Source organism: Aedes aegypti, chromosome 2 (assembly GCF_002204515.2).
Source record: "Aedes aegypti strain LVP_AGWG chromosome 2, AaegL5.0 Primary Assembly, whole genome shotgun sequence".
Lineage (NCBI taxonomy): Eukaryota > Metazoa > Arthropoda > Insecta > Diptera > Culicidae > Aedes > Aedes aegypti.
In genome coordinates, this window is record NC_035108.1 from 219989420 (window position 1) to 220265259 (window position 275840).

General features: G+C 36.2%; 2 protein-coding genes across 10 annotated transcripts; both read left to right on the top strand.

Moving 5' to 3' along the window:
• The first annotated feature begins 751 nt into the window (after window positions 1-751).
• LOC5569573 (potassium voltage-gated channel subfamily H member 8) lies at window positions 752-187862 on the top strand. 9 transcript variants are annotated; one of them, XM_021844061.1, is made up of 20 exons: window positions 752-1075; window positions 1137-1573; window positions 40676-40789; window positions 59101-59211; window positions 59369-59488; window positions 71413-71550; window positions 81051-81131; window positions 81193-81329; window positions 81721-81949; window positions 117675-117838; window positions 118132-118336; window positions 129461-129640; window positions 164910-165028; window positions 165188-165268; window positions 165341-165436; window positions 173234-173387; window positions 173457-173572; window positions 173640-173953; window positions 186530-186749; window positions 186816-187862. In XM_021844061.1, the coding sequence occupies exons 3-20, from the start codon at window positions 40714-40716 to the stop codon at window positions 187710-187712; spliced, it is 3438 nt and encodes a 1145-aa protein (XP_021699753.1). In that variant the 5' UTR covers window positions 752-1075; window positions 1137-1573; window positions 40676-40713; the 3' UTR covers window positions 187713-187862. The 9 variants fall into 9 exon arrangements, with proteins under 9 accessions (XP_021699753.1, XP_021699754.1, XP_021699752.1 ...); XM_021844062.1 differs by having other exon boundaries at window positions 752-917; XM_021844063.1 differs by having other exon boundaries at window positions 769-817.
• Window positions 187863-219798: 31936 nt separating this feature from the next.
• On the top strand, window positions 219799-221623 carry LOC5569574 (myeloid differentiation primary response protein MyD88). Its single transcript, XM_001658585.3, has 4 exons — window positions 219799-220334; window positions 220403-220614; window positions 220682-221022; window positions 221086-221623. Exons 1-4 carry the CDS (start codon window positions 219986-219988, stop codon window positions 221489-221491), a joined length of 1308 nt encoding a protein of 435 aa, XP_001658635.1. The 5' UTR covers window positions 219799-219985; the 3' UTR covers window positions 221492-221623.
• Window positions 221624-275840: the final 54217 nt, after the last annotated feature.

Here is a 275840-nt window from a genome sequence, read left to right on the forward strand (position 1 = left end):
AGTAGCCTTTTCAGCACTGTTTTTTTCAGTAGGAAAAGTAGGCCGTTATGTTGATCAACTTCTCAATGAAAAGTTGATTGGTTTGCAACGGAATTGCAAAAAATGTTTTTTGCAATTTCCCATCGTAATAGGCGGTTTTTCATCACGCCAATCTGTCATGAAATGGCCTACTTTCCTGCACTGAAGTACGCAGTGCGGGAATAGTCATTACGCAACTGAAACCAGTGCTGTAATGATTCATTTTGCAACGCATTCTCATTACGCAACTGTTTTGAATTGTGTAATGAATTATTACACAACAATTTTTCAGAAATTGTAAAATAATGGTGAATGCATTCCGATATCATTTCTGATATCCTCAAGTGGACTTCTTCGAAATTGTAAAAAATGTTGTACGTAACTCGTTGCAGAACTCGATTTTTACAGCACTACTATTTGAAGTTTCTGAAAATAGTTGTGTAATTGATAATGACCATTGTGTAAAAGGTTTCAGTTGCGTAATGCCTATTACGACACTGTGTATTTCATGACAGATTTGCGATATGCAAAACAGCCGATGAGAAATTGCAAAAAATATATTATATTGTAAAAACTGCTTGAGAACTACTGCTATGCTGTGGGAAGTACGGGAGCTCTTTGCTCAGATTTTCGGATAACCCTGGATATTATCAAAACAATTCCGAAGCATACGAGGGGAAAGCTGTTGGTCCGGAAAAGCAATGCTCGCAAGGATTGCATTCGCTTCGTTCGTTCGGTTTCAGTTGGTTATCAGCTCCCGAGGACGCAGGACGTGCTTCGTTGGCTGTGCTTGTTATCTGTAGGAATTTTCAAGAAGCTGTATTTTATCATAAGGCTACCTTATACACACAATTGCTGGAGCTTGCACAATCGTTCCCCGGATCGGTTTATGTTGAATGGTGCTGCATGGTTACTTTTGCCTAGTTGGGGATTACCGCTAGATATCTATCAAGCCATCTGGTGTGAAACAGTTCTGCTTGGAATAATTACCTTGTGGCCCTAGGAAGAGTGTGAAAGTGAAAAAGTATTTGCAGTCTAACCGACATTGGATCGCTTGGTGTGTGCCCTGGAAAAAGTTTGGCGGGGATATTTTTGCACCTTACAGTTTCCTTTTACAGGATAGTTGTGGCTTTCATCAGTAGCTTGCGGCTTGAGGCTAAATAGGTATCACCGTGTTGTCACCACTGTTGCGGAAACCAGAAAGGACGAAAAGGCATCTGAAGAAATATAGGAAAGGGAAGAAACGTGAACGAGTCTGCCGAGTTTAGGGGAAAATTGTGGTGGCGGGAACATAGCTAAGAAGTGTTACAACCTGTGGCAAAAAGCAGACTTCAGCGCATGAAGTCTGGGAAAAGTGAAACATCATTTTTTTTCTACAGTGCCACAGAAAAAAGATTTGCTTCAGTGGATACCGAATCGGTTTAGTGATCTTTTGACTTGATTTGTAATAAATTTCGGGATTCGTTTTTCGCGCTTGGAATCAACAGATGCTAAATTCCTCTGCTGAACAAATAAAACGGAAATGAGATAAAAATAGCGAGTAAACAGCCTGTTGGTAAGTAAACCCGTGAATTCTAATTTTCAGCCGATTTTCGGTTTCTTTCAACTCTCGTTATTCTGTCTACTTTCTAAGTATTCAACCAACAAAGCATTGAGCTGCATGATGCCGCTCACTCAGTGAAGATATTATCACAACGGAGGATAGGCTTTTGATAGACAGGATGAGAATTCTCGTTAGCTTGATCAATCATGCAATGGGACACATGTAGGAACCCATTCACAATGGGTGACCTAGAAAATGCGCTTGCAGCAAAATGGCCAGGGCTGAGGAAAAATAAGGAAATTCCACGAAGGCCATTCACAACTGCCATTCAGTCACTTACGGTTTGAGAAAGGAAAAAAAATGACATGAGTTTCGAATGCACATGGTTTTGCGTCTTGCATTTATTGCACGTGAATAGATAATTGGTAGTTTGCAAATGTTTTCGTCGTAGATAGAATTCAAAGTATAGCATTAACACCTCATATTCATTAGCTGGGCTTAAGTGATTGTTTTTTTTTATTATTTTTTTAGTATTCTTTGTATTATTTGGGTATGTGCTGAGGATAAACGTTATGGAACACCACGGTGACTTTCTTAGTATTTGTATGGAATTAAGCTAGAAATCTCAAAAAGCTACTTTTGCCCCACCTCACTCTACTTGAAGGAATAAAGTACGCATTAGTTGTTTTATCATATTAAATGTGCTGATTGGTATTACATTTATTTTTGTCGCAACCATAGGGAGCAGAGCTACTTGGGCACTGCTGTTTTTGATTCTGATCATGTCCCTATTACATTTCAAATATCCCATGAAGCGATTCTCAGTCCTATCAGCTCCACTTTCAATTATTTTCGAGCCGACTGGAATATATATGAAACATATAGCGATAGTCATCTTGATGTTAACATTTCTTTACAAACAAAACTTGATATTGACAATACTCTTGAAACTTTAACAAATTCCATTGTTGAAGCCTTGGAGCATTGCAATTCCAAAATGTGAATCCTTGATTATAGACGATGATCTAAAACTCTTGATCCATCTTAAAAACGTGAGGAGAAGGCAATTTCAACACACTCGCGATCCTGCTATGAAAGTTTTATGGCAGGATTTGCAGAAAGAAATTTAAAAACGATTTTCACAATTAAGAAACAAACATTTTGAAAATAAAATTTCTCTATTGGACCCTGGCTCTAAGCCCTTTTGGAAATTATCTAAAATTTTGAAAAAAAAAGATAAAAAACTCAGAAGTCATTTGAAAGAGAAAAGAAAACTATTACTAACTAATTGTGAAAAAGCTCAAAAACTTGCTATGCAGTTTAAAAGCGCGCACAATTTTAATTTAGGACTTACTAGTCCAATTGAAAATCAAATTACTCAGGACTTCGAAAATATTCTCCCTGGGAGACTGATTTGAAAGAAGTGAGAACTATTATTAAAAAATAACCAAGAATATCCTGGCGATGATGGAATTTTTTACATCCTCATCAAGAAACTTCCAGAAAGTAGCTTATCATTCTTAGTTGATATATTTAACAAATATGTTCATTAGGCATATTTTCCTGACAAATGGAAAAATGCTAAGGTTGTTCCAATTTTAAAACCAGACAAAAATCCTGAAGAAGCTTCTAGCTATCGTCCAATCAGTTTGCTTTCCTCCATCAGTAAACTTTTTGAAAAGGTCATTTTGAACAGAATGATGGTCCACATCAAAGAAAATTTAATTTTTGCCAATGAACAGTTCGAATTCCGCCATGGACATTCGACCACTCATCAACTTGTACGTGTAACAAATTTGATTCGTTCCAGCGAATCTGAGGTCTATTCTACTGGTCTTGCTGTTCTAGACATAGAAAAAGCATTCGACAGTGTTTGGCATGAAGGCTCGATTGTATTTTTTTTTGATTTTCCAACATACATTGTTAGAATAATTCAAAGTTATCTGTCAAATTATCAGAACTCCAGGTCTGAAAGACTTCCTTTAAGAGCTGGTGTTCCTCAAGGCAGCATTTTTTACTCAGGGATATCAAAAATCTTTGTTTGCAGATGACACAGGCATCTCCACCTGCGTGTCATCTGTAGTCGATTGCAAAAAAGTTTGGATAGTTTTTCTCCATACTTGCAAAAATATAAGATTTCTCCTAATGCTTGCAAAACTTAACTAATAATATTCCCACATAAACCAAAAGCTCTTTATTTGAAACCTTCAAGTCTCGTCACGTTGAGAGGGGTTCTAATAAATTGGTCAGATGAAGTTAAGTATCGAGGGGCTTACGCTAGATAAACATTTAACTTTTAAAAATCACTATGAGGGCATTCAAGCCAAATGTAACAAATATGTAAAATGTCTCTATCCCCTTATTAATAGAAAATCAAAACTTTGTGTTAAGAACTTTTGATATTCAAACAAATTTTCAGGCCAGCCATGTTGTATGCTGTACCAATATGTAATAGCAGGAAGAAAGCTCTTCGTAGGATACAAAATAAAATTTTGAAAATGATTCTGAAGCTTCCTCCCTGGTATAGTACTAATGAGTTACATAGAATATCCAATGTTGGTACATTGGAACAAATGTCAAATAAATAAATAAAATAATAATTTCAGGAAAAAATTGTTGCAATCTTCTATTGCCAAGATTAATACGTAATATATTTAGGTTCAGTTAGGTTAAGTAAATTGAAAGCGTTTTTCTTTGTTTATGTCTTTGTAAGCAGGTGAAATCAACACACCTGAAAACATCTGAACTGCTACTGCAAATGAATTGAAATATATTGTTAATTTTTTCACCGAGATGAGCCTGCCTTGGGCTGTAAATCTCGTTAATAAAGACAATAATAATAGGGGAAGCTGGTCCAATTAGGACCCTGTTCTAATTCGGACCATCAAGCATTTCTCATTACCGGCGCTACTGTAAAGATCGTGTGTACCTTTTTTCAACCCACCATCTGCCCAGGATCTAACACAATACATTAGACGCCTTTCATTTAATTCGTTTGGTTTTTATACTAGTTTGTTGTTTTGAAGTGTTCTAATATGCTATCGGTTAGCATTACTAACTTGAAAATCTCAAAATATGTGTTGGTCTAATCCGGATCTTTTGATGTGGTTCAATACGGACCTCTTGATTTTCAACGAGCAGTCAGTCTATTTCATAAGCTCCACCCTGTGGAACTCTTTTCGACTTGCTTGAAAATCACAGAAGTTGTATTATTGATGGATGGTGCCTTTATTTCTATTGTGGTCAAGAAAAAGTCATCGAAAAAAATTTAATAAATACTGTAGACCATATAAAAAAGGGAATAAAATAAAAAACAGCTAGCTTATAGCATCTCAATTAATATCACAGCCTATTTTGGATACAGCTTTCCAAATTTGTTTGACAATACGACACAAAAAACGTTTACGAGTGCTGAGAACAATACAATCATCTTTCTCTTACCTGATATAATGTGTATTGAACTTGAAAATTTGAAGTCATTTTATAATCACTTTAATATAGCGTATTTTGACCCAAAAATGTAGTATGTCGATACATCTCCAACTTGATGTCCTGAGACTTCAGTTTCCCGAGCAAGTTCACATGTTTAACCCTATATTTTAATGCCATGATACAATATATTGAAATTTTACTATATTCTGAGCAAAAATTGCTTTTTCCAATATATTTTGTCTAAGTTAACAAAAGCTTCAAAATTTAAAAAAAAGTATTCTTTATCTCGATATCTCTCATACACTGTGCTCAGTTTGAAATCGAGTTAGGGACAGTTCACTGTACTCAATTTCGAGCTAGTTCCGGATTTCACACATTTTTTTTAATGAAATTCACATTTTACTTGAGCTAGTTATGACACTAACTAAATCGGAAATTTTCACGCATTGAGTTATTTTTTATGCTTGCGTTTATAAAATACGTTCAACGAGCTTTGATACCAAACAAATCGGAGTTATATGTTATAACTACCATACCAAAAAAGATAGAATATAAGGTGGTGCGAATTAGAACATGGGGGGTCCGAATTGGAACAGGGTTGGTCCAATTCGGACCTTTTGGAGCATTTTGTTCAAACATGTCTAGTCATGTCCTGGTAGGAGATATCACAAAACTCTCTGAGCGAAAATTGTGTGCGCTGAAACAGGCTTCCAAGATAACATAAAACATTTTATGCTGTCCATCGTGTTTAAAAGATATGGCCAAAAAACTGTTACTAGGTCCGAATTGGACCATGTTCCCCTAATATGTTGTTAACAAAGTGTTAATAGAAGCTTAAATTTTATTTTTAATAAAAATAAATATGGAACAAAAAAATAAAATGCAAAATGAGGCTAATTCCACAATTTTTTGTTTAGTTACTTTTAAATAAAACAAGTGACAATAAATAAACCTCTTGCTTGACATTCACTTAGGTTTACCATAGGGTAGTTGTTTCAACGGCTTCTTGGCCTCGAAAACCCTATAAAGTCAAACAAAAGCAAAGGAACTTTTTTTTTCTCCCCTTCAATATTTTCGACTTTTTATAGTATAGTATAGTGACATAAAAGAAAATTATTATTTGTATCGGCCTAATAAAGAATTAAAAAAAAGTAGTGACCATGAATTGTGCTATCTTCCGCGCCAGATGCGGCAGTGTTGCCTGTTCAGAAGTTAAATGAGCACTATTGAAAAATTCCCAAATGGATATAAATCAATAACTAATTACTGAGTCGGCCGATTTGAAAACGATCTTAAGCAAATTTGTAGCGGATGAATGTACCTAACAGCATAGCTCTAACCTTCAAGAGCACATGGGCAAACACTATGACCGATTGAATGAATTGTTTGTTTTTCCCGTAGTAATTTTCATACAAATTACAAAGGGCTTGTGCCAAATGAGCTAAAAATTTGGGAGAACACTCACAATTTGATCTAGATTCAGACGAGTGGTTTGGAGTAAAAACGATTATTTGAACCAACTGAATGACCATGAATACCTAACCGATTTCAAATATATTTACAAGGTTTTGAAACTAATTTGGTTGATCTTCTTTACTTCTAAAGCACGTAATTTGAAAACAATTAAGTATTCATGAAATTATGATTAAACAAAGACGTTTTTTATTAAAATGAGGAAAACATTAGAAAAAACTATTTGTAATTAATACTAGTTTTAATGAGATAAGTTTGATGATCTGCAAACTTTTCATGAAATTATTTTTGTAAAGAATGCTGCTTAAAGCTGGATGGATGACTGGAAAAAACAATGTTATGAAGACTTCACTGAAGCGTATACCTTATCACTTGTTAGTTCACCCTCAAATTGCTTGCGCCACTTCTAAATCTTGATATTTTTTGGCTCAAACTTTTAGGTTTTTCTCTTTATGTGATTTGAATTCGGAATCAGAAGAGCACAAGAATTGTTGGAGTCCTTAATTTATAGGTACCATATGATATTTCATGTAAGGTATCCCGGGGCAAGTGAGAATCCGGGGTAAGTGGACCTTTCGTCATAGTTCATTTAGGAAAAGTTTTTCTAGAATGTAGAAGATACAATGATACGGAATGTATTTTCCATATTTTAACACACATTTTCAATTTGCATGATAAATTGTGACACGCTTCACGTCGTGCATTTGTTTTCAATAAAGTAATAGTCCCAATCAAAATACCATTAGAAGCTACAGTTTTAAGCATTATTGCATGCGCTGTACAATAAACAAGTACCGTCAAGCTACAATTCACCTTGCATTTAAAATGTGGACTTCAAAAAATTATATAATTTTTCCAAATAACTTACCACTACAAAGCGTGCAACTATACCATAATTCAGGGAAAAATATAAAATTGGTGATACACAATGAACAATTACTGAAAAACTATGTTTACAAATGTTATGTTTCGGTCGCCCCGTACCGTTCTATGTCACCATTTACCGTGCACGCTAGTGCACCATTTCCCGTGCGTATAGTTTTCGTCATGATTTAATTACGTATCTTGAAAAAACGTTGTTGGTGGAGCAAATATGTCGCTAGTAGTTTGCGCACTCATTTTTAAGGGTATTCAAATCTTATTGTACAATATAAGCAATAGAATGTTGAAAAAACGGCTAAAACATTATTTTTCATTAAAATTGTTATAGGAGGTTTGACTGTATTGTCCAAACCATTTCATATACGCTTAAAACTATATATGGAGTAGTTAAATCGCGGCATAACAATACATCCAATATAACCCAATAAATTCAAGCCTTCTACACTAATGCACGGTAATAACACAGATAACAGACGTTGAAGTCTGATTGTAAAACTGTGTAAGACAATCAACGGTCATTTTGAATGGCAACACAAGTAGCAACATCGTTGTGGTGCTGTCATCGCTGAATTCACATGACGATGTCAGTGGTGAATATGAAATATTTCAAGATACTGATATTCACCATCGATAGACGCAATTCGTTGTGTGGCGGCGCTAGTGATTGCAAGGAGTTTCTGTTTGAATATTTACACAGGTTTTCAGAAACTTTTTATTGTAGCTTAAACATCTCTTATCTGTGGTAATATGACCCATACATATTGAAAAGGGTGCATTTGTGTTTCGACTGAAACACAATTAGAAATCTAATTTGCCTAAATTATAACCCAGACAACCAAAATGTACGTATAACGAAATCACCTGGAGGCTTTGTATGTGCAACATTTAACTTATAAGATGTCGCGAAAAGGCCTTCTACGTACAAAAGTGGAGGCGATATACGTGCATATATTATGTGATGAATAATAACATACAATGCGAGTGTATAAATATTCCACCGAACTACCTGTGATCTAATGCGACTTAACTTATGATAACAAATGTTGATTTGACAGCTGCTACGGATTGATTCGACTTACTTTGTACGAGTGTACGGGTCGAAACAAAATGTACAAATGAACTCAGTAAAAAGTGTTTTATGCGAAGAAGCTCATCAATCTGACGAGTTTATCAACGGTGTTTTGCGAGTTTGATGTAATTAGTATGAATAAACGAGTTGTAACATGAACCTTCATGCGATTTCTGGTTGTCTGAGAAAGGTTCATACGATTGAAAAGATCTTACGAGAGATCTACAGCAAAAACTATTCGAAATAATGAAACAATTGATACCCTAACGTTAAAATGAAAGATGTGATTTTTTGGCGTTAAGAATTTAAAAAAATCTCTTTATTAAGGTGATTATAAAACGAAGCCAAACTTTGAATTTTCAAGAGCACAAGACTGGAGAATCTGACAACAGTTCGCGTAGAATACCAATCAAATTTCTTGCTTACTGGTGGTAACCAATGGGATAGATTTTCAACGCGGAGCGCTGTTTGGTTCTCAAGTCTTGTGTTCTTGAAAATTTGAGGTATGGCTTCGTTCTATAATCACCTTAAACAGAATTCACATTATTTTGACTACATAAATTAGGTTTTTCGTAATGTTTCGTGACAAGAACTACTTCATTTAATCAGTTTTTTCTTATTTTGCAGACAAAAGAATAATTTGTGAAAATTGTATGAATATTTTGTAGGAATTTGTATACGTGCACAGTGAATGGGCCGCACGGTGACTGGTGACGTTACGGTATTTTGTTTTCATTTCATATCAAAATGTCTATGGGCTAACTTACCCCAAAATGTCTATACAGCCGGGGTAAGTCGGACCTAGCAAAACAAGGGCCAAACTCCAAAACAATTCCTAATATTTTCCTAGTGAGTAGCACTAAAACATAAAAAATGAGTTCCGCTGAAAATAGATCAATTTCAAATTACATAAGTGTTTGACAGGGAGAGAAAATGTCAAATTTGCCTGAATATTTTTATTTTATTTTTTATTTTTAAAACGCAAATTTAAGCCATGGATGATCGATTACTGTTCTATTTTTATTCAATTATTTTATAACAAAATTAGTATATGTAATGATATAATTTGAATATGTTTTCTTCATCTCTACGCTTTAGTAACGCTTAGTAAGCTTGAGTGACGAATTTTCAGTTAATATTAAGTATGACGTGACATACCATCAAATGTTAGTTTTCTTCCTAAAGCGTTACATATTTTATGATTGATAGATTACCCCTAATGTACATCAAATATGCACTCAAATTGAAAATTCATGAGTTATTAAACCTATTATTGCAATTGTTGACTTATTGATGTGGATTGACACATGAAACTGCGTCTGATGGCCCATTCCAAAATTTTCTTCTGAGATTTTCACAATTTCAAAATGATACAATCATATTCATGCAGAAACCAGCAAATATGTTGCCAAAAATAACCGTGCTGTTGGTTTTGTAAAATTTAAACATTTGGAAATTGTATTGAACGATTTGCTTGAACTATCATTTGTTTAGGTTCCAAATGTCCCGGGGTTTCTTAATTGAAAGTCAGTTTTCGGTTTCGAGGTAACTTTTATAATGCATATCAAAGTGCACGAAAATCCACATTAAGAATACTGTTTGATATGTTCACTGTTTGAAATTGTGTGATTAAGGCTAAAATAGAGAAAGTGGGTTATATACACTCTCAAAAAATCGTGTGATTTTACGTCTATGCACATGAAAGAAGTGAGTCGAATGGCGTGAATTTGTGTCGAATTTTAAAAACGTTATTGTCTGATTTGGGATATGGTCGATCACATGTAAAATTACAATTCCAATACATCAAAACAAGAACACATTTTTTGTCGTTCCATCACTTAGATCATGTGTCATTCAGTCATAACGTGAAATACGTCCACAGTAATTTTCATTATTTTCCAAAGTGTGGCTTTTGCAATAAAACATTACATTTATAGAGAAAATCGCATATAAAAGTATTTTTCTTGAAATTCCTATAACAAAAGTTGAACCTTAATCCCTTTTGCTGTAACTCTATTTTCCAAAAAAAGTACTTGCTTTCTCAAACACAAAATTTTCTTTAAAAACTGTAAAACATATTTTCAATGAAAATTATTACCTCAATACAAAAAAGCTGGATGCAGCTGAAAGTTTAGAAATCTTCAAACAAAATACCAATAAACTACAGAATAAAGATCATGGAAATGGGATCTCTTGGATGTTTAAACCGATACTAACCCGATTCAAACGAAACGTGTTAGTTCCTGTAACACATGCAGATACTTGGAGCGTTGCTTATCAACTTCAATTATGTGTCATGTAATCCAGCAGAATCTTGTGAGTATACGTAACATATAACACATTTTTACTTGATTGAAGACTTAAATTCACATGACTTTATCTTCACATGGCATAAATGAAGTTTACATGACGTGTAATTTAATCTTATCAATCCTTTCATTAGATTAGATACATAATTACAGACGACCAGTAGCACTTAACATCAAGGCGTCAATAGGCGTATGGTGTACGCAAGGGCCACAAGGTCCTGGTTTGATTCCAGGTTAGCATTTACACTTTTTAAGGGTTTCATAAGATAAATTTACGAATTTCAACCCGATTGTGGCGAAATTTTATAAGGGGTTTCTATGTATTTCGACAGTTCATTTTTCTGAGTGTGGGTATAGAGTATACCTGCCACACGATATACGAATACGTAAATAGCAAAGAAAGCTCTCAGTATATAACTGCAGAAGTGAACATAGTGTTCAATGAACAAGTGCTCAATGTTTAATGCTAAGAATCAGGTTCTATTCCAGTGGAACGTAATGCCAAGATAAAGAAAAAGAATACGTATCAAAATCTGTAGCGAATGATAGAATAACCAATAAAATCCCTGATTTGTTACACTATTTTACTATTTATAAGCCAAATAAAAGGAAACATAGAGCGAGTTTATCGTTGTGGGTGGTAGAATATGCTATATCTTGTGCCTACAGGGTTTGCTTCCCTGTCGTTCAATTTGCCTCAGTAGCAACACATTAATCCAGCTTATCAGGGAATTACCTAGGTTTTCATTTCACTGGTGCTATGCACGATGCAGGTGCTGGGTAGAACCAAATAATAAATCGGTAGTAGTGATTGAAACAGCTGAAATTGCAAGAAAAAAATCTTGCTGGGATAGTAGCACTGTGATGTGGATTCAGGCAGTTCCAACGTCGGTTTTGATTTTATGAGCATGGGATTTTTTTCTGCATTTTCAGCAGGACACGTTGCAGAAAATCACATTAAATTACGTAAGGTAAAAAGGTGTAATACGCCCCCCCTTAATGAAAAACTGCTCTATCGCAGTAGCAAATGCATCACTTCTAAAGTTTTCTATGTCAATGTGTTACTTAGTTGGCCATGCTCTGCATGCAACTTTCTCTTTCCAGGTTGATTCAAAAAAGTGTACACGATGTTTTTTTGTGAACGATCCCAATGTTTACGTTTCAAAACAACCCGGGCAATATGCCCCTCCCATAGAAAAAAGGTCCACAGCGTTGTAGAAATATTTCCAAGGAGAATTCCACCACCTGCTAATCTTAAAAGGGTCCATTAGCAGTCGTCTTCCGGTAAAAGTTTTTGTATTTAGTACAATAGTAAAGAATGGGCTTCATCCCCCCCTGAGGCTTGCTTATCAAAAGCAAAATTTTAAACCAAAACCTGATTTTCGATATTTTTAGAATTTCTATTGATTGTTTATACTTTTCAAAGAACATATATGCGCAACATCATTTTTTCGCGAATATTTAAGATATGTGATCCGATTTACGTGTGAAAGAACCCTCGATCCCGTGAAAATGAAGAGGGGCGTATTGTCCCGATGGGGCGTATTACACCAAGTTACCCTACTTTTAAATCATTATCTTCACCTACTTGCCAGCCTGCTTCTCAGCATAGTATTCTATAAGCACTGTTGCAGTTATTAATTGATAGCTTGCTTAGCCATTTTTGCATTCGTGTATCGTGTGGCAGGTATGACGATACTCTCTGCCTAGTGAAGTCAAGGAAATTTCAGAGTGGATACAAGTTGACACTGAACAAGACTGCAAGTGGTAGTCGAAATACGCGTATCTGTCAAAGATAAGCATTTGGGGCGGAATTTAAAAGTTCCAGGTACTCTAACCTACTTTTTAGTTTATCTATTGATATTCTGCTCAGAGGATTCCAATACAGGGGCTTTTCAGCAAAGTGTGGCGATCTACATGTTTTCTAAAGATTTATTTCAAAAAGTGTGGCACAGGGGAAGGGCGTTAACATTAGACAGTTTCAACGTAACATACTTAATGCGTGCTACCTTATACGGCTGGTTCCTCTTTGTGTATACTTATATTTTTAATTGGCGGCGGCGTGCGTGCATTTTTGTTCAGGCGGCGGCGTTATCGGCGTCACGCTGTTAACAAGTTTCTGCGGCGGCGATGGCGGCGTACATCGGCGTGTAGAAAATTGTTCATCAAAAAGTTTGTAAATTGTCTTCTTTTTTCCGGCGCTACGTTCCTACTGGTACAGAGCCTACTTCTTAGCTTAGTTTTCTACAAGTACAGTTGTTGAAACAGTTGTTAACTAAGAGCTATCTTTGCCAAAGTTGCCATGTGCACATTCGTATCTTGTGTGGCTGGTATGATGTACAGTATTGTACGAAAAGATCCTGAACTGGCCGAGAATCTAATCCTTCACATGGCTTTTCTTTGTAGCTGCGGACATATCCATACTCTATGCTCTGAAATGCCGATAAAATTACGAAAAAAATCCCTCGAGCGGTGGGATTCGAACTCACAACCCAACACCCAAGATCATGCTGAATACTTTCGCGTTGAACGCTTGGGAAATTTGAGCGCATAAATATAAACTACAATAAAAACGATGAAACAGTTAATACACCATCACAATGATTCAAATAATACAGCGATTGAAATTGTTGCCCCGTATTTGCCTCTGTGAAATATTACCTACAGAAGTATCCCTATAACGATTCTACCCCATTACCTCGAATGCCATCTCCCCGAATGCCACTACCCCAAATGTACCATTATCCCGAATTCCATCACCCCCAATGTACAATTACCTTGAATGATATTGCCCCGTGATTTCGGAATTCGGGGTAATGTCTTTCAATGTAATGGGTTATTCGGGGATATGGAATTCGGAGTGATGGCATTCGGGGTGATGTCATTTGGGGATATGGAATTCGGGGTAATAGGGTAGAATCCACGATTTTCAAATAAATTTCCCGCTGAAAAAAAAATGAAGGGTGGTTGGGAAAACTTTCAGAGAAAGAGAAATGGAGAAATTCATGAAGTAGTGCATCATGATCAATCCTGAACAAATTTACATGCAGTATAATAAGGCGATATTTTTCTTATACATGTGAAAGGTGATGAGATCTGTGATTTTGCTTCGGGAATTTTGGATACGATTCTGAAGGAGTATTAAGAGGAATATCTATAGTGGTCATAACTCCTACACGGGTAGAAATCAGAATCCAAAAACAAGATTATGACTCATGATATCATGATTCCAGCGTGTTTTCGTCTTATGAAAATACACCATGATTTGGACTGATATCATGAGCTAGATTGCCGTAACGCATCACACGCGTTAGGTTTTTGTAGCTGATTGCTCGGAATCATGATTCAAATGCCAAAAATGCTAAGTCACGCATCCGTTTATGATCGACAAAATAAAAAAAGAAGTTAAAATTAGCATGCAATGAGATTCGAGCCAAGAACCTTCCAATTGTGAGCCACGTACTTTACCACTCAACCGCTTCGTCATCTTGAATTAAGAGTGATCGATACGAATGCGATGAAGCAAAGTGCGCCGCTTAGTGTTTTCACACTGGATGTTACGCTTATGAGGAATCATGATTATGACTATAGGAACCATGATTTGTGATCCTGATATTATGACCTAACCAATTTATGAATTTCATGATTTGTAAATCATGGTGTGGGGATCAGATTTTTATCCGTGTATTAGCACACCATTTTTTCCAACAAACACAAATAATTTTCACGGATTAAAACTTAAGATAATAGTACTATAAGCAACATCAGTACCAGTACTAATAATAACGCATATAAATATTGATTGCAGTACATACTATGAAAAATAACCGAAACTCGAACAGGCATCAAAACCTGAACTAGTTATTGACTTGGTTATAATGTTATTTTATAAGCAAATTATTTTTTGTTTTTTCGTCATTATTTTCTGTTAATATTCCTAATCCAATAAGAGTAGTTTAGTCAATAACAAGTTTAGAAATCTATTATCCATCTGCTCGAAAAGAGCGATAAAAACGTATACAATGTATTTTTTTTTGTTATAAAATGTTATAATTTTGACTTGTGAAACTTTTAAAAATTGTTACAATTATTTATTTTTGGTGAATGACTTATTCAGTTTATCAATGAGGAAACATTTTTAAATTCCTGGAAAACATTTCAAAAATATCCGAGAAGAACTGAAAAAAAAAACTCAAATGAGTGCCTTAAAAAACGCTAGAGGAATGAAATATCTGTGGAATTATTCCTGAAGTAATTACTGAAGGACTTCCTAAAACAAACATATGAGAGAGAACTTTGAAAAAATACTTTGGTAATAATTGCTGGGCACAATTGTTTGAGGAATATATGATGGAACTCCTATGAACATTCCTTGGTAGTAAGGTACCCCGGGGCAAGTGAGAATTCGGGGTAAGTGGGACATTCCGTCATAGCTCGTTTAGGAAAAGTTTTTCATGGGGGAATTCTTCTAGAAAGTTGATATACAATGATAAGGAAAGTATATAGTACAAAAAATATTGTTATTTTTAAAACCATGTGTTCCATGTAACAGTTGTCAGCTCAGCACAATTTTCAATTTGCATGATAAATTCTGACACGTTTCACGTTCTGCATTGGCTCGCAAAAAATAATTGTTCTATAAATCGAATTACCATCGGTAAGTTGCAACTTTAAGCATTGTTACGAGCTGCTTACGATAAACAGGTAATTTGTTTTCATTTCATATGAAAATTTCTATAGTCTAACTTATTCCGAAATATTTTATACCCGGGATAAGTGGGACCTATCAAAACAAGCACCAGCAGCAAAACTTTTCCTACACGTTTCAAACATTTTCCTAGAAAGTAGCACTAAAACATTCAAGCGAATGATTTTTACCAATAAAAAAAATCAATCTTATATTATGTAATTGTTGAATAGGGAGAAAATATGCATAATTTTTCTAAATATTTTTTCTATTTTGAAATATGAATTTAAAATTTAACGAAGACAGAGATAAAATTTAAAATACATCATGAGAACGATTACTATACTATTTTTATTGAACATTATTTGATATTTCTACCAAATTCATTAGTAGCGGAAAACAGTTCCATTCCATTAAGTGGTTTTCCGCCATGCATACAGTAAAAACAAATAATAATAATAATAATATATTTAAAAAATCAATTATTGAAAGTTTACGTGCTACATTTCGATGGAGTACTTATAAATGATATATTTTAAACATGTTTTATACCTCTTTACGCTTTTAGTGAGGAATTTTCAGTTAAAATTAAATCTGATGTGACATAACATAAAATTTACGTTTTCTTCCTAAAACGTTATGTATTTTATGGTTGATCCCATATGTAGATCAAATATGTACTCAAAATGATAACCTATGATTTATCAATCCTATTTTTGCAATGGTTGACTTACTGATGTGGTTTGACGCATGAAACTGGATGTGTCCCATTGTATATTTTTCTTCTAAGGTTTTCACAATTTCGAAATTATTCGATCAGTTTCATGCACACAACAGCAAATATCTTGCCAAAATGTGACCGTGTTGTTGAATTTGCAAAATATTGACATTTGAAAATTATATTGAACAATCTGTTCGACCTTGCCCCGGGGTATCTTAAGAGTTCCTACAAACTCTTGGAGAAATTTGAATTCATTTTTATCGAGGAATCTTTTGAGATCCGTATAGAGTGGTTACTGAAGGAATCTCTGTGAGTATTCCTAGAGTAATCAAGACCAATAATTAGGCATTCTGAAGTAATATCTGAAGGAATTCATACAGGCAACTCTGAAAGTATTCAAGGAGAAATCCGTGTTAGTATTCCTTTATTCCTGAAGAATCTTTAGAGAGAAATAATTGGAGGATTTATTGAATAAGTTCTTTGATGTATTTCTGTAAGAATACCTAGCGGAATTTCTTAAGCAAAATTGGACTATTTTATAGTTGTTTTTTTGTTTTCAAAAGAATCGAATTTTAAGAGCCGAATTATTCATCAGCGTGAAAACACAAAATCGGTGGCGTAGTGCTGATCAGCGTATGGCGCGCCGCCGATAACTCATTCGGCGGCGGCGTGGCGTGGTGGCGCACAGGTCTAGGTATAGTGTAGATATATTTTTAGTTCATTTATCAGTACCATTTCTTATATCTGGCTTTGGCAACAATGTTTCAACATTGGATATACTATGTAACTCATAAACAAAATACTAAGGAGGAAGCTTCAGAATCATTTTCAAAACTTTATTTTGAATCCTCTGCAGAGCTTTCCTCCTGGTATTGCACAAGCTAGTTCAGTCCATATTGGTACAGCATAAAAATACAAAGATTTGAAGGTTTCAAATAAAAAGCTTTTGGTTTATGTGGGAATATCCCTTTCGGGACGAACCAGCACAATTGTGCTGTTCGGCACCCATGACATTGAATGACTCTTTAAGCCAATAAATCATTGTTTTACCAAACTTTTTTGATTTCGATTATTGAATTATCATTGATACTTGTAATTGAGCGCCAAAACTTTTGTTTACATTGCGTTTAGAAAACACCAGCTCAGGGTAAACAAAATGTAAACAAACATCGTAAGAATTGAAAAAGTTTTATCTGTCGCAACTTTTCAACTATTCGTTTTTTCTAGGTATGTGGACTACCAATTTTCATTTTCAGTATTTTGATCAAGTTAAGTGGTTGAATCTGGTTCTGATGTCCACAATAGTGCATAATATAGTATTGGAACATGAATGAGTGATTACATACGAATCATAAAAATTATGTACCGAACAAAAACTATGTAACAGAATACCATAGCTTTGGTTCAAAACCTTTTTTTTTATAAATCCATATTTAAAATAGATTGGGAATCACATTTATTATTTTAAATCGCCTATAGCAAAGTTTAAGAAGCAGTAAAATTTTTAAGGAACGTTCAAAAATTACGTCTATCATTTAGGGGAGTGGGAATGCACGAAAGTGTGACAGTGCATGTACTAGGGGCTTGGGAAAAAGCGTGATAGTTTGCATAGGAAGGATTCGGATAGACTTAAAAACAATGGACGTAATATTTGAATGTCCCTTTGCTTTGATAATCTGTCAATACCATGTTGAATCGATAATCCATTTTGGTGTTCTACAATGCATGCTGGTTCAATATCTGCTATAATATTCATGAAGTTGGACAACTGGAGCTTAAAACCTTTACTTACTATTTGCTTCTGAACTGCAGAGTCTTTTAAATGGCGTACTATTGATGTATGCAGCCCGTGCTGGTATTACTTGCAAAAATATTGTTTATTATACTTGTTTTAATTATGAATCGTGGTTTACGGCCAACCAGCCGAGTGGAAGTTTAACAACTACCGAAAAGCTAAACATTACATATAATTTGCAATTGGATTAGATGGACAAATTGATGTGAAGATTTGCGAAAAAGTTACACGTCTTCTCAGTGAGAATCGAACTCACGACTCCCCGATCTCTAGTTGGGGCGCGTTAACCACTACGCCATGAGAGGACTCATGAACGCAGAAGTTAACCTGAATTCGATTTCAGCTCAATAATCACGTGGTCCTCTTTCGCAAAGTGCACCTCTTTCGGAAGAATTAGATGCCCATCCAAACACAACGCTTTCTATATATATCCAATGCCTAGCCCGAGAGCGCATTGTTTTTTAGATATAGGAATAGCACACTACACTAGCCAGCAACTGCGCTGGCTGAGGTTTCTATTGTGTGGGCTTCCAATGGGTCGCGACGTTCTCAAACGACCGGTTACGGAACATGAGTCCGTTGCTCGATAAATACTTGTTTTAATACTTGTTTTAATCATGAGTCCTCTCATGGCGTAGTGGTTAACGCGCCCCAACTAGAGATCGGGGAGTCGTGAGTTCGATTCTCACTGAGAAGACGTGTAACTTTTTCGCAAATCTTCACATCAATTTGTCCATCTAATCCAATTGCAAATTATATGTAATGTTTAGCTTTTCGGTAGTTGTTAAACTTCCACTCGGCTGGTTGGCCGTAAACCACGATTCATAATTAAAACAAGTATTTATCGAGCAACGGACTCATGTTCCGTAACCGGTCGTTTGAGAACGTCGCGACCCATTGGAAGCCCACACAATAGAAACCTCAGCCAGCGCAGTTGCTGGCTAGTGTAGTGTGCTATTCCTATATCTAAAAAACAATGCGCTCTCGGGCTAGGCATTGGATATATATAGAAAGCGTTGTGTTTGGATGGGCATCTAATTCTTCCGAAAGAGGTGCACTTTGCGAAAGAGGACCACGTGATTATTGAGCTGAAATCGAATTCAGGTTAACTTCTGCGTTCATGAGTCCTCTCATGGCGTAGTGGTTAACGCGCCCCAACTAGAGATCGGGGAGTCGTGAGTTCGATTCTCACTGAGAAGACGTGTAACTTTTTCGCAAATCTTCACATCAATTTGTCCATCTAATCCAATTGCAAATTATATGTAATGTTTAGCTTTTCGGTAGTTGTTATTGTTTATTATGTTGATCTACGAAACTGCGCATCTACGTTTTAAACTGGCAAACTTTAAGCTCAACTTAAAGTTGAAAACTGAAATACTCAACTAAACTATAAAGCAATGTATGAAGTTCTGGAGCCTAGATTATTGTTGAGACTGATATATATAATCGAATTCCGCCTCAGGCGGTAAAGATAAATAAAAAACTACAAAATCTGGACTTCATTGCCGTGCGTATAGTGTTGCAAAGTAACTAGCTGCATCGATCAAAGAAGTGTGGGCTAAATTCCCACTTCAGCTCGGTTTTTTGTCAGGAACTGTGCCATTTGGCGTTGCATGCTAGTCCGTTGATTCGTTTGATGCTCTCTTCAAAGGTCATAATCGTGCATAACCCTTTCGGGACGGACCATATTTGAGTGATTATTTCAAAATTTACCTTATAAACTCATCATCTCGTAGAACAAAACTTTCTTTATTTTGGCTGTTCTATCAATCTATGAACTTTTTAGGGTCAAATTCAGACCAGCACAATTGGGTCCTAAAATGTTTAATGAAATCTTGTTGTTATTTAATGACACGAAAGAGCATGTTACTGCAACTATTTTAGCAATTTTTCCCGCTCAAATAACGGCTACATCATATTTAAACTTTAATTTAAAAATTGGGTCCTTAAATGAACCTTGACACTTTTGATCATGTTTGACGTTCGCTCAATCGACAAAAACATCACAGGGCTCATAGTTTTAACACTGGGGTTGTACCTATCTGACATTTCGGAAGGGACACAGAAAGCAAAATACACCCAAAATTTGAGTTTAAGCCAAGGAGTGTGGCAAAATCTAAAAAATTGTTTTTTGGACTTAAACAAAAGAAAAACATTAAAAAATTGAGTAAACATGTGTTTTTGGCCTAAACTTAAGCGTTGGACATTATAATTGGGACAGGCCTTTAGGACCCTATTCGAGGCTTTATAATTATTTTCAATTTTTATTTTGATTCCATAAATTATCAAAAAAAAATCTCATACAATTTTTGAGGATATAAACAAACATAGCAAAACCAAGATGGTTTGGTTGAGATAATAAGTTTTAACACATGTATGTTTACCCATTTTTCTATGACGTAGACTAGTTCTTGAATTGAAGCGATAAACGTCATCGTCACCTAATGCTTTGAATCTTATAGAGAATAAGAAGTAGTTTCATATCTTGTACATTGTTTTCGATCCATTTATAAAAAAAAAATCATATATATTAATCACATGTAACTAAAGTATTTTTTTAAATTTTAATGCACATAAAAAAAAAAAAAACAAAATTATTTCTGAATTTTTGGGTCACCCTATTCCACGAAAGAGTACCCTAATGACGATATAAAAAAATATGGGTCCAAAATTTTTCGAAAAGGTATGACTGGAACAATTTAAAAAGAAAAAAAAAATATTTTTTTTTTCGAACATCGACCGCCTTGGCGACGGACCAGCACAATTGTGCTGGTCTGAATTTGACCCTAAAAAGTTCATAGATTGATAGAACAGCCAAAATAAAGAAAGTTTTGTTCTACGAGATGATGAGTTTATAAGGTAAATTTTGAAATAATCACTCAAATATGGTCCGTCCCGAAAGGGATATAAGAAATTGAGTTTTGGAAGCAGTAGGAGAAATTTTCTATTTTTTAGTATGAAGAAAATATATCCAAACTTTTTTGTAATGTTGTACAGATGATACGCATGGTTCGTCCTTTGGCGGAGAGGCCTGTGTCATCCGCAAACAAAGTGAATCGCTTCATGGGATATTTAAAATGAATCAGGGACATAATTTGAATCAAAATCAGCGTGAGTAATCAGTCGGCTACAAAGGTGACTAAAGTAGGTTAAACCCAAATTATTTGTAGAAGGTTTTCTAGAAGAGTAAAAACAAGTATTGGTATTGAATTGAGAAACATCCTGAACAGCACTTATCAAATAAAATTCTACCGTGTGAATTGCTTTACGACTTATTCCATGAACGATGTTTTGCATTAAAGTAAATAATCACAAAAACTGACTTATTGCGAGTCAATTACCGCAAATCAATGTCAATTTTGAACGCGAGCTGATTGCGTTCAAAATTTAAGGTGAAAAATGTTTCAAGAATTTTAAAACAAATGTGAATTGGATTTTCTCGGTTCAAGCCACTTTAGCGGGCACAGGATTTTAGTCAAATTGGAACATTTCATACGATTTATCCATCAATTTTAACGCCTCTTACGAACAAACTTTTCCCAATAACGATTTTGGCAACCTTGGAGTACATTACATGGGGCAAAATACGCCATACATAATGGCTGCTCAGAAAATATCTATGAAATCTAAATTATGCCGCAAAAACCCAAACTCAAACGAGACATAGAACTGCATAATATCTACTGTACTCGTACATCAGAATTCAAAATAATCTGTTTGAAACTGGGTGGCGCGTTGCACCCCACTGTTTTGAAAAATAGTTGATTTTGGTTTTATTTCTTTTAACTTAGTCTTATACTTAGTTTATTTTTGCGACTTCCCTGTGAACATTATTTAGCGTTTTCGACAAAATTCACAGGTAAAAATGTTATTTTCCTTGTTATGTGCATACTTTCCCATCTTCCCTTACATGGGATTTTGAATGTTGTATTCCAACATGGTGTCTAATGGAAACAATTAAGTATAAAGCGTTCACCGAAATGAAAACGATGTGAACGCATGGTAGCTTACATTTTAACAAAGGGAATCTCAAAGTACAGTATGGTCCATAAAAAATGCGAAAGTTGTTTGAACGTGAATTTTGAATACACAAGCATTATTTTTATTGTTTTCATTAGTGAATGTAACATCTGATTAAAGTAATATAATCTAAGGTTACTTTGTCATATAGGCCCAATTTTGTTATATATTTTTAACTAACCTAATTAATGTACTAAAGAAAAAAAGTAGGAAGGTTTTGTTCTTTAAAAGTCGGAAAAACTGTTTGATCGTCGTATACTCTGGTGATGAACTTTCCACCTTCGAAAATCATACCTAACCGATAAAAATGTTAGATTTTTTGGTATCAGCGGATGGAATAAGTCTTGGAGAATGTGTTTTTCATGGTCACAATAAAATATTTGGCCAAGGTCATGGTTTAGGGAGCATTCGGATCCTATGGGTTTTATGTGCCTTTATTTTATGTTGTAGCTTAATAAAAACCATATACAGAGATCTATAGGAGTTTTTTGAGAAAATAGTGTGTTCCATTGGTTAGATACAACTTAGATCAATACTGGCTGATAGGTTTTCAGCCAAACAGAGCCGCTTATCACACTTATATGAAGGTTTAACCACAGCTCTCCAAAATTAGACGTTTTTACCAAAATATGTTAAAGTCTCCAGTACATCAAGTGTAAATCCATTCTACTATTTGACATGGGCGTATCTTTATCATAAGGCCTAAGTAGAAGTTCGCACCATCGTTGACGTTTAAAAGCTTTCATAACAAAGTTATTGAACTTGATACTTGTATGATTAAATTTGAAGGTTTGCTTCCAATTCCTCTCTAGTAAGGAGAAAGTAACAGATAAAAATCATATTCAAAGCGAAAAATAGGGTCTTGACAGAGTAAACAATACAAATAATAAATAACAATTTTGTTTAGTTTTCATTTTTCATATAAAAACTGCCATTAAACATGATATGACGATTTTCGCATTATTTTTATGGGCCATACTGTACATAAGCTGCGGGTAGGCCATCTGCGCGGATTTTATCCTAAAACTATACAACAAGTAGAAATGCAGGTTCTGTCTTACTGGGGATGTAATACCAAAGGTGCTCATGAAAACATATCGTTTTTGGAATGTTGGAGCGCTTGAAATAAAGCAATTCATTGCTCTTCGGTTGGAGATGAAACAAAGGCATAAACGACAGGAAAAAAAACGAGCAAAAAATATCACGTTTGGAGTTCAACCGAATATCAAAGAAAAGGGAAATATAAGCTGGTAAGTTTTTTTTTTCCTAAAATCAAAACGATGTCAAGCGACCTTTTGGGTGGTGTGAATTATGTCCCTTTCGGCTGTTAATCCATTTTGAATGAGAAATACAGTCAATACATTTTTCATAACCTGCCTCGAGATGGGTCTGAATGACGACGGGTTCCTGTAGTCGTCCGACCAGTAGTCTCTAAACTTAAAGAGTTTTGTTTGCTTCTCGCTAGCTGAAGCATAACGTGTCGATCGCATTTACTGGATGGTGTAATGATGAATAATTGGATTTGTGAATCGAGTTTGGAAGTGAGGAGCAACTTTCCATTCTCTTTTTTGCTTGAAAATTTGGTCGTTTTGGCACTTTCTGAGAACCGTGCTTGATTACTTGACTACTGATCTCTTTCTGCCTGTTTTAGTAGAGTTTGCGATAAATTTAATTGCTTTGGTATTCATGACTGTTTTTTTCTGTCAATATCCACATTACATTACAAACAAATTGATTCCGACTATGAAGACATTTTTATAATTCATTAGGGCCCTTCACCACCGCATCCTCAAACCTAGTTTAACTATATGGGTAAGTGTGGTTTACGGCTTAAGCCATGGCGAAGTAATCGGCCCTAAGACTCAAGAATCCAGCAATCATCAGAAAAAAAAGACAATTATTTCTGTCAAAACAACAAATCCTTTTTGAAAATCATTTAACGACGTTTCAGATAGCACAAATTTTCTTGTTTATTAATTCTGTAAAATGTTGATTGTTATTTTCTTTTTATCTACAAAATGTAGACACAAAGAATTGACAACGATTCAAAACAATGATTATGTTTGTTATTTTCAACAAGCACTTTCAATTTGCTGCTGTTAAATAAATTGCGTTGTAACAACAATGCTTTTTATCAAAACAAAAAATAAATATTGTTGAATTTACAGACAGTATTTTCAATTAGATATATTTTTAAACAAAAAAAAAATCATTTGATATGGAAGGGGTGTTCGTTTCAATTGTTTCCATTGTGGTTGTGTTGTAAAAAGTGATCTGTCATTTTTTTGTACTAAACCATGCAAAAGTGAAGGGGATTTTTTTTTATTATCGGACAATTTGGGCCGGAGGTTCTCCGATTTGCATGAAATTTTCACCAGAGGTAGAGCTCGTGGATACATGACCAAAAGTGAAATTCAAAAAAAATTATAGTGGCCTATTTTCCCGGAAAACTCTAGATGAATTTTCACGATTTCTCTATATACCTCAAACTTTGAAAATCCATATCTCCTGAACTATGCATCGTAGAACAAAAGTTTTTTAGTGAAATCGAAAGGAAATTTTCTCAGCAATCTATTAAAAATATAAAAAGAAAAACATTTCTCGGAAAATTTTTCACCATGGAGAAAATTGTTGGAAAAATAGCAAAAAAACTATCGTCTGTATCATGAAAAATTTTCAAAAAAATATTTTTTGTTTCATCAATCTATACTCTAACTTTCGTCCATAGACGTCAAAGTGGTATCTTTTAACGTTTAGGCGACAGAACTGAAAAACCGATGACCACCCGCGCGCTTCCCATAGGAAAATGTGTTCTATTGTGGGCCTCATAACCGTGCGCTAACTGCGGCAGTAATTTACACGCATTGTAAGTGTAACGAAGTAAACCATCCTTTCCTTTCCAGTCAGAAGAAGATTTTCGTCAATCGGAGCACTCTCCTTTGGTCAGTTGGGTGTTTTGTATGTCCTTTATTCGTAACCTTTACTATTGAGACCAACAGTCTTTAATTGAAAACGATCCTAACATTTAATAATATAGATAATAGGAACTGACCCTCAGCAAGCATGGGAAAACTCACTCACTCACTCGAACGCCACCGATGAAAAATAGCAAAAAATCTGCTGCTATTGAACATTCAGTGATAGCTGAACGGTCCTAGTCGGAGTGTAGCATGAAAGCGTCGAAACCGATTGTGTAAAAGCGACAATCGGAAGGAACGCGAAGAGTAGTGAATATCAATACACTTGTATTTGCGCGGCACGAGTTAATGCACTTAGCATCCATTCGCCGAATGCATTGAACTGACTGAGAGGATTCCTACTCATTGAATCATTCCGTGGTGTGGACTGCCAGTCAGCGAACGCTCATCAGCACTCAAACCCGAATGCCATTCGAACGGAATCAGAATGTAAACAATCATTCCTGGACAAACATTTCAAAAGGGCACATCGACATTGGTAAACATTGGCTTCGCAAGCCGCTGTTGAACCCAATTCAACTCGATCACGCTCACTAATACCACTATCAGGAAGAGCTAACACCAATCTTTCTGATAGTGGGGTTAGTTTGCGTGGGCGGACTAAAAAGGGCTCAACAGCAACGTTTCTGAAAAAAAGCTCAAGACCTCTTGGGCCCTTTTCAAATGTTTGTCCTTTGTCCAAATTTTGGTATTGCATTCGACTGATCAGATGCCGTTTTTTGTTTCGCTTAGTGCTCGCCGAAGAAGCATAATGGGCACTGGAAATTGGAACGTTCGGCTTGGTTAAAAAAATGGCTTTCTCGCTCCCGACTGTACGTGGAAGCGAGTGAGGGAAACACAATAACTGAGTGAGTGTTTCCCATGCTTGACCCTCAGTATCATATAGTTGCCAAGCAAAAAGGATATTCATGCATACAAAAAGTGCTGTTTGTAATTTTCTTGCTTTTTTCAAATTTTGTTCAATTTATCAAATGATTAGATAATTAACTAAAAACGCGCGAATAAATTTTCAATTTTGTGTTCTATACAAAGTGATATATTTGATATAAATTCTGATTGTTCCTTGGAAGAATATAGTAAAGTATTTGCATGTATATAATATCAATCAACTGTTTTACATTCAGGGACGCTATCTATTGTTCCATATTCCACTGCCAGTCAGCGTGCAGCCTCTACAGTTGGCGCCAACCCAACAGCGCGCCAAGCTGTATTGAGAAGCGTACGCGCGTAATGAATAATTATTGTATATTTTGTCTGGCCGTATCGTGCGCCTATATAAGGCGCACCCATTGAATTGGTAAGAATGTAGTTTCTTTCGTTTCTCCACCGAGTAGGCATGCTGCCTCTCAGTGGTAATAAATCTGTTAAAGTGAAGCCGTTCGCTTGATTTGCCGTCCGTTGTATCGTAAAAGACACAACGTAGGAAAGACGTCCTGGCCGAAACAACATATTAACAATATATTCATAAGTTTCCAAAGAAAGTGGATCTTGAGATTTGATCCTTCAAACGTTACCATAATGATTGATTGTAACAAGAACTTCCCGTGCGGCTTTCATAGAGGCTGTTAGCTTTAATACTAAATAATGTTGCTGATGAAGGGCACACAAAACACCCAACTGACCAATGGAGAGTGGTCCGATTGACGAAAAGCTTCTTCTGACTGGAAAGGAAAGGCTGGTTTACTGTGTTAGGTACACTTACAATGCGTGTAAATTACTGCCGCCGTTAGCGCATGGTTATGAGGCCCACAATAGAACACATTTTCCTATGGGAAGCATGCGGGTGGTCATCGGTTTTTCAGTTCTGTCGCCTAAACGGTAAAAGATACCACTTTGGCGTCTATGGACGAAAGAGTATAAATTGATGAAACAAAAAATATTTTTTTGAAAATTTTTCATGATACAGACGATAGTTTTTTCGCTATTTTTCCGACAATTTTCTCCATGGTGAAAAATTTTCCGAGAAATGTTTTTCTTTTTATATTTTTAATAGATTGCTGAGAAAATTTCCTTTCGATTTCACTAAAAAACTTTTGTTCTACGATGCATAGTTCAAGAGATATGAATTTTCAAAGTTTGAGGTATATAGAGAAATCGTGAAAATTCATCTAGAGTTTTCCGGGAAAATAGGCCACTATAATTTTTTTGAATTTCACTTTTGGTCATGTATCCACGAGTTCTACCTCTGGTGAAAATTTCATGCTAATCGGAGAACCTCCGGCCCAAACCTGTCCGATAATAAAAAAAAATGCCCTGAAGATTTTTGGACGCGGAAACATTTATTGAAGCACTTTACATGAAAAAAATTCACAAGAATTAATTACATCAATCACTTAGGTCAAAACGATCAAACCATTCTTGGTATGTTTTGGCTATAACATTTAGAACATACTCATAACATTTAGAACATATTTATAAAAAAAATTAAACAAACTAAACCTCTGAAAGCCATAATTGTTTCTATTAATTTCAAAATAAAAACAAATGAAAAAAGAGCAGTATAGTTTTAGATCGAGCTGAAGTTTTGCACTTTGAATAGTGACAGGAAAGATAGAGAATTTTAAATTTTATTCTTCTAAGGATATTATCCCAGGCAATTAGCATATCTTGTGGCTTAACGAAGTAAAATAACCAAATCTATCCTTAATATTAACGTTCAAATAACAAAGTTGAACAAATATGGCATTTTTAAAAAGATTAAGAATCGGTTGAGTATACATGAAGTTATGGACAAAAAAAAATAGTTTTTTTTTTGTTGAACAGGGTAAACAGTTGAAAACAAACCTTCTTTTTGACCATTACTACACACTGAAATCACAATGTCGACCTCGGCTGTGCAGATTTAGGTTAAAGAATAAAAATTAGCTAAGCTTAACTAAGTGAAATATCATTTTATGGACTTGAAAAAATCCCGGGATTGAATCAAATTATTTGAAAACTTGCAAAATGATGGTCAAAAAGTCATCAAAGTGTAATACAGTGCCTTCCCGATTTTGACAACACTCGCTTTTGTCTACCCCCGTTTTTGGCAACATTTTCTTCCTGATTTTGGCAACTAATTGAAACATATTTTCAATCGATAATTTGATACTGAAACCTAACATTTTGAGTTGAAATAAAGTGAAAATGGTTGTGATCATTGCGAGCTAAGAAAGGTAATATTGAACGTACTTCTAAGTAGAACTCGCATAATTTGAAGTTATTGTTTAACGTATAGGAAAAGTCTCATAAAGCTGGTAAGCTGTATAAATTTTGGTTACATTGATACATAACTACAAGGTTATCTACGGTAAAAGCAAGTGCAATAAAAGCATCAAATGTTGATATGAGCATGAGCATGAGCATGAGCATGATTGACTGCCCGCAGTTGCTACTCCGTTATTGCAAGAACAGCTGTACTTACACAGGGAACCAACAGACATTACTCGGGATCAGTAGCATCTTCAATGTGTAAGTACTGGTGCTTTCATTATTATAACAAACAATACCGGCGCCGGCTGCGTCCGAATGCAGGTTAATTTGAGGATGGGAGGGAAATGTTGACGTGTAACTTGCTTTATAGAAGCCGAGGAGTCCTCTGCACTTCCACAAGAAAACACTGGGATTTTGGATATGGGAAAGATTCGTTTTGGTAAACGATAAAGATATAATTTGAAATGGATACGAAAGCATTTACATGGTGATCGATACCGATAGTGCGATTACTACGCAAACCAACCACAATTGATCCGGATTCCGTCGCTCGCCCACAAAGGAGCAAGCAACAGATTCAACGGACCAAACACTACTCAAAAGCATCAAATGTTGATATGATCAGCTTTACTGTGTTGATCACAAATATTTTGTTGTTATTGTGCTTGATTTTTTTTAACATATCAATCGGATTGTGTGAGGTGATCTGAAGAGCCTGAAAATGTTTTCAAATTATCTAGTGATCATTAATTAGTTCATCCGTAAAAGATTTTTTTGAATAATTGGTAAGTAATTTCTCTAAGGTATGTCTATAAGCATTTCAGTAACAATTGTTGAGGAAAACATTGAAAAACTTTGATCATAGTTCTAGATGACAATTTAGGAAAAATGTTAAGAACTAGTTTTGACGTTGTCATTAATAAATGTTTAATATGTAATTCTAATAAATGTTTAATATGTAATTCTAAGAGCGGGTAAAAGAAGAGGCCATGTTCAAAATTTTCAAAACATTTTTAAAATGCGTGTGGTTTCCTCCTTCCTGTCGCATCCATCCAATGCAGACATTATGAAATTATCTCTAGCAATCTAGACCAGACTGACGCTTCTTCATTAGTCGAAAGTCACATCCTTGTGACAGTTAGATAGTGGTGAAGGAGAATATTTAAATGCCTACTTTAGTCATTTGCAAGCACCTCTACAATTAAAAATCTAATTAAAAAACATTTACTGTTTTCAAAAATAATATTAAAATATCACACTATTCTGCAAGAATATTGAGTGTACTTATTTAATGATACAATATAAAAATTAAATATTGTATCATTAAATTCATTCTTCTGATTCAGCAAATCTAAGCTAATTTGTCTCAGCTCACGTTGCTTCAATGCTTCCACTACATATTTCGTCTAAAACATGATTTTTTTTAAAGAAATTCCTTCGAATCCTCTAAATATTCATTTTGTAACTCTCAGAAAAATATTTCCTGAATCTCAGTAAACGAACCTAATGCTTGATGAGTTCTCGCCATTAGCCCTATTTCTGGGTACATGGCGGTGCCAGTGTCAATAAAAACATTGAAAAACTGCCATGATCCGAAAAAGGCGTGTAGTTTTGAACGGGCTAAGGCCTACAATAAATATTTGATAGATAATTTCTATCTTCTCTTTTTCTATCCATTCCTAGCATAGTAATTTATAAGAACTTCCACTTTTTTCGCCTTTGAACCTTGTTCACTATTCAGATGTGTGGTAACTGAAATTTCACTCTAAATTCAGGAAATCCCAAAAATAAATCTCAAACGAACCTGTATTCAAAATCTGATATTTTCAATATGGTTTAGCTTTAAAACTGCACACTTGCACTTTAGAACAGATGCAAATGGCTACTGAAAGTAGGCTCGTACTGTATACAATATGTGTGCTTTCATATGATATATGATCAGTACATGATGTCTCTGCTATTGAGTCAAAAGCTGAGCTGAAGAAGGCTCCCAGACATTTTTCGCACTATTTGTAGTAGTTGCCATGCATTTTCAAATACTTTTAGAGATAAGATTGCTAAAACCATGAACAATTCAAAATTCACGAATTTGGCAACATAAAAATCACGCCTTGTTGCCAAAATCGGTAAGGTACTGTATTTTGAATCATTTATGATCATACACGTTTAAATTTGTGTGGAAGATTTTAACAAATAATATTTTTTCTCAATTTGTGTATTGGAATTCAAATTTATTTATAACATTTTTCCATAGAATTGCCCCATTAATGAAATATTGAGTGAAATGTTGTAATACGCTTTTTCGAGAACTGTTTTATTTTCCATTTTTTGGTTTACTGAAATTGTTTGGAAAAATAAACGAAGTTTTGTATGAAATATAAACTCGATTGTACACAATTTTTAAAGGTAGTTTTGGTTTGAATTTAGATGTTTGAGAATATTTTACTATTCTTGTCGTTTGTTTGATTCTCCGGTGGCCTAACAGCAATCATTCTTACTGTCCTGCTTACATTCTTTCTTACACACACCCATGGTATGGTAGAACCAACATCAGCAGTTTTTTCACTGAAAAATAAAACTCGAGTCACGATTTTATTCTATCTTGTTTACCATGTGTTTGAATAACTGTTCTATTTTTGGAGGACGGTCAACTTCCCATAGCTCATTTCTGCGGCTGCTTTGTAGTCATTTGTCTCCAAAAAGTTCAAAATTACAGAGTGATGTTTTATGAAGTTTGCAAGATCTTTATACGGCTTTTTGATAGACAATTTCGACATATGAATCTAAGTGGTTCACCATTTTAGTTCTGGGGCATTTTTAACATTACAGAATGTAGGTACTGTCAAACGGGGCTTCTTTTGACATTTTTTCCACATTCTTCAACTTTGAGGATTTGTTACTCTTAGAATTATGGATAGATATTGATAATTCTTGCATATATTTAAGTTGTATATGTTCGTTACAAGTATGCAAAATATGAGGCAAATCCATCAAGAAATAACAAAAATGCTTGAATAGCGAAAAAAGTGTGTCCTTCAAGACAAAAAAAGGGGCTACTTTGGACATTTCTACAATTTGATAATGAAATGATTTTATCTTATAAATTTCAAACTGACTCTATGAATTATCGTCCATTGTGATGTTATTGAACGTATTTTCATTGATAAACTCAATTCAGAAAATGGCAAAATTCGAAAAAAAAATACACATGTATAACAAATTTCAGCGAAACACGCTATTCACTATTTTCAGTTTGCAGTATGAAACTTCCTCTTAAATTGAACTATCGGTTACGACTGCTTGATTTTTGAAGATTTAAAAACGATCACATTAATATCTGTAACTAAAAAGTTATTTTCATTAAAAACGCAATCTTTGAAGTAAAGTAGTAAAAGTTTGATTTTGTAATATGCTTTAAGCTTCTTAGCAGTTGGCTTAAGAGTAGTTTATCTTAGCAATTGAAGGATGCAATTATTTTGTACTGCAAATTCATGTAAAATATGACGGTAAATATTTTTTAGAGACTATTCTGTGAACTTGGTTCTGAAATATGTGTGTTTTATGTCTATTCACTTTTAGAAATATTCATTCTATTTTTTTTATGTTGTAAAATATTCAAACCAAAACATTATAATAAAATAAAGGTCGTAAAAGTAATACATTTGATCAATTATTTTAATAAAACAACAATTTTAAGCAAAACAAATCACAAGATTTTTATTAAAAATGACGATGCGATAGTTTTGTGATGCTTCCAATAACTTCCCACGGCATGGGGAAAATTCAAAAAATGTTACCTTGTGAATATTTATTCGGACTTTTTTGAAATGTTTTCTTGTTTATCCTGTTATTTCTGATGCTGTTCAAAAAAAAAAAAAAAAACATCATGCCTAGTGCTAGAGCACACATTGGTTAATAAAAGTGCTGAAGTCACAAAATTGCTAAGGTTGATATTTACGCTGCAAATAAATACAAAAGGTGACTGTCCAAAGTAACCCCCGGAATCAAAAGTAACCCCATCCGACGGCAACAGAAACATAAGCTATAATTTTCTTAACACACTCTCGTAAATGTATAATTCTAAAAAGCAATCAAAAAGTATTACATTTTATTCAAACCAATCACACCTAGTTCAAATTACAATATGCGAAATCGTTAAAACTAACTCCACATCAACATCATTTCACTATCCAATAGAGTATCTCAAGATTACAAAAAAAGCCTTTCTACTAATCATGAGGGGCCTTCTTAGCCGAGTGGTTAGTGTCCGCGGCTACAAAGCAAAGCTATGCTGAAGTGGTTGGGTTCAAATCCCGTTCGGTCCAGGATCTTTTTGTAAAGGAAACTTTCTTGACTTCCCTGGATCATCGCAGATGCTACACGATATACGAATGCGAAAATGACAACTTTGGCAAAGAAAGCTCTCAGTTAATAACTGTGAAAGTGCACATAAGAACACTAAGCTGAGAAGCAGGCTCTGTCCCAGTGAGGACGTTAATGCCAAGAAGAAGAAGAAGAAGAAGAAGAAGAAGAAGAAGAAGAAGAAGAAGAAGAAGAAGAAGAAGTGGAAGAAGAAGAATAAGAAAAATCATGTGATCATATTCCAGCTATCAGTTGACATTTCGTTTTCGCATCGTGTAGACGTGTTTTGTGCTTACCGATAAGTGAAAACAATTGCTATTGTTCTTAATATACCGTCGCGTGTCGGCGCGTTGCCGAATTCTGTCCTCCCGGTGGAGTGGGCCAAACCATCGTCAAGATGAATGACCACCGCAAGGATTCCCTCTACCTAGACTTCAGTGCCATGCCAACCCGCCCCAAGCTGGAAAAAGTTCACGAGCTCATCAGCAAAAAAATCAACCTAGACATGTCTAGGGTAAACTGTATCCAACCAAGCATGAGTAAAGCGCGAGTCATTATCGAGCTCAAATCGCAGGCTTATGTGGAGGAATTAGTAGCAGAACATAGCCTGAAGCATACCGTTGAGCTCAACGATAAACAGTATGCTATCCCGCTAGTACCATACGACAATGCTATTGAGGTTAAGGTAGCTGATATGCCGTCATATATCTCTACCGAGAGCATAGTTAAGCACCTAGCACCCTACGGTGAAGTTCTTTCCACACAAGATGAACTGTGGAAAGACTTTTGGCCTGGCCTACCCACTGGCGTAAGACTAGTACGAATGAGGATACAAAAACCGATTCCATCGTACATATCGATCGGAACATACACTGCCTTCATCGCTTACCGCAACCAGGTTCGCACCTGTCGTTATTGCGTCCGGCCTCTGCATATTGGTCGTACATGCAATGAGGTCCGCAAAGAGATGGGCCTCGACATCAATAGCCGGCTAACGGCTGCACAAGTGGTACAGGGAATGTTACCACCATCGTCAGCATCTACAACAAATCCGCCATCTTCAACGTCACCAAACACATCTATTGCTATGGAAACATCAAACGAAACCGAAGAGAATACCAGAGCTCACAACAATCTGGTAGCTGCAATTACTGATCGCATTATGGCGACGGCTGGGAAACCAACTAGCAGACCCTCTTCAGTGACGCGTCTGCCATCGGGAAACTCCCAGGTCGCTGGACCAAGCAAGAACAATGCGTGTGCTGATTCCCCGCCCCAGACCACGGATTTCGTCATCTCAGATGATGGCGAAGAAGCATCGGCAAGTATCATCGCCCCCAAAAGACATCGTTCTCCAAAATCTGTCACATCAACCGACGCCCCCTTCTTAGAAGTTAAACGCAAGAGCAGAAGTAGGACCAATAACACTTCCTCTTCACGGTAAGCTTTAGAATTGGTGTATGTCACGCCGAAGCTAGTCAAGATGCTACCACTCGTCTCAAGCAAATTCCACTTTCATTCTCTTCAACATCATTCATCTTCAAACCGTGCCGGACGTTATTATCAGCAAAATACAATAAAATACGTAGCTATGATATGGAGTACAATAATGCACGGCACTCACCCAACGTAAACATTCTTCACTCTAGCGAGGGCTACTCCTTTTCACAGGTAAGCCCTAGTATATGTACTGCCGAAGCCACAGATGCTGCCGTCGTTTTAAAGCAATTTGTATCTCTTTTCACAAAACTACACTGGCATTCGTTATCAACCCTGCACATCCTGCAAACTATTCAACAAACTCATCACAACGTTCCAATTGACGAGAAAACGCACAACCTTAGGAAGCAACCAGTATGTACCAGCACTTCTATCCATGCCATCGTGAATAACACCACCTACCGCATCGTGGGCTTTTCCCTTTATGAGGTAAGCCAAAGTATATGTCCTACCGAAGCAATTCCAGTTACTGCCGCACTAGAAAACCGAACACTTCTTGCAGACCCGAAAACTTTCCACACACTACGCACCTGGTGGGTTCACTTCACTCCGGCAGCTAAGATGCATACACTGACGAACTACACATTGATCTCGGACCACGGACCATCGCAAAAAACTGCTTCATTCACCGAGTTATTGAATCGCCACAGGATGATCGATGTCGACTCAGTTCATTCACGATTCACAGGTGAGCGAATAGGGAAACTAATTCTGCTTTCAAAACATCAACCAATATCCATCGTAACTGACGTCACACGAACAGCTGATCGTTTGACAAGCACTTCGCTTCATTGTGTCTGCTTTGTCCACGTCACATTGATGATCAGAGACATGGAACGCACACAAGGTTTATGTAAGGCTCCGCCAGGTACGACTCTGTAAATTTATTTCGATGGATTTGTTGAGCTATAAGATAGCTACAATTAATATCTCCAACATCTCAAACCAAACAAAAGTTGATGCACTGAAATCATTCATTCGTTCTTTAGAACTGGATATTATTTTTCTGCAAGAAGTGCAAAGCGAAGAGATACAAATGCCAGGGTACACAATGATATTCAATGTTGATGCTGCACAACGTGGTACTGCTGTGGCGGTTAGAGATCTGTACAACGTACATAATATAGAAAAGAGTTTAGACAATCGCATAATCTCATTAAGGATAGGATCAGTCACTTTCATCAACATCTATGCTCCCTCTGGTGCTTTGTTAAGGAACGCGAGAGAGGAATTTTTCAATTCATCAGTTGCACATTACCTTCATCATTCCACGAAATTTGTAGTGCTAGGTGGGGACTTTAATGCGGTAGTTAATCCTAAAGATGCGACAGGTAGCAGTAGTATTAGTCCGATGTGTAAACGGTTGATGAACGCAGCACAATTAGCAGATTCTTGGGAAGTACTGAATGGAAACAGGGTGGAATTTTCCTTCATTCGATCAAATACGGCATCACGACTTGATCGCATACTTATTTCAAACGTTATGAAGCCTCAACTGCGTACTGCCCACTTCTCAGTTACTGCGTTTTCGGATCATAAGGCTTTTGTAGTACGGATGGTTCTTCCTAACTTGGGTACTCCGGCTGGACGTGGAATTTGGCGCCTACAACCACACATTTTGGACGATATTGAAGTTTTGAACGAGCTATCTAGGAAATGGGCATACTGGGTGCGTTCTAGAAGAAACTTTCGTTCTTGGTTAGAATGGTGGGTTTTATTCACCAAACCGAAGTTAGTCTCATTTCTAAAATGGAAAACGTCGATCGTACACCGTGACTTCAGAGACGCAATGGAATTATATCGGAGTTTACTGAAAGAAGCCTACGATAACTATTTCGGTAATCCAGATCAACTAGCTACGATAAACCATATTAAAGCTCAAATGCTTAGTCATCAACGAAACTTTTCTACGCAATTCAGAAAAATCAACGAAACGTTTCTATCTGGCGAATCGACAACACTTTTTCACGTAGCTCAAATCCAAGGAAAGAGAACTAAAAGTACAATTACCATGCTCGAAACAGAAAACGGAAGCGAAATCCGTGATCAAGCTCAAATAAAGAACACGATCAAAACGTACTTTGAATCATTGTACTCTTTAGCAGAAAATGAAGAGTCTGAAGTTTTCTTGCCGACAAAAATTATTCCTGAAAACAATTACTCCAATGAACATCTTATGCATGCAGCAACACAAGATGAAGTTCTTGCTGCAATCAAAGGTAGCTCATCAAGAAAGTCTCCAGGCGTAGATGGGCTTCCAAAAGAATTCTTCTTGAAAGCTTGGCGCATCATAGCGCTTGAATTCACAAATGTGATCAACGACGCTTTGCATGGAAATGTGATGAAGCAATTCTTCGATGGAATCATAGTTCTAGTTAAGAAGAAAGGAAGAGACAAAAGCATAAAAGGTTATCGTCCAATATCCCTTCTGAACTACGATTATAAAGTCTTAGCAAGAGTGCTCAAACAAAGGATGAATAATTTGCTTTCATTCGTACTGACAGATCATCAGAAATGTTCAAATGGAAGGAGAACTATTTTCGAAGCAACATGCCGTATCTCTGATAAAATTGCTCAACTGAAACATTCTCGCCGAAATGCACTTCTGGTTTCTTTTGATCTCGATCATGCCTTTGATAGAGTGAATCATCAGTTCTTGAAAGAAACTATGCTTCGAATGAACTTCAATCCGCAGTTTGTAAATCTTCTCGCTACAATTTGGAGTCAATCGTTCTCTAAAATCCTGATCAATGGACATCTAACCCAGGAATTTAAAATTGATCGATCAGTGAGGCAAGGGGATCCGCTCTCAATGCACTTATTTGTACTATATTTGCAACCGTTACTAGATCGTATCGTACATCGTTTCCCGACTGCAGTAATCAATGCCTATGCAGATGATATTTCCATGTTTTTTGATAATGAAGAAATGCTTGTCGAAGTAGCTAACATCTTTCACGAATTCGGCCTAATCTCAGGTGCGGTCTTAAACAAGCAAAAAACTGTTGCGGTGATGATAGGCAACATCAACTTGACTATGGACACGGAATGGCTAACCATAGAAAACTTTGTCAACATTCTTGGAGTGCGCTATGGTGACAACATCAGACAAGCCCAAAAACTGAATTGGCAAGCAGTATTGAATGGGTTGCGAACACGGCTATGGTTGCATCACCCAAGAAAGCTAAACTTGATTCAGAAAATTATTTTGCTTAACACCTACATTAACTCCAAAGTATGGTACATGGCGTCTAATATTGCACTCACTAAAGGATTCATCAATAAAATTAGAGCAGAAATCGGGAAATTTGTCTGGCACGGTCAAACGCTTCAACGGATAGCTTTCTCCAATCTGATTCTTCCCAAAAATCGAGGAGGATTAAATCTCCACTGCCCGGAAACTAAATCAAAAGCCTTACTTCTTAATCGCATGATTATTTTGATGCACCAGCTTCCATTTTTGAGCAGTTTTCTGGATAACCCAAATGACCCGATTCCTCCCATGTTCAATCATATCATTCGATTAAGAGAAGAGTTGCCCAGACTACCGGATCAACTTAAGGACAACCCGTCCTCTCAAGGCATTTACCATCATTTGCTTGCACAGAAACCGGATCCAGGATTTGTCTCAGCAATTCAACGAAATTGGAAAGCAATTTTCAAAATTCTTCATTGCAACACGTTAAATTCCTCTCAGCGTGCAAACTGGTACACAATAATGAACAAAAAGATCAAACATAGAGAATTGCTCTTTCAACGAGGTGCTGTAGACGATGAAGTTTGTGAAATTTGTCCAGGAGAACCAGAATCTGTTGTGCATAAGCTTTTCCGGTGTCAACGAGTTAGGGATATTTGGCGATACCAGCGAAGTCTTATTTTGAGATGTGAACCTAGCTTGCGTAGGCTAGAACCTGAAGACTTCATATATCCTGTCCTGCATAACATTAGCCGCAACAGTAGAGAATATATCATCAAATCCCTAGGAAATTACTTTAGCTATGTAATAGAAACACCTGAAAATAATTTAGGCTTGGATAGTTTTATGTTTCACAACACTGTAAATAACATCTAAACGACAATATAAAATTTTACAAAAAAAAAAGCTATTAAAAAATCATGGCCAAAGCAGCTAGGGTATTCCATACCAGATAATTTTCAATTCTTACCACCTGAATAAGGTATGAAAGGGACCTTCATAAAATGTCTCAAATATTATTTCACGTATATTATACGAACACTAAACTAATGATTGGATCAAGTATTGCAATAAATGATATACAGCCAATGACAAAAGTTAGTAACCAAATGCTGTTTTTAAATACAAAAATTGGCTTAAATTTGTATGACTAAAACAATTAAAATATGCGATTATAGTAATGAAATCAGTGATTTTAACAAATGAGCAGATCATGTTTATAATAATACTATTACTTAAATGTATAAAAATCGCGATTCATTCTAAATTTTCCTGCAAAAATCCTTGCATTAATAATAGAAGCACTTTTTCTCTAATGGAGGTATGTTTTAGCATCGTTCTTTTAATGGCACAAACCGTTGATTTCTTATGGGTAAATAAATAAATAAATAAATAAATAAATAGCTTTATAATTGAAGTTTATGATTACTATTCGATTGCTTGTATCATTTTCGTATCGTGCATCATAGAAAAAATATCACATGATACCTTCACAATGCGAGTGTTTACCATGCCGCTAGGTGCGAGTTATTCATTGCTTCTCAAGTACTGTCAATTCGGTTGAAATTGGTCACCATGTTATTCGATTATATTTCTTGATAATAGAGCATCAATATCAAAGCAATCTAACGTAAATGAACGTTGTTTGTCTTGGTTTAGGGACAAAACGGTGAAACCCAAAATGATATTTTTCAGAAAATTTCTTTCTTGCTCACTTAGATTAAAATTATAAGTGTTGTTGTTTTCAACGCCGTTCGCATCGCAACCATTTTTCCCTAGCAACTCTAGTTATTTTGAATAACAGAAACCTTCGCTAGAAAAATCTTTGCTTTCGACGTTTTGTCTCTTCAACGTTTTGTCCCTTCGAAGTTTTGTCCTTTCGACGTTTTGGCATTCGACATTTTGTCTTTCGACGTTTTGTCACCCAACCGTTTGTCTTAACTATTATAGAGTTGTGTGCTCTGAAGATGTTTACGTTAAGGTATGTTTTTTTCTATGAAAATTATGTAAAAATCCAGAATCGTGGTCGATTTAGTATTCACAAACATCTATAAACTAGGATTTGGATAAAGTGCCAACCTGAAAGTTTGCAAGGATGCTTGAAATATATCTTCAAAACATATTTTATCATCGAAACTCTTACCAATTTGCCTATTTTGTTAAAATAATTGCATTTCTGTTACATGTCGGGAGATTCTTTTGGAAGTGGCCTATATAGGCGTTTTCCGTGGTATTCTTAAAATTCAGTTAATTATTTCCATAAATATTGCTTTATTAGGCATTTGGCAAGCAAATTCAGAATTAGTTATGTCGAGCAAGCTCAAATTAGTTATGTCGAGTTGTTTTCGAAATACATACAATAATCGTTTTGACAAGTGATCAATTTCAACCCGAAATGGGATCCTCACATTTTTTACTTTAACGATGATTTTTAGCACAAAAATCACATTTGTTTGGAAATTTTGGTGCATGAGCATGAGTCGTACTTGTTTTCCTGCATTAAGTTCTTTGGCATTAACAGCATTCTAGAAAACAGACGTGAAAACAGCAAAACATGATCAATTCCACCCGTAATTACGGTACCCGAGCCATTCGAAACTAAGCGAAGCCAAAGAGTAAAACAGCGAACGTTACCACAAGACGGAAGAAAGTTGTTTTTTACTTAATGTGCCAAATTACGACATCGATCCATGGTTTCGATGCAGGATGGTGTCGAAAAAATAAGTATCAATAAATCCCTACATTTTATCGATATTCCCTTCAGGAGCAACCAGACACACTGTTTGCACAACTAATACGTAGCGATTGAATGCGAATTACTAACGAGCAAGTATCGATGTGGTTCTCCCCAGGCTCAAAGTGTGAAGAACCGACCTGTTATCAGATATCGACGTGAAAGCACTAATCTTATCTGCCGTATATATGAAATGTTGACGGATATGATTACTCATCGAATCGGGTTGCTCCACGTCCACAACGAGGCCGTATCTACCCTTTTGCGAATATCTTGTTTACAAATTCAGCAGGGGTAGCTTCAGTGAGTGGATCAAATTGTGTTCGAATAATGCATTATAAAACGTTTTATTTTTAGATATAAACGATTTTTCTAGTTGTGTACATTAGCAATGTATTTATATTGAATTTCTTTCCCTCACTAAAAAATAGAAATTCACATTCGGCAACCTTCAAGCACGTTGACGCAAAGTGAACAATTTACACCCTGGAGCCTGGAGTAAATATATAACAACTGCTGACTCGACGCTTTAAGCGCTCTTCAAGTTCCTGTGAAATTGAATATTGTCACACCGGTTTGCTACAGAAAAGTCGCTACAACTGAGTAACCTCTTGAGAAATAATGACTGTGACGAAGAATCATCACAAAAAGACTCTCAAGCGTATGACCCTTGTTTAATTTTTTATATTCTGTTTACCCAAAAGCGCTTTCAATTAACGTGTGTGCTGTGAGTTTTATTCCCCTTTCTTTCTACTTTATTCCAGGCTCCCTACGAAGACCGATACATAAACCGCACCCGCCAATGCCTGCCAGGAAGGGGCTACTGGCGCCCCAAAATACGTTTCTGGATACAATCGCTACGCGCTTTGACGGAACACGTGAGTACTTTTGCCTAATACTATACCTCCCACAGCTGAGTTAGCATTTAATTTCTGAATTTAACTGACGCCAATGGGATGGTTCTCAGCAAGATACAAAGTTTATTATTTATTTTGTTGGACATAAAAACATAATTGAAGCGGTAATGTTGAGTCTGGAAAATATGTGGTGCGAACATTGAAAACATTTGTTTATGGTTTGGTAAATATGGCGATCGGTTGAATTTTACATTTTTTCCCCAGATTTTTTGAATTGATTAAGTTATGTGATGATCTTATAAAAAAAACCGATGTGGCTTACAATATAGCAAATATTATGTAAAAATTTTGGTGGGATTCGAACATTGGTTCAGCATGCGGGATCCGTGACCATGACCATGACCATGACCATTCATCATTTTTACGTTTCAGAGGGAATACCGTTAAAAATTGATGTAATAGAATGTAATCACTTAATAGTTGATGTATAGGGGGAGATTCTCCAGTACTGGACAGCATCCAATACCGGACACCGTCGAAAAATTGAGAAATCATAGTCTAATCAAGATGGTGGAGTAGAAGAAAAGGAAGCTGTTATGGAGAGTAATGTTTGAGTAGAACAGAATATGTATCCTTGAAATATGCACGTTATTGTAAAAAAATAAACAGAGATGTTTGAAAACGTATCACCTAAAATTTTATTTAATGAATAATGATTTTGAATATGGAACCATAATTTTGGTCTTGTAAGCCAAAACCATCATAAATAAAAAAGTTTAAAAGTAATTATTGTACCATATTTGAACTAAGGACTGTGACAAACTTAATTTGTAAAATTTCAATAATGGTAATTTTGAAACCAACATCTATACATTTCAGGTGTGTTTCATTAAACAAATAATATTCTCAAAAATATGCCCAGCAGGTAAATAAAGCTCCTTTTAGCTTCATTTATCTGTGACAATAGGTCAAAAAAGAGGTGAAACCATATTTCGCCAAATTGACAAAAAATTCAAGCATGTGTTTAGAAAAAAATGGAACAATTTTAAAATTTTGTTGTTGATTTTTATCTAAACTGATAACTTGATTTTTTTTTAAATTTCTTTATTAGTATCATTCCAAACATCACATTCATTATTTCTTATATCTAGGTGTTCTGTGTTATTAGACAACACTTTCATCCTAATTTGGAAAAAAAATCTAAGATTTTATTAACATTTTGTTAACAACATATTACATTTCATTTGCGGTAGCAGTTCAGATTTTTTACAGGTGAGTTGATTTCACCTACTTATAAGAGAAAAAAATCGTTTTGAATATACTTAACCTAACTTAACCTAAACATATAATGCATTAATCGTTGCGATAGAAGATTGTAACTATTTTCCCTGAAATTACTAATTATTTTATTTGACATTTGTTCCAATGTTTCAACATTGGATATTCTATGTATCTATTGGTACTATACCAGGGAGGAAGCTTCAGAATCATTCTCAAAATTTTATTTTGAATTATCTGCAGAGCTTTCTTCCTGGTATTACAACAGCTAGTCTATATTGGTACAGCATACAACATGGCTGGCCTGAAAATTTGTTTGAATATCAAAAGATTGTTCTTAAGACAAAGTTTTGATTCTCTGTTAATAAGGGGATAGAGACATATTACATATTTATTACATTTGGCTTGAATGCCCTCAATGTGATTTTTGAAAGTTAAATTCTTATCTAGCATGATCACTAGATACTTAACTTCATCTGACCAATTTATTGGAACCCCTCTCATCGTGACAACATGTCTACTTGAAGGTTTCAAATAAAGAGCTTTTGGTTTATGTGGGAATATTATTAGTTGAGTTTTGGAAGCATTAGGATAAATCTTCCATTTTTGTAAGTATGAAGAAAAAATATCCAAACTTTTTTGCAATCAACTACAGATGACACGCAGGGTTCGTCCTTTGGCGGAGAGGCCTGTGTCATCCGCAAACAAGGATTTTTGACATCCCTGAGGTAACTCAGGTAAGTCAGATGTGAAAATATTGTATAATATTGGTCCCAAAATGCTGCCTTGAGGACCACCAGCTCTTACAGGAAGTCTTTCAGATCTGGAGTTCTGATAATTAACCTGAAGTGTACGATTTGACAGATAACTTTGAATTATTCTAACAATGTATGTTGGAAAATTAAAGTTTTTTAATTTTACAATCAAACCTTCATGCCAAACACTGTCGAATGCTTTTTCTATGTCTAGAAGAGCAAGACCAGTAGAATAGCCTTCAGATTTGTTGGAACGGATCAAATTTGTTACACGTAAAAGTTGATGAGTGGTCGAATGTCCATGGCGGAATCCGAACTGTTCATTGGCAAAAATTGAATTTTCGTTGATGTGGGCCATCATTCTGTTCAAAATAACCTTTTCAAAAAGTTTACTGATGAAGGAAAGCAAACTTATTGGACGATAGCTATAAGCTTCTGTAGGATTTTTGTCTGGTTTTACAATTGGAACAACCTTAGCATTTTTCCATTTGTCAGGAAAATATGCTAATTGGAAACATTTGTTGAATATATCAACTTAAAATGATAAGCTACTTTCTGGAAGTTTCTTGATGAGGATGTAGAAAATTCCATCATCGCCAGGAGCTTTCATTATTTTGATTTTTTTAAATAATAGTTCTCACTTCTTCCAAATCAGTCTCACAGGCATTTTCGAAAACGTTCTCTTAATTGAGAATATTTTCGAAGTCCTGAGTAACTTGATTTTCAATTGGACTAGTAAGTCCTAAATTAAAATTTTGCGCACTTTCGAACTGCGTAGCAAGTTTTTGAGCTTTTTCGCAATTAGTTAGTAATAATTTATTTTCCTCTTTCAATGCCGGTATTGGCTTCTGAGGTTTTTTCAAGATTTTAGATAATTTCGAAGAGGGCTTAGAGCCAGGGTCCAATTGAGAAATCTTATTTTCAAAATTTTTGTTTCTTAATTGTGCAAAACGTTTCTTGATTTCTTTCTGCAAATCTTGCCATATAATTTTCATAGCAGGATCGCGAGTGCGTTGAAATTGCCTTCTCCTCACGTTTTTAAGACGGATCAAGAGTTTTAGATCATCGTCTATAATAACGGATTCAAATTTTACTTCACATTTTGGAATTGCAATGCTCCTGGCTTCAACAATGGAATTTGTTTCAAGAGCATTGTCAATATTAATTTTTGTTTGTAAAGAAATGTCAACCTCAAGATTAGAGTCAATATACATTTCATATATATTCCAGTCGGCTCGTGAATAATTGAAAGTGGAGCTGATAGGATTGAGAATCGCTTCATGGGATATTTGAAATGTAACAGGGACATGATCAGAATCAAAATCATCATGAGTAACTAATTAGCTACAAAGATGACTAAAGTCAGTTAAGACCAAGTCAATCGTTGATGGATTTCTAGAAGAGAAAAAACATGTATGGTTGTCAGGGCATTGAATTGAGAAATATCCTGAAGAGCACTCATCAAATAAAATTCTGCCGTTGGAATTACTTTGAGAATTCTTCCATGACCGATGTTTGGCATTAAAGTCACCAGTGAAAAAACCATTGAATTATTGCGAATCAATTTTCGCAAGTCAGTTTGGAGCAAATTAACTTGCTGTCCAAAGCATTGAAAAGGCAAATAGGCAGCTATGAAGTATATTTACCAAGCTGTGTTTCAACTGAAACATCTAAAGTTTCAAAAACTTTAGCTTCAAATGACGAAAACAGTTGATGTTGTATACGCCTATGAATGATGATTGCAACTCCCCCACATGCCCCATCAAGTCGATCATTAGTACTGTAGTACTGTTTTAGTAGCACTGAAAAGTACCGTTTTTGTAGCACTGAAAAGTACTGTTTTATTGCTTTAGGTAGTTTTTAAGAAAACTTCCAAGAGCAGATAGAATTCGTGTAGGGGAAGTGATGGAAAAATGAACACCGTGCCTTTCACCGAGAAAAAACAAATTTGGTTGATTTTTTTTTACGTATGGACGATTTAGAGCATTAATCGGAGTGTTCGGTTTGATACGGAAGTCAATTGAAGTAAAAATGTCAATGAAAACTAAGATTAAAAAAAAAAAACGTTTGAAAATTAGAACTGACGTAACATTTAGCTCGGGAGTCTTGTGGTTTTCAAGTGAGGTCAATATCGTTATGGTATGATGTTAAATCTGATACCTTCAGATATCTTTTTGAATGGGTTACAATAACTAATGGATTCGGGAATGCAACGAAAATTTTCAAAATATTTGTTTTACTCACGTTTTTTAGGGGCCCAGATAGCTGTAGCGGTAAACGCGCAGGAAATTTTCTCGACTTCCCAGGGCATAGAGTATCTTTGTACCTGCCACACGATATACGCATGCAAAAATGGTCATTGGCACAGTAAGCTCTCAGTTAATAACTGTGGAAGTGCTCATAAGAATACTAAGCTGAGAAGCAGGCTCTGTTCCAGTGGGGACGTAATGCCAGAAAGAAGAAGAAGAAGAAGACGTTTTTGCATGATTTTCATTCAACAGCTGTTCATTTTACCAACATAGTGCAGGTAAAATGAACATATGAATCTTTTTTTGCTAGCGATAAAAATATGTGTAAATTTTAATATTTCAGTACGAATTCGTATCTCTGCTATAGACAACATCCTTATTTTTTATGTTGTGCGATAAAAATATACAATTTCCTCGTTTTTCTATCAGAAACAGGATGATATCCTTAAGGTGTTCATTTTACCACCCCTTCCCCTACGCACAGCACGAAGGTACGATGCGCACTGATAACTTGAAATGATTTTAATTAACAGGAAGCGTTACAGATGTAATCTTTTCTAGCTCTAGCAGGCGTGGAGAAAAAGGTTCCTTTTGCTAATCTTTTAGAGTTCTCTATAAAATATGTACTAAAACCCATACTGAACAACAAGAAAATACCAAAACCTGAAACACGAAAATGGAAGAGAGACTAAAAGTAACATATAACATTACTTATTCAAAGTTACACCAAAAGTTTGTTATTTATGGACAGATATCGGGACTTTTTTTGTTGAAATAACTTTGATTTTTTTAAATGTTATTAAATACAACCCGTGCTCATAACATGGATAACACTATTATTCAACAGTTTTAGCACTTTGCTTGGATTACTTAAATAGAAATTATCGTCAAACTAGTGAAAGTTGGGACCATTTTAAGTTATTGTTGTTGCAAATTGAATTTTACCAGCCATAAAATCATGTTGAGAATGGTATGGCAGGGTTTTTACGACGTTTAGTCAAAAATATAACAGTAAGTGCAAATAACTTTCGCTCATGGTACAAGCATAAACTCGTACTCGTAGATACAGTACTTTGAATTTTCCATGTTTAGTTCGTCACATTTCACTACACTACAATTTTGGTATAGTAGGTAGGTGTTAAACTTCCACTCGGCTGGTTAGCCGTAAACCACGATTCAAATTAAAAACAAGTATTTATCGAGCAACACCCACACAATAGAAACCTCAGCCAGCGCAGTTGCTGGCTAGTGTAGTGTGCTATTCCTATACATAAAAAACAATGCACATTGGTCCCAAAGCCATATCTAGGAAGACAAAAATGATTGCGCCTTAACCGTCAATTTTAGATATATGGTGTCTTCGGCAAAGTTTCTCCATATTTTTCAGACATTTTTTTCAGAGATGTGAAATTAGGGTGGCCCACATGGTTTACGAGATCAGCACATAAACTTTTTTGCTGACGCATTTAGGACTACACAATGTTTTACAATGTGTTAGAACAACCGATTTGGAGCAACTTTGCCGAAGAACCCAAATTTCTATCTCTTATGGCTCGCGAGTTATGATTTTTTTTAACAAAAAAGTTAGGGTGGTACTGAAAAATCAGTTTTTTCTTGATAACTTTTTATAAGATAATTTCTCGCAAAAACTTTGTTCGAAGCACTTTTAGAACTTTTAATTGCGCAACTTTTTGCCGAAGAAACTACTGTTCTATCTCTTATGGTTACAGAGTTATCAGAAATTTTCTTCGAAAAAATGGTTGTTTTCAAATGCCGATATCTCCGAAAGGCGCAAACGGATTTTCAATCTTTTGTCGGCATTAGAAAGATCATTTCTTTCTCTGTTTATGGTGAAAAAACTGTGAGGACGTTTTTTGTTTGAAAAGATTGAAAAAATTTGAAAATAATATGTTTTTAACCGAAAATTGTCTATAACTTGAAAAATATTCGAGATAGCTCTTTGATGCCTTCAGCAAAAATGTGCAAAATTGAAAGTTCTGAAAGTGCTTCATACAAGGTATTCATAAAAAAATCAACGCTTACACATATATTCACCATAAACCGAATTTCATATGGTAAAGAAAGCGAAAAAAGGGATATTTGCTAGAACAATCGAAATAACGGTATGTATGTCATTTAAAATTGAATACACATGTATTGATATCGATCATAGTAAGCGGAATCTAAGGAGTTGAAAAAAGGAAAATTATTTGCTGATGTGATGTAGTTTTCAAGTGATCAAGGCCACCTGCAATGCGCTCTCGGGCTAAGCATTGGATATATATAGAAAGCGTTGTGTTTGGATGGGCATCTAATTCTTCCGAAAGAGGTGCACTTTGCGAAAAAGAACCACGAATTCAGGTTAACTTCTGCGTTCATGAGTCCTCTCATGGCGTAGTGGTTAACGCGACCCAACTAGAGATCGGGGAGTCGTGAGTTCGATTCTCACTGAGAAGACGTGAATCTTTTTCGCAAATCTTCACGTCAATTTGTCCATCTAATCCAATTGCAAATTATATGTAATGTTTAGCTTTTCGGTAGGTGTTAAACTTCCACTCGGCTGGTTAGCCGTAAACCACGATTCAAATTAAAAACAAGAACTTGAAATGATTTTAATTAACAGGAAGCGTTACAGATTTAATCTTTTCTAGCTCTAGCAGGCGTGGAGAAAAAGGTTCCTTTTGCAGTTGCTAATCTTTTAGAGTTCTCTATAAAATATGTACGAAAACCCATACTGAACAACAAGAAAATACCAAAACCTGAAACACGCAAATGGAAGAGAGACTAAAAGTAACATAGAATATTACTTATTCAAAGTTACACCAAAAGTTTGTTATGTATGGACAGATATCGGGACTTTTTTTTGTTGAAATAACTTTGATTTTTTTATATGTTATTAAATACAACCCGTGCTCATAACATGGATAACACTATTATTCAACAGTTTTAGCACTTTGCTTGGATTACTTAAATAGAAATTATCGTCAAACTAGTGAAAGTTGGGACCATTTTAAGTTATTGTTGTTGCAAATTGAATTTTACCAGCCATAAAATCATGTTGAGAATGGTATGGCAGGGTTTTTACGACGTTTAGTCAAAAATATAACAGTAAGTGCAAATAACTTTCGCTCATGGTACAAGCATAAACTCGTACTCGTAGATACAGTACTTTGAACAGCATTATACGTGTTGAGAAAATATGTGAAAGAGGTTTTTTGATGGACGACTTGCAAACTAAAGAAATCTCAAATTACTCTTATGAATGTTGCAAACGCATTGAATTGGCAATTAAATACTAAGCAAGGATGGAAGAAAATCGTCTCTAGCGACAAATAACACAGTATTCGAATGATCTAAGAGGGCTGTCGTTCTTTCAAAAGCACGATTGCGATACATCATTCTGCGCGCGTTGAAACGATATTTGAATCATCAGATGAACTGTTTGTCGTAGGACAAACCGTTTGTCGGATGTTGTAACATGTTGCGATTAACATGCATCAGAACGCATTTACGATGTTAATTTTCGCTCAAACCATTCTCAAATGACTTTAGGATCAATAATGGTATGCTAGAAGTCATATCGCAGAGTGAAAGCGTGAAAATCCTCCAAAACTTATGAAATCGGTTTGCGAACAATTGATCGTCAGCTCACAGGCCGAGCGACTATTTTTTCGCGGAGCGGAGTTTGTTGTGATGGCTTGACGACTAAGGGTTTATCGTTGTTGCTATGATCGCATGATAAAGAACAACCACGATGCATCATTTGTTTTATCATAATCACTAGATTTCCATCCTTGATACTAAGCCTAAAGTAAAAATATTCAATAATGTACACATTTTCAGGAATGCATCAATTCCCACATCATGTCCGGTATTGGGGGTCACCTTTTAAGATGCGTCAATTTGGTACTCAGTTAGGTACATTATCAAACTGTAATTCAAATTCATTTTTGTACATCCAAATTCATTTTTGCGCGCTACAGAAATGATAATATGAATCATAAACAAGCACCAAGACCGCATAAAATCACCCCCTACAGTATGACCCGCAAAATTTAACGAATATGAATTCAGCTCTCACAAGCGTTATTTTATTCTCTTCGTAGGTGACTTTTATTTCTGATTACTATAGAACATTCTAACATGACTTCGCCATGTAGAACAATTTTTGTCATAATTCTACTAACCTATGTATGGTATACTTTGTTAATTATTTTACTAACCTAGGTTATGTAATAAACCAAAGTAAATCAAAGGTTTGCTCGATATGAGAGGAGTCATGGTCAGAATACATTATTTTGCTGGAGTCATGGCGACTAATGTGCTTGTGGAGTCACGGGTTTAATGTGATTTAAATAAATTTTTAAACAGTAAACACAGAGGTTAATCCGAATTTTTTTGAAAAGAAATTTGTTGTTTTGGCTACAGACATTAACGCCGTCTCATAGTTTTTCTTACTTATATCATGGCACTTAAGCAAAGCATACACAGTTTTAGGCCGAAGTTCTTAACTGCCACTCGACATGCATTTGAAAAGTAGCGATATTGAATAGCTGAGAAGCAGACTTTGACTTAATGTGGACATAATGCCAATACGTAAGAGATAAGCTTGAAAGAACCAGATTGTTTTTTCGATGGAGGCCTCATAATTCAACATGATGAGTGCTAACGTAATGACAAATTCATTGAACTGCTTAAAAGGATTCTATGACATTTCCCGGAAAACCAATTCCCGGAATACCGTTTCCCGGAAATCATTTCCCGGAATGACCCATTTCCGGAAACCCATTTCCCGGAATGCATCAAAAATAAACTTTCGCGGTTTTTTTTACGTGTGTCAGAACTGAACGGCTTAAGAGCCTCAATGTTCGTAACGAAAAAGGCGCAATTAATTAGAAAGACTACAACTAAGTGTCGCGGCTTCTAATGACGCCGGTCAAGGATCTTTTTGGGTTGGAAAATTCTTCTACTCTCGAGGGAATGAGGTGTCTTTGTCAATTGGCGGAAAAAATATTCTCAGTTAATCACTGTGTGAGTGCTATTATGAACTTTGAGACGGCTCTGTCCCAGTTAGAACGTCATGCCAAAAACAATAAGAACAAGATAATACCAATTAAAACGCTATTACAGCATAAAGTTCATGCCAATGTCTCATTCCAAAGGTGGGAAAGGAGTTGAGGGAAGCGTCACAAATCTAACAAAATTGTCAAGGGGCAGTTTAAAACACGGACACGTTAATGCTTCCAGTAAGCATTTTGTCCTTTGGAGTGTAGTGCTTCACAGTAGTAGACGACAGATTAGCATGCAACGCCCAGTGGCACAGTCGGAAAACATTCCTCACGAAAAGTTCTTCGGACTAAGGCGGGAATCGAACACACATTTCTTAGCACGATGCGGCTAGATACCTAGTGACACAACCGCACTGTTACAAGCCCAAAAAAGTTGATTAAATAAAACAATATTTGAGTGAAATGATTTGTGTATAGTCCAATGACTTAACAGAATAACCTTAGTTTGAAAGAAGGGAAAATTTCTGCTGTTCAATATTAGCAGCCTTCTCGCCAAAAATGTTTATGTCGGTATAATTCGAAAGAACGGCAAATATTCAAAAGAAGGGTGATTCTCTATAAAAATGGCAGTAGCTATAATGGACTTCATGTAGATGGATTTTTTTTGTCAGTTGGACATTATTTTCTGTGTTAATGGCATAACTCTAAAAAACAGCCTACGTATGAAAGAAGGGCAACCATTCAATGAAAATAGGTCAACCATGTTGTATGAGCAATAATAACTCTACCAGAATAACACGAAAATGGACCGGTCGAAACGTTCCTAACAGACTGCACATAAAAAGTTCAGAGGTCTAAAATATCTTGAGATTATTTAGTCTTAAAGTAAGTCTTCATATGGAAACCTTTCAAAGGGATATAAAATCTAGAAAGTTGATATATAAGTTAACTGAACTAAGCACGCAATTTTTTTTTCGAAAAACATACTACCCGCAAAAAAATTTGATATAAAACCATTCTCTTAATTTTGCTCACTAACTGAAAATATGGTGGAAAGATATATATTTTTCATATTATTGCAACATTATTTTTGTAAATATTTTTTCAGGTGATCAGCTGGAATATGTCTTATTATTGTGCCGCTAAATTAGTCGGTAAAACTGCTTCTCAAATCAAAATATTAAATATATGGATAAATGTTAAAATCACGTTGCTTAATTAATATTTTTGTGAATTATTTTAATTCGACAGAAAAAAGTGAAGATGCAATTGAACATGGATATTTCAAACGATACATCGATGAAGGTTTTCCGCCGTTTGGGGTGACATTGGGACTAGTGGGTGACTTTATCCGCCTTTTTCAATGCATCTTTTGGCTAACATGAACGACCAAAAAACGAATCTATGACAATCGTGTGGCTATTTACAAAGTGTTATTGAAACTTGCCACATTGTTTTCATTGGTCCAAAGGCACCATTTTGGCCCAATATCACCTAAACAGTGATACCTCATTTGTTTAATAGTTTTTTCTTTGATTTTGATTATTTTAATTATTCTTGAATATCTTTCCGGGAAATGGGGTATTCCGGGAAATGATTTTCCGGGAAATGGGTCAGTCCTTCCGGGAACTGTCTTTCCGGGAAATGGGGTATCCGGGAAATGATTTGTCTTTCTGGGAAATGGTATAGAACCGCTTAAAAGATGACCGCCAGATTTTTCAACTCAAAATAATCCGTTTTCAGGTCCACCACTAAACCACCGTTAAATGTTGTTTTAGTATAGTTCTATGCATCAATATCGAGTCATAGATCATTGTACATACTGTACAACAGAACTACAATACCGCTACTTACTCTATTTGAGACCGCTTTTTAAAAATGTAGTAGCACATCTGGTTTTTGAGATATTGACTGTTGAAAATGCAATGATTTCAGGTAACGTACATTGAACGCATAATTTCGAATGTTCTTTTTGAAGCTTTTAAGCTTAAAACTGATGTTGCTTCAATACTTTTGGTATGAAAGTGCAGAAACCAAAGAAAACAAAACGGCCGAAATAACGTAAGTTATTTTATTTTACAATTTTACAGTTAAACCTGCATGCTAAACACTGTCGTATGCTTTTTCTATGTCTAGAAGAGCAAGACCAGTAGAATAGCCTTCAGATTTGTTGGAACGGAAATTTGTTACCGTCAAACGGGGCTTCTTTTGACATTATTTCCACATTCTTTAACTTTGAGGATTTGTAACTCTGAGAATTATGGATAGATATTGATAATTCTTTCCTATATTTAAGTTGTATATGTACGTCACATATGTGCAAAATATGAGGCAAATCCATCAAGAAATAACATAAATGCTTGACTAGCGAAAAAAGTGTGTCCTTAAAGACAAAAAAGGGGCTACTTTGGACATTTTCACAATTTGATAATGAAATGATTTTTCCTTAAAACTGTCAAACTGATTCTATAGATTATCGTCCACTATGATGTTATTGAACGTTTTTCATTAATAAACATAATTTAGAAAACTACAAAGCTAGAAACAGTTACACATATATAACAAATTTCAACGGAACATTCTATTCACTATTTTCAGTTTGCAGCCTTAGTAAGGACCTTGGGTCTTTTTCGACCCATTTCAAAATTCAAATCAATGTAACTTTTGATTGAAATAACCTAGCAATTTGAAACTTTCTGACAATTATTTTTTTGTGGGAAATTTTGTTTTTGCGGAAACAAAAGTTTTGAATGACTAGGGGAGCTTCCATAAAAAAAATTGTGACTTAGGGTCGTTTTCGACCCGAAAATTAAAACAGCTCGCAAAAATCAGTGTGTTGACCGAATTTAGTTCTGTTTCTTTCCGGGCTTAAATGAACGGCACACATGTCTAGTTTCAGAAACCCTCCCGGAGATCCGGATTTGGTCAATGTGGCCACCGGGAACCTGCTACATATGAAAAAAGTCCCTTTAGATACCCTAACTTTGACGACCTGTAGTTTCGTAACTAAACAAGTAATCTGAACCGTCCTCATATTGCTGAACAGGTATTCACGTGGACTGTGAATAGAGATGCTCAAATCGCTAAGTTATTCATACTAGGTTCCGGAAACCCGGAACATCCGAAAAGTAAGCTTCTATCGCAGTTCTGTATACCGTTTTGATTCTTATTACGGACACTTAAGGACTCAGGGAAATATAACCCAGCATAGAGTATACAAAATAAATCATTCTGTATGATTCCTTAGCGCTATCGAGCGTCGGAAGCCCTTTACTTTCGAACGGTGGGTGAAGAATACGCTTCCGCAACTTCAATAACTTTAAATAAATCAAAATGTGTGGCTTTTTCATGATTCTTATTACGGACGCTTCCTCACTTTTGCCTCATATTCCGGACACTTTGAATCGAATTCCGGACAGCTCATGATACTCATTAATGGAACAGTCAAATCATCATTCGAAATCGTTAAACCACCAAAGAGACATCTGATGTAGTTGGGCATTATAAATTTTCAAAGATATTTATGGAAAAAGTTTACTAAAACGAGCCTTGAAATTGAGAACTTTTGAACAGCAAAAATTGAAACATTTCGCGTGAAATGTTTCCCATATAAAGTAGAGTGTCCGTAATTTGAAGCTGTCCGTAATATGAATCAAAACGGTATGTAATTCACATCGGTGCTATTCGGTTGATGGATATTTTGGCATAATTTTTTTCTGTAATAAGAAACCAATTGCCAGCGCAAATTCCCTGAAAAATTTGGTCCAGTAAGGTCAATGCGGAACAGGTTCTTGGAGTCCCGGGAGGTGGCCAATCTGGACAATTCGATGAAATTACTTAGGTTTGAACCCCAAAACCAAATGAATTGTGTCCAATTCTTTACCATTTTTTATGTTTGGATGTATTTTGCCAAAAGAATGAATGAATGGTTATTCTGGTCTTTTTGGAGCACCGGAATGGCCACCGGGAATCCCGTAATGTGGGACCACAAAGTTTTAGCACCAAAAGTAAGCATGCGACGGCTCAATCTTCATGATTTTGCATCCCTGTGACACTGCTAGTTCAAATATTGATGAATGACCACTTTTTTTTCTCCTGGCCCACCGAAATAACTAAGGAATGGCCACCGGAAATACCCGTATGTTGGGACATATCAGTATTTGTACCAAAACTACCCATGCGACGGCTCAATCTTCATGATTTTGAATACAATTAGTTCCTTATTACAGAAAAATTTTGGTTCCTTATTGCAGAAAAAAAAAATGCCAAAATATCCATCAACCGAATAGCACCGATGTGAATTACATATACAGAACTGCGATAGAAGCTTACTTTTCGGATGTTCCAGGTTTCCGGAACCTAGTATGAATAACTTAGCGATTTGAGAATCTCTATTCACAGTCCACGTGAATACCTGTTCAACAATATGAGGACGGTTCAGATTACTTGTTTAGTTACGAAACTACAGGTAGTCAAAGAAAGGGTCTCTAAAGGAATTTTTTCATGTGTAGCAGGTTCCCGGTGGCCACATTGACCAAATCCGGATCTCCGGGAGGGTTTCGAAAACTAGACATGTGTGCCGTTCGTGCCAACAGAACTAAATTCGGTCAACACACTGATTTTTGCGAGCTGTTTGAATTTTCGGGTCGAAAACGACCCTAAGTCACAATTTGTAGCTTTTTGTTAGGGACTAAGGAAGGTTAAACTTTCAATTTCCTCTTAAATGGAACTATCAATTACGAATGCTTGATTTTCAAGTTGACATGAACGAACAATGTAACTAATAGGTACTGCGATGATTAATGAGTTATGTATAAAAACTGTTTTTTTTTCTATTCTTGCTGTCATATGAACGATTTGTAGAAGGATCACATTAATTCCAGTAACTAATTTAATACCAGTAAGTAATTTTCATTAAAAACGCAATCTATGAGTAATGTTTTAGCTTATTAGCAGTTCAGAGCTGACTTAAGAATAGTTTATTTTAAGCATTTGAAGGGTGCAATTGTTTTATACTGCAAGTTCATGTTAAATATGACCGAAAATATTTTATAGAGATTATGTTGTGAACTTGTCATTGGTACGTATTGATATATGTGAGTTTTGTGTCTATTCACTTTAACAAACATTTATTTTAATTTTTTTATGTTGTAAAATACACAAACCAAAACATTATAATAAAATAAAAGTCGTAAAAATAAGACCTTTGGTCAATTATTTTGATAAAACAACAATTTTATGTAAAACAAATCACTAAATTTTCATGAAACATAACGATTTGATAGTTTGATACTCCCAATAAGTTTCCACGACATAGGTGGAATTCAAACAATGTTTGCATAGCCAATGTTTAATATCTTGTGAATATTTATTCGGACTTTTTTGAAATGTTTTCTTGTTTATCCTATTATTGTTGATGTTGTTCCAAAAAAAACATGCCTAGTGGTAGACCATACATTGATTAATAAAAGTGTCGAAGACGCAAAATTGTTCAGATTAATATTTACGCTGCTAATAAATATAAAAGGTGAGTGTCCAAAGTAATCCCGGGAATCAAAAGTAGCCCCGTACGACGGTACACGTAAAAGTTGATGAGTGGTCGAATGTCCATGGCGGAATCGGAACTGTCCATTGGCAAAAATCGAATTTTCATTGAAGTGGGCCATCATTCTGTTCAAATTGACCTTTTCAAAAAGTTTACTGATGGAGGAAAGCAAACTGATTGGATTATAGCTAGACGTTTCTGCAGAATTTTTGTCTAGTTTTAAATTCAACACATGTAGGATTATTTAATTATGGAATTTCAAGTAATGCTGTGCAAAGGGGTGTGTTTCCAGAAACTTCTTTAGAAGCTACCGAAATTTTGGTATATTGCCAAAATTTCAATCGCATGAGGAGTGCATCAAAAATGAACGAAATTTATAAAAGAATAGAAACTTCATCCTTCTCGGTTGTTTTGGGTACTGAAACTAGTTGGAACGAAAAAATTAAGAGTGATGAAGTTTTTGGTAACCATTTTAATGTATTTGGAGATGATCGCGATCTGGTCCTTACCCAAAGAATGTCTGATGGGGGAGTTCTCATTGCAATATCTTCGAAATTCAATTCAGAATTAATTGTTTCATCAAAACATAAAGAGTTTGAATACGTATGGGTGAAAGCACATATCGCCGGTAAAACACATATATTTGCTTCTGTGTATTTTCCGCCAGGCCATGGTTGCAAATTATCATATGAAATTTTCTTTCAAACCGCTGAAGAAATTTTGTCGCAGTTATCTCCAGAATTCAAAGTGAATATCTATGGCGGCTTTAATCAGCGTAATGCTGATTTTATTCGTGATTGTGAAAACGAAAATGTTCTGCTGCCGGTTGTTGGCGAAATCGAATCTTTACAACTTATTTTTGAAAGAGCTGCATTTTTAGGTTTAAATCAAATCAATCATGTGAAAAACCGACAAAACTGCTATTTGGACTTCTTATTCTCAAACATAATGGAAGATTTCTGTGTGAGCGTATCTCTTTCTTCACTATGGAAAAATGAAGCGTTTCATACAGCTATCGAGTACTCAATCTTTGTTCATAATCATCATAATTCCGACTACTATGACTTTGAGAATTTCTTTGATTATAAAAACTCCAATTATAACGGAATCAAACAGAAATTGAGTAGAATAGATTGGCAGTCCGTTTTTAAAATCAGGAAGATTTAGAGTATGCAGTTACGGGTTTTTATTCAATTTTGTCGGAAATTATTCAGATGGAAGTTCCACTATTGCGGAGACGACGTAGGAATGGGTCAAAAAATCCTGTTTGGATTAATAAGCAAATACAATTTGAAAAATCGTAAGCAAAAGGCTCATAAAATTTACAGACAACAAAAAACTCAAGAAAGTTTAACAAATTATTTCTATATTGTCAACCAACTTAATCAAGCCATATCCACTGCACTTGAAGAGTGCAACACAAAAATTGAAAATGATTTAAAATCTTGCCCCAAGAATTTATTCAATTATGTTAAAACAAAGATGAAGTCTAACAACTTTCCATCTAAAATGACATTGGATAATAAAGTAGCAGATAATCAAGATGACATTTGCAATCTCTTTCTTTGAATTTTCCGAAAAAGGTTAAATAATCACATTTTGTACATATTTAACATTGAAAAAGGGGATGGTAAATTGATTTATTTAAATACATTGACCACGTGGATATATTTTGGGATTCCAAACCAGCCGCCTTCCCCGTGGTTATTTGTCCAAATCAACTTTAAAATTTTTGTGGATCGTGGTCAATGGTGAGATCTTTCCCTACTCCCATGAAAGGCCACGTAGTTTATGGACAACCCCTAATCATTTCAAAAAGCTTATACTTACCTTGTGGTATAATTAATGTCAACTCTTCATAACTAGATATTGAAGGGACCAATGAGTTAGGGAGGCATCGAATTACAGAACACTAAACCAGCGCAATCGCGATCCAAGGAACCATTGAGTTAGCCATGAAAACCAACTTTTTTTATGGTTCTCTGACTCGATATCGAGATTCGGAATATTGAGTAATTTCCAATAGATTTACATTTTTACATTTTCCATTTTTTTATGCATTCTTCTTAGAGAACAAGCATGTTGAATGTTGCTATTTTTTCGATACAGTGATTATGTAATGCCAAGAAGTAGAATAAGTAACGTGCATATTACCATCACAAAACTATGAATTACATAGCCGAATATCACGAATCACATTTTCATCCAATTAATTAATGCTATTTTGTTTATTTGTTTATTTGTTTATTTATTTAATCCAACTGACTATCTTGAGTCTTATTGAATATCTTTACCTAATTGAAACAATGCATCAAATAACTCAAGCACATACAAACTTTAATAACATTATCAACATTATCTATCTACACAACAAAACAGAAACTTTACAGAATGAACCAGGAAACAATCAAAAACAGAAACTTATTTAACATTATATCACCTATCTTTTCATTTAAGCTGCGAATTAAGCTCATATCGGTTTCCAGGTATTACTATTTTTCTTGATAAACTCTCTAAATCTAACATTGTTTGGCCATATAGAGGAATCCAATGCACGAGATTTCCACTTTTTGTCTAACATTACCTTAAATGACACATAATCCAACGCTCTATGAGTGTTCCAATTCGATCCTTATTTAATTACATCAATGCGCTCGGGTTCAGGAGTACCAAGAGAACGGACAACCAATGCATGAACGTCCCGCTCTGTGACACTCACGTCGATGTTAGATAAAAACAATGAGAAGTCATCATCCGTAGTATATCTCGGTTGCCGAAGATTCCCGTCGCTGCTCACATTAGTTGCATTCATAACAATTGCGCTCGTGCCGTTTGAGAGTGGATGTGGAGATACCGGAGTAGAGTGATGCGGGGTCAGGCAATTCGAAGAGGAATCAGGTACAATTTTAGATAAAGTTTGCAGAATATCTGCCACCGTACTTTTCAGCTCCATAACTTCAGCTTCAATAGGTTTTACTCCAATTATTTCTTGACAACTGGTCGATTTGGCATTGTCCCTCATTATTTGGAATTTGCGTATACACGAATCGCACATCCAAAGCACATTCCCCGATAAGATTGGCAATACATCTTCGCTTATATTCACACAGTTTGCGTGAAAAAAACAGGCGCACTCTCCTTCGCACACAGTGAAGAGATCAGCGTAAACGTCGATTCCTCGAGTGCATTTCATGCAGATTTTATCTCCCGCCATTGCATATACGAAGCACCACAGCAAATCACTTTTTAGCGCCAAATTAAATCGCAAAATTCACTGGTTGTCGACACTGATTCAAATATCCAGAAGGTGAAAGTGAGGTAATGCGAGGTTTCGTTCGGCTGGTAGTACTTAAGTCGATTTTAACAACATCAGAACAGTAGCATTTTCTATTTAATGCAGACCGACAGCGACTATATCCACACGCTACAACACGTTATCCTGTTAGTTTACGTTTAAACGTTGCATTCATTGCAATTTTATGTTCTCTTTTCTCAGATTCCAATTTTGTACTCGGCAACGCACAAGTTAGTGGATATCCGATAGTGTACTGCTCAGATGGCTTTGTCGAGCTTTCTGGGTTTTCGCGTGCACAAATTATGCAGAAAGGTAATTTTACATACTGTACTTCTCCCTTAGAAATAGCTAGCTGCATTCTTGCGTTACATTTCCGTTTTCGCTCGAATGCAAACCTGTGAAGTGGATGTGTTTTTGTGTGGTTTGTTTGTTGTTTAAAAATCTTTTCATTTTTAAACACAATTTTCAGGTTGTGCTTGTCGGTTTCTCTATGGCCCGGAGACGAAGGAAGAACACAAAAGCCAAATCGAGAGCAGCCTCGATGGGAAAAGTGAGCTGAAGTTGGAGGTGATTTTCTATAAAAAGAATGGTAAGTTTATTTATATTCATTATGCAGGGTACTCCCATCGTTTTCCTATATACAAGTGAGATGATGGAACATTTTATAATATTACCCACTTAGCTGTTGTAAGTTGCACCGGTAGCTTGTATTCACGGTCACGAAGTGCATTATACATCGCAGCTGCAAGGGAAGTAAGCATTTCATTGCAGGATGAAACTGGGTGTGAGCATAAAAAATTTAAAACATCATAACATCTCCCCGAGATTGAATGCATGCTTTCAAAAGCTGGGATGGTAAAGTTGTTATTGGAGGGTGGCAGTTTTACGATTTCTAATGGTTCTGAAGAAATGGATGCGTTGGCATCAAAAATTCAATTTTCTTGGTTTACTTTAAGTGCTTTCATAAATGTGTATCTGCTGTTCTTATATAAACATTAATTGTTAATAAGATATGCACAGCAACAGCTGGAAAGATTAAGTCATTAAGAGCCCAAAGAAGTCAAATTCTCTATATTCAATGGAATCATGTTCAAAAACGTTTTGTCGATAAATTTCATTCCAAAAATCTCGTACAATTGATAAAAATGTTAAGTTATTCTTGATTCATTCCATTCAAGTACGGTCAACTCAACATTCAACTGAAAAATGATGACCACGCCAGATAAAACCCACGTGGATTTCCTAGATAGAGATAAGTGCTTGTACACATGGGATAATCTGATATTTAGTCTGGTGCCATTTGCCTAATCGTTAATACTAGCAACCCTTTATTTATGAAAGGGATACTGTTCTTAGCCACAAAATGATTTTACTTTTTTCATCCAGAATTCTCATCGTTTATGGTTGTTCAACAATGCCCTTTCTCATATACACGTAAAAGTTGTCGTTCCGGAATATTGAGGAGACCCATCTAACGCTTGCGATTTTAGCACGGTGTAATATAGATCAGCCTATATTAAATATTTTTTATTTTTCCTATTTTAAATCGTTTATTAGAATCAATTCAAACATTACATGCATTTTTTGTACATAGGCTATTTTGTGTTAACATTCAGTATAAATTTATTAGCATTATATTTCATTTGCCATAGCAGTTTAGAGTTGATACAGGTAAAATAATTACACCTATCTAGAAGAAAATATAACGCATTTAACCTAATATTGCCAGCAGAAAAACACAACGGTTTTCGGCAAACAGCTTTAGAATCTTCAAAATTATATTTTCAATTCTCTGTAGAGCTTTCTTCCTCGTATTTAAACAGTCAGTGTTTCGTCCAGGGTTGACCAGGCCCTAGGTTGTGTGATTTTTGGTCCCGAAGGGGCAGACGAATAACGAATAAACTACTTTCACGCTTACTGATTTATTGCCCACCACCGAGAGGCAGTGCTCCTGCTCGGTGGGGGATACGATAGGTGACGATCACAACTTACAACTAACATTTCATACGAAACGGTGCCTCTTTTATACATGCGAGGTAGTACGGCAGAGTGTAACATCACAATACTGTAATGCGCCGACAGCTAGCATCACGCAGCCCAAGCAAGAGCATCAAAGCAATTGGGCTGCTTGCTGCTAGCTGGGGGAGAAACAGAGAAATTGCTGCGCTGCGCTGCTGCTGTATGTTACTGCGCCTTGCATTCATCGAATGGGAGATGTCGTTGCGGTGAGCCCGAACAGTCAGTCTATATTGATAAAGCATACAAACTGGCCTACCTGAAGATGTGTTCAAAGATGAAAACTTGTTTTTAAGGTGAATATGAATCAAAGCCACAGCACAAATCTGAATACACAAACATCGCTTAGCGCTTGAATTTTTAAATTTTCAGCACGAACGGTTATCTGGTTCTCTATATTTGTGATGTTGAAAATTCGGGGTGTGGCTTCGATGTATCTTCACCTTTGTTATTTATTGTATACAGATATTTTATATATTTGTTGCATTTGGCTTGAATGTCTTTAATTTATTTGTTTAAAGATAAGGTACCCCGGGGCAAGGGATGGTACACAAATCATGTCACGCTAAATTTTAACTTTTTCGTCACTCTGTCACACTTTTTGTATGAGTCCTCTGAAAATTTTGTAAGGCTTGTCACGCTTGGCTTGACCCTCTCCCCCCTTGAAGAAGAGAATCCAAGAAAGTTGAAGATACAATGCATTGTATATACTAGCGGTTTTCAGCCTTTCAAACTCGCGGAGCGCTTTTTTGAAATGATTTTTTCGCGCGGAGCACCTATTCTTTATAGGGCATTTTTTTAAATTATCGGACAGGTTTGGGCCGGAGGTTCTCCGATTTGTATGAAATTTTTACCAGAGGTAGAGCTAGGGGATACATGACCAAAAGTGAAATTCAAAAAAATTATAGTGGCCTATTTTCCCGGAAAACCAGAGAAACCAATTTTCACGATTTCTCTATATACCTCAAACTTTGAAAATTCATATCTCCTGAACTATGCATCGTAGAACAAAAGTTTTTTAGTGAAATCGAAAGGAAATTTTCTCAGCAATCTATTAAAAATATAAAAAGAAAAGCATTTCTCGGAAAATTTTTCACCATGGAGAAAATTGTCGGAAAAATAGCGAAAAAACTATCGTCTGTATCATGAAAAATTTTCAAAAAAATATTTTTTGTTTCATTAATCCATACTCTAACTTTCGTTCATAGACGCCAAAGTGGTATCTTTTACCGTTTAGGCGATAGAACTGAAAAACCGATGACTACCCGCACGCTTCCCATAGGAAAATGTGTTCTATTGTGAGCCTCATAACCGTGCGCTAACGGCGGCAGTAATTTACACGCATTGTAAGTGTAACACAGTAAACCATCCTTTCCTTTCCAGTCAGAAGAAGCTTTTCTTCAATCGGACCACTCTCCATTGGTCAGTTGGGTGTTTTGTGTGCCCTTCATCAGCAACGTTATTTAGTATTAAAGCTAACAGCCTCTATGAAAGCCGCACGGGAAGCTCTTGTTACAATCAATCATTATGGTAACGTTTGAAGGATCAAATCTCAAGATCCACTTTCTTTGAAAACTTATGAATATATTGTTAATAAGTTGTTTCGGCCAGGACGTCTTTCCTACGTTGTGTCTTTTACGATACAACGGACGGCAAATCAAGCGAACGGCTTCACTTTAACAGATTTATTACCACTGAGAGGCAGCATGCCTACTCGGTGGAGAAACGAAAGAAACTACATTCTTACCAATTCAATGGGTGCGCCTTATATAGGCGCACGATACGGCCAGACAAAATATACAATAATTATTCATTACGCGCGTACGCTTCTCAATACAGTTTGGCGCGCTGTTGGGTTGGCGCCAACTGTAGAGGCTGCACGCTGACTGGCAGTGGAATATTCCACAGCAGCCATCAATGGAACAATAGATAGCGTCCCTGAGCGTTATACAGTCGATTGATATTATATACATGCAAATACTACACAGTTCGAACGAAACGTGTAAATTTCTGAGACATATAATGCACATAATTGGAGCGTGGAATATCATGGATATTTACATGATATGTCATGTAAACTTCAATTATATGTCATGTAATCTAGCAGGATTCTGAGTGATTACATGACATATAACACATTTTTACATGATTTCAAACTGAAATTTACATGACGTCATGTTTACATCGCATAAATGAAGTTTACATGACGTGTAATCTTCATTATTTTTAACTGTGTATACTATATTCTTCCAAGAAACAATCAGAATTTACATCAAATATATCACTTTGTATAGAAAACAAAACTGAAAACTTATTCGCGCGTTTTTAGTTAATTATCTAATTATTTTATAAATTGAACAAAATTTGAAAAAAAGCAACGAAAATTAAAAATAGCACTTTATGTTTGCATAAATATCCTTTTTGCTTGGCAACTATATGATACTGAGCATCAAGCATGGGAAACACCTACTCAGTTATTGTGTTTCCCTCACTCGCTTCCACGCACAGTCAGGAGCGAGAAAGCCGTTTTTTTAACCAAGCCGAACGTTTCAATTTCCAGTGCCCATTCTGTTTCTTCGGCGATCACTAAGCGAAACAAAAAACGGCATCTGATCAGTCGAATGCAATACCAAAATTTGGACAAAGGACAAACATTTGAAAAGGGCCCAAGAGGTCTTGAGCTTTTTTTCAGAAACGTTGCTGTTGAGCCCTTTTTAGTCCGCCCACGCAAACTAACCCCACTATCAGAAAGATTGGTGTTAGCTCTTCCTGATAGTGGTATTAGTGAGCGTGATCGAGTTGAATTGGGTTCAACAGCGGCTTGCACAGCCAATGATTACCAATGTCGATGTGCCCTTTTGAAATGTTTGTCCAGGAATGATTGTTTACATTCTGATTCCGTTCGAATGGCATTCGGGTTTGAGTGCTAATGAGCGTTCACTGACTGGCAGTCCACACCACGGAATGATTCAGTGAGTAAGAATCCTCTCAGTCAGTTCATTAACTCGTGCCACGCAGATACAAGTGTATTGGTATTCACTTCTCTTCGCGTTCCTTCCGATTGTCGCTTTTACACAATCGGTTTCGACGCTTTCATGTTACACTCCGCCTAGGACGGTTCAGCTATCACTGAATGTTCAATAGCAGCAGATTTTTTGCTATTTTTCATCGGTGGCGTTCGGGTGAGTGAGTGAATTTTCCCATGCTTGCGTAGAGTCAGTTCCTATTACCTATATTATTAAATGTTAGGATCGTTTTCAATTAAAGACTGTTGGTCTCAATAGTAAAGGTTACACATAAAGGACATACAAAACACCCAACAGACCAAAGGAGAGTGCTCCGATTGACGAAAAGCTTCTTCTGACTGGAAAGGAAAGGATGGTTTACTTCGTTACACTTACAATGCGTGTAAATTACTGCCGCCGTTAGCGCACGGTTATGAGGCCCACAATAGAACACATTTTTCTATGGGAAGCGTGCGGGTGGTCATCGGTTTTTCAGTTCTGTCGCCTAAACGGTAAAAGATACCACTTTGGCGTCTATGGACGAAAGTTAGAGTATGGATTAATGAAACAAAAAATATTTTTTTGAAAATTTTTCATGATACAGACGATAGTTTTTTTGATATTTTTCCGACAATTTTCTCCATGGTGAAAAATTTTCCGAGAAATGTTTTTCTTTTTATATTTTTAATAGATTGCTGAGAAAATTTCCTTTCGATTTCACTAAAAAACTTTTGTTCTACGATGCATAGTTCAGGAGATATGAATTTTCAAAGTTTGAGGTATATAGAGAAATCGTGAAAATTCATATAGAGTTTTCCGGGAAAATAGGCCACTATAATTTTTTTGAATTTCACTTTTGGTCATGTATCCACGAGCTCTACCTCTGGTGAAAATTTCATGCAAATCGGAGAACCTCCGCGTAGAGCTATGGAAAATCATGGACGAGAACAGCTTTCCCGGGAAGCTCACGAGACTGATAAGAGCGACGATGGAAGGTGTGCAGAATTGTGTGAAGGTTTCAGGCGAACACTCCAGTTCTTTTGGATCCCACCGGGGACTACGACAAGGTGATGGAATTTCGTGCCTGTTGTTCAATATTGCGCTAGAAGGTGTTATGCGGAGAGCCGGGCTTAACAGCCGGGGTACGATTTTTACGAGATCCAGTCAATTTGTTTGCTTCGCGGATGATATGGACATCGTCGGCCGAACATTTGAAAAGGTGGCAGACCTGTACACCCGCCTGAAACGCGAGGCAGCAAAAGTTGGACTGGTGGTGAATGCAGCCAAGACAAAGTACATGCTAGCTGGTGGGGCCGAGCGCGACAGGGCTCGCCTAGGTAGCAGTGTTACGATAGACGGGGATACGTTCGAGGTGGTCGACGAGTTCGTCTACCTTGGATCCTTGCTGACGGCTGACAATAATGTTAGCCGTGAAATACGGAGGCGCATCATCAGTGGAAGTCGGGCCTACTATGGCCTCCAGAAGAAGCTGCGGTCAAAAAAGATTCACGCCCGCACCAAATGTACCATGTACAAAACGCTCATAAGGCCGGTAGTCCTTTACGGGCATGAAACGTGGACGATGCTCGAGGAGGACTTGCAAGCACTTGGAGTCTTCGAACGTCGGGTGCTTAGGACGATCTTCGGCGGTGTGCAGGAGAACGGTGTGTGGCGGCGAAGGATGAACCACGAGCTCGCCCAACTCTACGGCGAACCCAGTATCCAGAAGGTGGCCAAAGCTGGAAGGATACGATGGGCAGGGCATGTTGCAAGAATGCCGGACAGCAACCCTGCAAAGATGGTATTCGCTTCGGATCCGGTTGGTACAAGAAGGCGTGGAGCGCAGCGAGCTAGGTGGGCGGATCAAGTGCGTATCGATTTGGCGAGCGTGGGGCAGAACCGAGGATGGAGAGATGCGGCCACGAACCGAGTATTGTGGCGTGAAATTGTTGATTCAGTGTTATCTGTGTAGATGTTAACTAAATAAATGAAATGAACGGAGAACCTCCGGCCCAAATCGTCCGATAATAAAAAAAAATCCCCTATAACCACTTCGTTTGAAGAACTGATTTTTTACAAGCTTAAATTGACCCTATATTTTTTATGAGAACATTGAAGATAGATTTATGTTGGTCAATTTTTCGATAATTTGAATATTTTAACTTTTAATTCTAGTCTAAAAAGTTTTGTTTCGTTTTATTTAGCAAGCTAATTTGTTACATACTTACAGACAGAGAATTAACAGCGATTCAAAACAATAATTGTTTTAGTTATTTTCAACAAGAACTTTCATCAAATTAAATAAATTGCGTTGAAACAACACTGATGTCCATCAAATAAAACATGAACATTTGCATCGCTTTTTGATAGAGATGAAAATATATGAAAATTTAGCAATTTTAGTCTGAATCAATGTCGCTGCTATAGATTACATCCCTATTTTTGATATTGTGCGATAGAACTATAGAAATTTTTCGTTTTTCTATCAGAAACAAGATGATTTCCTTAAGTTGTTCATTTTACCACCCCTTCCCCTATTAACTTCAATTCAATTGCGCCAGCTCATGGAACGACCAATTGTGCTAAAATTAAAAAAAAAAAGAATTCTTCCTCTAACACTAAGGAATAATTCTGGGGGATGCCCCGTGGAGTTATACAACTTTATTTTTCTCCCATACTGAGCTGGGCCAGTCTAATATACCATTGCAATGATACGAAGTGTGTTTGATACAAAAAATATCATAATTTGTATTACCGTTTGATCCATGTAACAGTTGTCAATTCGGCGCTATTTTCAACTTGCGTGATATGTTGCGACACGTTTCACGTCTTGCAGCGCCTCGCAAAAATAGACGAGTTCGTCTACTTTGGATCCTTGCTGACGGCTGACAATAATGTTAGCCGTGAAATACGGAGGCGCATCATCAGTGGAAGAAGCAGCGGTCAGAAAAGATTCACGCCCGCACCAAATGTACCATGTACAAAACGCTCATAAGGCCGGTAGTCCTCTACGGGCATGAAACATGGACGATGCTCGAGGAGGACTTGCAAGCACTTGGAGTCTTTGAACGTCGGGTGCTTAGGACAATCTTCAGCGGTGTGCAGGAAAACGGTGTGTGGCGGTGAAGGATGAACCACGAGCTCGTCCAACTCTGCGGCGAACCCATTATCCAGAAGGTGGCCAAAGCTGGAAGGATACGATGGGCAAGGCATGTTGCAAGAATGCCGGACAGCAACCCTGCAAAGATGCTTCGGATCCGGTTGGTACAAGAAGACGTGGAGCGCAGCGAGCTAGGTGGGCGGATCAAGTGCGTATCAATTTGGCGAGAGTGTGGCAGAACCGAGGATGGAGGGATGCGGCTACGAGCCGAGTATTGTGGCGTGAATTTGTTGATTCAGGGTTATCTGTCTATATGTGAACTAAATAAATTAATGAATGCATTAAAATTATTAAACATTTCAAGCATCCGGACACTCTTATTAAACCTGTACCTATTAGAAATTAAAAACTATCTTCCGCATTTAAAATAAATCGCTTAAGGAATCCATCAAAGAAATATATTTTGGTTATAGGCAAAATATACTTGTTATAAGTTTAAAAGATCAAATCAGTTTTTCTTTAAACGTGTTTTTTTTTTCATTTCAAAAATATCGATTCCATCTTATTTTTAGATTTTTTTCAGTCAATATCAATTGACTTTTCAATGTGTTTTGTGCCAAGGCTGAATAATAGCGTTTTGAATTTTAAAAGTTTGCGTTTTTCTTACAAAGTTACGTGCAACATTAAATTTTTTATGATACGAGACAAAAAAAAACAAAATGCATTAAAAATTGAAATAATGTTGATATATTCTTAAACGCAGGAATTATTAAAAGTTATATCAAATTTATGAAAATCAATTGAAATAAACTGTAAATTTAACATCTATTCGAATGTATCAAGCTAAGTTTGAATGTAATGTTGCGAAATGTGCCAAATGTGTCAAGAAAGTCGAAATTTTGTTCTAATTTCAAGATAACATTCAAATATTTACCAAAAGGAGAATATGTCTTTTTGAAATTAAATAATGATACAGTATTGGACAAAACATTTGAAATTTTTTTTTTTTCGATTTTCCATACAAAATTATCAACTTCAGAGGGTTACATATGAGTTATTTATGGACCGATTTGAACGAAATTTTCACAGTTTTTTAGAAGTAACTTGGATTTCAACAAATAATTTTGAGTGATTTTCACAATCACGAGTTCAAAAGCAGTAACGATTTAACTGAAGTGAATTTTTAGACGATATTTTATAATTGACATAACAAAACTTCTTCTTCTTTCTGGCGTTACGTCCCAACTGGGAGAAAGCCTGCTTCTCAGATTAGTGTTCTTATGAGCACTTCCACAGTTATTAACTGAGAGGTTTCTTTGCCGATTGACCATTTTTTCATGTGTATATCGTGTGGCAGGTACGAAGATACTCTATGCCCTGGGAATCGAGAAAATTAACTTGACGAAAAGATCCTCGACCAGCGGAATTCGAACCCACGACCCTCAGCATGGTCATGCTGAATAGCTGCGCGTTTACCGCTACGGCTATCTAGGCCCCTTAACACAACTAAACATATTGATAGCTTTATGGTACCTTCAGCAAAGTTGTAAATTTTGACGAGATGGACAAGTTAGTGGAAGACAGTTTTTGTGTACAGCTATCAGATTTTTACATAAATAGATTTGAATGTTTCGTCGAAAATTTCACTTTGGTGAAATATTTATTACTTTTGAACTCGTGATTGGAAAAATTATTTAAAAATATATGTTAAAACTCAATGTGTCAATTTGATTCGAATCGGTACACAAATAACCGAGATCTAGCTTACCGAAGTTGATCATTTTGTATGGAAAATAGAAAAAGTTGCAAGTGTTTTGTCCAAGTATGTGGCAAAACTTCCTTATCTTTCTGTTGAAAAAGATTTTTGCCTGCTGAAATAACGGACGTTTTGCAGTAAAATATATCAATATCATTTCTTGAAGATCTGGCAACTTTGTTGCCGATTATATTATTGTCTAGTGAACCATTAATTTTTTGTCAACATGCAATAAAAATTGAGATTTTCTATGAGCAATTCCTTACTTTTCATTTCAAAATGCTTTCTCTCGGGGAATAAAGTGTTTTCGACTAGCAACCCGAGCAAAGTTGGGTAACAAAAAGATAACAAGTGTGTTATCCGATAACAAGCAATTGAAAACATAGTTTGTTTTCATTTTGGTTTAATAAGCTGGCAACATAACAAACGTGATAACAAAAATTTTATACTTAAGATAATATCTCATTGTGTTATCATTAGAAACACATTGATAACAAGTTTTGTTATCCACTCTATTTCCTTCATTGCTATAAAGATCGAATTATGATAACAAACATTTGACGTCATTCACCCGTCGGTGACATTCTCGATGTAACAGCTCAAAATTTATAATATTTGATAACAAGAGTCTTCGCATTGATAACAAAAAATTACAAAATAAAATTTATTTATTTATTTTCGTGAAACATATGTGGGCTACATACAATAATTAGAATAATTTCATTTTCTTCTCTTATAAGCAGGTGAAATCACCTCACCTGTAAAAAATCTGAACTGCTACGGCAAATGAAATGGAATAGGTTGTTAACAAAATGTTAATAAAATCTTAAATTTGTTTTACCAAATTAGGATGATAGTGTTGTCTAATAACACAGAACACCTAGATATAAGAAATGAATGTAATATTTGGAATGATACTAATAAAAAAAAAATAATTTCGTACATACTATGGATTACTTCTATTGTCCTTAAGTCGTTTTTGAGCTGCTCTTTGGACATAGTAATGCCAATGAATTCGCAATGTGCATTACACTGACGCATCATAATTGGTCCGTTTTGAGCATAATTTCTGCAAATGATCATGCAATCATGATGTACATCTTGTTATCACTTTGTTATGCGGTTGTTATTTGACTTTGCTCGGGAAATGTCTGGATTGATTGATTTTTTTTTAAATAAACAAAAACTGTTACGGAGAAAAAAATGTTTGTAGTTAAAGATTTGTATATATGACAACATTGCTGAAATAATATATTAAAACAGAATGACTTAGAGAATTATGTAAGCGTTACTGTGAATGTTGAACGTAACAGGTGAAAATAAACAGACGCACATCTTGTACGTAAATCAAATCGTTGAGTAATTTTCCATTGTTACAGTGCACCACGTGACCAATGGGGTGTAAGTGTTTGGAAAAACAAAATTTGCATATTTGTCGTTCTTCCTGATTTTGCGTTGTTATTTATTATTGTTATTATTATTTTATACACCTGTTTATTGTAAAAGTTCTTTTTGCTAGATCCCACAAAGTTCAGTCGAGCTTGGCCCACGAAGCAGGGAAAGACAGAAGAAAGTGTTTATTTCTGACAGAGAAATGCTTCTGCTATGCCTCGCAGCGTTTTTTCGTCGTGCTGTTTCCGGTTTGTGTTCATTAGAGTGGTTCAAAAATAGTTCTACCTCCACATTGCTCACTTGATTTCCAAAAAGATTTTTGTGTTTGACCAATATATAATATATAATATACAACTAATATATAATTTGACCAGGAGCTTCTTGATTTGGCTACTCTCATACGCAATCAACGTGATTGGTCAATTTGAGAATAAAAGTTAGCAATGTGGCGTAAATTGGCGCTGGTGCCTTATATTGACTAACGCAATTTACAATGCGAAAATAAGGTTTATGGTCAGTTCCGATATTTTTCATACATAATACGAATTGAAAGCTTTTATTTGGCTTATTTGCAGTACAAAAAATAGCAACTTCACACCGCACAACAATGAAAGCGAAAGAAAAATGCAATTCGCACAAGCCATACCAAATTCTGGAACAGTGGCCAAAATGCATGGTCAAGAATTACTAAAACTAGATTATATTTGTCGTCAAATTCTTCCAAATGCATCCAATTCCATCATTAAAAAAATAAATAAGCGTTTTAATTTGAGTTTTTTTTTTTGCCTATTATCCCCTGAAGACTGAACGAATTTCTTAGTTTTTTTCACACAATTTTCAAAGGGCTTGTTAGACTCAGTTTTCCAAATGAACTCAAATTTACAGAGGGCAACCTGTCCACGAAACAAATAAACATCGTTGATAAAATGTTGACCATCCTAATGCTCATATTAATGCCTTGTCTAGGATGGTCTACGCGGCATGGTTCTGTTGGAGTGAAATAATTTATTGCTTCTTGCGACTATGATGGATTCCAGATTCGCTTCAAAGCAGAATATATATTTTAAATTTTTGTTCGCTGGGGTTTTCTTAAATTTACAGATAAGGTGCCAATCAAAAAGGGTCACTTTGAACTTGTCTAGCATTATATCCGATTAACCGATAACTTGTTGGAAAAGTTTATTGACGGCAGAGTGTAGATTTCATCTAATTACGCACATTTTCTTGTCTTGTTCTACAACCAGGTACTCCGTTTTGGTGTTTGCTGGATATCGTCCCGATCAAGAATGAAAAACGGGAAGTGGTGCTGTTTCTTGCCTCGCACAAGGATGTGACGACGGCAAAAATGTCGGAGATGTCTATGTCGGACGAGTGCGACAGTGGTAAGTGTAATGAATTGAAACTTTAAGCGCCGCTTGATGTCGTTTGATGCTTGCCGTTGTAATTTGAACGCCGTAAAGTTACTTAGTAGGATAGATTCTAATTTTAATTGTTAATTTAGCAGCCAAAGCGTAGTTCATTAAAGTATTAGCTGTTATATTGTATTCTAGATTATTAGTGGTTATTCATGGAGATGTTTGATTATACTTAATTCTTCTGAAATAAGCGACATTTTGTCATATAATTTACTGCTTCAATCGAGTCAGAAAAAGCATAATATACCAAGATAGCCTTTGCACATACCAGTGACGAAATCTGGCGGGACAAAATTAATAACTTGTTATTGAAGCGTTTCAAGCATTCGGTGTCTTCGGTAAAGTTTTTAGTAACATCGAGAACCATCTACTGACATAAACGGATAGTTAGTAAATCGTCCGCATAAATGGCGACACAATATAACTTTTCACTGTGACTTCCTAGAGACTTGGCATGTTCGGCAAAGTTGTTCATTTTGATAAAGCGACCATTCGATGATACTAACAACCCTAACATCTTCTTCCATGAAAGGGATGCAAACGCTGACGAAACGAATAATCAACCACACTCAACTGAACGAAAGGCTTTCTTCTGCGCTGATGGATATTCCCATGAATTTGTCTGCCAATGAGAAACTCTTAACGGTGATCGAAAAATTCCACGAAATTCAAGCGTCAGCAACAAAGGAAGTAATCATTCAGGTCAAAATTAAGCAACAATGCCCTTGGATGACCTTTGATGCATGGAAAATGATGAGGATTAAGGATCATATACTCAAATCAAGTAGACGCCACCCAAACGACCAACACCTGCAAAACCTTCTTAAGCACGCATCGAAAAGGCTTCAACAAATTAAGGAACGATGTAAACGTGACTACTATCATCGATTACTCTTGCACTCGTCTAATAAAAAATCATGGCAAATGATGAATGAAATGCTAGGACGCAAGACCAATGTTAATCGCGCTGTATTATTGAGGATCGATGGCAAAGACGTAACCGATGGCTTCCAAGTAAGCAATACTTTTAATGATTTTTTCTGTCGAGTTGGAGAGGATCTAGCTAATGATATAGACAGCGATAAAAATATCTGGAAATTCCGGACCTTACCAATGCAGTCATCCTCCATTCATCTTCGACAAGCTACAGTATCAGAAGTAATTCTACTCATTAAAGAACTCGATTGCAACAAGTCTCCGGGACCTGACAACATATCTGCTGAAACTATAAAAACCCACCACATTTCGTTTGCCAAGATTTTGACGGAAGTATTCAACGAGATTATAGAAACAGGAGAATTTCCGGAATGCTTGAAAATTGCTCGTGTGGTGCCGATCTACAAGTCTGGAGATTCTGCGAATACCAACAACTATCGTCCCATATCAGTGCTGTCAATCATGAGCAAGTTGCTGGAGCAAATGCTCGCGTCAAGGCTTTCAGACTTTCTTTTTGGGAATAACCTTATATACGAAAGACAATATGGCTTCAGAACAGGCTGTAGTACTTTAACCGCCACGTGTGAAATGGTAGACGAAATATACAGTTCTCTTGATAAGCGTAAGTTCTCTGGAGCATTATTCCTGGACCTAAAAAAGGCATTCGACACTATAAACCATGTTCTTCTGCTTCGTAAGCTCGAATGTTACGGCATACGAGGAAAAGCGCTGCTGTTGTTGGAAAATTATCTGGGTAATCGACAACAATTTGTTACCGTCAACGGTGAAAGAAGCTGCTTACGCAATATATCGATTGGTGTCCCACAAGGTAGTAATCTTGGGCCACTATTGTTCCTTGTATTTATCAACGACCTATCACGCCTTAAACTTCATGGAAGAATGCAGTTCTTTGCTGATGATACGGTACTTCTGTATAGTGCCACAGAAGCCGCTAATATAGCGCGGCTTATTCAAACAGATCTGCAGTGTCTACAAGATTATTTCACATCGAACGTCCTTTCGTTAAACCTACAAAAAACTACCTACATGATATTCCACTCGACTAGACGAATACCTCAAGAATTACCTACAGTTCGAATCGGTACGGTCGAAATTCGTAACGTGGACAGCTTCCAATACTTGGGTCTCACCTTGGATAGCGTTATGAGTTGGGAGAAGCACATCGACAATCTGAAGAACAAACTTGCAGCATTATGTGGAACGTTCCGAAGGCTATCTTCATTCATTCCATTGAGATGGATGCTACAACTGTATTATTCAATGGTACATTCAAGACTTCAGTACCTAGTTTGCATTTGGGGAAAAGCTAGTGCATCTAGACTACGTGAGCTCCAGGTGTTACAAAACCGTTGTTTAAAAGTCATCTACAAGAAACCCCATTTGTTCCCAACACATCAGTTGTACAACGATCAGAACAGTTCATTGCTTCCAATTCGCGGACTTCAAATGCTTCAAACTTTAATTCACATGCATAATATTATCACTAACGCCAACACACACCACAACGTGCAAATAATCCGGAATACTTCGGCAAGATCATCCAGATATCATGGCAACATTCGTCTAGCCCGGCCCAATAGCGAAATGGGCAAAAAGAGATTTAGCTATCTCGGTAGTAAATCTTACAACGAGCTACCCTCTTCGATCAAGAACCTTTCATCTCCTTATTTGTTCAAGAAAAAACTGAAGCAATATTTAAAGCTCCATATAACCCGCTACATAATTTGAAAATATGGTTGCTAAATCTCAAACCGTTTCTTGTCTGCCTTTTTTTTCGTTTCCGCTCCTCCGCCACCCTCAACGCCACCCGCCACCAACCCAGCACAACCCGCCACCGTCAGCCACCGCCGCCCAACGCCACTTCAAAGCACCACATCGCCAACAAATAATCCCACTTGTTAAATAATTTTAAGTTAGTTACCACTCCACAATTATTGTGAAAACTTAAAATCCCACCTCCTTCAAAGAGTGCACACTCACTGGAGGTGAAAATGTAAATCTTTCTGTTATTGGAATTGTGAAATTGAAAAGATGAGGAGGTTTTATGCCTGTTGGAGGAAGGATAAATATGGAGAATATTCTACTCCAGCGGGCTTTTCCCTGCTCCGGTAAAAAAAAAAAAAAAAAAAAAAAAAAAAAAAAAAAAAAAAAAAAAAAAAAAAAAAAAAAAAAAAAAAAAAACAACTCTCTCGAAGACGTCAAAATTCCACAGCTTACTGTTTTCGAGTTATTGACATAATTAAACCACCGGGTTTTGTATTTTTCTTGGGAGCAATGTCATATTTTTTTTTGCTGATAAAAACATAACAAATAAAAATTCTAGTGAAAACAATTTTAAAGTACGACGCATAAAAATTAAGATATAACGAAAAAAAAAACTTGAAAAATAGTGCAATTTTTGAACTTTGATATCCCAGAAAGCGCAAAAAATCGCAAGCTCTAATTTTCAGGCAACATAGAACAATACTAGATGAAACGGATATACAAATGTCAGAGAGGTATATTCTGGTGTTTTTGAGATATTACTATTGTTTGCAATGATCATATTACTCGAATACAGCTTAATTTTCACGAGTCAATCCGAAGGGACGATCGACCTATAAACATAATGAAACAGGCTATCAAAGAAGTCATGAAATTCAGTTTTAGAGCAGTTCCTTGAGTTGATATCGAGTCAATTAGATGTAGGTGTAGATTGGAAGTGGTTACATCTATGTTTTTAACGATAGAAATGATAAAGTGTGTCATGATAAATATGATCATTATCGCCATCACAGCTTAAGGTGAGTAATTTAATTTATGAATGAGTTAGTTTTGATGTAGGAAATCAATATATAAAGCATATTCTTGTCGATATATTTTCTAAAATTTCAAAACGCACGATCTCTTGTCATGAGCTTGTAAATTTGTTTTTGAGTGGAAAGAGTGTTAATCGATCCTTTGATGTATTCGGATGACAAAGGCCTCTCAGCCAAAGGACGAAGTCTTCGTGTCAACTGTAGTCGTTTGCAAAAAAGTTTGGATTTCATACTTGCAAAAATGGAAGATTTCTCCTAATGCTTCCAAAATTCATCTGATGTTATTCCCACATAAACCAAAAGTCCTTTATTTAAAACCTTCAAGTAGACATGTTGTCACGATGAGAGGGGTTCCAATAAATTGGTCAGATGAAGTTAAGTATCTAGTGCTCATGCTAGATAAGAATAAAACTTTCAAAAATCACATTGAGGGCATTCAAGCCAAATGTAATAAATATGTAAATGTTAATAGAATATCAAAACTTTGTCTTCAGAACAAGCTTTTGATATTCAAAAAAATTTCAGGCCAGCCATGTTGTATGTTGTACCAATATGGACTAGCTGTTGTAATACCAGGAAGAAAGCTCTGCAGAGGATTCAAAATAAAATTTTGAAAATGATTCTGAAGCTTCCTCCCTGGTATAGTACCAATGAGTTACATAGAATATCCAATGTTGAAGCATTGGAACAAATGGCTCTTATTTCATTCATAATTTCAGGTAAAAATCGTTACAATCTTCTATTGCCACGATTAATGCGTTATATGTTTAGGTTAAGTTAGGTTAGCTAAATTGAAAACGTGTTTTTTTTTTCTCTTATAAGCAGGTGAAATAAACCCACCTGTAAAAATTCTGAACTGCTACGGCATATGAAATGTAATATGTTGTTAACAAAATGTTCATAAAATCTTAAATTTGTTTTACCAAATTAGGATGATAGTGTTGTCTAATAACATAGAACACCTAGATATAAGAAATGAATGTTATGTTTGGAATGATACTAATAAAATACTTAAGAAAAATGGCCCTGTCTCAACGATCAAATTATGTGTCTCTAGTAGATTTGGAGTTGCTGTATCTGATGCCGTTCTCAGAAATGTTCTAGCACGTCACAATTTTTAGCTACAGGTCGCCAAAGTTGTACAAAACACTGTTTTCATTGATGTTTACATGAATTTTAAAGTATGATTTATCAAACCTTTTTGTGATCTTATCCACCAAGCATACAATATATAACTTCAACTTTTTTTTTCAGATATAATTTCGATGAAATAACATGATTAAATTTCGATTAAGTCGATTTATCCAACACACTTGCAGACTCCATACAAAATTCTTCGTTTCTCTTATATGGCAAAATACAATAATTTTTGAAACCATCAAAAATAACTTTTGGGCACTTTGGGATCTTTGTTGATAAGTATTGTTATACACATAAAATTTGATTTCTGTGGCAAATTAAGCAAATAAATTGCCATACAAGGTGGCAAACTTGCATGCAAGTTGGCTAAAAAAGTAAAATTTGGCATTTTCATCAGTCAATATCTCAAAAATTAGACGTGCTATGATATTTTTGAAAACGACAATGGACTCAGTAGCTCTCAATTTAGTAAATAGCGTCATTTAGGTGCTTGAGACAAAAACGTGTTCCGCAGTGTTTTCTTAAATAAAGAGCTTCCAAAAACTAGAACATAAGAATATTTAGATGAAATCTGAAACCTGCTTATATTGTGTGCAAACATTATAATTTCATGAAAAAAAAAGAATTCTCTTTATTCAAATTACGCTTTAATATTTGCCACTGGAATATTATTCACGTGGTAAGAAGAAAACCTCAGGAAAATGAAAATAGCCCAAAAACACCAAAATATACCTCTCTAATATTTTTACATCCGTTACATCTAGTATTGTTCTATGTTGCTTAATAATCAGAGTTTTTGCGCTTTTAGAGATTAAAAATGGCCAATGTTTCTAGTTTTTCATTATTTCTTAGTTCTAATGCATTGTATTATTAAAAAATCACTAGAATTTATTCTTTGTTATATTTTCATTAGCAAAAAATATTAAGGGGACACGGGAGACCGTGTTATTTGCCCTATCTTTCGTCTCACTCTAACAATAATCATCAAAACTTTGTGGAAGCAAATCTCGAGTTTTAGTGAACCGATGAAGCTGAAAATTTATCGGGTTGTGCACTACATATATAGAATCATAGTGATACATTTTCGCATCGATATATGGAGTGGTTCTTGAGATTTGCTTCTTGAAATGGATAGGGTGATTATGATGGCGTCCCGTGCGGCCTTAAAGGGTGCAGGGCTACTTGGGGATTCTCATGATTTATTTTGGCATGGGGGGTTTTCTCGGCCTGAAACTTTGCAACTTGTTTGAAACTTTGCAAAAAGAAGCACTTCAGTACGACGCATAATGTGGCCAAATATGCCGAAGTGAATCGATAGTGCCAAGAATAGAATCCGGCTCACTATGACATTGTTCTGAAGAAAAAATATTTTATTAAAATGAACAACTTTGCGAACACGCCAAGTCTCTAGGTAGTCACAGTAAAAAGTTGGATTATGACGTAACCTATGCGAACGATTTATCAACTATCCGTTGATGTCAGTAGATGGTTCTCGTTGTTACAAAAAACTATGTCGAAGACACCAAATGACGGAAATACTTCGTTACCGAGACCCGAGAACCCGCCAGATTGCGTCCCTGCGCTCAGCTAAGGATGGCTCCCTTTTTTCAGTGTAGTCCCCACATTTACCTGAACTACAGTACTGAATTAAAATACTTTGCTTTATTTTTATAAGATAGTTATTTTAGTAAGCTTTCGAACAGTGTATAGAGATATATATATGAAATATTACGATTCTTCAGTATATTATATCCAACGTATACCTTGTATTTGTACCGAATTCATCGTTTTTCTTAAAAACACTAACTTTGGCGTACTGTATCAATGAAACTACAAAGGATCTTGCTCTAGTATTTCAGGAATATCTTAATATAAGTGTTTGCTATGTATTGACGTACCAAAAGAACCTATCAGAACAAGTTATTTTTTCGATTATTTGCCACCTGATCGCCCATAGTGATATCCAGTGATGCCTGCAAGGCAGCTAAATTGTTACTGCCAAAGTTTTGCAACTCATACAAAAATCAATAACTAATTACTGAGGCTACCGATATCTAATAGTATAAGCATCGCTCTTAGGCTCAAGAACACGCTAATCGGTCATAGTGATTGGGGGCCGTCCATAAATGACATAGCATTTTTTCACTGATTTTTTACATCCCCCTCCCCCCTCGTAGCATTTCGTCACAAATACTGATACCCCCCCCCCCCCCCCTTGGAAAATACGTAGCATATCAAGGGTCCCCCCCCCTAATTTTTTTTATTTGTTTTCCTTAGCAATTGGGTTGAAACAAAAAATTGGAATTCAGAAGTTCAATACAGATTTTGATATCAATTACTGACTGAAACGTAATCTGACGAATAAATGTTTGATTTGCTGTAGCAGCTTTTCCTGTTTAAGTTGTTGGCTAAATTGTATTACTTTTGCTGTGTTACTATGAAAAATTAATTTACAGCTGAAAATATAGAAAAAGGAAAAATCTTTGATTGGATTGATGAAGCTAACAGTAATGAGGTAGGGTACAATAGATTTTATAATATGTTGAAAAGACATTTAGTTACATTAGATGATTGTTTTTTAATTATTCGTTGTTAGGAAACATTTCAATGGAAAAGATCAAGATAAAATATATTTAATTTGAAATGGATATTCGTTATTATTATCCAAATTCAAATCCATTTAGCAATAAGGTGCCAGATGTAGAAAAGATTACACTTGTAATATTTGGAATGCTCAGAAAATCTTAGCGATTTTTATACTGCCTAAAAAGCATAACTGTCCCATATGGTAAAAGTAGGCATTGAGAAAATAACGCTCCAAGTCTGAAGTTTGTTTTTTCATACAAATGTTTATAATTTTCTAATACAATTGTGCATGCTGTATTCATTCAGCACAACCGCACAGCTTCCTACTTTTACAACTATTGATCAACAAAAAATATAAGCTTGAGCATAAATCATGTTTTGCAACTGTTATTGGGGTTCATAGTTCATATGGACCGATGCACGAGTTCACTAATTTTGACGTTATCATTTAAAGCATTCAAAAATCAGTTTGATTGCAAAATATGTCATATGAATGTTTTGAAGCTGAATCATCATTTCAAAATCCAACTTTATAAGTCAAACAAAGAAAAAAGAAGTTTGATAAAAACAAATTGTGTGTCATTTTTTTTCAGCGCCTCTCTTTTTATCGAAAAATGCTACGTCCACTAGCTAGGACCCCTCCCTCCCCCTCGTCACACATCGTCACAAATTGAAGACCCCCCTCCCCCCAAAAAGCTACGTCATTTATGGACGACCCCTTGTATGAATTACTTGCATTTTCCATAGTAATTCCCATAGAAACTTTGAAGGACTTGTGCAATCTCAGTTTTCACCCAAATAGGCTAAAATTTTTTAAGACGATGCCCGTAGATTTTAATATTTCAGTAAAACATTTTATAATAGCGTTGATGTGTTGTATTTTGACCACTCATTATTTCACAGTGAGCCGTATGTAAGTTGTGAGACGAATCTGAAAACTGAGTGCGACAGAAATGAAAACGATACGACGAATTGAGAATACGGCAAGATGCAATTTCATTGCATTATTTCCAAAAAGACTATCAAGATTTATTAAAATCTTATTGTACAATGCTTAAGCTGTTTTATGAAATAATTGTTTGACATCGATTTGTATCAGCATCATTCACTGCAATACTGGGAAAATTGCAGGTTCTCGCTGATCAAAGCTCAATACGATGGAACTAGCACAACACCCTACACGTGATTTTAAATATTTTAGAACAAGGACAATTTAATCCCAATTCATTGAAGCGGAGTTTTTTGCCTTTGGAGAGTCTGTCAGTTAGTAAATGTAATCCTCTTCTTCTTCTTTGGTCTGACGTTTATTCCCAACTGGGGTAGAGTCTTCTTCTCAGCTTAGTGCTTCTCATGAGCATTTCCACAGTTATTTACTGAGAGTTTCTTGGATAATTGACCATTTTAGCATTCATATAACGTGTGACAAACACGAAGATACTCTTTGATCTGGGAGGAGAAGTGCAGAAAGTCGAAAAAAATTCCAACCCGAAAAGATCCTCGACCGGTGGGATTTGAACCCACATAACTGGGCTCCTCCTAGTACTCATAAAGAGTAAAAACCAATTCAATACCGATATTTGGTTTCACTGTAAATTTTGATATTCCAAACTAGTAGAAGATGCCAGCTTCAGCTTTTTTACAGTATGATTTATGTCATCGATCCTACCACCGTAGGAAGATATACTTGTTCACATCTCCATGAAATAGTTAATATTCATTTAAAAGACAAGCTTTCCAATTAAAGTTACATCATATTTCTTTATAAAAACTTATTGTTAGTAAATCTTGCGTGAATTGTCGCAGTAGATATAATAGTTATTTCATAAGTATTGTAGATTTAGATAAGTACATTCTCTTCAAACACATTTGAAAGACACAAACAATACTCTTAATAGCGTCACTTATCCATCAAAAAATGCAAGCAATGACAATCAACAGAATTTCATAGATTTTCATAGGTATATTTTTCTTTCTTCACCTTTCTAGTAAAACAACTGTTGCCTCCTTTTCTTCCGCATCTAGATGTATTTTTAATAAATCCATTCTCTCCTACATTTTTGTACAATGGTAATTTTAGCCGCTTTATTGGGAGCACGATTTCGATCAGCTGAAACCTCTTTGCTTGCAGACGATGGGGCGGAGGATGAAAATTTGGAAATACCTCCGGGAGTTAATATGGGCCGGCGACGTTCACGGGCGGTGCTTTATCAACTTTCCGGTCATTACAAGCCGGAGAAAATGAAGACTAAAATGAAACTAAATAGTGTAAGTATAGACGTCGGGTTTGTAAAAATGTTGTTTCATTGGTAGCCCAATCTAAATACGTTGAAATCATAAGTTGATTTTGATAATTATTGTTTGAAATTGTTTTATGGTCAAAAAGTTATAAAAACATTTTCAAAGATTTTTTTAGTTTAATGTTGGTTGACTGTGAAAGAATTGAAATTACTTCAATTATCTTTGACTTTCATTGCAATACTTTAGATACTATTTATTTTTTCCGTTCTTGTTACATGGCAGACTATCGATAGACTGTCGAACAATGGCTACATTCATGTTGTGTCTATCATATTGGATCATGGTCTAATCCTTCATTTTTTTCTACTTTTCTCGCTTTGTCCGTTATCCACTTATGTTCATTTCGTATCTTTATTAGAATATATTACATTCTAGCGAAGCTCCACTACCTGAATATAAGACGCAAGCCTTAAAGAAATCACGTTTTATTCTGTCGCACTACGGAATGTTCAGGGGTTGTTGGGATTGGCTGATTTTAGTGGCCACATTCTACGTCGCCGTCGCCGTACCTTACAATGCCGCTTTCGTTACAACCGATCGTTTGACTGTGGCATCCGATGTTATCGTTGAAGCTTTATTTATTGTTGGTGAGTATACCGTTGTGGGATAAAAGGGGATTCGACTGGGGATGAAAATACTGTGTTCAATTTCGCTGGCAGCATTCAGGACAAGTGGGAAAGGTTTGTTTTGCGCGGAAATGCAATCGTATCCTACCTTTCCTACGCCTACCTATTGCTTTGATGTACCTTCTATGGGCGAGCACCGTTTAAGGTTGAAAAAGAAACATTATGTTGTATGTAGCGCAAAATATAGAGTGACATTGTTTGCTGGGTCGACTTAAAGGGGATCAAACATTAATTTGTGATCCTTTTACAAGAGATTTTCTGGGAAGGTCAAATTTCAAATTGATTAAAACCGTTCTGATTGATTCGGGGATTATATATGAGTTGAAGTTGTAGTTGAGTTGAGATATTTTGATGATTACATATAAAATACTTTAAAGCCGTGGTCACCAAAGTGAGGCCCTCGGGCCGCACGTGATGTCTATATCTCCTAAATTTGATAAATTTTGCAAAGTTTTTCTTCGGGATGCTGTTCTACTCCCAAAGTTATTAAGATCATGAAACAAAATTATTACGAGAACTATCTACTAACAGAAATAAAAATGGTTTAAAAAACAGGGCTGAGGATCACTGCTTTAATGCATATATAGATTTTTGTTTTATAGAAAGCTACTTAACTTTAAGATCACAATCAAATGAATGTTAATCAAAAATATTTCACTGTAATCCAGGAAACACATAGAGTAATGTAAACAAATCGATAAATTATGAATTGTTTCTTCTTAAACCCAGTGAAGGGTCCAATATTTCAAATAAATAGTAAACATAAACGACTCTGAATATATGTTTTTTTTTCTGAGTAAAGTGAAAAATATTTTTTTTCCTTTGTTATGTATAATAAGTGTTATTCAACCGGATGCATATTTTTTTAATCCTTTCGTGGCCTAGGGGTAACGCGCCCTAACTAGACATCAGGGAGTCGTGTGTTCGGTTCTCACCGAGAAGACGTGTAACTTTTTCGCAAAACTTCACATCAATTCGTCCATTTAATTCAATTCCAAAATATATGTAATGTTTAGCTTTTCGGTAGTTGTTAAACTTCAACTAGACTGGTCAGCCGTTAACCCCGATTCATGATTAATTAAAAACAAGTATTAATCGAGCAACGAACTCATGTTCCGTAACCGGTCGTTTGAGAACGTCGCGACGCATTGAAAGCCCACACAATAGAAATCTCAGCCAGCACGTCGATGGCGAGTGATGTGAGGTACTTTCACTACCTAAAAAATAATGCGCACTCGGCATTGGATATAAATAGAAAGTGTTGTGTTTGGATGGGCATCTAATTCTTCCGAAAGAGGTGCACTTTGCGAAAAAGGACCACGTGATTATTGAGCTGAAATCGAATTTAGGTTAACTGCTGCGTCCGTGAGTCCTCTCGTGGCGTAGGGGTAACGCGCCCTAACTAGAGATCAGGGAGTCGTGAGTTCGATTCTCACCGAGAAGACGTGTAACTTTTTCGCAAAACTTCACATCATTTGTCCATTTAATTCAATTGCAAAATATATATTATATTTAGCTTTTTGGTAGTTTTTAAACTTCCACTCGGCTGGTAGCAGTAGCAGTTCAGTTTTTTACAGGTGAGTTGATTTCACCTGCTTATAAGAGAAAAAAAAAACGTTTTTAATATACTTAACCTAACTTAACCTAAACATATAACGCATTAATCGTGGCAATAGAAGATTGTAACGATTTTTGCCTGAAATTATTAATTATTTTATTTGACATTTGTTCCAATGTTTCAACATTGGCAATTCTATGTAACTCATTGGTGATATACCAGGGAGGAAGCCTCAGAATCATTTTCAAAATTTTGTTTTGAATTCTCTGCAGAGCTTTCTTCCTGGTATTACAACAGCTAGTCCATATTGGTACAGCATACAACATGGCTGGCCTGAAAATTTGTTTGAATATCAAAAGTTTGTTCTTAAGACAAAGTTTTGATTTTCTATTAACACTCCGACAGCTATGACTACTTTCACTTACACGAAGTGCTGTGACCCAAAATTAGTAGGAACGGTATTTTCAACTCGCTATATCTCAGTGAGTTTTCATTCGATTTCTAATCTTTTTTCACGTATCAATTTTCCCAGGTATCAAGATTACTACAAAATGTGGAGAACTCAAATTTGTACAGTATTATAATCTTGAGAACTGAAAAACCCGAGGCAAGTCTTAAAAAAATGCTGTTTTTTGATAATAACTTTCTTTTTATCGCGAAGATCTATACATATTTTTTGCTTAAAATGAGCACAATCTCATAAGACATTAGAAAATGAAAACTTTTTGGTAGTTTATCTTAAAAAGAACCACACAATCTTCACAAATTTACGTATAATACAGATAAAATGCTTATTTTGTTTGAAACTTGAAATTTATCGCGATGACCAATACATATTATCACCTTTAAATGTACATATGTATATAGTGAACAACTTTCCAGAACAATGTTGTAAATTTATCTTTCAAGAAACTACAAAATTTTCACTAAAATACGTATAATACAGAAAAAATACTTATTTTGTTTGTATCTTGAAATTTCTCGAGATGACCAATAGATATTATCACTTTCAAATGTACATATGTATTTAATGAACAACATTCAAGAACAATGTTGTAAATTTATCTCTGAAGAAACTACAAAATTTTCACTAAAATACGTATAATACAGAAAAAATACTTATTGTGTTTGTAACTTGAAATTTCTCGAGATGACCAATAGATATTATCACTTTCAAATGTACATATGTATTTAATGAACAACATTCAAGAACAATTATGTATGTTTGAAACTCAAGAAACTACACAATTTTCCCAAAACTACGTATAATACAGAGAAAATACTCATTTTTGTTTGTAACTTGAAATTTCTAGAGATGACCAATACATATTATCACCTTCAAATGTACATATGTATTTAGTGAGCAACTTTCCAGAACAATGTTGTAAGTTTATCTTTCAAGAAACTACAAAATTTTCACTAAAATACGTATAATACAGAAAAAATACTTATTTTGTTTGTAATTTGAAATTTCTCGAGATGACCAATACATATTATCACCTTCAAATGTGCATATGTATTTTGTAAGCAACTTTCCAGAACAATGTTGTAAATTTATCTCTGAAGAAACTACAAAATTTTCACTAAAATACGTATAATACAGAAAAAATACTTATTGTGTTTGTAACTTGAAATTTCTCGAGATGACCAATAGATATTATCACTTTCAAATGTACATATGTATTTAATGAACAACATTCAAGAACAATTATGTATGTTTGAAACTCAAGAAACTACACAATTTTCCCAAAACTACGTATAATACAGAGAAAATACTCATTTTTGTTTGTAACTTGAAATTTCTAGAGATGACCAATACATATTATCACCTTCAAATGTACATATGTATTTAGTGAGCAACTTTCCAGGACAATGTTGTAAATTTAACATTCAAGAAACCACAAAATTTTCACTAAAATACGTATAATACAAAGAAAATACTCATTTTTGTTTGTAACTTGAAATTTCTCGAGATGACCAATAGATATTATCACTTTCAAATGTACACTCCCGTGCATAAGTTTGGGTTCACCCCCTCAAAAACATACAAAAGTGTTCTGTCCATATCTCTGTGATTACACGTCCAATTGAAACTCTTTAAGCCGCATTCAAAAGGCAAAGAGTTATTCTTACTTCGTATGTATTTTTCCAAAAACATTTTTTGAATTTTGTATACAAAATTTTTACTTTAAATTGTAACATTTTTCAAAAAACGCACTGCAAAATCATATTTAATTTCCTCAGCATTGGGTCGACCAAAATTTTAAATCAAAGTGTCATTAGAATCGTAATCTTATATTCTTTGAAGAGAATCAAAACTTTTGCACTATACACCATACTGAGGGGTGAACCCAAACTTTTGCACGATAACTTGACTGACTGTTTCATTGATTTTGAATACTTTTCAGATTTTTCCGCCAAAATTTCGTGGGGTCTCTTTAAAGAATATAAGATTACGATTCTAATAACACTTTGATTAAAAATTTTGGTTGACCCAATGCTGAGGAAATTAGTAATGATTTTTCAGTGTGTTTTTTGAAAAATGTCACAACTTCAAGTAAAAATTTAGTAAACAAAGTTCAAAGAATGTTTTTGGAGAAATACATACGAAGTAAGAATAACTCTTTGCCTTTCGAATGCGACTTAGAGAGTTTCAATTGGACGTGTAATCACAGAGATATGGACAGAACACTTTTGCATGTTTTTAGGGGGTGAACCCAAACTTATGCACGGGAGTGTACATATGTATTTAATGAACAACATTCAAGAACAATAATGTAAGTTTGAAACTCAAGAAACTACACAATTTTCCCAAAACTACGTATAATACAGAGAAAATACTCATTTTTGTTTGTAACTTGAAATTTCTCGAGATGACCAATACATATTATCACCTTCAAATGTACATATAAATATAGTGAACAATTTTCCAGAACAATGTTGTAAATATATCTTTCAAGAAACTACAAAATTTTCACTAAAATACGTATAATACAGAGAAAATACTCATTTCTGTTTGTAACTTGAAGTTTCTCGAGATGACCAATACACATTAACACTTTCAAATGTACATATGTATATAAAGAACCACTTTTCAGAACAATGTTGTAAGTTTAACTTTCAAGGAACTACAAAATTTTCCCAAAACTACGTATAATACAGAGAAAATACTCATTCTGGTTTGTAACTCGAAATTTCTAGAGATGACCAATACATACTATCACCTTCAAATGTACGTATGTATTTAGTGAACAACTTTCCAGAACAATGTTGTAAATTTAACATTCAAGAAACTACAAAATTTTCACTAAATTACGTATAATACAGAGAAAATACTCATTTTTGTTTGTAACTTGAAATTTCTAGAGATGACCAATACATATTATCACCTTCAAATGTACATATAAATATAGTGAACAAGTTTCCAGAGCAATGTTGTAAATTTAACATTTAAGAAACTACAAAATTTTCACTAAAATACGTATAATACAAAGAAAATACTCATTCTGGTTTGTAACTTGAAATTTCTCGCGATGATCCATACATATTATCACCTTCAAATGTACATATGTATTTATTGAGCAACTTTTCAGAACAATGTTGTAAACATAACATTCAAGAAACTACAAAATTTTCCCAAAAATACGTATAATACAGAAAAAATACTTATATTGTTTGTAACTTGAAATTTCTCGCGATGATCTATACATATTGCGACCTTCAAATGTAAACATGTTTTTGGTGAACAACTTTCCAGAACAATGTTGAAAGTTTAACTTTCAAGGAACTACAAAATTTTCCCAAAACTACGAATGATACAGAGAAAATACTCATTCTGGTTTGTAACTTGAAATTTCTCGCAATGATCCATACATTTCATCACCTTCAAATGTACATATGTATTTAGTGAACAACTTTCTAGATCAATGTTGTAAACTTAACATTCAAAAAACTACAAAATTTTCCCAAAACTGCGTATAATACAGAAAAAATTACATACTTTGTTTGTAACTTGAAATTTCTCGAGATGACCAATACATATTATCACCTTCAAATGTTCATTTGTATTTAGTGAACAGCTTTCCACAACAAAGTTGTTAGTTTAACTTTCAAAGAACTTCAAAATATTCACTTAAATACGTATAATACAGAAAAAGACTAATATTGTTTGTAACTTGAAATTTCTCGCGATGATCCATACATATTTTCACTTTCAAATGTAAACATGTATTTAGTGAACAACTTTTAAGAACAATGTTGTAAGTTGAACATTCAAGAAACTACCAAATTTTCCCAAAAATACGTATAATAAGGACTGTTCATTTTATAAAGTGGACACTTTTTTTATGCTATATCTTTTTTATTTATTGATAAAATCGTAATCGGTTTTCGGTACATCGGTCAGCTATTATTCTACAATGCTGTGAAAATATAAGATCTTAGAAAATGCTTTTGGTTGAGGAGCTAAATAGTTTTTTCCAAAAACTTCTAAGAAAAGTTGTTCGTCAAAGTTTAACATTATATTTCGCAATACAAAAATCCTAATTTTTATGAACAAATTATATGTTTGTATCCTTTACTATTCTACTGAAGGTATAACTTTAAAAAAATCAATTATATTCCACCATTCTCTGACATAAGGTTACTTTAGTGATTTACCCATTTATGATCAAATTTGATGATACACCATCCTTTCATTCCTAGCAAAAGAGAAAAGTAAAAAGCGTGTTAAAAACTAGTTTGGATTACTAAGGACACTTTATTTGTAAAAACGAGAGCTAAATCGTGAGTTTAAACCACAGTCTTATGTATAAATTTGACTGTTTATGGTAGTTTTACGAAAATGTCTCATACTTTTAAAATCATGTGCGCATATTTATTGATCTACTGCAAATTGTAAACGGTTTTCTCCGAATATTTTAATTGGTAATCTCAGAATAACATGTTATGCAAATAATATTTGCAAAATAAAATCAATTTTATTACAGCAGTGTTGCCAATTTCGATGATTGTCAATGTAATTTTAAATAAATTCTGAGAATAAAGCAATTGTGTTTCTATTGTGCTTGAAATATGACGTGGGGCTAAATAAGTAACTTTATGAAGGCGTAAGTTATTTTTCATATTAATACTATATTAGCGCTTCCGTCAGAACGTACTTTTAACTAAAAAATTCTACTCATATCAATTCTCTTCAAATTTAAAATATTTTTCTCTAAAAAATATAAGAGGAAAATGGTTTTATTATATCTGTTAAATTGTTGCTCCAAAAATTACTTGATTTTTTCCATCAGGTTTCTCATTGATGATGCTTTCGAAGGACAAGCCTTTTTTGAAAATAAAATAATATAAATTGTCGAATTTTCCAGCTAATTTCTAACAATCTCTGATTTTGACAACCTCCAAAAATCGACCGTTCTAATCGTTGTTCTATACTCGTGTTAAATTTAATTACTTTGACAAATTTTTATTATCACAACATTGTACAATACTAGTCGAAAAATCTGCAGAAAACTGATTGAAATTTCATTGATAAATTAAAAAGATACAGCATGCACAAGGTGTCCACTTTATAAAATGAACAGTCCTTACAGAAAAAAATACTTATTTTGTTTGGAACTTGAAATTTCCCGTGATGTTACCTTTAAACGTACATTTTTATTTAGTGAGCAGTTTTTCAGAACAATGTTGTAAATTTAACATTCAAGAAACCACAACATTTTCAATAAAATACGTATAATACTGAAAAAATACTAATATTGGTTGTAACTTGAAATTTCTCGTGATGACCAATACATATGTTCACCTTTAAATGTTCATATGTAGTTAGTGAACAACTTTCCAGAACAATGTTGTAAATTTAACTTTCAAGAAACTACAAAATTTTCTCAAAAATACGTATAATACAAAGAAAATACACATTTTTGTTTGTAACTTGAAATTTCTAGAGATGACCAATACATATTATCGCTTTCAAATGTACATATGTATTTAGTGAACAACTTTCAAGGAAAAATGTAAATTTAACATTCAAGAAACTATAAAACTTTCCCAAAAATACGTTAAACACAGAAAAAGTACTGATATTGTTTGTTACTTGAAATTTCCCGCTATTTCCTAAAAAAATATCACCTTTAAATGTACATTTTTATTAAGTGATCAACTTTCCAGAACAATGTTGTAAGTTGAACTTTCAAGAAACTACAAAATTTTCCCAAAAATACGTATAATAGAGAAAAAATTCTAATTTTGTTTGTAACTTGGAATTTTCCGCGATGTCACCTTTAAACGTACATTTTTATTTAGTGAGCAGCTTTCCAGAACAATGTTTTAAATTTAACATTCAAGAAACCACAACATTTTCACTAAAAAACGTATAATTCAGAAAAATACTAATATTGGTTGTAACTTGAAATTTCACGCGATGACCAATACATATTATCACCTTCAAATGTACATATGTATTCAATGAAGAACATTCAAAAACAATTATGTAAGTTTGAAACTCAAGAAACTACTCAATTTTCCCAAAATTTCGTATAATACAGAGAAAATACTTATTTTTGTTTGTAACTTGAAATTTATCGAGATGACCAATGCATATTATCACCTTCAAATGTACATATGTGTTTTATGAGCAACTTTCCAGAACAATGTTGTAAATTTAACATTCAAGAAACTACAACATTTTCACTAAAATGCATACAATTAAAAAAAAATCTAATATTGGTTGTAACTTGAAATTTCTCGCGATGACCAGTACATATTTTCACCTTTGAATGTTCATATGTGTTTTGTGAACAACTTTTCAGAACAATGTTGTAAATTTAACTTTCAAGAAACTACAAAATTTTCCCACAAATACGTATAACACAGAAAAAATACTGATATTGTTTGTAACTTGAAATTTCCCGCTATTTCCTATAAATATTATTACTTTCAAATGTAAACATGTATTTAGTGAACAACTTTCCAGGACAATAATGTAAGTTTAACATTCAAGAAACTACAAAATTTTCCCAAAAATGCTGTTATACGCAGAAAAGATACTGATATTGTTTGTAACTTGAAATTTCCCGCTATTTCCTATAAATATTATCACCTTTAAATGTACATTTATATTAAGTGATTAACTTTCCAGAACAATTTTGTAAGTTGAACATTCAAGAAACTACAAAATTTTCCCAAAAATACGTATAATAGAGAAAAAATTCTTATTTTGTTTGTAACTTGGAATTTTCCGCGATGTCACCTTTAAACGTACATTTTTATTTAGTGAGCAGCTTTCCAGAACAATGTTGTAAATTTAACATTCAAGAAACTACAAAATTTTCCAAAAAACATGTATAATACAGAAAAAATAATTATTTTGTTTGTAACTTAAAAATGTCCGAGATGACCTATACATATTATCACTTTCAAATGTTCATATTTATTTAGCGATCAACTTTCCAAAAAATTGTTGTGAGTTTAACTTTCAAGAAACTAAAAAAATCATAAAAATAAGAATAATACAAAAAAATACTAATATTGTTTGAAATTTCTCGTGACGATCAATCATGTTATCAACTTCAAACGTACATATGTTTTAGGTGAACAACTTTCTCAAAACAATGTTGTAAGTTTAACATTCGAAAAAACTACAAAATTTTCCCAAAACTATGTATAATACAGAAAGTATTTTTTTTATTGTAACTTGAAATTTCTCGCGATGACCAATACATATTATCACTTTCATATGTACATGTACGTTTAATATTACAAAAAATATCCGTTTAGTTTGTAACTTGAAGTTTCTCGATTTGAACAACTTCAAATTTGCATCTTTCCAAAACAATGTTCTGAGTGTAATTATCAAGAAAATACAATGTGTTTTTCAAAAAGACGTGATATACAGAAAAAAGTACTCATATTGTTTATTACTTGAATTTTTCACAATAACAATCACATTTAAATGTGTATATGCTTTTATTGAACATCTTTTCTGAACAATGTTTTTAGTTTATATCCTTAGAAAATACGTTTTATATCAAAAAAATCCCCTTTTTATTTGTAGGTTCAAATTTCTAGCCCAATTTCTTGACCAATGCATGTTATAACCTTAAAATCTCGTAGACTTGTGATCTCGCCCCAAAAATCAATGGTAATCGAGTGTGTAGCTCCTTGTTTCTAAGCAAATGAATGAGCAACTATTACTACTGAGGGATAGAAGATGATCTTCTCTTCATCGTAACATTATTGAATAGTGTGTAAATCTATTTGATTGCTCAGTAATTGCAAGCTACTTATTTGGTTACCATTGGCTTTCAAAGCGAGATCATAATTTATAGAGAAATGTCTTACGCATTTAGTGAACTTTTATGAATAATGCTACAAGTTAAACCCTGAAGATTTTTTTTCAGGAATACGTATAATACAGAAAAAAAAACTCTCCCTGGCTTGTAACTTGAAATTCCTCACACTAACCAATACATATCATCAACTTTATATTTTCAAATGTTTTTACCCAGACAACCAAAATGTACGTATAATGAAATCAGCTGAAGGCTTTGTATGTGCAAAATTTCACTTATAAGATGTCGCGAAAAGGCCTTCTACGTACAAAAGTGGAGGCGATATGCGTGCATGTATTATGTGATAAATAATAACATACAATGCGAGTATAGAAATATTCTACCGAACAAACCTGTGATCTTATGCGACTTAACTTATGATAACAAATGTTGATTTGACAGCTGCTACGGATTGATTCGACTTACTTTGTACGAGTGTACGGGACGAAACAAAATGTATAAAAGAACTCAGAAAAGAAGTGTTTTATGCGAGGAAGCTCATCAAATTGACGAGTTTATCCACGGTGTTCTGCGGGTTTGACGTAATTAGTATGAATAAACGAGTTGTAACGTGAACTTTTATGCGATTCCAGGTTGTCTGGGTAGAGAAAACCTTTCTAGAGCAATGTTGTTAGTTGATTTCTCAAGAAACTACTATATTTTTTCATAAATACGTACGAAACAGGAAAAATACTCTTCTTTACAGTAACTTGAAATTTATCGCGATAACCAATACATATAATTAACTCCATATGTATTTAGTGAAGAATTGTTCAAACAATGTTGTCAATTTACCTATCATAAAACTACAATATTATCTTTAATATCTACGTATAATATAAATATACTTTTCTTCCTTATGACTTAACATTTTTAATTTTAATTTTAATTTAAAATATCTTGCGATAATCAACACATAATATCACCTTCAAATATATATTGGCGTGCGATAAAAACTTTCCAAAAATACATTGGTATGTAGTAAAAGACTTTCAATAACATTGGTATTATTTTAACTTCCAAGAAACTGCAACATCCATACGTAAAATACAGAAAAATATACTCTGGAACGAAACATTTTTTTTTTGGAGACCGATACATATGTTATGTGTATAACTTTCAAAAACATACAATATTTTTTCAAGACTACGTATTATACAGAGAAAAAAAATTGTTTTGTTTATAACTTTTAATTTCTCGCGATGATCAATACAAATTCAAGTCATTTCTCCCTTGCTCAATATTACGTAACTTGATGACGCTAAATACATACACTTATTACATATGTACATTAAAATTTGATAATATGTGGAGATCATTGCGAGAAATTTCATGTAAACATAACAAAAATGAGGCATGTTAACAAACAAAACTGAGTATGTTTTTTTTTTGTATTGTACGAATTTTTGAGAAAAAAATGTAGTATCTTGAAATTTAAACTTACAACATTGTGCTGGAAAGTATCTCACCAAAAACATATGTACATTTGAAGATGATAATATGTATTGGTCATCTCGAGAAATTTCAAGTTACAAACAAAAATGAGTATTTTATCTGTATTATACGTAGTTTTGGGAAAATTGTGTAGTTTCTTGAGTTTCAAACTTACATTATTGCTCTTGAATGTTGTTCATTAAATACATATGTACATTTGAAAGTGATAATATCTATTGGTCATCTCGAGAAATTTCAAGTTACAAACAAAAATGAGTATTTTCTTTGTATTATACGTATTTTAGTGAAAATTTTGTGGTTTCTTGAACGTTAAATTTACAACATTGTCCTGGAAAGTTGCTCACTAAATACATATGTACATTTGAAGATGATAATATGTATTGGTCATCTCGAGAAATTTCAAGTTACAAACAAAAATGAGTATTTTCTCTGTATTATACGTAGTTTTGGGAAAATTGTGTAGTTTCTTGAGTTTCAAACTTACATTATTGTTCTTGAATGTTGTTCATTAAATACATAGGTAAATTTGAAGGTGATAATATCTATTGGTCATCTCGAGAAATTTCAAGTTACAAACAAAATAAGTATTTTTTCTGTATTATACGTATTTTAGTGAAAATTGTGTAGTTTCTTGAAAGATAAACTTCAACATTGTTCTGGAAAGTTGCTCACTAAATACATATGTACATTTGAAGGTGATAATATGTATTGGTCATCTCGAGAAATTTCAAATTACAAACAAAATAAGTATTTTTTCTGTATTATACGTATTTTAGTGAAAATTGTGTAGTTTCTTGAAAGATAAACTTCAACATTGTTCTGGAAAGTTGCGCACTAAATACATATGTACATTTGAAGGTGATAATATGTATTGGTCATCTCGAGAAATTTCAAGTTACAAACAAAAATGAGTATTTTCTCTGTATTATACGTAGTTTTGGGAAAATTGTGTAGTTTCTTGAGTTTCAAACTTACATAATTGTTCTTGAATGTTGTTTATTAAATACATATGTACATTTGAAAGTGATAATATCTATTGGTCATCTCGAGAAATTTCAAGTTACAAACAAAATAAGTATTTTTTTCTGTATTATACGTATTTTAGTGAAAATTTTGTAGTTTCTTGAAAGATAAATTTACAACATTGTTCTGGAAAGTTGTTCACTATATACATATGTACATTTAAAGGTGATAATATGTATTGGTCATCGCGATAAATTTCAAGTTTCAAACAAAATAAGCATTTTATCTGTATTATACGTAAATTTGTGAAGATTGTGTGGTTCTTTTTAAGATAACTTACCAAAAAGTTTTCATTTTCTAATGTCTTATGAGATTGTGCTCATTTTAAGCAAAAAATATGTATAGATCTTCGCGATAAAAAGAAAGTTATTATCAAAAAACAGCATTTTTTTAAGACTTGCCTCGGGTTTTTTAGTTCTCAAGATTATAATACTGTACAAATTTGAGTTCTCAATATTTTGCAGTAATCTTGATACCTGGGAAAATTGATACGTGAAAAAAGATTAGAAATCGAATGAAAACTCATTGAGATATAGCGAATTGAAAATACCGTTCCTACTAATTTTGGGTCACAGCCGCCGGAGTGTTAATAAGGGGATAGAGACATTTTAAATATTTTTTACATTTGGCTTGAATGCCCTCAATGTGATTTTTGAAAGTTAAATTCTTATCTAGCATGAGCCCTAGATACTTAACTTCATCTGACCAATTTATTGGAACCCCTCTCATCGTGACAACATGTCTACTTGAAGGTTTCAAATAAAGAGCTTTTGGTTTATGTGGGAATATTATTAGTTGAGTTTGGGAAGCATTAGGAGAAATCTTCCATTTCTGCAAGTATGAAGAAAAAATATCCAAACTTTTTTGCAATCGACTACAGATGACACGCAGGCTTCGTCCTTTGGCGGAGAGGCCTGTGTCATCCGCAAACAAGGATTTTTGACATCCCTGAGGTAACTCAAGTAAGTCAGATGTGAAAATATTGTATAATATTGGTTCCAAAACGCTGCTTTGAGGAACACCAGCTCTTACAGGAAGTCATTCAGGTGAAGATGAATCGAAGCCAAACCTCAAATTTTCAAGAGCACGGATCTGAAGAACCAAACATTCGTTTGAGCTGAAAACTTACCAATCGATTAGGTTTTCAGCTCAATCGGATGTTTGGTTCTCCAGATCCGTGCTCTTGAAAATTTAAACTTTGGCTTCGATTCATCTTCACCTTCAGACCTGGAGTTCTAATAATTAACCTGAAGTGTACGATTTGACAGATAACTTTGAATTATTTTAACAATGTATGTTGGAAAATTAAAGTTTTTTAATTGTACGATCAAACCTTCATGCCAAACACTGTCGAATGCTTTTTCTATGTCTAGAAGAGCAAGACCAGTAGAGTAGCCTTCAGATTTGTTGGAACGGATCAAATTTGTTACACGTAAAAGTTGATGAGTGGTCGAATGTCCATGGCATTGGCAAAAATTGAATGTTCGTTGATGTGGGCCATCATTCTGTTCAAAATAACTGTTCGCGCCAACGCGAAGTTTCTGAGTTGTGAGTCCTTCTCACCCCTGTCCCATTTAACCTCGAGCCGCCACGAGTATTTCGGACTCTCATCCCGACCACTAACAACCATCCCAAATAACACACACACCACGTCGTTAGTTTTGCCTTGCACCCCATCCATTCGAGCGACATGATCGAACATGTACCTGCACGCAGTCAAGCCGACCAACCATCCATCCCAGTCATGTATTGCGTGAAGAAACCCGCCCGAGCATCGCACTACCAACACCACACCGACACCAGTGAGCATTGCAGCATCCAGTAGTACAGTGGAAAGGATAGTAGTAAGGTGCAAGAGAAAATGACACAAAAGTCAAAACTGAAAAAGCAGTTTTCTCCTTTTAAAACAACAAATTGATGAAAATAAAAACACACAGCCTTTTTATTTGGCAAATAAAAGAGCTGTGTGTTTTTATTTTCTTCGATTTGTTGTTTTAAAAGGAGAAAACTGCTTTTTCAGGTTTGACTTTTGGACCTTTTTTACTTGGGCCGTAAGGTAGTTCCAAGGCATTCTTGTGCGAACAGTCGATCGAAACGGACGTATATCTGATAGTGTGAAAAAAATCGATCAGTGACAATAGTCACACCAGCACCTATTGTGCTGTACAACAATTGTCTGAAGCGTGCTCTTGAACAAAAGAGCAAAATGGAAACTCGGGTTCGAAAGAACACGGTGAAGCTAGTGTGCTCCTCTGGAAGCAAGACCCCAGCCCACTTGGAAGTACTGAAGTTTACTCTACAACACCTGAAAGTCCCCCCAGCTGACCTTCATTCCGTTTATCGGGATGAAAACGAAAACAGGTTTTACCTCAAGTTCATCCACGAAGCAAAGTTCTCGAACTTCATGAGTGGCCTTGAAGAGGCCTACACGTTCTACTACGAGGATGGCAGCACGACACGAGCTCACCTGGAAATGGCCAGTAGGATTTTCAGGTACGTCAGAGTGTTTAGTTTACCCCCGGAAATCGAAGATAAGGACATCGCGCACATCCTTGGCCAGTATGGTACAATCCGGCAACAAGTAAGAGAGCGATTTGCTGCAGCACATGGTGTTAGCATCTACACGGGTGTCCGGGGAGTTCATATGGAAGTGGCCAAAGAAATCCCCCCACACGTGTACATCGGTCATTTTCGGGCCAGAGTCTTCTACGATGGCCTGAAAAACAAGTGTTTCCTTTGTAAGGGCGAAGGCCACGTGAAAGCAGTTTGTCCTCGAGCGGTATCCAAAGATGGCGGCAACGGCAGTAGTAGCGGTGGATCATCATACGCCAATGTGACCGCGCTGGGTGAAGCGGCAAAGAGTGAACTACCAAGCGTCAGCGCCAAGCAGCCCGGAAGTGATGGAGCGGATGCACAAAAACCGTCATGCTCCAAACTTGCAACAGATCCAGCAATCAACGAAACAATTTCACAAGACACAAGCGCGGCAGAGGCTTCGAACGCGGCTGACGATCTCGAAGCATCCAATGGTGAGGATGTGCCTGTTCCACCCCAGGATCAGGAAGCAGATCAGGAGGCCAACGAGGAGATGGAAATGGACGAAAAGAAAGCGGCTTTCAAACGTACAATGATCTCAACTTTAAACATCAACGCAATTGGATCAGACACGAAAAAGTCATTGCTAAAAGATTTTATATGGAATAACGACCTGGATGTTATTTTTCTCCAGGAAGTGTCTTTCGAAAGTTTCGCGTTCATACCATCTCATTATGCATATGTCAATATTAGTTCGACCAACAAAGGCACTGCTATTCTTCTGCGTAAAAATATTGAACCAAAAAGCGTTCTACTAAATCCAAACGGTAGAATCTCGTCTATTGTCTTCGAGAATGCAAATTTTGTTAACATCTACGCACACTCTGGAGCTCAATTCAAAAAGCAAAGAGACATTTTGTTCACCGAGGATGTCATCCCGCATCTCTCTGGTGACTATCCCAACATCCTACTTGGCGATTTCAATTGTATTCTAAATGCCAATTTACAGCCCAGATGCGTTCACTAAACAAGTAAGATCGATTGAAATTCTCCCAACGGCATTCTCTGATCACCACTCTGTGATCATGAAATACACATTAACTGATCCTGCTAGCATGGTTCGCCAAGGTAAGGGGTTTTGGTAAGTAAACCCTTCCTCGATAAGCCGGAAATTATAGACAAATTCGTTCGAATGTACAATCAGTTGAAATTGCAAAATTGTTTCAATGAAAACTTCAATGTGTGGTGGAATCTTAACTATAAGAAAAAGACAAAGTATTTTTTTAAAACAGAATCATTTGCAATCAACGCAGAAATTCGAATGCAAAAATCTTTTTTATACGCCTGCTTGAAACAAATATCTGATTCTATGATGCTCGGCAGATCATGTTCAGATGAGATGTCCTTCGTAAAATCAAAGTTAATGGAAATTGAAAACAGACGGCCTTCAAAACTACAGTTTGAAGTATCAACCGAGTACCTTACATGAAGAAGAAACGCAAGGATTTTATCAAATTTCGACTCTACTGAACAACAGTAGCCAATCAAATTTGCTGAAACTGAAGATCAACGGTTGTGTAACTGCGGACAGCGCTTCCTTGAAGATTTTCTTAGAGAATCATTTCAAAGATCTCTTTGAAAAGAAAGATTTCAATAGAGTTGGTGTCGAATCTATCTTAGACCATGTCAATAGATCTTTAAATGCATTAGACAGACAAAATTTAGTACAGCCAATCTCCAATGAGGAATTTGAAATCGTATTAAGACAATGTGCAAAAAAGAAAAGTCCCGGACCTGACGGCTTAACATACGAATTTTATATTTCGCTTAAAGATCAAATCAATAATGAATTGATTAAATTGTGTAATATGTACCTGTTAGAAGGAGTGCCCCCACCGGCAGCTTTTTCAGAGGGAATAATAACGCTGATTCCGAAAAAAGGCGATTCCACTGAAATTTCCAACCGTCGTCCCATTTCAATGTTAAATTGTGACTACAAAATTTTTTCAAAGATACTTATGAATCGGCTGCAACCATTAATGGAAAAACTTCTCGGACCCGGACAAGCAGCTTGTGATCCGGATAAGTCTTGTATCACTAACCTCAAGTTACTCAGAAACGTTATAATCCGGTCACAATAAACGAAACGGTTCAAGGGACTTTTGTTATCCTTAGATCTGGAGAAAGCCTTTGACCAAGTGAACCACGATTTTTTGTGGATCCTACTGGAAAAGTATGATTTTCCGAGACAATTTATAAAATGCATACAAAACTTGTACTATACTGCCTCGTCAAGAATCCTTGTTAACGGATTTCTAACGAACCCCATTAAAATTACGTCATCCGTAAGGCAAGGTTGCCCCTTGAGCATGGCGCTCTTCGTACTCTATATAGAGCCCCTCGTTAGAATGATATACAATAGTATTAATGGAGTGCTGATTGATAACATTTTTATCAAAATTGTGGCCTTTGCGGACGATATCAATATAATTGTTCTGAATGATAGTGAATTCGACACGGTTCTAGCGTTAATAAACTATTTCAGCATTTATTCAAAAATCAAACTCAACGGTCAAAAATCTCAATTTTTGAGGCTCAACAACTGTAGATCAGGACCGCATATGTTAAAAGAAGTTGAAAAACTGAAAATATTGGGAGTAACCTTCACATCAGCATTCAAAAATATTGTCAATGAAAACTATGACGATCTAATAAGGAAACTAAATATTTCTGTCAGGAATCACTCTAAGCGAAAACTCAATTTTTTCCAAAAAGTTCAAATCCTCAATTGTTATGTGCTTTCGAAAATTTGGTATGTTGCTCAGATATTTCCTGCTGAAATTCACACATATTCAAAGTTCGGATGCAACAATTATATCTACCAGTTGAAAATGGGGGATTAGCTCTTATAGATGTAGAATCAAAAACAAAAGCATTGTGCCTACAACACCCCTCGTTGCAGCGACGCCGCTGGTGGGGTTACAAACACTTCACGACAGGCCATGCACGTAACCGTCAAGTATGATAGTGGAATGGAAGACATGTCGAAGCAATAGGAGATTTGTATACATGCAAGTCATCATAGTACTACTTTCCTCCGTATGAGACGTGGCTACCAAATCGAAGCAACTATTAAAACTATATTACCCTATCTAATTCTGAAACTATTTACACTAAGCTTTTCCTGGATCGTGAATTTGTGCTTAAAACTAGAGGTCAGATTTTGAAATCATCTGTAAGTAATAAAAATTAGGCCTAATTGAACTTAAAAACTAATATGTACAATACGATTGTAGCAAACGCCTATTCACGAGGGTTATCGATACGATCCTTCCAAACTCTATAAAACGTGCACTAAAATCGTAAGTAAATTGTATACTTTTTGCGTATCAGTTAATAAAAATGAACTTTTTAGCTTGAAGCTTACATTACCACAAAAACGTGTTTGCTGTCGAGATTTAGTGACAACCCCTCCGAATAAAAATCTTCAAGGATTTTATCTACGGGGTCTCAGAATGGAAGCACATCAGAAACCCGCCGGATACAGCTGCAAGTCCTGCGATAGACCGGACACCGACGAGGAGAAATGGGTCGCTCGCGATAGCTGTAAGCTCTGGGAGCACTTTGGCTGTGCGGGGGTGGATGATTCGGTAAAGAACCGGCCCTATCGCTGTCAGGAGTGCAAAACCAAAACCGCTGTCCATAAAATGCCGTCATCTCGCAATTTGCTACCACCACCTTCAGAAGGTAGATCGCTGAGATCATCAACGGCCAAGTCTGGTCTGAGGCAGGTCAATAAAGTGACTCAATTGGCATCACAATTCGCTCGGAGCGCTCATAGCACGACTTCGAGTGTCCGTGCTGCCCGTCTGCAAGCCCAAATGAAGCTGGTCGAAGAGGAGCAATTACTGAAGGAGCAGGAGTTAGAAGCCCAAGAAGCGATGCGGAAGAAAGAAATGGAATAAGAAGAACGCCGGCTAGAAGAAAGGAAAGCACTATTGGAAGAAGAAGCGCGGCTACGGCAACGAAAGCTGCAAGACGAAAAGGAGTATCAGAAGCAGCAACAGTTGATCAGGATGGAATCTCTGGAAAAGAAAAACACCATCGCTCGGCAACTAAGCGAGTGCAGCAGCAGAGGTACATCGATCCCCGATTCAGATCAAGAGGTGGCCCGTTGGCTTCAACAATGTTCGCCAAATTTACTCGACGATAGAATTCGATCTCTAAGAATTGATCCTGAAGAATCAGTACCAGAAGCCTTACCTAATTCATCCTTGTTTGCGGACTGCCAACAACAAGTAGAAATGGACCAACCAGAGGCAGCAACCGGGCCGAATCGTTCTAACCATCCGTTGCAGCAACCATTATATCGCCTCTCTTCAGCCCATCAACCACACCCCTCGGATCGTGTAGCGATGCACAATCATGCGAGCTTCACTCAGCGGCATCCAATGTTCCCCTCAGAACCGAGATCAGGATTGCCACGAAAAAACAGACAAGATGCCGATGATACACGAGAGCAGCGACAGTCGAATAATATGGAGACAGAGTTCACTCCTATGGTAATCAACGCCAGCCAACTTGCAGCCAGGCAGGTGATGGGGAAAGAATTGCCCAATTTCTCAGGTAACCCCGAAGATTGGCCGATTTTCATCTGTAGCTTCGAGCTATCGACAGCTGCTTGTGGATACACCGATGCAGAAAATCTCATTCGGTTACAGCGATGCTTAAAGGGACATGCACTAGAATCGGTGCGAAGTAGACTCCTTCTCCCTTCGAGTGTCCCTCAAGTCATCAACACCCTTCGAACGCTTTACGGCAGACCAGAGCTACTCATAAGAACACTTATCGAGAAGGTGCGTTACACTCCAGCACCTAGACATGACCGCCTGGAAACGTTGGTTGAATTCGGGCTCGTCGTTCAAAATCTAGTGGACCACCTGAAGGCGGCGAAACAGTACACGCATTTATCCAACCCAGTACTAATGCAGGAACTAGTAGAGAAGCTCCCCGGTTCACTCAGAATGGACTGGGCAATTTACCGAAGCAAACAGCCGTATGCTACGTTGGCAACATTCGGGGACTTCATGACGGGACTACTGGAAGCGGCTAGCCAGGTGACCTTCGAACTTCCGAACTCAAGTCGTAGCTCCAGAGGTGAACAACGACGTACCAAAGAAAAGGGTCTTCTCCATGCTCATTCATCAATACCCGTTTCCTCTTTGGAGCCACCGTCATCACCAAGTCCAAAAAGGTCAGGTAAGCCATGCGCCGCATGCGAACGTGAGGGACACCGGGTGGCTGATTGCCATAAATTCAAGTCCTTGAGCAACGACGAGCGGTGGAAAATCGTTCATCAAGGGGGATTGTGTAGAACTTGCTTGAATGGTCATGGAAAGTGGCCTTGTAGGTCTTGGCAAGCGTGTGCAATTGAAGGCTGTAACGAAAAACATCACACCCTTCTTCACCCCCCTTCCCCTATCCAATCATCCCTCAATGTCTCCGTCAATAACATTATGCAGAAAAATGGTTCCTCTCCCATGTTTCGAGTCCTTCCTGTGGTATTATATGCCGGTAAACGGAGGGAAGTCGTCTTCGCCTTTATCGACGAAGGCTCATCGACAACATTTTTAGAGAAGACGGTCGCTGATCGTCTGGGTGTTTCTGGGCCGGTCGAACCTTTGACGTTGCAGTGGACGGGCAACATAACTCGAGAGGAACGAAAATCACAGCGCGTGCAACTAAAAATTTCTGGTGAAGATAGTCTCAATATCCATAAGCTATGTGAGGTCCGAACGGTTAATTGTCTAGTTTTGCCGACGCAATCCATGAAGTACGGCGAACTCTGTCATCAATATCCTCATTTGCGTGGGCTTCCATTGAAAGATTACGAACTCATCCAACCGAAACTACTAATTGCATTGGACAACCTTCGTTTGGCTGTTCCTTTGAAGGTAAGGGAAGGGGGAGTTTCAGACCCCATAGCAGTAAAATGCCGACTGGGTTGGAGCATTTACGGATGCGTGCAAGGTTCATCATCCCCACGCGCTGTAGTCCATTTCCATGTTGCTGCATCTGCTGACAGTGACCGCCAGCTGAACGACCAGTTACGTGACTATTTTGCGCTAGAGGATGCTGGAACAAGTGAACAGATGAGGTTGTTAGAATCAGACGAAGAGAAGCGAGCGAGAACGATACTGCAACAAACAACTAAACGCACGGATCGTGGATTTGAAACCGGACTGTTGTGGCGGGATGATAATCCGGATTTTCCAGATAGCTATCCCATGGCTATTCGTCGTTTGAAGGCTTTGGAGCGAAAATTATCAAAAAATAACTGGTTACACGAGCGTGTGCGCGAGCAGATTTCTGAATATTTGAGGAAGGGGTACGCTCACAAGGCAACCGAATCGGAGCTGAACAATGCTGATCGCAAACGCATGTGGTTTCTACCACTTGGCGTGGTCGTACACCCCAGGAAACCGAATAAAATTCGACTGGTGTGGGATGCAGCAGCGATGGTGGACGGAGTCTCTTTCAACTCAAAGCTTTTGAAGGGACCTGATCTACTAACTCCACTTCCAGCCGTTCTTAGCCGTTTCCGTCAGTTCCCTGTAGCAATCTGTGGCGACATCAAAGAGATGTTTCATCAGCTCTCAATCCGTGAACAAGACCGTCTGGCACAATGTTTTCTTTGGCGCGACAGTCCAACGAATCCTGTTCAGATCTATGTTATGGACGTGGCAACATTTGGCGCAACCTGCTCGCCCGCCTCAACGCAATACGTAAAAAACATAAACGCAGAAGAGTTTTCCGAAGACTACCCACGAGCGGCGACTGCGATTGTTAAAAATCATTACGTCGACGATTACTTGGACAGCTTTCAGACCGTCGATGAAGCCGCTGACGTGATTAAGGAAGTAGCTTGGGTCCACTCGTTAGGAGGTTTTGAGATCCGAGGTTTCCGCTCCAATTCTACAGAGCTTCTTCGTGAAATAGGGGGACCTTCGGCGGTTGATGAACCGAAAAACTTAATGCTGGAACGAAGTGCTACCAGTGAATCAGTGCTGGGGATGTCCTGGGATCCCACGAATGATTGTTTCTCCTATTGCTTCAATCTACGGGACGATTTGCGCTCAATACTGGATGTAAATCTTTTTGCTACCAAAAGAGAGGTTTTAAAGGTCGTAATGAGCCTATTCGATCCGCTCGGGCTCGTTTCACACTTTCTCGTCCACGGAAAAGTAATAATTCAGGGGACTTGGGCTGCTGGATCTGGATGGGATGAGCCAATTAATGAAGACCTTAACAGAAAGTGGCGTCAGTGGGTGTCACTCTTCCCGAAGCTCAATGAACTAAAAATTTCCCGGTGCTACTTCTCACAATTTCCGTCCAGTATCAAGAATCTACAAGTTCACACCTTTGTGGATGCCAGCGATATCGCCTACTCTTGTGCTGTATATTTTCGTTTAGTACACGAAGACTGTGTCCAAATAGCGCTGGTAGGAGCTAAGTGCAAAGTGGCCCCTCTAAAGACACTATCCACTCCACGGCTAGAGCTGAAGGCAGCCGTCCTCGGAGTAAGATTCGTGGCAGCAATTCTTGAATATCATTCACTTCCGGTGTCCCAACGGTTCTTCTGGAGCGACTCAACTACGGTGCTAGCGTGGATTCGGTCTGACCATCGTAGATTCCACAAGTTCGTGTCGGTGCGAATAGGCGAAATTCTTACTTTGAGCGAGCCGCAAGAATGGAAATGGGTACAATCCAAGCTGAACGTTTCCGACGATGCGACAAAATGGAAGGACGGTCCCAATCTCAAACCTGAGAGTACCTGGTTCGATGGACCCAGATTCCTTTACTTCGATGAAGCGGCATGGCCAGAGCAACGGATTACGACGACAACTCATGAAGAACTTCGACGTGTTCAAACTCACTGGAGTCGCGAACCAATGATAGATTACTCCCGATTCAACGAATGGACAAGACTTCAACGCACAATGGCATACCGTTTTGATTCATATTACGGACAGATTTTAATTCCGGACACTCTACTTTGTATGGGAAACATTTCACACGAAATGTTTCAATTTTTGCCGTTCGAAAGTTCAAAATTTCGAGGCTCGTTTTAATAAGCTATTTTGATAAACATCTATGCAAATTTATAATGCACAATTGCCTTAGACGTCTCTTTAGTGGTTTAACAATTTCATTTAAGGATTTGACTTTTCTATTAATGATTTTCATGAGATGTCCGGAATTCGAATCAAAGTGTCCGGAATATGAGGCAAAAGTGAGGACTCGTCCGGAATAAGAATCATCAAAAGGCTATACATTTCGATTTATTTAAAATTATTCAAGTTGCAGAAGCGTATTATTCACCCACGATTCGAAAGTAAAGGGTTTCCGGCGCTCGATAACGCTGAGGAATCATACAGAATGATTTATTTTGAATGCTCTATGCTGTGCTATACTTCCCAGAGGCCTTAAGTGTCCGTAATATGAATCAAAACGGTATGTCGTTCGTTTCATCAATGGCGTGCGTCAACGAAATGATGGGCTGAATATACAACTGAAAGTACTCACTCAAGAGGAGCTAGCACAAGCCGAAATTATGCTATGGAAGTCGGCACAGGAGGAAGTCTTTGCTGAAGAGCGATCTGCGTTGGAAAAAACAATGGGCACTCCAGAAGCTAGGCACGCCTTTGTGTCAAAATCTAGCCCAATTTATAAAACTTGGCCGTATATGGATGACCAAGGAATCCTACGAATGCGAGGCCGCATAGAAGCGGCGGACTATCTACCCTTCCATGCAAGGTACCCTGTAATACTACCAAAAACACACCCAGTTACAACTTTGATCGTGGGATGGTTCCATCGTCTCTATCGTCACGCGAATCGAGAGACGGTAACGAACGAACTTCGGCAACGTTTTGAAATTGCCAACATGAGATCCATTGTGCAAAAGGTAGCAAAGGATTGTTCCTGGTGTCGAATCAATAAGGCCTTCCCAAAAACACCAGTAATGGCCCCTCTTCCCAAGGAACGATTGGAACCGTATGTGAGACCCTTCACGTACGTTGGGTTAGATTATTTTGGGCCAGTGCTGGTCAAGGTTGGCCGAAGTCAAGCCAAACGGTGGATTGCTCTTTTTACGTGTCTGTCAGTTCGAGCTGTGCACATGGAAATAGTACACAGCCTTTCTACGGAGTCGTGCATCATGGCAGTCCGAAGGTTTATATCGCACCGTGGCTCGCCTGCTGTGATATATTCGGATAATGGCACCTGCTTCCAAGGGGCCAATAAACAACTTACAGAGGAGATTGCTGCTAGAAACGAAGCAATGGCGCACACCTTTACGAACGCCGATACGAAATGGAAATTCATTCCACCTGCCACTCCGCACATGGGGGGCGTTTGGGAGCGCTTGGTAAGATCGGTGAAAACAGCAATTGGATTGGCTCTTGAATACCCTCGTAAGCCCAACGATGAGACTCTAGAGACCATCATTTATGAAGCTGAAGCGTTAGTGAACTCCAGACCGCTCACGTACATTCCATTGGAGTCAGCAGACCAAGAGTCGCTGACTCCCAACCATTTTCTTCTGGGCAGCTCTACGGGTAACAAAATCGAAACAACCGAAGTGTCTGGATACGCTGCACTCCGTAGCAGCTGGAAGATGGCCCAACATATCGTTAACGAATTCTGGAAGAGGTGGATAAAGGAATATCTGCCTGTTATAACACGCCGGAGCAAGTGGTTCGAGGAAACCAAAGACCTAATGGTAGGAGACCTAGTTCTAATTGTCAGTGGGTCTGGGCGAACTCAGTGGACTAGAGGACGGATTGAGGAAATCTTCGTCGGCAGCGATGGGAGAGTTCGTCAAGCACTTGTACGAACGGCAAACGGAGTTCTACGGCGACCTGCCTGCAAGCTAGCTGTGTTGGACGTCGAAGGAGGATGTGAACCCATGCGACTCCAGAAGAATTCGAGACATCACTTAGGTTCACAGGCGGGGGTATGTGCCGACAACACCCCTCGTTGCAGCGACGCCGTGTGGGGTTACAAACACTTCACGACAGGCCATGCACGTAACCGTCAAGTATGATAGTGGAATGGAAGACATGTCGAAGCAATAGGAGATTTGTATACATGCAAGTCATCATGGTACTACTTTCCTCCGTATGAGACGTGGCTACCAAATCGAAGCAACTATTAAATAGTTATTTATGCAACAAGTTGCAAAATGATGATTTTTTTAGCACGAGTCGTACATTTATCCGACGAGGCTTGCCGAGTTGGATAAATACGCCGAGTGCTAAAAAAATTGAGTTTTGCAACGAGTTGCATACAACATTTTTTGCTATTATGAAAAATGCAGTTTCAGTTGGATTATTTCCAGGAGCACAATTAAAATTGAAAAGAAAATCTACATGAACAGCCATGCGTAGAAGCCCTCGGTAGTTTCAATCAGGTAGGCTGTGATGCAATTGTGTCTATGACCATAAACGTAAATGTCACCTTTTTTTTCGCTTCACCCAAACTCAAATGGATCTTGGTTCTTAATTCATGAAAGGGTCAGGTAAAACGCCGCTTGCAGTTTTCGTCTGTGTTGTAGGTACAGTTATTTATAATAGGTCAAGCTTCCTACACAAACCGTGTAGGAACACGAAGTTCCAGTCAGTTTTGATCTGGCTCACCTACCGCCTCTACGTTCACTGGATGAGCCGATTCCGCATCCGTATGGCTCATCAACGGATACAGATCATCCGATGGATATAAAATCGTAAGCTTATAGTAATTGTAAGTCATTGAGAACCACAGAGCAATTCGATGAATTGAGTATGAAGAGTCATCGCGATGACAAATTGGCTGCTCCCAAAATAGTACTGAAAAGTGCTACTTTTCAGCACCGTTTTGAGTGCTGAAAAGTAGCACTTTTCAGTACTGTTTGTTCTGTTAGGAAAAGTAGGCCGTTATGCTATTCAAACTATTCATGAAAAGTATGCTAATATGATACGGAATTGCAAAAACTATATTATCCTATCTAATTCTGAAACTATTTACACTAAGCTTTTCCTGAATCGTGAATTTGTGCTTAAAACTAGAGGTCAGCTTTTGAAATCATCTGTAAGTAATAAAAATTAGGCCTAATTGAACTTAAAAACTAATATGTACAATACTGCCCATAAAGGCATAACTGTCCCATATTGAATTAGTAGGCATTGAGAAAACAGCGCTCAAAGTTTGAAGTTTGCATTTTCATACAAATGTTTATAATTTTCTGGTAAATTTTTGAATGCAATATTCATTTAGCTCCACCACACAGAACATTCATTTTGCTAATATTGATCAGTAAAAAATATAAAGTTGAACATTATTCTTGTTTTGCAGATGTTATTTGGGTTCAAAGTTCATATAGAGACTGTTATGCCTTTATTTTTCAATATGGGACTGCACCAACTTCATATTTTTCCACAACATTTTCAAACAAAGTGTATAAATTATTATATGCATAGTGAAGTGTATATAAAAACATTAATATTGCGATGAAAAAAGGTGTTGGTTCGAAAATCAATATGGGACAGTTATGCTTTTATGGGCAGAATACGATTGTAGCAAACGCCTATTCACGAGGGTTATCGATACGATCCTTCCAAACTCTATAAAACGTGCACTAAAATCGTAAGTAAATTGTATACTTTTTGCGTATCAGTTAATAAAAATGAACTTTTTAGCTTGAAGCTTACATTACCACAAAAACGTGTTTGCTGTCGAGATTTAGTGACAACCCCTCCGAATAAGCATTGTTCATTAAAAATTTATTTTTTGTACCAGGAGAACAACCGGTAGACAATTTTATGCTCTCTCAAAAAACAAACACGAAAGTTACACGTAATACTCGCGAGTGGATAATAATAGCAGAGGAAAAAAGACAATACGATCAGTCCAATACATGCAATCGTATATATAAAAGCTTGATAAACGATCTAAACATCACTCCTAAAATAGAATCAGAATTACCCAATCTCGATTGGGAAAACATATGGCAAAATATGAATCATGGATTTTTATCCACTGATGGTAAGCATGCTATGTTTATCACACTCAACGACATTGTACCATATAAAGATAAGTTGCTCCGTAATAATGTTCGTGGAACGGTTTCAAATTTATGTGAATCGTGCGGAGAAATAGATTCGTCCAAGCATCGTATCAAAGAATGCGTTACTTCGAAGAAAGTATGGACATGGGTAACGCAAGTAATGAACAACAGAATGCGATTAAAAATCAATGATCCGGAAGAAATGATATGTACAAAAATAAATAAAAAGGCACCAAATCAAAAAGCAGGGCTGTATCTGTGTACAGAAGCAATGGCTTACAATTTGTTACATTTCGGTTCAGGCTCACTTTACCATTTCCAAAGTATAATACGTGATAAAAGATGGAATAACAGAAAACTGTTTAAAAACACATTTTGATAACTTTATGAGCATTTGTTAAAATTAGTTGTAAGTATTGTAACGTTTTTATAGGTCTCAATAAATAAACAGTAAAAAAAAAGGTAGTACAAAGGATTTACCGTGGGTAGATACATTCGAAATTAAAAGATTCGAACGGCTTCCCGACGGATTAAAATAAGTTTGTGAATGAGCATGATTATGATCTTCCTGATGGGTATGATGATTCTAATCAAGCGATCGTTAACTGAAAAATGAGCATTGTTCGATACTCTACCAGGCAAATTCCGGAACGACCGTTATCGTAACGGATATTATCTTCATCTGCCTGGCACGAGGTACAATGACTTTTTTGCGTGAAGGACAATTTCCAAAAATTGGACTTATGATTAGTCCCACAATTAGAGCATATGAACTTGGTGGTATCTTCCTTCATGGACAGACGTCCTTGCGTGAGAAGAACCTCCACAAATCATGCATTTAGCATCCATGTGGACAATTTTTTGTACCATGACCCCACTTTTGGCACCGACGGCAAAAGAGTGGGGTTCTGGTAATTTCCTCCAGGTTCTGGAAATGTTTCCATGTCACACGGACATCGAACAAAAAGTTTTTCTTTTTCTAAATCTTTAACATTATTTAGTTCTTTTTTTTTTTTTTTTTTTTAAAGTGAACTAAATATATTCTTGAGAAAGCCCTTTCCGAACAATGCAGATTGGGTTCTCTTTTCATAATGATTACTTGGACTGGAGAAAATCCAAGTAAATCATTTATACCATTTTTGATCTCTTCAGGTGACTATAGTCTCTGAGAGACCTTTCAAGACAACTTGGAACAAACGTTCAGTTTTGTTATTATTATTATTATGTTTTATTTAAGACACTTTACCATTTGTCATGGCATTCGTGTCTGCTCAGTTTTGTCGTCATAAGTTAAAAACTTGTGCTTCATCTCTTCAAGATGTTTGAGAAGAAGTTCGCGATCTTTAAGAGTTTCCGGCAAAACGCGACAGTCTCCTTTCTTTGCGATTTGGAAGGAAACATTGATTCCCTAATGGAGTTCAAGATCTCTGCCTAAATCCCCCAAATTCGGAACAACTGATCACGATAGGCGGCACTCTTTGCTTCCTCACTTGAATTTAAAGAGCCTGGGCTAGAGGTTTGGTGTTCGGAAAATTTGTCTAGAGCATCGAACTGATTGCTCATTTCGATACAATTATTCATTTCACCCTTGGAAGAAAGTTCGCATTCCGGAGAAACGTCCTATCTTCCATTTTTTCCACGTTTAGTGACAGTTTTAAATCCCACTCTTTTGGAAGGAAGTTGTTAATTCAGAGGTTCACCCTTCCTTTTGTTTGTTGTTGATACCATGTTTAGTAAATAAACGGAAGAAGACGTGACCTCCTGAGAGATTTTTTCCCAAGACGGTGTCCAAGAAGGATTCCCACCGCTAGCTTTCGCCAGCGGGTCCAACGAAAAATCGAAGGCACGGGTCCAAACAAGGATCGTAAAGGGATCAATAGTAGAAAAAATAGCACTGAAAAGTACTGTTTATGTAGCTCTGAAAAGTACTGTTTTATTGCTTTAAGTAGTTTTTAAGAAAACTTCCAAGAGCATAGAGAATTCGTCTACGCACAGCACGAAGGTACGATGCGCACTGTTTTTTTTTATTTGTTTGTCCCATAAACCCTCTTCGATTGAAAAGAAGGTAGTGGTTCCGGCAGTTTTGATACAAAAAATACCAATAAAACCGAGCAGTGATGCGAGGGCGGAAAAAAGTCGAAACATTTGCTTCCACTATTTATTCTCGAAATATTTTTGTATTTTTAACCGATAATTGAATAGTCTTTTCTCAAAATGTTATGGAGATTGAGTGGAAATTTAAATTTTATAGCATTTTAAAGAACATGACCAAAGTACCTGTATGTTTTGCTCCTTGGTAAAATATATGAATAAAACCAAATTGAATTCAACTTAAAGACACTACACGTTAATGCTTCCAGTGGGGTATTTGCCCTTTGAAGGAAGCACCACACTAGACAACGGACTAGCATGCAACGCCCAGTGGCATAGTCAGAAAACATTCCTCTCGAAAAGTTTTCGGCCTGAGGCGGGAATCGAACCCACGCTCCTTAGCACGATGCGGCTAAATGCACGGCTACGAAGCCACACAGTTAGTTTTTAAATATTAGCACACACTCGCGCACATATCATACTTAGTTTCGCTAAATCTTTATCTCATCTTGCGCAACCTATTTTTTTAAAGTGGATGCCTAAATACTGAGCACGGTCGTATATAATTGAGTGTAATGAATATTGTTTTTTTTTTGGGTGCCTATAAAAAGGCATATTTGTTTTAAAATCATTTATTAAAATACTAATATAACGATACTAACGGATTCTATTTTCAAACCATTCACTGACTGGGCTCAAGTGTTGTATCACATGTAGATTGTAGATAATATGTTTATTTTTATTATCTTTATTATCGAGAATTTCAGCCATTGGCTGGTTCGTCTCCGCGTAGATAACATAGAATTCTGATAGATGAAAAAATCTACGATAAATTATTTTAAAAAATACACAATCTGGTCCATCAGAGTAAAGAAACTTCATTAGAATATGAGAAATCTTGAGATTTTTTTTCCATCTTTTGTATGGAGAGGAATCACTGTGTACTGGCATGCCAGTACTTTATCATTTTCTACCATAAAAAAAAATTATAAACATACATAAAAAAGGAATTTAACTACAAACATACAATCTGATATTTCAATTATTACTTTTATTACACTGCGGAACACGTTTTTGTCTCAAGCACAAAAATACCGATATTTACTCAACTAAGGGTTGCCCAATCCATTGCCCTTTTCAAAAATACCATAGTACGTTTAGTTTTTGAGATATTGGCTGTGTAAATGTGAAATTTCAGCTGTTTCAGCCAAGTTAAGTGCAAGTTTGCCACATAATTCAAACTTCATGTGTATCAACTTATCTATACTTATACTTATCAACAATGTTCATCATATTCTCGATGCTCAAACATTATTTTTAATGGTTGAGAAAAGTTTTGTGAAACGAAGAATTTTGTATGGAGATTGCAAGCACGTTGAAAAAAAAAAAAGTTTGATAAATCATGCTTTAAATTGAATGTAAACTTTAAAAACAGTGTTTTGTACAACTTTGGCGACTTTTGGCTTGAAATTGTGACGTGCTGGATTCAGCGATCCCAAATCTACTATAAACACAGGTTGATCCTTGAGACACGCAAACATTTAATTTTTGTTACTCTGTGTTATTTTGGCTTTTCGAATCCACTAAAATAGTTTGTACACACAGCTTCATATAGACATGAGTTTTTGTAGCTTTGAGAAGTAAAATTGAAATGATGTGAATATGTCCAATCCATGCTGTGGTTAATGTTAATAGATGTACTTTCTAAAATGAAGTTATTTAAAATCTGGCTCTTCTGGACCAACACACCATGTGTTTTAAATTTTGAAATATCTTTAACATCATTTTTTTTTTGCTGATTTCTGCTTCATTTTATCAAACTTGACATCACACAAAGATGCTTAGGATTACGAAGCTGCTTTACGTGTCACATAATTTGCGAAAAAGAAGAAGAAATGAGCACAAGTGCAATTTAACAGAATGTTTTTAAATAACACACATGATATAGGGTGTCCCCAAAAATATGGGCACGGCTTTGATAACGAGAGTCTTAATATTTTTTTCAAGCAAATTAATATGTTCATATTTTTGTGTTTTTCCTAGGGATATTTCAAGTGCTGCTTGTGAAAATTTGGTTTGATAAAATAATCTTTTATATTGATATTTTTTTATTATAGAAAATCGATTCTTATCTAACCAGCACATATCCTACTTTTATATTTTTGATTCTTAACTATTCATTGATGTTTTTATCAAAATCTTTAGATGGTATGAGTTCAAGTACATTGTATCTAAGATGTTCGACAAGAGTTTTTGTTTAAAATATTATTTAGCTTTGTTAGAAAACATTTGTCAAAAAGATAAAATTCTAAAAAAAATATTAGTTTTTCTCTCCACTTAATATCCCTTTAGACAATCATAGCTTTTTAAGTATTTTCAATATAAATATAAATAAGTTATTTCAGACTTGCTTACTTCAAATATCTATACTATGAATAGGCAACAAAAATTTTAGATTTTTACATGTTTACAATATTAGGACTTACATGTTTTACAATATAAGGACTTGGTTTTCACCCTTTAATAAATCGACGACAGCTGAAATCGGATTTTTAGTTACGATTCAAATTTCATATACTTAATTTGATAATTTTCATTGAATTAAGTAATAATCTGATCTTTTATCACATTGGCAATGATTAATAATTTGTTTCAGATTTAGTACGTCCACTTCATGAATTGGGGCAAGTTGAAATGTAAAGTTTCAAATAGAATACAAATAAAAGCTAACAGATTCTCCTTTTCTAAAAGCTTGGTCCATTTGTTAACTTTATGTTTCTTTCATCAAAATATTGATCATTAGTTTAACACATTTAAGATTTTGATCATTATTTAATTTCATTATGATACCTGGCTATTTCATCTTACCTCAGCCGTTTCAACTTGCATATATAAAGCTCCAAACACAACGTGAACAGCGGCACGGTACAACGGCAAAACAGCAAGCCCATCTTAATCTATACTCTACTTGTCAAGTCCATGTTGAATCTGATTTAATCGACACGGATCAAAACATTGACATGTCATTCAAATCGGTGTTGCTGCTCTTGCCGTTCTTGCCGTGTTTGACCCAAACACAATGTGAACGGCAGCACGGTACAACGGTAAAACGGCAAGCCCATCTTATTCTACACTCTACTTGTCAAATCCATGTTGAATCTGATTTAGTCGACATTGATGAAAACATTGAAATGTCATTCAAGTCGGTGTTGCCATTCTTTCCGTAATGCAGTTGCATTGTGTTTGACCCTTTAACGCGATTTGTGCAAGCCTGATAGGTGGAGTTTTTACAAAGGTAACACCATGAACAAACAGATAGCGAAAAAATCGCTCAAAAAACAAAATCTGCTCTTGATAAGTGCAAGAACGAAATGTGTGAAAACCAGATTTTTATCTGCACTAGTCTTGATATGGTAGTATGATAAAGTCGTGCTCATACTTTCTGGGACACTCATTATCTTGGTCCAGAAGTCCTCGATTTTTTACGAAACTTGCAAAATTTTGTGGAACTTTGTTTAAGCATGCATACAACATGGCCAACTCTGATATACTTTAGTATCTTATTTAATTATAAGCAAGGGTATTGTGTGCAGTGTGTTTCGTATAGCCTAAGCAAGCGGATTCGGTTTTCGCACCGCCACACAGTGGCGCATCTCCGGACAAAACCTCAAAAATTCATGTTCTCAAAGTCACTTGTTAATGTTTTTTATAGACTTCTATATTATTCAGTGACGGTTCCTCAAAATTTGAGAGCGATCTGTTTTGTTTTCGATTTTTGGCAGCATCTTAAGTGCAGGGAAGTCAGCAAAAATGGACTGCTTATAATTCATCAACTATGGTTTACCTATCAAACTTCAAACAGCTGTATCTCAACGAAATCATAATCGATTTAAGCTCAATAGGCTTCATTCGAAAGCGTAGTCTTCATAATTTTCTACACATTGAGATGTTACTTGTAGTGAAAAAATGTTTATCGAAATCTTTATCCGAAATTTTGATAAATTTTCAAAGCTTCGTCCGTTTTATGTGAAGTGTTTCGGGAAAATGAGTCGCTCACTATGAAGCAGCAAATCATTTATGCTTTTTGAGGTGCAACAGTTTTTCTCGCCCCTCTTTGCCTTCTTCTTCTTTCTGGCGTAACGTCCCCACTGGGACAAAGCCTGCTTCTCAGCTTAGTGTTCTTATGAGCACTTCCACAGTTATTCACTGAGAGCTTACTATGCCAATGACCATTTTTGCATTTGTATATCGTGTGGCAGGTACGAAAATACTCTATGCCCTGGGAAGTCGAGAAAATTTCCAACCCGAAAAGATCCTCGACCGATGGGATTCGAACCCACGACCCTCAGTTTGGTCATGCTGAAAAGCTGCGCGTTTACCGCTACGGCTATCTGGGCCCCTCTTTGCCTCTGGAAATGAAAATTCCATTTTCGTTTTTAATTCAAATTTATCTATTTCATCATTCAAATCAGTATAATGTGCCATAACCCGTTTAAAACTTTACTGAATTTACTAATTGTTCGAAACAATAGCAGTTTTAAAATTTGGTTTTCTTAACATTGAGTTTTTAAACATTCTTACATTTACGGTTTGAACAATTTTCACCTTATTACCAAACCTTCACTCACACCAAAAATGTTCAAAATTATTATTGAGCCAATATTTCAAAATATAAAATAAAAACTGTTGTATTTCAATTTCCGACAGATGCTGAGAAATAAGAAATTTTGTAGTTAAGAACTTGAATATGTTTGTAGTTATGTGAAGAGAAAATTTCAGCTGAATAGCTCATAACTCAAAACTAGAACATGTCAAAGTTAACTATTTTGTATGAAAATTGGTATGTGGTCGTCTCGTACAACACTGTACATACCGTAACTTCTTGTGTAGTTGATCTGAGAAGAGAAGTTAATTCGATTGAAATTATGCAATTTTTGTGATTTCGCATTATTTAATAAATCAAGAGTAGCTTGAATTTCTTGAATTTGGTTTGAAATTGAAGAAATTATTGGTTAATTCTTGAAGCGTTCTCCTCCAAACAATCGACTATCTCCAAGGTCATATGAAGTGTCTTTTGATAAACTGTTCCCTTAATTCCAGGTTTGGTTTTCTGAACCCGGCTTCGAATTTACATTACATACATTACATACATGTTCATTTCCAGAGAAAAAAAATCTTTTCGTAAACGTGTTTCCAATCAAAAAAAATTAAAAAAAATACTAATCTTCATTTTACAAATTTATCGATTTATCAATAATATTTTTTTAGATTTGATTCAGATTCAGTGACCTCATGTTTAGTGAGTAGCACATCTCTTTATAGGGTGTCTCAGAAAGTATGGGCACGACTTTGATAATGAAAATCATAGTACTTTTCCAAACAATCAAATATTTTTATATATTTGTATTTTTTATAGGCTATGTCAACCAGCATCTGTGATAAATTTGTTTGATTTAATAATCGTTTACATTGAAAATTTTGATTTTAGAAAAGCAATTCTTATCTGGTCAGCACAGATCCTACATTTTGTTTTTGTTGAAAAATAACTAGTAAAATACCTTTTTATCAAAATCTTCCGCCGTGTTGAGTATAAATACATTGTATCATGGATGTTTTACATAAATTTTTGTTTGAAATTTTATTTGGCTTTGTTAGAGAACAATTGTAAAAAATGTAAAATTCGAAAAACCTCGTATTTTTCTCTCCACATACGACAACATCGCGAAGTTATAACTCTTCAGGTATTTTCAATAATTAGAAAAATAATACGTTCCAGAATTACGAAAGGTTAATCCTTACTCTCTTGGACAGGTTACTTTAATTTTTTATATATCCATGTTTTTACGTAAATATAAGGATTTGTTTTTTGACCATTTTCAAATCGCCACTGCTGAAATCGGATTTTTAGTTCCAATACAAATTTTACACGCCTAATTTTAAAATTTTAATTTGAATAAGTGATAGTCCGATCAATTACCATATAGTCGCTGATAAATATATTTTTTTCAGATTTTTACTGTACGCACTTTCTGACATAGAACAAATTTTGTAAAACAAAGTCGCTCAAATATAACGCGATTTGTGCAAGACTGCTAAGAGATGCTTCAAAGAAATGTTACGTAATCAACACATTAATTATTTATTTTTTCATTAAAAAATCGCAGTCTACTCTTGTTGGGCACAGTAATCAGATGTGTGTCACTAGTTTTGAAATGGCATTATGGTGAGCTCGTACCCATACTTTCTGGGACACCCTATATGTTTGAAAATTTATCGTAGTTATTGACCAACTTAACAATGGAATCAAAATCTTCATTTCATGATTTAAAAAACTTTTTTAGTTTACTTCTTTCGATATGCATCCTGTGCTGGGCTTAAAAAATAATATTTGTACGACAATACATGCATTCACATGCACCTAATTTTACGAAACGTCAACTACCGCACAGTATTTGTCCTTATTGCAAAAGCCGATGATTAAACTAATTTAAAGTAAATGAACTAGCAAGTTTTACCCCATCAAGTTACCGGGCATGTATAGCTTGCATATAATAATTATTTAATCAATTATCAATGTCTTTCCAGATATTCTAGTAAATTTTCGCACAACGTATGTTTCCCGTAAAGGCGAGGTTGTATCAAATTCTAAAAGTATAGCAGTTAACTATCTACGAGGATGGTTCATGGTTGACCTGTTTGCCGCCCTGCCGTTTGATCATCTCTACGCTAGTAACGTAATTAGTGGGGAGGTAAGAGATAACTTAATTATAATCCCTGTCTTGTTTCTAGATTTGAAGATTCAATTATGAAGATTTGCCTACACATATACAAACACCAAGAAGTCACACCATTCTCAGTCGATTGCATTCAAGTACCAACATACCTACTACCCATTGATATGAAGGTCCTTGTGAAATACCCCAACCACCATCACTATCACCGATATTAGCCGCGCTCCGAAGCTATGATACTAATTAAGTTTTTCTTCTCTTCCTTTTTATCCATTTTCCCATGTTTATTTCATTATGATCTTCACGCACAGGAATCTCACATTCATTTAGTCAAATTAACACGATTATTAAGGCTGGCACGATTGCTTCAAAAGATGGATAGATATTCGCAATACACGGCTATGATTTTAACGCTGTTGATGCTATGCTTCTCTTTAGTTGCACATTGGTTGGCTTGCATTTGGTATGTGATAGCAGAGAAAGAAAGACTCGTTAATGACCAAGACTGGGACATTGGTAAGTTTAATCGTTTGTTCGTCGATCGCTGTTCCTTGTTGTGTATTTAATGGGTCTTCTTTCCGAGATTAATTGCTATAATCGATATATTAAACTGTTTAATTAGACTACACGCGCTCATCGTTATTGCAGGGAATTTATTTGTTCAAAGTTAACTAGCGCCAGACAGCAGGTTCTCGTTATTACGCTCTAGCAAATAATGTTTTGACGTTGTGCTTGTGTTTTCTCCCGGTTTTCTCCTCTTCCGTACCAAATGGTAAAGTTTTGATACAATAATAATTGATAATAATAAAAAAATAATTGAGTTTGTAGCTCTTATTCTTCTTGGCATTAACGTCCTCACTGGGACAGAGCCTGCTTCTCAGCTTAGTGTTCTTACGAGCACTTCCACAGTTATTAACTGAGAGCTTTGTTCGACAAACTTACCATTTTCGCATTCGTATATCGTGTGGCAATACGATGATACTCTATGACCAGGGAAGTCAAAAAAATTTAAATTACGAAAAGATCCTGGACCAACCGGGAATCGAACCCAGACAACTTCAGCATGGCTATGCTTTGTAGCCGCGGACTCTAACCACTCGACTAAGGAAGGCCCCATAGCTCTCATTATAAAAGCCAAACACAAAAACGGTTTAAAACATTTTTACTTGATCCATGAATGATTCTATGTGATAAATTATATTTTGAAAAGAAGCATTCTTTTCATGGATAAATTGACTGGCAGTTCAGCGCAATTTCAAAAAGCGTTTTTAATAATGAATGACAGCATACAACGTGCTGCCTCAAGCTCAGTTTTATAGAAATGACAAGAAAAACGATTAACCTTTACGTTACCGACCTCCGACTAAGCATTTTCAAATAACTGCCATTTTGTCAATTTCCATTCGATTTTTTTTAAACCACGGTCAGTTTACTTTAAAAAGGTTCCAATCATTTGATAGTAAATGGATAATGCTGTATTCGGAACCATGCTGGAGATATTCCGGGTTGTAGTGGGGTCAAGAAAATGTGATTATTTTTCTATTTATCGATTGATCGATTGTCATCATTTCAACATAATTTGAATAATGTTTTCCGCCAGGGTTAGTTTGGGGACATTTCCGTTGCATGTCCAACACCGCGCGACGTCTCAATCTTAACCTTCGGGCTATCGCGCTGTTGTACTTTGTACAGTTGTGATTTATATGCTATCATTTTGCAACAAAGTTATCTATCTACACCAAACCAAAATGTTTTCCTCAAGAATCTTCTTAAGAACAATACTCGACAGTTTTTATTTACAGTATGGCCCTTTATAATACGGTAAAATCAACAAATGTACATTAGGGTGCGGCTTATTTTTAAAAAGTTCTCAAAACCAAAAATTCGTGTGCTCTACTGAATTCAAACTACATTGAAAAAGAAACCTCAAAATCTGAGCCAAAAATATTAACATTTAGGGGTGGCGCAAGCGTCTTGAAGGTGAATTTTCAAGTTATAAAAAATAAACTTCAGTGAAGTAAACATAACTTTGTTATTTTTCAAGTGATTTTAAAACTTTTAGCATCAATACCTTCAAAATTAAATTTACGAAAACTTTGTAGAACATCAAATTTGTCTAAAATCAAAACAAGTTTTAGTTAAAAGTAATTCATTCCAAATTTTTCCTCATTTTACTAAAAATTTCAACTTTGTTTGACCATAACTTCATGATTACTCAACCGATTCTAAACCTTTTAACATGCTTTTGAAGCAAATTTAGTTGTTTTCAAACTGTTCATACAACACATTTCACTAAAAAAATGTCTTGACCAAGTTAGTCAGCAAAAACTGCACAAAAACATGATTTTTTAACGAAAAATGCCAGTTTTTTCAATTTTTTACCGGTTAAATATTATCTCTAAAGCTGAGACTGGTTTTTCTCATTTATTAAACCTTTGAGAAGGACTTGGCAACAGTTTTTAAATAATTTTGAAACAAAACTATGTTTGCATATGTTAAAATATATATGCACTATTCAACTCGTAATGAAGGCAAGATGCTTTATAAATTTAAGTTTTATAGAAAAAATTCAATTTCTGGCGAAAAACCTTGAATAATCAAAAGAAATTTGTTTTTTTCATTAAAAAAATCATGTTTTTGGTAAAAAACTTAGGCATAACCATTCTGAGAAAAATGTGTTGTATGAACAGTTTGAAAACAACTAAATTTGCTTCAAAAACATGTATAAAGATTCGGAATCGATTGAGTATTCAAGAAGTTATGGTCCAACTAAGTTGAAATTTTTAGTAAAATGAGGAAAAAATTGTTTAAAAGTATTTTAAACTATGACTTGTTTTGATTTTAGACAAATTTGATGTTTTACGAAGTTTTCATAAATTTAATTTTGAAGATAATGATGCTAAAAGTTTTGAAATTGGTTGGAAAGTAACAAAGTTATGTTTACTTCACTGAAGGTAATTTTTTATAACTTGCAAATTCACCTTCAAGACGCTTGCGCCACCCCTAAACGTTAATATTTTTGGCTCAGATTTTGAGGTTTCTCTTTTAATGTGATTTAAATTCAGTAGAGCACACGAATTTTCGGTTTTGAGAACTTTTGAAAAATAAGCCGCACCCTAATGTACATGGAAGTCGCATAATAATGAACGCACTATATACGGTTAAAGGAAACTACAGTTTCAAATCGTTATATCTCAAAATCCAGATAATATAGGTCTTTAGTAAAGTTGTTCTGAAGTTGAAGCGCTATTTGATGGAACCTCATTCAATTCGGAATTTGACCGCTAGGTGGCACTAGAGGGCATGGAAGTTTTACTTTTGTTTTGCTGATATCTCAGGAGCCAGTCCATTTAGAAAGATGGTGTCTTCGGCAAAGTTGTTTAGTATGTTAAGAACTATCATTGTTCAAGCTAGTTAATTCAAAATGTTGCCACTAGGCGGCACTAGTGAGCATGAAACTTTTGTTTGCAGATATCTCAGGAACCTGACCACTTAGAAAGATAGTCTCTTCGGCAAAGTAGTTCAGTGGCTCAATGGCTATCATTATTTGAATCAAAAAATAGGATATTTTGCCACCAGGTGGCGCTAGTGAGCATTAAATTTTTTTTTACGGATACTGCAGGATCTTGACTTTTAGACAGGCACCTTCGGCAAAGTTGTTCAGAAGCTCAGGGATTATCATTATTTTACAAAATCTCGAACTTTAAGGATTAAACAAAGAAAGAATTTGAGCTACTGAACAACTCTGCCGAAGACGCCATGTTTCTAAGTGATCAGGCTCCTGAGATATTTGCGAAACAAATAGTTTATGCTCACTAGCGCTGCCTGGTGGCGAAATTTTGAATCAATTAGCTCAAACAATGATAGTCCTTGAGTTACCGAACAACTTTGCCGAAGACGCCATCTTTCTAAGTGGTCAGGATCCTGAGATCCGCGAAACAAAAGTTTCATGCTCACTAGCGCCGCCTAGCGGCAAAATCCCGAATTTCATGGCTTAAATAATGATAGTCCTTGAGCTACTGAACAATTTTGTCGCAGACGTCATCTTTCTAAGTGTTCATTCTCCTGGGATATTCGCAAAACCAAGGGTGTTGTACAAAGTACAACGCGCGACAACTCGCGCTACAAAAATTCGCGCGACGACCGAAAGGTTAATAATTCGAAAGAACATGTCAATAAATGAAAAATTCGATTGAATTTTGATGGTTTATTTCTCTTGATAATCACGGCCAATGAAAATCCGTTTAAATTTCTCAGATTTACTTTGAATTAGTTGACTTATACAATCAAAAAGGCGTAACTCCAAAACGGGCCCTACGATTTTTTTAGATTTTTCCCAGACATGCAACTAAGCTATAGAAAACGAATGGTGAGCACAGATTTGATGGAGATTTTTTTTCCGATAATAACGGTCAGAGGAGTACCGTGATTATATGAAGCTAAAATTTTATACATCTCATACCACATATTAGGCGAACTAATGTTCGAGGTTACGGCTATTAGGAGAAATAATGTTCGAGGTTACGGCTTTCAGTATTCAATAAAACTAAAAAATGGCTTATTGCTTACATCCGACTTTTCGGAAATATGTATTGTGCCTTTTTCAAGAAATTAGCTGTGTTACATTTTATTGTTTTGTCCACAGCACAGGCAACATTGGTTCACCAGCTTAAAACGAATTACCCGTTCGGGTACAACAAAAAGTGCACAAATAAAGGTGGCGCCAAAACAGGCATCTGCATTTCAGTTCTGCGACCCAGATAGTTTTCGGATTTCTGCGCCCGTACAGTACCGGGGAATTCGTTTTAATTTTCTTTTTTAAAAATTTAACCCGAGATTCCGTGAGAGCATCTGCTTAAAATTCTATACCAAGCCCGACTAGTACTATTAGTTATGGTTATGAATTATTTGAAAAATCGGTCCTTTGTTTCTTGTTAAAATAAGGTCCCAGATTTTGTGTGAATTCAGCTTATAATTTTGGGAAATTCTGCCTTTTTAAATTTTGAGTCGTTAGAGCAAATAGATTTATGGCTATTTCACAAATACTGATTATTTTTCAATCATTTTTATCACAATCTCTGAAAGCTGGCAACCTTGGCGAGTGCTAACCAGGCACAGACACATAAATACTCATTACTCAAAAACAGTCATACGAAAATTTTTCATGGGATTATATTGAATTAAATATTCGATTTTTTCAACTGTTTTGTGATTGGTTTTCGAGGTACTCTACCATTCGGCGTATTGACTTTAGGGGTGATGGTTTTCGGAGTAATAGAGTAATGTAAATGTTAAAGGATCTCGTCATTCATGTTTTTATTATATAAAAGCAAAGTGAACGAGAATAATATTTGAAAAGATGACGGCATAAAGTAAGAGCTATGATCCATAACGTAAATTAAATTTAAAGTACACTATTCATAAGCCCACCCAGCGTGCCACATAACATTCATTTGGTGGGTTTTTAATGATGCTGTCTTCAAGCTTCAAGTGGGTTTAATTAAATCCTGCCTTGGCACTAGAAATACGTATGCACATTTCGTTCTCTTTGAAAGCTAAAGTGGTGGCGTATTTACCAGCGTTTTGCTGCAAATAAGCGTGCGTTCAAATAAAAGTTTCAATTGGGATTTTAGGGGGGCTGAGTTTGTTATTTCGTGAGCTGCATGAAAAATTGATCGAAATTTTATGTTTCCATAATAATCCATAATTTTAAAATATATTTGAATAATTTTGAAGATTTAAAGAATTTTAAATATCGGATCGGATCGATAATTGAAATTTGTCGACTAATCTAGACTCTGGTCCTTACACGAGAAAGGAATATCCTCAAACAGTGAGTACCATTGGCTTTGTTTTCGTAATAGCTGGGGAGTGAAAAATTAAATAAAAAAGCGGAGATTCAAATTGAATACACAACGCCACTAAATTTATGCAGACTAAGGTGCCGTCCATATATTACGTAATGCTCTAGGGGGAGGGGAAGTAGGCTCAAACGTTGCGGCTCAAACACATTTTTTTTTTCATGCAAAGACCGTTGCGGAGGGGGAATGGTCGAAAATTGTACATTTTAGCGTTATGTCATAAATGGACACTGCCTAATTTCATTTTCATTTATTTTAACGAATAAATTTTGTATTCAATCTCACTATGGCAGCATTTCGGCTTTAAAAATTGCCATGTCATGGTAATAAACTTGCAGCAGGTGCGAATCCAACATAGAAGTTGCAGCGTGACGTCATGGTTAATTGATTCATAATATTGTGCTCTGCAAGAAAAATCCACGGAACGCGATTATCGGATTACTTGAATTTCAGAGTTGCGTTTGAATGAGTTACATGCATGCTCCTATTTGCTACTCGCACATGCGCTACAGTCTATTAGGGTGGGGCTTATTTTTCAAAAGTTCTCAAAACCAAAAATTCGTGTACTCTTCTGAATTCGAATCATATTAGTAGAGAAACCTCGAAGTTTGAGCCAAAAATATTAAAATTTAGAGGTGCAAGCGTCTTGGAGGTGAATTTTCAAGTTATAAAAAATGGCCTTCAGTGAAGTCACCATAACTTCGGTAATTTCAGCACCATTACCTTAAAAAATATTTTTTTTTGAAAACTTTGTAGAACACCAAATTTGTGTAAAATCAAAACTAGTTACAATAAAAAGTAGTTTACTCCATTTTTTTTATTTTACTGAAAAAATATCTTTGTTTGATCATAACTTCATGAAAACTCAATCGATTCCAAATCTTTTTGCATGGTTTTGAAGCTTATTTAATTGTGTTCGAACTTTTCATACACCGCATTTTACTGTTTTGACCAAGTTATTCAACATTTTAATTTTTATCAGTTAAACAATATTCTTAAAGCTGAAACTGGTTTTCCTTATTTGTTAAACCTTTGAAAAGGACTTGACAACATTTTTTAAATAATTTTTAAACAATGATATATTTGCACATGGTAAAAAATACACTTTTCAACTTGTATCTCAAACAAAATGCTTTAGAAACATAAGTTTTATATGAAACATGTAATATTCGGCAAAAAACTTAAATAATCCAAAGAAATTCGTTTTTTTCTTTAAAAAATCCTGTTTTTGGGTAGTTTTTGTTGCAAAACTAAGCAAGGTCCTTGGTTCGATTCCAGGTTGCCGCGAAAACTATTTTTGTTTTCAAATTTCGGTTCTATGACGTAAACTTATGAATTTCAATCCAATTTCTTGTGGCGGTTCCTATGTTTATCGATAGTTCGTTTTCCTGAGTGTAGTTTGTTTGGCCCAATGTCACCTTCTCGAAGGGGTGAGTTTGGGCCAATTTTCAAATGATTCCTATTTAAAGGAAAATAATCAGATTTCAATTATTTGTTCAGCATTTGCAACGTATTCTCATATTTAACCGAACATATCAAGTCAAATTGCGAAAGTTATTTAAAAATAAATGAGAACTTACGCATTTTTGGCCAAATCTCACCCGCAACGATGGTATTTGCAAACTTGTTTTCATTTTTTTTTATGTCAAGAATTTCACCGTGAATTGAACTATTCACTGACAAGCTGAATGGCTCGATATGGTTTTGGTCTGTAAAGGTTGCTGCTCTTGAACGCTCTATCACCAAATTATTACCGAGAGAATGAATGGTATTACAGTCCAACCTCTTTTTACGACCGTTTTTTTTTTTACCGACGGTTCGTTTTACGACCACTTTTTAACGGCCGAAATTCAGATTAACGACCTTTTTATAAATGACCAATATCTTACAAACTATTCAAAATAGAGGATCATGATGTTCAGCAAAGTTGTTCAGTAGTTCAAGGGCTAGCACCACCATCACTGAATTGCGGAATTCTACCACTAGGTGATGCTAGTGATCATGAAACATTTGTTTTGCGGTTATCTAAGGATCCTGGCCACTTAGAAATATGGCGCCTTCTGCAAAGTTGTTCAGTAGCTCAAGGTCTCCCTGCTCGGACAGTTAATTACGGATTACATGACCCTATTTGATACATGGCAGCACGCTTCAACGAGCACTATCACCTCTTCGATTTCGGCTTGACAACTTCTACATTTCGACAACGGATTGAACGAGTGTTACGCGAGGAAGAACGGGAAGATATTTTATATTCGTTTGACGCATTTTTAAAGTGTTAGAATTAAGTTATTCGTTGTATATGTCTTCAATATGCGTTTCAAATAGTTGATTATATTTTTTTTTACTTTAATTGTTCATTAAGACAAATAGTCAGATGAATTGACAAATATACAAATACAAATACAAATAAAAGCTATGAGATTCAAAATTTTGCCACCAGGCGGCGCTAGTGAGCATCAAACTTTTGTTTTGCGGATATATCAGGATCCTGGCCACTCAGAAAGATGGCGCCTTCGGCAAAGTTGGTCATTAGCTCAAGGACTATCATTATAAAAGCTATGAGATTCAAAATTTTGCCACCTGGCGGCACAAGTGAGCATGAAACTTTTGTTTTGCGGATATATCAGGATCTTGACTACCTAGAAAGATAGCGTCTTCGATAAACTTGCTGAGAAGCTCAACTTTGCCCAAGACGCCATGTCTATGTAGTCAGGATCCCGCAAAACAAAAGTTTCATGCTCACAAGGCCGCCAGGAGGCAAAATTTTGAATCGCATAGCTTGAGCTTCTGAACAACTTCGCCGAAGGCGTTATTTTTCTAAGTGGTCAGGATCCTGAGATATCCGCAAAACAAAAATTCTACGCTCACTAGCGCCGCCTGGTGGCCAAATCTCGAATCTCTTGGCCAGGATAATGATAGTCCTTGAGCTACTGAATAACTTTGCCGAAGACGCCATCTTTCTAAGTGGTCAGGATCCTGATATATCCGCAAAACAAAAATTCTACGCTCACTAGAGCCGCCTAATGGCAAAATTTTGAATCTCATAGCTTTAATAATGATAGCGCTTGAGCTAATGAACAACTTTGCCAAAGACGCCATCTTTATAATTGATCAGGATCCTGAGATATCCGCAAAACAAAAGTTGCATGCACACTTGTACTGCCGGTGACGCAATTTCACTTAAGCAGTGTTGCCAGCTATGACAAAATTTTGAACCCTTCATGAAAAACTGGATTACAGTTGAAGAGTATTGCTATGTTGCTAAGCATTCTATTTTTCTGTTCCGCTCAAGTTTTATGGTTTTGATCTTTTCTTTATTCTTCTTGAACAGTGCTGCCAGCCACATGAACATTTGTGATTCGGCCGACTGTATAGCACGCAACACTTCCTTCAACTTTGGTGAACATTCGGTACCGTCATCTTTGAAATTTTTTGGTATTTGCATATCACACCCCCATAAAATTGGCTCCATGGGGCAGGACACTAGATCCAGTATTAAAATATTAATATTTATGAATGATATTAATATTGATATTGAGAATATTATCAAGTATGCATGGAGTTTTGCTGTTTGCCTGTTGCCGGAATTGCCAAGGCAAATCGATTATTTATATGAAAAAATAAGTTGTGTTTATTGTCAGTTCGTCTCAGATCCATATGGTCATGAATTACCTTTTAGCCAAAATAAAAGAAAAGAAAATATGTTCCTGAAGTATTATATGTGTTGGAGTAATATCAGAATCTATACCTGACAGGTCTCTGCAGACCAGGATATTCCCCATACTACCACTAATAAATTCAGTGATTAGAACATCCTCACCTCCATTCTCTATATTGAACAAAATATATGAGAAATGCAACATAGACCACACTGCTTGTATGGCTAGAAAAAGACTGACACCTTGTACGATGCATCACATTCGGTGAAGCATGATTTTCATCAATGCCCCACATCTTTCTACGATTTTTGGACCATTCCGCAACGCGATACCGATACAATTTGTCTCACTGCGGTATGTCAGATCCGCAAGACATACAATCCACGATCCCTAGCCGCTTGTTTATAAGCCCCCTACATTGTCTTAAATTTTAGATACTTCTGTCAGATGTCTTTAGGAAAATCTTGGCTATCTTGATGATATCATAAAAAATAATATATATTAATCCGTATTAACGGATATTAATACCAATATTAATGAGTGTCTTACCCCATGATTGGCTCTTTTAATAACAATCGAGCAGTGTTGCCATCTATTACTAAAATATGAAAACTTGAACGGCCATTTTGGAAAGTTCCCAACCCATGCTTCAACTTTGCAGAATATCTCGAATCAGTATTTTCGCATATAGACGTTGCATTTTTCAAAAACATAATTATTACCCAAATTTTTTTTACGACCCCCCTATAACGGTCATAAAAAGAGGTTGGGGTGTATAAAAAAATCGATTGCGATGTCCCAGGATTTATTTTTTTTTTGTTTTTGAATATCACTCTCCGAATATGGTTCGATCAACTAATTCGGATCAAAATCCAAACCTTGCCAGTAATTTTTAAGGTTCATATTCTTCTCAGTGTACGAGAAAATCAGAATAGACCCTTTTCAAATCTACTCACTTTTGATTTGACACAATTACATCATGCACTGATTGCCTGTAGAACAACAGGAGTGTTGCCAAAATAGTTAACCTATTAAAAGACGTATATTTTATATGTTTCTCAGTATTTTGAAGTTTATGCGCTACAATCTTCAAATAAGGAAGGCATTGAAAGACTCAATTATTACCCATGCATGCTTTGTTGCATAATTCCAATAAATTAATTAGTTGTGTTCAATCTTTTCTGTGAATTCAAATCGTGAATAATAATTACACCGAATATGGTTTTCTGGCAACCTGGTGCAGTAATAAAAAGTGATTGCCGAGGAAAACAAAGTTCATTAATTTTTACTTCTGATTTGAAGCATAAAAATTAAGTATTTTCTAGTGCTTTATAGACCAATCAAAAGTTTAATTGTGCATAAGTGATCGGTGCGTAGATTTTGTGAAAAAAATGGCATTGGAGCGGAGAATTGGACCTTTCGAAGTGGTGAGTTTTTCCTAAGCTGTTCTTGTGTTGTTCTGTTCGGCAGCTCACGAATGACGATGATTTCGTAAGCATTTATTTCATTTAATAATAAAACCCATGTTATATAATATTTTTGTCAAGAATGTGATTTATATGGAAGATTATATTTCAAGGAACATGTTGAGTACATTGAAGGTAACCCTTGTTCCGTAGATAAATTCTAACAAGGTTGATAAGTTAGTGTTGCCGAAAATACCCTCAGGGTGCCGAAGCCATCATTTACCCTATATAGGATATGCTTGAATTAACACTCTAGTTTTTCTGCATACTAAAGGTGGGTCTCTGATTGTATTTATGATACCGTCCTGTAGGAATCGTAATCTACTTTAAAATTACTATTTGGAGTCAAATTAACTAAACATGAGTCATGTCACAATATAACGGCCTGCTGCTAGTTCATCACCGATAGAGCCTAATCGTTTAGGATTATTCTGAGCATATTACATAAATATTTTCAACTGCTTGTTATAGTGTAGTTCTAATAGAGAACAGTAGACATATTTATTTGATATAGAATAAACCATTTAGGCTTCCACCTAATAAAATATGAAACGCATTGCACTGAAACGTGTCGAACTGTTTTCACCACTCAACCATTCATGCATATTTTATGAATCACCAACTTGATTTACCTCTTCTGCTATTCGCCCACAGGATGGATTCATACGTTGGCCGAGCGATTGAAAATCCCAGTAACGAATGTTACACACGGCGAAGCATATATAACATCGCTCTACTTCACATTCACCAGCCTGACGTCCGTCGGGTTTGGAAATGTATCTCCCACCACAATCAGCGAGAAAATCTTCAGCATCGTGATGATGCTGATCGGTGGTAAGTGATTTGATACACGCGTTTTTTTGGCCGTGTTCTTCGCAGATTCTATGATTGTCGCGTAATACATTAACCATTTAGTATGAGGAGAATCGAGTGATGAATGTTGTGTCTCGTACATTATACATTAAGTGCGGTAGATTAACTTGACAGATTAAATTATGTGTGAAGAAGTGTGTTAAATCATGATTTGAAATATTTAAAGAATACACCGATGCTCAAATTTCGCTGGCATAGACTGGCATTTTAAACTGCAATGTAATCATGTGTTGGTCTATGCAATATCCACGGGTCCGGAGTGATTTATGTAGGTCACTACATCCAATTTGGTATAAATTACCCCATTTTCCTTTTTCGCAAACATTTTTCCAATCAATTGATATGCAATTGATGCCAAATCAACATGTTTTCGATGTTTCAGCTACGAATCTTATTTTCATTTCATTTATTTAGTTAACATCTAAACAGATAACACTGAATCAACAATTTCACGCCACAATACTTGGTTCGTGGCCGCATCTCTACATCCTAGCTTGCTGCGATCCACGCCTTCTTGTACCAACCGGATACGAAGCGAACACCAGCTGCCTCCCTGCCCATCGTATCCTTCCAGCTTTGGCCACCTTCTGGATACTGAATTCGCCGTAGAGTTGGGCGAGCTCGTGGTTCATCCTTCGCCGCCACACACCGTTCTCCTGCACACCGCCGTAGATCGTCCTAAGCACCCGACGTTCGAAGACTCCAAGTGCTTGCAGGTCCTCCTCGAGCATCGTCCACATTTCATGCCCGTAGAGGACTACCGGCCTTATGAGCGTTTTGTATATGGTACATTTGTATCGTTGTTGTTTTTGTAGGTATTTGTTTGTAACGTTATTGTTAGCCGTCAGCAAAAATACAAGGTAGACGAACTTGTTGACCACCTCGAACGTATCCCCGTCTATCGTAACACTGCTACCTAGGCGAGCCCTGTCGCGCTCGACCCAACAGCTAGCATGTACTTTGTCTTGTACGCATTCACCAGTCCAACTTTAGCTGCCTCGCGTTTCAGGTATACAGGCCGCCTTTTCAAATGTTCGGCCGACAATGCCCATATCATTCACGAAGCAAACAAATTGACTAGATCTCGTAAAAATCGTACCCCTGCTGTTGAGCCCGGTTCTCCGCATAACACCTTCTAGCACAATATTGAATAACAGGCACGAAAGTCCATCACCTTGTCGTAGTCCCTGGCGGGATCCAAACGAACTGGAATGTTCGCCTGAAATATTCATACAATTTTGCACATCTTCCAACGTCGCTCTACGCGATCGATACTATCGTATGCCGTCTAGAAATTAATGAAAAGGTTTCGTTCGGACCTGGTATTCACGACATTTTTGGACGATTTGTCGTACATTCTTACCAGCAGCTTTATTGCTCTTGAATGACATCCTTGACCTCCCTCAAAGTGGGGGCTGGTGTGTTTCCATCCTCCGCAGTACTGTAGAAGGCATTTCCTCCGTTGTCCCGTCCTTCATTGCCTGTGCTCTCAGCGCCATTCGGGCATTCGTCGAGGTGCTGCTTCCACCTTTCGATCACCTTACGTTCGTCCGTCAAAATGCTCCCATCCTTATCCCTGCACACCTTGGCTCCCGGCACGGAACTGTTGCGTGATGCGTTGAGCTTCTGATAGAAGTCACGTGTTTCTTGAGACCGGCACAGCTGTTTAATCTCCTCGCACTTCGTCAATTCCAGGCGGCGTTTTTTCTGTCGAAAGAGGCGGGTCTGTTGTTGCCGTTTCCGTCTATAACGCTCCACGTTCTGCCGAGTCCCTTGCTGCAGCATGACCACATGTGCTACATTCTTCTCCTCCAGAATCTGCCTACATTCCTCGTCCAACCAATCGTTCCGTCGACTCCATCCCACGTACCCAACGTTGCTGTCAGCTGCATTGTTGATGACTGCCTTCACTATTCTCCAGCAGCCTCAAGATGGGCTTCATCTAGCTCACCCTTTTTCGGCAATGCAGCCTCGAGGTGCTGCGCGTATGCCGCTGCGACATCCGGTTGCTTGAGCCACTCTACGTCATACCGGGGCGGCCGTCGGTACCGTACGTTGTTATCGACGGAGAGTTTTGGGCGCAGTTCAACCATCATCAGATAGTGGTCAGAGTCGATGTTAGCGCCACAATAGGTCGTAACATTGATAATGTCAGAGAAGTGCCGTCCATCAATCAGAACGTGGTCGATTTGTGATTCTGTCTGCTGTGGTGATCTCTAGGTGTATCGATATGAAAGGCTGTGATGCAAGTAGGTGCTACGAATATTGTTGGAGGCGGCAAAATCAATTAGTCGTAAGCCGTTTTCTTTCGTCCGCCTGTGGGCTATGAATATCATATGAGAATTGAATGAGATTTTGCAATCAGCTTGTTCTTTTCATATTTTCAAGCTCTACATGGACCCTGGGGCCTTCCTTAGCCGAGTGGTTAGAGTCCGCGGCTACAAAGCAAAGTCATGCTGAAGGTGTCTGGGTTCGATTCACGGTCGGTCCAGGATCTTTTCGTAATGGAAATTTCCTTGGCTTTCCTGGGCATATAGAGTATAATCATACCTGCCACACGATATACGAATGCAAAAATGGCGAATTTGGCATAGAAAGCTCTCAGTTAATAACTGTGGAAGTGCTCGTAAGAACACTAAGCTGAGTAGCCGGCTCTGTCCCAGTGCGAACGTTAATGCCGAGAAGAAGAATGGACCCTGCGTGAAAATAATCCCAATAAAGTTGGCAAATTCTTTATTCCCAAAAACTAACTCAGACATGATAAAGTGGAACCATGTAAACTGGCCATCAAGTAGCCAACATCAAGGATAACCAGAGATAAATGTTAACAGCAAGTATTATACTTTGATAGAATCAATTTTAGAATGGTTATGACTGCTTTGTCTGGTTGATGAAATTTGGGGTTCAGGCAATCCCTAGCGATATATTCCGTCGTAGAATTTGAATCACGTTGTTTAACGAGTTTTTTTGTCAGGGTAGGTATGTGCTCGAACAAAGAAAAACTCATTCACTGCGGAAGTAGTAAAGGACTGCAGAGCGCAAACCTTCATAAAGTTCAATACTCCTTTTCATCTGCAGTTATGTAAACGGGCCGCCGCAGCCAGCCATAGGATGTAGTAGCATAAAACCGAGAGAGCATGTATGTCGTCTGGTCCGTCTTTCTTCCAGATTTTCCTTTTTTGGTTTGGTAAAAGCACTGTCACCCAGAGACAATATCTGTCGCCACTGTTCCGTTTTGTGTAGCCAAATGACTCGTCAACTATCAACTTCACTTTTCATGCTCCAAATTTTTCTGCTGTACATTCATGATAAAAGCACAAGACCCCTTATCTTCCTACACATGCAATAAAATGCTTTACACTTGATTCTTTCTTCTCTCCGATGATTAGTATTGCCACTTTCAGAGCACTTTTACCCACCACTTTTATTAAACGAATGAAATTAAACACCTTGCCGTGTGCAATATACTATCAAGTACTCAAGCACTTATTTCCGATTTTTCTTCCTCCTTACGTTACGCACATAGCTAGATCAAATAGAAGAAAGCAGGTTGCGATAGAGACCGGAAGTATAGAAAAGACTGTGAGACACTCCACCAACCAAGTGCAACACTATGAGACGCATAAACACAACAAACCGACTTCTCGTTTAGTAATGGTTACTTTATATTCTTCTCAAACGATGTTGCCTGGACTGAGAGCAAGAAGCGAATTCGCCTGGATCACAAAAACCAGTTGACGATATTACAAAGCTGGTGCCTCACCGACAAGCCACCCCCCCCCCCCCACCTTGATCCTTTCCGTTCCTTCATACGAACACTAGCTGCCATGGAAACGGCGTTTTCCGCTGTTACGACGCTTTCGGTTCGGTTTTTTCCGTCGTCCGAAGGGGAAAATCGACGCGCACCAGAAGTGTTTATCTACCGGCATCCAATATCGAGCACAGTGGGATAGACGAAGGAAATCGAAAGCCTTTTCCTAGGTACTACCCGGCTAAGAAGCGATTTTGTCAATCGCATATAATTGACCCACCTCGCATCCATAGATGCGAAAAATATTTTGTTAACCTTTTTTGCAAAACGTATGTTGGTTTTCATCACCTTACATTTGTGTATCATTTATTTGTATAACACTAATTATTAGTATTGAATACAACCAGTTAAAACAATGCAGAGAGCATAAAATTTCTATTTTTGTTCATTCATTTCGACAATCAATTGTAGACTAAGGACTATTCATTTTATAGAGTACCCTAATAAAGGACACTTTGTATTTTAAATGTATAAATAAAATTGCAATCAGGTTAATGTATTTAGTTCGACTAATATTTTACAATGTTGTGATAATAAAAGATCCACCAAAGTAATTAAATTCGGGTCGGGTCGATTTTTGAAGGTTATCAATATCATTGATTATTACAAATTGGCTGGAAAATTTGACAATCTTAAAAAGGCTTGTTTTTCTATAGAATCGTCAACGAGAAGCCTTTAAAAAATCTTTTTTGGAGTAACAATGATCCAGATATCAAAAACAATTTGCACTGATTATGTTAGAGAAAGATATTATAAATTTAGAGAGGACTGAATTTAAAGACTCATAATACGTCCTGGTGGTAGAGCTAATATAGATTTTATATGGAAAATAACCTACGCCACGCCTCCATAGAGTTGCTTGTTTAGCCAGTGCTGGATTAGGGCTATGGAAGGCCCGGGTCAGATCAAGGTCAGCAAGCATAGGAAATTTAAGTATTATGGAAATAAAATATCCATATATTAATCGAATTTGACAATATCTGCATCACTTTGTGAATTTTTTGTAACACTAATCATTGGTGTAAACACTCAAAAAGTCATACATAATAGGTGATGAGATTGAATGTTGAGTGAATCGTGCTCAATCAAGTCCAACATTAAAAATGTTGCAGTTGAAATCAAAACTTTATGATTCATCGAGACTTGGATTGCAATAGCAAAAATCATATTAATATTATTCCAATTTTGCTGTAGATATTTCCATTGAATGAACTTGAACAACAGTCGTTATTGGAGCAATAACCAAATCGATGAACTATTTTATTTTATTGTTTAGAAGTTTTCTGATTATCTACCTGTTTAATTGGAAATAATATCATATTACGACTGAATTAAACAATATGCTTTCAAATACTCAAATTGATTTTCTTAACGGAGAGGAACAAAGAATTGTCTAGCATTGCTTTAAGCAAATATTCAACTAGTCTTCGAGAACTAGGAGCAATTGTTTTTAGCAAAGCACACGAGTCTCACTCATGGTCAAGTAACAACTTCCAGAATTAGCTGGTTCATGGACAAAAGGTCGAAAGACAAAACGTCGAAAGGACAAAAGGTCGAAAGACAAAAGGTTTAAAGGACAAAGGGTCGAAACGGATTTGCTTGGTGAAAAATTTTTCCTTCTTGGAAAAAAGATTTTCGACCTTTTGTCATTTCTGTTTTTGTTATTCGACCTTTTGTCCTTTCGACCTTTTGTCTTTCAACCTTCTGTCCTTTCGACCTTTTGTCATAGATTCGATGTTTAAGGTAGGGCTGTGCAAATATCGATATTATCGATAATATCGATATTATCGGATCGATTTTATCGATACGATATCCGATATCTGTCGGCACGATATTTTCCGATATCGATAAAGCCATTATCGATCCGATAACAGTTCCGATAAATCAGAACAACATTTTTTTGTTTATACTACAATTGAAAATTTTTCAATAAATATTGAAATTCCATTGGGTATTGAAATTCCATTGGGTATGAAATTCAAGTAATGGACTTCATAATGCAACAGTTGGTGTCAAACAAAGCCGATATTGTCGGTTTTACTTCTAAACATCTCTTTTGAAAATTATCGAATATCGGTTTGATATCGATAATGTCAAATCCGATATATTGCCGATACCGATATTGATTCAATATGATATCGCCGATACCGATAAATCTTCATAGTGCACAGCCCTAGTTTAAGGGTCTTTATAATATACTTATCTTAGAGATATGTACCCAGTTTGACCATGCAAGCTTTACATGCTTGTTATTTTCCTAGAAATTATGCAGTCAGAGTGAATCAACTCACTGGTCTTTTGTTCGGTCAGAGTGGACCAAGTGCACATAAGCCATCAAAAAATCGTTCTATCAGTGGTTTGGATTACGATTTTTAATGATTATCACTTTGCATTATATTGTTAGAAAGTAACACAAAGATGTGTAGAAATATTGAACCAAAATTTTTACCGATTTAAAAAATAAAAAATCGAAATACAAAAAATGAAAAATGTCACTTGGTCCACTCTGACTTAACGCCGACCTTATACTTATTTTATTCAGGTAAATGAAACTGCATTTTTTGCTGGCTGCTGACGATTTCCATATAATATTTCATATCGCCAGCATAAATAAGAATTTTTAGATTTATAATAATATAAGATGGGGTTTTCCCTAGTCGAGTGATTAGACTCCGCGGCTATAAAGCAAAGCCATGCTGAAGGTGTCTGTGTTCGATTCCCTGTACGTTCAGGATCTTTTCGTAATGAAAATTTCCTAAACTTTCTTGGGCATAAAATATCATCGTACCTGCCACACGACATACAAATACGAAAATGGCAACTTTGGCATAGAAAGCTCTCAGTAAATAACTGTGAAAGTGCTCATTGAACACTAAGCTAAGAAGCAGACTTTTGAGGACGTAATGATAAGGAGAAGAAGTAGAAGAATAGAGAAATATAATGAAAAAAAAAACAATATGGTCGAAATTGGACCTAAATGCGAACTTTGGGGAACTAGTGCCTGAATAGTGTCCGGTTTCATTGATAAGGAAATTTTGAAAACTGCTTACAAAAAGAAAAAAGGGTTAGAGCAGGATTTCCGCCTTTTTTGAATCCCTGGTAGTTGGCGTAAATTTTCACTCCTTGATAGTAAAAGTGCTAATGAATTTTCCTATATTTTACCGTTTTTCAGTTTTTAAATTCTTTTTTTATTGGTATGGTGGTTGAACTTAGAATTTTCATTTTGAAACAATTTAAAAGGTTTTGCCTTACGCCAAATTTACATTGGAATAGAAAAATTAAAAAGAAATAATTTTGGAGCTTTGAAACCGATCCATTCAATCAAAATCTAAAGCGAAATACGACTGGAAGTTAGTGAAGTATATTTGATAAAACACTGACTCCAATTTTGACTTTCGTCTTGAGCAGGGGCCTTTTTGGTTCGCGGAGCACTTTTTCGAGTAAAATTAATACAGATGCTCCTGTTCTTTATCACCACTCTCTTTGAAATACGGGTTTCATGATACGCTTAAATCGATACTGTAATTCCTACGAAAATCGCCGGGTAAAATGTATGTTGACCAATCTGTCGTTAATTTGGATTTATTTTAAACCTTCAATTCTAATCTAAAAAGATTTGCTCTATTTGATCGATTAGGCTTTTTTCTATTCAGGTTTAAACTGTGAACATAAGGTATCTAAATGAAGCTAAATTTGTGTTTTTCGTCAAATGTTTCAAAATTCGCGGCTTGCAAAGGACAGAATCGCCAATATTCCCTGGAGTTGGATCCATTCATATTTGCTAAAAGTCTGATTCCCTGTGGAGTCAATTTTTGATAAATTTTGACAGACTGGACCAAGTGTTTCAAAGGTTTCAGGGAGCATTCGAAATAATTGCTATATAGAGGTGTGGACAATACTTGGACTACTGAACAATATTTTATCAATATACCAAAATATTGTATGCATAGATAGGTACGAGTTTTTTATTGCTGTTTGTGTGAGCTGATTCATGAAATTTTCTAGAGCCCATAGTTTTACAGTCTCATGTAGTTCTGAAATAATGTTCGTACTCAAAACTAATTAGTTGAGTTCGATGCAAATTTTTGCCAATTAGTTGGGTAAATATATTACTGGAAAAAGTTGAGCTAATTTTCATTTGATTTTACCCATTTATCCACCATAATAATTTTCGAGCAGTACACATATTTTCGGAAATTCCAAAAAGACTACCTGCACTCCTAAAACTAGACATCCTTGTAGTTCTTTTTAACCACTTTAATTCTAGGGCAGCATTTCGATTTTTTTTTCTTTGCTGTGCAGATATGGATTACGGGAAACGAGAACAAGTACAAGAAAATTTCCTCCCTCTTCGTCTACGCTCTAGCTAGAGTAAGGGCCTCTTATGTCATATTGGAAGGTTAATGATTAGGTTTCCGTAAGCGCGGAAACGCTATTGAATTTATGGAATTGCTTAAAACATAAACATAAAATTTTGTTACTTGAGTTGTGAAGAATTATATGTCCTAATTGAGACTTAACTTCAAAAAAGAAAAGAAGAAAGAACGTCATACTAGTTCTAAGAGAACAATATTTATTACCATCGTTGCTGAATTTAAATTTGCGCTTTATAAGATACACCCAGAAGAACAATATTCATTACCATCTTTGCTGAATTTAAATTTGCGCTTTATAAGATACACCTAAAATTAATTCAATCGTTTCTGGTTGAGCTACCGTTGTCGTGGGTGAGAATGGTTCAAAAATGCGTGAAGTGAAGTGGGATTTCTTTTGAAGATTCCTACACGGAAAAAAATCCGTTGCCGGATTCATGAACAAAAAGTCTTGCATTTATAAAATGTTATGTTTCATGATATCATGACTTAAAGTCATGAAATCGTGACTATTATGCAAGAATTTGTATGCTCAGGGCATTACACAAATCAAGCTGTCATTTTCTTTACCTTAGTCAACGTGTCTCATGGCAATCGGTGATATTTTCTAGTAAAATTATAAAAAAAAGTTTTGTTTTTGAAAAAGTTTAAGTTCTTCGGAACCTTGCCATCAAATCGATGACATTCTTGGCGAAATTTCCGTGAGTTCCCACATTGTTCCAAAATGTACTTACTTCTTCCTGACTATGCAGAACCGGGCAACCGGGCAGCGAAGATTTTGCTTGACAAGCTCGTCGGCAATTTTAACTGTTCGGAAGTGATGAATCAATTAATGCTCAAAACAACATTTTGCGTACAAACCTAACCAACGAATGTAAGCGTTCCTGCTAAAGATGCAGCACTCGTTATGTTGACGTTTTTGGAATGTTTACACAGTTTATTACGAAACTACCGGCACAAAAACCGTAACTATTTTAATCTTCATTTTATTTGCTTACCACTGGCAACTATAAACTGGGATCTTAAATGACGTATAATGCCTGTTTTCATTAAATGAGTTCAAAATTCAGAGATTCTGCGTCATGATTTCATAACTCAACTTGACACTTTTCAGCACCAAAATTAGAATCATGAATGACAGGCATCTAAATACACGAAAAGTGCTTATGTTTTCATGAACTGTGTTCATGATATCAGACCCTGCTTCATGATTTCATGACCGAAATTGCCACTTTTCGCATAAAAAATAGGAATCATAAATGACAGATGACTAAATCCATGAATAGTGCTTATGTTTCCATGAATTTTATTCATGGTTCCAGCATACATGCTTCATGATTTGAAGATTTAAATTGACATTTTTCCTCGCTAAAAATAGAAAACGTAACGTACAGCCGGCGTTACGGTAAAATGTTTCATGATTTCTTGACTTTTGGTCATGGTGTATTTTCATAACATGAAAACACACCTTCCTTCTGAAATCATTACACTTTCTCCCATTTTAGAGTGCCGCATTTTTACCCGTGTAAATTCAATTCAAAACATGGTGATTCAAATGCTATTCAATTATGCGACTTATACTTCAAGTATGATAAAATATGATTGAAATTTATTGAGGTTTGGAAGAGTTATAGTTTTTGTTTTTTTTTAAAGACGTGGAAATTGTAATTTTCAATCTAACTTCCATTGCATGGAACTATATAAAATGTTATCTGAGGAGCATGTTTTAAGGTGTATTAGTTTAAATTAGTGATTCCCAAAGTGAGCGAATTCACCCCCATGGGGGCGATTTTCAGAGCCACTAAATTTGGGGGCGAAAAGGCTAGACAGGGGGTGAAAGTGATGAATTAGGAGCAAGGATGGAAATCTAGTGATCATGACAAAATCCATGATGCATCGCGGTTGTTCTTTATCCTGCGATCATAGCAGCAACAATTAACCTTTTGCCGTCAAATTATCATAACAAACTACGCTCCGCGAATAATGCATTATTCTGCACGTGTGCTAACGATCATATGTTCACAAACCAAAGTCATAAGTTTTGGAGGATTTTTATGTTTTTATTCCGAGATTCAACTCCTAGTATGCAATTCTTGATCCGAAAGTTTATCTGGCATGGTTTGGGCGAAAATTAATGCCGTGTATCCAGGTAACATCGTACGGATACCAGACCACAGAAGCATTTTCAATTAAAGGTCTAACCAGTGAGCAGTACAATGCATTAAGGCAGTGAGGATCCTTGAAATCTCGAGCTATTTTAGAAATAAAGCCAAGCTGTCTTTTAGCCTTCGCGATGAATGATGAATAGTGTAGACGAAAATCGAGCTTCAGCTCCAGGAGTACTCCAAACAAAATTAGCTCAATAGGGATTTGTTTCTTCAGCAACGTCTTTCATTATGGTTTGAAGAATGAGTTTTCACTATGGGATGCTAAGTTTGTACATATAAACCTACTTTATCTTTGAGCCACCTTTAAATCACCACCGAAAAAAAGGAACACGTCAATGTTACAACTGTGAAGGCGGATTTTTTCGACGAAATGCTAGCTGCTTCAAGGACATCTATGATCTCAAGGCGTTACATTGCTTGCTTGTTCGTAGTATTTGGGAGTATGCTGTATGTGTATGGTCTCCACAACATACTACCCACATTATCCGGATTGAAAAGGTCCAGCGTAGCTTCATCCGCTTCGCCCTTCGGCAGCTGCCATGATCGGATCCATTTAACTTGCCTGATTACACGCCACGCTGCAGACTCATTGCTTTGCAAACACTTTCTTCGAGACGCAGTAACCTACAAAGGCTTTTTATGTTTGATTTGATCAGAGGAAATTTTGACTGTTCATCGCTCCTGCAAAATGTTTCGTTCTACGCACCAAACCGACATCTGCGACAACGTGAATGAAAACAATTAGATTGGAATATGACAGATTTCCGATTGGATTTATTATTGAATCAATTTTGACGGCATGAGTGTAAGTGATTTTTAATCAAAATCTCATGCGTTAGTTTAGCGAAGCGGATTTCAAATAAGTTTGCTCTCGCGGGAGAACTCAATGAATGATATTTGAGTGTGAATTTATTAATACTGGACACGCGAACAATGACGATGACTGAAAATATCGGAGAACCATAGCTGGTTTTGTTGTGTAAACAAGACCAGTTGATGAGTCGAGAACGTTAAGAAAATCATAAACCCTGAGCCGACCAGCAAAAACTGTCACGAACATCATGAAGTCCAAGTGGTGCAAAAATTGCAATATAGGACTGTTTTCAGAACAGCCAAAAATGTATTACCGTTCTGCTTCGAGTTTGGGTTCACCTGAGGTCATTTTTGTCAATATCTCTGACATTCTTCAACCAATTTTAATAGTTCATAGCTTTTCAAACGCAAATAATGGCGCATTTGGATTCCACAGATTTGTTCGTGTTTTAAGTAAGTTCAGGTGAACCCAAACTTTTGCACGATACACCATACTGAGGGGTGAACCCAAACTTTTGCACGATGACTTGAATGACTGGTTCATAGATTTTGAATAGTTTTAAGATTTTTCCGCAAAAGATTCGTGAGTGCCCTTCAAAGAATACAAGATTACGGTTCTAATGACATCTTGTTTTAAAATTTTGGTCGATCCAATGCTGAGGAAATTAGCTATGTTTTTTCAGTGTCTTTTTTGAAAAATAATACAACTTTAAGTACAAATTAAGTAAACAAAATTCAAAAAATGTTTTTGGAAAAATACATACAAAGTAAGAATAACTCTTTGCCTTTCGAATGCGGCTTAGAGAGTTTCAATTGAACGTGCAATCCCAGAGATATGGACTGAACACTTTTGTATGTTTTTGGGGGGTGAACCCAAACTTACGCACGGGAGTGTAAACATAAAACAAAATCCACGCATTATCTTTGTATATATTGCTATTTTTGGGTTTATTACAATTTGCCCTGTTTTGGGCGAATTTCCGATTGAAATTGTGATTATTTTCAAGCAAACAACACTTTATGGCAGTTTAAAACTATTCATGCCAAACATGTATCGATATTTTGTATTTCAATCATTTTTTAACCCTCTAATACCCAACCCCGCCTTTAGACGGGGTACACTTTGGAATTTTGTGTAATTTTTCGTAGCTCGGAAATCAAAATGATTTTATTTTTTATGACTTTTGAAACATTTTTTTTTAATTGTTTGGAATTTTTTTATATATAACCTACAAATGCCTGGGGTTTATATAACGTGTAATATTTAAATTCGTACCTTTGATATTTTTCTACTATTAACTACAAGAAAAATAAAAATATTTATAGAAAAATAATTGAAATTTATTATTTTTAAATGTACCGAAAAAACTTGAATTTTTATCATTGTAAAAAATCAGTAACCAGAAGAGGCATCACAAAAAATGAAAAAGGATAGGGATGTTCAAAAATAAAAATTATAAAAATCAAAAACCAAAATTCATAGATTTGCGAATAAAAATAAATCATTGCCCAAAACGTGTTTAGAACGATTTTAGATAACTAAAAATGATATTTAGATCGAAAATAAAAATTTGGGTATTAGAGGGTTAAAATGCTATAACGAAGAATGGGTAAACATTTTAACATAAGTTTGTCTAGCAAAATCGTAGCAAATATGTTCACATTTCACTGTGTGGTATTTGTTCCTTGTCAACTGTAACTCTTTTTTTGAGAACCTGAACACTTCTATATTTCTTCTTATATTTTTCATATGAGTTGCATGCTTCAAACACCGTGTTTGTGAGACCTTCTTAATTTTACACGAGAGTAAAACATTTCAGGAGCTATTCAATCAATGAAACCGATAAAATATTCAGCGTACTTTCTATGAATACACCAATTGAGTGCTTTGTCAAACCGTTGATTCAGTATCACGCTGGCCTGGATCCATTCTCATTGCTTCATCCCGGGCAATGAGGAAGCAGACTCTCTAAGGTAGGCACTAAAGAAGGCGATGATTATGAGCTTCAAATGGCTTTCGACGATTTTTTATGCATTGAACTGAAATGGTTGGACATAAGTCGTGAATTCATTCGTATCATATGTCGGATTATGTTGAAATACAATCTCTGTTATGCTGAAACACAATCTCTGTGGACAGACTTACCATGACATAGAATATGTCGTTAAATCCTATCCGTTTAGCTTCGTTACAATTTTTAACAACCTATTTAATCAAGATTCATTTATCTAGTATTCTATCACTATGAGAGTTTAACTTAAACCACACATTATCCTATCCTTTTCATTTGTATAAATGTTAACCTTAATTTTGCATCAACTTTGAGTACTTCGGTTCCCAAACTAACACAATTTTATGGTGAATACCAGTTATACCAGCTAGAGTAATGTTTAAAGTGAATTGATTTCGGCCTTGTGCCCGAACCTACCACACAATCGAGATAAGTAAGAAAGTATCATTTAAATACCTTAAAATATATATTAAAAAAAACAATAGATTGATGTCAGATGAATTTCTATACAATGTGTTCTGGTGATTTTTGTTGGTTGAGTTGATGTTGAGATCAAACCAAGCTCCTTGTATTTTTTTTGTAAATACTTACCATCGCATATATTTGCACCAACCAACAAATTATCCCCTAGAGTGAACTTTCCGTCACCGTCTTTGCTGTCCTTCGTAAGCGTTGCTAGCCAGGAGAGAAATTATTTGGGTAAGGTTTCGACGTAGACACCGGAGACGCTGAAATTATACACTTTTTCTTCCCAACGTCGATCAACACGCTGTGAAATGAAACTTTTCCACTTTATCGTTGCCAAAGCTAATCATCATTTTGTTTATTCACCCTCCATCATCAACATCGTCAATGCGAGAAGATATTAGCAGCAAGGGAGTTGACGTGGCCTATATTAAACTTTGGGAAGTGAATATAAAAATGCAAGTCTTTTGAGGCTTTTTTAATACTAGTAATCTAGTTAACCTTCCTGTTGCTTGATGATGTGATTACATACAGGCTATAAACTATGAGTGCCTTACGAAAAAACGAAGCAGAGTTTTCCTTGAAATCATTAAGAGATAATATATCACAAAAAGCTGATAAAACTTACAGTAAACGTTTTTGGTATTCTCTTAATTATATTCCTTTGTGACACTTTTTATCCAAATAGCTCAATTCGATGATAGTAGTATCTTATCATTTCTGCTTCAATAATATCGATTTCCATCCGCAAATGCTTTGTTATGGTGTTTTACCCTTCAATTTACAAAGTAAGATCAATTTTTCAACGTTCTGTGTGAGAGTATCTCTTTCGTTGGTGTGCATCTATCTTCTGGATTTGGATTACTTGCGGAATCAAAGAAGCAAAACAAAAGGAAATGTGAGGATGAATTAGTTTAATATCACAATATGTTGTTTTGGAATCAAGTTATCCATTTTTCAAAAACATCACTAACATCTCCATGTTTATCAAATTTCTGTTAACTCTTATTCAAAAAACTACAGCTGAATTTTCAATTTAATTCAATTCGGTTGAATCTGACGTTAAAAATGTCGTTAAGCAGCTTTTCGAATCACCTGCACTCAACTGTTCGGTTGAATAAACAATTCTTCAAAATCAGTCCTTTTTAAGCGTCCTTCTTCATAGGAAATGCGCTTGTCAGCCAAGAATGGGAGAAAATCGTTTATGCAAGTGAAATGGGTGAAAAGAATTGTGACAACGGAGAATAATTCCATTTGCTAATTATGACTAACGTACGTCCAGAAAAGATATACTTTCACTGGAACATTAAAAAAAAATGTTAGCATGCCATGATCGGGGTTTTCGAGATTTGAATTAATTTCAATATTGTAAATGTTGCACCCTATCGGACGCGACGATTTGTAATCGCCGCCGGTAAAACCGTCGCCAAAATCGTCGCCAGCCAAGCAACCGCTGTGAATTTGACGTTTCACCAGTCTTACCAACACAATGGCAAATTACCTCCTTTGATTTATTTTCTGGCATTTGACGTTTCACCAGTTTTGCCAACATAATGGCAAATCACCTGCTTTGATTGGTTTGCTGGCGACGATTTTTTTCAGTCTGTTCGAAAGTTGGCGGCGCGTTTTGTTGCGAATGAAACAGACAATAATTCCTTTATTAGTATCATTTCAACCATTACATTCATTTTTTATATGTAGGTGTTCTTTGTTAGACAATACTATTATACTAATTGGTAAAATTAAATTAAACTTCTATTGATATTTTGATAACTACATGTTTCATTGCATGTGATCAAAATTTTCTGAAATTTACTCATCTGCTTAAGAGAAAAAGTGATTTCAATTAACTTAACCTAACATAATCTAAATACAAAACACATTAATCTAGGAAGAAGATTGCAACGATTTTTGTCTACGAATTTTCTTATTTATTCGACATGACATAATGTTTCAACATTGAATATTTTATGTAACACATTAGCACTATACCAAGGAGGAAGTCGTAGTACATTTCTCAGAAAGTCAAACCCCAGAACGACATTCTCTTGAATGACGTTTCCTAGAAAGGGGCATTTCCTAGAAATCCATTCCTCAGAATGGGACATTCCCAGAATGCCATTCCTCAGATTCTTTTTTATTCATTTTCAAAGTACGAAAAACTAAAAAAAATAGTTTAGTTAAGTTTTTCTTTTTAATTTTTGTTTAAAATGATTTGCGCTTCGACTCCCGGTCTTAATTCACTCAGAAAATATTAGTTCGTCAATTGATTTTATTCAAAGTTCATTTAAGTTTTTATTTTGTTCCACAATTCTTAATTTACTCGTTTTATACTTATGACACACTGGTGGTGAAATGAGTTTCATACTGATAATTGTATTCAATCAAGTCAACCTTGACAGTATTTTCTTGACAACTGGTACGATGAAATATATAGAATATCCGTCCTATTATGGAGGACTTAAGCACGGTGTTGAAGTTAAAATCGTATTGCAGTATCCAAAATCTAAATATTATAGTATTTTGCAATGTTAAGTGTTAAAACTATCCTTTATCTGGAGTATAGTTAAGTAAAAAAGTAATTTTTGGAATCATACATACATTTTTTTGACATAAATCTGAAGCTCTTCCTCTGTCCTATTATTGCGGTAATTTGTCCTATTATTGCGGTAGTGCCGTCCTATTATTGCGGTATACAAAAAATCATATATTTTATTACATTCAATATACATTCAATACCACACAATGTTCGAGCATTGAAATTATGCTCCCTCCATGTTAATGACACTGCACGGTACTGTCAGTTTGTGTGACTTTGGACCTATCTATGAAGAAAACTAATTCATTACTATATGTCACGATTCGAAAACAAATTAACAGAATCGAATGATTTTCTGCCAGTTTCCATCTGAGACAACTAGTCGCTATATAAGAAATGAATTTGTTGACCTAAGTATAACCTACAATTTCGATGCTTTTTAAAATATTTCCCACTAGCAACACAATTTTAAAGGATTGCTTCCTTGTGATCATCTTATATCTTAGTTGTTCAACGTATTTTTGGCATGTGTTCCGATTTTCAGTCAGTTTACGTGATTTTTTTTTGGTAAAACATTGTGTTTATTTGCAGAATACTTGTAAATAAGAGGACTACAGGGTAAAAATAAACATTAAAAAGGTTTGACTAAATAAATGTATGAATAATTCAAAATTATGTCCCTAATTAGTATCCTAACAATTATAACAATGTCCCTAATTAGTATCTAGCAATTACATTTAAAATGAATTGAAATATATTTAAAATTATTGAAAAATCGAATTTTTGAATGGAATTTACAGATACCGCAATAATAGAGTTATTTTTGATCCTTTGACCTTGACGCTTGCTGCTGGGCAGTGCGTCAAGAAAGCCAAGTTTTTTTTTCCTTTTCGGGTCGCGCGCCTTTTTTTTTTCTGAGTGCTTTTATATAGCCAAGCAAACGAGTGAAGCTGAGAGTGGATTGTGGATGCACAGTGAAGGATAAAGGATCAATTGGTGAGCTCGTTTCATGCTACTATTTCTAATCTATAAAATATCCCGAGTAACACACATGTTGTGGTTGATGCGTGTTAGCTCTTGTATGACAAAATATAGTCTTATAGGAGTTGGCGAGCGTCAGTTATGGCATGTGTGTTCTTTGGGATGTATGACTGCACATTTAATCGTTACAATTGTGGGACGTAAATATGAATTTTCAACAAACTATGAATTGTTCGTCACTGTGAGTGTCGACACAAACTCTGATTCATGAATTATTTATGTTTCACATTTTTTATTTTCAGAACACCCCTTTTTACCTTTATTTTTGTAATTAAAAAAAAACTTTGAATGGTTCGACACTTCAAGTGTAGACTTGCGAAAAGTTCACTTTATTCAACAAACTTTGGATGGTTCGCCACTGTAAGTGTCGGCATAAGAATAAGAGTGTTCTATGATATTCCAACCAATCAAGTTTTTTGTTTCTTTTCAAATAAGTAAAATATAATAACACATGCTTTCCTCCTGACAGCTGTAGGAATTTGTCTTTGTCTTTATTTGTTTCATTAATTCAACGGACTTATTTAGTCTAATTGAATATACTTAATCTAGGTTTTCAACGAATCTACTTTTGATTGGAACTGAGCAACGTACAAACACATATTTTCATTAACAAATATCTTCCTACAAAACAATTTGATCAAAAGGTAAAACAACAGTAAAACATCTTACAAAATACTTCAACTGAAATTAATCTGACAAAAAACAATTACATAACATCAGGTTTCCATGTAGATAGCTTTTTCGTGAATTCTCGGAATTTAATGTTTTTAGGCCATACACAAGAGGTCAATGCGGTCGATTTCCATTTTTTGTCCAGAACAACTTTAAAGGAAACATAGTCCAAATCGTTGCAGGCAGCCCAGCGTGGAACAAGTTTTCGAACGTTTTTACATTCATCATTGCAAGCACCCAAACATCGAGACACCATCAGTTGAACATCTCTTTCAGATACGCTTGCATCAATGTTCGTCAGTTTTTTTTTTTTTTTTTTTTTTTTTTTTTTTTTTTTTTTTTTTTTTTTTTTTTTTTTAATTTCTTTATTAGTATCATTTCAAACATTACATTCATTTCTTATATCTAGGTGTTCTGTGTTATTTGACAACACTATCATCCTAATTTGGTAAAACAAATTTAAGATTTAATTAACATTTTGTTAACAACATATTACATTTCATTTGCCGTAGCAGTTCAGTTTTTTTACAGGTGAGTTGATTTCACCTGCTTATAAGAGAAAAAAAAATGTTTTTAATATACTTAACCTAACTTAACCTAAACATATAACGCATTAATCGTGACAATAGAAGATTGTAACGATTTTTGCCTGAAATTATTAATGATTGTATTTGACATTTGTTCCAATGTTTCAACATTGGATATTCTATGTAACTCATTGGTACTATACCAGGGAGGAAGCCTCAGAATCATTTTCAAAATTTTATTTTGAATTCTCTGCAGAGCTTTCTTCCTGGTATTACAACAGCTAGTCCATATTGGTACAGCATACAACATGGCTGGCCTGAAAATTTGTTTGAATATCAACAGCTTGTTCTTAAGACAAAGTTTTGATTTTCTATTAATAAGGGGATAGAGACATTTTACATATTTATTACATTTGGCTTGAATGCCCTCAATGTGATTTTTGAATGTTAAATTCTTATCTAGCATGAGCCCTAGATACTTAACTTCATCTGACCAATTTATTGGAACCCCTCTCATCGTGACAACATGTCTACTTGAAGGTTTCAAATAAAGAGCTTTTGGTTTATGTGGGAATATTATTAGTTGAGTTTTGGAAGCATTAGGAGAAATCTTCCATTTTTGCAAGTATGAAGAAAAAATATCCAAACTTTTTTGCAATCGACTACAGATGACACGCAGGCTTCGTCCTTTGGCGGAGAGGCCTGTGTCATCCGCAAACAAAGATTTTTGACATCCCTGAGGTAGCTCAGGTAAGTCAGATGTGAAAATATTGTATAATATTGGTCCCAAAATGCTGCCTTGAGGAACACCAGCTGTTACAGGAAGTCTTTCAGATCTGGAGTTCTGATAATTAACCTGAAGTGTACGATTTGACAGATAACTTTGAATTATTCTAACAATGTATGTTGGAAAATTAAAGTTTTTTAATTTTACAATCAAACCTTCATGCCAAACACTGTCGAATGCTTTTTCTATGTCTAGAAGAGCAAGACCAGTAGAATAGCCTTCAGATTTGTTGGAACGGATCAAATTTGTTACACGTAAAATTTGATGAGTGGTCGAATGTCCATGGCGGAATCCGAACTGTTCATTGGCAAAAATTGAATTTTCGTTGATGTGGGCCATCATTCTGTTCAAAATAACCTTTTCAAAAAGTTTACTGATGGAGGAAAGCAAACTGATTGGACGATAGCTAGAAGCTTCTGCAGGATTTTTGTCTGGTTTTAAAATTGGAACAACCTTAGCATTTTTCCATTTGTCAGGAAAATATGCTAATTGAAAACATTTGTTAAATATATCAACTAAAAATGATAAGCTACTTTCTGGAAGTTTCTTGATGAGGATGTAGAAAATTCCATCATCGCCAGGAGCTTTCATGTTTTTGAATTTTTTAATAATAGTTCTCACTTCTTCCAAATCAGTCTCCCAGGCATTTTCGAAAACGTTCTCTTGATTGAGAATATTTTCGAACTCCTGAGTAACTTCATTTTCAATTGGACTAGTAAGTCCTAAATTAAAATTGTGCGCACTTTCAAACTGCATAGCAAGTTTTTGAGCTTTTTCGCAATTAGTTAGTAATAATTTGTTTTCCTCTTTCAATGCCGGTATTGGCTTCTGGGGTTTTTTCAAGATTTTAGATAATTTCCAAAAGGGCTTAGAGCCAGGGTCCAATTGAGAAATTTTATTTTCAAAATTTTTGTTTCTTAATTGAGCAAAACGTTTCTTGATTTCTTTCTGCAAATCCTGCCATATAATTTTCATAGCAGGATCGCGAGTGCGTTGAAATTGCCTTCTCCTCACGTTTTTAAGACGGATCAAGAGTTTAAGATCATCGTCTATAATCACGGATTCAAATTTTACTTCACATTTTGGAATTGCAATGCTCCGGGCTTCAACAATGGAATTTGTTAAAGTTTCAAGAGCATTGTCAATATCAAGTTTAGTTTCTAAAGAAATGTTAACATCAAGATTGGAGTCAACATACGTTTTATATATATATTCCAGTCGGCTCGTAAATAATTGAAAGTGGAGCTGATAGGATTGAGAATCGCTTCATGGGATATTTGAAATGTAACAGGGACATGATCAGAATCAAAATCAGCATGAGTAATCAGTTGGCTACAAAGATGACTAGAGTCGGTTAAGACCAAATCAATCGTAGATGGATTTCTAGAAGAGGAAAAACATGTGGGGCTATCAGGGTATTGAATTGAGAAATATCCTGAAGAGCACTCATCAAATAAAATTCTGCCGTTGGAATTACTTTGAGAATTATTCCATGACCGATGTTTGGCATTAAAGTCACCAATGACAAAAAATTTTGACTTATTGCGAGTCAATTTTCGCAAGTCAGTTTGGAGCAAATTAACTTGCTGTCCAGAGCATTGAAAAGGCAAATAGGCAGCTATGAAAGTATATTTACCAAACTGAGTTTCAACAGAAACACCTAAAGTTTCAAAAACTTTAGTTTCAAATGATGAAAACAGTTGATGTTTTATACGCCTATGAATGATGATTGCAACTCCCCCACATGCCCCATCAAGTCGATCGTTACGATAAACAAAAAAGTTAGGATCTCTTTTGAGTTTAGATCCAGGTTTTAAATACGTTTCTGTAATAACTGCTATATGCACGTTATTAACCGTAAGAAAATTAAACAGCTCGTCCTCTTTACCATTCAGAGAACGAGCATTCCAATTTAAAATATTTAAATTATTATTTGGATCCATTAGAAAAACGTAATCCAATAACAATTTGATTTGTAAATTTTACACCTACTTGGACTGCTTCAGTCATAGTGGTGGCTTTGAACATTGCATCAATCATTAGATTCAATTGTTCAGTTAGAAAATTAAAATCAGAGGCAGACATGTCATGTGATTTCCCATTGGAATTTCCGGTAGACGAAGAAGCGGAGTTACCTGTGGCGGTAGGGTTTTTTCCATTTGATTTGAAACAAGTGGAATGGGTACCCATGGATCGAACAGGGGAGGAGTTCGAATTTCCTGCTACGATAGCGGCAAAGGATTTACCGTGGGTAGATACATTCGAAATAGAAAGATTCGAACGGCTACCCGACGGATTAAAATTTGTTTGTGAATGAGCATGATTATGATCTTCCTGATGGGTATGATTCATGATCAAGCGATCGTTAACTGAAAAATGAGCATTGTTCGATACTCTACCAGGCAAATTCCGGAAACGACCGTTAGCGTAACGGATATTATCTTTCATCTGCCTGGCACGAGCCTCGACGACCTTTTTGCGTGAAGGACAATTCCAAAAATTGGACTTATGGTTAGCCCCGCAATTACAACATATGAATTTGGTGGTATCTTCCTTCACTGGACAGACGTCTTTGGCGTGAGAAGAACCTCCGCAAATCATGCATTTAGCATCCATGCGACAATTTTTTGTACCATGACCCCACTTTTGGCACCGACGGCACTGAGTGGGGTTCTGGTAATTTCCTCCAGGTTTCTGGAAATGTTCCCATGTCACACGGACATCAAACAAAAGTTTTGCTTTTTCTAAAGCTTTAATATTATTTAGTTCTTTTTTGTTAAAGTGAACTAAATAAAATTCTTGAGAAAGCCCTTTCCGAACAATGCCAGATTGGGTTCTCTTTTTCATAATGATTACTTGGACTGGGGAAAATCCAAGCAAATCATTTATTCCATTTTTGATCTCTTCAGGTGATTTATAGTCACTTGAGAGACCTTTCAAGACAACTTTGAACAAACGTTCAGTTTTGTCGTCATAAGTAAAAAAATTGTGCTTCTTCTCTTCAAGATGTTTGAGAAGAAGCTCACGATCTTTAAGAGTTTCCGGCAAAACGCGACAGTCTCCTTTCTTTGCGATTTGGAAGGAAACCTTGATTCCCCTAATGGAGTTCAAGATCTCCTGCCTAAATCCCCCAAATTCGGAACAACTGACCACGATAGGCGGCACTCTTTGCTTCCTCACTTGAATCAAAGAGCCTGGGCTAGAGGCTGCTTCGATTTGGTGTTCGGAAAATTTGTCTAGAGCATCGAACTGATTGCTCATTTCGATACAATTATTCATTTCACCCTTGGAAGAAAGTTCGCATTCCGGAGAAACGTCCTTTCTTCCATTCTTGCCACGTGTAGTGACAGTTTTAAAACCCACTTTTTTGGAAGGAAGTAGTGAATTCAGAGATTCACCCTTCCTTTCGTTTGTTGTTGATACCATGTTTAATTAATAAACGAAAGAAGACGTGACCTTCGAAAGGTTTTTTCCCAAGACGGTGTCCAAGAAGGATTACCACCGCTAGCTTTCGCCAACGGGTCCAACGAAAAATCGAAGGCACGGGTCCAAACAAGGATCGTAAAGGGATCAATAGTAGAAAAATAGTACTGAAAAGTACTGTTTTAGTAGCACTGAAAAGTACCGTTTTTAATTTTAGCACTGAAAAGTACTGTTTTGTAGCACTGAAAAGTACTGTTTTATTGCTTTAGGTAGTTTTTAAGAAAACTTCCAAGAGCAGAGAGAATTCGTGTACGCACAGCACGTTCGTCAGTAATAGAGCGAATCTCTCATCCACAGTGGTTGATGAATCAGATAACTGTCGGGATACTTCGGATGTAAACGACATTTCTCTGCGCGGGTTGATGCTACTAAGCTCACTTTCCTGTTGTGGCTATGGACGTGGAGTAGAATGTCGATCAGCAGAATTTTCTTGGCATGTTGAACTTGAAGCAAGAACAGACATTATAGCTTCAACTTTACTTTTCAGCTCCTCAACGTCACGATGCAATACACCGATTGATTCCCCGTCGGCATTAACGGTTGCTTCTTTTTGCTTCTCTCGCCACTGCACAAACTTTGACAAACAATAGTCACACAACCAAAAGCTGTTCCTATTTGGAGGTGATACAGCAGCAAGGGTTTCACTGTTCAACCCAACACAAGCAGCGTGGAATATGCCGGTACACGATCCATTGCAATAGATGAACGGTTGATCTTTTGTTGCGACATGATGATGGCATTTTTTGCATTCCATGTTGAGTTCGACACAGTATTTCCGATGTTTCTTGAAGACAACAAATTGTTCGGAGTACAGGAGATATGCGAACTGAATTCGTAACAGCTATCAGTGTTTCACGATAATTTGATAAATTTTTCGAATCAATTTCAAACAGAAATTCTACAATTTCGGCAAGCGGATGAAGCACAAGTCAATCAACAACAACAGTTACACAAGATCGGAAGGAATGTTACATTTAGGTATTTATTCAACAAACTTTGAATGGTTCGTCACCTCAAGTGTCGGCATAATTTTCCACTACATAGAAATTGTTCATATCAAATGAAAATATTATATTTGCAAATAAGCATGTATATATCTCACAAATCATTATTTATCATGGTCTAATCGCTTATCAAAGTGAATCTTGTGACCCAACGATCCTTCCCATTAACAAACATCCCTCCTAGTAACCTTTGTGGAGATGCAGAGGCAAACACGGTCTCCAAATAGCAAAGGTTACACACTAACATTCCTTCCCCCAATCCCACCTGACTGCAAGGACGTGGCCGGCGCCGTTATTGACCATGTATAAATAGAGGCACTGAATTATGCACACTGAAGAAGATTATGGCCAATCCCAGCCGAACTTCTAGTTGATTCTTTGTGCATTTTCACTGACCTCGGTCAATCACGGAATAGCAACCATTGATATGTGTAGTCAGTCTAAGCTAAGCTAAGCTAAGGAATTTACAGATACCGCAATAATAGGCATAAAGCTATTTTCATTGTCCTATTATTGCGGTATATGCTTTTTCTCAAAAATATAGAACTTTTATTCAAAATTCAATATCTATCATGTAACTACATCCATACTGAACTGATATACCCGCAACATACAATTGTTTTGGTTCTAAACTTAAATACTTAAGCTTATGAAAACCCGCCCGTAGATAGACAGACTGGTTAAAAATATAGGCTTTTCTTGATGCATCATTTAAAACTGTTCTTCCAACGAGCAAAATCGTTTAATTTTTAAAGCATTCATCTGGTATAGCTTGGGAATACTATGAGCTTTCATCATCATCAATAATATCCATAGAAAATAGAGTTTTCGATTAATAATGGAGGTTTAATTCTTATACCGCAATAATAGGTAATACCGCAATTATGGGCAAATTACCCTACTAGATACCAATGTATATCTACCTTACAGTTGAGGTCGAAATAGGCGTATCTGTCTAAGGATACAAACTCTAGCGGAATTATATGGTTTAGTACTAAATTCTTTTTTTCGTTTATTTATAGGTACAGTTGTGTCTCGATTTTATCACTGTTCGTTTTAATATCGCTTCATTACATCACTCTCGATTTTAGCACGGTTTTCTGTTCGATTTTATCACGCCACAATAATTGTTTGAATTTCATACTTTTAACATTGAAAAATAATCCTAAACAACCAACATGTATCTATTTGACCCACCTCTCACCTGCCTTTCATTTCATTCGGTATTTTTCTGCAAAATAAAGCTCAAATTTTGATGAAAATTTGATGGCAAAAAAACCATTTTCATTATATCACGCTTCGGTATATCACGCCAAAAATTTTTGGATTCGTGGTATAATCGAGAAATTACTGTATTCCACTAAACAGCTTGAAGATATATTATTATTTAGACTATTTTTCTTCTTGAAATGCTTTGAGAATCGCAATTGTATTTTATATTTGAAGAACAAGTAGAATTTATTATGGAAGCCTTATATGGACTTTATGGAACTAGACAAATCATTTAAGGGACACTTGGTCATCTATAGAGGGAGGCAAGGAGGTCCAGGTTGTTTGATTAACTTTGGCCCAAGCAGTTGGAAAAAATAAGTATTTTGTTGTTTTCATAGATTATTCTGCCTTCTTTTAAAAAAATGCTGTTTTTTCTGATTGTATTCAAACAAGTGATTTGTACTAGTTTTATATGTTTCATATTCTCAAAACAAATTGATGTAGGATGCAGTGGTACTTGGGCAGTTCCATGATTCACTTTAGCATCGGGGGTTTTTCTCGGCCGAATCGTCTGAAACTTTGCAAAAATGAGCACTTCAATATGACGCATATTGTGGCCAAATGTGAGCTCTGTAGCTTTAAAAAAACCCACTGCCGAAGTGAATCAAAAGTGCCAAGAATAGGATCCGGCTCCCTAATTTGTTTTGATGCTTTCATAGCATATTCTTCCTTCTTTCGAACATTGACTTTTCTTCCTAGGTTTAATTTCTTCGTCTTATTAAGAATAATGAAACCGAATTACACAAGAGAAGTCCGCTTCCCTTCTATAAATGTCTTTAGAAGATTTGCAACAAAATGTAAAGACTATAAAATATCAAAACCTTTTTAAACTAGGGTTACCCATATTCATCAGCCAACATAAATCTTAAGTTACATCCTCCAAATTTGTTAAGCTTTTAGAGGTCCAAGAAGCTACTGTGAAAATTTGAGCGGAATTCATCAGCTCTAATTTGACGAATTGTACTCTTATTTCCAGAGTAGCATTTTGGGATCCAAATGCACCAATTTGGAGTGTAACTAATTTGAGATTTTTTCAAGTGTATTTTTCCATATAGGAATGGATCATCCTTATAAGAAAATTATTACCGTCTGTCTATTAATTCCAGTTAAATGCTGTTGTAGGGAAAAATCTCTAATTTTCAATCTACAAGAATTGTAGCAATTTTTCGGATTTTTATACAAAGTAGTCAAAACCGTCTGGATGGATCGAAAACCAATGTTAGGTCGAAAATTGGTGCTCTTCTCCTATAATATTGGTGTCAATTTACCTGGATTTTAGGGAATGTCCCGTTCTGGGTAATGTTATTCTGAGGAATGGGTTTCTGGGAAATGTCGTACAATCAAGGAGGAAGCTTCAGAATCATTTTCAAAATTTCATTTCGAATCTTCGAAGAGATTTCTTCCTGGTATTACTACAGCTAGTCCATATTTGTACAGCATGGCGGCCTGAAGATGTGTTTAAAGATCAAAAACTTGTTCTTAAGACACAGCTTCGATTTTCTGCTAATTAGTGGATACAAACATTTCATATATTTGTTACATTTGACTTGAAAGCAGATGTGAAAATATTGTATAATATTGGTTCCAAAATGCTGCCTTGAGGAAACATCGGTCTACCAAAAAGTTTTTCAGACTTGGAGTTCTGATGATTAAGCCTGAAGTGGACGATTTGACAGATAATTTTTGATTATTCTAACAATATATGTTGGAAAATTCAAGTTTTTTTTTAATTTACCGATCAAGACTTCATGCCAAACACTGTCGAATACTTTTTCTATCATGAACATTTAAAAAAGCAAGAAGTACCGTTTTGATTCATATTAAATTCGAACTGTTTATTGACCAGAAATGAATTTTCGTTGATATGGACCATTATTCTTTTCAAAAAAAAAAAAACTACTGATAGAGGACATCAAGTTGATTGGACGATAGCTAGATATGTCAGCAGGATTTTTGTTCGGTTTTAAAATTGGCACAACCTTGGCATTTTTCCATTTTTCAGGAGAACATGCCAACTGAATACATTTGTTAAATACATCAACCAAGAATAATAAGCTACTCTTTGGAAGTTTCTAGACAAGGATGTGAAAAATTTCATCATTGCCAAGGGTTCTCATATATTTGGTTTATTCAATAACAATTCTCACTTCTTCCAAATCAGTCCCCCAGGAATTTTCGTTCTCTTGACTGAGAATGCTTTCCAAATCCTGATGAACATGATTTCCAAATGGATAATTCCCAAAATGGTTTAGAGCCAGGGTCCAGCTTTAATTTCAATGTGTTTTCCCTAATTGAGAAACACGGTAATTAATTTCTTTTTGCAGCAGGATCTGCAAATTTTCATAGCAGAGTCGCGAGTTCGTTGAAATTGCCTTCTCCTTACGTTTTAAGATCATTGTCTATATCACGGATTCAAATTTTACTTCACATTTTGGAATTGCAATGCACCTGGCTTCAACAATGGAATTTTTTAAAGTTTCTAGAGCATTGCCAATATCAAGTTTTGTTTGTAAAGAAATGTTAACATCAAGATTAGAGTCAATATACATTTCATATATATTCCAGTCGGCTCGAAAATAATTGAAAGTGGAGCTGATAGGATTGAGAATTGCTTCATGGGATATTTGAAATGCAACAGGGTTATGATCATAATCGAAATCAATGTATGTAATAGAGATGGCCGGGTCTCGGGTTTGAAAAAAGTCGGGTTTGGGTCGGGTTTGGTGAGAATTGTGAACAGAGTAATTTCCCTATGCATCAGAAACGAAGAATTTATCATCTTTTTGAACTCGGGTTTTATTCGGGTTTTTCGAACAAAAATGTTTCGGGTTTCGGGTCGGGTTCGGGTTTGATCAGCGAAAATTTTTCGGGTTCGGGTTTGTTTTTCAAGTATTGTCTCGGGTTCGGGTCAAGTCCGGGTTTAAAGAAATAAAATAAGTCGGGTACGGTTCGGGTTCGGCTTTAGAAAATGTGAAACCTGATCATCTCTGGTAAGTAATCACTCTTTTTCATGTATTTGAATCCTCTGCGCAGAATCTCAATAAAAAAAACTAAAAAGTAGAATGTGTACCATGTACCTTTTAATTCCGCCATAAATGCTTATCTTTGACAGATCGCGTATTTCAACTACCACTTGATCCAGTTGACCCAGTAAACACGAAATCTTATACAATAGTGCATAAGAGTACAAAGCTGGAGGCGATATACGTAAATGCTGCCTATTCAAAAGTATATTTACTAAGCTGTGATTTAACAGCAAAAACCCAAAGTTTCAAAGAATTCGGTTTCAAATTACGAAAAAAGTTGTTGTTTTGTACGCCTATGAATGATGCTAGCAACTCCACCACATGCTCCATCAAGTCGATCATTACGATAATCAAAAAGTTTGGTTCTCTTTTGAGTTTGGATCCAGGTTTTAAATGAGTTTTAGTAATGACTGCTATATGTTTGTATGAGCCGTTAGATTAGAAGATTTATTTGGATCCACTATCAAAAAGTATTCCAATAATATTTTTCTTAATAAATGGGCTTTTGGAAGTTCCCTCCAGGTTTCTGAAAATGTTTCCATGTTACATGAACATCGAAGATAAGTTTTACTTTTTTTTTCTAAAGCTTCGATATTATACAGATCACTTTTGTTAAAGTGAATTAAATAAAATACTCGAGGAAGCCATTTGATAACTTGGACTGGAGAAAGTTCATGTAAATCATTTATTCCATTTTCAATCTCTTTAGGTGACTTATAGTCACTTGAGAGACCTTTTAAGACGACTTTGAACAAACGTTCAGATTTGTCGTCATAAGTAAAAAATTGTGCTTCTTCTCTTCAGATGTTTGAAAAGAAGTTCGCGATCCCTAAGAGTTTCCGGCAAAACGCGAGAGTCTCCTTTCTTTGCGAGTTTGGAAGGAAACCTTGATTCCCCTAATAGAGTTCAAGATTTCCTGCCTAAATCCCCCAAATTCGAAACAACTGACCACGATTGGCGGCACTCTTTGTTTCCTTACTTGAATAAAAGAGCCTGGGCTGGAGGCTACTTTGACTTGATGTTCGAAACATTTATCTAAAGCATCGAACTGATTGCTCATTTCGATGCAATTTTTAACATTAACTATTTTACCTTTGAAAGAAAGCGTGTATTCCGAAGAAAGGTCCTTTCCTCCATTTTTACTACGTTTTGTGACAGTTCAAAGCCTTCTCTTTTGGAAGGAAGTTGTGAATGAGGAAATTCGCTGTCCATTTGTTCGTGGTAGCAATCATATTCAGTGAATATATGGAAGTGACCTTTATAGAGGTTTTTTTTTCCAAGACGATGTCCAAGAAGGTATATCACCGTTAGCTTTTCCTAACGGGTCCAACGAAAACTCAAAGGCATGGGTCGAAACAAGGATCAAACAGGGATCAAAAGGTTGAGAAAAGTAGCACTTAAAGGTACTGGTACTGTGAAGTAATGTGTTATTGCTTTATGTAGTTTTCAAAACTTCCGAAGTAGAAAGAATTTGTGTACGCACAGCACGAGGGTACGCCGCACACTGTGCCAAGATTTGAGTAATATTCTTATTGACGTAAAACTTTGAAAAAATCGCAATCAAAACCATAGTTCCCGAGGAGATGTACACCCAATGTTGAAATCGATGTGTTTGGCCGATGGATCAAAAGATGGTAGTAGTGTGTAAACGTCAAACGCGAACGAAATGATGAGAATGTGACGTCTGTTTGTCTGTGCTGGAAGGTTCAGTCGATGAGAATGTCAAAAACAAGAACACACTTTCAGTAAGCGTAATATGATGACCGAAAAGAAACGGCCGTGGCTCTCATTCGCTAGACCTGTGTTTTAATTATGCTCAAATTTTAACATATTTAATATCATGGTTACAGTTCATTGTATATTTGTGTAACTTATCTAGTTTAAAACATAAAAAATATAAAACAATGATTTTGTCTTCCCACCGTTTTTGAGGTAGATTTCCATCGTTGCTGAGACGATATGTCCATAAGATTTAGATCAATATAAAAACAAATGTTTTTCGGAAAAAATCAAAGTGGCACCCTGAGTTAATAAATCAAAATCTAAAGATCATAAAAGGAAGCCGAAAAAAAAATACCACGCTGTGTAATCAATCGTTTTAGCACTAAACAGAGCCTAATATTATTAGAAATCAGAGGAATGGGTTTGTAAGTTCAACACAAATTTTGAGTAAATCCGCCTGTGCTCGATTATGAGTGGATTGTACTCAATCACATGTAGCTTTTCCTATGCGTGAACCGTTTTGACTCGTATTCCGAACCCTTAAGAAGAATTCCATCCAGAATGAGTCGAAAAAAAATAAAAATTGTGCTCGATAGTCTTCGATTTGGATTAAATTTTGCACATGTTTTTGGTATTGTATAATATGTGTTTTCCATAGAAAAATTGATCATTTTAACTGAAGTATAACTTTTGAAAATGGCCTATAAATTTTTGCATGCAACTTATTTGAAAAATTTTAACACCGAAACTGTTGATTTTTGAGTAAAAAGTTCTATGAAGAAGTTGTTGTGAACCGTTTGGACTATAAGAAAAAAATAAACACTGAAAAAATATTTCATTTATTTTCATAAAAAAATCAAAAACAAAATCTAACTTTTAAATTACACAAAAACTCCATTTTTAATATTTATTAAATTTTCACCATAGAATCTTGATAATGAACAGATGTTTAGGACAAAAAGTTATACTTGAGTTAAAATGATCAATTTTTCTATGGAAAACACTTATTCTAGCATACCAAAAACATGTGCAAAATTTAATATAAATCGAAGGTGGTCGAGTTCTAAGACTGACCGATTTGACATAGAATTCGTCTTAAAGTAAAGATGAACCGAAGCCAAATCTCAAATTTTAAAGAGCACAAATCTAGATCGAACTAGTTCGACCGATCATACATACGATGGTGGTGACCAATCGATTAAAATTTCAACTTGAACGGATGTCTGGTTATCTATATTTGTGCTCTTGAATTTATCTTAACCAAAAGGCTAAATGAATTAGATGATATTTGTGAAAATATTTATTTATTTGCAAAGCTTGACTATAAGCTGTTGGATTTGTCAATAAACATGTTGATTTAATTTATGTTTGTATTTTTTAACGTAAAAGTATGTTACAATTTTTTTATTTTAATGCCGAACACTGTGTTCATTCTCATTAAAATAAAAAATGTTCTGTGTTCTCATGTTCTGAAAATCTTGATTTAAATTCCGAACAGCAAGAATAAATCGTATCTGGGCTATTTTTACTGACCTCGAACCAGAGAATAATTATTACTCCCATTGAATAAAATAGATTGAAAAACGTTAAAACTGAATTCCAATTGATTGCCATTTACTGGCAATTTGTTGATTACTTCAGCGAAATATTTCAACTAAATCGCCATATAAAAGTCGAATGTTCGGAATTTGAGTCTGATCGGCATTTGAGACAAAACGGTATTCAAAATTTTGGACCAATCAGGAGAATGATTAAGTTTAAATGTTCTCCAGATTCCAATTGAATGAAAACTTTAACAATCAGTCAATTTATCGGTTTTGTCATCGTTACCCTCAATTCAAGGTTGCATGGTTCATAAAATATGCATGATTCATTGGTTCCAATTCTTGTTGCTTCCAATTATTAAGCACCGAGCGGAGTTTCTCTCTCTCTCTCTTTTGGAATACGGGTGCATATTCCTATGCATATCAATTCCGCAGATGAATGACGTGAGAAAGTCATTAGTTTGACCATTTTTACAGATAGATTTATAAGTAGACTTCTTGCATCATAATCATAACCGCATAGATACAGTGGTAGACATTCGTTTAGCCGAACTGCTAAAATGGAACAGAAGAATGATTCTACATTCTACCAGAATGTATTTTGGTCGTAGTTATATTTGATCTAATACTCTTTCATGAGTAGGTGACTAAGCACACATGCACTGAAAAATAAACCAGTGTCAGAACGGCTCCTTCCCATTACCCCGAACGCCATTACCCCGAACGCCACTACCCCGAACGCCACTACCCCGAATGGGTCATTACCCCGAACGCCATTACCCCGAATGGGTCATTACCCCGAACGCCACTACCCCGAATGAGCCATTACCCCGAATAGTATGAGATACAGTACAGTATCTTGTTTTGCGTGCAAAAATGCGTCTCTAATGAAGGCTGGTAATTAATGGCACGTAAAATTCGTCGGTAAAATGTTCATCATATATTTATTCTTTCGAAATATCTTGATGGCAACTATATTCTTCTCATTCTTTCTGAGACAGTACCTGTTTATCAGCTCAGTGGGCACCTTCGCAATTCAAGGGTTCATTCACAAATTTCATTTCGCCAACAATTGCCATTTTTAACACCTACTCACCCCCTCGTACTAATTTTTTGTATGGAAATTCTACATATTGTGAATGGGCTGTAACATTTCGAGGACAACCACCCACAATGGGCTTTAATAAAATAAGCCTTTTATTGACTGAAAGGAATTCGAATCCATAACCCTCAATATGGTATTGCTTAACAGATGCGTAATCACCGGTATTTGGACTTGTTGGTGGTGTTCATATTTCAATTTTGTTTTTGAACAAATATTTTTCTTTCTTATGAATATAGGTTGTGTCATAGCATCACGTTGTTACAGTGATCATTCACGTCATAGCTGCAAACATTTCACCAGAAATTTGCCCTTCTTTTTTAAAGAGGCTGTTCTTTCACGTTTTTGTTTGATAAGCTAGTCACTAATATTTCCATATAGAACAGCTTTTCATAAAGGAATATATCTTGAAGGCATTCACTAAAGTGATTCCTGCTATAACACAGCGCAACAAAAATTACATTTTTGCGTGTCTCAAGGATCAAATTATGTGTCTCTAGTAGATCTGGGGTTGCTAAATCTGATGCCATTCTCAGAAATATTCCAGCACGTCACAATTTTTAGCTACAGGTCACCAAAGTTGCATGAAACTCTGTTTTTATTGATGTTTACGTTAAATTTAAAGTATAATTTATCTAACTTTTTGGTGATCTAATCCACCAAGCATGCATAATAGGACGTGAACTTTCATATTAGATATTATTTGGTTGAAATTGCACGATTAAATTTAGATTGAACCGATTTTTTCAACATGCTTGCTGTCTCCATACAAAATTCTTATTTTCTCTTGTATGGGAAAATACAATACTTTTTTAAATCATCAAAAAATAACTTTTCCGCATCGAAAGTATTATAAATTTTGTTGATAAGTATTGTTGTACACATAAAGTTTGAATTCTGTGGCAAATTAGGCAAATAAATTGCCATACAAGCTGGCAAACTTGCATGCAAGTTGGCTGAAATAGTCAATTTTTGCATTTTCAACTGCCGATATCTCAAAAACTAGACGTGCTATGATATTTTTGAAAACGGCAATGGATTCAGCAACCCTTAATTGAGTGAATAGCGGTATTTTGGCGCTTGAGACAAAACCGTGTTCCGCAGTGTAATTCTAATCAAAAATTTTCCTTCTCCCTTTATATTCTTGTATTAAAAAAGACAGATCTCTTATGGATTTACCCACCACTTTTCTGCCATCATTTCTTCATTATCTTGAATCAAAAAAAAAAATTTTTTGTGGTTATCACAGAAATTCAAATTAATGATCCCACAAATCAACAAAAGTTCTTACTGTAGCGTCAATCAGAGGCCGCCGATTTTTCTAACATGTACAAGTGTACAAGTGCGATAGCGGAACGGTCGTCTATTAGGTTGGTTTTTAGGCGGGTTCCATAGAACAACTTTTGCAGCGACTATCTCAGGGTAAACTTCCATTACCATCGTTTACGGAACGAAATCTTTAAGACGATCTTAATCTTAATGCCCGACACCTATAAAATGAATAAAGGAAGTGGCTACCGACGTCCAATAAGAGATTTTACTACATCCTTATTTTGTACATATTAAAGCTATTCTTCTCATAATAAATTCACCATTCTTTTCGAAATGGGCTGTTCTTCAGAGCATCGCAATGTGGCTGTGTGAATCTTCCCAAAATTAGAGGACAAAACTAAGTGTGTACAAATTATTTGCTGAACAACTAGCTGCTTTTTTATCTTCTAATATTTGAAAAATACATTTTTGAGCCAAACTCGTGAAATACTCAAAAGGAATCGGACAATTATCTCCCCACTTTCTAACTAGAATATGTCTCAAAATGTTATCCATTCGGGGTAATGGCGTTCGGGGCAGTGACCCATTCGGGGTAGTGGCGTTCGGGGTAATGACCCATTCGGGGTAATGGCTTTCGGGGTAGTGGCGTTCGGGGTAGTGGCATTCGGGGTCATAGAATCGTCAAAACACAGAAAATTACATTTTTGACGACATTCGTTTAGCCGAGCCGCATTTAATTTCATACAAACAACATTTTTTTTATGTCCAAGACGACTTGGAAGGAACTTTGCATAGAATAATTTGGTACATATTGTATTGTACGTCAAGTAAGACCGACTACAATGAAACTCTTTTTAATTTCACCATATATTAATTCTAAGCATTTAAACGTTTGAACATTTTAACAACACTACTCAAATGTTTTCGACAAGACTCAAAAAAAGTTGGGACAAACTGTACAGTAAAATTTCAGTTTGTAGCGATTACAATCAAACTATCTGTGTTGTTCACCAATCAAATCAAGTTTTTTGGTATTTTAATGACTAAAAAACGAGTTATGCCCTTTTTGTCATATCATTTTATTGCTTATTCAGAACTATTTTCTTGAAAAATTTGTTTTATTTTATAACAAACATAACCATAACAAACATGGTAACCATTTTCATAAAAAAGAGTTTTGTCATATTACCCATGTTATCATTTTTTTTTTAAATTATTGCTCCAAGTACATCAAAAAGAGCTTATATTTTTTTTAATTCAAACTTCAAATCACACCTTGAAGACTAGATACTTCATGATATATTCTAAAGAAACACTCATTCGCCATTCGGCTAAACGAATGTCTCGTATATCGTCTACTCATGAAAAAGTATTACTTATAGTTTAATCACGAACAAAAAAATTACAGTTAAAGTAATAACTCGGTTGTTCTGACACTTTTCGGAAACAATGGTTCTCGGCTAAACGAATGTCGACAACTATAAGTCGCATATGTACAATTCACAGAATCTGTGGATTTACGAAGTACGTCCTCTATTTATTGTCAATGTATGCTCAGGAACCTGATTAGTTTGTGCTTTTACTTTTCTCGTTTCAGCTCTGATGCATGCCGTAGTGTTCGGAAACGTGACTGCTATTATACAACGGATGTATTCACGGCGTTCACTGTACCAAAGCAAGTGGCGTGATTTGAAAGATTTCATCGCTCTGCATCAGGTGAGTGAATTTTCACCGCAATGCACCACCCCAACCGAACTTGTGCTTTCTCGCGGAATGGCAGCGGAAAATATTATGAATTCTGTTTGTTTTTTCCCTTCATGTTATTTTCTTTCGTCTCCCGGGAAAAATGCATCCTGATGCATGTTCCATTCGTAGATGCCGAAAGAGCTGAAGCAGCGAATGCAGGACTATTTTCAGACGATGTGGTCGTTAAATCATGGGATCGATGTGTACGAGGTGAGTAAATGATGGTCACGTTAGACAAATATGACCTATAATAACGAAGGTGATATTTTCTTGACCCTGCAGATCCTAAAGGAGTTCCCCGAGGAGTTGAGAGGGGACATCTCGATGCATCTACACAGAGAGATTTTGCAGCTGCCTATTTTTGAGTCGGCGTCGCAGGTATGCTTTTGCATTTGGATGTCATTTTATATGGGTTTATATACAAATTTCATAATGGCTGTTTTTGATACCAACGTTCTCCTCTATAAAGCTTTTTATATTTACACAAAAGTCATTTTAATTAATTGTTACATCATAATGATAGCAATTCACACCCTCCAGCGTAATTCAATTTGTAAAGATTGCTTAAGGTTGGTATATCAATAGACGCACATCTTAGAACAAATATTCGAATAAAATTGAAAAATAGAGCTGTATTATTTTTACGTCTTTTGAAAACTTTTTATCTTGGTTTTGTGGATACAAAAATATGAAAACTACGAAAAATCATATTTTTGTATTCAATATCGCTTGTGCCACAGTAGCACTATAGTAGCACTATTTTTATTTTCCGTTTTTATAGTAGCTTCGCGACGTAGGCAAAACACAAACCAATATCGTACTTTCACAAAACTTTTATGTTTTTCCTTTTACATATTAATCAAAAGCTTTCGGTTGAAGCAAAAAAGTGCTTAATTCTTCGTTTATTTTGTTTCATTAACACTTCAGTCGTTGCGCTGTTGTATTTTGTACAACAGTGGTGAAAAAACCTCGCTTACCATACTGTGTACACGGCATCAGCGTGGTGGTTCGGACGGCGTCAAACCGCGCGACGACTGAAAGTTTAAAAAGTTTCTCTTAGTAGTGCTACAAAAAAAATCGAGCTATACATTAATGCTCCTGACCTTCATGTCAAAAAATAATTCGTATCGATTTATAACAAAACGGCTCTGAATAGCCACTTATGTTTTCCTAAGTAGACTGTCTACTAATGGTACACCGACCATACGTTACACGGCCGTTATCAATAGAAACAATCTCCATCAAATCTGTGTTCACCAGTTGATTCCTTGAGCTTAAGCTTGATTGGTCACCCATGGTTGCTACTCCAGTACAGCCAGATCAGCTATTTTTTTCTAAGCAATGGGGGGTAATCTGCTCAACAGACTCCGGACCGAGTCTGGGGGGTTGGGGACCATTGACTACGTACAAGCAGTAAACAGGACTACACCTCCGACCCACTAAACCATTTCCATTGCCGCCAAACCCTTCGTCTCTCCGGGACCACCAAGAAGGCATTGCTTCGGAGAGGGGCTATTGCACATCGCATCCTCCAGGTTAGCTGCGTAGCCATGCAGCAACGAACATCGATGACACTTAGGAGGGTCCACCAAGGTAGCATGCTGGCGCATTGCCAGCTTCCCGGGTGGTCCTCACCTCCCGTTGTCCGCTGAAAGCGGGCAGGGTCGACCACTAAGCCCGCGCCCAGCTGCACCGCAGGTATCAAGAACTGATACTGCGGGCTTCGCAATTTGACCTACTGAAGGCTCAGGCCCTATCAGCTAGCACCAGCTGGGATTGCTGACGAAGGGGCCTCCACCTGCCCCGAACAACCAGAGGCTCGTATCCACCCAGTAGGCCGGCGCCACGACAGCAGCGCTACCAGGATGTTCTCCCCGCGGCCACTTAATCGCTGTAAGGGTCGATTTCGACCGTAGGGCACCGGTATGACCTACGTAGCCGACTGCGAACCCTTGGACCACCTGTTGATTAGCGTCTGCACTAGTCACTCCTCGAGTCCACACGCCACCTCCTTTGGAGTTCCGAGACGATGTGGGTGATAGCCGATGAAACGGCATTCCAGCCAAACTCGTCTGCACACATCCTCTGGACCAAATTGTCCGGAGTCGTGTCCCGACCGCATGTGGCAAACACACAAACTGGACATTCGGGAGAACCCGCATGACCGAAACGGTGTAGATACTGTCTAAAGCATCCATGGCCCGAAAGGACCTGTGTTAGGTGGAATGTTAGTTCCCCATGGCGCCTATTGACCCAGATATCTAACCTCGGAATCAACCTGTGAGTCCACACTCCCTTGGTGGAACTGTCCCACGCACGCTGCCATTTGACCATGGAGGCCAGTCTGGCAGTCCTGCGTATGCCTCTTGTGCCGCGCCTTTCGAAGCACTCTATGTCTTCCATGATAAGGATACCAATAGGCATCATACCGGTGATGACACATAGTGCATCGTGTGACACGGTACGGTACGCGCTCGCAACCCTCAGGCACATTAGCCTATAAGTACTCTCTAGCTTGCTACGGTAGCTATCGGTACTCAAAGCCGTGCCCCAAGCCGGGCCACCATACCTCAGTATGGACGAGGCGACACTGACCAGAAGCTTACGCTTACTGGCGTACACCGCAGAGCTATTGGACATCATCCGGGACAGTGCCACAATAGCTGTGGAGGCTCTCTTGCAGGCATAATCGACATGGCTACCGAAGGTAAGCTTGTCGTCGATCATCACCCCCATGTGTTTGACGGAGCGCTTCGAAGTGATTGTGCAGTCGCCTACACTGATCACCGCTTGCTGCACCGACTTTCGGTTGTTGACAACAACAGCCTCAGTTTTGTGGTGAGCCAATTCCAGTTTCCTGGAGCTCATCCATTCCTCCACAATTGCGATCGAGTGGACTGCAGTCAATTCCACTTCTTCGATCGATTCACCGTAGACATCCAGCGTAATATCGTCGGCAAAGCCAACGATGACCACACCCGCCGGGAATTTTAATCTCAACACCTCGTCGTACATGACATTCCATAACACCGGACCCAGGATGGAACCTTGCGGGACTCCTGAGGTTATGTGAAAGCACTTCCAACCCACCTCTGTGTCATAGACTAATACCCGATTCTGGAGGTAACTTCCGAGAATCATGTACAGGTACTCGGGTATCCCCAGACGCAGGAGCGCATCATCAATAGCCGCCCAACTGTCACTATTAAATGCGTTCCTTACATCCAGAGTCACTACTGCGCAGTAGCGAATACCCCTCCTCTTACGCTGGAGTGCTATCTCAGCGGTTTTCTTAACCGTCAGGATAGCGTCTACGGTGGACCTCCCTTTCCGGAAGCCGAACTGGTTGCCTGAGAGACCATTTACAACCTCGGTGTACCTCGACAGTCTGTTGAGGATGATCTTCTCGAGCACTTTCCCCACCGTGTCAATCAAGCATATTGGTCTATACGCCGACGGGTCACCGGGTGGTTTCCCCGCCTTTGGCAATAGTACCAGGCTCTGCCTCTTCCACGCATCTGGAAATACTCCCTCGTTCAGGCATATCTGCATAGTAGATCTGAACATATCGGGAGCCTCCAAGATTGCGACTTTGAGGGCCAGGTTTGGAACTCCGTCCGGACCTGGTGCCTTCCCCATGCTTAGGGATTTTGCAATCCCTACAAGTTCCTCATCGGTTACTCTATCCTCATCGCCAGCCCCAATCCCCGGCTGTCCTACAAAAGGAGGCCATGGGCTAGGGTTGTGGCGCGGAAAGAGCCCCTCGATGATCCCCTCCAGCATCTGTGGAGATTGCTCCGTAGGAGCAATTGCACCTCTTGTCTTCGCCATAAGGGATGGTACACAAATTATGTCACGCTAAATTTCCACTTTTTCGACCCCCTCCCCCCTCTTTGTCACACTGTGTATGAGTTCTCCGAAAATTTTGTAAGGCTTGTCACGCTTGGCTCGACCCCCTCTCCCCCCCTTGGAGCGTGACGTAATTTGTGCATGACCCCTAACGATCCTGTAGGCATCACCCCACGGGTTCGCGTTGGCACTCTGACAGAGTCATTCGAAGCAGGCCTTTTTGTTCTCGCTTATCTCGGATTTCTGCGCGACTTTGGCAGCGGTGAACACCGCCCGTCGTTCTTCACGCTCCTGCTCGGTACGTGCTCGCTGCATCCGTCTCCTGGCCCGTAGGCAGGCACGGCGCAGGTTCGCAATAGCTTGAGTCCACCAGTACGTCGGTGGTCTCCCATTCCTAGGGTGGACTTTTCCAGGCATGGTCGCATCGCATGCACGCGTCAGCACCGCTACCAGTTCGTCCCCACTTAGGCCGAGTAGGTTACGCTCACGGCGGAGCGCCTCCCTAAGTACTTCATCATTGAAGTACGATGTCTTCCACCTACGAGGGCTTGGCCTTGACCTAGCCGCTTCCTCAACCCGCTGCCTGCTGTTGTTGTAGTAGATACTGTAGCGAACCGCCAGGTGGTCGCTGTGAGTGTAGGCATTGTCTACCCTCCAGTTCGAACTACTCGTTAGGCCAGGACTACAAAAAGTAACGTCGATAATCGACTTCACTCCGTTACGGCTGAAGGTACTTTTGGTACCAGCATTAGCCAGATCGACATCTAACACGGCCAGTGCTCCAAGCAGGATTTGACCTCGCTGGTTCGTGTTACGGCTTCCCCATTCCACGGCCCAGGCATTGAAGTCACCCGCTATTACAACTGGCCTTCGCCCTGTCAGCGCGGTCGTCATACAGTCCAGCATCTGCGTGAACCGCTCGGTCGACCAACTCGGAGGCGCATAGCAGCTACAGAAGAGGACCCCGTTTACCTTGGCGATCACGTAGCCCTCGTAGGTAGTAGACACCAACTGCTGGACAGGGTATTTACCCGTTGTCGATATTGCCGCCATTTTTCCGGATCCATCCACGACCCAGTTGCCGTTGCCGGCGGGTACTCGGTATGGGTCCGATATGATGGCGATGTCCGTCCCCCACTCAGCAACTGACTGATACAGCAGTTACTGAGCTGCGTCACAGTGGTTCAGGTTCAGCTGCGTTACCTGCACTGTGACTTTTCGTTAATGGCTCGTTTGAAGGTCGGGCACCTTGAGCCTCCCGTTGGGTGATTGTTGTTCACGGACTTGCCAGAACAAATCAAGCACTTCGGAGGGTTCTTGCAGCCTAGTGTCTTATGACCTTTTTCACCACAACACCTGCACAACTTGGTCCTATCAGGGCCTTTACAGCCCCAGGACTTGTGTCCAGGTTCCCTACACCTAAAGCAGATCACCGGTTGCTCATGTATGTTCAGTGAACATACTGACCAACCAACCTTGATCTTACCTCCCTTAGCGGACTTGTTTGCGTCCGCCACAGGTAGGTGTACTAAGGCCACCTGAGTACCTGCCGGACCTTTCCGTAGCTGAACGGCGGTGGTGGGCACCTGAACTTCGCACTGTTGCTGCAGTGCCGTGACGAGCTCTTCTGCGTTGGTGATCTCGTCAAGGTTCATCACCTTCAGAGTCATTGACTGCGTCAGAGCCCTCACTTCAACACCAGCGACAAGGACCTCTTCCGCCAAGCTTTTGTAAGCGGCGCCCTTGCGCTCCTTGTCGCGCTTAAGCTCGAGGATCATTTCACCTGTACGAGTGCGTCTGACACTGCGTACGTCGGCTCCTAGATCCGCAAGCTTCGCGTCACTGCGCATCGCCTTCAGGACTTCCGAGTACTTGGACTCTTCCGTCTTGATGATGATCGCATCACCCTTTTCGCGCTTGGCACCTACCCTAGTAGATCAGCTACTTTGAAGGAACTAACCAGTCGACTGCTTGGGACTAACAAGCATTCTCAGTGCTGGTGATCTTTTATTTTTTATGCAACAATGGCGCTTGCAACGTCAGCACTATGGGTGATCAGGTGACCAATAATCGAAAAAATAACTCTTTCTGATAGGTTTTTCTTGTACATCATTCCATAGTAAACACTTAAATTAAGATATTTCTGGAATATCAGGCCAAGATCTTTTATAGTTTAATTGATACAGTATGTCAAAGTTAGAGTTTTGAAGAAAAATAAAGAATTCAGTGCAAACACAAGGTACACATTGAATACACTATACTGCATAATCGTAATATTTTATACAGATCTTTATACACTGTCCGAAAGCATATTCAAAGAGCTATCTTATTAAAATAGAATGGTTTAGGTCGGAAAATGCAGAGAGTGCACTGAAAAAAATATATTTGATTTTTTATCAATACTTTACACATCCCATACTTTTAAGTCCCAAGTTGTTCCAGGCTAAAATTTATATCCAAGGGTACTTTGAGATGAAAAAGAAAGGATCGTGACGAATTTAGCAGCACAAATTTGTACTTAATATAGGGCTTTTTGACTTTTTCCAATATTTTTAATCATTTTCTACTAAAAACAGCTAAAAAATAATTCAGAGAATAACTGAATATCGCTAAATCATTTATATCATCATTTCTATGTAAGTTCTAATATTTATAATGGTTTGCACAACTTATTATTTCGCTATAGGCCCTATTCAAAAGTTTGTCTCGAAAACTGGTTTATCAAATTTGTATCACAAAACTCATAAATACGACATGAGATGGAAAAATTATTTTTGGCCGCCAGTTGTATGGAAACTGCCCATAGTGCTTCCGGTAGCCTGAGACACGGTTATAAGAAAAATTTAGATTCTCGCTCCAGTTCACTTTTTGGATTGCATTTAGATACCATAACAACTGTGCAAAATTTCAGCTCGATCGGCAACTCTTCATCGTAGAAATACCTATCGAAGTCTGTGTTCAGCAGTTTTATAAAGGTCAATGGGCGACCTCTGGCGATTTTTCTTTGGAAAAGTAAGTTTTTCCATAGTAAATCCCATACAAACTTTGAACGGCTGGCGCTAAAATATAACTTCACCGATCGAGCTGAAATTTTGCACAGTTGTTATGGGACCAAATGCAATTCAAAAAGTGGACTGGAACGGAATTCTAAATTTTGTCCCACACTAGTGGTCAGGTTGCAAACCAATATAGAAAAGTTGGAGTAATTGATGTTACATTTTATAACTAGCCTACTGTAGACCATGGAGTCCACTGCATCGCCAATTTATGCGGGAGTATGGGTATTGAGTGTAAGGTAATTTATGCCAGAGAAGCTTGCTTTTGGTTGGCAGACTGCCTATGTTGCAGGCATGAGAAAAGGCATGTTATAATGATGGAAAAATGGAAACGGTTTCTTGTCCATCTCTGGCTTTACTATAAATGAATAAATTAAATGTGATAGATCAAGTGAGCACATTTTAAGCTGTTAACTGTGCAATGGGACGTTTTCGTATATGGAAGCAAAATCTGGTTTCAAAAATGTATCATAACGATTTCAAATTAGGTTTTTTTTGTGTAATCACTGCGCACCTTTTTTTTATTGCGTAATAATTTATTCAGTACTCTACCAAACTACATAATGAATCATTACATAAAAATAAATGATGCATGCATTTTGATATAATTTCTTCTTCTTCTTTCTGGCGTTACGTCGCAACTGGGACAAAGACTGCTCTTCTCAGATTAGTGTTCTTATGAGCAATTCCACAGTTATTAATTGAGAGCTTTCTTTGCCGAGTGACCATTTTTGCATGTGTACATCGTGTGGCAGGTACGAAGATACTCTATGCCCTGGGAATCGAGGAAATTTCCTTTACGAAAAGATCTTCGACCAGCGGGATTCGAACCCACGACCCTCAGCATGGTCATGCTGAATTGCTGCGCGTTTACCGCTACGGCTATCTGGGCCCCTGATATAATTTCTGATATTCAAAGAATGCCCTTTAAAATTTAAAAAAAAATTGTGCTTAACTCGGTGCAGAACTCTATTTTTACAGCACTAATCGTAATTATCAAATGTACGACTCTTGCTGATAAATCAACAAACTGCACGTTAACACTCCAAAGTTGTTTGTCTATCATGTTCTTTTTGCTTCGATTTCACTAGGGTCTTAATGTTTCATGAATCCCAATAGCGGTTCCGTTGTAATCGGCTGTGAGCACTACATACTGAATGCCCAATTTAACTCATTTGCCTCACGTCGCAAGTTTATCTATTGTCAAAGTTCATGCTACAAAAAGTTTAATTCCTTGCCATTGCTATTCCATTTGTGCGTTTCGTTCCAGGGCTGTCTCAAACTTTTATCTTTACATATCAAAGCAAACTTTTGTGCTCCTGGTGAGTACCTTATTCATAAGGGTGATGCGTTGAGCTATATCTATTACATATGCAATGGTTCCATGGAGGTTATGCAGAACAATATGGTCGTTGCCATTCTTGGTAAGATTATGAATTTGACTTTGATTTATTCATGTGAGCAACTAATTTGAGTTTTCATTTTGCGAACAGGAAAAGGTGATTTAGTCGGTTGTGATATAAGTATACATTTAACACATGGAAGCCAGGGAAGTTCCGGCAATCAAGGCTCTCAAGATGCTATAGTGAAAAGTAGTGGCGATGTGAAAGTAAGTTTCAAACTAATTTACAACTAAGTTTTACAAGATATTCATCTCTTGCATATTCAATGTACAGGCTCTTACCTATTGTGATTTGAAAAGCATTCATTTGAGTGGGTTAGTCGATGTACTGCGTCTTTATCCGGAGTATCAGCAGGAGTTTGCCAACGATATACAGCATGATCTCACGTACAATTTGCGAGAGGGCTATGAGGCAGAGGAGGAAACGGAAAATAACGGACCGTGCCTTGCACTACCGTCCATTAGCGAGGATGATGAAAACCAGTCTGATGTGGACTCCAGTACGACGTCTCCTTTGCACACGTCCCTTGCCAAATCACCTGCACACAACACCACCGCCAGTCCAAGGCATGCCAAGCTGATACACAGGTAATCAACTGTTAATTATGCTCCCTTTCGGTGTTCCTTTTTGTCAGAAAGGTTTCCAAGCTCGGATCTTTTACATGTTGCTTGAACAATTGACATGTATTTCACATGTCGATGAGACCAGGGAAGTACATATCCCATGAAAATCAAATTAAGTTTTAAGTTCAGTTTACTGAATTACCTTATGGTAAAACGTTCAATTTCTATATGTTTTTTTTCAATGCTGGTACCGTAATCCGGGGTATGATTGATCAGCGGGGTAACATTGATCGGAATGACTCATCTCGTAAAAAGTTCACATTATCATTTATTGATGGAACATTTCCAAACCATGAATGGTGCTTCCCTTTCATATATTAATGAGCTAATAAAAGTGAAGATTTTTGGGAAAATTGCGTTTACCTTATACGCAAATTTGGCAACTTTTCGAAACAATGATTTTAATGGTTAAGGATGATACTACCAAACATTTATGTTTCACATAAGTTCTGTTAACGACATGAGCAAGGAAAATGCGATTCTTACTAAAAACGACATCGCCGAAAACGATTCCGTTGTCAAAACTTTCATAAGTATGTTCAATTAGGCAACATTACCGAATTACTGTTAAGAATGTAAATTTCTCTTAGGAAATTGCCTACCTTTAGGCGTATTCCGTGGTTCGAGGTGTTTTTAGTTTTAAAAATACCTCAAAAAGTAAATGACTTGTAAGCGTTTGGCCTTCATATTCGGCTTCGGGGGTCATGGTTTAAGTAAATAACGACATTTTCAATATTACCGAACGTTGTTTACATAGGTGATCAATGTTACCCCATATCAGCTAAATAAAAAAATTACTTAAAACATTTTTTTAAACATGCTTAAATCTTTCAGAAAAGAAAATGCAGTATATAGTTACAAGCTATGGGTGGCAGTACTTGTTTTAAAAATATAAAATCTGCATTATTTGCATTTTCAAACGAAATATTTAAGAAATATTCAAAAAAAATGATCAATTTTACCCCGGATTACGGTACGCAAATTTCGACACTTCGTAAAACCACTTTATGCTTGTCTATAAATCACGTGATGTGTCAGTAAAGTTTACAAAGGGAGGACACTGATAAAAAAGTTGGGGTTAGGTGGTTGAATTGATAGCTAAGCCATGTGGTTTTGTATTTTGTATATTTTTATCTGGATTTCAAAAACATACATAATTTAGATACATGGTAAGATTTCCAAGTTAATCACAAATTATTGAATGAGATTGTTTTGTGCGTTAGCATTTCCAACTTTTTTTCTGAATAGTACGAAGTTTCATACAGTCAACTCTTCCTTACTCGATATTCCGTATCCCGATATCGAGTTAGAAAATCATAGTAAGAGTTAGTATGCATGGTTACCTCGATGGTCCCTTTAAGGGGACACGGGAGACCGTGTTATTTTCCCTATCTTTCGTCTCACTCTAACAATAATCATCAAAACTTTGTGGAAGCAAATCTCGAGTTTTAGTGAACCGAAGAAGCTGAAAATTTATCGGGTTGTGCACTACATATATAGAATCATAGTGATACATTTTCGCATCGATATATGGAGTGGTTCTTGAGATTTGCTTCTTGAAATGGATAGGGTGATTATGATGACGTCCCGTGCGGCCTTAATCGCAGTTACTCTGGTTTTGTGTTCTGTAACTCGATACCTCCCTAACTCGATACCTCCCTAACTCGATGGTCCTTTCAATATGGAGTTAGTGTGTGTTAGTGAATCATCGATTTGTTTTCGGCGAGAAATATCGAGTTAGGCAGAGTTGACTGTATATATATGTTTTAGTTCAGCCTAACTGATTAGACGGGCCACCTCAACGCTGTCAACACAAAAACGTGAGCCCCAATATATTTATGGATTCATTTTAAGGGTATCCAATTGTTTTATTACACTGCGGAACACGTTTTTGTCTCCTGCATCAAAATACCTCTATTTACTTAATTAAGGGTTGCTAAATCCATTGCCGTTTATAGAAATATCATAGCACGTCTAGTTATTGAGATATTGGTTGTTGAAAATGCGAAAATTGACTGTTTCAGCCAACTTGCATGCAAGTTTGCCAGCTTGTAAGGCAATTTATTTGCTTAATTTGCAACAGAATTCAAACTTAATGTGTATAACAACACCTATCATCGAAGTTTGTAATACTTTTGACGCGGAAAAGTTATTTTTTGATGGTTTAGAAAAGTATTGTATTTTGCCATATAAGAGATACGAAGAATTTTGTATGGAGACTGCAAGCGTATTCTAAGAATCGGTTTAATCTAAATTCAATCGTGCAATTTCAATCAAAATACATCTGAAATGAAAGTTTAAGTCCTCTTTTGCATGATAGGTGGAAAAGATCACAAAAAAGTTTGATAAAATATACTTCGAATTTTAGGTAAACATCAATAAAATCAATGTTTTATACAACTTTGGCGACCTGTAGCAAAAAATTGTGACGTGCTGATAAATTTCTGAGAACGGCATCAGATTCAGCAACCCACAATCTACTAGAGACACATAATTTGATCCTTGAGACACGCAAAAATGTATTTTGTGTTGCGCTGTGGAATATATTCTCTTTTCTGTGATGCGCAGGTCTTTCAGTATTAAATTTATGAGTTTATATGAAATCAATCGATAAATTGATCTAAAAAAATATCCGATACTATCCACAAAAATGAAAATAACATTTTATAGATATTATCCATATTGAAAAATAATATCCTTCAAAATCCCAAAAGGCATTCGATAAGTTAAACGTGAGTATTTGCAAAACAAATAATTGTTAAGGGAGTGAGTAGTGTTTGATCCTTCGATCTTGACGCTTGCTCCTGCGGGGGCGGGTGACGAGGGCAGGATCAAACATGTCGCGCGTCGGTAGTACGGTAGTGAAAAAGTGATCGTTTTGTTAGTAGTGTTTGATCCTTTGACCTTGACGCTTGCTCCTGCGGGGGCGGACGACGAGGGCAGGATCAAACATGTCGCGCGTCGGTGGTACGGTAGTGAAGAAGTGATCGGTTCGTTAGTAGTGGTTGATCATTTGACCTTGACGCTTGCTCCTGCGGGGGTGGGTGACGAGGGCAGGATCAAACATGTCGCGCGTCGGTAGTACGGTAGTGAAAAAGTGATCGGTTTGTTAGTAGTGTTTGATCCTTTGACCTTGACGCTTGCTCCTGCGGGGGCGGACGACGAGGGCAGGATCAAACATGTCGCGCGTCGGTAGTACGATAGTGAGAAAGTGATCGGTTCGTTAGTAGTGTTTGATCCTTCGACCTTGACGCTTGCTCCTGCGGGGGCGAGCGACGAGGGCAGGATCAAACACGTCGCGCGTCGGTAGTGAAGAAGTGATCGGTTCGTTAGTAGTGGTTGATCATTTGGCCTTGACGCTTGCTCCTGTGGGGGCGGGCAATTGGGGCAGGATCAAACATGTCGCGCGTCGGTAGTACGATAGTGAAAATGTGATCGGTTCGTTAGTAGTGTTTGATCCTTCGACCTTGACGCTTGCTTCTGCGAGGGCGGGCGATTGGGGCAGGATCAAACATGTCGCGCGTCGGTAGTACGGTAGTGAAAAAGTGATCGGTTCGTTAGTAGTGTTTGATCCTTCGACCTTGACGCTTGCTCCTGCGGGGGCGGGTGACGAGGGCAGGATCAAACATGTCGCGCGTCGGTAGTACGGTAGTGAAAAAGTGATCGGTTTGTTAGTAGTGTTTGATCCTTTGACCTTGACGCTTGCTCCTGCGGGGGCGGATGACGAGGGCAGGATCAAACATGTCGCGCGTCGGTAGTACGATAGTGAGAAAGTGATCGGTTCGTTAGTAGTGTTTGATCCTTCGACCTTGACGCTTGCTCCTGCGGGGGCGAGCGACGAGGGCAGGATCAAACACGTCGCGCGTCGGTAGTGAAGAAGTGATCGGTTCGTTAGTAGTGGTTGATCATTTGGCCTTGACGCTTGCTCCTGTGGGGGCGGGCAATTGGGGCAGGATCAAACATGTCGCGCGTCGGTAGTACGATAGTGAAAATGTGATCGGTTCGTTAGTAGTGTTTGATCCTTCGACCTTGACGCTTGCTTCTGCGAGGGCGGGCGATTGGGGCAGGATCAAACATGTCGCGCGTCGGTAGTACGGTAGTGAAAAAGTGATCGGTTTGTTAGTAGTGTTTGATCCTTTGACCTTGACGCTTGCTCCTGCGGGGGCGGGCGACGAGGGCAGGATCAAACATGTCGCGCGTCGGTAGTACGGTAGTGAGAAAGTGATCGGTTCGTTAGTAGTGTTTGATCCTTCGACCTTGACGCTTGCTCCTGCGGGGGCGGGCGACGAGGGCAGGATCAATTACGTCGCGCGTCGGTAGTACGGTAGTGAAGAAGTGATCGGTTCGTTAGTAGTGGTTGATCATTTGGCCTTGACGCTTGCTCCTGTGGGGGTGGGCGATTGGGGCAGGATCAAACATGTCGCGCGTCGGTAGTACGATAGTGAAAATGTGATCGGTTCGTTAGTAGTGTTTGATCCTTCGACCTTGACGCTTGCTTCTGCGAGGGCGGACGATTGGGCAGGATCAAACATGTCGCGCGTCGGTAGTACGGTAGTGAAAAAGTGATCGGTTCGTTAGTAATGTTTGATCCTTCGACTTTGACGCTTGCTCCTGCGGGGGCGGATGATTGGGGCAGGATCAAACAGGTCGCGCATCGGTAGTACGGTAGTGAAAATGTGATCGGTTCGTTAGTAGTGTTTGATCCTTCGAACTTGACGCTTGCTCCTGCGTGGGCGAGCGATGAGGGAAGGATCAAACATGTCGCGCGTTGTTCGCGTACCATGGTGAAATAGTATCGCGGATCGCGTTAGTAGTGTTTGATCCTTTGATCTTGTCGCTTGCTCCTGTGGGGCGAGCGACGAACACTTGTTCGGCGTTCAATGCTTTTATCGAGTAATATCGCGAATCCGGTTAGGCGTATTCATTTCAAATTATATATTTATCGTTTACCAAAACGAATCCTTTACCCAAACCTTTCCCATATCCAAACTCCCAGTGCCTACTTGTGAAAGTGCAGAGGACTCCTCGGTATCCATAAAGCAAGTGACACGTCAACATTTCCCTCCCATCCCCAAATTTACTTGCATTCGGGCGCAGCCGGCGCCGTTATTGTTTGTTATATTAATGAGAGCACCAGTACTTACACATTGAGGATGCTAATGATCCCGAGTAGTATCTGTTGGTTCCCTGTGTAAGTACAGCTGTTCTTGCAATAACGGAGTAGCATCTGCGGGCGGTCAATCATGCTCATGCTCAACAAAGAATTGTTAAGAGAGTTCAAAAAGTTTGGATGCCTCTTTGTTTAACAAAGCTTTCTCTTGTGTTCCAGAAAACTTTAGCTACGAGGAGCTATATGGTTTGAGCTTGAGCTTGATTGGCCGCCCGTGGATGCTCCTCCAGTTTCGCCAGATCAGCTGCACTTATACAAGGAACCAACCGAATGACTGCTTGGTACTAACAGGCATCCTCGGTGTATAAGTGCTGGTGATCTTCTATTTTTAGCGACAATGGTGCCTGCCACGTCAGAATGCAGACCAATGTGGGGAAGGGGGAGGAATTGATGATGCATTATACTGGCTCCCACGTGGACCGTATATACCACTGCATCTAAGCCAGTTCATGCGGGAGTGTATGGATTGGGGGAAAGGCATGGCAGAGAGGTTTGCTTTTGTGGTTAGCAGACTGCCTATGTATCAGACGTAAGGAAAGGCATGCGCGTGGAAGAATGGAAGCGTTAGGGAAACGGTTACACGTCCGTCTCTGGTTCTAGCGTTTGCTATGAACAAATAGTTTTGAGTGTGATAGATTTGGAATGGAAGATAGAAGCAAGTGAGAGATATACAACTACAAAGTACGAGGAAAGGGACGGGCCTGGGATTGAACCCATGAATTTTAGCATATCATAGTATGATATGATTTTGTTAGGCTTCGTTATCCATAGAACATAATAAAACAGAAATATAACATAATGTGTTTTATTTCCCTTTTAGATATTTTTTTGTTCATTTTTTAACAACTTTATAACAAAATAAATAGATAGTTTATGCATTTCAATAATATACAATATTATCGTATATCGAACAGTATTATAATTTTTATACTTTGTATCAAATATTATAACTTGGTTTGATATGTTTTTGATAGAATTAAAACACATTTTGTTATGTTTATGTTATTACTCATACACTTTTGTTATAATTTTAGTTATTTTAACAACATCCTGCATCAAGTTTGTAGCTACGAGGAGCGATATGGTTTAGGACAAACTTTTGAGCAAAATGATTTGAATAGGTTAATTTTTGCCTCAATTCAAATGCTTATAACTTTTTGAAAAATTGATAAATTCTATGCGTCCGGAAGCATTCGATGAAAAATTTGTTTAAGACCACACAAAAAATAAGCAACAGAAAAAAACGTGAATTGGACATGACCTTAGAAAATCCGGAACAACTTCGGTGTCCAGTGGACAATATGCATGGCCAAGTAAATTACTGAAATTGACCAAATTTATCGATTTTTTCTTGATGGTTATAAGAATTTAAATTTTACCAAAATTATGCCTGTCCCCTGTAGCTGGTTGTCTATTTATTTGTTATAATATTCAAATGTCTAACAGAACAGCAGACAAATTTGCCATGATTTTATGATCTACTTTTCAAAAACATGGTATAAGATCGGAATAACCATTAGAGTGAGATGCATTGATGCCATACCTCTAATTTTCAAGAGCACAAATCTAGAAAACCAGACAACCGATCATGCTGAAAATTATTCAACCGATAAATTGACCAATTGGTCACTCGCTGGTGATGAATAATTGATCAAATTTTCGCACTGGTTCTTCAGATTTGTGCTCTTGGAAATTCTTGTCGTGGCTTCGATTTATCTACGACTTAAATTGCATCATGCTGGTTATTTCACATGGGTAATTATAATCCTAACAATGTTTCGAGAAAGAATAGTTCGATGTGTTATTAGGGAAAGAAAACACTGAGTTAAAAAGTTATGATTAATTCACATGAGATTAATTATGTCGTTTGATTTTTATATTGCTTATATAATCAACGATGGAAGAAAATCGTCTCTAACGACTAACAACACAGTGTTTGAACGGTCTAAGAGGGTAACGAGAACGTGTTATTCGAACGAATTAAAAAAAAAATATTATTATTTTTGAAATCGTGGTTGAAAAAATGACACAAAAATTTATGATGAAAATCAAGTATTGCCTGACATACAGCGAAAATTTCGTTTAAGTTGGTCAAAACACCTAGCCTACCCAAATTGACCATTTTGTCTGAGAAATTGAAAAAGTTTCAAATGTACTTTCCAATTATCAGTCAAAAACAAGAAACATTTGAAAATAAAAGTCCGTAATGCTTGAATATGGCATAAAATTTGCCAATTATATTATTTAAGCCATTTAAAATAGAGTTTGAGGTTTTGGACGGCATTTGTTCTAGATCGAACCACTGCAGTGGTGCAGTGCACTGTGCAATATTACTACGCTGGGTTCATGATGAGCTCGGTTGCATGCAAATTAAATGATTTTTTGCACAAAATTATGTACTGTTCAATTGAAATAAGTTTTATCAGACATGGCAGAATAAAGAACCTTGGTAGAAAACTTTCAAAAACTCAAACAGGGCAACTTATATCGGCTTTACATTATTTTTTCTCCATCAGTAATGAACTTTCCCAGGCTCAAGATCCTAGTGGCCCCCTTATCTATATAAATAAAAATGGAACGGTGTTTGTATGTCACGAAATGGCTCAAGAACGGGCCAACGGATTTTCATGAATCCTTCACAGTTGAATTCTTTAAGGGTTCCGACGTGTTCGTGTGTATAAAAAGCAAAGGATATTTAACGAGAAAGTTGAAAAAAAAAAACAGGAGTGAACAGAACTTCTATTTTGTACGGGGCGTTTCATGCGTTTTTCAACAGCCTACTTGATGCAAGACGACTAGTGATAAATAAATTCATTCAGATAACAAAAAAAACGTAGAAACCTATTCTGCCCATAACTGCATATTTGTAACATTCGACAAAAGTAGGCATTGAGTAAATGGAATACCAAGTGTGCATCTTATGGCAGTATGGGGAGGAAACCAAAATTTCTAAAAATTACCAGGAACTCAAAAGTGCTTATTAGAGGCAGATATTTTGTACAACTCATATCGCATACTAGATGAATAGTCAGAAAATAATTCTGATAGAAATTTCATTGCTTTTACATTACGAGGCTCATTTATAATCTCAATGTGACTGTTATGCGGTTTAATTACCAATGTGACAAAACAACTTGGTATTTTTTTCGAATTTTCTAGAACAATCTCACAGATTTCAGTAAGTTGATCGAAAGTATTTATCATTTAATGACTCTCTATGGTATTAACCCATTTGTCAAAATGTCGAATGGACTGTTTGCAGTTATGGCAGTATTCATGAAACCAAAATGTGTTTTTTCACAAACGAGTTGCTTTAAAGTGCTATTTTGCAATTTTGAATGGGTGTTGATGTTATCTCGTATAGGGCAAATGTACCATTAGTGGTGCACCTAAGGGAAAACTGCTAAAACACGGTGATAAAATCATTAAATATATGATTTTCATGCATCAGTCGATAGATTTCAAATCCTTCTATCATTCATTTGTATAAAAATCACGATTCATTTGAAATTTCCCTGCAAAAAGCCTTGCACCAATAATAGGAGCACTGTTCCTTTAGTGGAGGTATGTTTTAAGAATGGTTCCTTTAGTGGCGCAATCCATTGATTTCTTATGGGACCCTCCACTATGGGTACTGATGCACCACTATAGGTGCAAAGGAGCAAAAATCTTAAGCAAAATAATTGTTTTAAATAGTTTTACGGTTAAATTCCACAAATATTATTATATTACTTATATTATTTTCGCATCTTACATCACAGAAAAATATCACATTATCATTTATTACTGCGTAACATGCCAAAACACACTACCTCCACAATTGGAGCTACCTCCACTAAGGGAGCGTTTGCCCTACAGAAATTCATTCGGGGATCGCCCTCTGGAATTTTTCATGGGATTTCCACCAGGATTTCCTGCGAAGACTTCTTTCAAATATTCTCTGGGAATACCACCGGGGAAATGGTTCAAAAATTCATCTGGGAATATCCTTCAGGAAATCCTCTAATGATTTCCACCAAGAATTCCTCCAGATATTTCTCCGCGGTTTTCATACGGGATTTTCTCATGGGACTTCCACCAGGATTGCATCCAGAAATTATTGCAGGGATTTCTTACAGCAATTCCTTTTGGACTTCCTCCGCAGATTTGTTCCTGAAATTCCTCCGGGTATTTCCTCATAGAATTCATCCGGGCATTTCCTCCAGGAATTCATACGGAAATTTCATTCAGAAATTCCTCCGGTGATTTTATCCAAAAATTCCTCCAGGGAACTTCTCCAGAATTTCTCCGAAACCTCCCCAATGAACTTCTTCATGGTTTCTCCAGGAATTCCTTCGGAGTTCCTCTAGAAATTCCTCCGGAGTTCCTTCACGAGTTCTTTTAGAATTTTTGCCGGTAGTTCTTTCTGAGCCCACCGGGAAATTCATCAGAATTCCTCCAAGAATTCTACCGTTGTTACTACGGGAATCGCTTTGGAGCTACACCGGGAGTGCTTTTAGATTTCCTTCATGGATTCTCCATGAAATCTTTCAGAATTCTTTCAGCAATTCCTATGATTTCCTCCAGAAATTTCTCCGTGCTCGTTCATGAATATCTTTGGAGAATTGCCTCCAGGGTTCCATCAGGAATTTCTTCGGAGTTTCTCTAAATATTATTTCTCGGCAATCCCTTCGAAGTCCTTGTAAGAATTTCTTTGAAAGTCCTACAAGAATTTATTCAGAGTTCCTCCGGGAATTTCTTCAGTTTCCTCCGGGAATTCTTTTGGAGCTCCACTGGGAATTTATTAAGATCTCTTACAGAGTGCCTCCTGGCTTTTTCCTAGAAGTCCTCCAGGAGTTCTTCAGAGTTCTAGTAATACCTAGGAAATCCTATGGATTTCCACTAGGAATTTCTCACGATTTTTTTTAGAAAAAATCCTTACATTTCTTCCGCGAATTCCCAGAGTTTCTCAAAAAATTCTCAAGAGTTTTTTCGGGAATTTCGCTAGAGTTCCTCGTTTAATTCCTCATGGGTTTCTCTAGGATTTTCCTGTTTTCCTTTGGCGATTCCTCTGGATTCCATCAAGCAATTTCTCGGAACTTCTTCTGAATTTCCACCAGGAATTCTGCAGAAGTTCATCCAGAAATTTCTCTTGAATCCCCAAGCGTTTGCTTTGGATTTCGTCCAGTAATTTCTGGAAAATTCTTCCGGAGATCCATCGGGAATTCTTACGAACACCCTCCATAGTTTCTCCAGGAATTTTTCCGGAGTTCCTCAAACAATAACCCCGGAGAAACGCCTTCGGAGTTCTTTCAGTAACGCATCCGGGAAATCCTTGAGCACTCATCCATGAATTTTCGCGAGGAATTCGTCAGGGTTATTCTTATAGCAAGACCTCCGGGGATTGCGTCCAGGAAATCCTCCGGAGATATTCCCAAGAACTCCTCCGGATACTTTCTCCAGCAATTCTTCAGGAGATTTCCAACAGTAATTCTTTAAAGGATTTCATCCAGGAATTCTTCCAATAAATCCATTTAGAGATTCCTCCTCCAGGAATTTCTCCGGAGATTTTCTCCAAAATTCCTGCGAGGGTTTCCTTCGGAAATTTTAAGGATTCCTCCGAAGATAAGAATCCCTTAAAACTCGTCCGAGCATTTTCTCCACGGGGATTCCAATAGCAATACCTCCTGGGATTTCGTTTCAGAACTTCCTCGTGGGGATTTCGTCCAAAATTTTGAATACCAGAAATTTCGTCCAAGAAATCCTCCGGGCATTTCATTAAGAAATCCCTTCGGGTATTTTCTCCCGAAATTCCCTCTAGGGGTTTTTCAGAGAATTTATCCGGAAATATCCTCCAGGAATTCCTCTGGGGATTTGTACCATGAATTACTCCGGAGATATCTTCAGATTTTTTTCTTAGTTCCTCCAGGATTAGCTTCGCTGTTCATCTAGGAATTCCTTCAGAGTTCCCCTATAAGTTACACCAGATTTCCCCCAGCATTTTTTTTCAGAATACTTGTCGGGAATTCCTTCGGAGCTCCATTTGGATTTTTTTCAAAGTTTGTCCTAGAATTCTACGGGAATTCCTTCAGAGCTCCACTCAGAGAACTCCTTCGGGTTTTTTTTTATGGATTCACAAGAAACTATTTCATTGTTGCTTTAGCAACTTTCTCGGAGTTTGCGGAATTAAAAGGTTCAAGGTACTCCCATCTACTTTTCAGTCTCTCCAATTTCCTCGAAGTTTCTCTAAAATTTATTCCGCAGTTTCTCCAGCAATTTCTTCGGAGCCCCTAAAGGAATTCCTTTGGAGGCCCACCAATTATTTTTTCAGAGTTCCTCATGGAATTTCTTCGACATTTTTCATTGATTTTTTTTTAATTTCTTCCGGGAGTTCCTTCAGAGTTCCGGAACCGACCACCGAATAATTTTCCCACCAATTGTGTGTAGTTCTAATGAATTTCTGTTGCTTGCTCCTTTGTGGGCGAACGTCGGAATCCGGATAAATTGTGTCCGGTTCACGTAGTAATCGCACTATCGGTATCGGTCATTAGTGTATATGCTCACGTATTCGTTTCAAACCATATCTTTATCGTTTACCAAAACGAATCCTTTCTTTTATCCAAACTCCCAGTGTTTTCTTGTAGAAGTGCAGAGGACTCCTCGGCTTCCGTAAAGAAAGTAACACGTCAACATTTCTCTCCCATCCCTAAATTGACCTGCATTCGGACGCAGCCGGCGCCGATATTGTTTGTAATAATAATGAGAGCACTAGTACTTACACATTGAAGATGCTACTGATCATGAGCAGCATCTGTTGGTTCCCTGTGTAAGTACAGCTGTTCTTGTAATAACGGAGTAGCAACTGCGGGCGGCCAATCATGCTCATGCTCAGTGTTGAGGTTATCTCTTATAATTTTGTAGGGGCCCTACAATTAGGGACTCAAGTCCCAAACGAACCTTATTAAGATTTAGTTGCTTGACAAAAATTAATTTCTACTGATATGAAAATTATGTATTACCGCAGTATTAGGCCACACAAGCTCTATCAAATGGACGCAGTGGCTCAACCTTTTTTTTTTTTTTTGTTAGGATTTGAACCACTGCGACCATTAATTGATCTATTGGCTCAACCTGTCCAACAAAAAATAGTATTACCACGATTTTGGGGCCCGGTACGGACTTTGATGATTTTGATAGTTGAGTTTTCTTTATGTTTTTGTTAATGAATGTGTAGATTTGGATGATATAAAACCTACAATTTTCTCAAACTATTTATTCTTGGAATACTCAAATACTGCACTTTTTTATCTGAACATCGATTATATGTTGATAATTAAGCTGTAGGCATAAGAACGTAGTAATCACATTTCTCACAATCATTTTTCTTGCAGTCGTAACAAATCCTTGGTAGCTTTACGGGAGCGTGTAGAACGCCAACGATCGGTGCAGGCCACCACCGTAAGTGCTGTTCCCGAAGACAACAACTCTTTCGAGGGTTTAAATTTGGAGCTCAGAAGTAAAGAAAAGACTCATCCAGCCCGAGTATCGGTTGAGCGGTTAGACACCCAGGTAACGACGCTTCATAACGATGTGGCTGCTTTGAGCATAGAGGTAAGCACCGTCACTTATGTAAATGTTCAACTAGCCCATTTTTTTACATATCCTGACTTCTCGTAGGTACGAAATGCTATTCAGGCACTGCAAGAAATGACGTACTCCACCATCAATTCGCAATTCGATTTAGGACATTTTCCACCAGCCCGTTCAATACCGAATCTACAGAATGGAGCCATGGGTATTATGAGAGACCCAGAACCGACCATGGCTCGAAGTTCGTCGCATCCGCCTGAGATGTGGTGTCGTGAGATGAACGCATTTGGTGAAGCATTACCCAGTCCAAATGGAACCGAAACTTATTCCGAGCATATGTATCGTAGGAAATCGATCATGTCACAAAAGTATTCAGAAGAGCTGTCGTGCTCAACACAGACTGAAAATGTGATTGATTTCGAAACACTCGAAAAGGTGGTTTTAGCCCATCCACATCTGGTACTGAAGATTTTAGGCATTGAAGCTGTTTTTAATAATGAAGAAGTTAAGCTATATCCATTGAATACTATATCGGAGGCGGCCAGTTCTGGCGAGACAATCTCATCAAAGGTGCAAGAAATATCTAATAATGATAATAATTATAAATCAAACACCAATGGATCGATTCAAGGAACCGATCACCGAATAATTTACCCACCAATTGTGTGTAGTTCTAATGAATTTCACACTAACAATAACACTAGCATTAACAATAACAACATATCTTCCCTGACACCACTAAAGCATGACACTGTGCCACTTTTGATGGATGATGTGAACAGAATGGCGAGAGTCTTAGGAGATAATAGTTGCTCTATAGTAATTGATGAAAATATCAAAATGTTGAAGCAATCTGCAGGCAATCATGTTCTTCGACGGCAAGAGCGAGTGCCGGCGAAAAATCGTTTCTCAGCTGGAGATGCCGATAAGCTCGAGAAAGGCTTGAAGAATCTGCCATCGTCGCGTTCATTGGGTGGTAGCTGAGAAAGATTTAGTCAATAATCCAACTAGCTTATAGGATACCTTACAAAATAGTTGATGTTTGATGAAATTTAAATTTTCTGAAGTAGAGGACTATTTAGAAAGAATTCTAATTCTGAACAATAAAGTAGAGTATTTGTGTATTTTTGCAAACTTGTATGTTTCTGATATGTTAGTGCTATATCACCTGACCATTACAATTTTTTCAAAGACGTCAACACGTTTGCCTTTTGGGGATTTTTTTTATTACCGTACGGGTATGGGCCGAAGGGTCTCAGATTTTCATGAAACTTTTTCCACAGGCAGGGCTCATGGATATATGAATAAAAAAAAATTGAGAAAAATTCAGGGTCGCCTATTTTTCCGGAAAACTCAGGTGGAAATTTTTTGTTTTCCCTTGACACTACTTACTTTGAAAAATCATAACTCAAGAACAAAGCATCGTAGAAACAAAGTTTTTATATGAAAATTCAAGCAAATTTTCTCAAAAATCAAAAAAAAAAATATGAACTGGAAAAAGTTTTCCACAAAATTTTCCACCGTTGGGAAAATTCGTAAAGAAAAGCCGGAAAAACTATGTCCGAACTCGTGGAAAATTTTCAAAAAAATATTTTCAAGAAGGTAATTTTATAAGCTTCAATCACTGAAATTTTTGGAATGCACTTTTTTTTCGTTTTTGAGTTATGGCCAATTTTGTGAAAAATGTCCAGATGTGCCATATAAGACTTTTCTTTGAAAAATCATAACTCAAGAACGAAACATTGTAGAAACAAAGTTTTTATATGAAAATTTAAGCAAATTTTCTCAGAAATCCAAAAAAAAAAATATGAACTGGAAAAAGTTTTCCACAAAATTTTCCACCGTTGGGGAAATTCATAAAGAAAAGCTGGAAAATCTGTGCCCGAACTCGCGGAAATTTTTTAATAAAATATTTTTAAGAAAGAAACTTTATAAACTTCAATTCTGGTAACTTTTAGGATGTACTTTTCTTTAGTTCCTGATCTATGGTCAATTTTGTAAAAAATGCAAAGATTTGCCATACATGCCTTTTCGTTTATAAATCATGACTTAAGACTCATCATGACTTCTCGAACCGGATTCAAATTATCTCAAAAATATGACATTTTTGAAATGGAATCAGTTTCCCAGGACATTTTTCATCGGTTATGAAAACAAATAATGGAAACCCGATTAGCTATTCCAGCTTTCAAACAAAGTGTATTTGAAAAGAGCGATCAATAAGATCCAATCCTACAATATTTTTCAATACGCTCATTTTTCGTTCCTAAAACATGATCAAATATTGCTAGGATGAGCTGTTTGAACTATATATTTACAAATTTATAAGTTCATAAACAAAATTTCTTAAGAACGAAACTACATAGAAACAAAGTTTTCTTCAATCAGAATGTAGGCAATTTTTTCCTGTTAGGTAACTACAAAATTGACAGTTAAATAAATGGGTAGACAGTATGACAAATAGGTATTTACCAATTCAAGTTTAAAGCGTTGAAATGGCTTGAGAATCATAAGTTTACCAAAAACTAACAAAGAGCAGTGAGAAAGTGCAAGTGTTGTCAATCAGCTGTATATTCCTTGTTATTATTTTTTGTAAAGTGAAAAAAGTTTTCCCGAAGCTGTTGAAATGGACAAAGTTCAATGTAATATTGAACTTTGTCCATTTCAATTTCGTAATGAATACAATTCTTTATGCTGTAACCCCTTCGGACTGGACGGCCACAAATCAGTAAGGACAAATCTACGATCGATCAGCCAAGGCCTCATCAGTAAGCTTCATTCGAATGGAGTTCGGTGGATTACGGAAAAGATGAAAATTTGCGTGAAGTGCTCCATTACCGGTGACCAGAAGGCTCTCGTAACGGATCTTCCAGAAGCAATGGCGTTTGAGGAACAAGTTTCACCACTATCTTCGTTGGCGTCGCCAAAGGAAACTCCTTCCTCGGGTGAGTCAGTTGGTTCTATAAATAATGTACAAAAAATACAAGAGCTTGCTAAATTCTTGGAAATTTCTTTTCAAGTAAAATGCTTCTAGTAGTAACTATCGCAATGCTTCTATGGACGAAATGTTCAATCAAATTTGTAATAAAATAAAGATTTGGTTTCCGCCTAATATTGTCGATGTTACAGAGGATTTTAATTCCGTTTTATTAAATTTGAACTCAGCTGTTACAAAAGCCGAACTTGACAAGCAAATTGAACTTCTAAAATTACTTCCTAGGAATTGGTCATATGCCAAAGTTAAAGCTCATTTTGACGTGTCTCAACACGTTATAACTGAATCAAAAAAATAAAATTTAGGGATTCAACCACTTTCAAAAGTAGGACGACCCTCGCATGGATCAGATGTCCAAGACATAGTTTCAAATTTTTACCTAACGGATGATATCAGTCGGCCATTTCCTGGCTTGAAAAATACCATATCTTTTAAGTTACCCAATGGAGTGCACCAAAATGTTGAAAAACGCCTTTTGCTTGACCCTTTGGATACTTAATATAAACAATATTTGGAAACCTGTAAGAGTGAACAGGAATCTGTCTCATTCACATCGTTCTGGAAACTTAAACCAAAACAATGTGTTTATACAAAGGATTCATCGGCCATGAATGTTTGTGTTTGCATGATACATGAGAATATGAAATTCATGGTTGATGCATTGAAAAAAACTAATTGCTTTGAAGTTCATAATACAGAAAAAAAACTTAACACCTTTTTGACTAGTTAAATGATATGTCCAGATAGTACAGATGATTGTTACTTGAGGTCCTGTGAGGATTGTAAATTAAAGCAATTAGATTTTGTTGCCAATCGCTTAAATAAAAACAACGTTGAAGAAGTTAAGTATTGTTTTTGGATTATTTCTCCTCGTTGTGAAATTATCAACAAAGAGGAAAATGCAAATGATTTCATAGAAAACTTGAAAAGTCTCACAGAGAAATTTCTCGTGCATCAATTCAAAGTAGATAAACAAAATAAATTTATAAGAACTAAAAAGGAATCACTAGTTGAAAACAAAGAAATAATGTGCCAGATGGATTTCGCGGAAAATTATTCGTGCGTGATACAAGATTCCATTCAAAGTCATTGCTTTGTACGACCTCAAGTAACAATACATCCATTTGTAATTTATTACAAAGACAAATCTTCGATCAAAGTCTTAAATTTTGTTGTAATTGCTGACATAAAAAAGCATAACACGACATCATTTTATGCTTTTCAAACAAAACTAATTTCAAGATTGAAAAATAAATTTCCTGAGCTTGAAAAAATCATTTATCTTTCTGATGGTTGCGGAGAGCAGTACAAAAATACATCAAATTTCAAAAATGTATGCAACCATGAAAATGATTTTAAAATTAGAGCAGAATGGCACTTTTTCCCAACCTCACATGGAAAAGGTCCATGTGATGGTATCGGTGGCAATATTAAGCGAATGGCTAGAGATGCTAGTATTAGAAAGTCAGCGGAAATTAATAACGCCAAACAATTTTTTGACTGGGCTGTGTCGCAAAAGGCGAAAGGCCAATTTAAAAAAGATTGGGAATTCATCTATGCAACTGAAAATGACTATTCAGAGGCTGAAAAATTACTTCAGGAGAAATTTTCTAACCTTGTTCCAATTCCTGGAACCGTGGCAACCAAAGGCAATCTTCCCGGTTGAAAAAAAAGATAGTTTCAAGATAAAATGTAAGTTATGTACTGAATAATTGAATAAATAAAATTAAAGAAAAATATAAAAATAATCTTATTTGTTCCATAGAAAAAAAAAAGAATCCCTTGGAATGGAAAAGAAACAGTTTTTTCAGCTTTGCTTAACGGTGTAATGTTTCCTGAAAAATAAAATCCAATCCGACTTATACTTCATTAAAACCAATCCCATATCGTTTCTTTCAGATCTTTTAGGAAATTTGCAATTGCTTTGAGTTATGATTTTTCAAAAAAAAAGTCTTATATGGCACATCTGGACATTTTTCACAAAATTGGCCATAACTCAAAAACGAAAAAAAAGTGCATCCCAAAAATTTCAGTGATTAAAGTTTATAAAATTACCTTCTCGAAAATATTTTTTTGAAAATTTTCCACGAGTTCGGGCATAGTTTTTCCGGTTTTTCTTTACGAATTTTCCCAACGGTGGAAAATTTTGTGGAAAACTTTTTCCAGTTCATATTTTTTTTTGGATTTTTGAGAAAATTTGCTTAAATTTTCATATAAAAACTTTGTTTCTACGATGCTTTGTTCTTGAGTTATGATTTTTCAAAGTAAGTAGTGTTAAGGGAAAACAAAAAAATTCCACCTGAGTTTTCCGGAAAAATAGGCGACCCTGAATTTTTCTCAATTTTTTTTTATTCATATATCCATGAGCCCTGCCTGTGGAAAAAGTTTCATGAAAATCTGAGACCCTTCGGCCCAATTAGTACGATAATAAAAAAAATCCCCTTTTGAAAGAAGCACCACACTAAACAACGTACTAGCATGCAACGATCAGTGACGCTGTCGGAAAACCTCTCTAACAAAAAAAAAAAAAAAAAAATCCGGTCTGAAGCGGGAATCGAACCCAGACACCTTGGATCGATGCGGCTAAATGCTTGTGTAAACTAACCGCACGGCCACGAAGCCCACTGGAACCCATTGCTCTTCTGTCAGTCGGACAAAAGAAAGTTACACGATCGGTCGTATCGTGTATTCAGTACACGCGGAGCAGATTTTGTTATTCCTTCAATATTTAACCCCACCTTAGATTCCTGTCGGATTTTTTTTTTTATTTTTTTTTGTAGCTCGGGAACCAAAAAAATCTTATATTTAGCTGATAAGTAGGACCATTAGACGCATATAAGCCAACATAGTCAAAACAATTTATTTAGGTTTGAATAGCAAAGCGGAACAAATGTTTGTCTCAAGCACTTGACTACCGCCATTTAATAAATTTGATGTAGCTGAATCTATTGCTGTTTTCAAAAATATCATAGCACGTCTGTTTTTAAGATATTGATGGTTGAAAACGCATTATCTTTTGATCATAGCAAACTTGCGTACAAGTTTGACAGCTTGTATGTATATTTATGTGTTTAATTTACAACAGAAATCTGTTTTAAGATCTGAAATAATACGTATCAAGGAAGATTGTAATACTTTTAATTCGAACTTTTGCCGCACTGTGGGCCAAAATTGATTCCAAAACATTTATGTAAAAACTAATTCATCTCAAAACATCCTTACGTTAGGCCTAGCTAAGTCCTTGCATAAAAAATATTAATACTATATTTTCAATTTGTTCCATAACATGAAAGTTCGATTGAAAATTACAATTTTCACCTTAAGAAAACTTAAAAACTTTTCCAAATCTCAATTGATTTATATTATATTTCGAGGGAATGTCCCTTACTTAAATATATTACAGTTATATTTTTGTTTCGTTTCATACAGTTATATTTTTTGTTTCGAAATCTTTAAAATTCTTTAAAAAATCTTTAAAATAAGAAATTTTCCCCACACAAACCTTTACCCCACTCTACTCCATTTAAGGAAAAGATGCATCGAAGCCAAACCTCGAATTCTCAAGAGCACAAATCTAGAGAACCTGACAACCGTTCGCGCTAAAAAAAACTGATTGATTGGTCACCACCAGCGAGTGACCAGTGAGTTGAATTTTCAGCACAAACGGTTGTTTGGTTCTCTAGATTTGTGCTCTAGAAATTTCAAGGTTTGGCTTGGAAGGGATAAACAATTTTACTTTTACATGACTTCGTCCAGAAAGCCCCATTGAATTATTTGAAATATTATATGATTATATGTCATATCAAAAGCATGGAAAATAATCAAGACATTGTAGGTGCCTCAAATTGTTTTGAAGCTCAAATCTTTCAATTTACCAAGGCCTGTAAAGTTTTCTTCTGTTCAAAAACAATTCCTTGTAACACCGTTTTTGAGATATTCTAGGCTCCCCAAACTGTCTCTTACCTCAAACCAATAAATTTACCAGTTAAACTGACACTTGAAAATTTTGTATTACAAGTTTCATCATCGGATGACATAGAATAAGCCTGGAGTGTGGAGAATACCATCATACCATAATACATTTATGAATACCACCTACAAAATGACAGCATGAATTATTTTAATGCAGACTAGAGCTGATATTTTGTATCAAACGATATACTTGTTATTTCCAGTGAAAACTAGATGTTCGGTTTCTGATATCAAAACAGCCTATATTACGTAATATCAGCTCTGGTCTGAACGTAGCATAAGTGTATAACAAAAAGTTTGAAAGACCTCAAAATTTTTTAGATATTGAAATCAATACCAAGCCGTGCTATTCAAGTGTTATTTTACAACAAACCATTCTGACTACCTGAATCTAACACAATTATAACTTGACGAATCATTTGGTTATGGTCCTTTTTTTTTTCTTAAAACGGTTGTATAAAATTTGATGCAGGGTGATGTTAAAACAATATAAATTTTTCACAACACCATATCTAAATTGTTACATGTTTTGTTACAAACGCTACTTTGGGTAAACACTTATTAGAATTGAAAAGTTCGTGACATAATTAAATGACAAACTTGCTTGTTCTTCGAAAATATTTTTTCATACAAACTTAATAATATTATATTCTGTTCTAAATATAACACAATTTTAAATCATGTGTTCTAAAATTATTTGTAATAAATTCTTCTATAATTTTGTTATGAATCATTGAAAATAAATTTCACCATATCTAAACTATTACAACGGTACATATCTCAATATGCACTAGGGCGATTCAAATTTTTAAAATGTTTGAAAATCTAATCTCCCATATATTCCGTACCTTCCTTACCATAAAAATAGTGCTCTGTGAAATTTTCAGCTTTCTAGATGGTCATTTAAAGGTGGCTCAAAGACAATGTAGGTTTATATAGAAATTACTATGGAGAAATTTTGAGAAATGTTCCAAACACGCTAGTACTGGAATGTAAGTAGAAACTTATCATCCCATATTGAAAACTCATTCTTCAAACCTTAATGAAGAATGTTGCTGAAGAAACAAATCCCTTTTGAGCTAATTTTGTTTTGGGATTTTAATACATGTTTGCAGGGCTTTAATTCCATATTAAGCTAAATAATAGCAAACAAACTCATGGATATCTCTTCTGCTATCCGTCGGATTGAATTTCTCTTTTCAGCAAATCTCTTTATTATGGTTTGAAGAAAGACTACTTTGGGATAATAAGTTTGTATCTACATTACAGTAGTAGCGTATTTGGAACATTTCTCAAAATTTCTCCATAGTAATTTCTATATAAACCTACATTGTCTTTGGGCCACCTTTAAATCACCACCTAGAAAGCTGAAAATTTCACAGAACACTATTTTATGGTAAGGATGGTAAGGAGCATATGGGAGATTGGATTCTCAAACATTTTTAGATTTTGAACCGCCCTAATATGCACAAATGTATAATATAGAGATACACCCCATCCTCTTTTTATAATTATGTTTTTGAAAAATGCAACGTCTAGATGCGGAAATCTTGATTCCACATATTCGGCAAAGTTGAAGCATGGGAACTTTCCAAAATAGCCGTTCAAGTTTTTATATTTTGGTAATAGATGGCAACACTGCTCGATTGTTATCAAAAGAGTCAATTTTATGGGGGTGTGATATGCAACCACCAAAATTTTTTAAAGATAACGATACCGAATGTTCACCAAAGTCGAAGGAAGTGTTGCGTGCCATACAGTCGGCCGAATCACAAATGATCATGTGGCTGGCAACACTGTTTAAGAAGAATGAAGTAAAGACTAAAACCATCAAACTTGAGCGGAACAGAAAAATATAATGCTTAGCAACATAGCAATGCTCTTCAACTGTAATCCAGTTTTTCATGCAGGGTTCAAAATTTTTTTCGTAGCTGGCAACACTGCTTAAGTGAAATTGCGCCATCAGGTAGTACAAGTGTGCATGCAACTATTGTTTTGCGGATATCTCAGGACCCTGACCACTTAGAGAGATGGCGTCTTCGGCAAAGTTGTTCAGTAGCTCAAGGACTATCATTATTCTAGCTAAGAGATTCGAAATTTTGCCACCAGGCAACGCTAGGGAGCATAGAATTTTTGTTTTCCGGATAGCTCAGAATCCTGACCACTTAGAGAGATGGCGTCTTCGGCAAAGTTGTTCAGTAGCTCAAGCGCTATCATTATTAAAGTTATGAGATTCGAAATTTTGCCACAAGTTGGCGCTAGTGTGCATAGAATTTTTGTTTTGCGGATATCTCAGGATCCTGGCCACATAGAAAGATGGCGTATTCGGCAAAGTTGTTCAGTAGCTCAAGGACTATAATTATAAAAGCTATGAGATTCAAAATTTTGCCACCAGCTGGCGCTAGTGAGCATGAAACTTTTGTTTTGCGGATATCTCAGGATTCTGGCCACTTAGAAGGATGGCGTCTTCGGCAAAGTTGTTCAGTAGCTCAAGGACTATCATTATACTGAACAACTTTGCCGAAGGCGCCATCTTTCTAAATGGCCAGGATCCTGAGCTATCCGCAAAACAAAAATTCTATGCTCACTAGCGCCACCTGGTGGCAAAATTTCGAATCTCATAACTTTAATAATGATAGCGCTTGAGCTACTGAACAACTTTGCCGAAGACGCCATCTTTCTAAGTGGCCAGGATCCTGAGCTATCCAAGAACAAAAATTCTATGCTCACTAGCGCCGCCTGGTGGCAAAATTTTGAACTTCATAGCTTTAATAATGAAACCGCTTGAGCTACTGAACAATTTTGCCGAAGGCGCCATCTTTCTAAGTAGCCAGGATCCTGAGCTATCGGGAAAACAAAAATTCTATGCTCACTAGCGCCGCCTGGTGGCACAATTTCAAATCCCATAACTTTCATAATGATAGCGCTTGAGCTACTGACCAACTTCGCTAAAGACGCCATCTTTCTAAGTGGCCAGGATCCTGAGATATCCGCAAAACAAAAGCTTCATGCTCACTAGCGCCGCCTGGTGGCAAAATTTTGAACTTCATAGCGTTTATAATGGTGGGGCTCAGATAGCCGTAGCGGTAAACGCGCAGCTATTCAGCATGACCATGCTGAGGGTCGTGGGTTCGAATCCCGCTGGTCGAGGATCTTTTCGTAAAGGAAATTTTCTCGATTCCCAGGGCATAGAGTATCTTCGTACCTGCCACACGTTATACACATGCAAAAATGGTCAATCGGCAAAGAAAGCTCTCAGTTAACAACTGTGGAAGTGCTCATGAGGACACTAATCTGAGAAGCAGGCTTTGTCCCAGTTGGGACGTAACGCCAGAAAGAAGAAGAAGAACTTTTGTAATGATAGGATCCTAAGATAACCGCAAAACAAAAATTCTATGCTCATTAGCGCCGCCTGGTGGCAAAATTTCGAATCTCATAACTTTTATAATGATAGTCCTTGAGCTACTGAATAACTTTGCCGAAAACGCCATCTCTCTAAGTGGCTAGGATTTTGAGCTATCCGCAAAACAAAAATTCTATGCTCAATAGCGCCGCCTGGTGGCAAAATTTTGAATCTCATAACTTTTATAATGATAGCGCTTGAGCTACTGAACAACTTTGCCGAAGGCGTCATCTCTCTAAGTGGTCAGGATTTTGAGATATCCGCAAAACAAAAGTTTCATGCTCACTAGCGCTACCTGGTGGCAAAATTTTGAACCTCATAGCGTTTATGATGATAGCGCTTGAGCTATTGAACGACTTTGTCGAAGACGCCATCTCTCTAAGTGGTCAGAGGATTCTGAGCTATCGGGAAAACAAAAATTCTATGCTCACTAGCGCCGCCTGGTGGCAAAATCTCGAATCTCTTGGCTAGAATAATGATAGTCCTTGAGCTACTGAATAACTTTGCCGAAGACGCCATCTTTCTAAGTGGCCAGGATCCTGAGATATCCGCAAAACAAAAGTTCTATGCTCACTAGCGCCGCCTAGTGGCAGAATTTCGCAATTGAATGACCACCATATGTTAGCCTTTGAACTACTGAACAATTTTGCTGAACATCATAATCCTCTATTTTGAATACTTTTTAAGATAATGATCATTAATAAAAACGGTCGTTAATCTGAATATCAGTCGTAAAAAAAAAATTGATAGTTTCTGAAGGGATGATCGTGAATTACGAGTGAAATCCCAGTGCTGTGTTTCTTCACTAGATTTCTCGATTCTTTTTCGCCTAAAAGTCAATTAAAGCTTTTCCAAGCATCGAAGAACAGCATTTCTTACAGTGGATGGTGAAGGTTGATCGTTGGATTCGATTTTATCGTACCATGACCCCACAGTTATGGATCAAATAGTGTAGAGTTCAACCAATAAAATTCAATAAAACGACATGGAAAACGTAAAATTGTAATTTAAAAGCACGAATCGAATCGTTTCAAATTGGAACTTTGGTTAGTAAACTGTTTTGAGTGTAATATTTACATAGGATTGCATAAAAATTAAAAACTGTGTCAGTTCCTGCAAACCATATTATGGATCAATTTTCATATTACGGATCAAATTGTGACATATTACGGATCAGTGCGCAAAATCAAGAGATTTTCAACTCAATGCATCTGTATTGCATGGTATGGCGAAAGTTAACAATGTGTCATACATAACTGCAAAAAATAGCAGTGTTAGAGCTGGAAACAAGGGTAAAATGCCCTTTTTATTGTTATAGTGCATTGTAGTAACTGAGATATGAACTGTTTCCACTCCACACCAAGTTTTCCACCCATTTTTGTCTGCTAAAAAATGAAATTTACAAACCTTGATCTTTTATTAGTTTTATCCTTAGTGCTATTGTCTGAAAATGTCGAATCCAATGCATAAAATAGCAGAAATCTACATTCTTTGGAAGTGATCCATAACCGTGGTAAACAATCATTTCCTGGAACATATTATGGATCACTAGTTAGAAGTGCTAATATTCGGTATTTTGAATAAAAATTCAAGTAAAATGTTTTCCAAAGATGAATTCATACTAAATCGAAGCGAACGAGCATAAAAAATGCTATAACATTTGAATTTTACCACCTGTGGGAGCTTATGAATGCTGACGGCACTTCCTACAGAAAACGACCATATAATGATAGCTGTGTGGTATCAACTAAACATTTGTCAAAAATACCGTTATTTAGCGGTTGAATGTTGTGCTTAACATTACAAATGGTAGAAGACAAATAGTATAACATGGGAAAAATATGTTTTACGTCAACGTTTATGTTTTGAGCGAGTTATCCGATGTTGAACGCCAAAGTGATCCGTCACTGTGGGTGATCCGTAACTGTGTGGGCATGGTATCATTCGTTCAATAAAATTAGTGATCTGGTGCAGTTAGGTTGCTGTGAGCTGACATATTGCAACGTCCTTAGCTGTATTTGTGTTCTTGTATACTATTACGAGCACTCAATGTTCACTCGTTCGGCGAACACTAAAGCATTTGTCACCAATACTCACTCTACGATAAACAGCAGAACACCATCATCGGTTTCTACTACGGTTACCACCAAAGCAAGGTCTAAAGATATGGGGAAGCCGGACGACCATGTTGAATCTCTGGATGAGTTTCTACTACGAATGGAACGAATGTTCGAAAATACTAACACCAGGATAGAGGCTAGTGTGGAGAACTGCAAACGAGATCTTCAGACAGAGATAAACACACTACGCGCTGAAGTACAACAAATCAAAACAGAGTGTTCATCCGAAATTCGCAGTCTGTCCGACGCAGTAAAAGAAGTTGCCAATGATGTGCGATCCAATAAGCAACGCATTCTTGTTGGAGAAAGGATCAATGATTTGCTGCTTTCCGGAGTTCCCTATCATTCATCTGAGGATTTGTTGAGCCATGTTAGCAAGATTGCAAATGCTCTTGGATTTGACGAAGCTAATGTTCGGCTGATATACGCCAAACGATTAGCGAGATCTCCAATCGCTGCAGGGGCAACACCTCCGATTATCTTGCAGTTCGCATTCAAACTAGCGAGGGATGAATTTTACAGCCGATATTTGTCATCTCGTAATCTTTCATTGGCTCACCTTGGGTTTGATGTTGACAAACGGATTTTCATCAACGAAAACCTCACCGAGGAGATGAGACGAGTCAAGGCTTTAGCGGTCAAGATGAAAAAATCAGGAAAACTCGTATCCGTCTACACGAGAAATGGTACAGTCTTCATCAAAACAAGCCAGGATGCTGCTGCTAAGCCTATTTTTTCGGAGGAAAAACTGGCTGAATAATACCTTTCCTGGTTTATTCGCTTCCTTCCAAAAATATCCTTGTATCCAATCATCAGAAATTCCATGAATTCTTCCTCTCCTGAAAGTTGAAATATCAAACCTATCCAAAAAGTTTTTCTTATTTATCCTTCCAAAATAATCCATGACTCCTCTCCTGAAGATGATCCATGTTTTCTTCCTTCCTAAAAGTTATGGATTTTTTTTTTAAGGCACTCTGTGCTTGTGGTCACTACTGTGCCAGAATCAGTTGATCTGTAGTTTTTTTATCGATACTGATCTATTTTTAACTTATCTATATTTACATCAACTTTCACTCTCTCCTACTCTTTTACTCTCACAGTGAGCAGGTAGGAGAGAGCTCTGCTATTAGTGAGGCTAGCTGCCTGCGAAGAGGGTCAGTTTGTCCCAGTCATCATCTGATACTGACAGAGGATGGATGTGCTCCCCAAAGCACGCTCCTCCGTGCGGTATCTTCTGGTGGCTGGACGGTTTTTTTTTTTGTGGAGGGGCTGGGAATTGAATCCATGACCTTCCGCTTATAAAGCGAAAAAAAGTTATGGATCAAAGCTGCTGATTTTTGGTTGAATCTGTGTAACTACCGAAGCTGTTGCTGTAGTTGGTGCTGCTAACCATCGCTGTTGTTGCTGCTGTCGCTCTGCTGCTGCTACTCTGTTGCTGTTGTTATTTCATTGCTTTTATCACCTCGAACAACCCTTGAATGATTTTTTTTTATGAATTGTTCCTTATGAATCACAACAACTGACTTTGAACTTATGAAACACATTGTAAATGAAACTTAGTATTTGTTTAAAGATGAGGTCTCATCACTCGGAGTTCCTTTTAGCAAGTAAGTTCCTTCTACTTTTGGTGGGTGTGTATTGTCTAAGGTTCTTGTATTCGTTTTTTGCAATCAATGTCGGTTGAATCGTTGACCAGCAATACCCGAACGAATAATCACATATCTCTTATACCACGTGCAGTAATGAATGTGGCTTTGCTTTCGGATTCCTTAAATATTTGTCATATGAATGTACAAAGCATATGTGCGCGTCAGTTCAGTAAATTTCATGAATTGAAACAATGTTTCTACAACAGTAAAGTGGATATAGTTTGTCTAACAGAAACGTGGTTGTCGGATAGAGTTTCGGATGATTCAATTGCTATTGAAGGATACAATCTTATTCGAAATGATCGAATCTATAGTCGTGGTGGTGGTTTGTGTATTTATTACAAAAATGACGTCTCTTGTAAAATACTATCGTCATCAGAGTTATATTACAGTTCATAAAATGTCAACATTACCGAATATTTGATTGTTGAAGTGGTCGCCTATAATGAACAATTTTTACTTGGACTTTTTTACAACCCTCCTAGGAGCGACTGTGCCGAGTTTTTATTTGATAAACTCACAAATCTCTCTCTGTTGTATCGGAAATGCATTCTAATTGGCGATTTTAACACAGATTTAATGAAGTACGACAACAAATCCAACAAATTCCGCAGCGTAATTGAAAATTTAGGGTTTACTAGTATCGGAACGGAACCAACGCATTGTTCCTCTGAAAGTAGGTCTTTGATTGATCTTTTGTTGGTAAATGATCCGGATTTCATAGTTAAATTCAATCAAGTGGCTGCTCCAGGCTTTTCATATCGGCAGACAATTAATCGTTCCATAAAAAAATATAAAATTTCCATAAAAAATACAAAATTTGCCAGTAAAGAAACAAGGGTAAAATCAACAGAAAAGTTAAAAATTTACATAAAAAAATAAAGAAGTGCATAGAAAAAACAAAATTTTCCATAAATAAAAAAAATTGAGCAATAAATAGATTCAAAAGTGCAGTAGAATCGACAATAATTTCAATAAAAAATATCGAATTTTACATTTAAAAACCTCAAAATGTCCCTATTTTCTTCCCAAAAAGCAAGAAATAATTATAAATTTTCCACAAAAAAAAGCCAAAATTTGCAATAAATAAATAATAATTCGCCCACAATAAATCAAAAATTTCCATTCAAAAAATCAAAAAGAGCAATAGCATTAAATGCAAAGTTGCAATAAACAAACCCAACTGAGCAATTCAAAATGACAATCAATACATGAAAATGTTGTAGAAAATTCCAATATTTAAGTAAAACTTTCCATAAAAATAACGTAATTTTCAAATAATGATGTGTGCAATGGATTTCATAAATTTTCAGTCAAACTGAAGCATTGTTTTCACAGTTGGAGCTAATTAGTCGTCGTATGTAGATGTAGTAATTGCATTTTAGAGTTCGATAATTAACTACGTAAGAATTTAGGGGAGGAGAGAGCGGGGAGATTGGCCGGGTTTGAAAAAATATTTCTTACCATATAGAAAAAAATAATGTTTCATACAAAAAATCATACATGGAGGGAGACGAGGTTTCGAAAAATCACAAAAAAATGTTTTTTAATACACCCCATCGTTAGGCGCTACAATTTTATTTATTTCGGGAAAGTTGAAATGAAACATGGAACATAGGATATCTAATCTTCCAATATTAGGAACACTTATGTCACTGCTTGGATTATGTCCAACTACATTGATGGTAGAAGCTTATGCTCTCATGCCCCACCAGCCAGGGAACTGGTGTGTACACTTAGCGCGCTCGGCAAAGTTCCATCATGCCGCATAAATTATTGCCACAAATGATGCTTAGTTTGTAAACACCAGTTCCCTAGCTGGTGGGGCATGAGAGCATAAGCTTCTACCATCAATGTAGTTGGACATAACCCAAGCAGTGACATAAGTGTTCCTAATATTGGAAGATTAGATATCCTATGTTCCATGTTTCATTTCAACTGCACTTTTGAATCTATTTATTGCTCACAATTTTTTTATTTATGGAAAATTTTGTTTTTTCTATACACTTCTTTATTTTTTTATTTAAATTTTTAACTTTTCTGTTGATTTTACCCTTGTTTCTTTACTGGCAAATTTTGCATTTTTTATGGAAATTTTATATTTTTTTATGGGACGTTAATATTTTAGCCTTTTCATATCACGTTATCATCTTCTCATCCTTGAACATTTTTCGTACGCAACCTGTTGATCCTATCTCGTTGATTCGAGACTATTCTAGAATCAACAAAACTGCTCTATATAACCATTTGAATGATATCGATTGGTCTTCTTTCTATGCAGTCAATAATTCTAATATCGCTTTAAACATTTTCAATCAGTTTATTTCTAGAATCTATGAAACATTTGTACCAATTCGCAGGATTAAGCCTAAAAATTGTAATCCGTGGTTTAATAACTCGATTTGTCTAGCTATGGTGGAGCGTGACATTGCTTATCGATCTTGGATAATGAGTAGAAATCAAGACGACCATTGCGTGTATAGAAGATTGCGAAATCGAGTAACCAATATGATCAAAGAAGCTAAGTCTAATTATGTTTCTCACGTAGCTGATACTTCAAATTCATCTAAAAATCTGTGGAGGAAACTCAAAGAAATTAACGTTATGAATAAACCTTCATCCATCCAATTCACCAATACAAGTGATGAAATTAACAATTTTTTCAGCTCAAATTTCACTGTAGATCAAAACCTGCCATCAGCAGCACTTCCTAATGAAAACGGTTTCAAATTCACTCTAACCAATGAGTATGAGGTTTCTATAGCGATTAACTCTATTAAATCTAATGCTATTGGGCTCGACGAAATTCCACTGAAGTTTGTCAAACTCATCTTACCTTATATTATAAGTCCAATTGCTCATGTTTTCAACACAATTATTACAACTGGCACGTATCCTGTTGCATGGAAACGCTCAAAAATTTTGCCTATCAAGAAAAAGCCACAAAACAATGACTTGCAAAATTTGAGACCTATCAGTATACTGTGCGCACTATCAAAAGCCTTAGAAATAATTTTGAAGAACCAAATACAAGAGTACCTTTCTGTGTTAAATCTTCTTCATCCTTGTCAATCTGGTTTCAGAGCGAGTCACAACACCTTCTCTGCCCTATTAAAGGTGCACGATGATATACATGAAGTTATTGATAAAAAGGGCAAAGCCTTTTTACTTCGTGTACAAATTGTTGAAGCGAATGGAAAACTGTCTGGCACAGTAGGAATCACATCTGGTGTGGCACAAGGATCTGTATTGGGTCCTTTACTTTTCTCATTATTTATTAATGATTTACCGTCTGTTTTGAAACATTGTTGTATACATATGTATATGATGTACAAATTTATATTTGTTCTACCGACGTTTCCGAATTTCGGATGGCACATCTGATTAATGATGATTTGTCAAATATTTTGTCGTGGTCTAATCCAAATCGTCTGCCAATAAATTCATCAAAAACCAAAATAATATATATTTCACGATCTCGTGATACACCTAGCCCACTCCCCCAAATATTTTTTGATAATGAGATAATCGGATATGTAGATAAAGTTTCTAACCTTGGTATCATATTTCAGAATAATTTAGAGTGGGATGCTCATATAGATGCTCTATGCGGAAGAATTTTTGGTAGCTTACGCCACCTGAAACAAACTGTCAGTATGTTAACCACACAAGTGAAACTACGTTTGTTCAAATCTCTTTTATTACCTCATTTTATGTATGGCTTAGAACTATTCCTCAATGCTTCTGTGAGAGCGCTCGATATACTTAGGATTGCTTTAAATTGCTGCGTACGATGGATCTTCAATTTGTCTTCCTACTCAAGTGTCACTCATCTTCAGCCAGAATTACTTGGATGTGGATTCTAGGATTTTTTTTTTTTTTGGTGTTTACAAACTAAGCATCATTTGTGGCAATAATTTATGCGGCATGATGGAACTTTGCCGAGCGCGCTAAGTGTACACACCAGTTCCCTAGCTGGTGGGGCATGAGAGCATAAGCTTCTACCATCAATGTAGTTGGACATAACCCAAGCAGTGACATAAGTGTTCCTAATATTGGAAGATTAGATATCCTATGTTCCATGTTTCATTTCAACTGCACTTTTGAATCTATTTATTGCTCACAATTTTTTTATTTATGGAAAATTTTGTTTTTTCTATACACTTCTTTATTTTTTTATTTAAATTTTTAACTTTTCTGTTGATTTTACCCTTGTTTCTTTACTGGCAAATTTTGCATTTTTTATGGAAATTTTATATTTTTTTATGGGACGTTAATATTTTAGCCTTTTCATATCACGTTATCATCTTCTCATCCTTGAACATTTTTCGTACGCAACCTGTTGATCCTATCTCGTTGATTCGAGACTATTCTAGAATCAACAAAACTGCTCTATATAACCATTTGAATGATATCGATTGGTCTTCTTTCTATGCAGTCAATAATTCTAATATCGCTTTAAACATTTTCAATCAGTTTATTTCTAGAATCTATGAAACATTTGTACCAATTCGCAGGATTAAGCCTAAAAATTGTAATCCGTGGTTTAATAACTCGATTTGTCTAGCTATGGTGGAGCGTGACATTGCTTATCGATCTTGGATAATGAGTAGAAATCAAGACGACCATTGCGTGTATAGAAGATTGCGAAATCGAGTAACCAATATGATCAAAGAAGCTAAGTCTAATTATGTTTCTCACGTAGCTGATACTTCAAATTCATCTAAAAATCTGTGGAGGAAACTCAAAGAAATTAACGTTATGAATAAACCTTCATCCATCCAATTCACCAATACAAGTGATGAAATTAACAATTTTTTCAGCTCAAATTTCACTGTAGATCAAAACCTGCCATCAGCAGCACTTCCTAATGAAAACGGTTTCAAATTCACTCTAACCAATGAGTATGAGGTTTCTATAGCGATTAACTCTATTAAATCTAATGCTATTGGGCTCGACGAAATTCCACTGAAGTTTGTCAAACTCATCTTACCTTATATTATAAGTCCAATTGCTCATGTTTTCAACACAATTATTACAACTGGCACGTATCCTGTTGCATGGAAACGCTCAAAAATTTTGCCTATCAAGAAAAAGCCACAAAACAATGACTTGCAAAATTTGAGACCTATCAGTATACTGTGCGCACTATCAAAAGCCTTAGAAATAATTTTGAAGAACCAAATACAAGAGTACCTTTCTGTGTTAAATCTTCTTCATCCTTGTCAATCTGGTTTCAGAGCGAGTCACAACACCTTCTCTGCCCTATTAAAGGTGCACGATGATATACATGAAGTTATTGATAAAAAGGGCAAAGCCTTTTTACTTCGTGTACAAATTGTTGAAGCGAATGGAAAACTGTCTGGCACAGTAGGAATCACATCTGGTGTGGCACAAGGATCTGTATTGGGTCCTTTACTTTTCTCATTATTTATTAATGATTTACCGTCTGTTTTGAAACATTGTTGTATACATATGTATATGATGTACAAATTTATATTTGTTCTACCGACGTTTCCGAATTTCGGATGGCACATCTGATTAATGATGATTTGTCAAATATTTTGTCGTGGTCTAATCCAAATCGTCTGCCAATAAATTCATCAAAAACCAAAATAATATATATTTCACGATCTCGTGATACACCTAGCCCACTCCCCCAAATATTTTTTGATAATGAGATAATCGGATATGTAGATAAAGTTTCTAACCTTGGTATCATATTTCAGAATAATTTAGAGTGGGATGCTCATATAGATGCTCTATGCGGAAGAATTTTTGGTAGCTTACGCCACCTGAAACAAACTGTCAGTATGTTAACCACACAAGTGAAACTACGTTTGTTCAAATCTCTTTTATTACCTCATTTTATGTATGGCTTAGAACTATTCCTCAATGCTTCTGTGAGAGCGCTCGATATACTTAGGATTGCTTTAAATTGCTGCGTACGATGGATCTTCAATTTGTCTTCCTACTCAAGTGTCACTCATCTTCAGCCAGAATTACTTGGATGTGGATTCTAGGATTTTTTCAAAGTAAGAACAACCACAACATTCTTTAAGTTAATTAATACCAAAACACCTCGTTTCTTAAAACTACAAATGAACTTTAACACTTCACTTTTTGCAAAAAAAAAAATACTTAAATCACAAAGGTGAGCAAATACCTTTAAACTCTAATATGTGTTGCTTATCTTGACAGAGGCCTATTTCGTCTGCGACTTACAGACTTCTTCAGTGTCGAGTGCTCGACTTGAAGAGAACATCGCATGGATCTATTATTTATACTAGAAAAAGTGTGTGGGTATGTTAGAACTAGATTCTACCTGTAATCGTATACAGGAGGTCATTTTTAATTGTGTACCTAATCAAATGAAAGGATTGTCAAAATTACAAATTCCTGCTTGTTTGGCAGGTGGTCAATCAATGTGTTTATGTATTGTGTGTGAAGGTTAGGTATAAGTCTAAACAGCCAAGAGTACCCATTTCCTTGATCTTTGTTTAGTAATTTATTGTGGTTTTGTTTGAAAATTTCTATGTTTTCCGCTACGTCAAGCTTCCAAGGATTTGAAATATGTCGTAAGAGTTTGATATTTTTTGTGTTAAGGAAATGTTGTTCATTGTAAATATGTTCTGCGACTTTTGATTTGAAATGGTGTACATGTCCTTTTTCTGTGTCTTTGTGTGCTTTAGTAACTTCTGCTACGTGTTCTTTAAAACGTGTATTGAGAGTCCGTTTTGTTTGTCCTATGTAAATTTTATTGCAGTGGTCGCATGTAATTTGGTAAACGCCTGATTTATATAAACTGTCAATTGGGTCTTTTGTTGAACCTAGGAGAGTTTGGAGTTGGTTGTTTCTACTGGTAAAAACTAACTCGAAACCAAACTTTCGTAGGATTGGGCGTAGCTTTTTTGTTTCATCGTTGTAATTGACGGCTATATGTTTGAGTGTTGGTTGTTCTTGTGTCAGAGTAGTAAGTGAACGTTTGTATTGTTCTCGTGTTCTTTTGTCGATGAGTTGTTGTATTGTTTGTCTTGTGTAACCGTTTAATTGTCCTGTTTCAAAAATGTAGTTAAGTTCCTTTCTTCTACCAGTTTCACTGAGAGGGATTGTTAGCATTCGATGTATCATGTGATTGAAGGAAGACATTTTGTGTTGGTGTGAGTGATTTGATGTGTTTGGAATAATACGTTGAGTGTTAGTTGGTTTTCTATAGATTTCAAATGTAAGTGATGAGTGTTCCTTTACAATAAGTAAGTCCAAGAAAGGCAATTTGTTATCCTGTTCCACTTCGTAAGTAAATTCAATGTTTTTGTGAGCCTTATTAATTGTTTCTAAAGTTTGGGGTAAGATGTGTTTTTTAACTATGCTGAAAACATCATCAACGTAACGCCACCAGATTTCAGGGAGCTGGTTTTTATCTTCTAATCGTTTCTCTAAATTTGCCATAAAAATCTCACTTAAAAATGGAGAAAGAGGGTTTCCCATTGGGGCTCCATTTAACTGTTTATATGTTTCATCTCTAAAGGAAAAATAGTTTTCTTCCATGCAAAGTTTAGTTAATTTAATGTATGTACGTACTTGTTTTATCCAATCTGTGCCTTCATATTGACTAAGTAGCCAATCTTCTAATAGGCTTATGGCCTCTTTAACAGGAATGCTAGGGAATAAAGATTTGACATCGAAAGAAACCAAAACTTCATCATTGGCTATTTTTAAATTTTCAATTACTTCTGTAAAATGTTTGGAATTTTTAACTGTTTTACTATGAAACTGTTTTGGAAAATTTTGGAATTTCTGGACTAAATACTTTGCAATCTTGTGGGTGGGTGCAGAGCCGTAGCGTTGCCTCATGGCGCCCTTGGCGAACCTCTATTTGTGCGCCCCTAGTCAAAGTAAAAATTCAACTTTTTTTTTCTTATGAAACAAGTTTACGTTGCACTTACCATACAAATTTCGAAAGTTTAATTTTTTAAATTTTAAGCAACTTCTGTATGAACTAATCTTCAAAAACACAGAAGAAATGTCATGTTAAAGCTTAAGTGTTCACTTCTATTTAAAATACATGAACTGTTGATTGATCTTAAATGAAACTCTAAAATTTGTTTCAAGATAAACTGTCTGAGAATTGTATTTTAATACATTTGTTGATGAAATTCCTTGATATTGGCATGTAAGAAATCGGCAGAAAAATAATAAGCTTTTAATATTTTAGCATACCGTAAATTCGGGTGAAATTGATCAGTACGGTGAAATTGATAACCGTATACGATTTAATTTCTTACTAATGGAGCACTAATATCATTGTAACCTGCATTGAATGAACTTTGTTTGTCATACTTATTGTCCAATTGTGTGTTTTGAAGATTTTTGCGTTAAAAAATGGTAATTTCTATGAAAATAATGCAACATTTCAGAATCATATATGGTGTAGTTTTGACGAACATCCATAAACTTCTAGTTATACACAAGGATTTGAACATGGTATCAACCTGGAAGTTTGTGAGACTCAAAATACATCCTCAAACCATATTTTGTCATCAAAATATGGACAAATTTACTCATTCGCTTGAAAAAATTGAACTTCTTGTAGACATAAGTGAATTCCTTTGGTGAATGCCTACATTTAGGAGTTTTCCGCGTAGTTGTTGAAAGTTAACTATTCTATATTTCCATAAATATTGTATTGTTAAGAATTGTGAAAGCAGATTTGGATTCAGGGAACTCATATTTATTTTGCAAAGTTGTTTCAAAAACTAACAATAATCGCATTGACAAGTGATCAATTCCACCCGAAAAAGGGGTCCCTCGATTTTTTATTTTAGAGATGATTTTTAACACTGAAATTGAATTTTTCAGAAAACTCACCACCATACTTTTTTTTCCTGCATTCAGTTTGTCAGCATGATAGAAAACAGACAATACTATGGAGTTTAATTTTTTGAATAGTGTTTGATAAGTTCGTCCGAATAAGTCATTTTTATTCCATATTTTTTTAAATGAAAATTGGTGTAAACAAGGATTCTGAAGATAAACTTGTCAGGTCCCTATAAAGGTTTTATCTACGATACTGTCAGGTAATTCTTTAAAAATTGTACCCAAGACAATATGATCATTGCAGTGATGGATTTCATAAAATTATACTCAGAATGCAATCAAAATTATACTGGCTAGTGTTCAAGCAAAATGACATCAACTATTATGTTAAAATCCAGAGATATGTCCACGATTTCCTGTGGTAACAGATATGATATATTCAACAGCTTTATTATTGTTGTAATGAAGCTCTAAATTTCGTATAATATTTCTTCTCACAAAAATATATCATGCAGCTAAATCTCAGAATGTTTGACAACCAAAAACATTTCATTACAAATAGTAAAAACTGCAGAAAATACACTGGTTCTTCTAAGACCCCAATCATGTGTGAATCCTGTCTGTGTCCTGTTCTGTGGAATTCGCTATTTATGATTGTATAACAACGGTACCCTATTCACAAAGAAATATTTTCTCAGAGTGTTCTTCCTGGATTTTATTAGTTGTGTTTGATGAACTTCGCTGAAGAGCAACAGTTTTTCTACAGGTTTATTAGAAATACAGTTTTGCTTTCAAACAACTTAAAAAGCATGGGAGAGAAAGCGTATCTTGTGATGCTTAATTTAGAAATAAATTTCAAACAACAACTAGCAAATTTCAAAATAAATTTATGCATTTTATAATTTTAAAAACTCTTGTCAGGAATCTTCAAGTTATGAATATTGAAATCTACTGAGATACTTTCTACAACTATAAAAAATGTCTTAAATTTTCCACCTTGAAAATGAAATTTATAGAGTATGTCTCTTCCAAAAGTTTGCCAAGTGCGTCACGCATTTTGGCGCCCCCTGAGAGCTGGCGCCCTTGGCTGGTGCCAACCTGGCCAACCGCACGCTACGGCACTGGGTGGGTGATCCAATAGCTGAAACAATCTCACGCATTTCATTACCAGGTTTATGAACTTTAGGAAGTCCTTTAATTCTTGGTAATGAAGGGTTAGATTCTTTCAGAGAGTTTACAACATTACCCAAAACCGGTTTTGCTTCTTTTAACGCTTTGTCAACACGTCTTATCTGGAAGAGGATCTGTTCTTTGAATACGGTAAGGTCCATGTTTAATTTTGTTCTGCATTATTTCTTCGTATTTAGATTTATCAAAAATTACAGTAGAATTACCTTTATCTGCTCTTAAATAGAAAACCGGTTTTGTGTTGAGTTGTTTGATTATGTTGTGTTCTTTGTTTTGGGGTGTAGTGTTCGTGTTGCGGATGATGTTGGCGGTGTGTGTTCTGATTTCTTGTATTTGTGAAGTCTGTAAATTATTATTGTTGATTGCTGTTTCAATGTCTATGACTGTTTGTGTCGTGTCAGGTTTTTTTGGTATAGCGTAGGTCAGTCCTTTGTTGAGTAGTATCAATTGTTCATCTGTGAATAGTTCAGATGAACGATTAACCACTATTCCATCTATGTTCCGTATGTTAGGTCTTTGAGAAGGACGTGAAAACTTTGGATTTTGATACTTTAATTTATTAAATTTTTCTGATAAAGATTTACGTTTTCTTTCTGATTCACAAAATTCTGCTATTTTTACACAAAATTCTGCTATTTTTACTTTGGTTCACCAAATTCTGCTATTTTTACCTCGTTCCTTGTTTGACAAATTACAGCCATTTCATAGCACTCGCGTAAATAACTTTGTTATACCGCAATATTGCACTTCGCATTATGGGACCTCATTCTTCGTTCGTGGTATTGTAAATTGGAATCAGCTTCCAACTTATGTTAAATCCTGTACCAATATTAAAGAGTTTCGCAGGCAGTGCATACACCATCATAGTAGAAGGAATTAAGTAGTTTTTAAGTAGTTGAATAGTAAAGGATCGATAAAGTATTATTGAATTCCGATTGCTAAAATTTAAAAGGTTGTACCTTACTTAGCAAGTATTTGCCAAATAAATAAAAAAGTGGTCGGAAAAAGAACCGTCGGTAAAAAACGGTCGTAAAAAGAGGTTGGAGTGTATGTCATTTCATTAAATGAAATGAAATGACATATTTCAATATGATACATTTGTGCTTTAATTTTGATATGATTTGCTAGTCGGGATGCTTTGCAAATTTTCAAGGGATCTCTACTTTTGATCATGTTTTATTGACAAATAAGTCATTAAAAATAACTAATAAGCAGTTTATTTTTCTTTCCAGTTAAGATAGTATAGAGTAAAGTGGGACAAAAGTTTGAGTGGGGCAAGAGTTTCTTTTTAAGATTTTTAGCTCGATTCAAAACAAAACTTATATATGTCATGGTGGTTCGAATTCTATCTAGGTAAGAGACTTTTACTCCAAATATCATGAAAATTGATTGTGATTTCGAAAAGTTATGACTATTTGTTGTTTTTCGACGATAATATTGTAATTTTTGGTCAAACTTTCGTTGCATGGAACCAAATGAAGATAAAATCTTTTTCAATATTTTATGTAAGGGCGTTTCTAGGCCTATCATAAGGAGGCATTGAGGTGTATTAGTTTTTGCATAAATGCTTGGAAACAATGTTTGGCCCATAGTGGGGCAAAAGTTCGAATCAGCGGGGCAAAAGTTCGACCCATGAATAAATTCACGGAAAAAATTGCAAATTGCCTAGAATCCACACATTATCTTCAAATTTAGCTAAATTTGCCTGATCGTGCGAAAAATGTCACCAAAATTTTACATTTCCACTAAGTTTGGCGGAAAACTGCTATTTTTGAGTATACTACAATTAACCCTGTTTTGGGCAATTTTTAGATGAAAATTTAGTGTGTATTTTTCGGCAAACTTAAGTTTACGGCTGGTATAAAGTATGCCTGTCATAAAAGTATCGATATTTTGTGTTTTAACCAGCGAACTTTTGCCCTACACTAGATTCAAACTCTTGTCCCACCGGTGGGGCAAAAGTTCGAATAAGACAATCAATTTTGAAACTGTTATAACTAAAAATGGGTACATAATTTGACACAAGTTTGTTGAGCAAAATTGTAGCCAATATGATGAAGGTTCACTGTATGGTATTTGTTCTGTTTCAACCACTATTGTTTTCTGGAAACTTTGATTATACCACTAAGGTCGAACTTTTGCCCCACCTTACTCTAATACTTAAAGTAATTAATTAGTTTTCAATATAAATATGTATGATCAATGTAATAAAATACAGTCAACTTTCCTCATTTCGATGTTCCACATCTCGATGTACAGTTAACTCTCCTTTACTCGATATTCCATATCTCGATATCGAGTTAAAGAACCATAGTAAAAGTTGGTTTTCATGGCTAACTCGATGGTCCCTTGGATCGCAGTTGCTTTGGTTTTGTGTTCTGTAACTCTATACCTTCCTATCTCGATGGTCCCTTTTATATCGAGTTAGGGAGAGATGACTGCATCTCCGTATGTCGATATTTTTTTAGGTCCCTTCATTCTGCATACATTTTTGTGATTTTCATTCCCGAATTTCTCTCCGTATGTCGATATGCCTATTATCAAAGGTCATTAGACTAGATTTTAGTGGTTCAAAACAATTAACAAACACGAAATGACGCCTGTTCGTTTTTAGTTTTCCTGGTAATGGAGTGATTTTCAATCTAGTATTCATTAAAAATTTATTCTTAGTCTCGATCTCTTCCTATCTCTATGGTCCCTTCGATATCTAGATGTGGAGAGTCGATTGTATATGTTTTGTGGTATACCACAACAATAGGACGAAATGGCGTAATAATGGGACTAAGGAAGAGCTTCAGATTTCTTTAAGGTTAAATAAAATAAAAATAAAAATTTTCAAGAGCACATATCTGGAGAACCAAACACCCGTTTGAGCTGAAAACCTAATCGATTGGTCACCACCAGCTAGTTTCCAATTGATTAAGTTTTCAGCTTAAACGGATGTTTGGTTCTCCAGATCCGTGCTCTTGAAAATTTTAAGTTTGGCTTCGATTCATCTTCACCAGTTTATGTTTGATTTCAAAATTTACTTTTTGCAATTCCGTTGCCAACTTTTAAACCAGAAATTGATCAACATAACGACCTACCTTTCCTACCAAAAAAACAGTGCTGAAATGTGTTATTTTTCAGCACTAATAACGGTATCGAAAAAAGCACTGTCATAACTGTTTGTGAGTTGTCATTTTAATGTCTGATTGGCTCTATACGTAATTTAGCAATTTGCTCTGAATATCTGAATAACCTAATCAACTAGGTTTCGGTTCTACATCTGTTTGAAGATCGGAATTGAGTCGAATTCGGATCGCCCAACGGATATAGGATAAATGTACCATTGCAGGATCCGTAATTGATTTCGGAATTTGCAAGAGCAGTTTTTTCGTTCAAAATCAAGAAAATTTACAAGAAAATGTGTTCACTGCAATCTGTTCTCCTACCGAAACACAGTAAACACATTTTTTTTAATCACCGTTGATTGATATCTATCTATTTTATTGATGTTTTTCGGTGAACAAATAAAACATTGATTTATCGTTTGCGTAACGTTTTGGCCTACTGCACTAATTCGGCCATCTTCAGACGCATATCAATCACCGCAGTTGAAACTACCTCCTTCCAATCCAGCTGCAGAAAAACAGGTGCGAAGGTGTGCCTCATTGGCTAATGTATCGAAATTTTCTAGCAAATGTAATTTTGATGGTAAAAAATATCCCTGAAATAAAAAATCAGGGGTTCTCATTTCGAGGTGAAATTGATCACTTCTTCTTCTTTATGGCGTTACGTCCCAACTGGGACAAAGCCTGCTTCTCAGATTAGTGTTCTTATGAGCACTTCCACAGTTTTTAACTGAGAGCTTTCTTTGCGAATGACCATTTTTGCATGTGTATATCGTGTGGCAGGTACGAATATACTCTATGCCCTGGGAATCGATAAAATTTCCTTTACGAAAAGATCCTCGATCAGCGGGATTCGAACCCACGACCCTCAGCTTGGTCATGCTGAATAGCTGCGCGTTTACCGCTACGGCTATTTGGGCCCCAAAAATCACTTGTCAATGCGATTATTGTTAGTTTTCGAAACAACTCTACATAATAAATTGGAGGTCCCTGCATGCGAATATGCTATCTAAATTCTTAACAATACAATATTAATAGAAATTATAAATAGTTAAATTTTAAGAATAACGCGGAAAACGCCTAAATGTATGCAATTTTAAACAACTTTCCTGATATCTAACAGAAGTTCAATTATTTCAATCGAATGAGCGAATTGGTACGAATTTTCGTTATGGAATCTGGTTTGGAGATATATATTAAGCATCTTTACAAACTTTCGAGATGATACCATGTATGAATCTATATCTAGAGCTAGAAGTTAATTGATGTTTGTCAATACTGTACCGGACATGATTTTGAAATTTTACATTATTTGCATAGAAATAAACATTCTTTTACGCAAAAAACTCAATAACGTGCAATTTGACAATACTTATAACAAAAAAAAGTTCGCTTACTGGAGGTTTTATTGATATTTTGCTCCATTAGGAAGAAGTCAAATCGAGTGACATGGTGATCAATTTCACCCGAATTTACGGTACCGATGCACCACTATAGGTGCAAATGAGCAAATATTTTAAGCAAAATAATTATTTCAAATGGTTTTACGGTCAAATTTCATGAATATTATTCGATTACTTGTTTCATTTTCGCTCCGTGCATCATATAAGTGGGGTGTTAAGGGATTTTACGATGGAGGGGAAGATCACCCAGTACCGGACAGCACCCAATACCGGACAAAATCGAAACATTGCGAAATCATGCTCCGATCAAGATGGTGTATTAGAAGAAAAGGCAGCTATTATGGAGATTAATGTTTGTGTAGAATACGGTGGTAGGTCATGTGCAATAAAGTCGTTTGGCATAAAGCCGTTTGGCATAAATTCGTATGGCATAATGGTCATTTGGCATAAAGTCGTTTGGCATAATGGTCATTTGGCATAAAGTCGTTTGGCATAATGGTCGTTTGGCATAATAGTCGCTTGGCATAATAGTCGTTTGGCATAATGGGTCTGAATCCAAGAATTTCTCAATTTTTCGTTTTTACGTTTCTATTGAATCTTTCTGATGACATCAGGCTTGTTTTGGAGTCAATTGATAAAAAATGAAACTTTATTCAACAATCATTCACTCTTGAATAAATTCAAGCATATAAGGAAAGTTATTTCCAATAATATGTTATTATTTATCCAGAAATTAATCTGGGCTGCAATCGATAACATTGATCTGCTCAAATTATCAGCGGAAAGAGAAATCGATTACTGCAATTACTTCGATGGGTTGTGCTACTTTTCTCAGAATGTCAGTTCCCCGAATGTCGTTTCCCCGAATGTCGTTTCCCCGAACGCCAGTTCCCGGAATATCTCGTTTTTCCGAATAGCCCACTTCCCCGAAAAGTTTTTAGCACTCATAATCGTCGTAACTTTATACATTTCAGGGTGGTGAACTAAATGACCATCTATAATGCACCCTTCTTTATTTAACTGGCGGTTCTTTCGAGTTTTACCGTCCTCAGCGTTTTTGCCAACATGTGTTTCGCCGAGAATGACAGAATACTTCTTCCTTTTGACTGTTTATCGCTCTTTCGTAATAATTTTTGGCGTCCATTCTTCTATTGGTTTAATTAGAAATTTACCTTCTTTTAAAAATAGGCTGTGCTTTATATTTATACTGTTTTAAATTTTATTATTTGGTAAAACTAAATGTTAACCATTTTTTTTATTTTGCTGTTTTATCAATTCTTGCCAGATGTGTTGTTAGAATGATAATTACTTTAGATCCTGCCAATATTCAACATATACTTTTTTGGTGCAAACGCGTGATCTCCTTCCGAGATATGCTGGAAAAAATATTATTTCAATCACAAATTTTCCCATCTCTCGATAATAGACAGTGTTTTTGATGTACACTTCTAAAATAAGAATTTAAGTTGAACCGTTGAAAAGTTCATTTGAACTAGAAGCAAAAAAATCCATTATTTTATCAAGTAATTTTCATCGAGTGTTACGTCCAAACTGCGACAGAGCTTGATCTGCAGCGAAATATTCTATGAGCGTTCCCTTGGTGAATAACTACGAACTTTCTTTGCCAATTTACTGTTTTCAAATATGTATAACGCAACAAGCTCAAAGATACTCTATGTTCTGAGATGTAGGGACCCGTCACGAGTTTTGTTTAGTAATGCACTCTAATGTCACAACAATTTTTTAAATTCTTAGCTTGGAAAATCTCTGAACTATTACCACGCTTGTTTAGAACCTACCATAATGTTTTGCTATGGGCTCGGTTGTGTTGATCTCGGTAAAAGCTTAAAAAATGCCGATATTTATTTTATGTCAATCATTATACCGAACGGCCATTATGTCAAATGACTATTATGCCAAACGATCATTATGCCAAACAACTTTATGCCCAACGACCTTATGCCATACGGGGTACAATCGTAGAATACCACATCCTTGTAATTTGCATATCTTTTCAAAGAAGTAGAGATGTTTGAAAATTGTTTAATATTTGACGTATCGCCGTAAATTTGAGCATAATAAGTAATTATTTTGAATATGGCAAAAAAATTTGGATCACGCAAGCATGATTGAGTATTATTATAATTTGAAAGAATGGGTGTATTTTGAACTATATTTAAACTAGATACAAACTACAATTTAGATCTAGCACTTCCTGTCCTCCAGTTACGGGTAGCTTCATTTGTTATATGAATTTTTTGTAATTTTCGCTCCAGTTTCTTAAAATACGTTCATTTTTTATGGATTCCATCGATCATGGTATCAAAGATGCAATAAAAATAAGAATAATGAAAATTCAGTACAACACATAAAATGTGTTGTTTTTCATCATATATGGAAGAGGTTTTTTATGGCTAACTTGCAGACTAAGTAAAACTCAAATTACTCTTGTGAATGTTGCAAATGCATTGAATTGGCAATGAAATACTATTCCTGGAGTAAAAACATTTAATGAACATTTCAAGCGTGTGCTAAAATAAGGGCGAAAGTCGCATGATCGATTTCTCTTCATCGATTCTCTTTTCTGTGAATAAAGGTGACAAGAAGCGATTATGATAGCATTTTTTCACTTTAGGACGCTGGGTAGCAATGGACGGATTCCATTTCAAATCGGTCAGTCACAGAACTCGACCATCTTCGATTTGGATAAAATTTTGCATATGTTTTTGGTATCGTAGAATAAGTGTTTTCCATAGAAAAATTGATCATTTTGATTCAAGTGTAACTTTTGAAAATGGCCTATACATTTTTGCTTGCAACTTATATGAAAAATTCTAACTCCGAGACTGTTGATTTTATAGAAAAATGTTCTATGAAGAAGTTGTTTAATATTTAAATAATATATTTTGCAATAAACTCGATATAATTTGAAAATGGCTACTTCTAGAGAAATTATACATGCAATCATTATGGCTTAGAATCATTTCAAGATGCTTACTGTATCATCAGAACGTATTTATTTTGACAAAATATAAAAATTTTGAAAATCGATCAAAAGTTGTTATTAGAAAAAAAAATTATTACAAATTTCTCCATCATGAAACTTTGTTCTAAACATCTGTTTACTTTCAAGATTCTATGGTGAAAATTTGAAAAATATTTAAAATGGGGTTTTCGTGTAATTTAAAATTTAAGTTTTATTTTTGATTTTTTAATGAAAATTATTAAAATATTTTTTCAGTGTTTATTTTTTTCTAAAAGTCCAAACGGTTCACTACAACTTCTTCATAGAATATTTTTCTCTAAAATCAACAGTTTCGGAGTTAGCATTTTTCAAACAAGTAGCCTGTAAAAATTTATAGGCCATTTTCGAAAGTTACACTTGAGTTAAAATGATCAGTTTTTCCATGGAAAACACTTATTCTACCATACCAAAAACATGTGCAAAATTTTAGCCAAATCGAAGACTATCGAGCACGATTTTTATTTTTTTCGACTCATTCTGGGTAGAGTTTGTCAATGCAATATTGTGTCGTGAGGTAAAAAAATACTGACAAACCCGCTACTTGTCACCTTTATTCGCAGAAGAGATGATCGATGAAGAGAAATCGATCATGCGACTTACGCTTTTATTCTAGCACACGCTTGGTTTACAGAATTCGAGGAATTTCCAGATTGTGTCCGGTATTGAAAGTCACCTTAAATTGATCGGTACTAAAATACATTGAAAAAAATGTCAAAATTCATATTTATATTTTCAAATTTATTTTTGTACGTTTCAAAAATGATATAATTTAATTTAAAAAAAAAAAACAAATTAAATAAATTATGATTTTTGAAGAAAAGGCAAAACTTTAATAAAATTAGAAAAATATTTTATTTTAATTAGAATAATAAAATTAGAGTCAAAAATGCGTAATGCCTCATGTTATATGTACTTATGAGCTACCCGCAAGTGTATCGCATAAAATCAAACAGTCCTTACCTACATTCAGGAACAAAAAAAAAAAAACAATATTTTGAATTATGAAAAAATCTTAAAGCCTTGAATTCTGACTTTTCTATTAGTCGATCCAAATCGATTAATTTGGTTTAGCTCATAGCTCTTTTTTATAATTTATGAATACTACAATCACAATTCAAGCCTTCTGATATTTGATACCGTGACAATGTCATGCGCTATATCTACATGCGTTGTTTGTATTGCACCGAGTTACCCTACGTACCTAGCAGTGGAACATAAGAGTGCTGCTATTTTGATTCCGCTGGGTGTATTTTTAATATCGTGTACAAACTTGGGTAGCAACCCGAGATATAGATGGTACCTGACACAGATAGAATAGAGACATCTGCTTGTGAAACCTGCATTAACCTGTTGAAGTGTGTGAAGAAAAGAAAGGAAAATAAATACCTCGATTAGTTGCCTGTCAAAACCAAAGTCCGTGAATGTAAACAGTGATTTTTTGTCAAAAAATAATCGTTTATTGCTAATCATATTTAAGATAAGATTTAGCATTCTTGAGTAACGTTTTGTGACATCATTCTAAAGTGTGCTCAGTTTGTTTTTTTCCGGGAAGTTCTATTGTTGCGCATTAAAATGGTCAATTCTACGCCCGTCGAAGTTTCTCTAAACGAATGCGTAGATTTGAGCAAAGTACCATTAGGTGCATTGAATTACAAAACGTATGAACTGCTGTCGGCATTGCTAAATAGAAAGAAAATATTTAAATCAGAGGACGGCTATTATCGTGATTGGCGAGGGTTGTTTCAAGTACTCAAATTGGATAACTATCTGGTAGCAGAGCTGGAAAACCATAACAATCCAACGAAAAGAGTTTTGGATCTTTGGGAGAACTCATTGAAAGGAGCTAATCTTAAGGACCTTCAAAATGTGCTTGGCTTAATCGACAGATGGGATGTTTTGGACGATAGCAATAAGTTATTTTGTAAGTAGCTGGTGTAATGTATTTGGGGTTTAACATCACAATTAACATTTTCAACACAATCTTTGCAGATGACGACGCAGAAAAGTTTCTTTCCAAAACCGCTAAACAGGTCAGTACAGATCAATTAGAGGAAACGAGCATTGGAGCGGATGAAGACATTATTACAAAAGATGATACTCGACAAAATAAGCAGTTTTACGATGCGTTCATTTTGTTTGCTGATGCTGACATTGAATTTGCTACAAAAATCATGGAGCGCATGGAGGAGAGAAAATTGAAGGTAACATCTGATATTATCAAAAAATTCTAGTTGAATTATTTTTGTTAAACGTATATTTTTCTTCCAGATTTGTATAAAGGATCGAGATCTTCTTGCCGGTATTACTTTTGAGCACGAAGCTATCATTAAGCTGATTTCTGAGCGGTGCCGGCGATTGGTGGTTGTTATTTCCAGAGAATTCTTGAAAAGTCCGTTGAACAATTTCTTTGTTATGTACGCTCAAGCCTTGCAAATTGAACAAAAGAAACGTAAAATTATTCCTTGTGTGTACGAGCGATTGGAGCTTCCTGCAAACCTAAAGTTTTATTTCATTTTGGACTACAAGCGCTCGAACAAGCTGTACAATTTTTGGGACAAGCTGGAAGATGCCATAAAAGTTCGAACAGATTCCCCGGTGACTGAAATTAAGTATGTTAAATCAAATGCTTCCAAGCTTTAGTTTATCATTAAAACAAATCTTTTTATTTGCAGGAATCAATCAAAAGCAATAGAAACTGTAAGCATTCCAAAAATAACAGTTGAAGATGCAAACGAATCATCGGCAGATAAAGTTGATCGAACGCAAACCAAACCAGAACAACTCACAACTGGTACATCCCATTCAGTTTCTCAGCCCATCAAGAAATCACTATCATCGTGGGATGTTAGCAATGCGCTCAACCGTGTACTAACAAGTAAGTCTAAGAATGCATCTTCGAGTACATCAGAACTTCCAACCGGTGCCGAGAACAGTGATCAGGAATTGAAAAAAGTAAAGTGGTATTCCAAGCTGGGTTTATCGTCCAGTAAGTCCAGCTTGGATGGCACCGGCGAAAAATCTGAGAAGAAAAAGACGAAGTGGTACAAAACAAGCAAAAAGATTGCAACTGCTATGTGATATATGAAATAGCGTGCCCTGACTATTTTTTAAAGTTACGAAATGTCGTAAGTTGTTAAATGTTAAATAATCAAATTATGTATATTTTTTATTTTTTTTATGCTCAAATACACAATATTAATAACTTAAAAAGATATTTTATTTCACACTCAAATGATAAGACTTTTCCATACCGTATTATATCTTCTAGTCGACACTGACTTGCGCTTGTTATTTTTGCATTTCTAGAGATGAATGACACCAGAAACAAGCAGCTGCTGCGGTGGTTAATGAAGGTTCATTGCTTTTTCGCATAAAAAGTATACCGTAAACCGGGGGCAAATTGATCACTGGGGCGAATTTGATCAGGTCGGTACCGAAAAACATTTCTTCCCAAGGATGCTGAAGGGTTCGTTGGCACCAAACACATTCCATGTTTTCAAGTTTATAGGTGCCTAATGATGATTTGGAACTATTTCATTTTAATAAGTGTCAGTTTTGCATATAAATATTCACACTTTTTGAAGGTGTAAGCAATACAGTTGGAAATGTCGATGCTAAACAATCCACTGGTGCCATGCGTACATGTCAACTATAAGTGTTTAAAATGTTGTTTAAACTTTAGTATGAACTGCTGAACTCATTTTTGATATCATACAGTATAAAAAGTATAGTGTTTTGCTCATAAAATCGTTTATTCTCAAATAATGTGCTTATTTCAAGGGAAATTGCCTACATTTAGGCATATTAGGCAGATTTTCAAAGTTTGATTTTGCAATGATGTGATCAAATACTAGAGTTGTAAGATTTTTGACATCATATTCTGAATCAGGAGACCCAAATTTAGTAGATAGGAAAATTTTTTACTCTCAAACCTGCTTTTTCATATGGTGATCAATTTCGCCCCAGTGCGTCATTCTAATTTTTTGATATTAAAACTTCTTTTATGATATGTTAAATTTTATTTCATGAAAAATCGATTACATGAACAGATAAAGATCAATGGAGTACTGGTTTTGCCGAAATTTATTTGACAATAATTGAATTCCGAAGGACAACACAGCAAAAAGTTATAAAATAGTGATCAATTTGCCCCCGGATTAATTAGAGTATTCAAGGTCGTATGAATACTTTAAACCTTCTTTAGTCTCTATCAAAAAGTTACGAATTGTGACTTACGGTCGTTTTCGATCATAAAATTCAAACAGCTCGCAATAAGCAGTGTGTTGACCGATTTAAGTTCTGTTGTGCTTAAATGAAAGTCACACATGTCTAGTTCCCGAAATCCTTCGAGATCCGAAGTAGGTCTCTGTGATCACCAGGAACCTGCTACATCTGAAAAAAAGTCCCTTTAGAGACCGTTAGTTTGACAACCTGTAGTTTCGTAACAGAACAAGTACTATGAAACGGCCATATGTGGTTGAATAGGTATTCACGTGGACTGTGAATATAGATTATCAAACCGAGTCCGTATTCATACTCGTTTCCGGAAACCCAGGGCATCCGAAAAGTAAGTTTCCGTCATAGTTTTGTATATGAAATTCACTTCGGTACTATTCGGTTGATGGATATTTTGGCATGAAAATTATCTGCAATAAGGATCTGGTTATCAGAGTACATCCCCTGAAAATTTCGGTGCAGTATGGTCCATGCGAAACGGTTCCTGGAGTCTCTGAAGGAGGCCAAACTGAACAGTTTGATGAAATTTCTCGCATGTACGTCCCAACACCAAATGAACGACGTTCAAAACTTTATGAATTTTTATGTTTAGATGTGTATTGTTAGAAGAATGATTTAACTCAGGAATGACCACCGGAGATACTCGTATTTTGAGATCATTCAGTACCAAAACTTGGTATGTAAAGGCTCAATCTTCATGAATTTGAATACCCGTGACTCTTTTAATTCAATTATAGATGAATGACTATCCGCGGGAAGGATACGATCCGGTAGGGAAAAAATAATACGGAGAGATAAAAGTTCTAATTCACGGTTTATTTCAAACTGATTTGGTACATTATATGGTGTTGTTTTTATAGTCCTCTACCCTATTGTACTTGCATAGAATATTCTCGTTGTGCATTGCTGTATACAATAATGTGTTGTGTCTAAACTATTATACTATTGACGGACTGAATATCCGGAACTGTCAGACAATAGAGAGAATGAAAATGTTAATAAACAATTGTTAGATTGTGTTCGGTCTGGGAAGATCGAAAGGTAAGTTGATTACTTATGATTAATGTTTCAATACTAATATTTCTATGTTTTAGGTATGATATCTGAATGAGTGTATGCGGGATCAATTCTGGTGAGTAAAGTGTTGCCAGTATGGCTGATTTGCGTGTTTGTGGCCGGCAGCATGAGGAATGCTGCATCCACTGGTGCGGTGCTTGGATGAAGTACCCCGGTGGCTTGCTGCTGGCCTGAACATACCATTTTGCTTATTATTCAAACAATTCAAATACGTAATACGCACTTGCGAAAATTGATTTCACATACCTGACTTTATAGTTCAAAGCACTATATGAATTTATTCACAACTAGTGGTCCCGGCAAACTTCGTGCTGCCAAAAATGTCATGGAACATCGCATACAAAATGACATATTAGTACTTTAGTGGAAACGAATGATCGAAGAGAAAAAGACAATTGTTGTTCTGTTTTTGGATTTAAAAAGTAAGGGTATGCGAAATACCGAATGATTCCGTCAAATACGCTTCGAAACGAAATTCCGCGGAATTCCACGGAACTCGCACAGGCGAAATTTGTATTTTGCTATTTCGTTTCGTTTCGCCAAATTGTTAAAATATTTCCACGGAAAATTGAAAACAAACGGAATAAAACGGAATTTCGCGAAATTCGAGTTTAATTTCGAACAAAAAAAAAAGGCAAAGCGTTCGCTTCTACTCCTAGCTACAGTCAAAAATGGGTCCGTATTACGGATCAAATCGACTCATATCATGCGATTATGGATCATGGATCAGAACACTATAACAGCAAATTATCTGCGAGGCAAACGAACGGTGTGCTAGTGAAAGCATACGTTTGGGCGTTTCTTTAGGAATCGTCTTATCTTATGTCGTTTTCGTTTTTAGGAACTGGGTCGGTGATGAACGGGTTGCGCCAGTTCCAACCTGGGTTCAAAAATGAATTCGACATTAGATTCATAACTGGTTGGTGTTCAGACAGACTGAACCAAGTGTTTTTTCATGGTTCCAGAAAAACGTTTCCCAGGCATGCGAAATATCCAAATATTTATACTTGTTTTTAATTATGAATCGTGGTTTACGGCCAACCAGCCGAGTGGAAGTTTAACAACTACCGAAAAGCTAAACATTACATATAATTTGCAATTGGATTAGATGGACAAATTGATGTGAAGATTTGCGAAAAAGTTACACGTCTTCTCAGTGAGAATCGAACTCACGACTCCCCGATCTCTAGTTGGGGCGCGTTAACCACTACGCCATGAGAGGACTCATGAACGCAGAAGTTAACCTGAATTCGATTTCAGCTCAATAATCACGTGGTCCTCTTTCGCAAAGTGCACCTCTTTCGGAAGAATTAGATGCCCATCCAAACACAACGCTTTCTATATATATCCAATGCCTAGCCCGAGAGCGCATTGTTTTTTAGATATAGGAATAGCACACTACACTAGCCAGCAACTGCGCTGGCTGAGGTTTCTATTGTGTGGGCTTCCAATGGGTCGCGACGTTCTCAAACGACCGGTTACGGAACATGAGTCCGTTGCTCGATAAATACTTGTTTTTAATTATGAATCGTGGTTTACGGCCAACCAGCCGAGTGGAAGTTTAACAACTACCGAAAAGCTAAACATTACATATAATTTGCAATTGGATTAGATGGACAAATTGATGTGAAGATTTGCGAAAAAGTTACACGTCTTCTCAGTGAGAATCGAACTCACGACTCCCCGATCTCTAGTTGGGGCGCGTTAACCACTACGCCATGAGAGGACTCATGAACGCAGAAGTTAACCTGAATTCGATTTCAGCTCAATAATCACGTGGTCCTCTTTCGCAAAGTGCACCTCTTTCGGAAGAATTAGATGCCCATCCAAACACAACGCTTTCTATATATATCCAATGCCTAGCCCGAGAGCGCATTGTTTTTTAGATATAGGAATAGCACACTACACTAGCCAGCAACTGCGCTGGCTGAGGTTTCTATTGTGTGGGCTTCCAATGGGTCGCGACGTTCTCAAACGACCGGTTACGGAACATGAGTCCGTTGCTCGATAAATACTTGTTTTTAATTATGAATCGTGGTTTACGGCCAACCAGCCGAGTGGAAGTTTAACAACTACCGAAAAGCTAAACATTACATATAATTTGCAATTGGATTAGATGGACAAATTGATGTGAAGATTTGCGAAAAAGTTACACGTCTTCTCAGTGAGAATCGAACTCACGACTCCCCGATCTCTAGTTGGGGCGCGTTAACCACTACGCCATGAGAGGACTCATGAACGCAGAAGTTAACCTGAATTCGATTTCAGCTCAATAATCACGTGGTCCTCTTTCGCAAAGTGCACCTCTTTCGGAAGAATTAGATGCCCATCCAAACACAACGCTTTCTATATATATCCAATGCCTAGCCCGAGAGCGCATTGTTTTTTAGATATAGGAATAGCACACTACACTAGCCAGCAACTGCGCTGGCTGAGGTTTCTATTGTGTGGGCTTCCAATGGGTCGCGACGTTCTCAAACGACCGGTTACGGAACATGAGTCCGTTGCTCGATAAATACTTGTTTTTAATTATGAATCGTGGTTTACGGCCAACCAGCCGAGTGGAAGTTTAACAACTACCGAAAAGCTAAACATTACATATAATTTGCAATTGGATTAGATGGACAAATTGATGTGAAGATTTGCGAAAAAGTTACACGTCTTCTCAGTGAGAATCGAACTCACGACTCCCCGATCTCTAGTTGGGGCGCGTTAACCACTACGCCATGAGAGGACTCATGAACGCAGAAGTTAACCTGAATTCGATTTCAGCTCAATAATCACGTGGTCCTCTTTCGCAAAGTGCACCTCTTTCGGAAGAATTAGATGCCCATCCAAACACAACGCTTTCTATATATATCCAATGCCTAGCCCGAGAGCGCATTGTTTTTTAGATATAGGAATAGCACACTACACTAGCCAGCAACTGCGCTGGCTGAGGTTTCTATTGTGTGGGCTTCCAATGGGTCGCGACGTTCTCAAACGACCGGTTACGGAACATGAGTCCGTTGCTCGATAAATACTTGTTTTTAATTATGAATCGTGGTTTACGGCCAACCAGCCGAGTGGAAGTTTAACAACTACCGAAAAGCTAAACATTACATATAATTTGCAATTGGATTAGATGGACAAATTGATGTGAAGATTTGCGAAAAAGTTACACGTCTTCTCAGTGAGAATCGAACTCACGACTCCCCGATCTCTAGTTGGGGCGCGTTAACCACTACGCCATGAGAGGACTCATGAACGCAGAAGTTAACCTGAATTCGATTTCAGCTCAATAATCACGTGGTCCTCTTTCGCAAAGTGCACCTCTTTCGGAAGAATTAGATGCCCATCCAAACACAACGCTTTCTATATATATCCAATGCCTAGCCCGAGAGCGCATTGTTTTTTAGATATAGGAATAGCACACTACACTAGCCAGCAACTGCGCTGGCTGAGGTTTCTATTGTGTGGGCTTCCAATGGGTCGCGACGTTCTCAAACGACCGGTTACGGAACATGAGTCCGTTGCTCGATAAATACTTGTTTTTAATTATGAATCGTGGTTTACGGCCAACCAGCCGAGTGGAAGTTTAACAACTACCGAAAAGCTAAACATTACATATAATTTGCAATTGGATTAGATGGACAAATTGATGTGAAGATTTGCGAAAAAGTTACACGTCTTCTCAGTGAGAATCGAACTCACGACTCCCCGATCTCTAGTTGGGGCGCGTTAACCACTACGCCATGAGAGGACTCATGAACGCAGAAGTTAACCTGAATTCGATTTCAGCTCAATAATCACGTGGTCCTCTTTCGCAAAGTGCACCTCTTTCGGAAGAATTAGATGCCCATCCAAACACAACGCTTTCTATATATATCCAATGCCTAGCCCGAGAGCGCATTGTTTTTTAGATATAGGAATAGCACACTACACTAGCCAGCAACTGCGCTGGCTGAGGTTTCTATTGTGTGGGCTTCCAATGGGTCGCGACGTTCTCAAACGACCGGTTACGGAACATGAGTCCGTTGCTCGATAAATACTTGTTTTTAATTATGAATCGTGGTTTACGGCCAACCAGCCGAGTGGAAGTTTAACAACTACCGAAAAGCTAAACATTACATATAATTTGCAATTGGATTAGATGGACAAATTGATGTGAAGATTTGCGAAAAAGTTACACGTCTTCTCAGTGAGAATCGAACTCACGACTCCCCGATCTCTAGTTGGGGCGCGTTAACCACTACGCCATGAGAGGACTCATGAACGCAGAAGTTAACCTGAATTCGATTTCAGCTCAATAATCACGTGGTCCTCTTTCGCAAAGTGCACCTCTTTCGGAAGAATTAGATGCCCATCCAAACACAACGCTTTCTATATATATCCAATGCCTAGCCCGAGAGCGCATTGTTTTTTAGATATAGGAATAGCACACTACACTAGCCAGCAACTGCGCTGGCTGAGGTTTCTATTGTGTGGGCTTCCAATGGGTCGCGACGTTCTCAAACGACCGGTTACGGAACATGAGTCCGTTGCTCGATAAATACTTGTTTTTAATTATGAGTTTAGCTTTTCGGTAGTTGTTAAACTTCCACTCGGCTGGTTGGCCGTAAACCACGATTCATAATTAAAAACAAGTATTTATCGAGCAACGGACTCATGTTCCGTAACCGGTCGTTTGAGAACGTCGCGACCCATTGGAAGCCCACACAATAGAAACCTCAGCCAGCGCAGTTGCTGGCTAGTGTAGTGTGCTATTCCTATATCTAAAAAACAATGCGCTCTCGGGCTAGGCATTGGATATATATAGAAAGCGTTGTGTTTGGATGGGCATCTAATTCTTCCGAAAGAGGTGCACTTTGCGAAAGAGGACCACGTGATTATTGAGCTGAAATCGAATTCAGGTTAACTTCTGCGTTCATGAGTCCTCTCATGGCGTAGTGGTTAACGCGCCCCAACTAGAGATCGGGGAGTCGTGAGTTCGATTCTCACTGAGAAGACGTGTAACTTTTTCGCAAATCTTCACATCAATTTGTCCATCTAATCCAATTGCAAATTATATGTAATGTTTAGCTTTTCGGTAGTTGTTAAACTTCCACTCGGCTGGTTGGCCGTAAACCACGATTCATAATTAAAAACAAGTATTTATCGAGCAACGGACTCATGTTCCGTAACCGGTCGTTTGAGAACGTCGCGACCCATTGGAAGCCCACACAATAGAAACCTCAGCCAGCGCAGTTGCTGGCTAGTGTAGTGTGCTATTCCTATATCTAAAAAACAATGCGCTCTCGGGCTAGGCATTGGATATATATAGAAAGCGTTGTGTTTGGATGGGCATCTAATTCTTCCGAAAGAGGTGCACTTTGCGAAAGAGGACCACGTGATTATTGAGCTGAAATCGAATTCAGGTTAACTTCTGCGTTCATGAGTCCTCTCATGGCGTAGTGGTTAACGCGCCCCAACTAGAGATCGGGGAGTCGTGAGTTCGATTCTCACTGAGAAGACGTGTAACTTTTTCGCAAATCTTCACATCAATTTGTCCATCTAATCCAATTGCAAATTATATGTAATGTTTAGCTTTTCGGTAGTTGTTAAACTTCCACTCGGCTGGTTGGCCGTAAACCACGATTCATAATTAAAAACAAGTATTTATCGAGCAACGGACTCATGTTCCGTAACCGGTCGTTTGAGAACGTCGCGACCCATTGGAAGCCCACACAATAGAAACCTCAGCCAGCGCAGTTGCTGGCTAGTGTAGTGTGCTATTCCTATATCTAAAAAACAATGCGCTCTCGGGCTAGGCATTGGATATATATAGAAAGCGTTGTGTTTGGATGGGCATCTAATTCTTCCGAAAGAGGTGCACTTTGCGAAAGAGGACCACGTGATTATTGAGCTGAAATCGAATTCAGGTTAACTTCTGCGTTCATGAGTCCTCTCATGGCGTAGTGGTTAACGCGCCCCAACTAGAGATCGGGGAGTCGTGAGTTCGATTCTCACTGAGAAGACGTGTAACTTTTTCGCAAATCTTCACATCAATTTGTCCATCTAATCCAATTGCAAATTATATGTAATGTTTAGCTTTTCGGTAGTTGTTAAACTTCCACTCGGCTGGTTGGCCGTAAACCACGATTCATAATTAAAAACAAGTATTTATCGAGCAACGGACTCATGTTCCGTAACCGGTCGTTTGAGAACGTCGCGACCCATTGGAAGCCCACACAATAGAAACCTCAGCCAGCGCAGTTGCTGGCTAGTGTAGTGTGCTATTCCTATATCTAAAAAACAATGCGCTCTCGGGCTAGGCATTGGATATATATAGAAAGCGTTGTGTTTGGATGGGCATCTAATTCTTCCGAAAGAGGTGCACTTTGCGAAAGAGGACCACGTGATTATTGAGCTGAAATCGAATTCAGGTTAACTTCTGCGTTCATGAGTCCTCTCATGGCGTAGTGGTTAACGCGCCCCAACTAGAGATCGGGGAGTCGTGAGTTCGATTCTCACTGAGAAGACGTGTAACTTTTTCGCAAATCTTCACATCAATTTGTCCATCTAATCCAATTGCAAATTATATGTAATGTTTAGCTTTTCGGTAGTTGTTAAACTTCCACTCGGCTGGTTGGCCGTAAACCACGATTCATAATTAAAAACAAGTATTTATCGAGCAACGGACTCATGTTCCGTAACCGGTCGTTTGAGAACGTCGCGACCCATTGGAAGCCCACACAATAGAAACCTCAGCCAGCGCAGTTGCTGGCTAGTGTAGTGTGCTATTCCTATATCTAAAAAACAATGCGCTCTCGGGCTAGGCATTGGATATATATAGAAAGCGTTGTGTTTGGATGGGCATCTAATTCTTCCGAAAGAGGTGCACTTTGCGAAAGAGGACCACGTGATTATTGAGCTGAAATCGAATTCAGGTTAACTTCTGCGTTCATGAGTCCTCTCATGGCGTAGTGGTTAACGCGCCCCAACTAGAGATCGGGGAGTCGTGAGTTCGATTCTCACTGAGAAGACGTGTAACTTTTTCGCAAATCTTCACATCAATTTGTCCATCTAATCCAATTGCAAATTATATGTAATGTTTAGCTTTTCGGTAGTTGTTAAACTTCCACTCGGCTGGTTGGCCGTAAACCACGATTCATAATTAAAAACAAGTATTTATCGAGCAACGGACTCATGTTCCGTAACCGGTCGTTTGAGAACGTCGCGACCCATTGGAAGCCCACACAATAGAAACCTCAGCCAGCGCAGTTGCTGGCTAGTGTAGTGTGCTATTCCTATATCTAAAAAACAATGCGCTCTCGGGCTAGGCATTGGATATATATAGAAAGCGTTGTGTTTGGATGGGCATCTAATTCTTCCGAAAGAGGTGCACTTTGCGAAAGAGGACCACGTGATTATTGAGCTGAAATCGAATTCAGGTTAACTTCTGCGTTCATGAGTCCTCTCATGGCGTAGTGGTTAACGCGCCCCAACTAGAGATCGGGGAGTCGTGAGTTCGATTCTCACTGAGAAGACGTGTAACTTTTTCGCAAATCTTCACATCAATTTGTCCATCTAATCCAATTGCAAATTATATGTAATGTTTAGCTTTTCGGTAGTTGTTAAACTTCCACTCGGCTGGTTGGCCGTAAACCACGATTCATAATTAAAAACAAGTATTTATCATGCAACGGACTCATGTTCCGTAACCGGTCGTTTGAGAACGTCGCGACCCATTGGAAGCCCACACAATAGAAACCTCAGCCAGCGCAGTTGCTGGCTAGTGTAGTGTGCTATTCCTATATCTAAAAAACAATGCGCTCTCGGGCTAGGCATTGGATATATATAGAAAGCGTTGTGTTTGGATGGGCATCTAATTCTTCCGAAAGAGGTGCACTTTGCGAAAGAGGACCACGTGATTATTGAGCTGAAATCGAATTCAGGTTAACTTCTGCGTTCATGAGTCCTCTCATGGCGTAGTGGTTAACGCGCCCCAACTAGAGATCGGGGAGTCGTGAGTTCGATTCTCACTGAGAAGACGTGTAACTTTTTCGCAAATCTTCACATCAATTTGTCCATCTAATCCAATTGCAAATTATATGTAATGTTTAGCTTTTCGGTAGTTGTCAAATATTTATGTTATTTTCTGTAATAATGGAACTTATCTGTATAAAAATAGCATAGGAAAAATCACAATTGATTGAGTCCTTAACGTATCTTTAGAACGCCAAAATATCATCTAGTCCGGTCTGTCTGAACACCGACTAACTGTTGTATGGGTTTCAATGTCCCTGTGGTATGGGTTTCAATGTCCCACAAATATGAATCGACGCTTCTAGGCATATGTATGAAATTTTATATCCTACGAATGGAATAAAAGTGTTTAAGCATGTTATTGTTGATTGCGATGCTGTATAGATTTATGGTTCACGTAGCTAAAGTAGGTTCTGCGTAATTGCTACTCTATTTGAGGAGATATTCTCCGTTTAATCCAACTTTGATCCATATCTGTGTGCTATCCATAACTGTTGGATGACTGTAGTATTTACTGGTCCGCAGGATATGATAAACTGCACTGCCGCTGTAAATTTTCCAAAAACGCCAATTTGTCCTAAATTCCTCGCGGCGAATAGCCCAGGAAAGGAACAACTGCGTTTGATGAACTATCGCAATGTTATCTTCCATAAGAATAAAGAAAGCAAAATCACGGTTTCCTCCGGGAAAAATCGCGTGTCCTGTTGAGCAAATCCGTTAATATATCGCAAAAACTGCGGAGCGTGAGTCCCTGATGTTCTGGATTTGCTCAGGTGGTGCAGAGTATTGATGCGCGCGCATTAGTTCTCTCTCTTGCTTTCCCGCTATGACGTCATTTTTAATACAGCATAAGAACAGCTCTCCCAAATCAACGCGATTATTTCCGCGATGGCAACAAAAAATCGCCGCGATTTCGTTGTTGTGTCATAAAACTCTACATGTAGCAGCGAAATCGCAGCGACTGTTTGTCGCTGTCGCCGTAAAAAATCGCGTTGATTTGGGTGATCCAAAGCCACACCTCAAATCTTCAAGAGCACAAATCTAAAGAACCAGACGTCCATTCAAGCTGAAAACTCTATCGATTGGTTACTCGATGGCCAATCGATCAAGTGTTCAGCTTGAACCGCTGTCGAGTTCGTTAGATTTGTGCTCTTGAAATTCTGAGGTATGCCTTCGATTTATATTCACCTTAAACAAGGAAGATGCATACATTATTTTTTATCGAAAAGTGAATCTAGGTTTATTCACGCTGTACCACACCACCAACTCCTCTCTCCTCTTATAACGTGACATAATTTCTTCACGACCCCCAATTAAAAAAAAATGCGAATATTGATAATATATCATGAGAAGTATTAGAAGCCAAATGCCGCAAGGCAAAAGTCTTAACCTTTTCAATACCGACATCAAGTTTCAAAATTCTCTAGTTTCGCCAAATCAGTTATAAATTTGATTCATTTTTAGTGATAATGTGATTTTGTAGTCAGTTTTAAACAAAGAATCTGAAAATGAGATAATATCAACAATCCTTAATTCTTCCAGAAATCGGCCAGAATTTTGTTCTCAGATTTTAAAATAGGATCATATCTCCAGTATTTTCTCCAGTATTTGCTCTTCAAAATAATAGAAATACCTTCAGTATTTTCTACAAGGTTTACTCTAAAAGTTTGCTTTCGTCCAAATTTGATCCCTCCAAGAATTAATTCACAGTTTATTCAAGGCTTTTCCAGAAAATTTATTAGGAACTTCTAAATTAACACCAACAGGTAATCTTGGTTAAGTTGCTGCCGCAGTAGCGTAGCTAGGGGGGTGCGATGGGTGCGGTCCGCACCGGGCCCCGAGATCATGGTGAAAATTTTTCATAGCATTAGAAATTGAATATTTCACAAATTAAAATTTAGCGGGGTAAGGAAAATCAGGTTTGGAGGGGCCCTGAGTTGGTAATATGTAGGGGCCCTGAAATAATCTAGTATAGTGATAAAGGCAGCGCACAGTGGTTCCATTTGTTCTATGAAGCGGCCATGTGGGCTTCGTAGCCGTGCGGTTAGCGGCGTCAGTCGTTTAGGCGTATTGTGCTACGGAGTGTGGGTTCGATTCCCACCCCAGTCGGAGAAAACTTTTCGTCAAACGAAAAATTCTTCATTGGTCCACTGGTCGTTCCGTGTGTCCGTTGTCTAATGTAAGTTATGTTCAGTCTGTGCAGCCTCTGGCTGAAGACGGTGTAAATTGTCTTTTTTTAATTATTTTTGACTGTTGAAACACTATCGAGGTTGATTTCGTTATTAATATCAGTTAAAAAGTCTAATTCGGTGCGGAGACCATATTGCGAATGCTCTGTTAAATGAATTATTATATGTGCATAAAACTGACTTTGCAGTTATCTTATTTTCCGTGTCTAAGATTACCAATAGTATTGAATATTTTATTGATAAGTACCATGAAATCTATACATCGAAAGCAATATATCAGGATTGTCGTCCAACTTGAGAAGATTCCCCGCTCAGAGTTGCTTCACATGCTCATAAGCCTACATTTGGTATGTGGATCAAAAAGCTACTGATCACAGTGACGAAGATGTATGTATCAAATAAATACTTGAAATACTTATTGATGATAATGACAATTTTACATCAAATCTCTACCAATGCCAAATAACAGACGTGTCACTTAAGGTGAAGATAAATCGAAGCCAAAGTTCAAATTTTCAAAAGCACGGATCTGGAGAACCAAACATCTGTTAGAGCTGAAAATCTAATCGATTGAACACCACCAGCTAGTGACCCATCGATTAAGTTTTCAGCTCAAACGGCTGTTTGGTTCTCCAGATCCGTGCTCTTGAAAATTTGAAATTTGGCTTCGATTTATCTTCACCTTAATGCCATTAACCTTACGATTCAAATACTTACAACATAGAAAAAATAATGTAATATATGTCAATATTTTGTTGCTTCTTAATATTTTTTTTATTTTCACAATTTAATTTTTTAGCGCTGGATGTATAGATACTGGAATGTTGTTGAATATCTTGTTTTGATGCGCAAAAAAATACAAGAACACTTTTATGTCGTTCCTCCCACACTTTAAGAAGTCATGTCATATTTATTGGAATGGCTGTTGCACCAATACTAATTTAATAGGATTTTATTGTCTCAGCGCCCTCACTAGAACTACTTATTTAATCAATATACAATGTTGCAAGTGCATTCATATCGAATTGAAGTATAAGGAGTGAAAATTTCATTATTTTGTATATTTATTCCAGTTATCTACAAGTATACTGGTATGTGATGAATGCTATGAATTTTTTTACCATTGCCTTTATTGATAAAAACTAACAACTTTGAAGGTACGCTGCTAACTTATTTGCAAATATTTGCAGCTAGAACCTTCACAGGATCATTTTTCTACTCAAACATGATCATTTGGTGGCAGAAGTTTGATTAAATGTGATTAAGCACATATTCGAAATCGTACTTCAAATAAAGTAATGTAGTTACGAAGTGAGTATATTTCTATCGTTATTACTCACATCAATACTGAATCCTAGATGTCAAATAACACTCTAAAATGTATCTGAAGTGATAGGTATACATATGTACTAATGTTCTGTAATCAAAACTGATTGAAAAATCAATTGATTCTGATTTGCGAGAGGAATAAACAAAGTGCTGAAATCGCTTAATTTTCAACGTATTTTTTATACATGAAAAATATACTCAATCATTCATAGCCCTACTCAGGAATCATACATACAGGAACGTCTATAATTTTTATGTTTTTACATTATTGAGATCATAATTGATACATGAAAAGGTAAAGGAATGACAACCAAGACATTTTGTTTTTCGATTTATGGCCTATGGGCGGTACCACTGTACAGCGTTTATTTCAACACTATAGAACAGCTCTTTTAGCAGAACATGGTGGTTTTGGATTCAAAAATACATTGTTCTGTTAATCATCGAATATCAGAGGGCCCTCTATAACTTGTGCCTGAGGAAGCCATGAACTGGTTTGGAAACATTTTATTATGAGCCATATCCTGAACCAAATCGAAATTAATATTTGTACAAAATATTTAATATATTCTTGAAAAGTACCAAAGCATATTTCGATAACGCAAACAAAGGTGAAGAAAGGTGTCTAAAGTCTCTTTTCTACGCAAACCATCTTATCTAACTGAAGTTTATAGTTCCATATTCGTAATGTAATAGGATCCAGATATTACCTACTTCTTAGGTTCGTTGATTTTGGGGGTGGGATATTTCGCATAATGACGTTTCACATACAGGCGTTTGGCATAATGGACATTTCACATAACCAGAATTATATGCCTTTTTAAAAATTCTACCTGTTCTTGTATGAAACTGCTTTATGCGAAGCGTCCATTATTCCAAATATCAGTATGCCAAACGTCCTTATGCGAAACATCTTTATGTGAAATGGGCCACCCCAGTTGATTTTTATCTTCAAGAGTTCTTATAGAGATTCATTTGGAGCTGTATTAAGATATACATAAAATATTTCTCCATGGATTCGTATGAAGATTCCTCTAGCAATTCTCCCATGAATTGGTCTTGAAATATCTTGAATGATTTCTTAGGATATGCTAAGAGGAATTCCTTCAAAATTTGCTCCAGAAAATCCATTAGTAGTCCAAAAACTGAATTCCAACAAAATTCTTTTAGATTTTTTTTTTTTTTTTTTTTTTTTTTAATTTCTTTATTAGTATCATTCCAAACATTACATTCATTATTTCTTATATCTAGGTGTTCTGTGTTATTAGACAACACTATCATCCTAATTTGGTAAAACAAATCTAAGATTTTATTAACATTTTGTTAACAACATATTACATTTCATTTGCCGTAGCAGTTAGCAGTTCAGTTTTTTACAGGTGAGTTGATTTCACCTGCTTATAAGAGAAAAACAAATGTTTTTAATATACTTAACCTAACTTAACCTAAACATATAACGCATTAATCGTGGCAATAGAAGATTGTAACGATTTTCGCCTGAAATTATTTATTATTTTATTTGACATTTGTTCCAATGTTTCAACATTGGATATTCTATGTAACTCATTGGTACTATACCAGGGAGGAAGCCTCAGAATCATTTTCAAAATTTTATTTTGAATTCTCTGCAGAGCTTTCTTCCTGGTATTACAACAGCTAGTCCATATTGGTACAGCATACAACATGGCTGGCCTGAAAATTTGTTTGAATATCAAAAGCTTGTTCTTAAGACAAAGTTTTGATTTTCTATTAATAAGGGGATAGAGACATTTTACATATTTATTACATTTGGCTTGAATGCCCTCAATGTGATTTTTGAAAGTTAAATTCTTATCAAGCATGAGCCCTAGATACTTAACTTCATCTGACCAATTTATTGGAATCCCTCTCATCGTGACAACATGTCTACTTGAAGGTTTCAAATAAAGAGCTTTTGGTTTATGTGGGAATATTATTAGTTGAGTTTTGGAAGCATTAGGAGAAATCTTCCATTTTTGCAAGTATGAAGAAAAAATATCCAAACTTTTTTGCAATCGACTACAGATGACACGCAGGCTTCGTCCTTTGGCGGAGAGGCCTGTGTCATCCGCAAACAAAGATTTTTGACATCCCTGAGGTAACTCAGGTAAATCAGATGTAAAAATATTGTATAATATTGGTCCCAAAATGCTGCCTTGAGGAACACCAGCTCTTACAGGAAGTCTTTCAGATCTGGAGTTTTGATAATTAACCTGAAGTGTACGATTTGACAGATAACTTTGAATTATTCTAACAATGTATGTTGGAAAATTAAAGTTTTTTAATTTTACAATCAAACCTTCATGCCAAACACTGTCGAATGCTTTTTCTATGTCTAGAAGAGCAAGACCAGTAGAATAGCCTTCAGATTTGTTGGAACGGATCAAATTTGTTACACGTAAAAGTTGATGAGTGGTCGAATGTCCATGGCGGAATCCGAACTGTTCATTGGCAAAAATTGAATTTTCGTTGATGTGGGCCATCATTCTGTTCAAAATAACCTTTTCAAAAAGTTTACTGATGGAGGAAAGCAAACTGATTGGACGATAGCTAGAAGCTTCTACAGGATTTTTGTCTGGTTTTAAAATTGGAACAACCTTAGCATTTTTCCATTTGTCAGGAAAATATGCTAATTGAAAACATTTGTTAAATATATCAACTAAAAATGATAAGCTACTTTCTGGAAGTTTCTTGATGAGGATGTAGAAAATTCCATCATCGCCAGGAGCTTTCATATTTTTGAATTTTTTAATAATAGTTCTCACTTCTTCGAAATCAGTCTCCCAGGCATTTTCGAAAACGTTCTCTTGATTGAGAATATTTTCGAACTCCTGAGTAACTTCATTTTCAATTGGACTAGTAAGTCCTAAATTAAAATTGTGAGCACTTTCAAACTGCATAGCTAGTTTTTGAGCTTTTTCGCAATTAGTTAGTAATAATTTGTTTTCCTCTTTCAATGCCGGTATTGGCTTCTGAGGTTTTTTCAAGATTTTCGATAATTTCCAAAAGGGCTTAGAGCCAGGGTCCAATTGAGAAATTTTATTTTCAAAAGTTTTGTTTCTGAAATCTGCAAAACGTTTCTTGATTTCTTTCTGCAAATCCTGCCATATAATTTTCATAGCAGGATCACGAGTGCGTTGAAATTGCCTTCTCCTCACGTTTTTAAGACGGATCAAGAGTTTAAGATCATCGTCTATAATCACGGATTCAAATTTTACTTCACATTTTGGAATTGCAATGTTCCTGGCTTCAACAATGGAATTTGTTAAAGTTTCAAGAGCATTGTCAATATCAATTTTAGTTTCTAAAGAAATGTTAACATCAAGATTAGAGTCAACATACGTTTCATATATATTCCAGTCGGCTCGTAAATAATTGAAAGTGGAGCTGATAGGATTGAGAATCGCTTCATTCGATATTTGAAATGTAACAGGGACATGATCAGAATCAAAATCAGCATGAGTAACTAATTGGCTACAAAGATGACTAGAGTCGGTTAAGACCAAGTCAATCGTAGATGGATTTCTAGAAGAGGAAAAACATGTAGGACTATCAGGGTATTGAATTGAGAAATATCCTGAAGAGCACACATCAAATAAAATTCTGCCGTTGGAATTACTTTGAGAATTATTCCATGACCGATGTTTGGCATTAAAGTCACCAATGACAAAAAATTTTGACTTATTGCGAGTCAATTTTCGCAAGTCAGTTTGGAGCAAATTAACTTGCTGTCCAGAGCATTGAAAAGGCAAATAGGCAGCTATGAAAGTATATTTACCAAACTGTGTTTCAACAGAAACACCTAAAGTTTCAAAAACTTTAGTTTCAAATGACGAAAACAGTTGATGTTTTATACGCCTATGAATGATGATTGCAACTCCCCCACATGCCCCATCAAGTCGATCATTACGATAAACAAAAAAGTTAGGATCTTTTTTTAGTTTGGATCCAGGTTTTAAATAAGTTTCGGTAATAACTGCTATATGCACGTTATTAGCTGTAAGAAAATTAAACAGCTCGTCCTCTTTACCATTCAAAGAACGAGCATTCCAATTTAAAATATTTAAATTATTATTTGGATCCATTAGAAAAACGTAATCCAATAACAATTTGATTTGTAAATTTTACACCTACTTGGACTGCTTCAGTCATAGTGGTGGCTTTGAACATTGCATCAATCATTAGATTCAATTGTTCAGTTAGAAAATTAAAATCAGAGGCAGACATATCATCTGATGATTTCCTATTGGAATTTTCGGTAGACGAAGAAGCGGGGTAGGAGTTACCTGTGGCGGTAGGGTTTTTTCCATTTGATTTGAAACAAGTAGAATGGGTACTCATGGAACGAATAGGGGAAGAGTTCAAATTACCTGCTACGATATCGGCAAAGGATTTACCGTGGGTAGATACATTCGAAATTGAAAGATTCGAACGGCTACCCGACGGATTAAAATTAGTTTGTGAATGAGCATGATTATGATCTTCCTGGTGGGTATGATTCCTAATCAAGCGATCGTTAACTGAAAAATGAGCATTGTTCGATACTCTACCAGGCAAATTCCGGAAACGACCGTTATCGTAACGGATATTATCCTTCATCTGCCTGGCACGAGCCTCAATGACTCTTTTGCGTGAAATGCATTCCCAAAAGTTAGCTTTGTGAGGGCCCTTGCAATTGGCGCATTCAAACTTTCTGGTATCTTCTTTCACAGGACAGTCGTCCTTAGCGTGAGAAGAACCTCCGCAAATCATGCATTTAGCATCCATGCGACAATTTTTTGTACCATGACCCCACTTTTGGCACCGACGGCACTGAGTGGGGTTCTGGTAATTTCCTCCAGGTTTCTGGAAATGTTCCCATGTCACACGGACATCAAACAAAAGTTTTGCTTTTTCTAAAGCTTTAATATTATTTAGTTCTTTTTTGTTAAAGTGAACTAAATAATATTCTTGAGAAAGCCCTTTCCGAACAATGCCAGATTTGGTTCTCTTTTTCATAATGATTACTTGGACTGGGGAAAATCCAAGTAAATCATTTATTCCATTTTTGATCTCTTCAGGTGACTTATAGTCACTTGAGAGACCTTTCAAGACGACTTTGAACAAACGTTCAGTTTTGTCGTCATAAGTAAAAAATTTGTGCTTCTTCTCTTCAAGATATCTGAGAAGAAGTTCGCGATCTTTAAGAGTTTCCGGCAAAACGCGACAGTCTCCTTTCTTTGCGATTTGGAAGGAAACCTTGATTCCCCTAATGGAGTTCAAGATCTCCTGCCTAAATCCCCCAAACTCGGAACAACTGACCACGATAGGCGGCACTCTTTGCTTCCTCACTTGAATCAAAGAGCCTGGGCTAGAGGCTGCTTCGATTTGATGTTCGGAAAATTTGTCTAGAGCATCGAACTGATTGCTCATTTCGATACAATTATTCATTTCACCCTTGGAAGAAACTTCGCATTCCGGGGAAGCGTCCTTTCTTCCATTCTTGCCACGTGTAGTGACAGTTTTAAAACCCACTTTTTTGGAAGGAAGTAGTGAATTCAGAGATTCACCCTTCCTTTTGTTAGTTGTTGATACCATGTTTAGTTAATAAACGAGAAAGACGTGACCTTCGAGAGGTTTTTTCCCTAGACGGTGTCCAAGAAGGATTACCACCGCTAGCTTTCGCCAACGGGTCCAACGAAAAATCGAAGGCACGGGTCCAAACAAGGATCGTAAAGGGATCAATAGTAGAAAAAATAGTACTGAAAAGTACTGTTTTAGTAGCACTGAAAAGTACCGTTTTTAATTTTAGCACTGAAAAGTACTGTTTGTGTAGCACTGAAAAGTACTGTTTTATTGCTTTAGGTAGTTTTTAAGAAAACTTCCAAGAGCAGAGAGAATTCGTGTACGCACAGCACGAAGGTACGATGCGCACTTCTTCTTTTAGAAATACTTGTAATTATTTCTCCAGATATTAAACTGATACCTTATTCCTACAGATTTTTTACCACGAAAATAACAAAGGTTTAATCTACGATTATTATCTTTCAATATTTACCAATATTTGTTTAAAACTACAAAATTCTACAGAAATTATTCTTGCAGCTCCTCACAGTTGCACTCGCGATTATCGTCTAGCATATTTAGGTTGGGTAATTTTCCAATTGTTTCATTATTAGTCTCTCTGAAGACTAATCCACTCTGAAGACTGAATCCAAGACTTTCTCCAAAGTCCAGAAGAGATCCAGAGATCTTTGAAAGACTTCTCTCTTGTAAGAATTTATCATATTATATATATCATCAGTGATATCTTTACGATTTTGTTTAGAAATGTATCTAGCTTTTTTAAGAGATCCCCTCCAATAAAAATCTGAGAAATTTCCTTGGGCAAATGCCTAAGGAAATCTTGTAACAAAACATTGAGGACTAATTTGGGAAATTTTTTAAAGGAATCTATGGAAAAAAAATCAGTGTGTATCATTGGAAAAAGTTCTGAGTAGTTGAACGAATATTCTGGAGGAATTCCTTGGGAAGTCTGTAAAGAAATGTTCGAACCAATAGTTGAAGCAAACTTTTGTCAAACATCTTAATTAAATTCTGATGAACTTTCTAAAGAAAATCAATAAACCCCACACAACCTTTCAGAAAGACGCTTTGAGAGTTGTCTGGTCGGATTGATTGAGGAATCCTAATCGAAATGTGGTTCCTGTTCAGTCTCATCTTGGTTTCATTTTTGTGGCATGAGGTCTCTAAAGTTCCTCTTTTAAACACTTATCCGCTATCAGCCATGAAGTGATTCCGTTTGATTTCAACAATAGATGAACACGAAATCCATTATTTTCAATCTCAAATATTAATGTTGATTAAAAGTATATTATTATTTCGATTAATTGAACAGTGAATTGGCACATGAGGTAACTTTGTGTACCAGTTATGGACATAATGGTTCTCTATTTCGCCATACGTGATAATTTAATTGTTTTTAAATGTTTGATCATTTTGTGTGTTTAAGTTTTCAGACATCAGACATATTTAGAAGGGCCCCTAAATTTGACTTCGCACCGGGCCCCGGAAACCCTAGCTATGCCACTGTGCTGCCGCAATATCTCTTGGAATTTATTACTTTTGCAGTTCTTTTAAATTTATCCTGATTGATTTCTTAGGTATGTGTTGATGGATTCATTAAAATTTAATTTAATTCAATACTCCAGCAAATACTAAAGCAAATATTCCAGTGATTCCTCTGTTCTACTTATTTTTCTTTTTCTTTCTGGCGTTATGTTCCAACTGGGACAGAGTCTGCTTCTCAGTTTAGTGTTTTCATGATCACTTATCGACTTGTGTCCCCTATCTCATTCATTCATGCCACAAAGCATACAGTACAGTAAAAAAATGAATATCATTATTCCATGTTTTATGGTATATATTAGCATAACATCACATCCATATGATTAAAAAAATGGTAAGGCATTTCTAAAAATCAAATTAATTTTGGGCTCCTCTCAATATTTTTGAGATTGTTTTAAATGTTTGTAACTGCTTTTCGACCCACTTCTTAGTTGTAACATTTAAATTAAACCCACTCATTGCCTTGTGTGAATGTCAGATATGTTGAAATGAAACCTTATAAAGTTATTAAGAAAATTTCAAACAAACAGAAAAGAGCCTTACCAAAACATGTAAGGATTCCGCTGAGCAACACTAAGGTTTCCATATGGTAGAGGATTTAAAAATACTCTTTTTATGCCTATGGTCAAATTTCCAGTTTTTGACAAGAAAAAAAACTTAAACGTGTATTCCGCGAAACAAATTGAAAATTTCGTTTCGTTTCGAAAAATTCCGTGAAATATTTGATTTCGTATCGAGTTTCACGAAACATTTTTAAATTTCGTTTCGTTTCGTCATTATCAGCGCAAGATATTCCGCGTATCGTTTCGTTTCGTATCGACATGGAAAAAAATCATATCGCATACCCTTATTAAAAAGAGCATTTGAAACAATATCACGCCCTATCTTGTTGAAAACATTGCGTGATTATGGAATTGCGGGAAAAGTCCTTGATTGGTTTGAGTCATATTTGACTAATAGAACACAAATGTGTCAATGCAATGTGTTGAGTAATGTATTCAATATTAGTAGATGAATTGATCAAATTCATAGGAAGTCGCTGGAGTGCGTTTTGTTCAATAACATGTTACTCAAACGTAGCATGTGTGGAACAACACCACGCGAAAGTTTATAAATATTTGACACATTGGAATTTGGTGCCGATGTTGTTTAACCTAGTTTTGGTAAACTATGAACCAGGAACTTTCGGTCTTTTCTTGATTGTTATGTTTACGTTTGAAGTATATGATTGAATAAAGACGAGTCCAACTTCGGACATTGATGAAGAAGGTTCACCTTCCGTGACCATCTTTAGAACTAAAGCAAAGTGTTATAATTACAAAGTGATGCATCACCGGTATCCATTCGTAGTCCTTCTCCACCATTAGGCAAAACCACGATATGGCGACACGTGCCCTAAGCCTACAGTCTTCGTAGTTATCGAAAAAGTGAAGTTGGTGTAACAGTGAGCAAAAATGTGCCATTAATCGGTAACCAAAAAATATATTCGTCATGACCGATAATTGGCGGCCTTCAGGCAAAGTGCCGTGTGTGGTACTGATTATTGGACTTGTACTAATGGCATTAATGTGTAAAATAGTAATGCAATTAATAGTCGAGCAGAAAGAAGTGACCGATAAGGCTAAATTCGCCCATCTGTTTGCTCATTGGTAAGCAAGAAGAATTACGTTCGCGTAAGAAAGTGAAGCGAAGAACATTGCCAGAGAAAACATTACCTTCCACAACCTGTAACCGACACAGTTAAAGTGCGATTCCATTGCCCGGCCTCGTTCGAAAAAAGTGCCACCTAAACGAACGAAATGGGAAATACGGAAAGTAACGACCAAAACACACACGTTAAACAGTTAGGTGACCAGCAAGTCACTATTATTGAAAATCAGCAAATTAGCACACAGCTTCATAACCAGCACGATATAAAACTGTGGATAATTTTATTTATAACGAGTGCCTTATTAACATTAAAATTAGTGAGAATGATGTGGAAATGCTGTAAGAAGCAAACTCTTAAAGCATTAAGCACCGCAAATAAAGTGCAAAACGTTTGAACATTGAACTGAATCATTTAAATTAGCTGTTGCAATCGCTATAGCGAATGTGGTAGAGTGTGAAAATCGTAATGTCATCGCGAAGTGCGCGAAAGTTAACAATATCGTCAAATTCAACCACACTGCGCTTATGGATAGCGTCACATCATTGCGAACCAAAGGCATCAACAAAGCAGAGTCCCCCGCACAACCCACGGTAGAGCCGTTGAGTGGTAGAATGATTAACTGTAAACCCGCTACTGTTGCTGATACGGCTGTTGTTGATCCAGGATTGAGCGCATCAAACTACACATACAAAGTAATGGAGTGGATAATTATAATCAAAGATTAGTAGAAATAGATAGTGTTAAGTAATATGTTGTAAATTTGTAAAATGCGTTTGACGTAGTATAAATCATTGTGTTAAAGGTGTTAAATTGTAAATGTGTAAAACCGGTAATCTTTGAACAAAGTGTGTAATGGTTTTTCGTGTTTTAAAATTCAATGGATGAAGATATCGATCCATTAATTAAAAAACTTTCCAATATTTTGAGAAATCTAAAAAAGTGTCCAAACCGAAAATATCTAAAGAGTACTTTGCAAGCTAAAGCAAGTGAAAGTCGACAAATTTATGACAATCTTATAGAATTATTTCAATTAATTGATGAAACAAGACAAAGATTTTTAACCAAAGCTGTACGTGATATTTACAGCCAGATTAAAATTTTTATTGATACCAGGCTTGATACAGGTATTCATCTGTTGAAGTTCAAACAAGTAGCACAAGTAGTACTTGCAATTGAAATTCTTAAAAAAGGGAGTCGAAAAGTTACCATGGCAAATAATATGGAAATTGTGAAGCTTATTGCTACGCTTTTGCCTCAATTCAATGGCAATGCAGATAAGCTTGAAGGTACGACCGCCGCCTTGAGAGCTATTGATACGATGGTAAACGATAATAATAGAGCTATCGCCATTCAGGTGATACTCTCAAGATTTGAAGGCAAAGCACGATCAGCTGTTAATGCTGCTCCTGCAACTGTCAACGAAATCATTACAAGTTTGGAACAGAGATGCAGAATTACGCAGTCTCCTGAAGCTGTAGTTGCTAAATTGAACGCAACTAGACAGACTTCCACTATCGTAGATTTTACTGACAAAATTGAAAAACTCGCTTTGGAGTTGGAAAAAACTTATTTAACAGAAAACGTTCCATTAGCATCCGCAACCAGGTTAGCATCTAAAGCTGCCGTAAAAGCGTTGACCAATGGAGTAAAGAACTCCGAAATCCAACTAATACTTAAAGCCGGACAATTTGAAAACCTTACTTCTGCAATCACCAAGGTAACTGAATTGGAGGCTGATCAAAGTCAACAGAAACAAGTTTTCTGGACCAATGGCCACCAACCACGTTATCAATCACGTCCAACCTTTTCAAATCACCAGCCTAGGATGATAACTTCTACTTATCGAGGTAGAAGATCAACTTATAGGGGACGAAACACAAATACTGCAAATCGTTTCCAGTATCAGCCACGACCGCAAACAAACAGTTTCCCTGATAGAAACCACAGTCATCAATCAAATAACCGAGGTAGAAGAGGTACGAATTCTCGTGTGTATGTTGCACAGGAAAATTCTAGTCAACAACAATCAACAAACCAATCAAACCAACAACAAGTGACAAACAATCCTTTTTTAGAGGTACAGTACGGGTGTACTCAATAAGAGTTTCAGCATCAAATTTTGTCTTGCTCAAAACTGATCTGTCAGACACTCAGTGTACATTTATTGTAGACTGTGGTTCTGATATATCAGTGATCAAAGCGAAATGTGTTAAGCCCACCAAAACATACTTCCCAAACCAAAATTGTAATATACACCCGATTCTGTTTTTGCACGGATTTTTTTTACACGGCCGTGCAAAAAAAGTTTCCATACATTTTTTTCCGCCAAAACCTTATTTTTGCATGAAACGTCGAGAAAAGGTGTTACTTTTTTTGCACGGTTTTTGAAATTTTGAACTGAAAACTTTTTTTGCACGGTACGCATCCCCCGTGCAAAAACAGAATCGGGTGTAGTAGGTATAGGTGAAGGTACAATAGCCTCTCTAGGTAGTACCAAAAGTACAATAAATATTAGTGAACATATGATAGATCAAATTTTTCACATAGTTGAAAACGACTTTCCAATACCGACAGATGGTATAATAGGAAGAGATTTTTTTGTAAATAATCGTTGTACAATAGATTATGATTTATGGTTGCTTAATATCAGTATAAGTAACGAAGTTTTTACCATTCCTATAGAAGATAACGTAGATGGAAAATTTATTATACCTGGAAGATGTGAAATGGTGAAAAGAATTGACGTTCCAGATAATGAAGAAGATGAACTACTTGTTTGCTCACAAGAAGTTCAGCATGGAATTTTTATAGGAAACTCCATTATAATTAAGAAAAATCCTTACGTAAAATTTATTAATACATTAAATGAGCATGTAGTAGTAAAACCCTTCAAACCTACTTTAGAACAACTAAGTTGTTATAAAATAATGAACGTCTCAAAATCGAACATTAAGCATAGTAATAGGATTGAAGAATTAATTACTAAAGTGAAAATTGGGAATATTTCACACAAAACTCAGAAAAATCTTTACAAATTGATGATGAACTATAATGATGTATTTCATATATCAGAGGATAGGCTAACAGCAAATAATTTTTACGAACAATCAATAGAATTAATTGACAATACCTCCGTTTACATTCCTAACTACAAACAGATTCATTCCCAACAAACTGAAATAAATAGCCAAGTTAAGAAAATGCTCGATGATGGTATCATTGAACCATCTGTTTCGCATTTTAACTCACCCATATTATTAGTACCAAAGAAATCTGACTCTGGTAAAAAATGGCGTCTAGTTACAGATTTTCGTCAATTGAATAGAAAAATCTTACCCGATAAATTTCCACTGCCAAGGATTGAAACCATTCTTGATCAACTGGGTAGAGCACGCTATTTTACTACATTAGATTTAATGTCTGGATTTCACCAGATACCTTTGGAAAATAATTCAAAAAAGTATACTGCTTTTTCCACTAGCGATGGTCATTATCAATATACAAGATTACCCTTTGGACTAAATATTTCTCCTAATAGTTTTCAAAGGATGATGACTATCGCAATGGCTGGACTATCACCGGAATGTGCATTTATTTACGTAGATGATATTGTTGTGATAGGCTGTTCAGAAAATCATCATCTTAGAAATCTAGAAAATGTCTTCGAACGTTTAAGAATGTACAATTTAAAATTAAATCCTGAAAAATGTGATTTTTTCAAAAGTGAAGTCACATATTTAGGTCACAAAATTTCAGATAAAGGTATAACACCTGATGACGCAAAATTTTCAATCATCGAAAAATATCCAGCACCACAAAATGCTGATGAAGTTAGAAGATTCGTCGCGTTTTGTAACTATTATAGGAAATTCATTCAAAATTTTGCTTTAATAGCACGACCGTTAAATAAATTATTACGAAAAGATGTAAAATTTTTATGGACATCAGAATGCCAGGAGTCATTTGAAAATTTGAAGAAAAAACTACTTTCACCTCAAATTTTACAATTTCCCGACTTTTCGAAAGATTTTACTTTAACCACTGATGCTTCATCCTTCGCATGTGGTGCAGTTTTGTCTCAAAACCACAATGGAAAAGATCTACCTATAGCATTTGCTAGTAGAACTTTAACAAAAGGTGAAGAGAACAAAGCTGTAATTGAAAAAGAATTAGCTGCTATACACTGGTCTATAAATTACTTTAAATCATATTTATATGGACGTAAATTCAAAATTAGAACAGACCACAGACCATTAGTTTATTTGTTTGGAATGAAAAATCCAACTTCTAAACTAACCAGAATCCGATTGGATCTTGAAGAATTCGATTTTACAATTGAATATATGGCAGGAAAAGAAAACATAGTCGCTGATGCTTTATCACGAATAAAGTTGAATTCAGATGATTTAAAATCCATGTTCGTTTTAACTAGAAGGATGGTCAAAGAACAAGACAACCCAAACCCAAATCAAACAGTCACCTTGCAGCCTGATCAACTCAAGATGTATGACTCGTTGTCAAATGAGGAGGTTAGAGGTATTCCAAAGCTTGAAATCGAAGTTATAAAAAGAAACAAGAAATTCGTACAATGTGTAGTATATATTATGAATAAAAACTACAAGAAGTCTCTTCTATTAGTAGGAGAGTACAGAATTTGTCTCCAAGAACCTGTCGCATTAGAGTACATGGTTCGAGATATTGAAATAGCTGCTGAAAATAAAAGCATGCACAAAATAGGTCTTGATGTTAACACAACGTTTATGAAATTATTAGACGTCGATATATTGAAGAAACTTGCAAGCAAAATACTCAAAAAACTAAACATCGTACTATTTGAACGACCAAAAATAATTATTGATTCCCATATGATATCCGAGATTCTCGAGAAAAACCATAACACACCAACCGGAGGTCATATAGGACAGAACAAATTATATAAAAAACTTAGGAAAGAATATGAATGGAAGCAAATGAAACGAACAATCGCAGAGTTCGTAAGAAAATGTAACGCGTGTAAAATGAATAAAAACCAGCAAAAAACTTGTGAAAAATTTGTTAAAACAACTACACCACTTAAACCATTTGAAATTATAAGTATAGATACCGTTGGACCATTTGTCAAAACAATAAACAACAATAGATACGCAGTCACAATACAATGTGATCTTAGTAAATACATAGTCATTATTCCAACACCAAATAAAGAAGCACATACAATCGCAAAAGCAATAGTTGAACATTTTATGTTGATATATGGAACTACAATAAAGGCAATAAGAACAGATTTAGGGACAGAATATAAAAACGAATTATTTACAAAAATAAACAATTTTTTTGAAATTAATCATATCACCTCAACAGCATATCATCCCCAAACAATTGGCTCACTGGAAAGGAATCATAAATGTTTAAACGAATATTTAAGAATCTTTTCCAATGAACACAGAAATGATTGGGATGAATGGACAAATTATTATTGTTTCTCTTATAATACAACGCCATATTTCTCAACAAATTATACACCTTTTGAACTAGTATTTGGCAGATCAGAAAAAATTAATAAGGAACTATTATCAACAAAAATAAATCCAATTTATAACGTAGATGATTACAATCAAGAATTTCAACACAGATTAAAAATTGCTTACAACAGAGCTAAAGACTATTTGGAACAAACAAAATTGAAAACGATACAAAATCAAAAAAATGTAAAACCGATTGAAATAATAGTAGGAGATAAAGTAGGGTTGACAGTCGAAAATAGAAAAAAATTAGATGCTTTATATTCAGGACCATACATTGTTAAAAATATTATAGACCCAAATGTTACTATAGAAAATATGCTTACAAATCAAAACCAAATTGTACACAAAAATCGACTAATAAAAATTTAAGACAAAAAGTACTTGGTCATAGAATGATATAACATCATTCTCCTAAAAGGGGAAGGTGTTGAGTAATGTATTCAATATTAGTAGATGAATTGATCAAATTCATAGGAAGTCGCTGGAGTGCGTTTTGTTCAATAACATGTTACTCAAACGTAGCATGTGTGGAACAACACCACGCGAAAGTTTATAAATATTTGACACATTGGAATTTGGTGCCGATGTTGTTTAACCTAGTTTTGGTAAACTATGAACCAGGAACTTTCGGTCTTTTCTTGATTGTTATGTTTACGTTTGAAGTATATGATTGAATAAAGACGAGTCCAACTTCGGACATTGATGAAGAAGGTTCACCTTCCGTGACCATCTTTAGAACTAAAGCAAAGTGTTATAATTACAAAGTGATGCATCACCGGTATCCATTCGTAGTCCTTCTCCACCATTAGGCAAAACCACGATAATGGTACAACTTCTACACCAAAAGCTGTACCGTTAGGAGTACCTCAAGGAAGTGTTTTAGGGCCATTATTATTTATAATGTACATAAATGACATGAAAAAAGGAATCAAATATTGTGATATCAATCTGTTTGCAGACGACACTGTTTTATTCATTGGAGAAAAAGATCCTTCGACCGCAATATGGAAAATAAGAGAGGATATTGAAACGTTGACAAAATGGCTAAAATTCAAAAAGTTAAAATTAAACGTACAAAAGACCAAATTTATGATTATAACGAATAGAAAACAAATTAATATCGAAGAATTTAAACTTAAAATTGACGGCGCTGAAATCGAAAGAGTAGAAGTATTTAAGTATTTAGGGATTTATATTGACCAGAAATTGACATTCAAAGTTCATATAGAAAGTTTAGTTAAAAAAGTAGCTAGAAAATATGGTAACCGATTTGCACAATTCTTTCACTGATGTGTTCGTGAAGGGTTCCGACTTGTTCGTGTGATGAAAAAGTTTAAAGAAGTTCTCGGAAAATTTGGTAAAACGGGAAAGTAGTAGTAGTAGTAGTAATTCATATTTATTTATCTTCAGATAGTTTGGTTTACAAGAATTCACAAATTGTTACAAAAAAAAATATATATATATATAAACAAAAATTCATAAGTTATCATCTTTATCTATGCTTATTTTAATCCATACAGAACACTTTCGTTTAAATTCATTAACAGTTCTTACATTTCTTACATCCAATGGCAACTGATTGAATATTCTTATCCCACTGTAATATATTGATTTTTAATTTGTGGTCATTGTGAACGGCACAACACGCAAATCGTCAATATGTCTTGTCCTGTACTGGTGTAAATTTCTCCCTCTTACAACAATATTACACAAGTAATCTGGCAAAAGATTGTTCGTCAGTTTATATATCAGTACAAGCACATTGAAAATAATACGTTGCTTAATAGACTGCCATTGCAGTGTCTCTAACATAGTTCGAACAGGGGTATACTTACCACAACATAAACTAAATTTCAGGTGTATGTCACTAGCGAGGTATAAAACCGATGAGCAATAGTCTATGTGTGGCGCAACTAATGTTTTATATAGAAATATTTTACTCCTGAATGTTTACTGACTTTTCAGACGCACCAACATACCATATTTTCTAGCTACTTTTTTAACTAAACTTTCTATATGAACTTTGAATGTCAATTTCTGGTCAATATAAATCCCTAAATACTTAAATACTTCTACTCTTTCGATTTCAGCGCCGTCAATTTTAAGTTTAAATTCTTCGATATTAATTTGTTTTCTATTCGTTATAATCATAAATTTGGTCTTTTGTACGTTTAATTTTAACTTTTTGAATTTTAGCCATTTTGTCAACGTTTCAATATCCTCTCTTATTTTCCATATTGCGGTCGAAGGATCTTTTTCTCCAATGAATAAAACAGTGTCGTCTGCAAACAGATTGATATCACAATATTTGATTCCTTTTTTCATGTCATTTATGTACATTATAAATAATAATGGCCCTAAAACACTTCCTTGAGGTACTCCTAACGGTACAGCTTTTGGTGTAGAAGTTGTACCATTGCATTGACACATTTGTGTTCTATTAGTCAAATATGACTCAAACCAATCAAGGACTTTTCCCGCAATTCCATAATCACGCAATGTTTTCAACAAGATAGGGCGTGATATTGTTTCAAATGCTCTTTTTAAATCCAAAAACAGAACAACAATTGTCTTTTTCTCTTCGATCATTCGTTTCCACTAAAGTACTAATATGTCATTTTGTATGCGATGTTCCATGACATTTTTGGCAGCACGAAGTTTGCCGGGACCACTAGTTGTGAATAAATTCATATAGTGCTTTGAACTATAAAGTCAGGTATGTGAAATCAATTTTCGCAAGTGCGTATTAGGTATTTGAATTGTTTGAATAATAAGCAAAATGGTATGTTCAGGCCAGCAGCAAGCCACCGGGGTACTTCATCTAAGCACCGCACCAGTGGATGCAGCATTCCTCATGCTGCCGGCCACAAACACGCAAATCAGCCATACTGGCAACACTTTACTCACCAGAATTGATCCCGCATACACTCATTCAGATATCATACCTAAAACATAGAAATATTAGTATTGAAACATTAATCATAAGTAATCAACTTACCTTTCGATCTTCCCAGACCGAACACAATCTAACGATTGTTTATTAACATTTTCATTCTCTCTATTGTCTGACAGTTCCGGATATTCAGTCCGTCAATAGTATAATAGTTTAGACACAACACATTATTGTATACAGCAATGCACAACGAGAATATTCTATGCAAGTACAATAGGGTAGAGGACTATAAAAACAACACCATATAATGTACCAAATCAGTTTGAAATAAACCGTGAATTAGAACTTTTATCTCTCCGTATTATTTTTTCCCTACCGGATCGTATCCTTCCCGCGGATAGTCATTCATCTATAATTGAATTAAAAGAGTCACGGGTATTCAAAATCATGAAGATTGAGCCTTTACATACCAAGTTTTGGTACTGAATGATCTCAAAATACGAGTATCTCCGGTGGTCATTCCTGAGTTAAATCATTCTTCTAACAATACACATCTAAACATAAAAATTCATAAATTTTTGAACGTCGTTCATTTGGTGTTGGGACGTACATGCGAGAAATTTCATCAAACTGTTCAGTTTGGCCTCCTTCAGAGACTCCAGGAACCGTTTCGCATGGACCATACTGCACCGAAATTTTCAGGGGATGTACTCTGATAACCAGATCCTTATTGCAGATAATTTTCATGCCAAAATATCCATCAACCGAATAGTACCGAAGTGAATTTCATATACAAAACTATGACGGAAACTTACTTTTCGGATGCCCTGGGTTTCCGGAAACGAGTATGAATGCGGACTCGGTTTGATAATCTATATTCACAGTCCACGTGAATACCTATTCAACCACATATGGCCGTTTCATAGTACTTGTTCTGTTACGAAACTACAGGTTGTCAAACTAACGGTCTCTAAAGGGACTTTTTTTCAGATGTAGCAGGTTCCTGGTGATCACAGAGATATATATATTCACATTTTTTCACAAGTTCTCAGAAAACTCTTATAGTTTCAGGATCTGTGTCGATATTGATCATTGGTCATCTGGTGTTGAAGATATTCCAAAATTCCTTGGGGGACCGACCCGTAACTAGAACCCCCCGTTAATTTCTCAGGCTACAGAATTTTAATCGTATTCGGATATTCACTCCTCGGAACAATTCATTAATGAGAGTATGTTGTGAAAAAATGAAGCAATTTGGTGCAGCCGTCTTTAAGTAATGAGCATTTAGGTTTCTGGAACCACGCTGACCAAATTAATATCTTAAAAACTTCAAAAAACATCATATCGTAATTTTCAGATATCTCCAAGAATACTGAACCGATTTGTATGATTTTTTCAGAGTAGCTTCTTATTACCTGGCGTTATATAGCCCACATTTTATTTTTTTGATAAATTGATCAAAAACAAAATGGCCGCCAAAGACATGTTATATGGAAAACGTCGGTCCCCCAAGGAACATCGAAATATCTTTAAAACCAGATCACCAATAATTGATTTCGACACGGACTCCTAAACTAGAAGAGTTGTTTGAGAACTTGTGAAAAAATGGTGCAAAAATATTGAAAAACAAAAAAGTTATAACGATTTAAATATCTATTTTGCGGTAAAAAATGAAGCTGCCGGTAGAGGGGTTAAGCATGTTTTAAAAACGTTGGTAGCCTATTTTGTTTCACATTTTTGTTACTTACGATAATCGCAGCGCCTATTGTTGAGGACGCATCTGTCTAGAGTTTAATCATAACACATATACACTTCCGTGCACAAGTTTGCGTTCACCTCCTAAAAAACATACAAAAGCGTTCTGTCCATATCTCTGTGCTTACACGTCCAATCGAAACTCTCTATGGCGCATTCGAAAGGCAGTTATTGTTACTTCGTATGTATTTTTCCAAAAACATATTTAGCTTTTTGTGTTCTAAATGTTTACTTGAAGTTGTGACATTTAGAAAAAAAAAACACTGAAAAAACTTGGCTAATTTCCCAGCATTGAATCGACAAAAATTTTAAATCCTAGTGTCATTAGAATCGTAATCTTGTATTCTTTGAAGAATACTCACGAAATTTTGGCGAAAAAATCTGAAAAGTATTCAAAATCAATTGAACAGTCAACCATTTTTCAACTGATTTTAATAATTCATGGTATTTTCATTGCTTTTCAAAGAATGAAAGATTATAATTCTAATGACACAATAATTGAAAATTTTGAACGATCCGATGCTGAGGAATTTGCCATGTTTTCTGTGTGTTTTTTCGAAAAAATGCCACAACTTTAAGTAATAATTTAGTAAACAATATTCAAAAAACGGTTTTAGAGAAATACATACGAAGTAAGAACCCTGTGAAGCTAATCTGCACTTGGTAATAGATAATTTGGCTTAGTAGACTTAAATAACGAACTACCAATAATTTCTTCAGCCAACTGGAATTTTGATCTATTGTCAGAACTTTTATCGCATGACAAGTGCTTTTAAAATTCATGAAGCATAGCATAGCATAGCATTAACGACTGTACAAACCATGGGTGACTGTACAATGCTTAACTATATCGATTTTGAGAAATCTAAATGTAGTGTAGCAAAAACATATTTGGGATGAACGTACTTTTCTACATAATAGAAACTAACAAAACAAGCATTACATTGCACACCTGGGGATTCACTTGTACAATCGCTGGGGGAGGGAAGGAATTTTAGTTCAACATCTACTTAAGAAGATACAGGGAACCCATAGACGTCACAGGATAGGGATATTGTGTTAGTAGGGTAGGTTAAATGAGAGGATGAGCTCAATAGGACAATTCCGAGCGATATTGGTAACGTGTGATAGTTAATACATATAGGGAGACTTACGGCTTCGGCACCATTCGACTATTATCGGCAACCAAATTTCAAACGCCAAATACACAGTATTTTTCTATCAAAACACATCAGTGGAAACATGCAGATGATTCTTTGTTCTGCCCGCTTTCCGCTGGCAAGATTTCCGAGACTAAAAAACGATATCGCCGGAAATGTCATTAATTCAAATGAGCACGCCTCAAAATGCGACTGATTTGGAGCTGCCGAAGAGATTCACCAGCAGTTGTTATGGGAAAGTTGCCGAAGAGAGTGAGGCTGCCGACAATAGTCACACTGACAAGGGATGTTCGCAGCGTTGTAAAAACGTTTCCAGAAGCATTTTGACAAGTCTGTCGGTGTGCATCGATAGGGGATTGAGCAACGCATAAATGTAAATAGACAAACACGGAATTTGTCTGCTGATGTTCGAGAAAATTACAAAAGAAGCACGGCATTGGCTTAAGCTGCCGAGAATACGTAAGGTCCCCTATAATAATTTCTTAAATTTACCTGATAGATTCGAATCAATACTGAAATAAAATTTTTAATTAGTTAAACATAAAAGAATACAAGTTTTCACTGCACTTCGCGAACAACATACTTAAAGCGATTTATCCTGATTTCTTCACCCACTGGAAGGATCAATCACTACTGAACCAATTTTGACTACTTTTCACTTATCATACGACGCGTACTTCACACTCGACACGTTTGATCCTGATTCCCGTCCGCCTCGCTGGAGCGAGCGTCGCACTGGAAGGACCAATCACTACTCAAGGATCAAACACAACTAATGGATCGCGCCACTTTTTCACTTTCACTCGACCGACGCGTGACATGTTTGATCCTGCCCTCATCGCCCTCCCCCGCAGAAGCAAGCGTCAAGGTCGAAGTCAGGATCAAACACAACTCAAGTAGAGAAACTTTAAAGTAGATGGAGTACCGTGTACCTTTTAATTCCGCTCCTAAATGCTTATCTTTGACAGATACGCGTATTTCGACTACCACTTACAGTCTTCTTCAGTGTCAGTTACTCGTATCCACTGAAGAAATCGTCGCATCTCTCTACCTTAAATACTAACACCAGATAAGTACCTACACAATCAAACTACCTAGGAAAAAATTTCGACAGGAGTATACCTGACATGTCTTGGTCAAAAATTGAAAAGGGGATAATAATAATTATACAAATCCCTAACTATCTACCTATGTATTCAAGTTCGTTTATATTTCTTAGGTACAAACTTAAATAGCCTTGATTGTCCGTTTCCTTGATCCCTATTAAGAAGTAGTGAAGGCTTTTGTTTGTAAATTTCTAAACTTTCAGCGACGTCTAGTTTCCAAGATGAAGAACTAGAAACTAGACGTCGCTGAAAGTTTAGAAATTTACAAACAAAAGCCTTCACTACTTCTTAATAGGGATCAAGGAAACGGACAATCAAGGCTATTTAAGTTTGTACCTAAGAAATATAAACGAACTTGAATACATAGGTAGATAGTTAGGGATTTGTATAATTATTATTATCCCCTTTTCAATTTTTGACCAAGACATGTCAGGTATACTCCTGTCGAAATTTTTTCCTAGGTAGTTTGATTGTGTAGGTACTTATCTGGTGTTAGTATTTAAGGTAGAGAGATGCGACGATTTCTTCAGTGGATACGAGTAACTGACACTGAAGAAGACTGCAAGTGGTAGTCGAAATACGCGTATCTGTCAAAGATAAGCATTTAGGAGCGGAATTAAAAGGTACACGGTACTCCATCTACTTTAAAGTTTCTCTATTTGAGATTCTGCTCAGAGGATTCGAACATTCATTAAAGAGACAACTCAAGTGCTTTTAAAATTAATGAAATTCATAAAAATATATTGAGTTCATCGTACTCAATCATTTTGGGTACAGAAACAAGTTGGAATGATGATGTGAAAAGTGAATCAATTTTTGGTAGCAATAAATTTTGACACGAAGAAGATCGGGCGGAGGAGTCGTCGTTGCAATATCATCAAATTTCAGTTCTGAAATCATTGCTTCATCTAAATTTAAAATAGTTGAACATTCATTACCAACATGAAACTCATATTTTTACATCGGTTTACTTTCCCCCAGGTCAGGCGTGTAAGTCAACATATGAGAGTTTTTTCCTGATAGCAGAAGAATTCATAACTCAATTTCCTCCCAAAAACAAGGTGCATATTTATGGCGATTTCAATCAACACAATGCAGATTGTATTCCTGATTTTGAAAACGAGAGTATTCTACTCCCTGTTGTTGGCGATAATGAAACATTGCAATTTATTTTTGACAAAACTGCATCCCTAGGCCTTATTCAAATAAATCACGTAAAAAATAAACAAACTGTTAGATTTTTTATTGACAAATATGCTTGAAGATTTCTGTATAATTGAGTCAATTTCACCATTGTCGAAAAATTAAGCATTTCTATAGAATATTCTATGTTTATGCATATTTATCACACTCCTCACGAATATTTATATGATGATATTTTCGATTATAGCAGAGCTAATTATACTAATCTTTTTCTTCTTCTTGGCATTAACGTCCCCACTGGGACAGAGCCTGCTTCTCAGCTTAGTGTTCTTATGAGCACTTCCACAGTTATTAGCTGAGAGCTTTCTCTGCCTAAATTGCCATTTTCGCATTCGTATATCGTGTGGCAGGTACGATAATACTCTATGCCCAGGGAAGTCAAGGAAATTTCCTTTACGAAAAGATCCTGTACCGACCTGGAATTGAACCCAGACACCTTCAGCATGGCTTTGCTTTGTAGCCGTGGACTCTAACCACTCAGCTAAGGAAGGCCCCTGATTATACTAATATTAGACTTAAATTAGATAAAGCAAATTGGCAATCTGTTTTGAAAAATCAAGATAATATTGAATGTGCAGTAGAAATCTTTTATAATTTATTGTGGGAAATCATTGGAGAGGAAGTACCTGCTCAGAAGAGACGAAGGAATCACAACTCAAAAAATCATAAATTTGAAAATAAATTTGAAAAATAGAAAATCTCTCACAAAGTTTACAGAAAAAAATAAAATCCCAGACGATTTAGAAAGATATTTGATTGTTTGCGACCAACTCAATTTAGCCATTTATACAGCATAAAAACAACATAAAAATCGTAAATGGAATGAAGTCATGTTCAAAGTATATTTTCAATTACGTTAAAACTAAACTGAAGTCGTGCAATTTTCCATCAACAATGACCTTCGATGAAAAGGTAGAAAATAATTCTGAAGATATTTGCATTTTTTCACATTTCACATCACTCGGGAAGATGTTGACGTTAATTCTATAAATGTTCATGACATATTGTTTGGTCTTAAAGATTGGGATGCCACTAAAGGATCAGGGTCAGATGAAATTCCACCCGGATTCATTAAAAATTAGCAACTGAACTCACAACTTCATTATTTTCTGTTATCAACATGTCTCTTCAAACTGGTCAATTTCCAAAGGTATGGAAAAAAATATTCCTTATACCTTTATATAAATCAGGTAAAAAATCGGACATTCAAAATTATCGCGGTATTGTTATTATGTCATGTATTCCAAAACTTTTCGAATCAATTTTAAAAAGAAAAATATGTTTGCCCAAATAAAAAATCGTATAACAAATGCTCAACAGGTCGTTCGACCTCTACGAACCTTCTGGAATTTGAAAGTTACTCACTGAGTGCAATGGATAAAGGTTAGTTCGTACACTGACTTTAGTAAAGCATTTGATGAACTTGACATTTCATTGTTGACTTTCAAGCTTGAAAAAATGGGAATCGAAATCATGTCCTGTTTCAAGACAAGTGGATCAAGCCCTATTTAAATGACCGTCAACAAATAGTAAAATGCAATGGGAAAAGATCAAATCCAATACATGTTACATCTGGAGTACCTCATGACTCACACCTGGCTCTCTTCTTTTTAATTTACATGTTAATAACGTTTCTTATATTCTAAACAAACTGAGGGTCTTTATATATGCTGACTACGTGAAGCTATTTTTAGAAATAAAAAATGATGACGATCATAATGTTTTTAAAGAATGAGATACAAATTTTCTACACGTGGTGCTGCAAAAGTTTATCGGAATTGAATATAAAAAAATGTAACCTCATAAGTTATAGTAGAAAACGAACCACACCAAATATTGTTTTAGAAATCGAACATGTAAAACAATGGGATAAAATAAGAGAGTTAGGAGTTATCTTAGACTCAAAACTATCATTTGTAGATCACTATAATGCAATAATTCATAGAGCAGGAAATATGCTGAATTTCAGAAAACGATTTGGCCAAAAATTCTCTATGTTGCATTTGTAAGATCAATATTAGAATATTGTAGTATGGTTTGGTCACCTTGCACAAAAAACATGAAGAACGTATAAAATCGATACGAAAGCAGTTTTTATTACACGCACTACTTAATTTAGGCTGGCCAGTACTTCCTCTACCATTATATAAATCACGATACATGCTTATCAATACGAATTCACTGAAAGTGCCTTGAGATTATGCTATGGTTTCTTTTGTTAACGATATTGTATCACAGCGCATTGATTCTGCTGATATACTTTCAAAACTGAATTTTTATACTCCAACTCGTCACTTGCGCAATCGTCACTTGTTCACTGTAGGTCATCATCGTATGAACTACGCTAAATTTAGTCCATTGAATCAGATGATGACTATATACAATCAGCATTGTGAAATAATTGATGTTAACATGTCTCGCACAAAACTGAAAAATTACTTTTTTGATATACAAAACAATATAGGGCAAATGTGCCATTAGTGGTGCACATAAGGGAAATCTGCTAAAACAAGGTGATAAAATCATAAAATTTATGATTTTAACGTATCAGTCGATAGATTTCAAATCATTCAAATGTATAAAAATCACGATTCATCTGAAATTTTCCTGCAAATAGCCTTGCACCAATAATAGGAACACTGTTCCTTTAGTGGAGGTATGTTTTAAGAATGGTTCCTTTAGTGGCGCAATCCATTGATTTATTATGGGACCCTCCACTATGGGTAGTAATGCACCACTATAGGTGCAGAGGAGCAAAAATTTTAAGCAAAATAATTGTTTTAAATAGTTTTACGGTTAAATTTCATGAATATTACTTATTAGATTACTTATATCATTTTCGCATCGTACATCACAGAAAAATATCACATAATCATTTAGGGGGAAAGCACTAATTTTTGGCCTACAAGAAATCTGTGCCAATTTTCGGATTTCCATACAAAGTAGGCCAAAATCGTATGAATGGGTCGAAAATTAGTACTGGGTCGAAAATTGGTGCTTTTTCCCTATTACTGCGTAACATGCCAAAGCACACTACATCCACTATTGGAGCTACCTCCACTAAGGGAGCGTTTGCCCTAACTAAGGAATGTATTATGAATCGAAGATACTAAACATAAATTATAATATATAAACACATAGATATTAAGAATATAATTTAATTTAGTATGGTCTACAAATGCTTGACGTCAAATAAAGAAATAGCTCATTGTCTGTCGAATGCGCCAAAGAGAGTTTGAATTGGACGTGTAATCACAGAGATATGGACAGAACACTTTTGTATGTTTTTTAGGGGGTAAACCCAAACTTATGCACGGGAGTGTACATACGACGTTGCTAGCTCGTAGGTTCAAAGGCGTGATAATATCATTGCCTTTGTGTCAATAAGGTTTTAATTTACTCATAGGCATTCCACTAAATATCTCGAAGATGTATTATCAGTAAAATATATAGGGAGAGATCCCCCAGTACCGGACACTTAAGCCACTAAATTCATAATTCCAAAAATATTGGTTTTATTTAATCTTGTTACCGTCAAACGGGATGACATGCAACGGCGGGGTGACTTGCAACACATTGTAATTTACAACTTTTCACTATAAAACCCAAATTTCAAAAGAAAATTTGTTTCAAATCGGTGCTTCAATACGTGTGACTCACAATTCAAGTAACGGCCACCATTGATGCTATTATTATATATATATTTATACATTAAACATAATTCTTTAAAATGTCTTGAAAACTGATACTTGATGGAGTTTCAAATCGTGACCTGAAAACATGAGACAGATATAATTTACAAAAGTAATACTCTACATGGAGTTTCTATAACTAATAAGTGATAATATGACAAATTTTATTTCACGAAATTGAAACAATAACTTATTAATAAAAATCATTTTTATATAAATGTACATATGCGGGGTGACTTGCAACACTTTATTTCTAAGTAATTTAGAGTTTTATAAAATTTAAAAACTTTTGTCTTAGGTCTACTTTATAATTAAAAGAGTAATAATTCATCAATCAACTACAAACACTCTTTAAAAATATTGTTCAGTTATGTAATTGGACCTTGATGATTTAACGACTCTTTTTCCCATACAAAAATAGCTCAATTTTTTTTCTTAAAAAAAGGTATTCAAAATGCTCTTGTTCTGGTTCGAATGCTTTAAATACATGAATAACAATACTTAACAAGTGTGACTTATAAAAAATATCAACATGTTGTTGGCAAAAACTAAATTAGCATTGAGTGTTGCACAAGGACATTTAAAAAATTTCACCTTTATGACTAAATAATTCGATTCAATCTTCTGTCATACCATTCTGTGGGCGGGGCCGGCCATTCAAAGTTCTACGTGAAATTAAGATTTTTAGTTGACGTTTAGATCATGGTTTTGGTTGATTGAAGTTAAAAAGTGTTGCAAGTCACCCCGTTTGACGGTACCCATTAATGATAAATCTTATCATTTTTGCAGCGCACAAAATAAAATTTGAAAATATAAATATGAATTTTGACATTAAATTTTGATGATGATTTCTAATATAGTTCAAATATTTAAATTAAATGCTATGCTAAGTTGAAGTTTTGATCAATCTTAGCATAAGTTTACCGTAAATTGGTCCAAATGTAAAGTTGACTGGTGTAGTACTTAAAATGTGATATAAATGTTATCAACTTGCATATCTATAAAAGAGTCATGTTAAAAACTATCACATTTATAGAATTCAAAAATTCAACAAATTTATTATGATAATTTACTAATTAATATCAATCAAATCTGTCTGAAACACGTTAGCAAAAGTCCTACGTGGTTTAAAGGCTTTTTACTAAACTGCGACAATCGATACAAAGTTGCTTCACTTTCTACTTTTCAATCTCAGGAAATACAAGCCGAGTATCAGTGAATCGTAACCTTCGTAATGAAGGCATTTTGCTAGCTAAATCTCGGATGAAATTATAAAACCGAGATTTGCATAGCCAAAGTTGTTAAAAAAACTAAGTGTGACGATTATGATGAACTCTCACATATTTTACTCAAAAAATGCTATCTGATCAACGTTATCGATCGGAAAAACTCTTAGATGCACATTTATGTTTTAGAAGTGAAAAAAAAATGAATGAATAATGTTAAAGTTTTGTGTGTAGGTTTTTTTTAGACATTGAAGCGAAGTATGCACTTCAACAGAAAAGTAATCGCCTATCTCGATACGTGGGAAATTTCTTGCAAGAAATTCTCAAGAAAATCAGTTTTCTTTGATCGCAGTACGCAGTCGAAAAGAAATGTCATTTCAAATGGAGCTCGCTGTAGAAAATTTCTTGACCATTACTTCCGCAGAAATTTTTAATTTTCTTGTGCAAAACAGCATACTTAGCTTAACACGTTAATGCTTCCAGTAGATGGCAAAGTTCTTTGCAACGCCCAGTGACACAGTGAAAAGTTTTCCGGACTGAAGCGGGAATCGGACCCACACTACTTGACACAATGCAGCCAAATGTCTGACGGCACTAACCGCACGGCCACGAAGCCAACACTTAGTCTATGATGAATATTCAATTTCTCTTACATTATAATTTTCGCCCCCCTTTCTACTGTTTTCGCCCCCCAAATTCAGAACTACAAATAATCGCCCCCCTGAACCTGAAAATCGCATCCCGGGGGGCGAATTCGCCCACTTTGGGAATCACTGATCTACAGGCTCAAGCGCTATGGGGCATTACAGAGACGATTTCACATAATTTATTGGAAAGCGGAAATTGACTTATATTGCAATTTGCAATACAATGTTTGTACAAAAAAAAAACAAGCTTCTGTAAGTAGGGGAAGTTGTAGTAGGCCACATAACAAATTATGGGTCTTGTAGCCGGCTCGAGACAGCGAGCGAACCAATCTGCTAGGGCGTTCGGGTTGGGAGAGAAACAAGTAGCTTATGCGCCACCTCCTTAGAGGACCACTTGTCGATTTATATTGCCCGGCAAACTCAAACCTCAGGGCGAGTCCTGTTATCCTATCAAACTACCGAACGATCTAGCAAATGCTCCGTGTAGTCAAAGTACTCAAAACGCTACCCTCTGACCGGCTCAAAACATAACCGACAACTCGACTTTCTACCGATAACGAATGCACGTGGTCGACGGGTATCATCACTGGCCAAGTTCGTCACGACCACAATTCCCTTTCACGCTTCAGGACAAAAATGGAGGACTGAGATTCCCAAGCAGTCCGACTTGGAGTACAACAAACAACTAAACTACAACAACGAAACAACGAAACGTGGGAAATATCCTAAGACCAGTGCATTCAATTACGGGGACTACAACTCAGCAATAACTACAACATCTAGGGAAACGCAAAAATACTAATAACATTTATTCAATTCTAGTTTACTAACATTCATTTCTACTCGGGTACCCACTTCCACATAACTTTCTCTTGAACTTTCCTCTCCCTTCACTCTCACCTAACTGTGCGGATTTCTCTAGCTATCTACTTTAACCTTTAAACTTTAAACAAACGCTCCGGAGCTTTCAAACGCTTCCCAAGCTTACGAACGCTTCACCAACTCTCGAGCAATGTACAAAAATAGCCTTTTACTTACAGTCTGGCTTCTGCTTTACCGGCTGCTTCCTTCTTCGCGTCGCCTCTACGACGCTTGCCAACGAATGAACAAAAGCGCACGGAATGAATAGCGCTGTTCCGTTGTCGTCGTCGATACGATGAATATCCCTAGCTTAAATCGCTCTTCCGGAGTGCGATGGTGACGGCGCAACTCCCTTCTAACTCCGGCCGGCAGTTAGGAATACCTTCGAAGCTGGCACGGGGGGTCAGAAGTGTGGAAATGTGGCGAAAATGGGCGCGGTGTGCCGAGCGGGAGGTGGGTTGGTGCGGGAAACAAAACTAGCAAATAAAAAGCCGTCCAACGGCTATTCGACGGGGTAAGCTTCTGTTCGAAAGCGTTTAAGAAATATTACCTTTTATTTTTATCTTCACTATCACGCACAGCACCGCACAAGCTAGCTAATTTATTACTCTAGCACTACCTATCGGGAGGGAAAAACCTATCAATTATTACACTGAACATTAAGACACTTTCCACGTTTTAACTACCTTTACAAACACACCGCGAAACTACTTAAACAAAACTTCACACTCCTGCCTCTTCCACGGGTCAGATCAAAGTGGACGAGACAGAACTCGAGATGCCTCAGAAAGGTCGCAGTTTATGTTTTCGGCATTCGTACTGGAAATCGTGGAACGATCTTATCAAAAGTCGGTTCCCGATTATCCCTTGAGCCGATCAGTGAATATTGTCTTTTTCCCTCTCAAACATTTCGCATTTAGCTAGCTCGTGTCAATTCTTTCCCGTAACGTCTTATTCTTTAAATCTAACGACAAGTGGTCCCGACGGGAGAGCATACTCAATCCCAACGGCCCCCGGCGCATGCTTCGTGAGATGAGTTATGTTCGCGCCAAGTGAGTGAACGATAACTTGTACGAGTGAAGCTCGCTGAAGAGTTTATTTGCGAGTGATTGAGGTTCACTCTTGCATGCAAGTTCAGTGCAAGTGAACTATACTGCTGTTCGTTTGAAACGTAAATGAATTTATATTGCTGTTCGTTTGCCTTTTATTATACTTCTACCATAACAAAATATCCTTAATTAATTACTGTAGCAAATACCGCTACAGTCTGCGGTACAAAAAAAAACTGGATCCAGAGAAATCAATAGAAGGAGATCCCCTAGTTCCGGACAGCACCCATTACCGGACAAAGTCGAAAAATTGGGAAATCACGATCCAATCAAGTTGGCGCATTAGAAGAAAAGATTGATTGATTGATTTGACTTTATTAACGAGATTTTTAGCCCTGGGCTAGTTCATCTCGGGACCAACGGCTTTACTTCCCTTCCGAAGGAAGTCGTCACTATAACTTTTTACGTCATAAGTGACTATGTCGGGGATGGGATTCGATCCCAGGTCCTCGGCGTGAGAAGCGAGTGTTCTAACCACTACACCAGGTCCGTCCCCAGAAGAAAAGAAAGCTATTATGGAGAGTAATGTTTGCATAGACTAACACATCGTTGAAATATGCATGCCTTTTTGAAAAATTAGAGATGTTTGAAAATCGTTGAAAAATTGACGTATCGCCTTAAATTTGAGTCTAATTAGTGATTATTTTGAATATGGCAAAATATTTTGGATCATGTAAGCATGATCGAATATAATCATAATTTGAAAGTATGAATATATTTCGTACCATATTTAAACTAAATATGGACAAACTACAATTTTGATAATGCACCTCCTTTCCACCAGTTTCGGAAAGCTTTATTTGCTATGCGATATCTTTGTAACTTTTGCACCAGTGTCTCAAAATACATTCATTTTTCATGGATTATGTCGATCATGGTATCAAACATACAATGAAAATAGAAAGAATGAACATTCAGAATAACATAGTAAAATGTGTTATTTTTCGTCATGTATGAAAGAGACTTTTGAAGGACATCTTGCAAACTAAATAAAACTCGAATGGTTCTTATAAACGTTGCAAATGCATTATATTGACTATGAAATACTATTCATGGAGAGAAAACATTCGATGTTGTACAAATTTCCAGAAATCTAGCCATTTCCAGATTGTGTCCGGTATTGGCATACTACTTTTATGATGAGCCAATTTTGACGGATTTCACGCCAACTCGACACGCGATTGGCTTCAGAATTCAATGAAACTTTATGGATGTCAAAAGTATGTGAAACTAAGATACTTTGCATATTTTGTTTTTTTCAAAATCGATCTAGACTAACACTTGGAAAGGGTCAAAGTTTTTTTTACTTTTTTTTTATAAACCCGTGTTCAAACCCTAGTTGACCTTAGACAGACCAATTATTAGAAAATTTACTGTAAAGCCATTAATGTTAAAATCCAATTAGATTGTAAACTCTTTACAATTTTTCTTCGGTTCAGATCGTTCTTCCCGGTAAATTTCCTACCTCTACACTATATAAACCGTCTTCATACTATTAAATAAGTCAGTCTTCAGAGCTTTAAATAAGATAGAAGCACAGAAAATACAGCTACATACCTTAAAACTGATTTGTTAAATGTTAAAACTGCATCAAGTTAAGTTCCGTTAGTCCAACAAAATAAAATATCAGTTTCGTCCTAGTAAATTATCGTGAAATCCAGTGTACTTGTTAATCTCGAGAAGATCGATGGCACCAACCCAAAAGACGCTTGAATGTGCGTAACAACCCGTAAAACTCAAAAACGGTAAGACCTACAAAAAAGTGTTGTATGGGGGATTGTCGTGAAATTTCCTGACGTTTTAGAAAAAAATGAAAAATTAAAAACATTTTCTACACTGAAAAAAAAAATATTCAAAACTTTAAAGTCGATATAAAAAAACGGTTTCTAAAAGTCATCCATACATTGCAAATTGGGCATACACTAAAGTCTTTTTTACACGGTTTTTTTTTACACGCTTTTTTTTACACGGATTTTTTTACACGCCTTTCGGAATTTACACGGTACTTTTTTTGCACAAAATTCGGAAATAACACGGTTTTTTTACTTATTTACACGGATTTCGAAATTAACACGGCTTTTTTTCCTATTCACACGGATTTCAGAATTAACACGGTACTTTTTCCACGGATTCTAGAATTACCACGGTTTATTTTAACACAAATTCCAGAATTAGCACGGTTTTTTTTGCACGGCACGGGGGACCGTGAAAAAAAAACCTTAGTGTATTTTAGAGAAAAAAGTTTTTCTAACATCGATATTTTTTAGCCCAAAATGATTTTTTTATTTTATCATTATTTTGCTTCAAATAGTCTAGTATGATCATATTTTCAAGTGATAAATGAGTTTTAATCACAAAATAGATCATATTTATTTTATTGGGAGTATTTAAAAGAAATAAAACGGAATTATACAGAGTTTTTCTTTTTAAATTAAATTCAATTGATCTCACACCAAACCGCTTATGAGAAAATCAACTCCGTCTAACAATCCGATGGGTTTTTTATGGTTGGAAAGATATCACAAAAATTTCTTATTTGGTCAAAGCCAATCTTAACAGGTGTCTGGAAAGGGTTAATATTATGCTTATGAAAAAAGTCGTGGTTTGTTTTTATTTTTATTATTGCTATACATCCTAAAACGTAGTATCTGCACATGAATATTTACATTATTTTTGGGCTTTACTGAATAAATTGAATATTTCTGGTTCATCCTCTGAATTGGTATACCGTTTGGCTGCAATTTGTGTATCACTAATAGGCATAAAACAATGATATTTTTGGATACCAGGGACACTTTTAACCTTATCAAAAAATTCCACCAATTCATCTGACATTTTAACATATTGTTCATTAGATATATAACAGAAATTTAATTTGGTGATAAATGTATCAGTTTGTTTCACTGCCCAGCCGAATAGTTCTCGCGAAGTTGCGGTTGTGTTTCCATAGTATTTTGCAAGACTTGCTCTTTTTGCCATTCATTTGAGAGTGCCACCAATAGCGTCACAGGGGCCTTCGCCGTGGGATGTGGCAAAAAAGTGCCATGAGCTGCAGCTCCATCTGACTTGAAAACAACTTTTGATTTGTTTAACAAAATTTATCAATTTTGAAATAAATAGCTGAACTGCTACTGTGCCATGGGTCTGATATTATAATAAAACTAACAATTTCCAATTTATTATCTTTTTATGGTAAATCTAAAATTGGTGTATCTTTGCTTGGGAATCATTCCAGTGATATCCTCGAGCAGCGTTATAATTTTCAGAAGAGTCGCTAATTACCAGTATTTAACCTTGTTTTAAGGAGTCTTTTTTGTTTCGTAGAAAAGCAGACTGTTAATTGCAAATTAAATCATGAGTTATAAGCTTATCAACTTTTCTTAGCTAGATAACAATACAAACATATTCATTATTTCTTATTCATATGGCGTTTAACGCAGGTACGTTTAGTAAGTTTTTTTTTTCACAAAACTTTTTCTAAAAGAGAATTTAATGGGGTATGGATAAGGTTATTACTTTTCAATGTTTGCAATACTGTTGTGATACCTTTCAAACCATAAAAATCCGTCGGATTGTTAGACGGAGTTGATTTTCTCATAGGCAGAGGCGAAGTCCATTGATTGCCTGCATTTAAAAAAACATAATCACTGTAAAATTCCGTTTTTTAACTATTCTCAATAAAAAATACAATCTATTTTCTGATTCAAACTCATTTATCACTTGAAAACCCAATCATGTTTGACGGTTTAAAACAAAATCTTTGAAAAAATAAATTTCAGTTTGGGACTTAAAAAATTTGAAGTTAGAAAACATTTTTTCCCTAAAATATGCCCAATTTGCAATGTTTGGACGACTTTTAGTAAATTTAATAACGAAACTTTTTGCTTAAGGATGATCAAAATTTGAAATAGCCGTTTTTTTGAATCGATTTTAAAGTTTTGAATAATGTTTTTTCAGTGTAGAAAATGTGTTCTTATTTTTTCAATATTTTTTCTCTAAAACTTCAGGAAATTTCACGACAATCCCCCACACAACACTTTTTTGTAGGTCTTACCGTTTTTGAGTTATACGTATTTATAACAATAAGTAAAAAAAAAAACTTTGGGACTTAAAAAATTCTATGATAGAAAAACTTTTTTCCCTAAAATATGCCCAATTTGCAATGTATGGACGACTTTTTGTAAATTTAATTACGAAACTTTTTGCTTTAGGATGATCAAAATCTGAAATGGCCGTTTTTTTAAATCGACTTTAAAGTTTTGAATATTTTTTTTTCAGTGTAGAAAATGTGTTGTTATTTTTTCATTTTTTTCTCTAAAACGTCAGGAAATTTCACGACAGTCCCCCATACAACACTTTTTTGTAGGTCTTATCGTTTTCGAGTTATACGGGTTTATAAAAAAAGTAAAAAAAAAAACTTTGACCCTTTCCAAATGTTGGTCTAGATCGATTTTGAAAAAAACAAAGTATGTAAAGTATCTTAGTTTCACATAGTCTTCACACCCAGAAAGTTTCATTGAATTCTGAAGGGGTACTGCCAATCCCTTTGTCGAGTTGGCGTGAAATCCGTCATGTATCAGTGAGCGCCTGCCACACGTGGCAGTGCTCACTGAAAACAAGGTGAGAAGCAGACTCTGTTCCAGTGAGGACGTCATGCCAAGAAGAAGAAGAATAATCAGGGGGCGATTCTAAAATATGTTGGTCTCAAGGGGGCAAAAATCAACAAAGTTTGGCAAACGTTTTTGTAGATAGACAGATAACTATGATAAGTCTTCATAATATTAAATGATTGAATGTAGTTGGATGCATTCCAAAACAGCTTCCGGTATTGAAATACATCATTACTGCATTAGAAACCAACGTTTTTTTAGTTTACGCCTTCAAAAGGGCGTCACTAAAAATTTTGACAAGCCATTTTTTTATCTGCCCGGATGTATATAAACCATCTGGCGTTTAAAGTTTAAATGGCTATTCTTATTTAATAATAACGGTAAATGAGGCGTGCTAACAGTACATCTTAGAGATACTCGTGGCGTAAAATATTATGGAAGAGTTTGTGGCGGAATGTAAAGATGAATATGCAGTGATCCTTAACCCTTCTACCAGCAGCTAAATTTTTTACCACAAAAAAATATTCAAGATGTTATATATTTTTTTGTTTCTCAATAATTTTGCAACATGTTTTCACAAGTTTTCAAAACTGCTCTTCTATTGTTAGAATGTTTATCGATATTATAATCAATTATTCTTTGGAATATTTTTCTTGATTGTTGATTTCAAATACTGAATTAGCAGTTCCAACTAGTGATCCATAATATGGACCAGGAAATGAAATGATTGTTTACCACGGTTATGGAACACTTCCAAAGATTGTAGATTTCTGCCATTTCAAGCATTGAATTCGACATTTTTAGGCAAGAGCACTAAAGATAAAATTCATAAAACATCAAAGTTTGTAAATTTAATTTTTAAATCAACACAAATAAGTAAAAAACTTGATGTGAAGCGAAAACAGTTCATGTCTCAATTACTACGAAGCAGCAGCATAGCAAAGCATTAACGACTGTAGTAATCTTGGGTGGCTGTAAAATACTCAGCACCGATTAAGCTGAAATCTATATGTCATTCTTAAAAATAATGAAAATTACTGTGGACGTAATTCTGGTTATGACTGAATGATGTAAGTAATGGAACGACACAAAAACGTGTCGTTGAAGATGTTTTATCAAAAATGTAATTTTACATGTTAAAGGACACGAAAACGATGGAACTGTGTTCGACATTTCCCGAATTAGACCCTAACGTATTCATAATTTGACCCAAATTTACATCATTCGGCTCGCTTCTTTTATATGCATCCCAAAAGACGTAAATCACTAAATTTTTTGGTAGTGTACAGTGTCGCAAAATAACGTCGGAGATGAAGGTATTTCTCTACGTAATGGAAATAAAAACACATAAAAAAGTTATTAAGCATAGACTATTCGGAATTTTTGCCCGATTTTGTTATAATTGTTATTCCTTTACGTGTTAATCAACGTCGCGTTGCCGATAGGTTTTCATTGAATAACTTTTTTCACAAGTATCGGATTGTTTCGCGGTCTTCGGCAATATTCTTCATCGTAAAAATACCTATCGAGTTCTGTGTTCAGAATTTTTATAGAGGTCAATGGGCGACCTCTGGCGATTTTTCTTTGCAAAAGTAAGTTTTCCCATAGTAAATCCCATACAAACTTTGAAAGGCTGGCGCTTAAATATAGTTTCTCCGATCGAGCTGAAATTTTGCACAGTTGTTATGGGACCTAAATGCAATCCAAAAAGTGGACTGGAGCGAGAATCTAAATTTAGTCCCACACTAATGAACATGCTTATAAATGTAGTATTTTTATTTAGTCGAAAAATTTCCAAGTAGAAGAAAGTTATGTCGACACTTGAAGTGACAAATCACTACTTTTAAACTACATTACATATACTTCGCAATTGGATTAAACGAACAAATCTATGTGAAATCTGCTGCTGGTTAGCCGTAAAACGATGAAATAATTAAATTAAAAAAACATTCAAAGTTTATTAAACAAATACTTAAACGCAACATTCTTACCGTTGTCAGGACGAAAAAATGTGTTTTCATATTTTACTGATGTGAAAAGTAAGAAAACGAACTCGATTGGCTGGACCATTGGCGTTCATTAATATATTTCAAAACGCCGAAAATGGTTATTTTCGACACCCATCCACACCCTCTTAACGATTTTTGTACGAATACTTTATAAATTTTGTATGAGTTGTAAAATCATGTAGACACCCGACTAGAGGCTTGTAACAAAAATATAATAAAATTTTATCAGAATATGATATGCGTATCATATTATGATATAATTTTGTAAGGCTCCGTTATCCATAGAACATAATAAAACAGAAATATAACGTAATGTGTTTTATTTGCCTATAAGATATTTTTTTGTTCATTTTTTACAACTTTACAACAAAATAAATAGATAGTTGGTTGGTTGGTTTGACTTTATTAACGAGATTTTTAGCCCTGGGCTAGTTCATCTCGGGACCAACGGCTTTACTTCCCTTCCGAAGGAAGTCGTCACTATAATTTTAGTGACTATCTCGGGGATGGGATTCGATCCCAGGTCCTCGGCGTGAGAGGCGAGTGTTCTAACCACTACACCAGGTCCGTCCCCAAATAGATAGTTATGCATTTCAATAATATACAATATTATCGTATATCGAACAGTATTATAATTTTGATACTTTGTATCAAACATTATAACTTGGTTTGATATGTTTTTGATATAATTAAAACACATTTTGTTATGTTTATGTTACTATTCATACACTTTTTGTTATAGTTTTAGTTATTTTAACAACATCCTGCATCAAGTTTGTAACAACCTACTTATAACATAATAACATATGCTGATATAATTTTGTTATATACCCTTAGTCGGGCACCCACCCACCCCCATCAGCGTCATGAAATGTGTGAATGAGCCCTTGATTTTTTTCCCATTACGACCATTTTTCATTACGAAATAAAAGCAAAAGGATCGGGTGTGCCGAACCATTAATAATTTGTTGAAAAACCATATTTACGTCCTACCGTTCAAACGAGAAAATGTGTAGTAATGCAAATTTGACAGATTTAAAATAAATAAAAGCATAAAACGAGATCACCAATTCATCCTTCATCCTTGACTGAGCAGTCACAATCCGAAATATTTGTATTATGGTAAGAAATGGTGATCCTAGTAGAGGGGTTGAAGAAGTTCATTGTGGATGTTACAAAACTACTGCTAAAAATTCTACAAAACTACTACTATAAATTCTAGGAAATATATATGTTCATGAAGACACTGGATGAAATTATTTGAAAATCCCTTACTGGATTCTTTGAAGGAACACTCTTTGCAACTTTTGGACAAATACATGGAATAATTTTCCATTTACGGAAACTGTGGGTAAAATGAACTGGGGAGGGGGGTTAAAATGAACAAGTTTTAAGGGGAATTTTACGGTAATAGGGTTTGAAAGCCCTGTCCTAATTTTAGTATCAAACGCTTAAGTTTAGCCCAAAAACACATGTTTACTTAATTTTTCAATGATTTTTGTTAGTTTTACTTCAAAAAAAAAAAAAAAACATTTGTTTTACGATTTTTGAGATTTTGTCACGCACCTTGGTTTGAACTAAAATTTTGGGTATGTTTTGTTTTCCTTGTTGCTTCCGAAATGTCAGATAGGAACAACCCCAGTGTTGAAACTAAAAGCCCTGTGGCATTTTTGTCGACAAAGTGAACATCAAACATGATCATAAGTGTCAAGGGTCATTTAAGGAACCATTTTAAAAATTGAAGTTTTAATATGTTATAATATAATATATTATACGTTATTTGAGCTGGAAAAATAGCTAAAGTCGTTGCAAGAACACGTCAAGGCATTTGACAGACTAGACATTCCTATGTTGATTTTCAAACTCAATAAAATGGGAATTGCGATGAGACTCCTCAACTGGATTGAATCGTATTTAACAGATCGCCAACAAATAGTTAGATTTTACGGAAAAATGTCTAAACCTGTTCACATTACATCAGGAGTTCCCCAAGGTTCGCATTTAGGTCCATTGTTATTTATATAACAGGTATGTTCCATTTTTATCACGTTCCGTTTTTGTCACGCTCCGATTTTGTCACGTTCCGATTTTGTCAACAAATTATTCCGTTTTTATCAACACATAAATATTATATTTTTTAAATTTTTTTGAAAGCAATTTAAATTCTTTTCAATAGCCTCAGAGCTGAAATTTCAACATTAATGTCGAGCACCTACACCTACGCTAGACAGTTAAGAAATCGGAATGAACAGGTTCGTGTTTTACGTTAATTATGTCATAAATCTATGCAAAATATTGCACCAACCTTAATTCTCAGACTAAGGAACTATTTCAACAGCACTAGGATGATCTAGAACTATCAAAAGCTCGAAAAGTAAACAAAAACAAAGAACGACTCTTCGTTTTCTCATATGATGTAAACTTTCACTTTTGGAATTTAAGGTTTTTATGACTGAAACCATACAACATCGACTGAACCGCGTGGTACATCTTATCTTTCAAGTATTTATGATTAGTAGACGGAAATTGGAAGTAATTTTATCTTCTAAATTCTCAAAATAAATTTTTTGAATATATTGATTCTTTAGGGGTAAAATGAACACCGGAACAGGGCGAATACTATCGGACTTATTTCAGATGTCGAGACTTTCCATGTCTGCCTATGTATTTTCTCTAGATACATAGACAGACATGGATAACTATCCAAATGGCCGCATGTTCATTTTACCCGCAGCATCTGTTCGTTTTACCCCCATTACATGTTCATTTTACCCTCAAGTTTATAACTTTCATTATTATAATAATGTTGATAAAATTCTATTTCCATCACTATATTTCAATTAGAGCAATTCTCGTTGAAACCAGGCCGCCATCGGCACCCATCGTTAGAATTCCAATTTTGTGTCACTGATCGTTAGTTTTCGATAAAACTTAAGAGTGGTCCTTTCGGTTTTCTCAAATTGGCGGACCTCTCGTACGCCAGCTAGATGAAGAGTCTAGTGACTCTGTGGAAAGAAATTTTCAAAATTAAAATAATGTGGATAAAATTCTATTTTCATCTCAGTATTTAAACTTGTTACGTTGCATAAACATCCTTTTTCAATTATGAGCGATATAGAAACATGAAAATTGCTTAGGGTGTTCATTTTACTTCCAGTAGTTCGTTTGAAATATACTACAAACGTAAGGTTGCCTCGATATATATGGGCAATCATAAGCATGAAACGATCTCACCAGTTGGTAATCCATCCTCGACTTAACACAAACATCTTTTTGCACTCGCACAACGTGAACCGGACACGCTTGACCTTGATTCCATCACTCGCTCCATTGGAACATGGAACACAATCAAAGGACCACACAAAACCCCACTGCCCAACAATTCACGCGCAAATGGAGAAACAAGGGAACCGCACCGACAAAAAAAAGAACACTTTTGGTTGGACTGATCTAGTGATATACATTTGGTTCAATACCTCTGTTACTTGATGGTCCCGTCAAAACCGAGTAAAAGAGATTTGACTGTAGTTGAATGTAGAGATGGGCAAAAATCTTTGGAGCCGTTCAAAAGACGGATCACTCAGAGGACTGAGTGATGCGTGGCTCCTTTTTGGCGAGAGCCGGTTCATTAGATCAGCACGGATCAGACAAAATGTGCCCAAAAAAAAAAAGTAACTGATTCTTTTCTTCTATTCTATTTCGTTTGTTTTCCGGCTTTATTACAACGCTTGCTTTGCACGCCACGCAAACACAATTTGTTGCAGCTCCGCACTCTCAGCATACACAACCTAACAACTAATTTGCCCCGGCTTCTCGCACACAGACAGACGAAAGATAAAGAAAAATGTAGCCACTTGAAGTATATCGTGAGTTTCTGGGAAAGAATGAGAGAGCAAAAGATATGAAAGGTAAGCAAAAGCGAGTGAACCGCTCTTTTTTTTTTCGTTCGAAAGATCCGGTACACTACAATGAATGATTCGGATCGGATCCGTTCACTGAAATGAGCCGTTTTGCCCA

Bases quoted from the DNA above. Each gene is read 5' to 3' on its own strand.
- LOC5569574 (XM_001658585.3), top strand. From the start codon at position 219,986: ATGGTCAATTCTACGCCCGTCGAAGTTTCTCTAAACGAATGCGTAGAT. The intron at 220,335-220,402 runs GTAAGTAGCTGG...CAATCTTTGCAG, and splicing joins CGATAGCAATAAGTTATTTT to ATGACGACGCAGAAAAGTTT. The intron at 220,615-220,681 runs GTAACATCTGAT...TTTTTCTTCCAG, and splicing joins TGGAGGAGAGAAAATTGAAG to ATTTGTATAAAGGATCGAGA.
- LOC5569573 (XM_021844056.1), top strand. From the start codon at position 34,543: ATGCATACACTGACGAACTACACATTGATCTCGGACCACGGACCATCG. The intron at 34,670-40,675 runs GTGAGCGAATAG...ACTTTATTCCAG, and splicing joins AGTTCATTCACGATTCACAG to GCTCCCTACGAAGACCGATA. The intron at 81,950-117,674 runs GTGAGTATACCG...ATGTCTTTCCAG, and splicing joins TGAAGCTTTATTTATTGTTG to ATATTCTAGTAAATTTTCGC.